We start from the raw sequence: 288,358 nt of genomic DNA on the forward strand, positions 1-288,358 counted from the left end.
TTGCAAGCAAAGCATAAGAAGAAGAATTCGACATTTGCTTTGGCTAAGGGTGCTTTCACACTTTACAAGTGAAATTATTTTTCCCACTCGTTGGTAACTTTTCTAACAATTTTCACAGTTAAAAACTGCAACAAGTATATTTCTTGTATAGTGAATGTTTATAACAGTGATTAGCAAAATTTTGTATGTGACTGGGCAAAGCGATATAAACTTCAATTGCAAAGTCTGAAGTTTCTTCATATTTACAAACGCAACGTCTTGCGAGATTGTGGCGATGTTGCTGACATGCATAAGATTGCGTGGAATGCATCTATATGGAAAACTTCACTGTGATCTAGATACGGTTAAAAATTGAACATGCAAATACAACAACAAATTAATCCATATGGATCACATTGTTATTGCATTTGCATGTTAAATTTCTATCAGGATTCAGATTACTGTCCATTGCTTTCCAAGTTTGCAATAAATATATGATATAGCTAGGAATACAAAGTTATACGTTCTTTAACTTACGGAACCAAATATAACAACGCTATAAACTTTTAAGAAGCAGTGAATGAATGTCGATCGAATGTTGCAGGTAGTACAAATTTTGTGTGTGGATTTTATTTGAATATAACAGCCTATAAGAGCAAAGTGCACCACTGTTCTAAATGATGAATTTTGATAAGAAAATTTGTTTTTGGAAACGTACTGGGTTAATTAAGTCCAAACAACGAAAGATACATATACACGTCTAGCACTTTCAACGATCATATATGTTGTTTTAAATTTACTGTAGTCCATTGAATAGCCTCTAATTAGCTGGACCACTTCTTAGTTATATCAATCGCTACTTCATAACTTTAGATAGGATGAAAATCCATTTTTTCCTAATATTATTATGGTATTTATATAAAACTATAAAATCATATTTAAGAATTTATCACGATAATTCTACCCCATAGGAAATTCGTTTACTGTGTATCTTTTTTTAGTTTTGAAAACAGAAGTGAATCGCAGAAGTGTGAATTACGGCACCGTGGAAAAAATGTTAAATTTCCAAAACAATTTCTTTTTGGAGTATCGACTGCTGCATATCAGATCGAAGGTGCGTGGAATGAAGACGGAAAGAGTCCTTCCATTTGGGACACCTATACCCATTTACATCCAGAAAGGATTGCTGATCATTCCAATGGCGATAATGCTGCAGAATCGTACCATCGTTTCGAGCAAGATTTAAGAGCATTAAAAGAACTTAAGGTGTCTTGAAGAGCATTTAAATGAAATGTACATTTTTATATTGGTTTTTAAACGACTGAATTTAATTTCCTAGGTTGACTTCTATCGCTTTTCTATTTCGTGGTCCAGAGTACTGCCAAAAGCAGATACCACATCGCAAAGCAAAAAGGCTATTGACTACTATAATATGGTAATCAATACACTATTAGAAAATAATATTCAGCCTATGGTGACAATGTTCCACTACGATATGCCAGACGAGCTCTCTAGTTTCGGTGGATTTACCAATGATATAATTATTAAATATTTTCGCTTTTATGCAGATTTTCTGTTTAAAACTTTTGGTGATCGGGTAAAAAAATGGATAACATTTAATGAACCTTTTGATTATTGTGTACCTGGTTACGGGAATGCGGACTTTCCACCAATGGTTCATGCACCAGGTGTAGCAGATTACTTATGCTTGGATAACACATTACGAGCACATGCATCTGCTTTTCATTTATATAAAGCAAAGTATTTCGATTCGCAAAAAGGTAAAATAGGTATTACAATTAGCAGCCGGTTTTACTACAACAAAAACAAGGAGTCCGATGAAGTTGTGGATCGAGCAATGCAATACGCGGTGTGAATGTAAAATTATTTCTTTTGTTAATATTATAATAGCTTTGATTATTATATTTTAGTTGGGTTGGTTGGCTCACCCTATCTTTGGCAAATCAGGTAACTACCCTTTTATAATTATCGAAGATATTACAAGCAATAGTATGAGGGAAGGACTTCCCTGGCCACGATTAAAGCCCTTTAATTTTCACTGGACGAAATATATAAAAGGGTCAGCAGACTTTTTAGGACTCAATTACTATACTTCGCGCTATGTTGAGATAAGAGACCCTCCCGGTGGCGAAATTCCATCATGGGAATATGATTCTCGCATTAAATATTCATTAGACAAAAAATGGAAGCGTGCAAAATCAAACTGGCTTTACTGTGTACCAAACGGGTTGGAAGATATTTTAAGGTATATATGTACAATATTTATATATAAGTTAAGTAATTTATAGCAATCAATAAACCTTTTGGAATCGCATAATTACTATTCGTTATATAATCTAGATGGATTCGCGATAATTACAACAATGTCGAGGTATATATTACTGAAAATGGTTGGTCTGATGATGGTGAATTGGTCGACTTGGATCGAATTGGCTTTTTGAAGGTGGGTGCCACTGGAGTGAAGAGTTACTTATTATGAGAAAAGCTACTCTGATTATGCCCTTACTTTTATGTGTCGATACATATCAAAGGTGTCTAAGTCCATGGATGACATTTTTTCAGTTTTGTGTGCATTAAATAGTAGTAGACCGAATCAAATGTAATCCAATAATTGTCACAATTTTTTTTTTTTTAAGTTGATTAAATTCTATCTATAGATCCAAATTGTCTAAGTCCATTCAAGCGAATCGCTTGCGCTGTAATAATGCATATTGTGACATGTTTGTTGTAATTTCCAAAGTCGAAACGTCAACTGGTGCGACTTTTGACAGAAAACTTGTATCCAATTTATAAAAACTAAGTCCATATGGTTTCCCGACCTTTTTTTCAAGTGCCTAAAATGAGCATAAAATTGTTTTTATTGCAAACTAGAGTACTCGTCAAAGTTTGACCTGCTCGAAAATTGGTTTGCCTACATTCGAAAAGTAAGCATCGCTTCCCCTTGTCCCTCTCTATTCCATTCTAGCCTACTTTTTCCTAAATCTTTCTTCTTATTCTTGTCTTTCTCTTATTTCATTTATCTATCTTCCTCTCCAACTCCCAACCCCACTCCAGCTCTCATTCGCGCTCTCAGATATGTATCGACTCATTTGTACTTTTATATGTATGAACGCATTGAGTGTACGATGTACACTGCACATTAAGCTGGGTCGATTTATTAACCTATATCGCGCCATCGATTTTTCGATAGGTTTTGGGCTCAGGAAAAAAAGTTCCACTAAGCATACCCAAAAAAATAATTTTCGAGCCTGCAAAATTTGAGTTTTTTGACTTTTTTTAATTTGATTTTTAAGGTTTTTTTCATGACATACTTAAAAAATTTTCATTTGATTTTAAAATTTCATGTATACACTGTCCGACTCAAAATTGTCCGCTAAAAACTTTGGCGATAACAGTTTTTTGAAAAAAAAAATATTTTTTGGGTTTTGAGGAGAGTTTTGGTGAAAAAACTAATTTTTTCGCCATTTTTTAAGGGTTTCTTCAGAAACGTGCAACAGTGTTGCCTATGAAAACGAATTTGTCTCATAGTTCCTATTCCACTTAAAATTATGCGATAAAAACCTTGGCAATAACAGTTTAAAAAAAAAAAAAATTTTTTGGTTTTTGGGACTTGTTTTGGTCGAAATCGATTATTTTCATTTTCAAGGCTCCAAATCATTTTTTATTTATAAGTTTCCGTTAGACCCACCAATAAGTATACCAAAATGATCAGGGGACGAGCTGAGATGATTTAGCCATGTCCGTCTGTCCGTCCCTCTGTCCGTTTGTTTGAACGCAAATTAGTCCCTCAATTTCTGAGATATCTTGATGAAATTTTGCATATTTTGAGGGAGGATTTGACATTTGTCTGAATCGACCGGATCGGACCACTATAGCATATACCTCCCATACAACCGATTGTTCAATAAGAGGGTTTTCCCCATTTCTTCCCCATTTCTGCCTCATTTTAGCAGCTAGCAACATCAAATTTTACCACAAGCTTACGTATTGAAAAAATCGTCAAGATCGGACATATTTATAACATATATCCCATACAACCGACTGTTCAGGTAAGAGAAGTTTCATCATTTTTATGGAAACTGATTTTTTGTCCGATTTAGACGATTTTTCAGACAACCATCTATGCCCAATACGTAAGTTTGTGGTAAAATTTGATGTTGCTAGCTGTTAAAATGAGGCAGAAATGGGGCAGAAATGGCGAAAACCCTCTTATTGAAAAATCGGTTCTATGGGAGATATATGCTATAGTGGTCCGATCCGTTCCATTCCGACAAATGTTAAATCCCCCTCAAAATATGCATGCTTACCAAATTTCATCAAGATATCTTAAAAATTTAGGGACTAGTTTGCGTTCAAACAAACGGAAAGACGGACAGACGGACGGACGGACAGACGGACGGACAGACGGACATGGCTAAATCAACTCAGCTCGTCCCCTGATCATTTTGGTATACTTATTTGTGGGTCTAACGGAAGCATATACATAAAAAGTGATTTGGAGCCTTGAAAATTAAAAAAATCGATTTCGACCAAAACAAGTCCCAAAAACCAAAAAAAAAATTTCTTTTTTAACTGTTAATGCCAACGTTTTTATCGCATAATTTTAAGTGGGATAGGAACTATGAGATAAATTCGTTTTCATCGGCAACACTTTTGCACGTTTCTGAAGAAACCCTTAAAAAAAATGGCGAAAAAATAAATTTTTTCACCAAAAACACTCCTCAAAACCCAAAAAATATTTTTTTCAAAAAACTGTTATCGCCAAAGTTTTTAGCGGACAATTTTGAGTCGGACAGGGTATACATGAAATTTTAAAATCAAATGAACATTTTTTAAGTAGGTCATGAAAAAAACCTTAAAAATCAGAGAAAAAAAGTCAAAAAACTCAAATTTTGCAGGCTCGAAAATTATTTTTTTGGGTATGCTTAGTGGAACTTTTTTTCCTGAGCCCAAAACCTATCGAAAAATCGATGGCGCGATATAAGTTAATAAATCGACCCAGCTTAATATGTACATATGTATCTACATATGTAACCTACAGGCTCACTTGCAAGCCGTTCTCAATGCCTTGAATGATGGTTGTAACGTTACACACTACTCGCATTGGAGTTTAATCGATAATTTCGAATGGAATATGGGATTTACGTAAGTTAATACTCTTTTTGAGTTTTCTTTATACAGGGTGCTCTAAATACAAGCACACGATTTTTTCGTTACTTTTGCTCTTAAACGAAACGAATTAAGGTTTTTATTATGCGATAACGAAACAATAGATTTTTAGAGTTTGTTGAGCATCTCTACTAGAAGGAGGCCAAATTGGGATTATAGTACAGCGGAAATACTCCTTGGGGTCTCTCTGCACATACTGAGTAGCCATACGTATGTATATGTTTATTCATTAGGGTGGCTTGATGTTTTACCACAAAATCTTATACACGGAAAATGCTCTACAGAGTATTCTGAGCAACTCTGTTTAACTTGGCAGCACATTATTTAAAAAAATCAAGGGTTATATATAGACTTGAAATTTCCACTTTGTTGAATTAAAATTCTGACATTTATAAATCTGCATGTTTAACATTTAAACAAAAATTATAATTTTTTTTTTTTTGTAAAATTGTTTTCAGCCAGGGCCTGTATTACGTGTCACAGATCGTAACTCATTTTTTAAATCACAATAGCTCTGAAATGGTGGATCGGATTAAAGGCATATTTGAACTAGCGCCAAATAGTACTCGTTAGATCCATAACGTATTATAATTTTTAGAAAAAGGTTGAAAGTTGCATAGTTATCGCTTCAGTAAAAATGGTTTTCAGTCACAGATCGTAACACATAATATATGCCAGGTTTTGTTTCCTAATATTTATTAAAGAAGCAAGGGAACGAATTATATTCCAAATTTGTCACTTGCATTTTGCGATACACAAAAATATACAAACACGCAAAAGACCTTTAATTAAAAAAAAAAAATATTCAAATCAGACTAATAAATGAAGGCTGTAAGGGACGGTTCTCATTTCCTCCTTATATCATCCTAGTTCGAACCCAAATACAGACATCAAGCTCGCATTCAGAACATCTAAATATATAAGAAATCTACTTCATGAGTTAGAAAATTCAAATTATTGCCGGCGTAACTTTTGAGTACGCAGTTTAGTAGTTAATTAAGATCTTTAATAAAGCGGCCCACTTTGGAGTGGTAAGCATATATGTATCTTTCCACTTAGCTTCTTATGATTGGTTAAAATCATACATTTTTTAAATAATTTTAAATTAACACTGCGTTAAAAAGATATCTTGTCGTTCTGCAAGTGGACCTAAGAAGTTAATCTGAGCCACTTCCAACTCTTTCAATTTGCGTTGTGCTGCTTTTTTTTCCTACAAATTGGCGGGACGGGACCTACATGTTTTATGTCGACTCCGAACGATCTCTGCAAGGCAGATGAGTTTTCACTGAGAGCTTTTAATGGCAGAAATACACTGGAAGTGCTTGCCAAACACTGCCGATGGGCGACCCCGCTTAGACAAATTTCCTTCTAATTGAAAAATCTTGTTTCTGAAATGTTGATGTTGCTTTGCCCGGGGAGTGAGCCCAGGATCTTATGTGTGGTAGGCGGAGCACGCTACCATCACACCACGGCTGCCGCTCTGAACCACTTAACTTCGCAATTCCAATGAAACATTTAGTAAGTATCTTTTTATACTCTTGGGTACAATTATCCTTCAAATAAGTTTGAGAGTCAAAATAAGCAACCAATTTGGGTTATATTAATCCCTAGTAATGAGTGCCGCTCCAAATAAGTCGACCAACTCTTTATTAGTCAAATTAGAAAACTAAAAGTTTCCAGTATTTTGATATGGCCTACATTTGTAAGACTAATTGAGCATTTTTTGTTCAAGTAAAATGAATTATTGCATTTTAAGTGAAATATTGTGTGTATTTTGGAACACCTTGTATTATGATACCTTGCGATTGCATGCTAGCAACATTTTTAATCGCCATAAACGCTTTAATTCGTTGCAGTGAAAAGTTTGGTCTCTATTACTTGAACATGACGAGCCGTAATAAAGAGCGTGTTGCTAAACATTCGGCGCATTACTACAAGAGCATCATTGAAAGTCGGAAAATACCATCAAGTGACAATTTCGTCTGAAAAGCTATTGCGAATTTAAATACTCATGAGCATATATCAATACAAGGCTGATAACAAAGTGACACTTTGATTACATATTTGATTTGAAATTTATTTGTGCAAATAAGTAAATAAATGCAACTAAAATTTTCTGTGTGTGTTTGAAATAAATGTAAGTCATTAAATCCCGAACTACAAGAAAATTGCTATCCCGCATATTCTGACTGTGATGAAGTTTGGTAAGCGCATCTAATTTGGAACAACATAGGGCTACTGGATACTTGACTCGTCTTATGTTGACAATTTCTTCAATTCGTTATAACTCCAAGTTTATTATGTCTAGATTCAACATTTTTAGGATTAATACGATATACATATGAAAGAGTAAAGCGATTCTGAAATTGTTGGTTGTGCCACGCCTTTCTTTGTTGGTGTAGGTGTTGCCCTTGCGGCAACTGATGGTAAGTTGTGGCAGTTGAGGGGAAAGATGGAAGGTACGTAGGTACCTAAAAACGGACATTAGTCAAGTTCAACGGGACTCTACTCGGGAAGCGGAGCCATAGTAGAGTCCAAAGGCTGTTCACATCTCGTGAACAGGAGGGGTGGGAAGGCTCCACCTGACGCGGATAGGTTTTCTCCCGCTTTCCTATATTTATTTTCCTTTAGTTTGTTTAGATACTTTCCCTCAGGCATGAACTCAATTTTGCTATGTAACTGTTGGGGAAGGAGAAGTGGCAAGAACCGCGCCTCAAAGCCGACGAGCCTCAGCCGGGCTACTACCATGCCACTCCGCCACTCCTCCTCTCCCGCACCAGGCAGTTACGTAACAATGTTGCCCAACGTAAATAGCCCAATCTTTATTTAGTTTCCCACTCTATTTCTATTCTCTATGTACTATCTCTTCAGCTATTTTCTTTTCTTTCGGACAGTTTAGGAGTTTTTAGCTAACAGCTTTTTGTATTAATATGAGGAGTTTTGTGGCTAATTAACAACTGTGGGTGGGGTGCTGGTCAAGACTTCAGAGTTCCTCCTGAGAGGTTCAACGCTTCTAGAAGTGGTATCCGTAGTCCGGATCAGCACAGTACAAGGTATGGTAAATATTGCATTTTTGGTTTCAGGTGACAACAAGCTGTTCAAGCTGCCACATGTGCGGTCCGGCACTGCCCATGTGTGAGGCTTATAGCATGTTGCCGCAAAGGGGATAATTTTGCAGTCACTGAGAATGGTGGTAGCCACGTGCTAAGCCAAGGTGCAGGTCGTGATGTACCACAATCCTTAGTGAGTAAGAGACTAGATGACTTAGACCATGGACGGCGGACGAACAGACACTCGACAGCGTACCTACGATGACCTCGCTGAAGTGCAATACCACGAACACACCGATCGAAAAAAAAACAACCAAAAAAAAAAAACAACTAAAAAATAAAATAAAATAAAAACCATTACATCGTCTATTTGCCACCTTATAGTGTACTTATTAAGTAGAAAGAATTGTTTTAATAATCGACTGATACGCGTAGTTAGTTTTGAAACCAGGCCATAAATACAGCGAATCAGTTCCACTTTGTCAAAAAAAATAAAAAAATTTTTTACAGGAAAGAAGATTTCATTGTTGAGCGTAATCCTATTCCTATTAGTTTTACATATTGAATTCTAACACTTTAAATACTTGTTAAAGCTATTTTTTTTACTTACACCTTAGTAAGTAAGTACTCTATACAAATTTAAATATTTTTGAATTGTACATATATTCCTTCTAATCTTTTACATGTACCACGTATGTACATACATAGTTATATATAATACCGAATTCACTACAAACAAAGTTAAACATTTTCGTATTGTCAATTAAATTTTTTTTTTATTGTCGATTTCCGAGTTTGTACTTCCTTTTTTTTTGATTTTTACGGGTTAATGCTTTTGGGTTTATAATATCCCCTGGAAAGTCTTGTCAATTGTTGCAGGCTAGTCGTATATCCCACGTCGTTGGTAGCTTATCCGCGTTATTTGCGTGTGCGTATGGAAAATCGCGATAGCACGGAACGAGTTGTTGGTGGACTGGGAATTTTTGCTACGAATAGGCGGATTACGCGTGCAGCGGCACGTGCTTTGGAAAACCAAGTAGTAGGCTCTATTCTTACCCAGGTTGATACTGGGGTCCCGCATACCGTCGACTTTGTGCCAACCGACCTTTTTAATAGGTGTACGTCCCGAATATTCAGCTCGCTAAGGGAAGAGACAACACATCAACCGGGTGTGGTCGTTAGCGAGCAACTGTCCATTCACCAGTCAAACACAACTTTAAGCTTTTATAGGAAGGTGGACCAGCTAGAGATGTCAGAGCTTGATCAACAAGGTGCTGCAGCAAACGATGACCCCGTGCTGAATGAGCGACCCGTCGGCTCTGGTGCTGAGCAACCAAAGACCCAGGAAAGGGCGCGAACTTCCACTGCGAGTAGCGTTGACCGACTGACAGAGCTAATAGCTACTATAGCACAACAAAATGATATGATGGCGCAATGCATGATCGAGGTGCACGACATGGGAACCAACATCGCGAATCTCAGCAACAGGGTCGCGGAGATAGAAACATCTGCTCAAGCATTGAATCATCGTCCCGCTGTATCATCGACCCCAGATGCTGGGAATCAACGAGGAGACGCTGGCATTACCCATTCTAATGCCCATTCTAATACCCCTTCTAATAACACCCAAGCTAGGGATCGAACGCAACCAAATGAGCCACCAAAGCGCAAGAAAGTTGACTTAGAAAAGTGGCATATAAAATTCGACGGCACGAGCAAAGATATGACGGTGGAGAGTTTCATTTTTAGGATAGAGAAGATGAGAGAACAGTACGAGATCTCCCACTATCAGCTCTTTACAGACTTCCACTGTCTCGTATCGGGCTCCGCGTTGACATGGTACTGGCAAGTACTCGAAGACCACTCGGATGACCCAGACTTTGGATACTCCGGGTTGAGAGCCGAGCTGCTGTGCCATTTCAAAACTGCGGATTCCGATTATGGGATAATCCGGGAAATAATGGAACGAAAACAGCTACCACAGGAAGGGTTTGATGAATTTTACGGAGAGGTCCATAATCTCACGTTTCGTTTACAAAAGAAGATTCCAGAGAAAGAATTAGTGGGAATACTTAAAGGAAACTTGAAACCTTACCTGGCAAATTTGACATTCGAAGATCGAATACCTTGGCAGAATTGAAGACGGAATGTAAGCGTGCAGAACGGGTCATGAAAGAAAATCGTAACATAGCGAAAACCGTGAATGAATTGGGATTCCCAGAAATCCCACTAGTAGACGAAGCATTAAATCCAAAGCCAATAGAAGCAAGCGGTAACCCTGTTAGGAACAAACCCTCATATCAGCCACAGATGAGCATGCCTAGCTCAAAAGGCGCATCCCCAGTCAATGCCTCCACGTCACAGAACGGCCCAAAGTCCACCATCAACGCGTTTTGTCCATCACCATTCCATTTGATGCTATGTTTTTCTTGTGGGATGCCTGTGGATTATTTCGTCAAAAACCCCTCCGAAGCGAAGAAGGAACCGCGTTGCAAGTCATCTTTCCACAACATGGTGTGTTTCGCATGTGGGGGTGACATGCCCTTTTGCGTCTTCAAACCTGAAAAGGGAAACTGTGCTGTGGCGGAGATAGCAGGGAACTCCTGCCAGGGCAAGGAGCCCCCGGTCAACAACAACCATACCAATTGCTGAAAAGGGAAAGAAATAAAAATGATTTTTGTGGTAGGAATGATAAGAAATGCGATGTGACCAAACGGGAAATGAAAAGTTTACATCAGCGAAAACTTGAATATGAGGCAGCTAGGAAAAGAATATTTTGCGAGTCCTTAGAAGGGAGGAAGGGTAGAAATTTTAGGAAAATTCAGAAAATGAGAGAGAAGAGGAAAGCTTATAAGAGAATCCTTAATAAAATAATTTCAACTATAGTGACAGTAAAAGGCGATAATAGATTCTTTGCACAGACAAAAATAGGCGGAAAAGATACTCTAGCATTATTAGACTCGCGTGCAGGCGCTAGCTGCTTAGGCAAGAACGCAAATACATTTCTGGTAGGGAAAGAAAAGCAGGTGATGCAGATATCAGGTCAGAACATTAGAACGGCGAATGGGAACGAAACCCCAGTAATAGGAGTGATTACACTACCGGTCGAATGGGATGATATGAAAAAAGAGCTAGAGTTTTTAATAGTACCAGGACTGAAACAGGAAGTTTACTTTTGGAAGACTTTCAACCTTAACCTAGTCAATCGGGGATCGATAAAGCCCTCAATGGATAGTGCCGTCGCAGAGCGCGTACCCGCCGAGGGCGACCTATCGTTCGATGCAGTTCAACACGATCTCTCACCCACAGAAACCCAGGCCTTAGACAAAGTGAAAGCGCAGTTTCCGTTGTTCGCTGTTCTAGGTCTAGGCAAAACTGAGTTGGAAGAACACGTAATTGAAGTCGTAAACGAAAATCTCCCAGTGAAACAGCGTCATTACCCCATATCTCCTGCAATACAAAAGTTAGTTTACCAAGAGCTCGACAGAATGCTGAGTATGGGGGTAATCGAAGAAAGTAATAGTAGTTGGAACTCACCCGTTTCACTGGTAATTAAGGGAACCAAGAATCGGCTATGCTTGGACGCTAGGAAGGTGAACGAATGGACTGTGAAAGATGCATATCCTCTGCGGCATATCGATGGGATCTTGAGTCGTCTCCAGAATACGCGCTACATCTCAGCCATCGATTTGAAAGATGCCTTCTGGCAAATCCCTTTGGAGAGGAAATCCAGAGAAAAGACAGCCTTTACGGTGCCTGGTAGGCCGTTATACCATTTTACAGTAATGCCGTTTGGTCTGTGTAATGCGGCACAGAAGATGTGTAGGCTTATGGATAAAGTCATACCCGCTACGTTACGTGAGTCCGTCTTTGTGTATTTAGATGACCTCTTAGTGTGTTCAGAAAGTTTTTCGTCTCATTTGAGTTTACTTGAAAAGGTCGCTCGTTGCTTAAGGGAAGCGAAGCTAACAATCAATGTGGAAAAAAGTAAATTTTGTTACAAAGAGGTCCGCTACCTTGGTTATGTAATGGGCGACGGTTGCATAAGAACGGATGCAAATAAGGCGGCAGCTATTAGGGATTTCCCGGAACCAAAAACCCCCCAAGCAACTCCGATGGTTCCTGGGTATGTCAGGCTGGTACCGACGATTTATCCAGGACTACGCGACGATAGCAGCTCCGCTGGACGACTGCCTCACCAAGGACAAGATCAAGAAATTTAACATGACAGACGAAGCGAGAAAGTCCTTCGACAGACTAAAACAGAGCCTCATATCGGCACCCGTACTGACGCACCCGGACTTTGACCGACGATTCTACATTCAATGTGATGCATCTACGCATGGCATCGGTGGAGTCTTGTTCCAGCTGGATGACGAAGGAAATGAACGTCCCATAGCATACATGTCCGCGAAACTAAATAAAGCCCATAGGAATTATAGCATCACGGAGCTTGAATGTTATGCTGCCGTAGTAAGTGTGAAGAGGTTTAGGCCTTACGTAGTGGGTCTGCCATTTACTGTCATTACTGATCACGCAAGCCTTAAATGGATAATGAATCAAAAGGATCTGACTGGCAGACTCGCGAGGTGGAGCCTAAAGTTGCAAGCATTCGACTTTGAAATACAGCATCGCAAAGGAGCACAAAATATTGTTCCAGATACCCTTTCGAGAATACACATGGATGAACTTGACTGGAACGGCAGATGTTTAGACGTATCATTAGATGCACCAGGCTTCACGTCAGAAGAATATACAGAACTCATAAAGACGGTTACAAAAAACAAGGACAGATTACCTGACATGTGTGTGTCGGACGGTTACGTCTATAAACGAACGCAATTTGACATGGAGGGGGGGCTTCAGCAGGACCAGCTCTGGAAACTCTGGGTACCATCGGAAATGCGACAGGGGTTGGTGGCAGCATCGCATAGCTCGCCTTCTGCAGGTCACGGTGGCATCCACAAAACGCTAACGCGTATACGAAAAAAATATTACTGGCCAGGGATGGTTGCCGACGTGCAATCCTATTTGAAAGAGTGTGAAATATGCAAGGGAAATAAGACGCAGAATGTTTTCCACCGACCAACGATTGGAAAAGAGCACGTAACCGAGCGACCGTTTCAACGTCTGTTTATTGATTTCATGAGACCCTACTAGTGATGGAAATGTCTTTGTGTTTGTGTGTCTTGACCATTTTTCGAAATTTGTGTTCCTACAGCCCATGAGAAATGCGACATCAGCCGCAGTTGTAAAGTTCCTAGAAAAACAGGTATTCCATATTTTTGGCGTACCAGAGTTCATCCATTCAGATAATGGCAAGCAGTTCATCTCTGAGGTTTTCAACACTTTCCTTCATAGATACGGAGTAAAGCATGTCAAAACTGCGTTCTACTCCCCACAAGGAAATGCCACTGAACGTGTTAACCGTTCAGTGCTCCAAATTGTCCGCTCTTATATAAACGACAACCACAAAAATTGGGACAAACATATAAGTGATGCCGCGTTCGCACTACGTAGCGGAGTGCATTCTGCAATAGATTGTTCACCTTACTTTGCCACATTTGGCATACCAATGGTGCAACACGGGACATCGTACGAGATATATAGGAAGCTTGGAACAATAAAGTATGCCGATTACTCGATTGATTCAAACGAGCACAGAATGCAATTGTTGAGGAATAAAATTATGCAAGAACTAAAACTTGCCCATGAGAAGAGTGCAAAAGCTTACAACACAAGGAGTCGAGATGTCAAGTTCCAAGTAGTACAGCTAGTATACAGAAGACACTTCAAGCAAAGCTCCCAACCGGACAACTACAACGCAAAACTAGCTCAAAAACAAATTAGGTGCATCATCCTCAAAGTCATAGGCAACTCGATGTATGAACTGGGCGACACAAACGGGAAAAAGATTGGGATTTATCACGCCAAAGATATCTTTGCGGCGTAAATGGTCAGACGCTGTGCTTGTCACATGTTACTGTGCCTCGTCCTGTTAAGTGTCATTATTAATGTCGTGTAATGTTCGTGCATGGTCCTCCTGTGTCGTAGTAATATATCCTACCTTGACTACCATGATTACGTTAGGTAAATACTAAATTTTTTTTTTTTGACTTGACCATAGTTAATGATTATTTACGGATTTATTTATTTTCTTTTTTTTTCACTTGACTATAGCTGTAGGCACCCTTCTGTGATAGTTTTTTTTTATCCATATCCAACTACTAACCATAACGTGATATAGCTTTTTAAGACATCCATCTGTGATATTTACGCTCAAGTTTATTGACTGGAGACAGTATTCGGGACTGTAAAGAACGCGTGAAGACAGTAAACTGTGATATAGATGTATAGATGTAGCAGAATAATGTAATACCATACGTGTTGTACATCGTAAGGTCCTTGTGAAAAGTTTAGTGTAGACATGTCCCTATGTAAATGGAATGAAATCCAAAAGATGTAAGCCCGGCATCTGATCGTGGGTCGAGGCCACACGTTGAGCGAAACACAGGGAAGAGAACAGGCCGCGTTATTGAATTTCTTTACGTACACGCTCCATATTGCAAGCAACATCGGCGGATACGAGCCTGTAACGGCAGCCCTTGTACAAACTACGCCCCTGTGCTTCCATGATCACTCAAAGTTATTCTCGCAAGTAAACATAACTACAAATAGCAAACAGCCTCTACATTACGTGCATATGTGTGTGGGTATCGTACTTAACATTGTGGTCGACAGGTTGGAAGCCTTCGATGGTCTTCGAGTGATTTTTTTTTACGAAAATAATTCCACCACAAAGCCAAAACGGTAGTGGCAACAGGACAAAGAAAAAAAAGAAAAGTCCATCACCCATGTCCACTCCAAAGTCACTCAACCCACATCCGTAGATTTAATTCCAAGTTCCTATAATATTTCTAAATTCTATCTAAAGTTTGTATTTTTTTTTTTGTTTCTTTCAACACACCACAGGTGCGAGGCACCAAAAACCGCTGACCGTTACCACACCCATCCACAAATACACAGCGAGACAATACACTACACCGAACACAAGAGCAACTCATATTCCATCTCATAAAACACCACAACCAGACGCCGAATAAAGGGATCCACCAAGTCACGAACAACACCACAACACCATACACACATTCACCTTCACACGCAGTTACGGCCAGCCACCTAAGCCCAGATTATCAGCAACACCAGAAAACAATCGCCCGTAAGTCCATAACCAACCACACCGATATATGCGAAGAAAGTTATCAACAGCACACACATCATACACGTAACGTCGGTAACGACACACATAAGAACACACACCATCGACATCCCTCACACCACCAGGGTTACACCCAAACTTAGCCTTACTTCCTTGTTCCTGTAGGTTTTCCTTCCCATGCATTCTTATGTAGGATTTGATTTTGTGTCATATTAGCCGTGTTTTTTTTTACACGAGTATACGTTTCGTTTGTGCGTGAAAAAAAACGTCTATCCTCGCATAGATAATGCTTAGGATACCCATCTAGCGGCAGTGGTTAAACAACTGGCTACAGGGTGTACCGAAAAGCGGAGACACAACCCTCTGTTGTATTTCTGTGTATAACAGTGGACGCGCATAGAATATACGGAATTAGTGCAGAGGGTGAAACAAGAACACATATTTCAGTTACATCTGAGTATAATGCGTATTGAAATTTAGTAGTACTAATTTTATGCGTAGCAATTGCAGAGGTGTATTTAAAGTTTGTCGCTTAGCACTCCATATAAAGTTTAAGCGTAATCACTAACAAAAACATTTCACCATGTCCATCATCTTGCCATTCACCACATCCGTACATCCATCTATCGCCTAAAAAATGCATTACATCTGGCATTATGGAAAAGAAAACTCAAAGCTGGCAGTGCTCTGTTGCGAGGCTGACAAACAGTTTTTGCAATTTTTTGTGATCATCGTTCCATATTTGTATATTGGTAGAGTTTTCTATTCCTTTCCTAAAAATCACATTTGTATTCAAAAATGTCTGCACGTTACGATCGCGCTGTTACTATTTTCTCCCCAGACGGTCACCTTTTGCAAGTTGAATACGCACAGGAGGCAGTTCGTCGAGGATCTTCGGCGGTAAGTGAACCTAACCTGTTATTTTCCATTTGGGCAAATTCTACTATTTCGAATATAATTCCAGGTTGGAGTGCGTGGAAAAGATGTAGTGGTATTGGGTGTTGAAAAGAAGTCCATGCCCACTTTGCAATTGGATCGAACAGTACAAAAGATATGTACATTGGACGACCATGTAATTATAGCATTTGCCGGTTTGACTGCTGATGCACGCATTCTCATTAATCGCGCGAGAGTGGAATGTCAAAGTCATAAGTTGAATGTAGAAGATCCAGTCACATTGGAATACATAACACGGTAAGTTCTTTCACTTATAAAACCAAACTTTCCGTGGGAGCTTGAACTATAAGGACTGCCCATATACGCAACACCACCAATGGTTTAGTATGACTACATGAAACCTTCTAGCCCGTCCCGCCCTGGGTAATAGTCTAGAACAGTGGTCGAATGCTAATATGTTACTAAAAATATCGAGAGGGGTGTCAAACGACGCGTCTTGACATCAGTATAATAATCCGAAGGCGGAAAATAAAATTTTAACTAGTTCAAAAAATATTAACGAAAAACCGAAGAATGGCCGGGTCCCTACGTAACCGGCGGTGTGATCCATAGTATTTTGGCACAAAATACCTTTCTGGGATCAAAATTAAATCCGTGCAAAATCCCTTTGTACACAACATTTTTTTCAGTGCCTAACATTACAACAACCACATGAAAATTGCACGGATTGCGCAACACTACCCGTTGAAACAATTTAGTATTTTAGTCGACTCTTTCGCTTACGACAAGTATACTTGCCCCTAACCCGCACCAAACTGAAGTGCTTTGCAACAACCTCTGTACGGAAAACATTTACCCAGTTCTTTTTCAATCTCTTCCTCAGGTACATCGCTCAACTAAAACAAAAATACACACAGAGCAATGGCCGAAGACCATTTGGTATATCCTGTTTAATAGCTGGATTCGACAATAATGGCGATCCACATCTTTACCAGACAGAACCATCTGGTAACTATTACGAATGGAAAGCAAATGCTGTTGGTCGTGCAGCTAAAACTGTGCGAGAGTACTTGGAAAAGCATTATAAAGAAGAAAGTGTTGCAGAAGAGGATGCCGCTGTCAGACTAACAATAAAAGCTCTACGTGAAGTAGCACAGTCAAGTGGGAATTTAGAAATTGTTGTAATGAAAAAAGCCCAAAAACCTGGAGATACACCAAAACTAGTTACACTGTCCCAAGACGAAATCAAGAAGCATGTTGAAGCTATTAAACAAGAAAAAGAAGAAAATGAAAAGAAAAGCCAGAAAAAGTAAACTATTCTTGGTTCTTTGAAAGTACATATAAGATTTGTTTATTTTGTCCAACGCTTAATTTGTAAAGCTTCTGCGTAACCAGAAATAAAACACCATTAAATAAAGATCAGCAAAATCTTGTCAGTATATTTTGTGGATCAAAATAAATATCACATTGGAGCTCTTTCAAGCAATAAGTAATTTGTACTTACAAATATACCCATCTGTATTAAATTATTTACAAACTTATAAAAGATCACTTGGCGAAAGCTGAGACTCGCCTTCAACCAAATATATTTGCATTGCTTTGTGCAACAATGCGATTCCTAAATACTTTTTTTCTTTCATAGTCCAACTTTGTGCTGGACCATAATAGTCTCCACGTTTTACATTTGTCAAGTGTTGCAATCCAAATGCATCAATTATAGCTGCTTCACGAGTATATGCTTCTGAGGGCAATATATTCTGAAATACATGCAGACAAACCACACTTTTACCGCTACGCCAAATGTCCAGGACACGCTCTAACTTTTTATTATCCATAGACTTTTTATTTGTTTTTGAAATATCTGGATAACGTTCCTTTTTTCGGTTTACTAAAATAACAAATTATTAAATACTATATTATGTTATCGCAAATTACAAATAAATCATATTTTACAAAAAACTTCTTCGCTTTGAGAATCAACCATTTTGCCTGCGCTGGTTGTATTATTCTGGCGGTTATGCAGGCGCGAATGTAACTTCATTGCTTCATACAGGTGCGAATACGGTTTTGAAGTTTTTCCTTTGCCAACATAAGATACAGAGTGAAGGAAACGAGCCCATATGTAGATGTTTTCCAAGTACTTTTCATATAAATAATTGCTTATTTAGTAGAAGTACAAAACATTAAAATAATCGTGCACTTACCACACTTTCTCCTGGTAAATTACAAGATATTCGTGGATCAATTAGCATATAAATAAAACTTTGCTTTAAATGACCCCCCCTCGTTTTATGCTTATTTTGATCATTGGCAAAGTATTGTGCAGATTTTAATTCGAACTTCATGTACCCTGGTATTTGAGTATAATGTTCTGAGGAACGTATCGTGCGTAGTAGCTCTGCCGTAAATCCTTTTAAAATTAAATAAGTAAGCCTTACAATTTTGTTTTTTAAGTACTATTGTCAGGATAGGATCATACTTGCATTTTCAGCAGTGTAATTTTTTCTCTTATCGTAATTAACGAGAGGATCTGGCGCATCTCTTCTGTATTTTATCAGCCTCTTAATGTAGTCTTTTCGTACTTTTAGTTATTGGCCCTGAAAAAGAAAAATGATATATACATATATATAATATGTCTAGCATCTTAACACAAGATAACAGAGTCGAACATATGTAAGGTTCCTGCTTAAGCGCGGTATGCACACCGTAAGAAAATGCTCAAGACATTTTATTATTTTTCCCTTTTAATCCAAAGTTGAAGTTGTTTTTTTTTTGAAAATATGTTTTTTCCATTAGCAATATTTACGTTCTTTACACAGTTCGTTCAAGATGCGGGCTGCATGCATCAAGTGAAACGTACGAGGATTTCTTGAGCATTTCCTCAAGAGTCCAAGAAGTGCTCAAGAAATACTTTTAAGCTTAAACTTATGGTTGTAGCCATTGACTATAGTAAACAGCCTGATTCAGCTGTTAAATTGCTGTTCGATTACTTAAACCATTTGCTCAATGTAAACAACAGGTATATTTAATTATTTATATATACATACATATATTTAAAAATGTTTGCACGATTGGCTGCTCTTATTTTCTTTATTAACTAGATTTTATAAAATAATATTACTTTACAGCCTGATTTTCTATAGACTCATTTAATTTTTCATTTGGTTTGAAACACAAATGGTCAATTCATGGCTATTCAATTTTTTACAGCGAGCAAAAAACAAACCTTTCGTATATTCTCTGGCCATTCATAACAGACATTCTCCCTGCCAGCCTTATATGAAAGGTAGGTATGGCAATGGTGTATTCCTCCATAAGGATTAATCACTTGTAGGAACTCACAATGGTTGTAGCACTCATCTCGGAAGCAATTGTATAAAGAAAATGAATAATAAAATAGGAAAATACATATTTTTCATTTCATTTCATTTATTTATTACGGCAAAAAAGCCTAATTCATAAATTAAATTATTACAATTTACTATCTTATTGCTAAGGTTTTACAATATTCATAAAGTTTTGCTTTAAAAGCTCCGATTTCATTACAACTTTTTATATCTATAGGCAGTTCATTGAAACTTTTTAGACCTTTATAAAAAATATTTTGCTGATCTATTTCAGTTCTGAATAAAGGCAGTTTGAAATTGTGTTTATTCCTTGTATTAATGTTATGTGTTTGCTTAACTAATACTACGTTTTTACTTAGATATTCAGGTACATTTCCACTTTTAATATTAAATATAAACTTCATAGCGTGAAAAAAAATCTTTTGCTTTACACTTAACCAGTTCAAACTTCTCAGCATATCAGCCGTACGAGTATCTCTAGGTTTTTTAAGAATAAATCTCATACATCTGTTTTGCATCTTTTGAAGTTTATCTATTTCTTTGTCTGACACAATGAATAGAATAGATGGGCAGTTTACAAAGTGCGGTTCTATAATGGACTTATATATAATTATTTTGTACTTTTTTTGAATATATTTGGATGTTCTCTGCATAACCCCAATTTTTTTCGCAACTTTCTGGACTGTGTAGTTTATATGTTCTTCAAACTTGAGTTTGTTATCAATTATAATTCCCAAATATTTTATAATGTCAACTTTTTGTATGCTTTCATCATTTATTTTTAAACCAATTATATCCTCATTAACGTTCCTCCTTGTTATTATCATAAATTTCGTTTTATTTATATTAAGTTTCAGTCTATTTCCGCACAACCATTTATACAGGTTATTCAGTTCATGTTGTATTTTAGAAAGTGCAGAATTAATATTATTCTCACTAATCATTATTAATGCATCATCAGCGAATAGTTTAATTTCACAACCTTCAATAGCGTTAACTATATCATTAATATAAATTAAGAACAGTATCGGTGCCAAAACATATACAAAACATTTTCAACTTTGGCTTACAAGAGGAAGATTAAAAAAAATTATTGAGCCTTTTCTTTTCATCTCGATACCGCGCTTTAGGTTTAAGTCCGACCAACTTCGAACTTTGCGAGTTTGTCAAACCGTATAGAACGGTCGCACGGAATAGGTTCGAGTATCAGCGTTACCCGAATCCCTATTCCCGCTGCACACAAATACTAAAAACATTTGTGAATATTAACTATGGAAAGATATTCCATTTGGTATAATTTGCTTAAAAAGGTGCAAGATATTAACTTTTGAAATTGTTTCAAGTCCCTAAAATAGTTGCTGCTCTGCGTAAATGATTGTTGCCTTACTGGGCGGATGTCCATAATTAGTCAACTCGGCGCGTAGCTCATCCGTTTCATAAAATAAAATAAATGTAAGGCGCGATAACCTCCGAAGAGATCTAAGGCCAAGCTTCTCTTCCAATTTGCGTCGTGCTCCTCTTGATTTTTCCCTACAAATTGGCCGGACGGGACCTACATGTTTTATGCCGACTCCGAACGGCATCTGCAAGGCAGATGAGTTTTCACTGAGAGCTTTTCATGGCAGAAATACAATCGGAGCGCTTGCCAGACACTGCCGAGGGGCGACCCCGCTTAGAAAAATTTTCTTCTAATTGAAAAATCTTATTTCTAAAATTTTGATGTTGCTTTGCCCGGGAGTTGAACCCAGGGCATACGGTGTGATAGGCGGAGCACGCTACCATCACACCACGGTGGCCGCCATCCGTTTCATAGTCCAGAGGAATTGTAACATTAGTTGACACGGTACTGTCCAATTTTTGAAGAACGCTTAAGAACAAGTATGAAATTTCGTTTGGAAAATGAAACAATTATAATTTGATTAATATTTGTTATATTACTATGTACGAACCTTTTAGCTGCTGGCCTTTGATTGCTTAATAACTTAATTTCGTAAAAAACCAATCCGTTCTCATCATTTGTGTGAACGTACGCTTCAGTCATTTGTAAAAAGAATTTACTCCTTCCGTTTATCTTAGATTTAAGTTCTTTGGTTAGTGGCTCTTGCGGGCATTCCTTAGATACATTTTCGCTATCATTTTCATTTAAATTGTCTTTAGTTTTCTCTGGTACAGTATGGTAACTACTCTCCAGCTCTTTACTAGGCAACACATGCGCTTGAGCAGCTTGTTGTATTAAAGTACCCAAAGAAAGGTTGGGTTTAGACAATAACTTTGCCACAGATTCAGCAGAGTATTCTTTAAGTTGTGAATCTTCTGACGTTGCCTTATCATTTTCTTGCAAGACTGTGTTTGTAAAATTAAGATGGTCATTCTTCATTACATCTTCCAACAAATCTTCTACATTTGAATATTGCTTTAAAATTGATTTTCTTGCTCGAGAACGCTGTACTTTGTCGCGCCATGCCTCAATCATTGAAATGCATGAACGGTCCAAATTAGACGTAGCAAGTGAGAGATCTCTTAAATTCTTTTCTGTTAGCGCAAATATATTAACAGGTTTTTGTGTAATAGATAACGATTCTGAATCAGCAGTCTGTCAGCAGCAAAATAAAATGAATCTGTTCCACAATTAAGAAACAAAAAACAGACTTTATTTAACTTACCGAAATCATTTTTTCGTTCGCGGAATATTTATTTGGGGTATTATACGGGGATCCAACAGCAGGAAAAATTGGCTGCGGTCTGTGTCGACGATGAGTTATGTTAATGTAATAAGGAGAAGTAACATCGTAATTATAATGTACTCGATTAGGCGTAGCTTTGTTGTTGGATGTTTCAAGATTCCCATTATCTCTGGCAGTAACATTACAGAGTACTTTGTTGATTGGTGTTTTATGCATTTTGCCATCATCTTCAGGGCTTTTAATTTTCGGCAACGGTGAAAATAAATCAGTATTTTTCATTTTAAATGAAACTTTTTTCATTTTAAATGAAACTTGTCGTTTCAAATGAAACATTTTTCAAACCAAATGAAACCATACTACTAAAGTAATTGTCAATGTAATTATATCGTACTTTATAACGCTAAGTCAAATTTTTTTAGTAGGTCTTGAAAAAAGCCTTAAAAATAAAAGTAAAAAAAATTAAAAAAAAAAATAAAATTTCGCAGGCTCCAAAATTATTTGTTTGGGTATGCTTAGTGAAACTTTTTTTCCTGACCCCAAATCCTATCGAAAAATCGATGGCGCGATATCGGTTAATAAATCGACCCATTCTAATATATATTCTAAGTATTACATTTAAATACAATATACAATGAAAAATAATGCAATAAAAACAAATATATATATTTTCAAAGGCCCAAACGAGTGAAGTGCAATGTAACTACGCCATAGAGTAGAAATGATCACTTTTTACCGTTATGTTTTTCAGCATAGTTAAAATAGATCTCTCCACAGTCCACATGCTCTACTATATAGTTGGTAAAAGCAATGTTTCTCTCAATACCTTGCTATCGTTCTATGTTGTTTGGCAAGACGTTGGTCAAAGAGAAAAGCATAATACAGAGGATTCAACCGATGTGTTAGTTGGTGTCAGACAGTGAATAGGAAATACGCTCACATCATGCTCTTTGGTTCCTTTTCTTTGTTCTCCGTTGCTTTATTCCTACGTTATTTTCGAAGTATATGTAGAAGAAGAATGTGCTTTATATATAAGAGGAGTAGATACAAGTAAAAAATATAGGTGCTTACTTAAATGGGTGGTTAAACTGTAGTATATAAGTTGCCTAGCGTATAACCCTGCTACTTTATTTATTAAAAATTTAAACGATCAAAAGGCAAGGCTAAACTAAACCGACCTTAACTGCAGCTTAAATTCACAAAGAAAATTTAAGCAAAATTTTAGCTTCAATGTAGCTAATTAGAAATAGTTGTCTTAAAGAAAAATTTGATAAATACTTAGCGTTATAAAGTACGATATAAATATATTGACAATTAACTTAGTAGTGTGGTTTCATTTGACTTGAAAAGTTTCATTTGAAATGAAAAAGTTTCATTTGACCTGAAAATGTTATATTATCCTTATCATAGCATTTTAGACGAATTCGATCGTACTTATGTTGGAAGATGTGATTTCGTATGGTTTCCAATACTTCAAAGTAGCATTCTTCAATAGCGTAGTGCATTGGAGTTTTTCCTTCATTATCCATCAAATCATGTCGAGCTCCATGTTCCTACGAGCATACATACAACTTTTGAGTGTTAAGTAAGCCATATACATATGTATAAATAAATGTATGCCTACCAAAAGTAAATTAACAATATTCACTCGTCCAAATATCGCTGCTACGTGTAATGGTGTCATATTTTCATTCGACAGTACATTCGCATCGGCTTAAAAACGGAAATGTAAGTTTGTTTGCACATATTTAACTACGGACTTTAAAATACCACCTTCGTCGAGAAATCTTCTGGTGATCTCAAAAGCTAATTTCGCATCTTCCATTCCACTTGAATAATGCAATGGAGATATGCCGGGTTCGCTGGGCACGTAGCTCGCATCCACATTATTCCTCGCAAGTATAGAGTTTATATCACTAGGCAAAAATTTTCATGTAAATATGTACATACAGCTCAGGCTTTTTACACTTTGTACAAATTACATATTTGAATTTGGGTAATAGTCTAGTTGAGGGGCCGACTGCTAATACGCTACCAAAAATATCGAGAGAGGTGTCATACGACGCGTCTTGACATCAGTATTAATAATCCGAAAAACCGAAAAAAGACCCGCGGGTACCTCCGAAACCGGGGGTCGGATCCATAGTATTTTTGCGCAGAACACCTTTCTGCATTGGCGGCCTTCGGCCGCGCTTATAAAAAATAACCCTGGGCTACGCCATGCCAAGTCCGGGTGTGTGGTATAACCATGGCCATATTATTGGTATATTGGTAGTTTTCTATTCCTTCCCTGAAAATCACATTTGTATTCAAAAATGTCTGCACGTTACGGTCGCGCTGTTACTATTTTCTCCCCAGACGGTCACCTTTTGCAAGTTTAATACGCACAGGAGGCAGTTCGTCGAGGATCTTCGGCGGTAAGTGAACCTAACCTGTTATTTTCCATTTGGGCAAATTCTACTATTTCGAATATAGTTCCAGGTTAGAGTGCGTGGAAAAGATGTAGTGGTATTGGGTGTTGAAAAGAAGTCCATTCCCACTTTGCAATTGGATCGAACAGTACAAAAGATATGTACATTGGACGACCATGTAATTATAGCGTTTGCCGGTTTGACTGCTGATGCACGCATTCTCATTAATCGCGCGAGAGTGGAATGTCAAAGTCATAAGTTGAATGTAGAAGATCCAGTCACATTGGAATACATAACACGGTAAGTTCTTTCACTTATAAAGCCAAACTTTCCGTGGGAGTTTGAACTATAAGGACTGCCCATATACGCAACACCACCAATGGGAATGGTTTAGTATGACTACATGAAACCTTCTAGCCCGTCCCGCCCTGGGTAATAGTCTAGAACAGGGGCCGAATGCTAATATGTTACTAAATATATCGAGAGGGGTGTCAAACGACGCGTCTTGACATCAGTATAATAATCCGAAGGCGGAAAATAAAATTTTAACTAGTTCAAAAGATATTAACGAAAGACCGAAAAACGACCGGGTCCCTACGTAACCGGCGGTGGGATCCATAGTATTTTTGCACAAAATACCTTTCTGGGATCAAAATTAAATCCGTGCAAAATCCCTTTGTGCACAACATTTTTTTATCAGTACACAACAACATTACAACCACATGAAAATTGCACGGATTGCGCAACACTACCCGTTGAATCAATTTGGTATTTTAGTCGACTCTTTCGCTTACGACAGGTATACTTGCCCCTAACCCGCACCAAACTCAAGTGCTTTGCAACAACCTCTGTACGGAAAACTTTTACCCAGTTCTTTTTCAATCTCTTCCTCAGGTACATCGCTCAACTAAAACAAAAATACACACACAGCAATGGCCGAAGACCATTTGGTATATCCTGTTTAATAGCTGGATTCGACAATAATGGCGATCCACATCTTTACCAGACAGAACCATCTGGCAACTATTACGAATGGAAAGCAAATGCTGTTGGTCGTGCAGCTAAAACTGTGCGAGAGTACTTGGAAAAGCATTCTAAGAAGAAAAGGTTATAGAAGAGGATGTCGCTGTCGGACTAACAATAAAAGCTCTACGTGAAGTAGCACAGTCAAGTGGGAATTTAGAAATTATTGTAATGAAAAAAGCCCAAAAACCTGGAGATACACCAAAACTAGTTACACTGTCCCAAGACGAAGTCAAGAAGCATGTTGAAGCTATTAAAACAGAAAAAGAAGAAAATTAAAAGAAAAGCCAGAAAAAGTAAATTATTCTTGTTTCTTTGAAAGTACATATTTGTTTATTTTGTCCAACGCTTAATTTGTAAAGCTTCTGCGTAACCAGAAATAAAACACCTTTAAATAAAGATCAGCAAAATCTTGTCAGTATATTTTGCGGATCAAAATAAATATCACATTGGAACTCTTTCAAGCAATAAGTAATTTGTACTTACAAATATATCCATCTGTATTGAATTATTTACAAACTTATAAAAGATCACTTGGCGAAAGCTGAGACTCGCCTTCAACCAAATATATTTGCATTGCTTTGTGCAACAATGCGATTCCTAAATACTTTTTTTCTTTCATAGTCCAACTTTGTGCTGGACCATAATAGTCTCCACGTTTTACATTTGTCAAGTGTTGCAATCCAAATGCATCAATTATAGCTGCTTCACGAGTATATGCTTCTGAGGGCAATATGTTATGAAATACATGCAGGCTAACCACACCTTTACCGCTACGCCAAATGTCCAGGATACGCTCTAACTTTTTATTATCCATAGACTTTTTATTTGTTTTTGAAATATCTGGATAACGTTCCTTTTTTCGGTTTACTAAAATAACAAATTATTAAATACTATATTGTTATCGCAAATTACAAATAAATCATATATTACATAAAACTTCTTCGCGTTGAGAATCAACCATTTTGCCTGCGCTGGTTGTATTATTCAGGCGGTTATGCAGGCGCGAATACTTCATTGCTTCATACAAGTGCGAATACGGTCTTGAAGTTTTTCCTTTGCCAACATAAAATACAGAGTGAAGGAAACGAGCCCATATGTTGATGTTTTCCAAGTACTTTTCACATAAATAATTGCTTATTTAGTAGAAGTACAAAACATTAAAATAATCGTGCACTTACCACACTTTCTACTGGTAAATTACAAGATATTCGCGGATCAATTAGCATATAAATAAAACTTTGCTTTAAATGACCCTCTCTCATTTTATGCTTATTCTGATGATTGGCAAAGTATTGTGTAGATTTAAATTCGAACTTCAGGTACCCTGGTATTTGAGTATAATGTTCTGAGGAACGTATCGTGCGTAGTAGCTCCACCGAAAATCCTTTAAAAATTAAATAAGTAAGCCTCACAATTTTATTTTTTATGTAATATTGTCAGGATAGGATCATACTTGCATTTTCAGCAGCGTCATTTTTTCTCTTAGCGTAATTAACGAGAGGATCTGGCGCATCTCTTCTGTATTTTATCAGCCTCTTCATGTAAAGTCTTTTCGTACTTTTAGTTATTGGCCCTGAAAAAAATGATATATACATATATAAAATATGTCTAGCATCTTAACCCAAGATAACAGAGTCGAACATATGTAAGGTTCCTGCTTAAACGCGGTATGCATACCGTAAGAAATTGCTCAAGACAGTTTGTTATTTTTCCCTTTTAAGCCAAAGATGAAGTTGTTTTATTTGAAAATATGTATTTTCCATTAGCAATATTTACATTCTTTACACAGTTCGTTCAAGATGCGGGTTGCATGCATCAAGTGAAACGTACAAGGATTTCTTGAGCATTTCCTCAAGAGTCCAAGAAGTGCTCAAGAAATACTTTTAAGCTTAAACTTATGGTTGTAGCCATTGACAATAGTAAACAGCCTGATTCAGCTGTTAAATTGCTGTTCGATTACTTAAACCATTTGCTCAATGTAAACAACAGGTATATTATATACATACATATATTTAAAAATGTTTGCACGATTGGTTGCTCTTATTTTTTTTATTAACTAGATTTTATAAAATAATATTACTATACAGCCTGATTTTCTATATACTCATTTAATTTTTCATTTGGTTTGAAACAAAAATGGTCAATTCATGGCTATTCAATTTTTTACAGCGAGCAAAAAACAAACCTTTCGTTATATTCTCTGGCCATTCATAACAGACATTCTCCCTGCCAGCCTTATATGAAAGGTAGGTATGGCAACGGTGTATTCGTCCATAAGGATTATTCACTTGTAGGAATTCACAATGGTTGTAGCACTCATCTCGGAAGCAATTTTATACAGAAAATGAATAATAAAATAGGAAATTCATACAAAACATTTTCAACTTTGGCTTACAAGAGGAAGATTAAAAAAAATTATTGACCCTTTTCTTGCTATCTCGATACCGCGCTTTAGGTTTAAGTCCGACCAACTTCGAAGGTTAGAAGGCTTGCGAGTTTGTCAAACCGTATAGAACGGTCGCACGGAATAGGTTCGAGTATCAGCGTTACCCGAATCCTTATTCCCGCTGCACACAAATACTAAAAATATTCTTTGTGAATGTTAACTATGGAAAGATATTCCATTTGGTATAATTTGCTTAAAAAGGTGCAAGATGTTAACTTTTGAAATTGTTTCAACACGCTAAAATAGTTGCTGCTCTGCGTAAATGATTGTTGCCTTACCGGGCGGATGTCCATAATTAGTCAACTCGGTGCGTAGCTCATCCGTTTCATAGTCCAGAGGAATTGTAACATTAGTTGACACGGTACTGTCCAATTTTTGAAGAACGCTTAAGAACAAGTATGAAATTAAACAATTAAAATTTGATTAATATTTGTTTTATTACTATGTACGAACCTTTTAGCTGCTGGCCTTTGATTGCTTAATAACTTAGTTTCGTAAAAAACCAATCCGTTCTCATCATCTGTGTGAACGTACGCTTCAGTCATTTGTAAAAAGAATTTACTCCTTCCGTTTATCTTAGATTTAAGTTCTTTGGTTAGTGGCTCCTGCGGACATTCCTTAGATACATTTTCGCTATCATTTTCATTTAAATTGTCTTTAGTTTTCTCTGGTACAGTATGGTAACTACTCTCCAGCTCTTTACTAGGCAACACATGCGCTTGAGCAGCTTGTTGTATTAAAGTACCCAAAGAAAGGTTGGGTTTAGACAACAACTTTGCCACAGATTCAGCAGAGTATTCTTTAAGTTGTGAATCTTCTGATGTTGCCTTATCATTTTCTTGCAAGACTGTGTTTGTAAAATTAAGATGGTCATTCTTCATTACATCTTCCAACAAATCTTCTACATTTGAATATTGCTTTAAAATTGATTTTCTTGCTCGAGAACGCTGTACTTTGTCGCGCCATGCCTCAATCATTGAAATGCATGAACGGTCCAAATTAGACGTAGCAAGTGAGAGATCTCTTAAATTCTTTTCGGTTAGCGCAAATATATTAACAGGCTTTTGTGTAATAGATAACGATTCTGAATCAGCAGTCTGTTAGCAGCAAAATAAAATAAATCTAAGAAAAAACAGACTTTAATTTAACTTACCGAAATCATTTTTTCGTTCGCGGAATATTTATTTGGGGTATTAAACGGGGATCCAACAGCAGGAAAAATTGGCTGCGGTCTGTGTCGACGATGAGTTATGTTAATGTAATAAGGAGAAGTAACATCGTAATTATAATGTACTCGATTAGGCGTAGCTTTGTTGTTGGATGTTTCAAGATTCCCATTATCTTTGGCAGTAACATTACAGAGTACTTTGTTGATTGGTGTTTTATGCATTTCGTCAACATCTTCAGGGCTTTTAATTTTCGGCAACAGTGAAAATACATCAGTATTATTAGCAGTATTTTGTATATTATCCTTATCATAGCATTTTAGACGAATTCGATCGTACTTATGTTGGAAGATGTGATTTCGTATGGTTTCCAATACCTCAAAGTAGCATTCTTCAATAGCGTAGTGCATTGGAGTTTTTCCTTCATTATCCATCAAATCATGTCGAGCTCCATGTTCCTACGAGCATACATACACCTTTTGAGTGTTAAGTAAGCCATATACATATGTATAAATAAATGTATGCCTACCAAAAGTAAATTAACAATATTCACTCGTCCAAATATCGCTGCTACGTGTAGTGGTGTCATATTTTCATTCGACAGTACATTCGCATCGGCTTAAAAAGGGAAATGTAAGTTTGTTTGCACATATTTAACTACGGACTTTAAAATACCACCTTCGCCGAGAAATCTTCTGGTGATCTCAAAAGCTAATTTCGCATCTTCCATTCCACACGAATAATGCAATGGTGATATGCCGCGTTCGCTGGGCACGTAGCTCGCATCCACATTATTCCTCGCAAGTATGGAGTTTATATCACTAGGCGAAAATTTTCATGTAAATATGTACATACAGCTCAGGTTTTTTACACTTTGTACAAATTACATATTTGAATTTGTTTAGCTGTACTTTTTACCTTTCATTTCCATCTTCGAGTGCATCCAACAAAATGAGCGCGAGAAAGTTTGCTCGTTGGTCTAATTGAAAATTAGACATCTTTGAATGATTTCCATCCATAATTTTGATTTAAGTAAACTTTTATTTTTCCCATGCGTTTAAATGTATGGTATCTTTAATTTGCTTCTATTTTCATAATTTTTATTTATTTTGTTTTGTTTTTAATTGACACCGCACACGCAAGCGTTGGTTGGCAAGGTGCTTAAAAGAGCCCTTATACTGTCAGGTTACCTTTCAACTCCGTTATTTGTATAAAAGTTAATTTTTTGGTTTTTTTCATTGCACCACGCCAGGCATAAGATTATATTTAGAGCCTCCTGCGATTTACAACCAGATTGACTGAATTTTGTGTGTTAGTGCAGTCGGGTGGCTTCGTGGCACACGTATTTGTTGTCGGCTACACGTTGATCATGGCGCAACGATACAAGGTGGCAGCATGGAACAGCTGATTATAAACTTTTTTTATTTGATTTGATACATCAACTTCCGGCGCAGTACGATTTTGACATTTGTCCATCAAATTTACAAAAACAAAGTACATGGAATTTTAATTTATGTTTGTAGGTATGTCACCATGCTCACACTTGTATCATTCCGCTATGACGTTGATGAAAATCAAAAAATTTTTATTTTTTTATTTGACGCTTGCTTATTTGATAGTCGCAGGCATAGTGTACCTATACAAGTGTGTCAACTAAGCGATAAACGTCAAAACTACAAACAGCCTCGCTCACCTGATGCAAATCTCAGGTCTAGAGTTGCATTTTTGTACGTAAGAGTACTTCAAGCTGAGTTGCATTTAATAGTTTAATAAAACTTTGTAGTATTTACAGATGAAATAGTTGCATATATTTCCGCGGAAATAAGAATACTAGAAGATTTGAAGCCTGGAAACATACGGAAAGTAAAATTTATTTAAAATAAACTCAAAATATAAAGCGCCACACGTGTAACATTTTCACTTCTAAGGCTGTTTACACAAATGCATATGGGGAAAATTATATAAAAGCTTTGGTCGCTTCAAAGCAATGACAACGTACGGCGTTTCATTGTTTTTCGTACGGCGTTGTCAAAGCGTAGGCACGCAACCAAAGCATTTATGTAAATTTTTCGATACTTCGCCTGACAGATGAATTAATTAATGCAACACAGCCAAAGCGTCTATGTAAATCCGCCTTAATTTTTGTAGCTGTGAAAGTCTCCTGCAAATAAAATGGTGCTGTAAGTGCAAACAAATCAAACTCCTATATGACTCTACTTTATCTCCAGCTCACCGGGAAGTTACTATAAAATCGATTGCAAGACTCCCCTCGTTTTGCAAGGATTTGTAGTTATCTCACTTAGCGCGCTACCTAGCGGAATTTTGTTTTCTGTAGATTGTATTGTCACCAAGCCTCGAACTGTGTGCCAAGTTTCAAGTCTCTAGGTTACCGGAAAGTTAGTTAAAAATGGATTGAAAGATTCCCAAATCAAAACTTATTTTCTTAATATCTCAATCCATGCGCCATCTAGCGAAATTTTTTTGATCAAATATTGCATTGCCACCGGGTTCTGACTCACGCCCAAGTTCCAAGTCTGTAGCTCACCGGGAAGTTACCTAAAAATCGATCGCAAAATTCCCTGCGTTTCTTCAGGGATTTTCGTTTATCTCGATTCGTCTGGCACCTGACGGCATTCTGTTTTCCACGAATTGTATTGCCATCGACTCGCAAACTATGTGCTAAGTTTCAAGTCTCTGGATCGCCGAGAAGTTAGTTAAAATTCGATCGTAAAATTTCCATTTTAAAATAAATTTTCTGTATATCTCGACCCGTGCGCCACCTATCGGATTTTTTTTTCACTTGCATTGTAATTTCTCCCAGATCTGAACTATGCTCTAAGTATCAAGTGTCTAGCTCAACGGGAGGTTACCGAAAAATAATTTTCCGAGGGTCAAAAATTCGTATGGAAATGAGGGGACAAACATGAAAGCGACTTAATATAAATGTATAATATAAAAACCCACGAAATACAAGAAAAATACAAAGTAGTTCATTAAAAACAAACTAGCCAGTTTGTATTTCGATAGGGTTTTTTGACATTAGGCCGTTTTTTCTTTATTTTTTCTGACAAATGAAAATTTTGTTTTTAGTTTGAAAATTTTGTGAATAAAAACACAACTAAATTCAAAGTGTAAATTGTGTGTGCAAATGAGTTTTCAATAAGTGTACATTTTTCAGTTTTTCATAGTTAAGGAATTGACCTCCAGATTCTTGTGTTACACAAATATAGTAAACTTGGGTACAGAAATTCAAATTAAAAAGTTTTTCACAATAATTAGAAAAACTCTACGTTTTCTCAGCTTTTTACACTTAAAGGTGTAACCCTCCGTAATAAATTAAACTTTTAATGAAAATGAATAACTCTGAACTGAACACTCTTCGACATGATCTAAAATTAAAATGCTGTGGAACAGGAGCAACACTTTTGTGACTACATAAACCCTGTTTCAATCTTTTACGTCTCTGCACAGAACCCTAATTGACCGTTTTCAACCGAAACAACAAAGGCAACCCAGATTTTCCCGTTATCCTCACTTAAGCGAGTGGCTGTCAGAAAGAAGTCAACACACTTGTACTTGTACACTATGTCTAAGATCCATGGTTCCTAGCGAGTAGGTACAGTTTAGAAATTTTTCAGTAAAGTAAATAGTTTACACCCAAAGCGCACTTAAATATATTGCTCGATATCACGCCGATTTTCACAGGTTTTTATACAAAAGTGCCATATGTTGTTGTATGGTGTGCAAATGATGTGAAATTTTGGATATATCTATTTTACTTTATTCTACCCAAGATAATAAGGTTATTGGTTTCATCTGTCACTGCATCGTAATGGCATAAAGTAATGGAGATAAATAAAGACTTTCATGTATCAAAATGATCACGGGGAAAAAAGAAATTTATTGAAACCGTTGATGCAAACTTTACAGGTGGGTAAAAAATTTCTGTAGACAACTTTTTCTTTTCCAATTTTTACTCTTGAGTGTCCAAAATAGATATTACGTCCTCTGCCTCTTTTACATGTTGGATATCCTGAGATGGATTTGGTGATTCAATAAAACACATCGCTTCGCCGGAAATTATCTCCGCCAAAAGTATATTTTTTGAATAATATTCCTCACACATTTTTGATTTGTAATTATATTGAAGACTGACAATTTTTGGGACTAAAAATGATTTATAAGTATACGATGGAATTTCGGTAGACTTGTTTTAAATATTTATTAGCTACAAGTTTTAATGTACAACAGTTTCCTTGATTCAATAAGCGGGAATCCTGGATTTGAAACTACCATAATTTCTAGAAACCTTTGACAAAATACTCAAACACTTATAATACCACGGCGGCAACCACCAAAGTCTCTGAAATTCCTGTATCTTTTAGCTCAGCGCGAAACATCTATATATTAATATAAGCAAATCAATATCATATATGAATACTTGGCTAGGAAAACGTTTTAGACTCAAATTTCTGCATGTCTGCCTCTAGCTAATTACAAAAAAAATTTATCTTCTTCATTGCTCAAATTAAAATAAAAAGTTTCCTCGTATTACATACTAACTTTACAAATACGCAAAATTTTATATACGATTAAATATCAAAAATGACATTTTGGGTAGCCTGCAATTTTTTATAATCCTTGTCTAAATCATAGTACAGGTTTACAAGTATGATATGTATGAGAAGGAAACAATTCCTTTCTCTTTCTAACAGACTGCAGTTTGACACTTCGGTCAGTGTCAAACTATTGTGGAACTCAGTGGAACCTGCGTGGAACTTGCGTTTGACACTGAACGAAGTGTCAAAATTACCGGGGTTGCTGTCGTGGAAAGCGACACAGGGAAACAAAAAATGGAGAGGAATATCAGATATGGGTTGCTGTGATGGTAAAATTTTGGAACCAATTTAGTATGAAAATGTAGTGCACCTACAGAAAATTATACAAAAGTCTTGAATTGGGGTATCTGAGAACGCGTAGTTCCAGCATTAAGAATACAAACACGGGTGCTAAGTTTTACCCGTTCAAAAGTTTTCCGCGAAAAACATTTTGAAACCGTGGTCGACTGCAATAACCCGTCCAAAAATGTGGGAAGAGAAATGAAAAGACGCGTTTTGTCCTGTTATCAATAGTCCAAAGAGAAAAAGTATTCGAATTATTGGAAGCGAGGCAAAAACGCGTCTAGTAATACCTCCCCCGACGGTTTTGGTCGTGTTTTAGCAATCGTCCCCGGTAATAAAATATCACAATTCGTTAACTAAAATTGTCTAAAATATATGGATATTAAAGAGAGATGTAATTAAGTGCTCTTTTGAAAGTAAATAAGTATATTTCTTTGTAGTATAACAATAAAAATTTTAAGCAGTTTTCGATAGCAGCTACTAAACTTTTTTTGGTCCTAATAAGTACAACAGTGCCAAATAACATCCACAAAAGAACACGAACAAGAACAAGCATTTTATCAGGTGAGCGTGGCAGTGTATGTGCGTGCTGCTACATATCCTACTTGTAGACCTGTACTATGGTCTAAATTTCTTTCGAAAGAGCCATCTTAAAAAGCGAAATAGTTTCAAAAATATTCATAATATGTATGTGCTTGAAGGGTTAATTTTAATACGCCGAATTTTCAAAATCACCACATCTACCACACCAATGAAGAAGTTGATATGAAATACAGGGCTGTTCAACGACCAGTTATCATACTTTTTTTTCATTATTCTGAAATTTTCTAATTTATTACACGTCAATAAGAGACTTGAACTTATTTCATCAAGCAGATTGTTATAAAAAATGTTCTAACAAATTTTTAAAATTTTACTTTCACAAAAAATACTCAAAATGTTTTCATACCATTTTTGGGAGTATTTTAGCATTTTTGTAGTGTGTGATTGGTACTGAATGCATGACTTCACACAACAAAAATGTGAAATCACCTGAGTGCACTCATTGACTTCAGTATTTTCATTTCTGCAGTCTAATTTAGCAATCTCTACAATTGCATGCGATGCTGAATGAAATTCTTCTTTCTCCGCATGACTGCAGAATTAAAAAAATGAAAGCATAATTCCCTTATGAAGAAAAAATTGTGAAATACTGATTGTAGAAAATCTCTAATTTCAAAAAGCAAATGATTTCATTCTTCACCAGCTCTGTTATATACCCCATATAAACTGTCATTTTTGCCCCTTTTTTACGGATAGAAGCTTCAAGATTCATCAAATTTCATCAAATAGTTACGTTTACGTCATATATTTTTGAAATACGTGATTCGTAGTCATAGTTTTTACATGCAGACCACAAAAAACGTGAAGCTTTGCATTCTCACATAGTTTTTATACTCAGTTGAGCAGAGCTCACAGAGTATATTAAGTTTGATTGGATAACGGTTGGTTGTACATATATAAAGGAATCGAGATAGATATAGACTTCCATATATCAAAATAATCAGGATCGAAAAAAAATTTGATTGAGCCATGTCCGTCCGTCCGTCCGTCCGTCCGTTAACACGATAACTTGAGTAAATTTTGAGGTATCTTGATGAAAATTTCGAAAAACCGAAAAAGTGCGATAATTCATTACAAAAGACCGATAAAGCGACGAAACTTGGTAGATAAGTTGAACTTACGACGCAAAATAGAAAATTTTGGACAACGGGCGTGGCACCGCCCACTTTTAAAAGAAGGTAATTTAAAATTTTTGCAAGCTGTAATTTGGCAGTCGCTGAAGATATCATGATGAAATTTGGCACGAACGTTACTCTTATTACTATATGTACGCTTAATAAAAATTAGCAAAATCGGAGAAGGACCACGCCCACTTTTAAAAAAAAAATTTTTTTAAAGTAAAATTTTAACAAAAAATTTAATATCTTTACAGTATATAAGTAAATTATGTCAAGATTCAACTCCAGTAATGATATGGTGCAACAAAATACAAAAATAAAAGAAAATTTAAAAACGGGCGTGGCTCCGCCCTTTTTCATTTAATTTGTTAGGATACTTTTAACGCCATAAGTCGAACAAAAATTAACCAATCCTTTTGAAATTTGGTAGGGGCATAGATTTTATGGCGATAACTGTTTTCTGTGAAAATGGGCGAAATCGGTTGATGTCACGCCCAGTTTTTATACACAGTCGTCCGTCTGTCCTTCCGCATGGCCGTTAACACGATAACTTGAGCAAAAATCGATATATCTTTACTAAACTCAGTTCACGTACTTATCTGAACTCACTTTATCTTGGTATGAAAAATGAACGAAATCCGACTATGACCACGCCCACTTTTTCGATATCGAAAATTACGAAAAATGAAAAAAATGCCATAATTCTATACCAAATACGAAAAAAGGGATGAAATATGGTAAGCTAATTGGATTGTTTTATAGACGCGAAATATAACTTTAGAAAAAACTTTATAAAATGGTTGTGACACCTACCATATTAAGTAGAAGAAAATGAAAAAGTTCTGCAGGGCGAAATAAAAAACCCTTAAAATCTTGGCAGGTATTACATATATAAATAAATTAGCGGTATCCAACAGATGATGTTCTGGGTCACCCTGGTCCACAAATTGGTCGATATCTGGAAAACGCCTTCACATATACAACCACCACCACTCCCTTTTAAAACTCTCATTAATACCTTTAATTTGATACCCATATCGTACAAACTCATTCTAGAGTCACCCCTGGTCCAACTTTATGGCGATATTTCGAAAAGGCGAACACCTATAGAACGAAGGCCCACTCCCTTTTAAAAATACTCATTAACACCTTTCATTTGATACCCATATCGTACAAACAAAGTCTAGAGTCACCCCTGGTCCAGAAAGGCCCACTCCCTCTTAAAATACTCATTAACTCCTTTCGTTTGATACCCATATTGCACAAACGAATTCTAAAGTCACCCCTGGTCCACCTTTATGGCGATATCTCGAAAAGGCGAACACCTATAAAACGAAGGCCCACTCCCTTTTAAAAATACTCATTAACACCTTTCATTTGATACCCATATCGTACAAACAAAGTCTAGAGTCACCCCTGGTCCACCTTTATTGCGATACCTCGAAAATGCATCCACCTATAGAACTAAGGCCCACTCCCTCTTAAAATACTCATTAACTCCTTTCGTTTGATACCCATATTGCACAAACGAATTCTAGAGTCACCCCTGGCCCACCTTTATGGCGATATCACGAAACGATGTCCACCTATAGAACTAAGGCCCACTCCCTTTTAAAATACTCATTAACTCCTTTCGTTTGATACCCATATTGCACAAACGAATTCTAGAGTCACCCCTGGCCCACCTTTATTGCGATACCTCGAAAATGCATCCACCTATAGAACTAAGGCCCACTCCCTCTTAAAATACTCATTAACTCCTTTCATTTGATACCCATATCGTACAAACAAAGTCTAGAGTCACCCCTGGTCCACCTTTATTGCGATACCTCGAAAATGCATCCACCTATAGAACTAAGGCCCACTCCCTCTTAAAATACTCATTAACTCCTTTCGTTTGATACCCATATTGCACAAACGAATTCTAGAGTCACCCCTGGCCCACCTTTATGGCGATATCACGAAACGGTGTCCACCTATAGAACTAAGGCCCACTCCCTTTTAAAATACTCATTAACTCCTTTCGTTTGATACCCATATCATACAAACAAATTCTAAAGTCACCCCTGGTCCACCTTTATGGCGATATCTCGAAAAGGCGAACACCTATAAAACTAAGCCCCACGCCCTTTTAAAATACTCATTAACTCCTTTCATTTGATACCCATATCGTACAAACAAAGTCTAGAGTCACCCCTGGTCCACCTTTATTGCGATACCTCGAAAATGCACCCACCTATAGAACTAAGGCCCACTCCCTCTTAAAATACTCATTAACTCCTTTCGTTTGATGCCCATATTGTGCAAACGAATTCTAGATTCAGCCCTGGTCCACCTTTATGGCGATATCTCGAGAAGGCGAACACCTATAAAACGAAGGCCCACTCCCTCTTAAAATACTCATTAACTCCTTTCGTTTGATACCCATATTGCACAAACGAATTCTAGAGTCACCCCTGGCCCACCTTTATTGCGATACCTCGAAAATGCATCCACCTATAGAACTAAGGCCCACTCCCTCTTAAAATACTCATTAACTCCTTTCATTTGATACCCATATCGTACAAACAAAGTCTAGAGTCACCCCTGGTCCACCTTTATTGCGATACCTCGAAAATGCATCCACCTATAGAACTAAGGCCCACTCCCTCTTAAAATACTCATTAACTCCTTTCGTTTGATACCCATATTGCACAAACTCATTCTAGAGTCACCCCTGGTCCAACTTTATGGCGATATTTCGAAAAGGCGAACACCTATAGAACTAAGCCCCACGCCCTTTTAAAATAATCATTAACACCTTTCATTTGATACCCATATCATACAAACAAATTCTAAAGTCACCCCTGGTCCACCTTTATGGCGATATCTCGAAAAGGCGAACACCTATAAAGGAAGGCCCACTCCCTTTTAAAAATACTCATTAACACCTTTCATTTGATACCCATATCGTACAAACAAAGTCTAGAGTCACCCCTGGTCCACCTTTATTGCGATACCTCGAAAATGCATCCACCTATAGAACTAAGGCCCACTCCCTCTTAAAATACTCATTAACTCCTTTCGTTTGATACCCATATTGCACAAACGAATTCTAGAGTCACCCCTGGCCCACCTTTATGGCGATATCACGAAACGGTGTCCACCTATAGAACTAAGGCCCACTCCCTTTTAAAATACTCATTAACTCCTTTCGTTTGATACCCATATTGCACAAACGAATTCTAGAGTCACCCCTGGCCCACCTTTATTGCGATACCTCGAAAATGCATCCACCTATAGAACTAAGGCCCACTCCCTCTTAAAATACTCATTAACTCCTTTCATTTGATACCCATATCGTACAAACAAAGTCTAGAGTCACCCCTGGTCCACCTTTATTGCGATACCTCGAAAATGCATCCACCTATAGAACTAAGGCCCACTCCCTCTTAAAATACTCATTAACTCCTTTCGTTTGATGCCCATATTGTGCAAACGAATTCTAGGGTCACCCCTGGTCCACCTTTATGGCGATATCTCGAAACGGCGTCCACCTATGGAACTAAGGATTACTCCCTTTTAAAATGCTCATTAACACCTTTCATTTGATACCCATATCGTACAAACGCATTCTAGAGTCACCCCTGGTCCATCTTTACGGCGATATCTCGAAAACGCGTCCATCTATAGAACTTAGGTCCACGCCCTTTTAAAATACTCATTAATACCTTTCATTTGATACCCATATCGTACAAACGCATTCTAGAGTCAACCCTGATCCACCTTTATGGCTATATCCCTAAATGGCGTCCACCTATAAAACTATGGCCCACTCCCTCATAAAATACTCTTTAATGCCTTTCATTTGATACACATGTCATACAAACACATTCCAGGGTTTCCCTCGGTTCATTTTCCTACATGGTTATTTTCCCTTATGTTGTCACCATAGCTCTCAACTGAGTATGTAATGTTCGGTTACACCCGAACTTAACCTTCCTTACTTGTTTTATTTTATATTTATCTTAAAAATCGTTTAGGTATGTAGATCTGTTCACTATATATTTCTTATCTTATACATCCGATTATTCGGAGATTACGAACGGGATAAGATTATTGTTCAGCCCCATTCATGAAAGGTATGAAGTCTTCGGCACAGCCGAAGACAGTCCCGTCCTTACTTGTTTTAATTTAATTTATTGATTATTACGGCTGTTTAGGCCTAAAACTTAAACTACTAAGTACAATTCATTGTTATAATCACTTATTTCTATTGAATATGCTGTTGGAATGCCATGCGATTCCGATCAGCATATTTACTAGCGTGACAAAGGGACGAGTCTGGGAGCCACTCATTTAAGGAAGGTTGGAAAGGACGCGTTTCCAATCCTCCAGTGCTCCCAGCTTAAGGCAACAAAATTTGGAACTTATATTTTTCAATTATATGTCTATTTTAAGCTGTCGGAATGTATTAGTCTCCGATCAACACAGCTAAACATGTCTTTGGATGTTGGAAATTGAAAATAACGTGTATCCTATCACCCCTCAACTTTGTTTAGTAAAGACGCTGTCGGATTGCATGAAGATTCCGATTAGCACAGCTCAACATATAATGGGAGGTTGAAAAGGACGTGTTTCCAATCCCCCCTGCTCCAACTTTTGTTTGGCCTTATTTTCGTTATTTTTGTTACACATATAATTTTATTGTTATATTAATGCTGTCGGAATGCGAGTGATTCCGATCAGCAACAGTAAATATCAGCTGGAAATACCGAATTCCAGCGAAATTAGTTGTTGGAACTGTCTGGAGTTACAGGTGGCGACCGATTTTCTTTTCCTTAGGGCCGGATGCATTGTATTTTGCTGCTTCCAATATTACCATTCCCTCTTCGCGCTCCAGTATCGGATATATCATGTAAAAAATAAGAGAAAAACTTTATCTTATTGGAAGGGTTTTACAATGCTCCAATAAACTTTTTTTAAAAGTATTGAAGTTATTACTACTTTTTATGTGATTAGGAAGTTCATTGAAATATTTCAGGCCCTTATATATATGACCGTCCTAAAAAGATTCTTTTCCCGTCAAACGCAACAAACTCATTTCTCAGGACCGGGGTCACGAGAAAGACCCGGATTGGGGTCGATACCTTCCCGGAAGAGGAGAGTATCTGCTGGGAGGGACGTAATAAATTAAACACTGAGTCAGCCTGCTCATTACCCTCTACTCCTCTGTGGCCTAGGACCCAAGGCAACAGTACTACGTTGTGTGCCTAATTGATTTAGCTTTTCTACGCACTGAAGGACCAGTGCTGACTTTATTTCGAACGCCGCAAATGCCTTTAGTGGGGCCTGACTGCCTGACTGAGTATGGCAATTGTTTCATTGGGGTATCAGCGCTGAAGGTTCAGCTTAGCGCACTAACTTATGGCGAATACTTCCGCTTGAAAATGCTCGGATGTGCTTTTAGAGATACTGATATTTTGGCTCTGGGTCCGAAAACTCTTCTTACTGGACACTGCCTTCTGGCGTCACATGCCTTTAAATTAGGCTTGGTCAGTGATAGCAGATATAGGAAGTGCGGGTTGAAGGAGGAAACGATCGATTACGTTCTGTGCTCGTGCCCTGCGCTTGCTAGGCTAAGATTCCAGCTGACAGCTTGCAAATCTAGAAGCAGCAAGTGTCTTAAGTTCTAGGAAGCTTCTGGTATTTGTCAAGAGGACGGACTTATTTTATAACATGTCCTGGTTGTTGATAGGGTTTTTAGCTTGGTCGTTAAAACAAACTTCTGGTAACACTACGGACTCATTCAGTCTATGTTAGGTCGTCATGAACCCGCCAGTTCAACCTTACCTATATTTTGTTTTGGTTTTTACTTTAGAATCAACCGTTTAAGTAAGCGATGTCAGTTAACTATGCGCCTTCAAATGTAGATCCATAAGGAACATAGGGTAGCCAGAGCCTCAGCTGTTAAAGAAACACGATTCGCCACGGGTAGGTGAGGTTCACAATTGGGTTGGAGAAGCTATATATTGTGCTGGCAACCCATTGAACGGGTTCGCTACACAACCCCCTGAACCAATTTGGTATTTTAATCGCCTCTTACGCAGGCATGCCTACCGCGGGTATACTCTAAGCCCCCTAACCCGCTGGAGCCATGAGAAGCGTTAGTGACCTTGGGTGTCCCAAGGAAAGTTCCGTCGTGTCTTGTGTTGTTGGGTGAGCGGCCAGGCAGCAGCGTGCAACAAATGCACCATTCAGGACGATACCCTTGCTGAGCCCAGAAAATCTGGGATAGTTGGATGTACTGGTCGGATGCAGCAAACGAGTATATTCTGTAATAGCATATGATCAACTTGGAGATAACCAAACGTTTATTTTCCTGTCCAACAGGGAACTGGTTCTAGACCCTGCTGCTAAAAAAGGATAGGCGTAGTCACATCAATTCGTTCCCGGGTTACTCGGGGAAATCAGTTTTAGCAGTACTTTGCACTTTTCATACTGCACGTTCATACAAGAACTTCGGATAATGAAATAAATAGTTGTTGTTGTTGTTGTTGTTGTTGTTGACTTAACCAGTCATCTGCATTTGTTTGTTTTTGTAACACCTCTAATTTCCTTCGTAACATCAATCAATTATCCCTTGTTATAATGTTGTGTTCTCTATGAATGCAACAGCGAAGTATCTTCGGGTACCTCTGATTCTAGTTATCTGAAATCTCCTTGAGTCCCTTGTGCCTTTGGCCTCTCAAAAAAGAGCTAATTGTGGAGCCCTATTTATAGAACACTTCTCGGGTTAAATATATTAAAAATTTTATTCTATCCTTACTGATATTAGTTTCTTTCTCATTCTAGGAAATTTGATTTTGACGATGTGCGCATAGCAATATTCCAAATATTCCAGCTGTAGCTGAAGGAAGAACATAAATTTGCGTAAATTATAAGAAAACTACGACAACTATCCCCCCGCCTTTTTAGTACCACAGATATCAGAAAGCGATTTGACAGAAGGTAACCAATACGGGTAACCGATAGGCAGAGCTGTAAAATGATTCAATCAATATAGTTATAAATCAAGATTGATTCATTTTACAAATATGATTGTTTGATTTCAAATATATAAGCCAAGTTTGAATGCGATTTAATTTTTTCCATTCAAAAATTCCCTTAGTGATTGCATGACTGTAAAAAAAGCATTCAGCTTGATTGTGAATGCATCGAGAGCACTCCCACTCACGAGTGATTGCAAAATTTGTTGACTGCAATCACTTTTTCATTCACTTCCATTCAAATATCCGCTTTCAGGGTTGATACTTTCGTACTTTTGATGGCTAACATACCTGTGATTGGTTTGAAAGTGTCAAAATAGTTATAAATAACCGGGCTGCCATATTTCATTTAAAACATTTTGTTTGATTCTTAAAAGTTTTATTCGGGGAATTTTGCCCCAAATCAATGAAATTAAATTTTAAATGCTTCAGTTCTGATTGAAATAAATAAGAAACACGAATAAATGAGTTAATACATTTATAAAACATAATTGGAATAAAATATTGTTGCGAAAAAATAATTTCCAATCATAAATCCAAAATGTGGTTCTCGCATTCAATAGCGACGGTAACTCTGACTCAATGTTTTGACATTTTATATTGTAAAACTGTATTTTGGTATTTTCTACAAAAAAAAGCATTATTTTTTTAAAAGTTAAGAAGAAATCAATTGCCACATAAATAAGGAATATAATGAAGTACTTTTTGTGGGTTATAGTGCAGTGAAGGTGGAGAAAAATGCGTTTAAAAACCTGAAACGGTAGACGTCAAATAGTTGTGCACAGTGTTCCTCTTTATATCAAAAACACATAAAATGTGATTGTATTATTCAAAGGCCCGGCATTTTTTGATCTTCTCCAAATATATATTCTCAGACCGCGAGACTATTTCACTTGCAGATATAAGCTTGCATTTGCAATATATTTATTTCAACATTTCTTGATATGGTTAACTTTAATAATCAGTGACTTTACATTTTATAATTTTAAACCTCTGTCTATTTCACCATGCATAAGTAACTTGAATATGTAAAAGATATGCACTCTGTAAATTCTGTAATCTGTATTATAAAGGTCTTAAATCCTATAATGAACTACCTAATGATATTAAATCATGTCATTCCAATAAATTTAAACAAAAATTGTACAATTATTGTAGAACCTACCAATTTAGTGCTGTACAGGCGGGCTTCCATAGCATCGATAGAAGTGCAGCGAAACTATTCTGCTATGTAGCGCCAAGGCTTCCAAGCATACAAAAAAGGTTGCCGAAGCACATACTGAAACTAATCACTCGATTAACTCAGTACAGCGCCGCGCAGATGTTGCCTTCGCGCTTTACTAACATGCGTAAAATACCTACATACTACACTAGCACAACACTTTGTTCGCATGATCTCCCATCCATAGTACTCTACGGTAGGACACAGATGTAACTATTCTAGATTGCATAGCCCAGAATACAATTATAAACATTGTAAAATAGATTTAAGTTAGGTTTAAGAAAGCCGTAATAAATAAATAATAATAAAAATAATAATAACAAGTAAGGAAGGTTAAGTTCGGGTGTAACCGAACATTACATACTCAGTTGAGAGCTATGGTGACAACATAAGGGAAAATAACCATGTAGGAAAATGAACCGAGGGAAACCGTGGAATGTGTTTGTATGACATGTGTATCAAATAAAAGACATTAAAGAGTATTTTATGAGGGAGTGGGCCATAGTTCTATAGGTGGACGCCATTTAGGGATATCGCCATAAAGGTGGACCAGGGGTGACTCTAGAATTTGTTTGTACGATATGGGTATCAAATGAAAGGTGTTAATAAGTATTTTTAAAAGGGAGTGGGCCTTCGTTCTATAGGTGTTCGCCTTTTCGAGATATCGCCATAAAGGTGGACCAGGGGTGACTCTAGAATGTGTTTGTACGACATGGGTATCAAATTAAAGGTATTAATGAGAGTTTTAAAAGGGAGTGTTGGTAGTTGTATATGTGAAGGCGTTTTCCAGATATCGACCAAAATGTGGACCAGGGTGATCCACAATATCATCTGTTGGATACCGCTAATTTATTTATATATGTAATACCTGCCACGATTTTAAGGGTTTTTTATTTCGTCCTGCAGAACTCTTCATTTTCTTCTACTTAATATGGTAGGTGTCACAACCATTTTATAAAGTTTTTTCTAAAGTTATATTTCGCGTCAATAAACCAATCCAATTACCTCACCATGTTTCATCCCTTTTTTCGTATTTGGTATAGAATTATGGCATTGTTTTAATTTTTCGTAATTTTCGATATCGAAAAAGTGGGCGTGGTCATTGTCGGATTTCGTTCATTTTTCATACCAAGATAAAGTGAGTTCAAGTAAGTACGTGAACTAAGTTCATTAAAGATATGTCGATTTTTGCTCAAGTTATCGTGTTAACGGCCATGCGGAAGGACAGACGAACGACTGTGTATAAAAACTGGGCGTGGCATCAACCGATTTCGCCCGTTTTCACAGAAAACAGTTAACATCATAAAATCTATGCCCCTACCAAATTTCAAAAGGATTGGTTAATTTTTGTTCGACTTATGGCGTTAAAAGTATCCTAGACAAATTAAATGAAAAAGGGCGGAGCCACGCCCATTTTGAAATTTTCTTTTATTTTTGTATTTTGTTGCACCATATCATTACTGGAGTTGAATGTTGACATAATTTACTTATATACTGTGAAGATATTAAATTTTTTGTTAAAATTTTACTTTAAACAAATTTTTTTTTAAAAGTGGGCGTGGTCCTTCTCCGATTTTGCTAATTTTTATTAGGCGTACATATAGTAATAGGAGTAACGTCCCTGCCAAATTTCATCATGATATCTTCAACGACTGACAAATTACAGCTTGCAAAACATCTAAATTACCTTCTTTTAAAAGTAGGCGTTGCCACGCCCATTGTCCAAAATTTTACTAGTTTTCTATTCTGCGTCATAAGTTCAACTCATCTACCAAGTTTCGTCGCTTTATCTGTCTTTCGTAATGAATTATCGCACTTTTTCGGTTTTTCGAAATTTTCGATATCGAAAAAGTGGGCGTGGTTATAGTCCGATATCGTTCATTTTAAATAGCGATCTGAGATGAGTGCTCGGGAACCTACATACCAAATTTCATCAAGATACCTCAAAATTTACTCAAGTTATCGTGTTGACGGACGGACGGACGGACGGACGGACGGACATGGCTCAATCAAATTTTTTTTCGATCCTGATTATTTTGATATATGGAAGTCTATATCTATCTCGATTCCTTTATATATGTACAACCAACCGTTATCCAATCAAACTTAATATACTCTGTGAGCTCTGCTCAACTGAGTATAATAATTCTTTGATTACAAAAAAGATACTCTGACACCTAAAAAAGCCATGTTTCCGATTTACAAAGTCTTTGGCATTCTGTGCGTAACATAAAATAAACCAAGATGTGATAGTTAATTTCCACTAGATCTGGGGGTGTGATATCTCTGTGCACTGACTAAGCTTCCCGTTGCGTTTGGTACAAATAAATGCATAAGCGGGATCAAAACTAAAGATAAACGGTAATTTTGTACAGACTATAATTTATAAAAACGATTTTTTTTGTTTTCTCGGAGCCCCTGCAATACTTTTGAAAGTTTAGAAAGTTTTGGCAGCTAATGGTATCAAAATTGGCCAGTTTTTTTAATGAAAAATATGACCTGTATCGTTTTGAAGGCTTTTTGAAAATTTGTTTATATAAAAAGATGAAATTCGCATGACAACAACATGATTTTTTATTAATAGCGTAACTATATTGTATTTTTAATCACGTTAGCTGGCTATGGGCTTTTTTATTTATATTTAATGTTTATTGAAAATGCTACACTGTATCTGGAAGGCGATGTTTTTTCTATTGTAATAAACAAAAAAATATATAAAAATAAAAAAATTGTATTAATGACATAAGCACAATATCGGACTACCTACCCAATTGGAAACTTTATTGCTCATATAATATATATCGCCGCGTCTTTTCCAAAAATATGGTAGTAAGAAAATTTTGGATTTCGCGCAAATAAATAAGTTAATAATAATAATTAGTTTTTCTCTTGCAAATGAAGATGTACAAATTTTTTTATCCTATGCGTCAAGCGAAGAAAGGTCTCTTTTACAATCAGATTTGGACACATTGCTCAATTGATGCACCATCAACTATATGCCACTTAAACCAAAGAGGATAAATACAATAAGAGCCGTCACTCGTTATTTTTTTGGCATTTACTCCATGTATACTGAGAGGTAGTCGCTACTTTTTTTTTGGGCGAGATGTTTATAAATGTCTTCTATACATTTTCGTGGGGTATTTGTGTTTATTTTTCGACTGTATTTAATTCATTAATTTAATTCTCTTTCCAAAAATCACAGTTGCACATGGGGCCTACACGGCATGGATAAATGCGAGACAATTAAAAATGTCCCTCTCAGAAAACATTCGGCATCAATTTTTTCAATTTCCAGCGAGATACTCGCCACAAAATAACGAGTGACGGCTCTCATTGTATTTATCCTCTTTGCTTAAACTTAAAAATGCAGATTTATGTAGATTACTTCAGCCAGCTTCCTACACTCTTTACCAGTTATAATCAACACAGGAGAGGTATACAGTTTTATAGACCTTTATACGTATAGTAAACTTAACTTCAACCTTCATATTACTGCAACTGTTAATAAGGCTAGACGTGTTCTGGCATTTGTAAAGCGATGGTATAAAGAATTCAGCGACCCGTACGTTACTAAAGCTCTTTTTACAACATTAGTCAGGCCGATATTAGAATACGGTGGAATAATTTGGAACCCGAGCTACCAGGTTCATATTGATCGACTAGAATCAGTCCAAAAACAATTCTTACTTTTCTCCTGAAGAGATTTCCTTGCTAGTCCTAGGGAAATGCTTGGAATTGTATTTATGATTAAACTACTAAATGGTTCGGTCTCTAACTTATTTCTGTTGAGCGAAGTCCGGCCTTTAAGACATCTTAAACCTCACTACTCAAAACATTGTAGATCAAATTTTGAATTAAATGAGCCCTTCCGCTGTTTGTGTCACAATTACAACTCCCAATCTAGCATATTTGATGTTTCGGACTCGCTTCTTTGTATTAAACAATCTGTTCTGTCCTCTCTTAACAGTAACTAACTGCATTCATTAACATATTTAATTCATTTTCCACTAATTCCATCCATTAAATGTATGTATATTAATACGGCATTTATTTTACTTAGCTAATGAGGTTTTCTCTGTAGCTGAGCAATTTTAGATTTCGACGGTTAACAAACCATTGCCTTCCAACGACTCGGCATGAACAGGATTAGCCTGGTTTCGTTGGACGATTTGAGGGCAGTGCGCTGTCACAACGTTCATAAAAAAAAATGTTAAAAAAAACTCCGTTTTGAACACTTTTTGTTCAAAAGAGAATTTTCTAAAAAGTTCAATTTGTTTGATGGGATCATTTAAAAAGAAAGTAATAAAAACTTAAATCCTTTAAGTACTTTAATTGGTGGTGCCAAAACGTACACTAACAATCATAATTTTCTACTTTGATTTATATCATTAAAACAACTTCTTAGTATTGAGAATAAGTACGAATATTTTTCTGAAAAAAAAAAAAACAATGTTGGGGAAACGGTTAAACAGAATTAATGTGTCAGTATGCAAAAAAAATTGTTAAAGTAATACTGCGGAAGTGCTTAAGGGCCCATTACTGATACTTAGCTTATACTTGACTTGATTTGGCCTAAAATTGGCAACTTAGCCACGATTATACTCCACTTATTGACTTAAATGTCAATTTGTATGAAAAAATGTCAAAAGGAAATGGAAACAAACAAATGGCATCTCAAAATGTAAACGTCACTTAGAACTTACATAGAAAATCAAAATTCAACAGACTTCTGAGTCAAGTTAAGTGTTGCTAAGTTTTGAGTAATCAGTAACATGCAATGTTCATTTAACAGGACAGTTCTCAAGTCAAGTTTATGCTAAGTATGAGTAATGGGCCCTTTAGACTTCAATTGTTCAATTTAAGGGTAATGTTAATAAAACCAAATTGTAAAACCCTTTCTCCTCTCTTGGACATGTTTGTGTTCTTTTCTGGAATAAATATTACATGATTTTCGCAGCTCTCCCGCAAGTTTGTGTCCTCATTTAATAAAATATTGTCCGAAAAATCAGCATTTTGTGTACAAATTTAGTGATCTTTACGTTATTAAGTAGTAACAATAAGAAATAAAGGAAATCCCCATTAAATAGGCTTTGAGAAACTTTGCCATACATGCGCTCATTTCCCACTGGTTCGCTTGGTGTGTAACATTTTTTGAATACATTTTTTATTTTTAATGACAATTGCCTAAAATGCATGCTAACGATGTAAATTCAGAGAGTTCACCTTTAAGACAAATTCTAGCATTTTCGGGACTCCAAATTTCTTAAGAAACATGAAGTGCCGTCAGAAAATCGCTTTTTAAAGCTTACCTAATTCAATATTAATTTAGTAGGCGCACATACATATACATACATACGAATACATACAAGCTTATAGTAGTAGTACTTTTTTGAATGAAGGAATACTTTTTGAAGTTTTTGAATGTTGCTTAGTATTAAAAGCAGAACATACACATAAGTAGGATGTTATGAAATTTCTTTGACTTATCTGATCACAATAGATTAAATGGCTTTCAAGAAATTATGGTCTTATTATACAATGTATATTACTTTTTTTTTCAAAATATGTGATTGTTAGTTTGAATTGAAAATATTATGCAACGATGTTTGAAACCTATTTATTTCTGAATTAATTTTAGTTAGGTTAACTTTGTGAAATCAAAAGAATATCTAAATCCCGGTATTAATTACAATACAAGATCCCGAAAATCCCGGGGTTCCTAAATTATAAAATATTGACATCCCTAATATACGGTGAAGTTTTAGAATTTGTTGGCATATTCATTAACCCATTTGGCGGCAGATGTTGCTATTATTTGGAAACTAGAAAAAATTATCTAAAACTATAGTTCGAGACTACAGAAACCTGTACGGTAAGTACCTATATATATATTTTTACTAATAACATAAAAAACATTAAAAGTGCAAGAAACTTTTTTTATGAAAAAAGAGCACGAAAAAACAACGTAAATAAAGAATACCAAGATCAGTAATACGCCAATTACACGGCACAAGTATCCTTGTGCCAATTACCAATTTGCACAAGGATTTGCTCGGTGTGTGCAGTATTTGCGCTATTTGCGCAGAGAACTGCGCCAAAATCAAAACGATTTTGATATTTACGCATGTCTGCAAATATTGCACATGCGTAAGGACCATCTCTAGCTTGTAACATGAATTCACACAAATTCAATAATACATAATAGTTTTTTATACAATTAGAAAACGTTTCATTTGTTGCGCTAGTTGAAAAATGAATATTGCGCAGTGCTGCAATGAGTTGAGCTGGTCTTGCAACTAAAATATAAAAATTATAAATACTATGGAAAATAAACGCTTCTGGTGCGAGTTTTTCCACTTATACTGTGAATTACCATTACTGTGGAAAATAAATAGTGTTTTTTATACAATTATTGCCTTTTTTATACAATTAAAACACATGTTTCATTTGTTGCGCTACATTAAAAATGAATATTGCGCAGTGTTTTTGAGCCGTGTATGTCAAAATTTTCATTTGCACAAATTCCGTCGTTTTATATGTGCGCATGGCTTTTGTGTCATGTATGGGCCGTCTAAGATCCATGGTTCCTAGCGAGTAGGTACAGTTTAGAAATTTTTCAGTAAAGTAAATAGTTTACACCCAAAACGCACTTAAATATATTGCTCGATATCACGCCGATTTTCACAGATTTTTATACAAAAGTGCCATATGTTGTTGTATGGTGTGCAAATGATGTGAAATTTTGGATATATCTATTTTACTTTATTCTACCCAAGATAATAAGGTTATTGGTTATCTCCGCCAAAAGTATATTTTTTGAATAATATTCCTCACACATTTTTGATTTGTAATTATATTGAAGACTGACAATTTTTGGACTAAAAATGATTTATAAGTATACGATGGAATTTCGGTAGACTTGTTTTAAATATTTATTAGCTACAAGTTTTAATGTACAGCAGTTTCCTTGATTCAATAAGCGGGAATCCTGGATTTGAAACTTCCATAATTTCTAGAAACCTTTGACAAAATACTCAAACACTTATAATACCACGGCGGCAACCACCAAAGTCTCTGAAATTCCTGTATCTTTTAGCTCAGCGCGAAACATCTATATATCAATATAAGCAAATCAATATCATATATGAATACTTGGCTAGGAAAACGTTTTAGACTCAAATTTCTGCATGTCTGCCTCTAGCTAATTACAAAAAAAATGTATCTTCTTCATTGCTCAAATTAAAATAAAAAGTTTCCTCGTATTACATACTAACTTTACAAATATGCAAAATTTTATATACGATTAAATATCAAAAATGACATTTTGGGTAGCTTGCAATTTTTTATAATCCTTGTCTAAATCATAGTACAGGTTTACAAGTATGATATGTATGAGAAGGAAACAATTCCTTTCTCTTTCTAACACACTGCAGTTTGACACTTCGGTCAGTGTCAAACTATTGTGGAACTCAGTGGAAGCTGCGTGGAACTTGCGTTTGACACTGAACGAAGTGTCAAAATTACCGGGGTTGCTGTCGTGGAAAGCGACACAGGGAAACAAAAAATGGAGAGGAATATCAGATATGGGTTGCTGTGATGGTAAATTTTATGGAACCAATTTAGTATGAAAATGTAGTGCACCTACAGAAAATTATACAAGAGTTTTGAATTGGGGTATCTGAGAACGCGTAGTTCCAGCATTAAGAATACAAACACGGGTGCTAAGTTTTTCTACCCGTTCAAAAGTTCTCCGCGAAAAACAGTTTGAAACCGTGGTCGACTGCAATAACCCGTCCAAAAATGTGGAAAGAGAAATGAAAAGACGCGTTTTGTCCTGTTATCAATAGTCCAAAGAGAAAAAGTATTCGAATTATTGAAAGCGAGGCAAAAACGCGTCTAGTAATACCTCCCCCGACGGTTTTGGTCGTGTTTTAGCAATCGTCCCCGGTAATAAAGTATCACAATTTGTTAACTAAAATTGTCCAAAATATATGGATATTAAAGAGAGATGTAATTAAGTGCTCTTTTGAAAGTAAATAAGTATATTTCTTTGTAGTATAACAATAAAAATTTTAAGCAGTTTTCGATAGCACCTACTAAACTTTTTTTGGTCTTAATAAGTACAACAGTGCCAAATAACATCCACAAAAAAAAACGAACAAGAACAAGCATTTTATCAGGTGAGCGTGGCTGTGTATGTGCGTGCTGCTACATATCCTACTTGTAGACCTGTACTATGGTCTAAATTTCTTTCGAAAGAGCCATCTTAAAAAGCGAAATAGTTTCAAAAATATTCATAATATATGCTTGAAGGGTTAATTTTAATACGCCGAATTTTCAAAATCACCACATCTGCCACACCAATGAAGAAGTTGATATGCAATACAGGGCTGTTCAACGATCAGTTATCATACTTTTTTTTCATTATTCTGAAATTTTCTAATTTATTACACGTCAATAAGAGACTTGAACTTATTTCATCAAGCAGATTGTTATAAAAAATGTTCTAACAAATTTTTAAAATTTTACTTTCACAAAAAATACTCAAAATGTTTTCATACCATTTTTGGGAGTATTTTAGCATTTTTGTGGTGTGTGATTGGTACTGAATGCATGACTTCAAACAACAAAAATGTGAAATCACCTGAGTGCACTCATTGATTTCAGTATTTTCATTTCTGCAATCTGATTTAGCATTCTCTACAAATGCATGCGATGCCAAAGAGGATAAATACAATTAAATTTATATGTTAATGAATGCAGTTAGTTACTGTTAAGAGAGGACAGAACAGATTGTTTAATACAAAGAAGCGAGTCCGAAACATCAAATATGCTAGATTGGGAGTTGTAATTGTGACACAAACAGCGGAAGGGCTCATTTAATTCAAAATTTGATCTACAATGTTTTGAGTAGTGAGGTTTAAGATGTCTTAAAGGCCGGACTTCGCTCAACAGAAATAAGTTAGAGACCGAACCATTTAGTAGTTTAATCATAAATACAATTCCAAGCATTTCCCTAGGACTAGCAAGGAAATCTCTTCAGGAGAAAAGTAAGAATTGTTTTTGGACTGATTCTAGTCGATCAATATGAACCTGGTAGCTCGGGTTCCAAATTATTCCACCGTATTCTAATATCGGCCTGACTAATGTTGTAAAAAGAGCTTTAGTAACGTACGGGTCGCTGAATTCTTTATACCATCGCTTTACAAATGCCAGAACACGTCTAGCCTTATTAACAGTTGCAGTAATATGAAGGTTGAAGTTAAGTTTACTATACGTATAAAGGTCTATAAAACTGTATACCTCTCCTGTGTTGATTATAACTGGTAAAGAGTGTAGGAAGCTGGCTGAAGTAATCTACATAAATCTGCATTTTTAAGTTTAAGCAAAAAGGATAAATACAATGAGAGCCGTCACTCGTTATTTTGTGGCGAGTATCTCGCTGGAAATTGAAAAAATTGATGCCGAATGTTTTCTGAGAGGGACATTTTTAATTGTCTCGCATTTATCCATGCCGTGTAGGCCCCATGTGCAACTGTGATTTTTGGAAAGAGAATTAAATAAATTAATTAAATACAGTCGAAAAATAAACACAAATACCCCACGAAAATGTATAGAAGACATTTATAAACATCTCGCCAAAAAAAAATTTGGCGACTACCTCTCAGTATACATCGAGTAAATGCCAAAAAAATAACGAGTGACGGCTCTTTTGTATTTATCCTCTTTGGCATGACTGCAGAATTAAAAAAATGAAAGCATAATGCTCTTATGAAGAAAAAATTGTGAAATACTGATTGTAGAAAATCTCTAATTTCAAAAAGCAAATGATTTCATTCTTCACCAGCTCTGCCGATAGGCCAGTTACCCGTGTTGTTGTTGTTGCATATGTTTTGGTTAGCGATAACGAAAACATAACTGATGAAGTAACTTAAAAATGTAAATAACATCGAGCGAGAAGGAATGTCGAAAACACAATAGGTAAGAGCGAGAAAGCGAGTCACACGTACACTATTTTGAGAGAGCGCATGCGTTACCTTTTTCACGACAGCAATGTAGAAATCATTAAGACGATAATTGGTGAATAAGTTATTGGTGACGATTAAGTAATCGAATAGGTAACGGGTACCTGTCTTGTAGGGTAAATATTCAAGCAGTAGATACAACCATAGCGGAATGCATGGTACAATTACCAGGTAGAAGCATCAGAGTTGCATTTTACATGTTTTTTCATTCGAAGGTGGTCATAAAATGTCAAACTTTGTTTATGTTTACATTTTTCGTTTATTTACTTTTGATGTAAGGCGAATTCATTACAGGTGGTGTTATCCCATCAGCTGTTTGCTTCTTCTTGATAATTTTCCATACAAAGCCTTGTACTACAACAAGTCAGTTAATCCAAATCAATGAAAATTTTCTTTTGACCTGACATTCTTCCGTACGGCAAATTGGTTGAATTCGCTTTGCCACCACCTAGTATAGATCAAGGCGAATCTATACTAGGTGGTGGCAAAGCGAATTCAACCAATTTGCCGTACGGAAGAATGTCAGGTCAAAAGAAAATTTTCATTGATTTCGATTAACTGACTTGTTGTAGTACAAGGCTTTGTATGGAAAATTATCAAGAAGAAGCAAACAGCTGATGGGATAACACCACCTGTAATGAATTCGCCTTGGTATAGATTCGCCTTGCTTTTGATGTGAAAATTTCTTAATACGCAGTGGGTTTTAAATGTTTTGCAATTTTTTGTAAAGAAAGAAAACAGAATTTACTTGTGTTTTGTGCATATTTAAATATGGGAAAGTGTTGTTTGTGCAATATTAGAAGGGAGAAAGCGGGTGTGAAGCTTTTCACAGTCCCGCAAGATCCAAGGAAGAGAAAAAATTGGGAAAAGGCTTGTGGCGTTAAGTTTCCGCAAAACGGCTTCATTTGCTCGCTCCATTTTCAAGCCTCTGACCTAGTTGTGGGAGCGCAAAGAGTAAATTTGATGCCCAACTCCACTCCGTCGCTATATTTACCGGCTTTTATGTAAGTATTCAGTTTCCCTATTGGTGCAAGATAAAAAATGAAATATAATTTTATTTATGACTTAGGAGTACTAATCAAGAGTTTGTTAAAAACGAAAGTTGTCTCGTCGTCCCCAACCGTAATTCCTACGGTGATCTACCAAAATTTCGGACAATACTTTCGCCGCTACAAAGTGAACCTTTCATCTCTAATATGAAAGAAAAGTAAGATAATATATGCAAGTTATTTGATAAAGTCCCTTCTACATGTTTGGTTTTTTTTGTTTAAGTGACACGTTTGGAGCGAAAAGCCAATACTTGGCACGGAAAAACTGCAGCACACAAACGGATATACATGATGTTCAACAAATAAGCTGTGAAACCCAGACGCAGTAAGTTCCCGTAGTTTATTCACTTTACATTTTAGTCTTTCTAATACCTCATATAAATTTAATTTATTTAGTGAAATATTACTCCAGTGTGCAATGGAATCAGAAATTACCCGCTTGAGGGTGGAAAATCTTAAGCTACGTGAGGAGAATGAAAAATTGAAAGGAAATATTGCCAACGCGGCCATCGTAATGTCTGCCGTGGAGTCTGTTTTTACAGAAGGACAGATGCAGAAGATGTTGCTACGTGGTAAGTGTTTTCCGTTACCTTGTATTGTATATATACTAATTGGCATGCGTAGAACTTAGGAGTAAAGTACCATAGCTTTTATTTGTGCATAGAACTTGGGATTGGGCTTAAAACCATTTATGTATTCAACATTACAAATTAAAAAAAAATAGTTCCCACCCAGTATTTATTGAAAGTTTTGATCAAAAAATATTTAAATATCATACCCCAAGATGATTAAAAACGTTCAAATTTAAAAGCATTTTCTGTTCGAAAATTAACGTATCGTCTAGAGAAAAATGTACCATAAATGTGATTATTCTTGAATAATCATTTATGATTCCTATTTCGAAACGCTTTTTATTCATATTTGATATCATTGTAAAATTGAGCTTTAATAGTTTTAGAGTAATATTTGACTGCTTTTCACAGTCATTTTCTGATCATATTCGTGAATATATTTCAATCGTTTTGGTTGAGATTTTTGAATCATTTTGGAATGCCATTATAATGCATTTATTCTTCATATCCCATTCAAAATAGGATACTACATAATAATCTTATTTCATCAGGGGAAGAAAGCATGCAAAAATGAGCTATTCGAACCACAGCTAACTCGCAAACAAACTTGACCGATATACACCTGCGACTGCGGGATGTTGAAGCCGTATCCAGGTATGTCAAGATAGTTTCACTTACCTGGGGTTCAAATAGCTCACAACCTATGTATTGTCCAATCATTATGTATTTTCTGGGAAGCTGAAGGAGAGAAATGGTTGGGGAAATCTTCGTTCACAAGCAGCATTACATTATTTTTGTCTTGAATAATGAATATCTTCTGCATAAATAATAAAATTTTTATATATTTTTTTAGCTTCATGAAAAAATATGTGTATGCGAAAAAAAAAGATTTTTAATGAAAAGTAAAATTTCAACAAGTAAAAAATTCATTATTCAGTCAACATACATATTCATACAAGATTCAGAAAGCAGAATGAAAAATTATTATAAATTTTTGATCACCTAGAGTAAACACATTTGATTCAAATATGATTCCAAAATGTGATTGAAAAACTATATATACGAAAAACGGCCCTTATCAGGGCTACCACTAACCACCAAAGAGAAAAAATTGCGAATCAATTATACCTACGCAAAACGGCCCTTATCAGGGCCACCAAGAGAAAAATTTGATAGACAATTATGTTTTACATATTACTAGCAGACCCGGCAGACGTTTTTCTGCCCTAAATTTGGCCTATCTGCATACATTTTAATAAGCTTTTTCCGTCTAACTCTGCCCTACCCCTCTACACTTTTTCCTAATCTTTTTATTCACTCCTCCCTCCGTCTTTTTCGCTTTATCTCCATCTTCGACTCATTCTATCTCTTTCTCAGTCTCCTCTCTTTTCTCTTTTCTCAAGTTTTTCTCCTTCTTCTTCATCTCTTATTGCCAGTCCCAGAGGGTGGTATGTATTTTGTTCCAGTTCCATTCCGAGTTTCAGTCCCAGTCCCACTCCGAGTCTCAGTCTCAGTCCCAGTCCTAGTCCTAATCCCAGTCCCAGTCCGTCTCTCGTATACTTCCCGGAAAAAAGCATCGTAAATACTAATATAGGCAAATTTATATACGAAATTTCAGGCAAATAGAATAGAACGTATGTAAATAGGTATGTGGGTATTATTAATTCTTGTCTTTATTTCGGCTTCGCATGCATATTTATCAGTTCTGCTAGGTTGATGCGACTCCGAATATAACAATGAACTTTAGAGCTTTAGCGGCCACCGTGGTGTGATGGTAGCGTGCTCCGCCTATCACACCGTATGCCCTGGGTTCAACTCCCGGGCAAAGCAACATCAAAATTTTAGAAATAAGATTTTTCAATTAGAAGAAAATTTTTCTAAGCGGGGTCGCCCCTCGGCAGTGTCTGGCAAGCGCTCCGATTGTATTTCTGCCATGAAAAGCTCTCAGTGAAAACTCATCTGCCTTGCAGATGCCGTTCGGAGTCGGCATAAAACATGTAGGTCCCGTCCGGCCAATTTGTAGGGAAAAATCAAGAGGAGCACGACGCAAATTGGAAGAGAAGCTCGGCCTTAGATCTCTTCGGAGGTTATCGCGCCTTACATTTATTTTTTTATATTTTAGAGCTCTCAGAAACAGCTTTCATTTGATATCCATAATACACACACATTTTAGGGGTACCCGGGTCCACGTTTTGGCCTATATCTCGAAAGCCTAGTCACCCAGGGGTATGGAAATTATCCTGTACTATAGCACTCATCAACAGCTTTCATTTGATATCCATATTGTATAAACACATTCTAGGGGTACCCGGGTCCACGTTTTGTTCTCAAGACCCTAGGCACGTAACGAAAAAAAGGTAGACGTTGGCCGATTCTCAGACCTACCCAATACGATCACAAAATTTCATGAGAATCGGTTCAGCCGTTTCGGAGGAGTTAAGCCTCTAAAACCGTGACAGAAGAATTTTATAAATTAGATAAATTTACTTTTGGATTATTTATATCCTTATTATTATATTATTAAAATTATGGTTATTTTCAGGGCAATACATAGAAAAAAGGGAATGACAAGAAACCAAAACCGGAGTATAACCGATACGGAAACACTCAAAACCGAACTTTTGCCATAGCAGGTAACGATACCAGATCCGGCCTAAAACCTAAATTGATACAAAAGCCTCCTGGTTGTTAGAGCAAAGACGAATTTAATTTGTTGTGAAAATTTCATATTTCGCAGTTTTTTCAAACATTTTACGAATTAATACATTAAAAATTCTTTCTGTGAAATGAAATTGTGATATTTTAAATTTATTGTGAAATCAAAAAGTATGTAAACATATTAATAACAAATATCAATCTAATGTTTACACGGAAATGAGTTTTACACTCAGAAAAACATTTTGTGAGGAAGCTTCGAATTAATTACACAAACAAAAAATAATTGAAAGAAAAACATGCCCTACTACATAGTAAGCTTGCATTTTCATTAATCTTCATACTAGGTACAATTTCATGTTTTCCATCGCATCAGCAATTTTATGGCTTTACACCAGCATTATAATTCCTTTCGTCATGAGCGGTAAGCGTTTCAGTAGTGTTGTCCTCAATTTGCTTTTCCAAATTTGTCATTTCACTGCTTGTATTAGTTGCATTTGGAACTTCTTCAGCCATCTTCACGTTAACCAAAGAACGTTTGGTAGTAGTGCAGTTTGGGGGCCCCACCCTAAAGTTGGGCCAAGATTTTTGAGTGAGGTATCAAAAGACGCGTATTAATCTCGAGAACAATAATCCGAAGGCGGAAAAGAAAAATTGTATCTCTGTCCGGAGATATTTGCAGTTGAAGTTGGCGATTTGCATATGGTTGTTGTTCTGTTGTACCCACAAAAAAAATTGTGCATCACCGTGGCGGTTTTTCGTTATTATCTTTTGAACGGGTAAAAAAAATTAACTTCCGCTTTCAGATTATTGATCTAGACGTGAATATGCGTCTTTTGATACCTCACTCAAAAAAAAGGACAAATTTTAGGGTGGGGCCCCTAAACTGCACAATTACCGAACGTTTTTTATTATCTTTTTTCCACTATCTTCCTCAACGCGATTTCGCAGCCTTTTTAGGGGTTTTCTTTTACGTTCATGAACTGATTTTGTCTTACTGACGTCCGTTATAGTGGAATGCTCCTGTAAAACCAAAATGAATATTATCTTTTTTTAATATTTATGCAATTTTGTGTTACAACTCACTTTAAAAGGTCTTTCTTCTTTTGTTTTGCCACCAATTTCACCAGCGCATTTAACAGCACCACATAAACAAACTTTTATCTCATTACCCAACAGATCATCCCAATGATAATTGAAGGTAATCTCTGTGTCCTACAAAATAAATTTTAAACAATAACTTTTAACACTCTTAATATATATTTGAAGCTAGAGATAAGCGCTCTTACCGCTGGTATATCTTTTATAGCAAAAAGTCCAATGCGATTTAATCCATTTACGGACTACTTTTGTGTCACAATTTCGCACAAGTAATTTCTCAATAGGACTTATAAACTTTTTACTTGCTACAGCTAATGTAGTCGGTGACGGCGATACTGCCTGGTTACGTGTACGTCTCGTAGTCGTTGCATCAGTCAAAAGCTCACTATCGCTACCGCCTATATCTGGACTTGTAGTATATATAAGCAATTCGCGGCGCCGTGTACTTCTTTTTTGAAGTTCCCCATCACTTTCGCTACCGTTATATGCAGCACCAGTTCCTGTTGGCGGTTTTGTAAATCCAATATATTTTGGGCTTAAATCCGAAACAAAACCAAAACAAATATCAGAAAGATAACTACAAATTGTTAAGGCAAATAGCCTACATGCAGCACCAAATCAGTACAGGTACATTACCACTACGTATACCACGCTCTTGTCCAGATCCACTCTGTATATAAAGTGCCCAAATAACCTTTGGACCATATAATTTATGGCCAAATATTGACATTAAATCAATGTTAATTGTATTAATTGCAATTTTGCCAACTGCGTGTGCTGCGTCGGTGTGAAAGAATATATTTCGTGAGCGGCAAAGATTCATCTATGGGCAGAAAACCAACATTTACCAGTTAATTTTCTGTTTTAGTTTTCGGTTTGTTGACAAAAATTACAAATGACATTTCTTCTTCCATCACTTTTGACAACAAAAATTGAAAGACCGATTGACAGTTTATGTTCCAGCGGCAACAACAAAATACACGGGAGGGTTGCATTTTTGCTAATGCTTCTACCTGGTAATTGTACCATGCTTTATTACCTATGTAAATACCAAAGCTTTGTTAAAGTACCTTTATTACCTATGTAGTATCACGGTTGCCACTTTCAGTACATTTGGACCAAATATGGTCCGATCCAACCCCGTTTGGTCCGCTGGTCCTTTTTTTTCAATTTTGGTCCTTTTTGGGCGAGCCGTCACGATTTTGGTACTTTGATTTGAATTTTTTTACTTTCATAACAATAGGCAACACTGCTAAAAAATTTGCTTGCTTGAACACCCTGTGAATGGCAATCGATTTTCAATCACCCCTATTTTGCATTTCGATTACGTTCCCGTTCTCCGCTCCGCTTTAATCGAAGTTTGGAATTCTGCATTACGACGGAATCGTAAAAAGAAGAGGAAGAGCTAATGATTTTTCGAAATCATCTGTTGGTACGGAATGTGTGAACATTGGAACAAAATAAATTAAAGCAAATTTGTAAAAAACACTGAAAAACGTTTTATTTTATTACCCACGCCATTTTGTACAAAAAAAAAGCAATAGAATATATTGCCGCAGTGTTATATTTTTTTGAGTGAAGTGCTTTCATAATTGTAAGTGTGTTTTTGTCGTTCTTTTGGCCAATTCCCTGCCGTGGCCACCAAGTTTTGTTAAAACGGATTCCTGCACGAATATAGTTGACATTTTCTGAATTTTAAGGATGCTAATTTCATTGCACTGGCCTAAAATACTTTATAAAGATTTATTTATTCCTTCCGCAAGGATTGTTTACGTTTTCGCTTCACCTTCCTCTACGCCGGCAGCTTGCTTTGGCATATAACTGGACCCAACGAACAGACACAAATTATAGCTGTCTATTATAATGGAATCAATAGCCGCGGTATATTTGTGTAATCCATTTGAGATGAGTGACGAATTGTAAGAAATTGAACTTAAAAGTGGTAAAGTTTAAAGACTTATTCTATTATTTAGGTTCAAAAAAAACTTTCGACATAACAAGGATGCTTTCAAGTATGTGTTAGATTCTTTTGCGGGGCAAATACGTCCAAGGGCTTCGACATCGACATGTTGTTTTTGACCTGGAAACATATAAAAAACAATCATCATCAAGCCTTCTACGTTTCTTTACAAGTTTTACTTACATTTTTGTTAAAATTCTGTTATAAATTAATAAAAAAATAAAAAGAAAATATTTTTCCGCCAACTAATTTGCAACTTAGAAAAACGGAACTACGATCGAAATGCAGAATACAAAAAATCGAACGATTCGAAGTTGCATTGAAAGAGATTGGAACACAGAATACCAAAATTGCCAAATCGAAAAAATTCCAATCCAAGTCGAAATGCAGAATAGGGATGAATAACTCTCACCAGCAGAGCCAATAGCTATTGGCCGGTTTTATATAGAACGCTTTGTCGTGTAACATTGTGCGTGTTTCGAAGTAAGTGGCGTTAGTGAAATACAATTAGCAAATTTAATGTCAGATCCCGAAATAAAAGCGTGTATACTGCTTCTCGCCTATATTCTTAAAATTATAAATACCTTAAATAAAGAGTTCCAATCAGAAAAGATTCGTCTGCCATTCCTATACAATGAAATTGAAACACACTTCAAGCTTATCTTGAGCAACTTCATGCATAATGAGTACGTAAAAATATTAAGGGAGTTCAGAATTTTGTGTATTTGGTGTTGGAAACGTTGCTACAGCAAATGAAAGCTACGGATCCTGAACAACTTGTTTTCGTTTAACATTTTTTTTTGCATATTTTGCTTTGTTTTGACAGTTGTTAATTTGCTATTCAAAGTTTAAAAAATAAACTACGAGTTTTTATGTGGTTATTTGCCATGCTGAAGTATTTCTTGAAAGCGATAACTTTACAGATGTACAACGACTCGGTGAAAAAAAAAATATTTTATATTTTTATATTGAACTCTTAAAGATATAAATGCAAAAACGCTTTGATTTTTCTAGACGTGATATACAAGTTTTATGTACAACATAATAATACCGACAAGGTATTAGCAGAAACCGAAACTTCTATAATACCGTTAATAAATAACTTTTCGTACTTAAAGTGCGATCAAGATACCATTGTTATACAATGGAAGATTTTAAGACTGTTAAATTGTGATTTTAAACCTGATATAGACGTTTTAGCCTTTTGGAAAAAAGTAAGCTTTTATAGAAATGGTATGAACGAAAAGTTTTTTGAAGAATTATTTGGTTTTGTATATGATTTACTGAGTCTTCCACATAGTTCGGCGGACGCAGAGCGGAACTTTTTTGAATTGTCTCTTATTAAAACCAAATTACGCAATAAATTGTAGTTTATTTCAATCAACCACATAATGTTAGCCAAAGAACTTTCTACGCAAAACCCAGGTCCTCATTACGTTTGGTCGGTGAAAGACATAGGCTGGTCCTAGAAAAGTTATACAACGAACGATATAAAACTGTTTTTATTATACGTTTTTTTCGATGTAGCCCAGAATATATTATAAACATATATGATTTAAGTTTTTAAATATATGTATACACATACATATATGTATAAGACTGAAAAATATGCCCATATGTGAAAAAATATATTTAATTATCATCCATTTTGATTGAAGCACTTTTTGATTGTTTTTAACGTCGTGTTGTTTTGTACTTTTTAAATAATTGATTGACAAACTGAGACCGATTTTTTTGATCATAAACCAGACCATACTTTCCTAAAGGTTTTCGATGCGCTGAGCAATTATCGTAAGACCTATCGTAAAAGGTATGTGTTCTACTGCATCATACCTACGTTAATTCAGTAGTTTTTCAGCTATAGGGAAATTAGCAAATTTATAAACTTTAAATTGCTCTATCTTAGCGAAAAAAAAAGATATTTGAGCAAACTCAACGCCATTTATAAGAGAAAGACTTCTTCTTTAAGATTCTATGTGCTGTTATATATTACCTCATAAATAGGCAAAAACGGTGTTTTCTGCACATTTAGGTTAGGATATCTCAAAATCCTGACGTGATAGAGCAATTCTGCGTCCAGATTTGAATTCAGCGCATCGAAAACCTTTAGGAAAGTATGGTCTGGTTTATGGTCAAATTTCTTGTCGGTCTGTGTTATTACATTCTTTGTATACCAATAAATGAGAACAAATTTTTTTTTTTTTTTTTTTTTTTTTGAAATTTGGTCCTCTTTTTCGACGAATTTTTGTCCCAAATGAAAACAGGCTGTGGCAACCGTAATATGTATATACAGAGCTCTATTAAAATATGTCATCCATTTTCTCAGATGTTTTTGACAGCAGCTCGAAGACGAGAAAAGGGTTTTGTTTTCTTTTTTATTTTATGTAAAAGCAGAAAATAAAAGTTTTGTGTGTTTATTTTTCCTAATTGCTAACGCATTCATGCACGTTTGTCGCGCGATTTTGCAACGAAAATAGAAAATTGCGTAAAATAACGGCTGTGACGGTGGCAGTGACGACGGGTATGCGAAAAATTCTTGAGCTAAAAGTTGAGACTTGTAGAAGAAGCAAACGCAATGATGGCGACATAGCGACATAGTCGAGAAATGGAAAATAGCTAGATAAAAAAAAAAAATTACAAAAAGAGCAGACTCTTTCTTTGGATACTCTGAAAATTTTCCTGGCATAAAGTTAATATATTGTGTATTTGAAGGAAAACGAGGTAACGACAAAATTGCGGAACGCTAAGAACTCATACAAAAGTTATGGCATTGGCTCGAAAATTAACAGCAAAAATATGTATGTACATACCTATATGTATAAATGTATTATAAAATAGCTCAGTTAACTATTGCAATATACCGATTTTCTTCTCATAGATGAGATAAAAGCTCATGCCGGAAATGTTACCAGTCTTGACCTTGGCGAAACTGGCAGCGTTTTAGTCACTGGCGGACAGGATCGCAATGTAAATTTATGGGCGATCGGAACGGAGGAGCTTTTCATGGTAACATTATTATCTCATTAGGGTTTTAAGTTCAATATAAAATGTAAATCGTATTTCAGTCACTTACCGGACATAATAGGCCGATCGATTGTGTACGCTTTGCATATAATGATGATTTCGTATATTCGGCAGATGATATTGGTATTATAAGGCGTTGGGACTTAAATGCGCAGACCATCTGTTCCACTTTAAATGGTCATATGAAAAGTGTGCGCACCCTGGACTTTAACCCCTCAGGCGAATATGTCGTATCGGGCAGTAATGATACTACCGTGAGGTAAGTTTAAAACATAACAGCGCATTTGAAGTATTCTATCTATAAATGCCGTTGATGCGATCATATTTTAGTTTTCCGTGATCACCACCTGGCGGCAAAGTCAGCTGTTTGAACACTCTAGACATAAGTATTTTTATTACTATTTACTTAAAAAAGATTATCTTAAACAAATCATTTAAACTTTTCTTTTAAATGATTTTCGAACAATATTTACTTATTTATTTGTGTTGATGAAAGCGCTGCATTTCAATTAACTTTCAAACTAAAGCCACTGACGACGTTGCGTGGGAGTTGACTTGATTGTTTTTTGTCTATGCGAGGGGTGGGTGGACGCCAATTATTTGCGAGTTGAGCTTTCAAAAATCAAGCATTTACCTCGAAATCAAAGATGCTCTAATAAAATATAAATTAAGCACTGTGATTGCGATAAAATTTTCAAACATGTTCTTTCGTACATATATTAGGCTGGTGCTTAAAAAAAAGATAACAATTTTTTCAGCCTCACCCTTCGAACGGTAATCTTTGGATATGCAAAATGATATTGTTTTGGTTGTTGTTGTTGGAGCGATAAGGACACTCCCCGAAGGTTTTGGGGAGTGTTATCGATGTTGATGGTCCTTTCCCGTGGTACGTTGGTCACGGGTAGATGAGGTTGGTAATTGGGTTGGAAAAGCTGTAAATTGCGCTGGAAACTCATTGAAAGGGTTGCGATTAACAACCCCTTGAATTAATTTGTATTTAAGTCCTTACGACAAGCATACCTGCCGCGGGCATATTCCAAGACCCCTAACCGCCTATCGCGTAGTGTTCAAAGTTGATATTACCCCACGGAGATTCAATATATAAAAGCCCGTAAACCAAAGTGCGACACCCCACACCTCCAACCGGTACCAAAATCGATGTGACATTGTGCGTTCCTCTTCTGCGAGTTCTGGGTATTTTTCTTTCTGTTTGTTGATATCACTGAGGACCTGTTTGTATTTTTTTGCTTCATACGGCTGTGTTCTCAGGTGCTGTATTTCCTCATATTGATTACGGATATGACTCCTTCAATCAGATGTCTGTTGGGATGCCCAGGTTTCTGGGTATTCAACAGAAACTGGTTGTCCAGCATTTCATTTCTCTCCCTAAAAGCATTCCGAGTGTATTTCTGTTTCTCAGTGCAAAATTCATTTGCCTTGCAGATGCTGTCCGGAGTCGGCCGTCGCGCCAATTTGTGCGAAAAATTAAAAGGAGCACGACACGAATTGGATGGGAAGATCTGCCTAAAATTACTTCGTTGTTATCGCGCCTTACATTTGTTGCAAAAAATGTAAAATATTTGACAAATGGTCCCTACTTTGATTATAGCGGTGGGGAAAAGCGTTGCTGAACGAGTTTGTACCATGAACCAAGTAACATATCTCACATTAAAGACAACAACAAAAAGTAAAACTTCTGCTGTGACGTCTCGCCTTTGAAATATGTTTCAAATGAAGTGAAATGTAATAAAAGGGAAAGACAAAAACAAAGTTCTTTGAATTGCACTTTTATTGATATTTTTTGAAATTTCTATAGGAATAACTAAATTCAAATTATTAATTTATGAGAAAACTTAAATGAAAACTACACAAAACATTATTTTAAGACATTAGCCATGTATTTTAGAAACCCCTCCGAAAAGTTGTCAGTGGTTAGTGTTCTTTCCTCCACATTTCTAAGGCGCAATAAAATCCTTAAGTTACTTGCTGCCAGTGCTTGGGGAATGATAAAGAAACATTGTTTTCAAGGCAACTGGTCAGCCGCCTGACCTAAATGAAACTCAACGGCGAAGGTTGCAGGCCTGTTAGGATACTGCGCCCATACCTGCGGAGGAATGTCTCCTTATGACTGCTGAACATCATTCACATAGTGACGCTAAAAGTGCTCACTGCCAAAGTGTGTATTAAATTGCGAAGAACCAAGACATCCCAACAAATAACTTACAATGATTTACGCAATTCTACATTCATGTGAAAGAAAAACCACGAGGAGCCTAATCTACACAGTGTCCTTTGTTATTCACCCACTGTGAGCTCCATAATTCAAACGACTTCAGAATATATTTTTGATATCGCGACAAAAGAGGGGCGGATGCGGAGATATCCCGATGTCTGATATCAAGATAGAACGTCTTAAATGTCGTGTATTTCCGTTTGGTTGTTGTTGTAGCAGTGATTTGTCCCATCCAACGGGTGCGATCACTCAGAAATTGCTACATCTAACAGAATACCACGGAAACTTGGTGTTTCAAAAATTTTGTACCAAAGAAAGCTAAAAGCGTTGGTTCCACCTTGGAACTGAAAAGGTGGTTGGTGTCGTACATATAGGACATACATTATGTGATAGTGGTCGGCCGCCATATTAACTACCTGAGAATTAAACAGATACATTTCGTGCAACCATCTCAACTAAACAAAAAAATATCATATTTTAATTAGTTTAAAAAATTTTTTGCATTTTTGTAGGCGCTTACAATTTCGGGAAACTTGCCGCAAAAAATAGATCATACGATTCAAATTAGGAGTTTATTTTTTCAAGGCATATATTTATATGCTCAGAGTATGGCCTCAGCATTTAATCGCTGCTCGAAGACGTTGAAAGTTTCACTTTAACTTCAAGGCAGTGCCTCAAAGTGGTTTTATGTTTTAAAACCGTATCATTCAACTCTGATGCCGTGGAATTCCTAAGCATCAACTTCTGGTAAATTTTAAATTCGATTAAATCAAGCAGGTATCTTTTTAAACTAGGCCCATTATTTCAAAAGCTATTTTTGACAACATAGGTGCTCTACCGCTATGTATGGGAAAAAATCTTAGCCGTTTTCTTGTGATCTGGATGCAGCGCTCTAACGAAGAAAACTTAAAAACTCGGGTTTATAACAAAAAACAAACAAGTGAAGGTGTCTAAGTTCGGTTGTAACCGAACATTATATACTCAGCGTGAGCTTCAATTGCACATTTCATTTCAGATAAATTACTTTTCTATATAACACGTGGCACCGCCCGTTTAAAAAAAATGTCTCGCCATTCCCTCTTACAATAAAACTTGATAAGTGAAATATCATTGATTTAAAACTATTTTTTGCTAAGTTATAGCTTATTATTCTAGTCTACGACCCTTTTAAACTTGTTTTATATCTAAGTTGCCATGGTCTTTAACCGATCCCGTCCATTTTTTCTAGAAATATTTCCTGCTATAGGAAAAATCTGTGTACCCAATTTTATTACGATCAATTAATTTTTCTACGAGTTATGGCTCCCGAAACATAGAAAATTGCTTAGTCCACCGTTTTAAAAATCTTTTATATAAAAGTGGGCGTGTTCCTTAACCGATTTCGTTAATTTTTCTTAAAAGTATTCCTTATAGTAAAGGCAGCCTCTCTGTCGAATTTTGTTACGATAGGTTTAACGATTTTTGATTTATGATTAATAATATTTGTAAAATTGATTTTATCAGAAGCGGGCGGTGCCACCCCATTTTAAAAAAAATTTTCAAATTTTTATCGTCTCAATATCAGTGCACACGTAAAATTTCAACATTCTAGGTGTATTATTTACTAAATAATCAGGTTTTTTGTGTTTTCCAACATGTTATATATATAAAAAGTGGGCGTCGTTATCATCCGATTTCGCTCATTTTCAATACCAATCTATTCTGGGTCCAGATAAGCTCGTGTACCAAATTTGGTGAAGATATCTCAATATTTACTCAAGTTATCGTGTTAACAGACAGACGGACGGACGGACGGACGGACATTGCTCAATCAAATTTTTTTTCGATACGGATGATTTTGATATATGGAAGTCTATATCTATCTCGATTCCTTTATACCTGCACAACCAACCGTTATCCAATCAAAGTTAATATACTCTGTGTGCAAAGCACGCTGAGTATAAAAAAAAATCGTTTTATAAGGACCACCCTGGTGCACTTACATACATATGTGTATTGCCTTTAACAGTTTTTCACTTAAGTGAAGATGTGAGACGTTAAAAATTAAATAAACAAGTTAATATATCAACATCATCAACGTATATTTTCATTGATGAAGCCACCAAATTGTATATACTATGCGCTGTTTATTTATGTATGTATAGTATAAGCCGAAATTAAAATATCTTTGTTGAAAACGATTGAGCGCTTTTGGATGGAATATTTGAAATTACTCCAAACCTACGCAAGTCTGGTGTCGGCAAAGATTAGCGAAAATAAAGATGTTGCAGGGACGAAAAATCGTGTGAAGCAAGCTTCACAAAACTTCTAGTAAGTTACATTCACCACTTACCACAGCAGAATTTGTTAACTACCACTGTCTGTATTTGTTATTTAATAATTATTTGTACACTTTTTATTCAGGTAATGTGTTCAGAATTTAACCTTTTACTCTCTAAAACTCCAATCAGTGTATTTCTGTGCTTAAATTATCTTAAAAATTGTGTTAAAGTTTTTGGTGTGGTGAAAGTGACCTACTAGAATTTTGTGAAGCTCCGCTGCTTTCCACCGAAGTTTGCGCCTGCAACATCTTTATTTTCGCTAATATTTGGTGTCGGCTCACATATGTATGTATATAAATATGTACATATACGAGCTACTAAGAAAACAGCAGTAAAAATTACTGGCACATTTTGTTATAAAAAGTTATTATGTAGTAGAAAAATTTAAATATTTAAAAAATTAATGCGAATTTCGGGGGACTCCAAACTCAATTAGAAAAAAATTTTAAGTTAGAAAACAGTTTTTCTAAGCATTTTCGCCCCTCGGCACTGATTTGGCAAGCATATGTGAGTGTATTTCTACCATGAAAAGCTTTTAGTGAAAACTCATCTGCCTTGCATATGCCGTTCGGAGTCGGCATAAAACATGTAGGTCCCGTCCCGCGAATTTGTAGGAAGTAGATGACCGGAGGACAACTTTCAGGAAGTGTTTACAAAAAAAAAAAAAAAAAAAAATATACCGAAATTGCACAGAAAAAAATAAAAGACAGCGAAATGTCATGCAAAATCTAGCAAGGTGAGCTATGTTTAAATTCGAAGTCTGACCACCTCCGATTTTTTTATTCCTGTTTAAAATAATCTGTTGCTAAAATAATCTTAGCAATAAATTGTTACGAAAATACCCGAGCGCTTTTTGAGAAAACTGCATTTTAGTGCATCATCATGTAACATCAATTGAATTGTTCGACAGTGAGATATACTGTTGTTGTTGTTGTAGCATCCAAATAGGTGCGGCCTATCACAAATTGTCATCAATATCCTCTAACGGGAGCCCAAGGAAACTTGTTGTTTCAACAGGGGCGGACCATAATGAGAGGGGTGTTAGAGGCGTTGGTTCCACATTACAATTAAAGAGATGGTTGGTGTCATGTGGGGACACATTGCAAGCGGGCATACATTTTGTATGCCGGGGTTGATTCTTGATGGGTAAGAGTTTAACCTGTTACAGTATCCAGATCGAAGTTGAGCTAGAGTGACTCGTGTTTCCCTGGGGAGTGTGCGTTCCTCTTCCGCAAGTTTTGGGTACTGTTCTTTGAGTACTGGATTCACCGGGAAATTCCCGGCATAAAGGTTCGACGCCTGTTTGTGGAGTTCACTGAGGACCTGCTTGTGTTTTTTGGCTTCATACGGCTGAGTTCTCAGGGGCCGTATTTCCTCAATGCTTACGGAGATGACTTCTTGAGCCCCTAGGCGGTGTTGGCTCATCAATCAGATACCTGTTGGGATGCCCAGGTTTCTGGGTATTCAACAGGAACTGTTTGGTTAGCACCTCATTTCTCTCCCTGATGGGGAGTATTCGCGCCTCATTATGTAGATGGTGCTCCAGGGACATAAGAAGACAGCCCGTGCCATTCTGAGAGCAATATTTGGCAGGCCTGTAGCTTATTCCAGTGAGTAGTTTTAAGGCTTGGCGACCATATAGTGAGATATACTCCAATGTGTAGGTTTAGTCAAGCACACAAACCCTACGTACATAGAATTTCCAATATACCCTCAGAGTCTGTAGTTAAGAACCAAAAACCCCCTTCTCAAAGGTTGATTCATATATTGGCTTGTAACTTTATTTCTGTTTGGTCTACAAAAAAACTTTTAGCAAATCAGAAAAAGGAAATTTTTGCGTTTCCAACAATGTACAATATGTAAATTTGTATGTAAAAATTTCACAGAAACCTTACAAAATATATTGAAAATTAAACGTAGTGCATGACTTGTTCATTTTACATAACAGTTTTGTTGACTATTTTGGTTACTTGTATATACACAGGATTATTGAAGACAATCCACAATCAATTCTGCTTCCAACAACATTCGTATTTCAAAGATTAATTAAGTTTTAGTTGTTGTATTCTACATTTCATATAGGCAAGCCCTTTCTAAATTAAAAAATCTGAGGTGGTCTGACTTCGAATTAAAACATAGTTCAGGCACCTCGTGCCAGGGTAAGTTTACATGGAATGGCTTGTGTACATGTAGGAATGCATAAAAACATCGTTGTTTGAGCATCAATCATCTTCAACAGCAAGATATCAATGACGCGGATATGACTACAGTACAGCAAATAAAAACCCAAATGATTCGCTGGCTAGGTAATGTTATCCGAATGGCCAAAGAGGCTCCGGCCAAGAAAGTATTTCAGTAGACACCACAGTTTTGAAGCAGAGGAAGGGGAAGACCTCCACTGAGTTGGAAGAGGCAGGTGGAGGAAGACTTGACCTCTCTTAGTGCTCCCAATTGGCGTCAGCTATCACGAATCGCCAATAGTGATTACTGTTACTATCACTAGAAAATCATGATTTTCTGCACCTTCACGCGCGGCTTGAAAACATTTAGAGGTCGACATAGATGTTGCACGCCGATGAGTCTCATGAGTCGTCACTGGAAACCATATTTACTCAAACGATAATATGCAACTTTCAAAGTATGTATTTCTAAAAATTATAATAAGTTATGGGTCTAACAAGTACTATTTGTTGCTAGTTCACATATGGACAAATTCAGCTTCACTTACGTTTTACTGAACAACACAAAATTGCAATTTTTTCTGCTTATTTTCAACAACTTTCAAAATCGTGTTAGAAGAGTATACTGAGGGTCTTCTTGAATTAAGTCAAACTTATTTGCAAATAGTTATAAATCTGCAGGAAATTGACATTTTAAGCCGTGTTAGTTACGTTTACGCACAATCTTGTTTTTTTGGGTCCTCCGACTATAAGCTCTCAACTTTGCGAATAGCTTCATTTAATTCAGGAAGAGCCGTTTATTGACAGTAAATTGGCAATCGACAAATGGTAATTCTATACGACAGCATGACACTCGTCATACATAGGTGTAAAAAGACGCGTTTGGGTCCCAGGATCTCGAATCCGAAAGCGGAAATTAAAAATTTTATTTCTGTCCAAAGATATTTGCAAAAAACCGAAAAATGTCCCCTGAGCGCTGCGAAACCGCGGGTGGGATCCATAGTATTTTTGCGCAGAACACCTTATAAATAATGGCCCTGGGTGGGTCCAACACCGTTTTGGAGACCAAAACTATGTTCGCGCAAAACACTTTTATCCACAGTTTTTTTTGTGCGTACACAAAATCATCAAAATTACAACAACCACATGAAAATGTTCAATTTTGTTTGCAGATATCTCTGGAAAAAAATGAAATTTTAAATTTCCGCTTCCGCGATCCTGGGTCCAAAGCGCGTCTTTTGACATCCCTCCCGATATTTTTGGACGTGTATTAAGAGTGTCATACTGTCGTATAGAATTACCCAAAAAATGTATTTTTTTAGCTTGCTATGGTTTCGTATTAACATATTCATGATGCTCTGTGTCACTTAAATTTTATAGAGAGCCTTTACGTTTCAAATTTCACAAATTTGTTCCAGAGAACTAGTTTTATTAGTGGCATAAAATTGTGACGAATATTACCATTTCTAAGCTGGTACTAAGTAAATGCACAACAACAAAAACATTAAAGGAAGCTACATAAAGACATTAGGGGGACTCATTTAACCTTATAAATGCCATATAAAGTGTGTAAACGTACAAACTTATCTAGTGCGTAACCGAGCTGTCAAATTTTGTATGAAAAATCATTTACACAATTTGTATAAACTTACGCGCACATTTCATTGTGCAAACGCGCTAAACTCAAAGGAATGCAACCTTGAAGACATTACAGCAAGTATTTTCATCAGAAATCTCGAACATCAGCAAGTAAAGGCGTTTTAGTTTTGATTTTTCACTTAATATTGGCATTTTTTAATTTGTATAACAGTCAAAAAAATTTTGTTTGGCAATAATACAGCTGATAAACAATCGTATGTAAATGGATATAATTTTACACCTTATAAATTTATATGCTTTCATGAGTCCCCCTATTAATCACATTTACCCACATACATACCAGGCAACGAAGAGATAACTCACACACAGATCACATACAGTCATCAGTTGAAGTAGTACTCACATAGAGCCTCCTGCGATTTACAACCAGATTGACTGAATTTTTGTATGTGTGCGTGTCGGGTATTTGACGCTTGCCCCGCGACTATCAAATAAAAAGCCATCAGTCAACATTTGCATTGAGAAACCGTAGCGTTTAGTCGTGAATATGTCGTCATCGGATGATAACTTTTTATAAGCTTTTATTTACCTTCACTTGGCTGTTGTATGTAATGGAATCTTGCAAGTTAAATTTGATACACTTCCCGGTGTCCGATTGAGCTGAAATTTTGTACACATGTATAACTCCGATGACAGTGCAATATTACTTTGTTAGAATTCGATAAATTAACCGCTAACACAGTTATCGGTAAAGATTTGTGTTTACTTTGGCATAACAGCCTAAGTCCCATACAAACCCGCCGGTACCTAACCGTGGATTGTGATATTTAGACGTGGTGAATCACGCGTATCACGCGTGGTGAATATCACGCTTGCGAAAAGCGGAGGTATTTCGATGTATAACCAACATAGCTGAATTTTTAAGGCTGTTTAACTCTGTAATCTTTTCTGTAATTTATTTTGCTTTTGAAAAAATTACCTATTTGAAAAAAGCTGGCTGAAAAATATTGGCATAACAGCTTAAGTTAAATCAAGAATGGAAAATCTTGGAAAATTTGAGCAGATGTGGCAATTTCGCGCGTCCGTTGAACGAAATATTGACAATCTGCTGATCATCGCTAGGAAATTAGCTACATTCCATCAACTAAGCAGCACTTTAGCAATACTACTGTTATTATTTGGCCGCTCAAACAGACACATATTAATTGTGCATTAAATCTTAAATATACAAATACATCATAATAATTTACACGGCCAAAGCCATAATAATTTACACGGGTCATCAATTCTTTCTCTGATTCAAAAGCTGAACTACCAGCGCTACCGTCATCAGCTCAGTGTCATCATTGCCAGTAGCGCCAATAACACCAAACTCGTGCCTGACACACAAAAGTCGTTTCACTCAATAGCGCAAGTGAAATGTACCACGCACTCACTACTAAGTAGCGTCAAAAATTCGCTTGGAGTCATTTCGTCAATGAGCTACGATTGAGCTGGCACCGCATTGGCGCTGGCGCCATGCAATTTACATCACTAAAATTGCGCGAATGCCCAGGCTCATGACTTTGTTAATCCATATCAGGTATGGTCCTATTTTGGGCTCGTAAATCAGTTTCAGTGCCTGCGAGTGCTAGGTGAGACGTTTATGTGTTTTGGGGTGTTACGGGAGTAAAAAAATATATTGGAAATATCCTACACTTCGCCTCAAACGATACTCATCGCAAGAAGCATAGATGAATGGATTTGCAACTCTTTTGTTTCGAGAGAGCGCTGTCAAAATGCACATTTTTTATAACATTTGTCAATGATGCCACTCCAAACAAAAATGAATAAGTCTAAATATGGGGATTTTTGACATACAATTCAGCGGTTATAGTTTCAATCAATTAATAAAATGATAGTCGTAAGATATTCATTCCTTTAAACCTGTTTTACAATAATACGACTAGTTAGAGTCAAATATAAACAAATCTAAGTAAAATTTGCATTTTGATCAAATTAATTAGTCAATTATTGTAACGCATTTAACTCGCAGTGAAAACCATATATTCTTTTGAAATTTCAGTAAATCGGTCCTATAATATAATAATTAACATCATTTAATGGATAGGGCTTATCCTACATGTCTCACGTTCCAGGTTCTGTGATCAAAATGGACTGGTTGCATCGGGACTTAATATTTACAAAACCTGCTTTTAGTGATAAGTTTTGAATGGGAAATAATATTTACCCTCCGCCTTCGAACTAATAATACTTACACTAAAACAAATATTTTTATCCTTTTTCCCATCATTTTTGAACGCATTTCTACAGTTGTAGGTCAAACTAAAGTTTACCGAAATTTTTGGCCCGTGTTTCATTTTAGCTGGCACATTTTCTGTTCTGACAGCCGCTTCAGCTGGCGCGAGGGATTTATCTGTGATTGTTGCCAGCTCAAATTTGAGATAAATCCCTCGTGAGAGCGCAAAAAATGAGAGAGTTGCGTATCAAGTCATCTTTGGCAAGAAGGTTGCGGAAACACTAAAAAACTGAAATGAAAATATTCTCTCTCAACCACGAAAACCAATTCCCAAACTGTGTTGCAATAGTACGAAAACAAAAACATAAATTTTTTGGCAAGAAATACGGAAAACGGAATAACCATAGATTGAAGTCGACTTTATGTTAAGCAGCGCATTATTGACATTCATTTCGCCTCCACATACATTTAATTATATACAAGCCGATTCATTTTGCAATTTATGCATAAAAGTATTTAAAAAAAGTATTTTTAAAGTAGTAGCATTAGAGAAAGTAGTAGTAGAAAAACGTACTAATGCACGTTTCGTATACAATCGAGGGAAAACGAAACCCTTTTCAGACTTGTTGGCAGTGTTGCGATGAGCCTAGAAAGAAATGTATCAGTTTACAAATAAAAAAAGGTACCAATCGCATAAACAACGACTAATTTTACCATTTTTATTATAAACATAACTGCTTTCATTTATAAATTTCAAATTATGGAGGAATTTTCAAATTTCTTCAGCTCACATACATATGTATATCGTTAAATCCACACTGCAAAAATTGTTGGAGCATCTGTTGCATGTGTGTTTAATTTACGGCGACCATTTTTATAATTTTAAAACTTGCTTTGTTTATGATTTGAATCATAAAGGAACTTTTAAAATTACAACTGAAAATTCAGTTCGAGTTGTGAATCACAAAAGCGACATTACATATTTGGGCCTTTGGTGCGAGCGAAGCCGCCGGTAAAAGCTGGTTTATCCTAAAACGTTTAATAATTTGAACATAATAAGAGCGGTGGCAGGTCTATTTTCCACATATGTATAAGGCCAAATACTCTCTCTTTATCAATCTTATGTGTGTTTGTATATTATTCTCTTCCTGTGTTCTTCGCCCCACATACCGGCACTTGATCGTCCCTCACCGAGCACTTAAATGTGCAAAGCGTGCCCGTATGAGCAAAAGGCTCATACGAGCCGCTTTGCCCATCGCTGATCCAGATGGTGAAAACGAACACTCAAAGGAATGCAACCTTGCAAGGAACAGCCGTCATTTTCAAAGTGTAAAAATTCTGTGATACAACGAACGCTAACGCGGTTAGGCTCTTATCGGTAAGTGTTGCATACATTTCTGCGCACTTGATTTTGTTTTACAGATTTTTGGCGATGGAATTTTAGCTAAGCGAAAGTTGGAATATTAGCCGTGTTTTTTTATACACGACACGCGTATAGGTTTAAGCTGGAGACATTGGTGCTTTATCGGTAACCGTATCGGTAGCCTTATAACAGCTGATTCGACCAACCTTATGAGAATCAATGCAATCGATTATTGGTGCCGCTAAGGTCGTAATCGTATCGTAGCCAACCAATTGGGTTTTGGTTTACCTTCGTAACGATAAACAGCTGAATACGTTAGGGATACGGATACAGCGATACGACATACGGCACCAATGACTCCGGCTTTACGTTTGCGCGTGAAAAAAAAAACGCCTATCCTCGCTTAGATAATGCTTAGGAGACCCATCTAGCGGCAGTGGTTAAACAACTAGCTACAGCTACAGCGTGTACCGAAAAGCGGAGACACGACCCCCTGTTGTATGCCTGTGTATAACATATAGCTAAATCAGTTGCGATGAATTGTGGACACACATAGAATACATAGAATTAGTGTAGGGGGTGAAACATAGACACATATTTCAGTTACATCTGAATTTAACGCGTATTAAAAATTTGTGTACTACTCATTTTATGCGCAGCAACTTCAGAGGTGTATTTAAAGTTTGGCGCTTAGCAGTCCATATAAATTATAAGCGTATATACGTTTACGTGTAAAAAAAACACGGCTATTATTTTAAAACAGATTTAACCCACAGAGCAGAGATCTGCAATGAGTAGTTGTAAACTGAACGCGACATAGGCAAAGTCACAATAAAATATGATTTTAAGTTAGTTGACACTGTTTGACACAATTTTATATGTGCTCTCTGTCAAATGTGCTTCAACTAACTTCCCTGCAAAAATTGTTGGATTACGTGTTCCATTTTCTTCATGTTGGAATACTCTAACAATACTCCTTTGCAATGCGTTTGCGGACCACCATCAGCCGATCATTGCTCGTTTTTTAACGACAGTGATCACGACACGATGACGATCGAACAGAGTTGCCAAAAGTAAAATATTGCATACAAATAACTAATAATAAAATTTTACTTTGGCAACTCTGATAAAATGCAACAGCGCACTGGTTTTATGTATACATACTATAGCATGTATAGAGAAATATTAAATTCTTTATTCACGCAAATGCTAAATAACATAAGAATATTCGTAGTATAAAATATAATAGTTGTATTGCCCCTCTTCATTTACTTTCATTTTAAATTAAATCCACTTCGATAAATCTTTCCGACACAATTCCTCTTTAGTACTTTGGCATATGATCCTCTGCGGGTGCTCCATGGAGTACTACAGTGAAAGTACTTTGGAAAGTACTCTCACGTATGTACTCTATGGAATACTCACAAACAAAGCGAGAGTGGGATCACCTACTGCTCTCCTAGGACATCGCAATGTTAATTGGAGCACATTTTTTGTATGAATACAGATTAGATTTGGAGCAGTCCTATACTCCCAAAGGAGTATTCCTTACATTATTTATAGAGTACTCGCGTTTTTTGGAAGGGTTAGTCACATTTTATTTCGATTATGAATATGCCCCAATATATTCGGATCATGATATAAAAAATCGTGTACTCATACTCAGTCAGGGTTATTCAAACGTAGCGATTCGTATCAGTAATTTGGTTGAGAGTCTTTTTCATCCTGACACCGCGTTAGCGTTGAACGCGAAAGATCTGACAACCGAAGATGCTGATATCCGAAGTGAAGCTACTTTTGACAAACGCATACGATATGTTTTCTCGAAAATCTGCATATTCATATGTATGTATGTATGTATTTAACGTTTTGTTGTTGCAAGAACACGTGAACATGTGTATGCACATATATACAAATTCATTTGAATGAGTTGAACAAAGCATAGGGCGCATTCCAAAAGCAACACTGCTGGCGAAGTTGATTAGTGATAACTTCTTGGAACGCACAGTTGCAACTTTACGGCAAATTAGTGAGCATACAAATTATCCGCTCCATTCACTCAACGTTTTTATCGATGGGTTGTTGACAGTTGGTTCAACATATCGTTTCAAAAGCACAATTTCTTTCACTCAGCTAATAACTGATTAGCTGAGCTAGCAGTTGCGCTTTGAAATTCACCCTTCGAAGCAAACTTTTGCTTCGTATTTCAATGAAAAATTTCATACGAAAACAAACCAAACACGAGAATAGTTCGTGAGAGACCGTTTTAGCTTGTATCCATATGCATCATAGCTTATACTTACACAATAATTTTTGTATGTAAACGAATAGATCAGGCTAGCTGCGCCTGGTTGTTTTATACATACTCATACTCAAATTGCTGCGGATATATTAGAGTATCAAAAAAGTTACCTGATACCGATCTCTGCCACAGAGAAAATTTGTTGGTTATGAATGTGTATTTTTTCTGATTTATTATTAGTATTTATGACCCAATGCCAAGGTGAGCACGTGCCGAGGGCTGAATGATATAAGGTGTATAAAAATTCCATACCGCTAACGTTGCGCTTCAGGGTACAGGGCGAACCCTGTTGGGATAAGGCCTTTACAATGGGCCTCTGGGCGGATGGACCGTTTTTGTCCTATACTCGTGGGAACAAAATGAACAATAAAATTAAAGAAAAAACTTTTTTAAAATTAAGCTTTTATTATTGGTTAATAAAATTAACTAAAAAGTAAAAAATAAAATTAAAGAAAAAAAAAAAAAACTTTTAAAAATAAGCTTCTATTATTGGTTAATAAAATTAACTAAAAAGTAAACAATAAATTGACTCTAAGAAGTATAACACTTTATAAGTTCATTGTAACCTTTAACGATAATTAGGCTTTTTCATCTGCGACAAAAAAAATTCTATATTGTACATAATTATATATTTTTAACATTAAAACTTTACACCTAAATTATTAAATGTTACAGTTTATATCACAGTCCTAATTGTTCTAATAAAAGCGTGTTACATTGCGATAGCAAGAAAAGGAGATCCTAAATGTTCTTATTTATACCATTAAAATTTAACACGTTTTTTATCAGAACAATTTGGACTGTGATATAAACTATAAGATTTAATAATTTAGGTGTAAAGCTTTAATGTTAAAAATATATAATTATGTACAATATAGAATTTTTTTGTCGCAGACGAAAAAGCCTAATTATCGTTAAAGGTTACAATGAACTTATAAAGTGTTATATTTCTTAGAGTCAATTTATTGTTTACTTTTTAGTTAATTTTATTAACCAATAATAAAGGCTTATTTTTAAAAAAGTTTTTTTTTCTTTAATTTTATTTTTACTTGCAACTACAGCAGTTTTATTAACTAATAAAAAAAATTAATAAACATTTTATTAAATAATAATAAAAGCTTCCCATTCCATAAAGCTGGTAAACATTAATAATTTTCAATAAATTATGAGTTGCTGTTCTTCCGCGCACTTGTTCATTTTGAATGTCGACACAAACTAAATACAACACTAATGTGTTGTCAATCACACCCCGCGACTATAAAATAAGCTAGCTTCAAATGAAAAAAACAAAAATTTTTGATTTTCATCAACGTGTAGCCGACAACGTATTTGTGTGTCACGAAGCCACCCGACTGCACTAACACACACAAAATTCAATCTGGTTGTTAATCGCAGGAGGCTCATATATCTACACGCGCATATGGCTATGTGAAAGGCTATAACATATGTATATATAATACTTCTATATCAATACCTTCCTATCTTCCTAATGTGCAAATTTTCTGTCAATCATTATTTGCTGAAACTGTGCAAATGTATGTTCTGCGCATGCGCGGGCTTTGTTAGTGTTTGTGAATTGTAGTAGCGTGTGTAAAAAAAGTATTAAAGGGGTTAAACGGGTCACTATCCCCTTTACCCAACTTCTGCATATTAATTGTTATAAAATCTCAGTTTAGTCGATTAAACAATGAAAAGGCCAACAAATACAATACAAGGCTTGATGTATTTATTATTTAAACATGGGCTGCAGCCATAAAAAGTACATAATTTACATAAATAGTAAAAAAAAAAAAACAAGGCGAAGAATTAATATTTTTGAAATGACAAAAATTCAAATATACATGTATAAAAATATACTTATTCATACATACATCCCTACAAGCATTTCTTTAAACGTTTTTAAAAAAATTTAAAGTGAATTAGCTTGAACAAACGATATACATATAAACGTTTTCAAAATTTTACTTATTTTGAGTTTTTTAATTTAATTTAATTTAATTTATTTATTTACTACGATCTTGAAGATCTATATAATTTAATAAGGTACAAAGTATTTTTAATGTTTACATATTTGTTTCAATTCATTTAATTTCTCTGACTTCAATTATATAATAATCTATAAAATTATTTACTAAAAAAATTTATCTACTTGACAGGTAGCGCTTTACAGTAGCTGTATAATAACTTTCTAAATTTTTTGGTATTATTACAGTTTTTAATATAAGTTGGCAGATCATTATATTCTCTAATTCCTTCGTAGTATATACTTTTTTTATCTAATTCGGATCTCACTACCGGCAAGTAAAAGTTGTTATTGTGTCTTGTTTGATAGCTATGGACCTCTCTGTTTAGTCTGACACGTTCACTTAGGTAATTCGGCAGGTTTCCCAACTTTATGTTGTGTATAAACTTCAATGTGTAGTAAGTGATGTTCTGTTTTACACTAAGCCAGTTTAAGCTGTCTAGTAAATCTTTAATTGGGGTATCATACCGTTTTCTTAATATGAAGCGCATAATTTTGTTTTGCTTAATTTGTAGCCTGGATTTTTGCGAATCAGCTAATGCGAATAGGATTGTAGGACAGTAAATGAAATGTGGCTCGATAATGGATCTATAGACCAGTATTTTGTATTGCATAGTAATATGCCTGCATGATTGAAACATGAACCCTATTTTTTTTGGAAATTTTCCCTTCGATGTATTTTAGATGTTCATCAAATTTTAATTTGTCATCTATAATTATTCCCAGGTATTTTATTCGGGTTACTCTTTCTATAGGGGTATTTGCTATTTTTAGCGACACATCATCTTGAGTCACTCTAGACCCCATTATCATCCATTTTGTCTTTTCTATGTTTATTTTAAGCATATTTTGGCACACAAACACTTATATATTGCCTGAAGGTCCGATTGTATTTTTGAGGCTGCCTCATCAATTGTGTTAATGCTTATAGTCAAAAGTGCATCATCAGCGAATAATCTTATTTTGCAGTATTTGATACAGTTTTTAATATCATTTATGTAAATTATAAAAAGAATTGCTGCAAGCACCGATCCCTGTGGCAATCCTATTTCAATGTCCACTTCGGGGGAAATCTTACTTCTTATTACAGTTTTCTGCTTTCTTCCACTAAGGTAACTTTTGAACCAGTTAAGCGCTATGTTTCTAATGCCAATTTTATACAGTTTTTTTATAAGAATATCTCTGTCTACTGTTTCAAATGCTCTTTTTAGGTCGAGGAATACTGAAATTGTAAATTGTTTCTTCGTTCTACTTTCTTTCCATTCTGCTATTACCAGGTTAAGTGCAGTTTCACACGAGTGTTTTGATCTAAACCCCGACTGCTCATTTACAATAATTTCGTATTTATTTAAGTAATCCAGCAATTGGTTCTTAACTACAGTTTCTATTATTTTCTCATCGCTAGGTAAGGTATTTATAGGTCGTATCTCCTCTGGTTTAATTGTTCCCTTTACTTTTTCCACAGGTACAATTACTGAGGTCTTCCAGCAGTCTGGAAATACACCAAATTTGGAAACTTTCATTAATTACACATGTGTAGGTATAGCCTAAGTACTCCATGCTGTCTTTTTATACACCTTCCGTTACTAATTTTTTTCCTCCGTACTTGTTTTTTAATTTCGTTGTAACTCTCATAATTTCTTCAACATCTATTTCCTTCAGTTTAAACAAGCTTCTGCTTATCTCCATTTGATTTCCACCCGCTTCGAAGATTTCAATGCTATCTCTGATTCTGATTATGCTCTCATTAAAGTAACGGTTTAATTCAGTTGCTATTTCATAATCATCTTCAATAAGAGCACCATTAACAGAAATTTTTTGAATTTGTGCTACCTCACTACTCAGATTTATGGCGTCTTTTAGACATTTCCACATTAACTTTCGGTTATTAGTATTTCTTGAGATTTTGTTTTCCATAAATGTTTTCTTTTTTATTATTATAAGCTTTTATTTAGTTTCACTTTTGTTGTCTGTAATGGAATCTTGCAAGTTAAATTTGATACACTTCCCGGTGTCCGATTGAGCTGAAATTTTGCACACATGTATAACTCCGATGACAATGCAATATTACTTTGTTAGAATTCGATAAATTAATCGATAACACAGTTATCGGTAAAGATTTGTATTTACTTTGGCATAACAGCCTAAGTCCCATACAAACCCGCCGGTACCTATCCGTGGATTGTGATATTTGGACGTGGTGAATCACGCGTGTCACGCGTGGTGAATCTTAACGCTTGCGAAAAGCGGTGACACAACCCTCTTGTTATATTTCTGTGTATAACCAACATAGCTGAATTTTTAAGGCTGTTTAACTCTGTAATCTTTTCTGTAATTTATTTTGCTTTTGGAAAAATTACCTATTTGAAAAAAGCTGGCTGAAAAATATTGGCATAACAGCTTAAGTTAAATCAAGAATGGAAAATGAATGGATTTTGAGCAGATGTGGCAATTTCGCGCGTCCGTTGAACGAAATATTGACAATCTGCTGATCATCGCTAGGAAATTAGCGACATTCCATCAACTAAGCAGCACTTTAGCAATACTACTGTTATTATTTGGCCGCTCAAACACACAAATATTAATTGTGCATTAAATCTAAAATATAAAAATACACCCTAATAATTTACACGGTCAAAGCCATAATAATTCACACGGGTCATCAATTCTTTCTCTGATTCAAAATCTGAACTACCAGCGCTACCGTCAACAGCTCAGTGTCATCATTGCCAGTAGCGCCAATAACACCAAACTCGTGCCTGACACACAAAAGTCGTTTCACTCAATAGCGCAAGTAAAATGTACTACGCACTCACTACTAAGTAGCGTCAAAAATTCGCTTGGAGTCATTTCGTCAATGAGCTACCATTGAGCTAGCACAGGCATGCTTAACCAACGAAACGATATCATTTCGTTACGATAATCAAATTAACGAAATGATTTCGTTTCGTTTTCTGCCATATCAAAACGAAATCAAATCGTTTATGTTGATTATTAATTTCAAACTATGCTGGCAAAGCTGATTGATGGCGGAGTCATTAAAGGTGAAAGCATTATCCAAGCTGATTGCAACTTTTCTCATGAATTTTGACAGTACGAACATTTCTCAGAGTATTTTTGACATTACCACCAACGAATTACACAAACAAATTACATAGAGTTTGTGTGTGTATGTGCGCTCGTTGTTGCCACCTTACGGCTTCACCATGGCTATAGCATTGCCAGCACAATTCAAACATAAAGTATCACGTTTTCGTTAACGTTTTTAACGTTAACGAAAGCTTTTCGTTTCGGTTAAAAACGAGATACAATTTATCTTGATAATTTCTTTATCGATAATATTTCGAAGTGTTTCAACGGAAACGGTGGAAATTTTTTGATAAACGATTAGCTTAACGTTAAGGTGCATCCCTGAGCTAGCAACGCATTGGCGCTGGCGCCATGCAATTTACATCACTAAAATTGCGCGAATGCCCAGGCTCATGACTTCAATACTTATATTTACAATGCTTTAAACTTTAAATACACCTCTGAAGTTGCTGCGCATAAAATGTGTACTAATAAATTCCAATACGAATTATACGCAGATGTAACTGAAATATGTGTTTTTGTTTCACCCCCTATACTTATATTTAAAGCTTTTCTAAGAACAAGCTTCTATTACTTGTTAATAAAACTAACTAAAAAGTAAAAAATAAAATTAAAGAAAAAAAAACTTTTTTAAAAATAAGCTTTTATTATTTTGGTTAATAAAATTAACTAAAAAGTAAACAATAAATTGACTCTAAAGAAATATAACACTTTATAAGTTCATTGTAAGCTTAAACGATAATTAGGCTTTTTCGTCTGCGACAAAAAAATTCTATATTGTACATAATTATATATTTTTAACATTAAAACTTTACACCTAAATTATTAAATCTTACATTTAATATCACGGTCCTAATTGTTCGAATAAAAATGGGCTGACTGCTATTGGTGTTGAAATAATATCAATTTTGTAAATTTTTTTCTAACATACTTTTTCGTCGGCGCTTTTTTCGTTTCAAAAAACAAACGAGGCTTAGGGCTCATTTAGATACGTATATCTGCGCACTCAGCACAAATCGGTAATGCTATTCTGCGGAGTTCTGAAAACAATAAAAATTATATAATACTAATGGAAAGCAAAAGCTTACTTTTTATATTTTATTATGTATTTCCGACCAGTTCTTATTGAATCTGAAGGTATATTATTAGGCTTTTCCGGTCTAAGTTTTTGTTTTTAAGTGCGAAATAAAATTAATTTATTCCACTTTTCTAACCCAACGTTTCGCTAATAACTTTTTAGCATCATCAGGGGTATGTGTTTATTTGTTAAATCTGTTACAAACAACAAAATACAAAAATGTTAAATTACATACAATTCTATTGAGTTTGATAAATCCGTATGAAAAATCAACTAAAAACAGATAATAATACATGAAAAACCAACTTAGAATATTGCACCTTGCCGAGGGGTTTTCCTCTTTTGAAATTATTTAAAAACTATTGTCTTTGAACATACAACACTTTTGAAAAACATAAAAACATTGAACATTTATGGACAGTAAATCAATACCAACTTAACGCTATGGTAATCTCGTCAATACTAAAAACTATTTTCCTAAACACGTAATGTAAGCAGATGCTATATTGTCTGTGTCTTCTTTCTTGTTAATCGTCTTTTCTCTTCTTTCCATGATTCTCAGGCTTTCTAAAGTGTATCTTGCTGTTTCTTTCCGTTCCCTGTCAATAATCTTCCCATTAGTAAAGTCAGCTGAGTGTCCACTTGATATTATGTGTTGTGATAACGCTGTACTGTTCTTTTGTTTTCTTATATCCGCTTCATGTTCGCCCAGTCTAAAGCCGGAGTCATTGGTGCCGTATGTCGTATCGCTGTATCCGTATCCCTAACGTAATCAGCTGTTTATCGTTACGACGGTAAACCAAAACCCAATTGGTTGGCTACGATACGGTTACGACCTTAGCGGCACCAATAATCGATTGCATTGATTCTCATAAGGTTGGTCGAATCAGCTGTTAAAAGGTTACCGATAAAGCACCAATGTCTCCAGCATAACACCTAAGGGACGCTTTGTTGTGCCAATATATATTTTGCCGCATTCTTCGTTTGGGTTTCCTTTACAAGTAATTTCGTAAATGACGTTGTTTTGTTGATGGAGATCTACAGCATAGTGTACCTATACCAAGTGTGTTCACTAAGCGATAAACGTCAAAAATACAAACAGCCTCGCTCACCTGATGGAAATCTCAGGTCTAGAGTCGCATTTTTGGTCTCAACGACAACATTTTTGACTACCAATCGTATCGACTTTTTCAATTTTTCAATCATTCGGCGCACTCGGTAATGGTATCCATTTTGAATTCGCTGTCATTCCGAATCCAGCGAGTGCCTGTCAGAATGCTTGACAGATAAGTCAACACACTTGTACTTGTACACTATGATCTACAGGACACTTTGTTCTTGTAAATATCGTTGACAAAGTGCGGTTTGACTTATAGGCAAGTGTTGTGTTAGTTGTTTTTATTATGCTGTGATCAATATTTTCGGTAAGCTTGGGTATGTATGTGACGCTGTAAAACTTTTTCGCTGCTTTCGTTTCTAAATTTGTTCTTATGTTAGCTTGGTTGCTGGATTTCATGATTTCTTGGTTTATTAGCTCTCGTATTAAATTATTAGGATAATTGTTGCTGCGTAAAATATTATAAATTTTTTGTATATTGGCATTATGAAAAGTTTTGTGGCTTAAGGTCAAAATTTTATGTATGAAATTTTTTGCTGTATTAATCTTATATTTGGTCGGCTGCGAGGAAAGGTAGTTTATTAGGCGTCCTGAAGAGGTAGGTTTTGAATACCAGTCAAGAAAAAGGTTGTGTTTCTCCCTATGGATGCTGACATCAAGAAAAGGTATTTTGGAGTTGGCTTCTATTTCCATTGTAAATTGCAGTTTTTTGTGATATTTATTCAGAATATCTAGAATAATGTTCGCGTCGTTACGTTTAATTATCGCCAAGAGATCGTCTACATATTTACATATAAATTTTATGTCTATATCAAATCGTTTCTTAAGTTCCAAAATAGCATTGTCAAGTAAGTCATCCATAACAATGTCAGCGATTGTAGGTGAAATTGGATTGCCCATAGGCATTCCAAACGTTTGCGTATAAAGCTTATTATCAAACATAAAATAATTATTATCTTTAAGGCAGAAATCTAGTATCTCTTGGAATTTCGGCTTTGGAATATTGGTTTTTTCTTTTATTTGGTTCCATTTTCCTAGAATTATTTTCGAGGCTAACATTGTTGGTATGTTAGTGAACAATGAAACGACATCAAAGGACACTAGAACTTCATCATCACATAACCTTATATTGTCTAACCTATCTTTTAGGTTGAACGAATTCTTAACATTGTATTTTTCCGATATTGAAGCTTGTAGAATATCTCCAACGTAATTTGGCAATTTGTAGCAGGGGACCACAACTGAAGAAACAATAGGACGTAAAGGCATTTCAGGCTTATGTATTTTTGGCAATCCATATATTCTAGGTGCCAAAGCCGCAGAGCAAGTGAGTTTTTGTTTCTCTCTATAATTGATATGTTTGTTTTTGTAAAGCTCGTCCACTATTCTGTTGTTTTTCTTTTGTAAAGTATTTGTAGGGTCAGTTCTTGTTAATTTATAAGTGCTTTTGTCTTCGATTAGCTTACTCATTTTCTCTATATACTCAGTTTTATACATTGCATACAACACTTTTGAAAAACATAAAAACATTGAACATTTATGGACAGTAAATCAATACCAAATTAACGCTATGGTAATCTCGTCAATACTAAAAACTATTTTCCTAAACACGTAATGTAAGCAGATGCTTTTAACATTTTTGTATTTTGTTGTTTGTAACAGATTTAACAAATAAACACATACCCCTGATGATGCTAAAAAGTTATTAGCGAAACGTTGGGTTAGAAAAGTGGAATAATTTAATTTTATTTCGCACTTAAAAACAAAAACTTAGACCGGTAAAGCCTAATAATATACCTTCAGATTCAATAAGAACTGGTCGGAAATACATAATATTTAAACTCGGAAGGCCTGCCGAATAATCTGTTTATTATTTCTGCTACGAACAACATTTACAAAGCCAACCAAAATGAAGCATTTTTACAAGCATATAAGCTATAAGCATGGAAATTTAGCATGCATATCCCTCAAACACTACAGCAAACAAATACAGAAACTATATAAGCATAAAGAAGATCTAAAATTTCTCTTAGAATGCAAACGATACGGACTTATCCCTTATCACCTAACAAATTCAATCAGACACGTTGAAATTAACACCACTTCTGAAAAGATAAGACAACAGATTGATAAGTCAAAACAAAGTTTTCTGATGAAAATATTAAATTTAGAAATTACGCAAACCAACATTAACATCAAGCTTACAAAATATATATTAAATCAGGCTCAACAGCAATTAAAATATACTTTAAATGAGGTAGAATTTAACACATTTGTCAATAAGCAAGGTTTCCTCAGTCACAGGATCGCAGAAAGAAAGAGAACTATACTTACGTCGAAAATAAATAAACTTAAGAACAAAAAAATGAAGAAGCTTAAAATAGCAACAAACGATAACTGGTTCGTAAAGAAAACAACGATCAATCCCTAACGAAGTTAAATGGATATTGTCACTTGGTAAAAAATTCACAGTACCAACAACAAAATCAAATTTTTCACCTATACACATCATAGCTGAAATTGAACAAATTATACAATCATTAGAAAAAGAAAAAGATAAGGAAATCGCGCGTAACAAAGTGAGCAATAGAATTCTTCAATTTAAGCGTAACATTAAGCATAATGAAGCCCAAAAATTTATATTAGCGACATTTTATAAGACGAAAGCGTTCGTCGGCAAATACAAGAACGAAATTGTTTTAACAGAGGCTGACAAGGGAAAGAAAACAGTAGCAATGTATAAAACTGAGTATATAGAGAAAATGAGTAAGCTAATCGAAGACAAAAGCACTTATAAAGCAACAAGAACTGACCCTACAAATACTTTACAAAAGAAAAACAACAGAATAGTGGACGAGCTTTACAAAAACAAACATATAAATTATAGAGAGAAACAACAACTCACTTGCTCTGCGGCTTTGGCACCTAGAATATATGGATTGCCAAAAATACATAAGCCTGAAATGCCTTTACGTCCTATTGTTTCTTCAGTTATGGTCTCCTGCTACAAATTGTCAAATTACGTTGGAGATATTCTACAAGCTTTAATATCGGAAAAATACAATGTTAAGAATTCGTTCAACCTAAAAGATAGGTTAGCCAATATAAGGTTGTGTGATGATGAAGTTCTAGTGTCCTTTGATGTCGTTTCATTGTTCACTAACATACCAACAATGTTAGCCTCGAAAATAATTCTAGGAAAATGGAACCAAATAAAAGAAAAAACCAATATTCCAAAGCCGAAATTCCAAGAGATACTAGATTTCTGCCTTAAAGATAATAATTATTTTTTGTTTGATAATAAGCTTTATACGCAAACGTTTGGAATGCCTATGGGCAATCCAATTTCACCTACAATCGCTGACATTGTTATGGATGACTTACTTGACAATGCTATTTTGGAACTTAAGAAACGATTTGATATAGACATAAAATTTATATGTAAATATGTAGACGATCTCTTGGCGATAATTAAACGTAACGACGCGAACATTATTCTAGATATTCTGAATAAATATCACAAAAAACTGCAATTTACAATGGAAATAGAAGCCAACTCCAAAATACTGTAACGAATTTGCTGCAAATCCTCTTATTTGCAATCCTCCGCTAAGTTCGAATCACTAAACTGTTGAATAAATAACTCCAATATTGAACAATGGAAAAATGGCCTTTATTAAAGTACTTCACAATAACACTTATACTATGCTACTCGCTGGCTTAATAACCAAACTGATTGATAACTCAAATGAAACTCTACTATTGGCCGCCAGATCGCGTGCTTAATCTAACTGATTGATAGCTCAACTCAAACTGAATTACTTTTTACTCGCTTGTGCCGCTTTTATAGTTTACGCTGCATACATCTAGGCTCTTCTATTTCCAGAACTTGCCAACCATTTCGAGTGTTTATAGTTCTCATATAGTTTCTACTTGTTTACAATTTTCTACTTTTCAGCGTCTCTCAGATGTATGTGAGTTTGTAGTTTACAGTCTCTCGCACACACATAGGCGTATAAGTAAATGCATCTGTGTGTGACATCTCTCGGCTGCCTTATATATGTGTATACATGATTTGATTATTGACGTAAACACCGCTTAGCATCGCCTTAGTGATGGTATAGCTTAGTGATGCTAATATCCGTGACACTGCCCTCCACCTAAGTCTGATCGTCCCGATCAGACAAATCTCTCGATCTAAACGCCGCTAGCATCTCCAAATGAACCACCTTTCTATTTCGTGGTTTCCCAATGGTTTGTATGCGGTAGATGGAATTACTGATCTTCTTCACAACCTTGTACGGGCCTTCCCAAATACACCAAAATTTGGCTGGAACACCTTTCCGCCGGTGAGGGTTGTTTAACAGTACCAAATCTCCCTCCAAGAACCCTTCCGAATTATTGTTCTCATTGTACCTGCGTTTGATCTTACTACTCATTATCCTTAGTCGTTCCCTCGCACTCTGTTGTTTGACCAATGAACTACTTCGCAGAGCTTGCGCTTGACGGATTGGCTTGACAGTATCGTTCCGCCGTTTCCCAACAGAAGTGCGCGATGGCTTGAAACCACCCTTGCATGCTTCCTGCAAAATTCTTGCAGTCGTTTTAGTGCGTTCATTTGGGTTTGTCAATGCCGGTGTTTTTCTCGCAGGTACTTTTGATTTCGCTTTGTTTGGCCCATTCGTTTCATCAACCTTTACCTTTGACTTTCGTGGCCTTTGTCGACTTTTCTCCACCAGTACTCGATTACTGCTGAAACCTTTTTCCAAACTGAAGTTAATTGGCACATCCTGGTTCTTATAATGCATCACCCTCTTCTGCATATCGATCTTGATGCCATGGTCAACCAAGAAGTCCACTCCCAATATGACTTCATCAACGATCTCCGCCACAACGAATTTGTGTAAAACCATGACCTTCCCAATCAGTACTTCACATATCACTTCTCCCTGGACTTGGTTATACTCGCCTGTGACCGTACGCAACCTTGCTCCAGGTAACGGTTTTAATCTCCTGTTGACTAATTCAGATCGAATCAAGGAATGAGATGCGCCCGTATCTACAGTCAGTACACGCTCCTTGCCATCGACATTCCCTCTGACGGTAAGACTGCTGGATTTTCTACCAATTTGCAACACAGATATCACAGGGCATTCAATAGCTGGATCTAGCTCTCGATCTCTACCTCTTACTCGCTCTTGCTCATCTCCTCCAGCTTTGCGTTTACGGCCACCCACATTGTTGGAACTATTAGGACCAAGATCGCAATGACGTGCAATGTGACCGGACTTCTCGCATTTGAAGCATTTGATAACTTTTTCACTCCGCTTTTGCGATCCTTTCAGCGCCTCCAATATTGCGTCTACCCACTCTGGCCTTTCTACTTCCACACGGCGTGCTTTGAAAACTGGCTTACACAGAAGCGACGCTGTTTCCTGAATCAGAGCTTGTGACACCGTTTCTGCGAATGTTGGCTTTGGGTTTGCGTATGTAGCCCGCTTCGTTTCCACATCTCGTATGCCATTTATGAAGCTCTGGATTTTTACCCTTTCAGTGTATTCCACGGGTGCGTCCGCATTCGCTAAATGTGCTAGCCTTTCAATATCCGACGCAAACTCTTGCAATGTTTCACCAGGCCTCTGGAAGCGGTTCAGCAACTCCATTTGGTATATCTGTCTCCTATGCTCAGTTCCGTATCGTCTCTCTAGAGCGCCCATCAATGCTTCATAACAGTTCCGTTCGCCCTCTGGAATGGTTTGTAAAATCTCAGCTACAGGCCCTTTCAACGCCATGAACAGTGCAGCAACTTTATCTTCCGCATTCCAGTTGTTCACTGCTGCGGTCTTCTCGAACTGTAGCTTAAAGACCTGAAAAGGAACAGAGCCGTCAAAGGATGGTGTCTTTACCTTTGGATTACTCGTTGAAACTGCTGGGCGATTTAGTTGCAACTGCTCGATACGTCCTCTAAAAGCATCCACCTCGGCCTCGATTTTTTCTTCAAACTGTAAAATTTTTGTATCTTGCGCCTCCAACTTCGAGGAAATTCGTCCTTCTTGCTCTTCCAGTTGAGCAGAGATCTGCGATGATATCTGTGCTGAAATTTGCGCCGACATTTCGGATATCCGTGTTTCTTGTGCTTCTATCTTCGATGTTATTTCTGACGACATTTCTGCAATATGTGTCTCCTGTGATTCCATCTTGGATGCCATATATGTTTTCTGTTCTTCCAGTTGAGTATCCATCTTGGATGTTATACGTGTCTCCTGTGATTCCAGTTGAGATGCCATTGTCGATGTTTGAGCAGATATTGCAGCCAAAGTCATGTTCAAGTCTGTGCTCGTAACTGTCTGCGTAACTGTCTCTTCCATTTTTGTTGATTCCTCGCCATCAAGATGAAAGTCATACTCTTCCACGTCAATTCCTTCTACTTCCATTGCCTCTCGTAGCCGTGCCTGAAGTTCAAGTTTAATGCCGCTTGTATTCAATCCACGGCTCTCCAACTCCCTCTTCAGTTGCTGGATCTTCAATTCACTGAACTTTGCCATGTCCTTGTTGTCCTCTGGAATTTATTCAACAATTCCTCTTCTGACACCAATTGTAACGAATTTGCTGCAAATCCTCGTATTTGCAATCCTCCGCTAAGTTCGAATCACTAAACTGTTGAATAAATAACTCCAATATTGAACAATGGAAAAATGGCCTTTATTAAAGTACTTCACAATAACACTTATACTTTGCTACTCGCTGGCTTAATAACCAAACTGATTGATAACTCAAATGAAACTCTACTATTGGCCGCCAGATCGCGTGCTTAATCAAACTGATTGATAGCTCAACTCAAACTGAATTACTTTTTGTGCCGCTTTTATAGTTTACGCTGCATACATCTAGGCTCTTCTATTTCCAGAACTTGCCAACCATTTCGTGTGTTTATAGTTCTCATATAGTTTCTACTTGTTTACAATTTTCTACTTTTCAGCGTCTCTCAGATGTATGTGAGTTTGTAGTTTACAGTCTCTCGCGCACACATAGGCGTATAAGTAAATGCATCTGTGTGTGACATCTCTCGGCTGCCTTATATATGTGTATACATGATTTGATTATTGACGTAAACACCGCTTAGCATCGCCTTAGTGATGGTATAGCTTAGTGATGCTAATATCCGTGACAATACCTTTTCTTGATGTCTGCATCCATAGGGAGAAACACAACCTTTTTCTTGACTGGTATTCAAAACCTACCTCTTCAGGACGCCTAATAAACTACCTTTCCTCGCAGCCGACCAAATATAAGATTAATACAGCAAAAAATTTCATACATAAAATTTTGACCTTAAGCCACAAAACTTTTCATAATGCCAATATACAAAAAATTTATAATATTTTACGCAGCAACAATTATCCTAATAATTTAATACGAGAGCTAATAAACCAAGAAATCATGAAATCCAGCAACCAACCTAACATAAGAACAAATTTAGAAACGAAAGCAGCGAAAAAGTTTTACAGCGTCACATACATACCCAAGCTTACCGAAAATATTGATCACAGCATAATAAAAACAACTAACACAACACTTGCCTATAAGTCAAACCGCACTTTGTCAACGATATTTACAAGAACAAAGTGGCCTGTAGATCTCCATCAACAAAACAACGTCATTTACGAAATTACTTGTAAAGGAAAACCAAACGAAGAATGCGGCAAAATATATATTGGCACAACAAAGCGTCCCTTAGGTGTTAGACTGGGCGAACATGAAGCGGATATAAGAAAACAAAAGAACAGTACAGCGTTATCACAACACATAATATCAAGTGGACACTCAGCTGACTTTACTAATGCGAAGATTATTGACGGGAACGGAAAGAAACAACAAGATACACTTTAGAAAGCCTGAGAATCATGGAAAGGAGAGAAAAGACGATTAACAAGAAAGAAGATACAGACAATATAGCATCTGCTTACATTACGTGTTTAGGAAAATAGTTCTTAGTATTGACGAGATTACCATAGCGTTAAGTTCGTATTGATTTACTGTCCATAAATGTTCAATGTTTTTATGTTTTTCAAAAGTGTTGTATGTTCAAAGACAATAGTTTTTAAATAATTTCAAAAGAGGAAAACCCCTCGGCAAGGTGCAATATTGTAAGTTGGTTTTTCATGTATTATTATCTGTTTTTAGTTGATTTTTCATACGGATTTATCAAACTCAATAGAATTGTATGTAATTTAACATTTTTGTATTTTGTTGTTTGTAACAGATTTAACAAATAAACACATACCCCTGATGATGCTAAAAAGTTATTAGCGAAACGTTGGGTTAGAAAAGTGGAATAATTTAATTTTATTTCGCACTTAAAAACAAAAACTTAGACCGGAAAAGCTTACTTTTTCATTTGGAGAACGAAATACCTAATGTACAGTATTGATAGAAGCAAGACGGTTTGTTGAAATATACATATATTTAAGACCCTTTTTTACAAAAATCAAGCGACAGCCTTGAGATTTTGTCTCCTTCTCTCGTTGGATATCTGTACTGTAATGTTTGACAGGCTGCACAGTTCAGTAGTAGCGATATAGAAGTATTACATATATGTGCTATAAACTACAGATACACACGCGACGCGTATAGTTGGTAACCAAGTAGAAAATTCTAGCAGAAGAAACGTCTAGACATTTGGGCACAGACTAGAAAAGTAGCGAAAGCTGAGTACTCAGTATTAAGTGTGAGTATGTCAAGTGTGAGTATGTCAAGTGTGAGTATGTCAAGTGTGAGTATGTATACAGTTTGATAAGGGTGTTGTGTAAAAGTGCCAACCAAGAACAAAAAAAAAAAAAAATTAAGTTGCGCCTAAGATAATTTTATAGATCTCAGCTGCATATGTCGTTCTTTAAAAGACCAAATATTGACCCAATTTATTTGCTGATATAGAAGATATTAACGGTTAATCAAATATACTTAATTAGTTAAAAAAATATTTTCGGCTGAGCTTCAACATATCGCCTTTAATATTGCAATATAGCCATAACACAAGTAAGATAATCGATATTTTTATTTAGCGAATACTCCTCACGTTCCAATGAGTGCTGTCAAACTGACTATTAAAAACTTTTAACAATTGACGGGTTGAAGTCTGAGGTGTCTTTAAATATCATGATTTTTCACCAGCGATCGGACGCGAGATATATTTCAAGTTCAAAAAAAAGTCTTAGCAGTGGTTTTATGTGTCAAAATTTTTAAGGTAAGGGGCATCTTAGGATATGTTTATGGTCCCATTATTTGATTTTCTTAGTAGTTAAGATTGTAAGAATGTCAAAAGTTGGACCGTCCTATTCGTACATGTCCTACAGGTGGTGGTCATGTAAATCGTTCCCGAGATGGTCGGGCTAGTACCTTAAGGATTGCTTTGTTACCGGAGCGTACCGGATCTGTATCCAGCAAAGGACCATCAACATCGATAACACTCCTCAAGGCCTCGGGGAGTGTATTTATCGTTAATACAACAACAACAACAGGCGATCACTCAAATCTATACCTGTTGAAACGTACGTGTTACAGCAGTTTGAAAATGGCACTATTTTTAATGAACATACATTACTGTACCTGTTAAAAATGAATTGTCAGGGTTACCTACATTTTTAGTTTAAAAAGTATATACTCGTATTTCTGAAAAAGCCGGTTTACAGCTTTACCAATGGGACCAATTTCAAATCTCAAAATTCAAGTTGGTTTTCCTATATATGACATCAATTTTCTCGGATTTTCGCATACCATTGATCCGATCGCCCCTTTCAGAGCTACTGTGATTTAAAAAATTTATTTCGATCACGGATCTTAAAACGTAATACGAGCCCAGGGTCTGAAGCTGAACTACTGATAATGCTCAATCAGCTTAGTATGCTTGTTTCGCTTTCTCCCATTCGATATTTATACACAGAGTGGTACATCCAGGACAACTTCCATCATGACGACGCGAAATTCCGTACACGGATATGACGCCATTCGCCTTTATCAATCTCTCATACTTCTTGTGGTTCTCATAAGCAACAAGATTTGAACTGCAATGATTGACGTGGTTGAGTCAAATCTCTCATAGGGCACTTGGCCTAATGCAGAAACGTGATTGCAACCGTAAACGATTTCTAAAATCTTCGGACAACTCTCGAACTCCAAATTGCACTAGTTACCTACACGAAAATTTTTCAAACATTTGTATGGTTATGTACTTGTGCACTCACCTGACCAACTAGCAAATAATCGTATATAAAATCGAATTTCAAAGTTCAAAAGTATAATTTAATTGGAATAATGCTAAAATACACCTTTAATAACGATAAAATATTACATTGTTTAACATCATTTGCTTTTACAATTTAGCTGTACTGTCCTTTAGGTCAACATATCCTCCGCTCACTGCTTCTTTGCCAGTTTCCACTACTGTAGTCGTGAAGAAAACCCGCCTGCCTTCCTTCCACATGTCAATACGCAGTGTTTGACCCGGTATAACGGGAGCTGAAAACCTGGCTTTTATTGCTTTAAAAAGTAATGGGTTGTTGTTAGCATATCGAGCCAAAACTGCACGCGCCGAAAATCCGAATGAACATAGCCCATGTATAATAGGCACCTTGAAGCCAGCCAGTTTTGCAAAATCAGGATCAATATGTAAAGGATTTGAGTCGCCAGAAAGACGATACAAAGCAGCTTGATCTTCGGATGTTTTGTAATGAATGACTGCATCTGGCTTTCTTTTGGGTGCGTTCATTATGGGTATAACACCAGCAATAGGCGTTTTCTTTCCTCCGAATTTACCAGCACCGACAACGAAAACAGAACTTTGATTCTTTACTACAAGTCGGCCACTTTCATCGTATGAATCGGTATTTACTACAACAAGTGCACCAGATCCTTTATCCATAACATCAAAGACTTTACCGGAAGTCGTGAGTGTGCCACTTGTTGGAATATCATCACAAATTTCCAAATATTGTTCGCCATGCAGAATGTTAGTAAGTTCAGCTTTTCCTGCTGGCAAGGCATCAGCTACAAGACTAGTTTGCATACTAACAATTAAACCAGGCAATACAAAAAACGTTGGAATAGCTGCAAATTCAGCATGATTTTCATATAAAAATTTAAGATCGTTGGCGTTTTTAACACTAGCACCAATCCCCAAAGCATAAAGAATTAGGTCTTTGCTAGAGTATTGGAAAGTATCTTCGATTCCACCACTTTTGCCTGCTTTCAAATTTTCGAGTACTTCGATTAAGTACCCAGACGCTTGGCTGATTGAATCGACGTGCTTGGCATGTGTCATATCCGTGACCTTAGACCATACTTTCTTTACATATTCAGGCGATACGGTCTTTTGATCAATGGAAGTACGTAACACACTGCCCTTTCCACGAACAAAGTGGACTTTAGTTGCCCATCCAGCAGAACTCTCAATGTAAGAGCCTGAAAGAATCAATATTATAAAACATTAAAATATATACCTAAAATTTTAGAACCGTTTTGTAGGACCTACCATTATCTTCGCACGATTCATGGCACAAATAAACGACAACGGGCGCGATCAAATGAGGCTTCAATTCATTAAAGAGTATATCAGGTAAAATTCCTTCAGTCATACGGCTTGCTGCCGTTGGTATAATAACATTACAATGTATGTTATTTTTCTCACCCTCAATAGCTACGGAATTTGCTAAACCAACCAATCCTAATTTCGCAGCCGAGTAATTTGCTTGACCGAAATTGCCATAAATACCAGAATTTGATGCAGTCATAATAATACGTCCATAGTTATTTTTACGCATATACGGCCAAGCAGCCTGAGTGCATTTAAAACTTCCTTTCAAGTGTACGGCATGCACTAAATCCCAATCTTGATCTGTTGTTTTAGCAATGCTACGATCACGAAGTATGCCAGCATTATTTACCAAGATATCGACCCTCCCGAAATTTTTAACTGCAGTTTCAATAACCTTATCGCCGTCGACTACCGAATTGTAATCGGCCACGGCAGTACCGCCTTGTGCACGGATCTCATCTACCACGACATCTGCAGCACGCTTAGATGCGCCCTCGCCCTGGAAACTGCCTCCTAAATCATTGACTACTACTTTAGCACCTCGCGCTCCAAAGAGCAATGCATATTCACGCCCAAGCCCAGACCCGGCTCCTGTTATGACTGCTACACGGCCATCAAAACGCAATTCCTCCGACATGTTCCTGTTGCTTATATGTATACGTGTACTTGACGCTATTCTGGTTTCCAATGAACTGAAATTTAATTCAGCTTTATTCTGGAACACAATTCATACCTGATTTTTTTCGCAGCAAAGTTCAATTTCTTATATATATATGTGAATGTTTGCTAATATATACGAATGATATGAAACACCCGATAATATAAGTATATCTTTAAACAATGGCGATAACCAAGTAAGTCAATTTAGGAAAGGTGTGACTTACATACACTGGGTTAGCTTTATTTATTCTAGAATAAAGGCAATTGTGGGGGTAACTTAAAATTGCATAAAAGCTACAAGGAGCTGGTAGTTATGGGTGCTATTATCAGATTTAATTGTTATATTTTACCGTCTCACGCTGCACACATAACCAAAATCAAGGGCTGTTAATTGAAACTCTGCATTCGGGCTCGAATTTTATTTGTCAAAACCGGTAGCAAATGCATTAAACTCACACCTCTCCTAGGTTGACTTAGATCGTTATCTGTTGTGGCCACAGAAATGTATACGAGTTTGTTATGAAGTTGAGCAAAGTCCAATAAAATTTTGTTTTTTTTTTGCAGTCATATATGTATATTGAAACTGAACAAGTTGTTGGCTAATTTTGATTTGTTTCGTTTTTAATTGGTTACATGAATGTGAGACTATCGTCGAATGATATAAATTAAATCTTTTTATGTATATAACTTTAACGCACTTTCCTCAATTTATAAGCTACACTGCTCGTAAGTGAATTATCGCTATCCGAGCGTATGACAAATTTAATAAAAACTTGTATTTACAAGAGAAAATTTGTTCGCAAGTTTTGTGGTTCGATCTTTATTTTTTGACGTTTATTTTTTTGACATTTTTTTTCTCAATTTTACTGGTTTGAGTCTACGGTAGAATAACTTAAGGCTAATTTATACATATTTTTTGTTACGTTGCTTTGGCATTAGGCGCTTTCAGTGAACACTATTTTTGTTGATACGTTGCAAACATGTTTCCGTCAGTTGAAAAAAATTGTTCTCTGAACGGCGAGCTTCCTAAGGATAATCAACTTCTTAAATTATTTTGGTAATAGTCTAGTTGAGGGGTCGACTGCTAATACGCTACCAAAAATATCGAGAGAGGTGTCAAACGACGTAATCTCGAGAACAATAATCCGATGGCGGAAAAGAAAAATTTTATCTCTGTCCGGAGATATTTGCAGTTGAATTTGGCGATTTCCATGTGGTTGTTGTTGTTGTGCGTACCCACAAAAAAAATTTCAACTGAAACCGCTTAGCCAACTCAACTCGATTACTTTTTATTGTTGCTTTCCATGCAATTCGGTAAGCTAGCTAGTGTTTTAATTCGAATAGTTAGCAACGAAATACAGCTATTTATGCACATCTCGCCCAAAAAAAACCTTCGATTGTCCTAACCAAAAACATGCAAAGTAACGAGTGACGTCTCTTATTATATTGTAACGAATTTACTGAAATTCCGCTTATTCCAAATCTTCTGCTAACGTTCGTATCGCTAAACTGTTGAATAAATAACTCCACTATTCAATAATGCAAAATGGCCTTTATTAAAGTACTTCCGAATAACACTACTATTGCTCGCCAGATAGCGTCTTAAATCAAACTGATTGTCGCGCCTCTACTATTGCGGCCTTTTATACTCTGTGATTTCCTCGTTGCATCTTCTAGGCGCTTTCAGAATTTACTTAGTTACTGCTATAAAATTATAACTACAGATGCACGTGTATAGCTTCTCATATGCGCGTGTATTTGTGAGCGACACTTCCACAATTATAATTGCATACTTTTGGGAGCATCTCAGATAAGATATCTGCATGTGTTTGTGCGTCTCTTCTCCGCTGCGTGTACGTACATATATGTGGACATAATGATTGATCTATTGATGTTCATACAAGTCACTGCTTAGCATCGCTGAGAGATGACAGTACCCCTTAGTGTTGCTAATATTCGTAACAATATTTATCCTCTTTGACTCAACGTTTGATCAACACTTATGCTAGCTTAAAGCGCTCATTGACACCGCTTTGACGTAACTGTCCCAAAGAGGTCCAAAGTAGTCCTAAAATGATACACAGATACAAGATGGATATAGACAAATATGAAAGAATTTAATTAAATAGTTCCGAAACTGTTTAGGAGTAGTACCGAAATCATTACAAGAAAACATTCCTAAGTTAGAGGCCGCCAAGGTGTGGTGGTAGCGCGCTCCGCCCACCACAGCAAAGATCCTGGGTTTGATTCCCGGGCAAAGAAACATCAAAAATTTAGAAGCAAGTTTCTTCAATAAGAAAAAAGGTTTTCAAAGGGGGTCGCCTCTCGGCAGTGATTTGCAAACACTTCGAGTGAATTTCTGTCATGAAAAGCTTCTCAGCGAAAACTCCGTCACGTCAATCTGTAGGAAAAATTAAATGAAGCATGACGCAAATTGGAAGAGAAGCTCGGCTTAAATTCCCTTCGGAGGTATATCGCGCCTTGCATTTACTTATTTAGATTTATAAGTTGTCCCGAAATAACGAAATGGTTGTAAAATAATCTCGACACGGCCCCGAAGAAGTCCAAAGTAGTAATCCCGAAATGATTTCGATATAATTGATAAATATATATAAATATATATAAATACATATATTGGGCGCGATATATGTACCTATGTGGGGACTAGGGCGAGGTTCATTTTCAGACAAAAAAAACATACAAACGTTATAAAACGCCATCGATTTGTCTCCGAATTGATTTAAAAATTTGTATTACAAGTCGTCATTTCAATCTACAGACTGTGTTATGGAATCGCATCTTCGATGGAAGCAGTAAGGAAGGCGGTCGGCATGATGTGGTGGTGCACAGTGGCTAGTCATTGTCGGCTGGGGCGGGTCCTTGCCAACCTTACTGTTCCTGCGCCATAAACAGAAAAAAAGTCATATCATGCCTATCAAACTAGCAGCTGTCAACTTCAAAAAAACCGGCAAAAGCGCAGAGACCGACTCAAAACGCTTATAAATTCAAACTAAAACAACATCCGGCCGAACCGGATGTAACGGACAGACCGTTAAACATTCAAAATTTAAACTTCAAAAAAAAAAAAAAAATCAAACGCAAAAAAAAAATTACCGAACCGGACATGGCCTGTTACTAAAGCTGAAATATAACATATATATACAGCTTAATATATAACCAGACTCAAAATCCTACATTTATGTGCGTACGTGTGTACCTGCCACGCCTAATGTTGTGTGATTCAATTAACAAATAGTCAGTAAAGTTGTTAAAGACATACTAGATAATTCAAAAAAAAAACCTAACGATCACAACAGACATTTATTACTTGGTACTTATACCATTTACGTAACTTTTGCCCTTGTAATAACTAATGATAATAATATTATGTATATAATTTAGTCTTATTAAATTCAAATGTGTAAAAATTTTGTCTATAATTTACATTTATCAAAATTGAGTTAGTGATGCGCTTGCGTGTGTTAAAGCATTACATAATGTAATATACTATTTCAAAGATTTATCATAAATTCATTAAATTGAATAGAAAGAAAGTTGAATTGTTTACAGCCGTGGGTACGAAAATAACAATGAAAACTAATACCAAAGCTTCCGGTTATTATCTCCCCTTATTTATTTTCGTTGGAAGTTCGACAGTGTTCAAAGAAATACTTCATTTAATTTCAGAAAAGGAAAATCTTCAAACCATGTCGAAGCCATTACCGAAAATCTAATGCTTGGAAAAAAAATTTTACGAAAATCTCGCAGTCTTACTTGGAAAAGCCACAAGTTTCTGAGTTTGGCCAATTCAACTCTTCGAAGGATTTCAAAACGAACATTGATTCCCCTTCTTTTTTTTTCTTCTAACAAAACTTCAACCATCCGCAAAACTCGACGGTCCAAAAAAAAGGTGTATGGAAACCAACGTAAAACTTCGAAACTTTCTTAAAACAATCCTCGGAAGGGAGAAAAAAAATCGACCCATTTGAAATAGTTTAACCGGGCTTTATAAAACTCTCTGAGTATTACTTAGAGTTTCTTTAACTAAGTATATCTAAGTTTGTACATGGCTGGTACTTACATAGCCGCCAGAGTACGTACCGTGGGCCTCTGCCGGCGTGGTTACTGGTGATGTTGTTGTTGCTGGTGAAGTTGTCGCTGTTGTTGGTTATGACGCGCGGTCTTGGGCGCGCTGTGTTGGTACTGTTGGTGGTTGTTGCGCTCTGGTCTGAGGTGATCGAGTGAACCTGGTGGCAATATAACTTCGTGTTGACTTTTACGACCTGGATGACTTGGTACTAATTTTGGCGTTCGTTGTATTACGCTGCAGCGTACTGCTGGCCCTGGAGGCGGAGGTGTTGGTTTAAGAGTCTTCCGTTGAGGAAAGCCGTGGTCGACGGCAAAAACAGATATTCGACATAACAGCTGATCTAGTCAGTGGGCTTTCTAATTAACCACCTAGCAATTTCGCTTGTGCTTATACTATTACAAAAATGGTTATTTGAATTCGGACTTGTCGAGGCTGTCGTATCAGCAAGATTCGTTAAATGTTTCTTAAATGTCCTTTTTGGTCCGCAGGAAATTTCAAGAACGGAAGATTCTTGTGCTTCGCCACAATTAGAAGGTGTAAAAATATTCACAGAAATTATTTTGCCAATGTGCTGACCGGGTAGTTGGTCGATAAGTATGTGGGACTCAGTTAAACGGCAAGCAATGTGCAATTAATAGGAGCACTTTGACCCGTCAGTATTGGTGGTTTTCCTACTGTCGGCTTTATGTGTCGCTTCTTTTCTTTTTTCGGTGAATGCAGCTTTTCTCCTTATATATAATTTAACGTTTCTTTGTCTGCTTGTCGTTGAGCAAAAAAAAAATATGTATATGCTCTATCTTTTTGCTTCACAAAATTTTTTCCACCTTAGTTTTCAAGCCCGGAAACGCATGCCAAATTTTCGCTAGTGATCGCAGATCTTTTCTTTCCTGTTTTCGATACCTTTGCATCGCAACTTTTTGGTCCCATCGCTAGTCACTAGGTGTGTTCGCCCGAAAACGCTCCCAAGTGGACCGTAACCGTAGACCATAACAGTAGACCGTAACAACTGCAAGTACTTTATGCAGGAAAAGTGGGCGCGGCTATCGTCAGATTTTGATCATTTAAAAAAGCGCTTTACTTAAGTTATCGTGTTTACAGCCAGATGGACGAACGACATTGTTTAAATATTCCTTTTTTCATCCTTAGCATATTGCTAAGTATGTAGTATGTATTTATTGGCATTTATTTATGCCGTTACAATGTACCGTTAACCGAATAAAATTAATGTACTTTGTGCGTTATTCATAGCAAAGTAGAAAAACGACTGAATCCAAAAAATGTATATGCAAATTACAGGTTATGGGATGTCCGGAATCAAAATAGATGTATTAAGATTTACCGAGGCCATATTGCTCCAGTTAATTCGGTGAAATTTTCACCCGATGGATTATGGATTGCATCTGCTGGTACAGAAGGATCTGTTATAATCTGGGATATACGTAAAAGTAAACAAATTATGGAGTTTACTGAGCAGCCACCGGCAGCTGCTATTACATGTATACAATTCCATCCGTTCGAGTTTCTGCTAGCTGTGGGACGTGTTGATGGTACAGTCTGCATATACGATTTAGAGAGTCAAGTTCGTATATCTCAAACAGAGACCGAAAGCCAATTTTATGGTCATCCTATTAAATGCATTACATTCAGGTTAGTTAAATGTTAAAATAATTTAGTTCATTTAATTTTTGACAAGTATATTCCGTACAGTGAAAATGGCGAATGTCTTTTTGTGGGTACAGCAGCAGGTATTTCTGTGATTGGTTGGGAACCAGATCGAGAATTTGATCATATAATATCGACATGGACTGCTTTGGGTGATATGAAAGTTGTTAATAGAAAATTGGTACGTTGGTATCTTGATACGTAATATATTTTACGTCGCAGATAATATTGATACTTTTGGGGGAATTCCGTTACAGATCTGTGGTTCTTACGAGCAAAGTGTGGTCTCAATCAATGCTCTTAGCATTGATCGAGTTTTTCCATTTTACAATCCATCAAATTCAACACCCGCCGCTTTTAGTCATAACTCTACAACACGTAAGAGCTTCTCTCGTGGTAGCCAGAAGCTGAGGCTTTCAATAACAGGTCCCAAAGCATCTAGACTAGTAGAGGAGAATGAAGATAATAGGAGCCCTAGTCTAGACGGCCATTCATCGCCAAATTTGAGTTTGGAATTGGTTGACGAATCTTTATTGGAAACAGTATCTCCACCGCCAGTCTTAGTTTCAACCATATCCTCCTTGAATGGCGTGAATAGTAATACATTGAACTTTGACACACCGTACAGAGGCATTAATCACATGCATAAGTCAAACACATCACCACCATTCAATTTTACATCGATGACATCAAGCACTGGGTATAGTTCTTTTAGTGCTAACGGTATTTCTTCTTTAAATTTTGAGGGACCGAGCTCTTTAAAAATGCCAGGAGAACGAGATATCTATCTTCACATGCCGATGCCAAATTCATTTGCAAATGAGATGGAATATAATTTAAATGAAAGTAATCCGCCCATAATATCAAATTATGATCATACGGAAATGGCTGAGGATTTTCCTGTTAACCAAAATATTCATCAACAGCCAAATGGTCCCAATGCAGTTAGTTCAACATCAGCTACAACGGGACAACCTCAACAAATTCCCGCTTTTAAAAACACAAAATCGAAATCTTCAGCGAGTGTCCAAAAACGTACCACCCAAATAGCTGTACCAACGAGTGGTAGAACTAATGCTAACTCCACAAATCAAGCGCGTAATAAATTATCGCAGGTATCATCAATAAGCTCAACGGATCTACATAAATTGGACGATAATATGTCATTAAAAAAGTCGGCGTCGTCACATTTTGTCAACAAGACTAAACGTGGTAATGATACGCAATCGAATCCTAACAAAGAGAATGCACGTAATAAGAATATAAGCGTCCAAATTTATGCAAAACCCCCAACACGCTCGCGTACTACGCTAGAGTTGCGGTCGCCACAACGGCAAGTAGCCGCTGCAGCAGCAGCCCAGAGGCAAGCAAACGTGAGTGCAATACAATATAATACAATCGATTAGTCTTAATAGTTACTAAATTTTTATAGCGAATTTCAAGTTACAATACCGATGTTAGCACTATTACCAATGTAAGAATATTTCTCAGGCTTTGGTGTAAAACTTTATAACTAAATCTGCTTGTATGTATGTGCTATAATAATTGCAGATACCAGTTAACTATCGACCGGATACTGATTTACTAACACAGCCCAGTTTGAATCATAAAGGATTCACCAATCGCCCAATGTTTGACGATAGTTTGGAGATACAAATGCTGCTGGCCTCACATGAGCAAATCTTTCAGGAGCTGAACAATAGACATGCAACACTTCAAATTATTCGCAACTCCACAAGGTACAAAAAATATACATTTTCTTCTTCTTCTACTTGTAGCGATGGCGAATTTTATCGATGTTAATGGTGGGTGCCGGAGATTGATGCGGTGTGTTCCGGAAAATTGCACAGATTTGCAATGACCACGTTGAACCTTCTATGTTGTCCAACACCCTCCTTCCGTGAGGAACTTGGGCTCGCCTGGCGTCTCACTAAACAGTCTTCGCCACCGGTATGTGAGGTTGGCGATTGGGTTGGGGAAATTACGCTGACAACTTGAAAGGGTTGCGCTATACAACCCCTTGAATCTCCGAAACAAGAGAGTCTAAAATAACGTGTTTAAATAAAACAGAATGAAAATTGGGCAGTTATATAACAAATTTACATCGAACAACATTCTGCGCTGCATTCACTTCTATAATATTGACAGCAAAAATTGTTTATTTTATAGATCTCACGACATTATCGGCGCTTTAAAACAAGCTATAAAGACAGGTCGTACCGTGTTTGTTGACCTCCTTGGTGCGATAATGGAAAAAACTTCATCTTGGAATTTAGATTTGTGTCTTTTATTGCTACCAGAAATCTATGAACTCTTGCAGAGCCCACATAAATTGTAAGTTAAAAAGCATAAAACAATCTAAAAGTAATATATTTAATTAACATCAAACAACATTATATTCTCTACGCTTTAGTCATTACACACGAGGGTGTGATACGTTACGTGTGATTCTTTCCAATTTCTTGCCAATTATTCAAGATAACATAGACCCATGGTCGAATAGTTTAGGTGTGGATGTGTCGCGTGAGGAACGTCATCGTAAATGTATAGAATGTCAACATTGGCTACTGCAAATACGTAACTTACCAGAAAGTAATCATTTTGGGAGCACGTTATCTCAGCTTCAAAATCTTATTGTCAATATTTAATGAAATATTGTATAAAAATGTATAATTAGAATATCAGTCTTGTGCCCATGTTTATATTGCATTGTTTAGTTTATAACTTTATGAGATTGTTAATAATTTATTGTTAGGACGTTAAAGTGTAAAATAATTATGTTCTCCTATGTTTCAAATTGGCTAATAAACATATTTTAAGTTGCATGTGTGTATATGTGTAATCCATGACGTTTTTGTTGTTTATTTCTTCATTAGTTTTAATAGCACATTTTGTTTTGTAGATATGTGTTTACAGCAAAAATAAATACACTCATAACACAAAATAAAATTTTAAAATTCTGATTAAAAGGGGCACACGAATTAAGCTTAGGTATCAATTTATTATTTTCTTTTCTCGCTCTATATTAAACTTGTAACTTTATTTTATGAATACAGACATGATGTGAATGTAAAAACTGGAATTTAGGTTAAAATCAATAATAGGTAAGCCTATGTTTGAGGAAAACTTATCTATGTGTCTGAGCATACATATTAACAGAATTACAAAATTTTGTGAATGAATTCCTTCAAAAACTTGAATTGACAAATGAATGAGCTAGTTTTGCTTATAACATTCACAATAATTTTTTGAAAAAATAATTAAAATTTGTGTATTTCATGAAAAAGATCGTAAAGATCTCATACCTCTTTACGGAGTACCAGAACTTTTCTGGCTCTTACAATTTTTTGTTACATTTCGTAATTGAAGTTTTGAAATATGCATTTTTGGAATTCACAAGGTCTCCTATACGTTGTATATGCTATGTTTTAAACAAATTTTATATTGGAAACCATGGAAACAATATACAACTTAAGACTACAGCGCTGACTACACACTAGGGTCTTCCTTAAATTTGTTCATACATTTTTTTTTCGTAACACAAACTTTGTAACTACTAATTAAGCTGCAGCTCCAGTAGGTATTGGACCAATTTTGTTAAGCAAAGAATTTATCCGTTTTTCGAAGTTAGCCTCCAATACTTATAGCGTTTTCTTTTCTGGCAAAAGTGTTACGCTTTTTGTACGCCGCGCAAGGGTTGTAAATATATTTTGTTCTGTTCTAAAAAGCAGGTAACGCATTTACGGGATATTTCGTTCTTTTGTGAAAACCGGTGTGGCAGTGCAACTCCGCTAAACTAGCTGATAGTGACAATTTATTTTCGTAACTTCACATATTTTTAGGCGAAGAAAATTGAAATGAAGGAAATAATTGATGAATTTTTATTATCATTGACAGCGTGTTTGTGAAAATCAGCTAATACACGGGGTAGCCATTTTATGTTCTTTGCATGCACCAGAAATGTTGAAAATTTTCTGGGGTGGGAGTAACTCTATTAAGGCTTTACCATTCACTTAGCCAACAATTTATTTCAGAAAAGAAAACGTTATTAGATAGGCTTTCGAAGTTTGACATGTTGCCCTATATGGAAACTTTTTTCTTGTCAATTTTAAACACCAGTTAGGAAAAAACTAAGAAATCTGTATTTGGCTTATAATTTTTTCGAACTTTTGAGTAAAATAACAGCTTTTATCTAATCTTGCGAAGAAAAAACTTATACCAAACACCTAATGAGAAAAAAGGCAATTTTTTTACTTTTTAAGATTTCACGTTGATTAAGAAAAATTACGGAAGTTCATACTTCTCTTTTTAAGGCTAACTTCGAAAAATGAAGAATATTGTTTCGTGTTTAAAAAATTGATATTGACGATATGGATAAATAGCTACAGTGGGACTATTTTTGTACTTAACTAAATAAAAATCTATCATATTAAATACCTATTTTAATGATTAGTTTTTGAGCAAATTGTGTTACTAAATTTTGACGTGCAAAATGAGCGAATAAAATTTTTTGTAGACCGCAGTAGATATCCATAGATGTTACTGTTGTTCAAAATTCCGACGGCTTTTAATGGCATGGAAAGAAATTTTCATGGTTTATTGGAAATTTCCTTTTCAGGTATTTCGAAAATGCAATAAAACTGTGAAATTGTACTTATGTGGATATTACACTGGTGATATCCATTTGGAAGCTGGAAATCAATGAAGTTGTAATAAGCAGTAATTTGATATGCAATTGCAAAAATTTTTAGAACAGAATGTACGAAATATCTAGATTGAAAAAAAAAACTCACATAGCGAACACTTTTGTATGCCAATGATTGCATAAATTATTGTATATTAATTTTCGCTATACATACATATGTATATGTATAAATAAAAAGAAAAATATAGATTGAGAGCAATTTGAAATCCTTCCATGAATAACTCAGCTAATCGGATTGATATGAAAACGAAGACAATGAAACATTGTTTTTGTTTTTTTTACTTTGGCTTTAAAGTATAACTTACGTTTAGATATGTAAGATAATTATACATGTGTATATGCATATATACAGATAAAGTAGTAGTAAGTTAGGCATTGAAATTTGAAATTATTTTTATACAAGCAAGATTAATATAGGATTGTATGCTAACAACTACAAAATATGTATTTGCACACATATCATCATCTCATGAATTAGTAAACACATTTAATTCGAGCTTACGATTTCTCGAACTTGTTCGAGAAGAGACTTCTCGCGAGTCTCGCCTTCTCGCGAGATTCTCGAATCTCGAATTACTCGTAAGGCTCGCGAACTTCTCGACATTCAATTTAATCGATTCATTGGCTGTTTTATATAGAGCTTACGATTTCTTCTGGAGCACAAGCGAAAATTTCTACAAAACCACAACAAAAAAACACCGAAATGTAGCAACCCAGCGGGTCAGGGGGTTAGAATATACCCGCGGTAGGTATGCCTGTCGTAAGAGGCGACTAAAATACCGGATTGGCCTGAAGGTTTAATGTGGCCATATAAATCGTTCCCGAGATGGTCGGGCCAGCACCTTAATGATGCTGTGTTACCGGAGCGTACCGGATCTGTAAACGGCAAAGGACCATCACATCGATCACTCCCTAAACCTTCGGGGAGCAACCGTATCGCTACAACAACAACAACAACAACAACACCGAAATGTAGAAATGCAGCGACTGAATTGAAAGACGAGAAGCTTGCCAGTATTACGAGTATTTCGAGATTCGAGAATCTCGCGAGAAGCCGTGTTCTCCATGTCTCGTTAAAAAAATAAAATATTGTGAACAAAATGATATGTATAATAAATATGTTTTGGTTAAATGTCATTGAAAAGCAATATAATCGAAAAAAAATCACAAGTAAAAAAACCAAGTGTATAAACACTGTCCATACAGCAATTAAGTTTACGTCGAGAAGCTCGCGAGTTTTACGAGTACTTCGAGACACGAGAATCTCGCGAAAAGTCGAGTTCTCGATTTCTCGGGTCTCGAAAATCTCGCTTGTGTTCGAGAAGAAATCGTAAGCTCTACATTTATTACATTTCAAAACTGCTTTAGCACTGATACACTCTTATTAAAAGAAGAACAATATGGGACCGGGAATTATTAAATTTTGTGAGATTATTTAGCTAAATGCATGCAATAGTTTCAGTAGAGATTATTGGCGGGAAATTAATAACTTCGAAGTAAATCACATATCTGTAATATTTTTTTTGATCTTCCTCAATGAACACTATTTCCTTAACATAAGAAATAAAAATATAAAAACGACTCTGTTTTTGATCAAATAAAATCAAATATTTTTTCATTCAAATCAAATACTGCAGAAATTTTGGAAAATATCTTAAAGCAGTTGCTAAAATATGTGTTGAATTTAATAGCTAACAGCTGTTCAGATGCAATTAGGAGTGGTTATTAAAAATTAAATTCAAGATAGCTGAAGTATCTCCTATCGATAGGAAAGAATTTACCGCCATATTCAATTTTACATTATTTTTTTAATATTCTACCGCTAGCAAGGTCGAATTGACCGCACAGTGCCTAATCCTTCTCAGAAACGTATCGGGCCATAATAGTTTTTTAAAATCTGTATCTGTTTTGAATATAATATTTTTATTGAACAATTGAGCATTTCTTGCCCATCATTGGCGATTACTATTAACTAGAATAATTTTGAATAGCTTTTTAAAAGGGCCTACTTTTAAGGATTCCTGAAATAAATTATTTTACAAAAAATATTCCCCAAATAATAATTGGGTGGAACATCACTCTACTACGGAGGCCACTTCGATAACGGCCTAACTCACAATTGTTTGAAGAAAACCGATCTCTAAATTTATTTTCAAGGGATAGGGATCTTAGTTGCGGTAGGATGTTTTGGAACAAATACAGATAATGTATTAGGTTGAAAAGCAATATCCAACTATGCGGACTATTATATAGTCTTGGCTATTACATTATCACATGGTACAAATGAAGAGTTTATCATAAGAAGGGCACATGTTCACCTTTGGAAAAAATCACATCTTTGTTGTAATGTATACTTTTTTCAACTGCTACATTTTATTTCGATGAAACTGGGTATTTACTTGTAATTGGCTCATTTCATTGCCCTTTTTTGTGTATGCTGAACAATTTGAAAATGTGAATATGTGCCATTTAATAATAAACGATTCAATTAGCCGCTCAGATCAGGTGATATGGTAATATTGATATGCCACCATCACTTATCCTTTAAGTCAAATAAGAATTTCCTTCTCATTCATTTATTCATACATACTTAATATTTACACACACATATATGCAGATAATGACGAACAATTAAACATCTAAATTATCCTAGTCCATCTAAAAAAAAAAAATTACGTAAAAAATACCATTAAACGTTAACGGCATCTCTAATAAAAAACACGAAAAGATCAAACTTATCAACCCTTAATAAATATTATTATACAAATTATTGCATTTTTAATTTGTTAAGCTATGAATACACATATTTTCTGCTACCGGTTTTATTATAGTTATCTAATTTTGTTAAAAATTATTTTACAAAACCACTCATATATTCATACATACTTGCTATAAGTTTATAAGTATATCTGCAGTAAAAAGTGATTGTTTATGTATGTATGTATTCTGTGCATAATTATTAAACCGAAGTTTTATAACTAAGCCATCATTATTTCACACTCCGATGTGTCCAAATATTATTAATCCAATAGATATTAAAAGGAAATTTCTTAAATATTTTAACTTCAATTACAATTGTTTTAACTAATTTTAATGACTTCTAATATAATATTCTTATTAGGAATCGTTTGGCTGAACGTATGCAACCATTTAAGAATTTTAATAAATTATAACCCAAACTGTATTTGCAATAAAATAAAAAAAATATTTTCTACATCAAAGTCATGGTATATTTACTTTAATTTACGCCGTTTTTCTCGGGAAACCTGTGCAAGCGTACACCTCTAACAATTCAATCATGCTGCTTCTAAAGGCCTTGATTCCAGTTGAAAACCCAAAGAGAGTCCCAGTTTATTTAATTTTACTTTTCTCTAAACCGCGGCCCCTTCTTTTTTCTTTCCTGAAATTCTCTGGGCCTGAATATTTATTCCCTTTACATAACCTAGCCCGCGAAGTGGGCGAATTTCAAGGTATGAGCATTTTGACCCCGGAAAGAAAAACTAAAGAAGAAACAAACACATTTTTTTTTTATATTGGATTCCGATCGATTTGTAAATTTTTTGTGTATTTTTAAGCTAGTTCGATCTAAATGGGTTGAGTGCAAATAAAACTAGTTATTTCACCTTACGGCCCAACTTTCCTTGGCATCTTCAGGGGCGGATGTATATATTTTTAACAATAAAACATACCAAACAACAACAGTTAATGATTTAAAATAATCACGAGAAAAACATAATTTCATACACCAATAAATTGAAAACCATTCACTTACATTGATACTTAAACATTGATGATTGTTTAAATATCAATGTAAGTGAAGGGTGTACCGTTTAGGGATGGTTAAGCGCCAATTAAGTAAGTAAGTGAAGGGTTTTCAATTTATTGGTGTATGAAATTATGTTTTTCTCGTGATTATTTTAAATCATTAACTGTTGTTGTCTGGTATGTTTTATTGTTAAAAAATATAGATCCGCCCCTGAAGATGCCAAGGAAAGTTGGCGAAATAACTCGTTTTATTTGCACTCAACCCATTTAGATCGAACTAGCTTAAACATTTTCTTCAATCATAAAAGTTTTTATTTTTTCTTATCTTAACTATTGATAAATATGGATTATATTCACAGAGGAATGGTTTATACATATATGAAGATACTCATCGATGAACATACATATTTATGAATAAATGTCTGTAATGATCTACTTAAACTAATTATCCCTAAATAGTTTGTTCTATATCCAATAAGAGGTACTAAAATTGTTACTTCACAACTGGTGGCAGATAACCGTTTGATGGAGGCAGATATTCGTTAGCTGGAGGGAGATAATCGTTGGCTGGCGGCAGATAGCCGGCACCACCAGCAGCCCCTTGGTGACCATCCGCGTAGCCTGACCCACCACCCAACTCACCGATCACTTTTAGAGATTTGACTGTTTCGATTGCGTCGTCTCCTGCTGATCCGCTATGGCCACCACCATAACTAGTGCTGACACCGTGCCCACCGCCATTATTTGAGTGACTTCCTTGCTCATGAATGACTCTTATAGTTTTAACATCATTTCCACCATGAAAACCACCACTCTGGGCATTTCCTACATAACCACCTACATGATCGCTGTCGTGACCACCTCCATGGCCGCCGTTGACACGGCTTTTTTCGTGTATGATTTTAATCGTTTTAACTTCGTCACCGCTAGTTGCGCTGCCAGAACCAACACCATAATTATATCCACCGCCAACTGATCCGCTATCATATCCTCCCGCTGTATTGCCTCCGTAAGAGCCACCTTCTTTTGCGTGACCACCCCCATAGCTCTGAACTCCGTTAGCTTGCTCGTGAATTACTTTAATTGTTTTTACCACATCACCTCCAGAAACACCTCCATGCAATCCACCATATGATCCACCGCCGCCATGACTATAATCGGCATTATCAGAATGGCTTGAAGAAAATCCATTGCTTACAGAATGTTCGTGGATAACTCTGATAATCTTCACATCCCCGCCGGCAATGGCTCCATTGGCGCCACCACTGCCATAACCACCATGCCCACCATTTCCGCTATGGTGACCACCAACTGCACCTGCATTTTCGTGTATCACTTTGATTATTTTAACATCTCCTCCGCCGTGCCCACTAAAATCTGCGTGCGCCGTTGAGCCACCATGGCCGCCGTGGCTACCATGGCTTCTACTGTGACTATGTCCACTTTCGTGAACGATTTGGTATGTTTTCACATCGCCACCGCCGCCGGATCCACCATAATCACTATGACCACCATGTCCTCCATGCACACCATGCCCTCTACTGTATCCACTTCCACCGCCAACACCTAGAAGACCTGCTGAGCTTAAAGCCACCAATGTAGCAAGTATACAAGCAAATACCTGCTGACAAAGTAATTATTATCACGGAGCTTGGTTCACATTTAAGTAAATTTTACCTTCATTTTCTATTTTCTTCGTATACGAGGTAAATGGAAATACCGAGCTGATTGGGTTAATGAACATCGAAACTCGAACTGAAGCTGCTTGAGTTAAAGTCAATCATTTATACTTAAAACAAAAGACTGAGGGCACGTACTTTGTAATCATAATATAGTCGAGCCATTTACCAATGCAGAAATAGTGTTGGTGTTTCTAATTTTTTGTTGTATTAATCATCATCATTAAAGCCAAACGCAGTGAATGAGTGACCCCAGACATGACTACCCAAACACCAACCCAACTTACAGCATTTCGATGAACTATTGCATCAAAACGAAACATAGAGAGAAAAGTAAATAGTAAATAGTCGTTATCGCGTTTACTCAATATCAATACCCGAAAAACCAATGTGTCCGGTACGTTTTTATGTTTTTAATTTGTTGTTGTTGCTGTTGGCATATCAATTCTATTTCAAATTGATGCGCTGTATTTCTCATATAAGCCTAAAGGTATAACACCAATGTTGCAAGTTCACGCATTAATTAACGATTTCGATGTGATCTTTTCCAGTTTTCAGTAGCCATTAAATATGTATTTTGAAAATATTGTCTCTCTCTGTTTTTATACCTAGTTGTCACAAGCAAAGAGCGTGTTATAACTTTGCCCACATACCAGCGGCTTTTAACGGAATAAACGGGTTGCAATTGCTATAGACTTCCTTATATCGCGAAAAGTGATGCACAATATAATTGATTCTTCTCCACTTCTGGGCATTGGTACTGAGCAGCATTACCTTAGGGCCTCATTTTCTATTACGAAACGAAAGTTCGTTTGGCCCCAGAGAGGAGTATCTTGTGTATTTGCACTATGTTAAACGATGGCAACGTATCATTTGACAACTGCTTTCGCCTTTCTGTTTGATATTAAGAAAGAAACCAAAAGGCCGAACGAAAACGATAGAGACTACCATTGCTTGACGAAATCGTTTGGAGGCGAATCGTTCATCTGATCTCTCATTCGCAACACAGAATGAAGCCCTTAGTCTTGTAGTGTGAACCTTTGGTCGGATTAGATACTGCAGCCCTTTATATAATTATTTACTACCTTATGAATCTAAAATATTTAGATTAAAGAGGATTTAAAAAGGTATGAATTTCTGCAATATTAAAAAAACGAAAAAATAAGCTTTAAATTGTGTTATGTAGTTACACATATATTAGGGCGGGTCGATTTAAAAATCGCTCATTGCTCTGTGAAAATCGTATTCTAGGGATCAAAATAAGAAACTTTGCCGAAGGAACCATACCTCTAAAACGAATTCTGATGTCCCCCCCTTTGGGTCGAACTTTTGTGTAGGGGCAATTTCAATTCTACCTGCTGTGTCTTGTGGTGGCTTAAAAAAACCAACACAAGCAATTTTCCGATCTGCAACTGTGTCACAGTGATACCTTCATTTTTTAATTTTTGAAAACTTCAAAAAGGTTGTAATGTAGGACTTTCAGTTTGACTAGTTTTTGTGCTCTAAAGTTATGTCTCAACTTTTGAAAGTGAAATATAACTACGACGGACTGGACTACCTTCATAACTGATCCTGTAAGAACGGTTCACGACTTCTCACCATCGACCGAAGAAAGATGGAAAAGGCATAAACAAGGAAACTTTGTAAAGAATGAGCTAGATAGAGTATATCGGCATAACCAAAGGAGTGTTCGTAAGCAGGCTTATTTGTACCGAGAAAATATATGTAAGTATTTCAAAGCGGCTAAATTGAACGGTAACCACGCCCACTCTTTCAAACATATACCATAGGCAATATTGAAGTGTAAACTGAATATATGGACGAAAAAAATTCCTGATGGAGGGAATCATGTTTATTTTCTCTGAAAAATCAAATCAGGTAAAACAAAAATTATATAAAAACGAAACACCTAATGTAGATATGCACGTAAGTATGTAAGTATTTCCAAACAAACTATAATTTCAAAACGAAACACTTCCACATATGAAGAAGTCAACAAGTTGTAGCTGTGGACCATAACACAACAAACATCTGTAATCAAAGATCAGCCGGAAATGAGCTCATTTAGTGAGTTTGTGAGTGATTAGTATACATCCACATACAACCACCTTCATGGAAGCCTAGCAAGCTGTAGTTTTTTGCAAACACAAAATATATGTAAGTATTTGAGAAAAGTTTATTTAACTCATCAGAGTTTACAATACAATTAACATAAAATGGGGACTTAACTATTAACACGACTTTATCCCAGGGGTCGAAACTGTTATTCCTTTTATAATATAATTCATTGCAAAACTATTAATTTTGGTCTTTTAATATACTTGGATCAAGATAAAAATTATTTTCGGATTGTTATTTTTTGAGTCCGATAGAAATAGTTAAATTCGGACTTTTAAATTAAAAAAATTGTTTGTTTCGGATAAGCCATTTCTTTGTTATCAAGCGGGACTTTTATTTTGACCTTAAAAAATAAAAGTCCGGATTTAACTTTTATTCCGGACTTTTATTTTTAAAAGTCTGAGTTTAACTATTTTAGATTAGATTAGATTAGATTAGATTAGATTTATTAATTTTCTTTCAAATCAAAATAATTTTTTACATGTTTACATATATAAAATTGCCACTTAAATTAATACATTGAAATTGAAAGAAAAGTAAGGCATTCTGTAAAGTTATCTAAAACTTTAGTTTTGAATGCCATCTCAAAAAAATTAATAAATATATACAAATGTGTGTGGGGTGAAAATAGTTAATAAGTTGAAGTTAAAGTTACAAAATGTAAAATAAAATGTATAACAATAGAAAATAACAATGTTGAAATTAAATTACTAAGTGTCAGGGTTCAGCAAAGTTTTGATGTCGTCGTGTGACTGCTCTAATAAAAATGATTTGATATGTTTTAAAAATTCACGCATATTTCTAATGACACGTATAGACGCAGGTAGCGTATTGAAAGCTTTACAAGATACGATAGTAAAAAAGTTATTATAATGAGTAGTACGAGATGTGGGAACAACAAAAAGTCCGAGTGAGTTTTGCCTCAAATTATAATTATCCGTGACTAGGCTGTGTAAATACCCACATCGAATAAAGAATATTTTTAAAAAACTCTATGCTGTGGTGGAAACGGTTCACATTACATATTTTCCTTATGACACATTTTTGAATAGTAAGAAGTTGCTGGATTTTACTGTAAGACGCACCACCCCAGCAGCATATGCCATATTGAAGCTAAGAGTGAACCAAAGCGTAATAAAGCGTCTTCAGCGTTGCGTTTGAACATATATTCCTTAGACTATAAAAATAGCGCACAGTAGATCGCATGTATGCCTTCAGGCGAGAAATATGTGTTGACCAACTTAAGGATTGGTCCACAGAAACACCCAGATATTGGTAGGTATCAACTCTTTCAATTGGGAAACACTTATCGCTACAATTTGTTTCATGATTAAACGATGTACCAGAGCACGACATATTGCTAAGGGAGAAACGTCTGCAGTCAGTGGCGTGAAATATAATGGCAATATCAGGTGAGGTTCTTGGATGTAAATTGAAATACATCAGTTTAGTTTTATTGCTGACGATCAGTTTATGTTTAGCAAACCACACTCTCAACAAATGAGCATCGAAGTTGACACCTGCCACCAAATCTAGATAGTTCGATGAACTATAGGCTATAGCAAGGTCGTCTGCAAAAGCGGTAACCTTGCCATAGAACGGCAAAGAAAATAAAGAATTCGAATATACAAGGAACAGTATTGGACCTAGAACAGACCCTTGAAGTACTCCTAAGGTAGTTGTCACAGAATTGCTTAAACAATTGCCAACCTTTACTTTCTGCACTCTTCCTGATAAATATGATTTGAGCCAATTGTACATAAAGCCACGAAAGCCTATGCAATACAATTTATCTAACAGTATTTGGTGATCAACCATATCAAATGCTTTCGTGATATCAATAAACAGGCCAGCACAGTTCTGCTTTTTGTCTAACTCGCCATAAATAACAGAATAAAAGCTCAGCAGGGCATCTTCTGTTGAGAGTCCAGATCTAAATCCGTATTGCATTGAACTGAAAAAATGTTTGTTGTTAAGAAAAGAAAGAATTCTACTTTTAACAAGCTTTTCAAAAGTTTTGGAAATAGAAGAAAGTAAAGAGATTGGTCGGTAATTGTTTATATCTTTTTTGTTCCCCTTTTTATATAAAGGAATGACAACAGCACATTTTAAATCAGTAGGAAAAGTTCCAGAGTACACGCTTTTGTTAAACAAATTAATTAAAATTTGATTTGAAACACCATCAGAGCCACAAGATCTGGAGTTGTCCAACGATTTTACTACCTTCAGTAATTCAGTGCCAGTAAAAGGTTCAAAGAAAAAACTACTACCTAAATTTGAAATAACTGAGTTATTCATTGAAAGTTCGTATGTATAAGTAGTTGTAAGTTTGCCCGATTGCTGAAAAGTGACTATTAAAAAGGTTTGCTACAGTTGTGGGATCAGAAATATTTAGGCCACTATTACATAAAACAATTGATGAGTCAATTGATTTAGGACTACGATTTAAAAGGCTGTTTATAACATTCCATTCCTTTTTTATAACCTTTTATAGAAACTGTCGCGTTCCAATCGTACTTCTTTTCTTAACCTTCTACAAAGATCTCTATGTCGACTACGAATCCTTGTATTCGAAGGATTTTTAGTGCTCTTTCTTCCAAGCTTGTTTTTAAGGCGAATCTTTTTCATCAACTGCTTACTTATCCAAGGCTTTAACCTTATATCAGATCTAGGTGAAGTGACGGAGAAGGTTGCATCCTGAATGTGGCTTATAAAAGTATTTAAAAAAATGTGGTATGCATTGGATACGTCTTTCTCAGCAAAAACTTTGCCCCAGGACTCAAACCGTAAGCTTTGATTAAGCAAACCGAAATTAATCTTGGTTAATTTTTAACTCGTGTTACTTCTATTTATGCTTTTTTCCATGCAATATTTATTACTATACCAGTCATAGTATGATCTGTAATTTTAAAGTAAAGGTTTATGCCGGAAATATTTTTAAAAGTACTACAGCTGCTGCGACCAAAAACATGGTCGATGCAGCTTCCAGAAACACTACGAGTAGATACATTTAAGAACGATGTTAAACCATAATTAGCCATAAGCGTTAGGTAGTTATCAGTTGTATCACTCGGTCTGAGGATATCCAAATTAAAGTCACCTAAAATAATGAAATTGCCTGAATTCTCGCTACAAAGAAGAGTTGAAAACTCTTCCAAAAATGTCTGTGCAGAAACCGAATGTAATCTATAGACACACATGAAATTAAAAACTTTGTCAGATATGATTAAGGAGATCTTTAATATATCTGCGCTTGTAATGTTATACTCGACATATTCACACTCGCAAATATTTCGAACAAAAACTCCAACACCACCTGCAGAATATTGGTCAGTAGTGTTAGCAAAAAAAGTATAGCCAGGTATCGTAAAGTCTCGTATTTCATGAGAGTATAGCTATATTTCAGAAACAAAAATTAAATCGGGTTTGTTTTTAAACAACTCAAAATGACAGACCAAAAGATCAAAATTTTGCCGTTTTTGCGTATATTTTGGTGAACAACAACAAAAGAGTCACTAGTACTACCCAATAAATTTAAATCATTAATAGGCGTGTTTATGGCATCGCTGTCATTATATAGGAAATTTAAAAATACCATTAATTTTGATGATAAATAATTATAGGAATCTAAGTTATTTTTGACAAATCGTCAAAAGTTCTTAAAGGAACAGCCTCGCCATTATCAGCCTTTTTTATCATGATTTTTCCATTTTTCAACCACAGATACTTATAACTTTTTGCTTTTTTTGTTTTTTTTTGCCGCTGTAAACAAAGCTCTATTGAAATTAGTGTGACTGTCATTTATGTAAATATTGTGTTTGTTTACATCACCAAAAAACTCAGTGGTTAATTTTCCCTTTGCCTTTTGTTTACTAGACATCACTTTTCTCTTCATCTCAATAGAAGCAAAGTGAACACGTAGCATTATTTCTATCGGACTCAAAAAATAAAAATCCGAAAATAATTTTTATCTTGATCCAAATATATTTCCGGACTTTTATTTTTAAAAGTCCGAGTTTAATTAGTTCTATCGGACTAAAAAAATAAAAATACAGATTTTTCTTTTATATGTGGACTTTTATGGAAAAAGTTCGAAAAATAAAAAGGATGCATGATTCGACATGATTTTGCTATAGGGATACCTCGGAACTCAAACATTTTCACCTAGGACAATTTTTTGGCCAGGACTTTTTCGATTCCGATAAAAAAATAATTATCATTTTCCGTCCCAGCTTTATCTCCATCGCAAGAAAGCGTTTCAAGCATCTCCTATGTATCCGATAACTATGGCCAATGAATGCTGACAGAGGTGGCATTCATGTTTATGATTTTTAATTGACTTCACAAAAAGCGTAATTGGTCCGTTAAACACTTTTCTGCCCCTTTTGTCATTCTGAAAGTTTGCTGGGTATGGTCTATTGGGTACACTGTAATATGCAAATTCAATTAAATCACATTTTTAAATATGTTATATTATATGAAGTATTAAGAGGCGGCCACCGTGGTGTGATGGTAGCGTGCTCCGCCTATCACACCGTATGCCCTGGGTTCAACTCCCGGGCAGAGCAACATCAAAATTTTAGAAATAAGATTTTTCAATTAGAAGAAAATTTTTCTAAGCGGGGTCGCCCCTCGGCAGTGTTTGGCAAGCACTCCGGGTGTATTTCTGCCATGAAAAGCTCTCAGTGAAAACTCATCTGCTTTGCAGATGCCGTTCGGAGTCGGCATAAAACATGTAGGTCCCGTCCGGCCAATTTGTAGGGAAAATCAAGAGGAGCACGACGCAAATTGGAAGAGAAGCTCGGCCTTAGATCTCTTCGGAGGTTATCGCGCCTTACATTTATTTTTTTTTATTTATTAAGAGATGATTTAATTTGTAGCCCATCAATATTTATGATAATCGTTTTTAAAATCAATTCATTAACTCAACTGAAAAAAGATGGGTATTGTGCAAATAATATTTGATTGTGCAGTGGAAACATAATTAATACGAATAAAAAAATATGGTAAGCGAAGCTGGTTTCATGCAGCATATAGAAAGGTGGTTCATATCGTTTGGAGACTTTAGGTATGGCAAAAATTGGATATGTAAGTATTTAAACTAGATAGGTAAGAGTTTTACTTATTACAGTACCTAGATCGAAGTTTTGCCAGTATAACGCTGGTTTGTGGGTGTGGTCCTAACTTATCCATTGAGTTCTTATTATTCCGCTCGCCGCCGAGTCTATGACAATAGAAGTCGCCAACTTACTGTGAATTTGTTTGATGACATCTCGGAACCCGCCGATCCAAATGCCTGTTTTATGGTTTATTGGGCTAATTGATTTTCGTGTTGAGTTGGCAGATCTTGCGGTTTTTAAAGAACAACGCGATCAGTGGTCGTGTCTCTTCAGTACCGACGATTTTTATTCGCCGTGAAAAAGTTATTGACGAGCAATATGATCTGAATCGCAGTCGAGGATCCAATTACAGTAGAACAATTAGCTGATACAATATTAAGCAATAAATTCGATACTGTTAGATGTCGCAATAAATTGCTATTAAGTGACCATGTATACGAGTCAACTACTAGGACGACTTTTAGTAAGGCAGATATTGGTAATATAGGATGTGTTCGAGCCACCAAACGAAAACAGTAGTAGTAGCTAAAGTGCTGCTTAATTTATGAAATGTTGCTGATATTCAAACTGATAATGTGCTGCAATAGCACAGTGAAAATTGTTATGTTGTGTTTGATTTGCTAGTGCTGATCAACAGATTGTCAACATTTCATTCAACGAACGCGCGATTTTTTTATAACCTAATAATACGTTCACCCTAATGCAATGTTTTTAATTTTAATTATTTTTTCGAGCTTTGTAATGAGTTCGATACGAAAAGGTATCGAGTACTTTCCCTCGATCCTTTTTTGGTATCGATTACTTTCCCCAATCCTTTCAAATTAGTACAGTTATCGAGTACAAGGTGGAATCGGAACAATACTAGGTACTGTGGTTTGTACTTGTACTGAAACTAACTTTTAACTTGTATGCTATTTCAAAATACTAAGTCGGTGAAAAATTCTGAGATATAGATAATGAAATGGAATTAAAGTTTGTTTTGTTTATTTTTTTGAATTATTTTGTATAAGTTTATTGGATATGTACATAACATTGTAAAAACATACGTCGTACACATATTCAACACTTTGGCATAAATAATATATCATCTGTGCTTTTTTTTTTGCAGTCACACAATCAACATTATTTCATAAATATGTTTCTTAACATATGTAAAATAATTTTACGAAAAGTATGTGTGAGATTCTTGGGTTAATTAGTTCAAATAACGGTAATATCTCTCTACGGAAAGCCATGTGCTGCCTTTAAATTGAAAATCTTAAAAATATTCTAGGATTTTTTTCTTGTTTTAAAATAACTTGGTTTTATATGAAGACGTGCATGGGAGTAGGTCTTACGTCAGACTTTTGGATTTTAATTTTTGTGTTTTAATCAAATAGCCCTCATCATGAAAACTTATACTACACACTAGGAAGCAAATGTCATAATATTTGTCGAATTTATTCGTTTAAAACCTTCATATATGTACGTCTTCATATACATAATAAATGTTGATATGTTTGTGAAGCTCATAATATATTTTACAAAGTGCCACTAAAATATAATTTGGGATTAATATGCGTTTTTTTAAATAACTGTGTATATGTATGTATGTATGTCTAGGGATATCTTAACGCTAGCGTTGCTAATTAATTAGCGTAATTGCAACATTATTATTCTATTTATTAGTTCTTAAGTTAACCTTTTTTCACTTACTACTTAATTAATTACTTGCACTAAATTGATTATAACTAAATACTGCTTTAAAACAAACTTTTAAATTTTCCTTAATAAAAAATCATTTAAGCAATCACTCTCTTCACACTTTTACTTCGCGTTTTACCGATTTTAGTCACCTTCTTCTTTGATTAATCATCTAATGTAATATGTGGATTTGTGTAAGTGAAACCTAAGAATGGTTTCTGGTCCATTGATTGTAGAATGTCCCTTTCAATAGGGGTTAGGCGCACACGCTCTTTGGTGAAAACGCGATCAAAATATTGCGTATCCAAAGGATGCTTCTATAGAAAATCAAAAACGTTGCATTATAATAGCTTTGTAATTATGTATTTAATTAGTGATACCAACCACAAGTGGCTTGAATGGCGGCGGTAGCTCCCTCTTCTCCAGCAAATTCCAATCAATGGGTCTGAAGAATATATGGTCACTGATATCACCCGCAGGACTGTATTGTGAGCCTATACGTTTTGTGTAATCTTTTTCAAGTAGCTAAAAATATAAATATCATAACATGTTACAATATTCTTACATATCGTAGAAGATCTTGACTGAGTGTTTGAAATATGCTCTTTTTTGAGAAGTTTTTAAAACACCTTATCGCAGCGCTAATTAGATATATTTTAAATTCTTAGGTACGGAATTGTAAACCGAATTTTGAGATAGGCTGTTTTAAAAAAATTGCGGAAGGGTGTTTCAAAGAGCAAGCGTGATTGGGCCCTTTCTACTTACTCTGCCGACGATATAAGTACACAAATGTCTATAACAAAAGATAATTAGGAAGCAAAACTTACTCCTCTTAAAATGCCCGTGGCTTCTGCTGAAATATAAACAGGGAACCAGGGAATCTCATTACAAATCGACCAAAATAATTCATCTTCATCGCAACCGCTGAAAGGTGACTGCCCAATTAACATTTCGTAGAGTAAAACGCCAAATGACCACCAATCCACATTTTGATTGTATTTTTCGCCCTGAATGTAACAAAAGAAAGTGAAAAATTTTTGCAAGAAAATGTTAGACGTTTAAGAGTTTACCTTTATTATTTCAGGCGCCATATAATCTGGCGTTCCACAAAAACTATCTGCGGTCTTGTCGAGATAAATTTGTAATTTGCACATACCGAAATCAGCAATGCGAACATGACCCTCGTAGTCGAGCAGTACGTTGTCCAATTTTAGATCTCTAGAGAAATAAAGCGATTTGTTAGAATCAATATTTATTTCATAGTTGGTTGAACGTATTTATACCTGTAAATTATTCCCTTTTTGTGCAGGAACTTCAGTCCGGATATTATTTCGGCACCGTAGAATCTGGCCCGCTCCTCCGGAAATCGTCCACTTTCCTGAATATGGAACATTAAATCACCACCATTGAGATATTCCATGACGAAGAATAAATGGCTCTATAGGAATAAAGCAAAATAAATGATATAAAATAATTTTTACCGAGAGGTAAGAGGTCAGCTAGGCTGTTAAGGGGCTGCTTGACTGATTTGAATTAGGTTCGAAATAAAAGCATCTGCAATACCAGGTTCCAACATAAAAATGATCACGTCGTGACAAGCAAAGGAAATCTGCCCTGGATATGCACACGCTACTAGGTACAAACATTGACTCAGATCGTTACTCTGCGAAGAAAATGCACGTAAAGAACTATTTAAAGTTTGCCATGGCGAAGCTGTGATGAGATAGCTGCTAACCACCTTATTTGGTCTCACATCTACTTACTAAGAGCAATGTTTGACTCTAGGAATGGTTGAGTGGAAAGATCCCCAAATGCTACCAGAAAAGAAGAAGGTCTCAATACGTTAATGTAGGACTGTTAGGCGACTTGGTAACAAACGAAGAGAGTGTGCATAAATTATGGAACTAACACTTCTGAACAATGCTAGATAGCTAGGAAGACGACGAACCCGATATCGAAATTCCGTACGATGGAAGACCTTCTGTCAACCCACTATGATGAAGTGAGAATGGCAGTATGCCTGCAAAAAATAGTTTGACAGCGGGAAGCGATGGACCACACTCCGAGCTCTTCAAACAGAGATGCGAAGAGTTGGTAAACGACATATACCAACTCCACATAAAAATATGGTCGAACGAGCGTACGACTATCTAGCATGATGCAGCCGAAGATTATTCTAGTAGCAGATTTATACCTCAATGGCAGCATCTATTCCAAGAGCATGTAATTTCTCGCAGCATCTGGCTTGGACAAAAAGGCTAAACAAAAGGATCTTGCGGTGGAAGGACGCAAAGGCATGTGCATGCTGGTATCAAAGATAAAAATCGGTTGCGTCAGCAACCACATCACTATTGACGGATATAAAAGGGATACAGTGAAGGACTTCCTCTATCTAGGAACCAGCATTTACGGCGATTAATATCAGCTGTAGAATCACTTTATGCAACAAGTGCTACTATTGACTGATTAGGCAATTAAAAAGCAAAGTAAAGTAAGTAAAACTCAGTATTTATAAGTCCCCAATTATACCGGTTCAGATGTATGGCCCGTAATCAATAACGGTGTGGAGAGATGATCTTTTAGTACTCGAGATAACAAAGTGAAAATAGGGCGTTGATTAAAGGCGCAGTTATGTTAAGTGAAGACAGGATTCTAATTGACACCCGTATTTGGAAGCAGAGGAAAGTGAAGACCTTCACTGAGTTGGGATAACTGACACAATTGGCGATGCAAGCGTCAATTAATGATGACGATGATGAGAAGGGAGTTTTCTCTTGTGGTGTCTTGCTAGCTGTACATTCTTCAATTCCATCTGAAGATGTTAATTTACCCGAAGTAGATTCCATCGAGTTTAAATGCATGCGAATCTTACCAGGCCGGAGTCATATTTACTTAGCCGGTTGCTATATTCCACCTTCTTCTGATCTATCAGTGTATATGCACCATATTTCACTGTTACACACAGTCAATTCGATGATAAAGCCCACGGACTCCATGATTGTATTAGGCGACTTTAACGTACCACATATATCTTGGAATATCGTTGATCACAATATTGTCCCCGTATCATCCAAGATGCATAACAATGACTTTTTGGATGGAATTTCTGATCTTTGCCTTGATCAGTCCAACTTCTTTCCGAATAAGTATGGAAAATTCTTAGACTTTACGACATATCTAAATTCTCTATAAATCGGTGTGAACCTCTTGTTTTGCCAGAAGACGTTTACCATCCTTCTCTTGAGATAACTTACGAAATCAAAAGCAACGAAGTCGGCTGCACGTGTCTCTACCAGGTGCTTTGCTTTTTCCAAAACTAATTTTAACAATTTAAATAAACAGCTTTCTGAGATAACGTGGCCTCGATATAAAGAGGATGTAGAGCAAAACGTTTTACAATTTAATAAAACCAATCTTACTTTGAAAAACATGTGCCCAAACGCACATGCTCTTACACTGAACCAGTGCAAGCCTGGTTTACTAAAGAGCTAAAAGCTTTAAAAAATAAGAAATCACGTTCATTCAAATTATATAAGAGAACCGGTTTACATTCTGATTATGCACAGTACGCTATTTTCCGTCATAAGAATTTTGAACTTAATAAAAAGTGTTATAAAGCTTACATATGTAAAATTAAAAGAAACATTATTTGCAACCCGAAGTCTTTTTATGATTTCGTAAATTCTAAACGCAGAACTAACGGATTTCCTTCTGCCATGAAGTTTAGAAATAGCATTTCCAGCGACGATCAAGAGATTGCAAACTTCTTCGCTCAATTCTTTCACTCTAATTACTCTGCTGTGGTTGATTCATCACCTACAAATTATCCGTATGAGCTCCATTCTAGTAACTCAATATATGCCCCACATTTGCTGCCTGAAGATGTTCTTCTATATCTAAAGACCCTAAAAGAATCCTTCAAATACGGTCCCGATTTGATCCCAACATGTTTTCTTAAAAAATGTACGGAATACATTTACCAGCCTCTTACTGATCTGTTTAACCTCTCTTTAAAAAATGGACTTTTTCCCGTCGGCTTGGAAGGAATCTTTTCTTATCCCACTCCATAAAAAAGGACGCAAGTCGTCTATTGAAAACTATCGTTGAATAGCAAAGCTCTCCGCTATCCCTAACCTTTCGAAGCAATCGTTACTAATCACCTTACATTTTCGATTTCCACATTGAATGATAGTTCTCAGCATGGCTTTTGTACAGCCAAATCAACTACAACCAATTTGCTTGAATTTACAACTCACGTCTTTAATGGGTTTAGAAAAAATCATCATACCGATGTTATATACACTGATTTCAGCAAAGCATTCGACAAAGTACGCCACTTATTACTTGTTTAAAAACTCGAATTGCTTGATTTTCAACCTGGCCTAACTCGTTGGATCTCCTCCTATTTTTGCGGTAGAACTCATAGAGTCATTTTTAAAAACATTTGTTCGAATGTCATCGATGTTCCCTCCGGTGTGCCTCAAGGCAGCCATCTCGGTCCTATTCTGTTTTTGCTCCTTATAAACGATATTTCCACAACTATAAAATATTCTAAAATTTTAATGTATGCCGACGACGTAAAACCTTTTAAGTCATACGCGTCGGTTGAAGAACGTTCTGTAATCCAGGCGGATTTAAATCGTTTATTTACACGTTGTCATGCGAATTTTATGCCGCTCAACATAGAAAAACGTAAATTCATGTGTTTTTCACGTGGGAACCTACAGCCAGCTTCTTACACAATTAATGGCCAAACTCTGGAAAGCGTTGATGTCTTTGTCGACTTGGGAGTTACAATGAATTGTAAACTTAATTTCAACCCTCATATTAATGCCACAGTCAATAAAGCGATAGGAGTTTTAGCATTTGTGAAAAGATGGGCAAACGAGTTTAGTGATCCTTACGTTACAAAAACCCTTTTTACATCATTGGTGAGGCCGATATTAGAATATGAAACGATAATTTGGAATCCGCGTTATCAAGTTCATGTGGATAGACTAGAATCAATTCAAAAACAGTTTTTACTTCTCGCCTTGGGAAATCTTCAATGGGACTCTCCGTATAATCTTCCTCCTTACACTAATCGTTTAAAACTAATAAATCTTCCTACCATTGCAAGTCGTAGAGAAATGCTAGGTGTACTATTTATGGCTAGACTTTTAAATGGATCGATTTCAAGCCCATTTCTTTTGAACGAAGTAAACTTGAATGTTCCATGCCGATTTTCAAGGCATTATAAACCTATAATTCTTAAACAATGCAGAAGCAATTTCCAACTAAACGAACCTTTTTTATGTTAGTGTGAAGATTATAACTCTCACTCGAGAATAATTGATGTTTCGGACTCGCTCTTTGCCATAAAAAAACGGTTATATCTTCTCTTAATAACTAAAAATTATATTTATACTTTTAATCTATTGTATTTGTGAATCTATATTTCTCAGCTGATGAGTTTCTCTGTAGCTGAGCGGTTTTAGATCTCGGCGCTTAAGAAAAAAAAATAAATAAAAAAAAAAAATTATGTATGAACTAAAAAAAAAAAATAAAAATAACAGGATTAGCCTGGTTTCATCGGGCACTTGAGGGCAGTGCGCTGCCACAACGTCCGAGAAAAGAAAAATAATTTTGTTTTTAAGTTGATGTAGTTCAGCCCGAAGTTTGAGGTCAAACGACGACTGAGAAAGTAAATTACGAATGAAAGATCCGTGTAGATATCTATTATGTCTTGTCTTGATAAAACTTTTAAATTGAATATGAGGCAAGACATTTTACTGGGGAGAACATCTGTCGACACTGCTTGTTGGATCTTTTTAAATATGCCTTTTTGTGATATGTCTCACTTGAGATAATCTGGTCAACAAAGTTTGAATTAATTTATCATATCTACTCATTTGTTGTTATAAATTGTTGTGCCACAAATAAATAGCGGCGAATAGTGCAGCGACAAAAGTCACTACGCCATCATTAAAACGAGTATGAATGTGAATGAGCGAGAGGCGAATTGATTTATGCCTACCTACGCAATCGATTCCGACATTCACTTAAATCAAATGCCCTGATACACATTTGAAAAAAAAAAATTGTCAGTCTGTCTATGACAAAATGTTCATTTGAATTCGCTTCACTGAGTCGATGGTCAAACAATGGGCTAAATTTAACGTTTCACCTTTCCTCAAACATTCAATTAAGTTATTTGGGGTTTGCTTATTTTAGCATATGGCCGGCAGAAGGCGTGAGTTGTGTGAGGCGTTTTACATGACGGCAGGTGTACAATGAATATTTTTTGTGATTATTTTACAAGTTCGGCGATGTAAAACAACGAAATTACGACTACGATCAGGGTTAATGGCTATTCGTACAATGAAAAATACTTACTATGCGGATTCATATCTAATTGTGCACAATTTTTAAATGTTTGTGAATTTGTATTATTTTAATGACTAAAGAAAATTATACTTTCAAATGTAACAAAACCTTATATTAAATATATGGTAAAAGTCTAGTTGAGGGGTCGACTGCTAATACGCTACCAAAAATATCGAGAGAGGTGTCAACGCGCCTTGACATCAGTATTAATAATCCGAAGGCGGAAAATAAAAATTTTAACTCGTTCAAAAGATATTAACGAAAAACCGGAAAATGACCCGCGGCTCCCTCCGAAACCGGGGGTGCTATCCATATTATTTTTGCGCAGAACACCTTTCTGTGTTGGCGGCCTTCGGCCGCGCTTATAAAAAATTACCCTGGGTGGGTCCAACACCTGTTTGGAGACCAACACTATATCTGCGCAAAACACTTATGTTCAAAATTTTTTTTCTGGGTACAACAACATTACAAGAACCACATGAAAATCGCCCACTTCAACTGCAAATATCTCCGGACAAAGAGACAATTTTTTTTTTCCGCGTTCGGTTTTTTGTTCTCGCCTCAATACGCGTCTTTTGACACTTCTCTCGATATTTTTGGTAGCGTATTAGCAGTCGACCCCTAAACTAGACTTTTACCAAATATATTTCCATCCGCACTTGGGTTTAACTCACTTCCATTTATGTAAAAAGGGCAATATAAAACGGTTAAAATTAAGTATTGAGAATACAAAAACATTTAATTTGTTTTAATTCGCTTGTTGTTCCTGCCTGAAATCTGTTCTAAATGATAAGGAAATAACAATAAAAGATGTTTATGCAAGTGCTATGAAAAAGTCGAAAAATTCCCCAACTTATTAGCGCACGAGTATGTAAATAAATAAATAAATAAATAAAAATAAATTACTTAAATCGATTTCCTTCTTCGATCGACTTACTATGTATGTACATCCGAAATAAATGTTTATAAATATTCACAATTTGATTATTTCCTATTTACCTCTGTTTGAAATGTGCAAAACAGATGACACAGATACGGATGTTTGGTGCCCAATGCCAATACTTTTCGCTCAATTAAGGTTGAATCGACATCGTCATCCTCGAGAACGACATCTTTCTTCAAGCATTTGACGGCGTAGTAATAAGTGGTGTCGCGTAGCTCAGCAAGCAGCACCTGAAAGTAAAGATGTGGAAGACAAATTCGTATGGATTTGGGGACTTCATCATGAGTGCTTATCGAGGCATTATATAATGTAGGATCGCGAACGGAGACCTGGTGAATCGCCTAGGCAATTTGTAAAAAAATGTTCGGCTGATAGGTTGGTGTCCAAAAATTTTCGTTTAGCAACTAATCTATATACAATTAGTATATCCACTTTTTTGGCATTCCTTGTGGTTACGTGCATTTTGTTTTTAGTCATACTGAGCCATGTCTTTAATATTACAATACGAATTCAAGTTAAGCTCTCACGATTTATACCGTTTTCACACAGAAACTTAATCGAATCACAATTCCATTTAATGAAATAATTAAGTTTCCATTTTCATACAGTGCCTCTTGCTTCATTAAGCGAACATCGGTCAACAGCCACAAAAAATATTTCGTTTTTACAAAAAATAGTTAAAATGGAAAGCAGCCGTTTCTTTCTTAACTCTAAATACAATCAAAATAAAATGCAGGCGCAACTGCCCATAGATGTTGTACCTAACCAAATATGTGCCTATTTTCGAAAAAGCCATATTATTTTTTGCAGCAAATGCAGCGAAAATTAAATTTTGAATTTTCTCGTGTTTTTTATTATTCGTAAATTATTGAAAATAATTTTTTTTGATTGTCATTTGTTACATTGACAATAAAATTCGAAGCACCAAGCAAAACCGACTGGATTTTTCACTCGATTAGGCATTCAATAAAGCAATAATGAGATAATTAAGAATTTGTATGGAAGATTGAGTTCAATTATGGTTTTAATGTAGAAAACGCGACTTTTTATTTCATTAAGCTGTGTGAAATTGGCATTAGATTTTCATCAATAATTGTAAAAAATCATGCAATTTTTTCTGTTTGTTTTTTTTTTTGTTTAATCAGTTATTAAATTCTTTTTTCGGCAAATAAATAATTTGTAATTAAAAGAAGTATCTAATCAATCGATTACTAATCTTAAATCAAATTTAATAGGCCTGATGGGAATACATTGTTGAGGTATTTGTCACATACACATACATATGTGGATCCGCCCCTTTGCGTAATCAAGGTGGAATCGCCCCAGCTAGCTCATTATATGGAGTCGCGGTTCTGAAACCTTTTTCCACCTTGATGCAGAGCGGATGTCACAATCATGTTAATCATTTCCTCCCTCATCTCACCTCACAAGAAGCCCACCCTTCCGTAGACCGCTCCAATCGCTATGCAGGTCCCCTTATCTTAACTTTTGCTCCAATCTGTTCCAAACCACCTACCCTTCCGTCATCTTCCCTCCCCACTTAATAGATTACAACACGCCATCATTTCAATTTTAAAATTTTACATTAATAAATACTTAATAAAGGTAATATGTATATACGTAATACGTGTGTGTTTACTGATTACAAAATATTACAAAAAAACATGTCTAAGAATTATTACTTTTGCCTACTTTTATTCTCTCTCCCTAGGTAACTTTGCCAACGACTTGGGGGTTTGGCCGTACAACTCGACCGGGCCAAGGTACGTCCAGCGCGGGGAACACCCACCCTGACATATTCCATTATATTTCGATAAATTCGATCTCCACGCATACCAACTATATATTGTAAACTATTAATTCTTATCGACGGCATCGAAATAGTTGGGATGAAAAAGGATTTGATTATCTTATTGCAGTTTGATATGCGGGCTCCTTGAGACACATCTCCCATATTTATTTACTTATGAGTTTTTTGCACAAAAAGTTCATTATTTAGTATATAAAATACTTATAATGCCCATATTTGATGTGGTAATTAAAATCGCGGTTACGCAAAGGTGTTAAGCTCATTAATTCTTAAAAATCTTAAGTAAAATAAATTTCATAGAATTACTATTCATAAATCAAACACAGTTTAAATTGTAGGCACTTTGACAACCTGCGAGTTAAGTGGCTTAGAATATATTAGGGCATGCCTGGCGACAAAAATCCAAATCCCGTGCTTGGGTTGTGCGCAGGTTTTGAAACTTGCTACGTAAAAACCTTACTAATGAAAAAACGCAACAACAAGCTTTAAAAAAAATTCCACATAGAAACTTAATCCAATCGCCATTTTGTTTAATGAAATAATTAAGTTTTCCTTTTCACACAGGCATGATAAACGTACAGAAACCGGCCAGTTTTTTCATTCTTTTGAGGTCAGGAATGAGGAATGGGACCAACAGGTTTATGATATCGCTAAATATAGTTTTATGGATTTTGGGTATTAAAAATCTAAAAATTTTGGTTAGTAAAATATAAATTTTTTTAGCCTCCATAGAGCAATCTTAACTTGTACCCCTGTCCGACAAATTTTAACCTTTTCTAATCGGGACCAAAATTTGTATGTGATATTTTTTATTAGCCATTACCGTCTCAAGGGGTGAGACTGGGATAAATCGTTTTATTTATTTATAAGGATCACTTTAGTACAAAAAATCAATCGGTTAAAAATGGTTATTGGATATTTTGCTCGAAAATTTCTAGTTTTGTATTTTGAAATAAAAAACGTTTTCTATTATCGAAATAGTATGGGATACCTTGTATTAATTATAAATTTTTTAGAAATTACGTTTTTAAAACTTTTAAAGAGTTCAGACGTATTCAAAATAATTTCTTTTATTGAATTATTGTATTTTTATTGTGATGGTAAAACTATTTCGACCCTGCCAAAGATCTCTTCAAATATCTTTGTATTTTTAAATTCGAAATTATATTTTTCCCCATTTGAAATTGAAGTTGTAAAGGCTCAATTAAGCGTACTTCATAGAAGAGTCTGTGATTAGATACCTGTCTCTAATTATTGAGTCTGCAAAGTCACTGTTAATCACGTAACACTTTTATAGTATGACAGTTCTCAAGTTACGGCATGGATCCTAACATGTAAAGAAAAACGCTTGAAAAATTTGTAAATTTCATACAACTAACTATAGGCGGTTTGCGACGTCTATATACAAGTTTTAATAACCTCTTTATTTGACAGAAATATTTTTGTGATTTGACAAATAAATATCCGATTAGCGTAAATCAGAGTATGGCTCTTAGTGAATAAGTTTAAAGTAAAATTGTTACCTTGCCAAAGCTGCCTTTACCCAAAACAGCCAAGAAATGAAAGTCGTCCACTGAGTAGTTTTTGAAACGTGGAATAACAGTTGCTGGCGCAGTAAAGCGGCCCGACTTTTGGAATTGGGAATAGGTGTATGATGTTTCTGAAAATAAAATGTGACACTCGCAGCATTTACTGAGTAAAATAATTATTGAAAACATATAAAATAAATGAGATGAAAAATTAAAATTGCAAACATATTCCCTAATATCTCTATAATACTCGTAAATACATATATCTTGGCACCTGTTTAAGGCACTGCAAAATCTCCGTCTGCCTTCCTACGACAGATTCTGATATATTTGTCTAGTATAAAGTATAGTGAATATTGCCCAGTTTGGTATGATATCTGTCAAACATTTTGACAGGCAGCTCAACGGGCGGGCCAAAAAATGTCACACTGTCATTTAGAGTTGCGCCTCTTTTGAATAAGATGTGACATATTTATTAGTAAATTCGTTATAACGTTAGAGTTTTACCTTAGGTCAACATTCTCATAAACCAGTCAATATCTTATCTACCAACAATAAAATAAGGATATAAAGCCTTGAGTTCCGTAAATAATTTCGATTGTGTGGTAAACAGGATATATATGGAACAATTCAAGTGAAGCAGACAGGCAAAAATGGCGATGCCTCACGATTGCCTGAACTCAGTGTAATAAAAGGGGGACTCATGATAGCATATAAACTTATAAGGTGTAAAATTATATCCATTTACACACTCGGTTATATGAACGCACCTAGTAATACTCTTGATAAACTTCATTGTTTTTCAGCTGTATTATTTCCAAAAAAATTTTTTTGATTGTTATACAAATTAAAAAATACCAAGATTAAGTGAAAAAACAAAACTAAAACGCCTTTACTTGCTGATGTTGGAGATTTTTGATGAAAATGCCGTCTGTAATGTCTGCAAGGTTGCATTCCTTTGAGTTTACCGCGTTTACACAATGAAATGTGCGCGTAAATTTATACAAATTGTGTAAATGATTTTTCATACAAAATTTGACAGCTCGTGCGTAAACTAGATAAATTTATACGTTTACACACTTTATAAGGCATTTATACGGTTACATGAGTCCCCCTAAAGTTTCTCTCACTGTAAGTTTTTAAGCGGCTGTTACTGAATAAAACTATTATTGTGTTAAAGTATCGTTGTTTTTTTTTTGATTTTGAAGTGTGTCAGTTTTAGTGCGTAGATATCTATCTTAACATATACATCTTGAGTATCTAAAATTATCTCTGCAAATCAGCAATACTAGTCCAGATCTTTGATCGAGCTGTTTTTAATAAAATCCCTTGTTTAGCTCAAAAACATATTTTTTCATGGTCGTGACAATTTCTAATACCTGAATAGTAAAAAAATACGACCTTTTTGATTGATATTTTAATAATATTACTGTTTTATGTCATAGCAACCTATAAAAATTTTCGAAAACGGCTCCATTAAAGATCTAAATTATTTTTTGCTCAGAAAATAGCACACATTCAGGATATTTATTATTTCTGTATTCTATATTTCCTGTAAAATGTATAGACCTGTTTGTTCCTTCAGCTCTGCCGTGGGCTTGGTGTTCCTCTCAAAGTAGCACCATAAAACACTTTAATGCAACTTTAACTGCCACCACAAGCGACGACAACGCCGTGTTTTCATAAAATCGAAGTTTCCGCTCTATCTTACAATAAAACTCGGCGGTCAGATGAGTAAGAGCACTCTCGACTGAAAGTAAAGTTTTCCATAGTGGACTTTAAGTGGAGGATAGTTGTAGTGAATACGATTATTTGTCAGTAAACAGTCATCGTATTAACGGTTCGAACGTGATAGCATGTCATCGGGGAACTGTCAAAATGTCGATAAGACAACATTGAATGCATTGAAGACAAATGAAATGATTGACAAGCATCGTGCGGCTATGGAATTATAACATCACAGCGTTGTGAGGCTATGAAATCACAACAGATTAGAACGAATATATTTCCATGCTAAAATGAAGGAGTTTGAAGTGAAGATCGACAAACAATTGGAACTCTCGAAGAATGTTGCAGATAATCTAAAATACAAAAGTTGAAAAGTTGTATGTCACAATTGGTGCTGTTTTTGTGGTACAACGCTAAAAAAGGGTGAATATCGCAGTAAGTAACCGTGAATCAATAAAATCAACCATGGCGGAACGATACAAGGGGGCAGCATGGTGACATACCTACAAACATAAATAAAAACCCCATGTACTTTGTTTTTGTAAATTCGTACTGCGCCGGAAGTTGATGTATCAAATCAAATAAAAAAAGTTTATAATCAGCTGTTCTATGCTGCCACCTTGTATCGTTTCGCCATGAAATCAACGCTATTGTTTTAAGCATTTGCAATTTTTTCCACGTATCCTACGATCATAGTCAGTGTAGCATTGAAAAAAGTTTCTGGAAATAATTATTTTATTGAAGATATTTCAACAGAGTATTGTAAATAAACATATCAAATAATTAAATAAATAAATAAAGAGAAAACAAAATATAACGTCATAAATAAAGACATAAATAAATAAAAGAAATACTAAAATATGTAGGTATGTCATTAAGCGTACCATCATAATCGTCATTTGCTTCGATTCTATATGCAGGATTTGAACTGGGTGGTGTGCTGGGCGATTCTCGAGCTTCACGTGCGCCTACATTTTAAAAGCATATCATAATCTGATCTACTGTTAACAAAACGACATACAACAAATGCCAAACGTTTTTAGTTCTGAATTTTAACAAATTGTAGTGTGTGCATACAATTACATTCATACATACAGAGTTGGGTATTACTATAATACAAAGTGATTTTTATTGATTAATAACTAAATTCATGAAGACCGCCACCCTGCTTAAGAAAAATTGATGCTTCGTTTATTTGTACGAAGTAAATTTTATATAAATTTTGTTTATCACTTTATTCTGTATATAAACCAAAACGCCCCATAAATCAAAAAGAAGCTGCGATTCTTTTCGATGGATTTAGGTTTTCTAACGACTAATATCGGAAGGATTTTTTTTTTTAGAAATCTGTAGCGGATTTTGTATTCCCTCACTTCACATTTTTAACAGTTTATGAGCTACATTTCGCACAGAAAGTAGGTGAACCAAATATAAAGTTATTATTAAAAAAATAAAATTAAAAAAGTGTCTTTCATATAATTTTTTCCAATTAAAAACAAGGAATGCAACCTAATATGAAGTTATTAATTAAAAATAAAATTGTTGGAGTTGATGCTGGATGCAAAATATTATATTTTAGTTGAATACTCTAGCCTTCTCCGAACACAAAAAATTTAATGTTGTAATTTTTTTATGGCACAATGGTAAGGTTATTTTCGTTCTAATTGCCAATACGCAAATCAATGGTTTGTATTTCGGCATACCCCATTAGCGGCATGTTTTAAGCCCGATCTTGAGGTTTGCTGAGATTGTAAGCCTAAAAGTTTGGAGTAAGTTGCGAAACGTTTTAAAAATCAAAAATTCATTACAGGTATTTAGCAATTTACTTGAAATTGTAGTAGTGTTCCAACAAATTGGAATATATACATACATATATGTGAGTGCAGGTACATGGGGCTGGTTAAAGGTTATTTTGTATGCATATTATATTGAAATCGAAAATAAGATAACAACGACTAGAAATCGCTTATATATCATTAAATGTTTGTCCAATTCTGCAAGTTTATGGAAATATAATAAGTTAACGTTGTTTTATTAAGAAGGAAAAAAAAAACCCCGGCCGAAAAGCTCCAATAAAAATATTATAATAAGTTAGCATTTGGTACTATTTTAATAATTTTTTTAATTTGGCCAAAAACATTGTACAAAGCGTATCAATTTGACATTTTTGTCACTGTCATTGTCAAGCTGTCAACTGGTTAGATGTGGTTTTGATTATTATTTATATGATACAAAAAATGGAGGTAGTTCCATTTAGTGTGACGTTAGGCACTTGACTTTTGCGGGGACAATGACAATTTCATCAAAAACAAGCTACCAGATTGAAAAATGTTACCAATTTTTCTAATTTTGATGAATTTCATATTAACGAATACGACTAAATTATTTTCATAGTTATTTTAAATAAAAAAGAAAAAATAACGAGCCACATGCCTTGGACATATTTTAATACGAAATATCAGCCTAGAAAAGAAGGTTTTTAATAAGTTTTTCGAGCTCCCGAATATTGTTTTGGTGGAAGAAACATGGATCAAAGTATGAAAAGCAAGGGAATATAACCGGTACGTTTGCTCAGTACCTTTTGACAAACCATATACGTTTGTCAATTGCTTGCTCAAAGGAGGTCCTTATAAACTGACACCGCAATTTCTTGATAAATTGGCTACATATAATTCAAGCGCTGCGTTTTAGGAGGGAATTGTTAAACCATTTTTAGGGATAATATTACCCTTTACCTCTGCAGGTTAGCCACTAGTTATGAGAGTGTTTTTGCCTGTTGGACCAGGGGTCACCGTTGGGGCAGCGCCGCCTATACACATTCTGTGCCCTTTTAGCATTGACATAGATGTGCAGACTTTGGAGGGGTCAAACTACCATAAAGATATGGGTCATTAACCAATGTATGAGTCATTATCCACTATTTTTCAAAAAAAGTACATGTTTTACTGTATTCTCAATCGATATGTATGCACATAAATAGTGCTAAAGCATATTATTATTGTCTTGAATGACCATTGCGTTTTCATCCTAAAGGAAATTTCCTTCCCGAAAAACCACAATTGCGCCTTAAACAGTAATGGTCTGGCAACGCTTCTGGCAAAACAACAAACATTATGAAACTTCAAAAATCCCCAAATACGTCAAAAAATTTTGAGTGGAACTATCTCCTTTTTTGTATCATGATTATTTAAATATGTTAAGTTTCAAAAACGAAATATATAATTGGAAAAAGATATTTTAATTGTGAAAAATTTCGTGATCATATGCTTTTGACATTTGCACAAAGGGCTGATAAATTGATAGACATTGATTATAGGCGAAGAAACGAGAAATGCTAATTTCTGTTCACATTGGCACTTTAAACAAACTTTAAATGGCATGGGAAAAAAGTTGAATTTTCCAAGTCTCAAATCATAAACAATCTAATATGATTCTTTATAATAGCTTTATAGTTTTTTAGCGCCGCATTATTTAATTGTGGAATGCAAATTATTTATATTTATTTCAGAGTATGGAAACATGAGTTCATTGCATGTAAGATGTTAGTACTCATACATACATAAAGGTATAGATAATGAGAAATTTGTGCCAAGAATCTCAGCGCAATCGGGAAAAGTTTGGCTAAATATAACACTCTGGGTTGCTGCCATAAAACACCTATAAATAAGTACAATATTTTTAAGTATATGGTATTTGGGACATTGCTATAAACCTGCAAATTAAACTAAGTGCTAAAAATACTTATTCATATATATATATATATATATACGTATATGCATATACTTATGTATGTAAATTTATTGCCTTCTGCTGGACTGCAGAATTACTAGACGTCCATGGCTTTAAGCCAACTGATTGAACACAATAGATCATCATTTAGCTAAAATTAGGTATTTTCAATTGCTTGGGATAATAAGTACAAATGTTAAATGCTATGTGAATAATTTGAAGACAAAGCAGTTACAATAATGAGATGAATACATTTGGAAAAAAGTGAATTCAGTGAAAGTACAAACACATATTTGTTTTGTAGTATGGGAGCAATATCTGGGATGAAACATGGTGCAAAATTTATAAAAATGTACAATTTGGAAAAATTTATTAAAAATATCGACCACATGATTTTTTTTTTACAATAAAATACAATTTTTTTCACTTATTTTAATAAATTAGTTTCATGAGCTTTAAATGGCTCTACTATTCATATTATTTTATTTACAGAAAACTGTAAATGTATAACTTATATACACCATTAAAAATTTTAGCCTAATTCTGAAACTTCTGTACTACAGAGATATGGCCTTTAACCATATGACACGCTTTGTGTATGGACTTTCGAAGTTCGACCACATATCCCATGGAAATCTAGCCTTCTGGGATGTCAAATATTCGACTATTTCAAAGCCAGGAGCTGCCTTTTCCTTTTCCGACTCATGCTCACTAAGACGCCCTTATATCTTTATAACAAGCTTTCTTTCACAAGATCCGCTCGTTCAAACGACCTTATAGTACCCACGTTTAAATCTGTTGCGTCGACTAGACTTATCTTCGTGAAAACTATACGTACCTGGAATTCTATTCCCAATGCTATAAGAAATAGTATAAGCAGGAGCAACTATAAGATTGTTATCTATAATTACTTTTCTCATTATAGTATGTAGACTGGCAGTCTATTTGATCACCACGATACTAGAATAAATTACAATTTAGCTTTTATGGATAGGCTTCCAATATATATACATAAATATATCTGACCTCAAATCTTATTGTACTAACAATTTTGATCATTAAATAAATGAAATGAAACTGAAATGAAATATACGAAAACCCAAATTCGGCTAAAAATTTTGATTTCATCTGTTCTCGGGGTAATGAGTGTCCATAGCTTCGTTTCAGTTTAAAAGCGGAAATGTCTACTCCTGTTTTTAAAAAAAGAAAAACTAGATATGCAGTCCGTCGGTAGGTTTCGAATCGAATCGAGTCGTGCATGCGCTCTACTTAGAACAAAACGTGTCATAACACTTCAAATGTATGTCTTATGAAAGATAGTGAAAAATTAGGCTGTGAAAGATTTTCAGCAGTTAGCTTAAACTTTCTGGTTTTGCTTTAAAACCAGAAGTTTTTAAAAATTTATATTTTTAAATTATTTAGACTTTTTTTTTTAAAATTAAGGCAACAATTCTTAAAGCGTGTCTGTCTTCAGAGGCGACTATAATCAAAGACTAGAATGACTTCACACCGGAGCGTACCGGCTTCATAATCCGAAAGTGATTGTCCATATAGGAGTGTTTTAGCTGTTACAAGAATAACAACAACTATTTCGGCCATGCCAAAGATAGTTTCGACAAATCTATCAGTTACCAGGAATTTGTCCTCTTTAAGCTGGAAATTTAAAACGAGGACTAATGATTTCTAGGCGCAGTACCTAAAAGCAGTCCAAAATTGCTAGTGTTTATATATGAGTTTATTTCAAGTTTTCTTAACTTATGAAACTTTAAAAAATGTAAAAGACTCTATTTTAATTTTACTATCTCTGAAAAATACTGAATATTAATACCAATTTCACACATAGGGTTGATGAAATAATTAGTCAGGTTTTATACATTAAAGGCCTCAATCTTCCATACAAAATAAAAATTCCTAATTCACTCATTATTGCCTTATTGGATACCTAATGGAGTTAACTGACTAATTATTTCATTAACCCTCATTGAATTCTAGTACGTTTTGCTTGATTGGTGGAATTTTTTGTCAATAATAAATAACAGTGAAAAATAAATTATTTTCAATAATTTAAAAAAATGAAAAAAAAAATTTGATTTTCGCTGCATTTGCAGCTTTTTCAAAAATAGGCACGTATTATTTTGATTACTGTATTACTTATGGAGGAAACGGCTGCTATCCATTTCAGTTTTTTTTTTTGTAAAAGCGAAATATTTTTTGGGGCGAATAACAGATGTCCGCTTAATAAAGCAAGTGGCCCTGTGTAAAAAGGAGCACTTAACTATTTCATTGAAGAGAATTGTGATTGTTTTTGTTAAATTACTTGAGATATATAATAGATGATGAAAACGGCCCTTATTATTTTGGGATTTTTTACTTAAGCAAAATTTTTTCAGCCTACTCTTAAAATATCTCATAATTATATTGCTTATCGAAAAACTGACGTATACCTTTGGGTTAAGATCGACCTAACTGCCCGCTAGCCCACCTGTTCTTAAACAGTACGTTTGCTGAATATAAACATAAAATAAATTTTTGTAAGAAAATTTTATTTAATGTATTGTTTATAGCGGTTTTTTGACGCCTCAAACCTTTGGGTCTGTTGATTTTAGTTCGCTCTTTTACTCATGCTTTACCGTCTTTTATCACCGCGACATGCGACGAGTATGAGTTTGTCAATTTAAATGGTCGTTGGGAAAAATCTCACAGAAAACAACGAGAAATAATGCAAGATCCTAATAGAATTACCAGGTGAAGCAAATGGAAAAAGACAGAAGATGTTTGCTATCTGAAACGGTACGGGTGTATTTTCAACGACCAGAAGAGGGTAAAAATTTTCCCCGATCTTATAAAACTGCGTAGTAAAATAAATACGTCCCTACTTAATACAGCAAGCATAACAGTGCTACCTAACTCAAATGCAAAAGGGGATACTAAGGACCATTGCAAGTTTACATTACAATTCTGTTAGCATTGAATAAAAGTAGAAAATTAAATTCGGCCACTTAAACTGTGATCTGTGATGGGCAGTAAAATGCAATGGCGGCGGTAAAAGTGAACTAACCTCAACCTAAACTGCAGTTGAAACTTTCACTGAAAACCCGCACATAATAATGAGATGTGGTCTGCAGACATATATAGTACAAATGTACGTCAGTTATTAAGTTGAACTTTACTGCCCTTTGCGGCACTTAAATGGGTTTTGGGTTCGACTAGTGGTGCCGTAATGATGAAAAGCTTTACAGACCCAACTGGAAGTGATTGTAATTCTCTGACATGTGTTTCCACCCCTAAAAAACGTACAAAGTTCCAGCTGCTTTGTTGATTTGTCGTGGGTAGTAAACTTATGCCCTTCTAACATGTTATACAAACTTGATCTGAAGATACCCCAAAAACTCTTGACAATTGAATTTATGATGTATTACTAAACTTGCCAAGTTATTAAATACCAAAGTACGTCAGATGCTAGACGGTCCCCGCGGCAGTCGACCTAGTACCAGAAGATACTGACTCAAAGCGAGCTGGATCCAAATATTGCAAATGACGGTCCGTAACTGTAAGATTTCACTGAATCTTATGGGGCTGATTTTTAGGGCGAAACAGCTACTGTAAGTTACAATTCTTTGTATATTTATAATACCATTGTTTTAGTTAAGTTTTTTTTTTTACATACATAAATAAGGTATGATACCAATATTTCGTGTTCTTATTGTAGGAATGATAAAATATTCCTCGAATGTCTTCTGTAGCGCTGCACAGGCAAAATTCCTTGATTGGATATGTTGTGAGTACAAATGCTTTGTTTTTACAAAGACCTGTTTAAATTTTATTTTGCGAACGAAATTACCATATGTTTATAATGGAAACGTCAACAATATGAACGTAATAGTTTGGCACAGCCTTACTTATGGAATCCAACATTAAATTATGAATGTAATTAAATTTAGTCAGGTCCATCGTATTGAAAGAAGTGCTAAAAGTAGCATATTTCAATCCTGAAAAATGCAAACAGCAACACTTTTTCGGGGACAACATCGATGAAAAATTTTCAGATAGCCGAATGCCAGAACAAAGAAGAATTTTGAGCAGAGACGTAAAGGTAGGAGAACCGCCAACCATCAAATCGCGGGTGGGTAATTCACCATTGGAGAAAAGTGGAATGAAATTCGTCAATTCCAATCCTAGAAAAATTTTATTTTGATACAATAACCACAATTTAACTATTTTTTTACGTTTTAAATAACTTCATTGTGAAATTTTAACGAAAACACCGCGTTTTTTGCTAACCATCAAGTAAGTAATGTCGTGAATTACCTACCGCCAGTTTAAAAATCTATTGCTGTCCGTCCTTGGCGATTCTTAATAGCTTTACGTCTCTAATTTAGTGCAAGACAATGGACGGCTTACTTCACCTGGTTATTCCACCATGATACAAGAATGTGTATCAGTAAAAGTCAAATGGTTAATATGGCAACCAAAATAATTGAGTGAAACAACAGTATTATGTGATATTAAGCTATATAGTAAATTTTCAATGGCTGGCATTGAATAAAATATTGAAAATAAAAAATAGTTTTCTGTATGTTTGTTAGATTTTTTATTGAAGCACTCCCCTTAGTATTTTTAAAGCTGTCCGTATTCCTTCGGAAAATTTGGTGAACAAATTTCCAGAATTTGCTTGGTGGTTTCTTTTTATTTATTTATTTTTGCTGTTTTCTTCATTTTGGACAATGCAAACTTTTTTCCCAGACGAATAGCCACTTCCGTTTTTAAAATAATTTGAGAAAACTTATAAGATAAAGTGAGAGACGAGGGGAAAATAAGTTGTGTAGATTAGATTTTTTTAAGTTTAGATAAAGTGGGGAGTTATAGTAAACTAAAAAATTTCACAATTCATAAATAAATATTATGCGGTCCCTTCATTGATAGCACTTTCTGACATAACATTAAGAATTGATTAAGACGAGCTCCTAAAGAACCGCTTTATAAAAAATCGTTAATTTGAGTTGACTGCAACAAATGTAAATGTGATACTTTGATATAATGCCATAAATGTGGAATGAAGCTGCTTGTCAATTCGTAAAAATTGACTAGTTAATAAAAAATTGCAAGCAAAAATATTAAAAAAAATTATATTCAAATAATTCTTTAGAAATGGTATAACTCATTTTAGTTCTTGCTTAAAAACTTAACGTTGAATGAACCTACATTAAGGAAAAGATTCCGCCGCAAACCAGCTCAGTGTATAGAGGAGGTGAATGTAGAATTTATAGAACTTAGTAGCTTCATACATATTTACATATTGGGGTCCTTTTTTGCCAGAAAAATGAATGTGTAACAAAGTCAAAACGTTGTGAAATTTACATCATTTATATTATTTTTTTTCATTTAGCTTATAATATGATAAAGAACCCTTTTCGTTTAAACTAGCAAACCTTTTAATACATGGACATGGCTCAATTATATGGTTGACTCATCTCATCAGCTGATTTTATTTTTCTCATATCACTGGTATAGGGATTGTCAAAGGGAGATGGAAAACGCAAAATGTAACCAACACATTGACTTCACAATTATTGACTGCCGTGGTGGTTAATTTATTATACAAAAATAGTTTCACATCAAGTTATTTTTTTAGTAAATGTATCTAATTTAGCGCATTATTTTCCCAAAACACTCTAGAATTGCAAACTTTTATGTTTTCTCTCCATTCCATTCGCCTGACACCAAAACTCAGACTTTGACAATCTGAACAAAGGTATTTTATCGCTGTAGAGATGAGCGAGCCAACCATATAGATGAACCATGCCTTTAACATAAAATCAAAAAAAATTACGGACATACATATGTACTTCAAGCAATGATATGAAAAAAAGTTATAAAGCAATCAGTTGTAAGTATGTATGTAATTGATTTTCGGAACGTTTTGCATTTGTTGTATGTATGTAAATCCATGTTAACAGTTTATAATGTCGTTGAAAGCGATTACCTCGCTTAACGCAAGCCAAAGCTTCAACAATCAGCTTTTGATTGACACCGCACAAATTCGCCATCAAATGCTCGCATTTCTTATGACAATTCACATCACATTCTGCAGCCATGGATGAGTTGTTTTAGATTAGAGCGACGTTTTGAGTAATTAAAAAAGGCATTGAAAAGATATTTTTTAAAACGTGTACTCTTAAGATTAATAAAGTATTTAAAGTAAATATGTTTAACTCAAATTTAATAGTTACGAAAATTTTGGTTCACACAAACGAGTTTTAAAAGCATTGGCGCATTGGAGTTTAACATTGACCAAGGGCGCAAAACATTTTTAAATTTTCCTTAAAATCGATTTTTTAATACTGGAAAATACACGCAAGGCTTCGCCGACCACTATCAGGGCGATAGACCTTAAAAAATGCTTAACGCATTTTAAATTTTACCTAAGTTTATATTTTAATCTACGTAGTTGATCCATATGTAGAGCTTGGTCCAAACATCTTTGTTAACAAAGTTCTACTGGTTTAGTGTATATCAACCCTCTTCGGATATATAGTTAGCTTAAAATGTGAACACAGATAAATCCAAAGTATGTTTCTATAACACTGTGAAACGCCAAAAAATACCTGAGAAGTCATACCATTTTCCTAGTAGATCTCGAAGATCTAAGATTGACTGCATACAAGATTTTCCCCAGACACCGCTGAAATCATGAGTTACAAGAAAAACCCGGGGTTTCGTTAAAATTACATACACAGCTTTTAGGATATGTTATGAAATTTGAGTATATTTACCCGACAAACCAATTAAACAAAAAAGAAAAATGGGTTTTTTTGGGTAAATACATACAATTGTTCACATATATCCCAAAAATGAAGTTTTGTCCATCCAACTGGTAAAAAAATTTAAAATTGGTTGAGAACTACAAAAGTTGCAGTAATATTGGTCTGCAAAGGGTGATTCCAAACTTAAACAACAATGGGTCAAGTAATCATTTCTTAGTCGTTTCGATACAATTACACATTTTTTTAAACTTTTGTTCTCATTAAAATTTTAATAACTCAGTCAGTTTTTAGCATAGATTAAGAAAATTGATACTCATTGGATTCATAATTAATTTCCAGTTTAGACGCAATGCATTGTTGGCATAGTCTTCTTATAAATTATTGCAAACAAATCGCACCAAAGTTGACGAAACCCGAAAAAAAGTAAAAAAAAAATGTTCACTGCGAAAATTTTCATTGTGCTTTGTTTTCCTTGTTGATATACGAGGTGTGTTCAGAAAATAACGGGAATTTTCGTTTTTGGAAAAAGATATTTATTTATTCATCTACACTAATGTTGTCGCCTTCAAAATAGTCCCCATTAGATATTATGCACTTGTGCCAGCGCTTCTTCCAATCCTCGAAACACTTCTCAAACTCGATCTTTGGTATAGCCTTCAGTTCTTTCAGCGATGCGCTTTTAATTTCATCTATGCTTGTAAAACGACGGCCCTTCAAGGTTCTCTTTATTTTTGGAAATAGAAAAAAGTCACACGGAGCCATGTCTGGCGAATATGAAGGCTGGGGCATCGTTATAGTATTGTTTTTGGTCAAAAGTTCACGAACAAGCAATGAAGTGTGGGCAGATGCATTATCGTGGTGCAAAAGTCATGAAATGTTTTGCCACAAATTCGGGCGTTTCTTTCAAATTGCTTCACGTAAACGGCGTCGAATTTGTCCTTATTGACCGTTTGACCTCGATGCACTATGCAATTAAAATCGTAGAATACTGTGAGCATAACCTTCACGTTCGAGCGCACTTGTCTAGCCTCTTTCGGTCTTGGCGATACAGTATGCCTCTACTGTTTTACTCACTGCAGACTCACCGTAAGCCTTTGTTAGCATTTCGCACAATTTGTTACAAATCCTTTGATCCACTTTTTTTAACAAACGAAATCGCCGACCTCATAAAAACACGTCTAATCTTAGCAGCTGTCACTGACAAAATAAACAATGAATTCAGCTGAAAATTTTATTATACTTCAGGGATATGAGTATCAACATTATAAATGTTTTTTTTTTTTTTGATAATTGGACACTCCAAACCCGTGAAATTAAAAAATTCCCGTTATTTTCTGAACACACCTCGTATATATCGTTGGAAAGGTCAAAATCTATAACAAAGTAATAGGCTCGCAAGAGTCCAAAGGTACGAAAAACCGATTTTGCTCGTAACTAACGATTTTGGGGGTGCACGGGAAAAATCGTATAGGCAGTCATTCTTAGGTCTTCGAGATCTACTAGAAAAGTAGTAGCAGGTATTTTTACTTTTGTCTTTTTTGTAACACTAGTCCAAATACCTTTTCGGAGGCTGCGATGAAAATGACTACCCAGGTATTTCCAAATTCTGAATCCATATTATGAAGCTCATTCGTATATAATGATGATAATGAAAGTAACAGTTAAGGGCAGCTGTGGTTTCGATGAGGATAAAAAATAGTATGAAAAAAAGTAAAAGTACTTTTACCACATGGGTAGGTCCTGGGTTACGAACGCCACAAACGCAAGCATTTACACTGGAGATAAAAGGAAACACAGGCAGCGAACTTCATGCATATTATAATATTTGCAAGTCAATACCACAATGCTTCACTCTTTAAAAATTTTGGGACCTTTGACATTCTTGTTATTACTTGTATACGACAATATATAATGCAGGATCGATATAAAAGCAAGATAACATTTTTTCTTAATGATTTGCTACAACCTCAGGCCTTGGACAGAAATTTGACTACGACTTCTTAACAAATACCACTTTTTACTTAGTGGTAAATAAGAAAAGTCAAGAAAATCGCTGGTAAAATTTAAAAAAATTAGTTAAAAGTTTAAATATTCAATGTATTTTGTAAAATTCTTCTTTCTAAAGATGATTTAACAATGTGTTCACCGTTTAAAGTGAAAAATATTCTCTTTTCGATGACATATAGATGGCTGAGTATAAATCACCTTATCTCAACTACCAGCTTGAAAACGTCCTATATGAGAATGTTTTTCAAAAGACCCTATTTCGGAATTTGTTTCAAAAAAGCACAATCTCAAAACTCGATCGAAGAACGCCTTATCAAATTTTTGTTTTCATAAATACCCCAGCTAATGTCAAATTGTATCGAATTCAAACTGCTTGCAATGTGTTTTGAATTCGAAATCAAAACAAGACAGCCTATAAAATGTTTGTGATTGTAGCAGCATAAGTGTGACAAAAAAAAAAATTTTTAATTTAGGTACATTCGATTATTGAATACAAAAACAAAAACGTTTAAACAGCAATATATCGGCACTCTGATGTTTGAGAATGTACCTAGCCTTTTGTAGCAATATAGGAGTATTACATATATGGTTATCAACATTAGGGTGGCTCGATTTGCATGGACGAAAGTTAACCGATATCGCGCCATCGATTTTTCTATAGGATTAGGGCTCAGGAAAAAAAAGTTCCACTACGCATTCCCAAAAAAGTAATTTCCGAGCCTGCGAAATTAAATTTTTTTGACTTTTTTCGACTTTGATTTTCAAGTTTTTTTTCATGAACTACTAAAAAAAATTTCATTTGATTGTAAAATTTTTATGTATACCCTGTCCGACCCAAAAATGTCCGCTAAAACGTTGGCGATAACAGTTTTTTGAAAAAAAAAAACAGTATTTATACAGGGTATACATATGAAAATTTTTTTAGTAGGTCATGAGAAAACCGTAAAAATCAAAGTCGAAAAAAAGTCAAAAAAATGAAATTTCGCAGGCTCGAAAATTACTTTTTTGGGAATGCGTAGTGGAACTTTTTTTCCTGAGCCCAAATCCTATCGAAAAAACGATGGCGCGATATAGGTTAACTTTCGTCCATACAAATCGAGCCACCCTAATGTATATACAAAACTATAGGTTTGGCCCACAATAGCGTTCTTTTAAACATAAAATTTCTCCTTACTTTAGATTAAAACTTACCAAGCATTTTTTTGGGACTAGAAGGTGCAGTGCCACCCTCGAAACCCGAATCATTGCTGCAGGTACTTAAACGTATTATTGCGGAATTCTCTTTGGAGACATTGCTACCTGTGGCCACTGCATTGGCGTTGGCATTCAAGTCGTCATCGTACTCCTCTGACGTAGTGCATTCTTCACTATCTTCCGTCTCTTCACTACCCGAACCGCTTCCTTCACTATCACCGCTCTCATCGTCCGATTCTTCGACAGGATACACGATCTTTTCGCGTTTCCATAATGGACGCGGTGTTGCGACAAGCGGAAAACGCGGCGCTTCTTCTTTCACATAACACTTGTTAGACGGATCGATTTTTATTTTCTTTTGTGGATCGAAACGCGCCTTTTCGGCTTGTTTCTCTTTTTTACGTTGTTGTTTCACTTTTTTCTTCATACTTGCACTTAAGTCTTTATAATCACAATCGTCCGTACTGGAGTAATCGTATGAACTATCTTCGTCATCGCTATTTTCTGCAGATGACGGTATGAATTCTTCTAGATCGGCGTCAACGTCTTGTAAACACTGTGCCAAATTCTGTACTGTTGCGAATTTTGATAAATTATTTGGCGCGTGTGCCTCTTCGTTTTGATTTTTCTCGCCGTCTTCGCCGTTAGCATCTTCGTGATTTTTGTAGTGCTGCTCTAGCGATTCTTTGGCGACAGCTTCCTTTAAGTTCGCGGCTATTGGGGATGCCGGGACTGTTGTGGATGTGGCAACTGGTATTTTTGTAGTCGTTGTAGTTGCAGTTGTAATAGCATCGGCACATGTCACTGTGGTTGTTGTTGGCGTACTCGGTGCCGGTACCGATACCTTTAGTTCGACTTTGGCAGCTGTTGCCGCTTTTGACGTTACTTTTGTTTTCACAATTTTCCCATTTGCATTGTTATTTACCGTTGTGCCGCCAGCTGTTGTTGATTGCTTTAGTTTTGTTTTTGTGCCTTGTGGTGACGTAATTTTTGTTTTAGTTGGTGACGTCGCCGATTTTGGAGGTGCTACTGAAATGAATTCATCGGCATTGGGGGCAGTCAGCGTCGTGTTCCTAGGCGATGTTTTTGATTTGCCAACTGTTGTTGGGGCGGAGGCGTTTGATAAAACTTTCGTCGGTGTCGTCTTTGTTGATTTAGGCATAGTTTTTGGTTTGGCACCAGTAATAATGGTACCGACATCACTCTGTGTGAATGTTGTTGGCGTTTTGTGCGAAGTGGGCGGTGTTTTGGCATCAGTGTTTTTTATGTCACTTGTATCTGATTTTATGTTTGTGTCTGTTTGTTTCAGTGCCTTTATTTCCGGTTTTGTTTTTGCGTCTGCATTTGAATTAATTGCATCGGTTAATTGCGTTTCAGTCGTTTTATTATTTGCTGTTTCATTAATCGGTTTCGGGGTATTTGGCGTCTTTGGTGTGGTTGTTGTTGGAGTGAATGCTATTGTGCTTGTAGTCGTTGTTTGGCTAATAAATAATTTCGGTTTTTCTGTGTTGATTTTGTTTTCGTTGTTGCTGTCCGCTGGCATCGAAAATGTATTCAGTTGTTTTTCAGGTGACTTGGCCTTTTGCCCAAAATTTATTTTGGCTGTGGCGCTTGTTACATTCGTGTTGTCTGCCGGAATGCACACTTTTGGTGTTGTTGTTGTTGCTGCATTTTCAATTGTTCCGATAAACGATTTAGGTGTTTCTCCAAGTGATTTTTTAACGGTTGCTTCTTGTCCTATTTTCGGCGCATGTTCCAATTGATTTTCAATTGTCTTATCTTTTTTAAGTTTAGTGGACTCGGTAGATTGTGACTTTGTGGATGCACTCTTTTCGACGCCTTTTGCTAAATCTAGATCAGCTTTTTTTAACACTTCTTTCTTTTGTGCTTTAACTGAAGATTTAATTTCTTTAATGTTGCTCACATTTTCTACGGCTGGAGAATCCAAGAGGACTTCGCGTTTATGCCATTGATTTTCAAGCTGTCCCTTCTTTCGATTTGTCATATAAACTGATTCGCGGTTTCCGATTTGTGCCCAAAAATCCTCGCCACTATCAGATTTTTCGATGTAATTTTGTTTGATTTCCTGCAACTTTGATCGTGCAGTTGGTTTATTCTCATTGCTGAGAGACTTTACAGCTTGGAAACTTACTTCGCTGGGAACAAATTGCTGCTTTGGTTCTTGTGAAATAAATGAAACAGCTTTGGAATCAACCGCAATATTTGACTTAGCTAACGTAGGATTTTTATGAGGAGGCTTGGATTTAATGTTACTTTTGGGACTTTCACTTTTTACCTTCGGACTGAGAAGACTTTTGAAGGAATCATCTTTCGGAGGAGTTAATGATTTCGACTTCTCCGAGGTCTTTTTAGGAACTGTTGTCTCTAACGCCTTTTCTTCTTCCATATTATATGCAGTCACTGGTTTCGACATTTGGCTTTCCGCTCCAAATATCAAATCGATTTCTGGAACAGAACTTCCCATCTTTTTACTTGAAGTTTCCACTTCGAGTTCATCGGTATTTTCTACTTCCGTCATAAGTTTTATATTCGACGGTTCAAACGTAAAAATTTCTGCTGTGTTGACAAAAGTTTTGGGAACTTTCGGTTTTGAAACCATTTTCGATTTGGGACTTGCTTCCATAAATCCCTCCGGCAAAGCTTTTTCCGCCGATTTCATAATTTTTTTTACACTCTTTCTCTTGGGTAGCTGCAGTACCTTATGAACTTCGTGGTGTTCCTCAACAGAATCAACATTAAAAGAAAATTTTGGTTTCGGATACGATTCTTTACCTGCAGGAGTTAAAGCTAGTTCTTCCTTTTCTTGCAACACTGGCAGAATAGGCGAATTTTCGACCTCGACGACCGCAGTTATTTTATGTCTCACCTTTTTGCCCTTTTTCGATTTACGTTTATTAGTTGACTGTTGGTGAGCATCGTTGGCTGTACTTTGCTCACTATCATGTCTTTCTAGATGAATGAGCTGAAATGTGCCTGATGCGGACTTTTGCAATTGGTTGAGTATTTCTTGCTCTTGTTCTTGTATGAGTGATGCTCGTCGTCTAAGTTCGCCAGCATTTAGGTCGTCATCAATTTTATCTGATGATATATCCTGGCAAATGTCATGAAACGAGGGACACTGAGGTATACTTAAATGACGTACGGCCTTGTTGGTTTGATCTAAATCTAACTCAATGACTACATCATCAATTAATTGTGCTTTAGGTGTATCGTCTGCTTTTATGATTGCGCCTAAATTTGGCGCTAATACGATGTTATCGCTCCTTGCATCATTTTGTATGAGATAGCGTTCACGCATCAAATCTCCTGGCGACTTCTTTACGGTATGTGTAGGTATAGTACCAAATTCCTGCGCCAACTTTTCACGCCAACTTAAGTGCGTTTCTGTGCCTTGTAATGCCTCTACAGTGGGCAGATCTTTGAAAACTTTTGCTACGAGCTCTGAAGATTCATCTGTGCCAGAAGCGGTGGACTTAGCAGCACGGTTACGGTCTTTACTACGCGATCGTATTGTGGACAAACGGACTACAGGGCGATTTCTCTTGATTGTGGAGCATCTACCTCTACTTTCATGAGCCTTAACTATGTCTTCGGATTTACCACAGTCGCTGTCTTTCTTATGGATGCTGCCACGTTTAGCTTCAGAGTATTGTTGGACTTCTTTTTCCATCTCTTTTTCTTCCTCATGTTTATGATGTTTATATTTTGACGAAGAAACATCAATGTCAGCGGTATTGATTGGAATGGGACGTGGTGGAATATATCTTGGTGCGGGCGTGGAAGGCGTTGCGTAAGATATCACCTTTGGCGATTGGATTCGTGTTAGTGGTATAATACCGCCATGTCTGGTACTAATGTGTGGCGAGGTTTCTGTGATTGTTGACAATTTTGGCTGATATCTAGACGAGATGCTGTGAGCTGAGGTATACGAAGGTGAACGTGGTGGTGCTAACGGTAATATGTAACTGCCACCAATCGAACGATTATACGTAGACGTATAAGGAGCATAGGAACCGCCGGCAGAGCTTGTTGGTGTTGCATAACCAGGAGTGTAGTAGGGTGCATAAAGTGGGCTACTACCACTGCCACTATAATAATAGCTCTGATCAGTATATAGTGGCATGCTGTATTTTTATTGTTGTATTTGTATTTTGTTGCTTATTAAATAAAAATAAAAATGTCGAATAAATTTTACACTACAAATTTATTAGCAATTTTTTTATGATCTACGATAATGTACAAACACGCGCACATCTAAGTGCATGTATATTATTCCACTGTTGTTTTTGTTATTTTCTTTGTCACTTAGAATTAACGACACTATGCACTTGTCATTTATTAAATTTGTCTAACACTAGTTTTTTTGTTCTGGTTACGATCGAGATATATTTAGCATCACCTCGAGAAACGCGCGTCGTAGATCTCACGTTCGACGGCGACGGCTGTTTTCATCATTTTCCGAATGTTTATATGATTATTTAAAAAGTTTATTTTAAATATCTGTCTCTATGCCCGCTGCCTTTTATGATTTGTTGCTTTATTCTGGCGAGAATGATGGTTGAATTTTAAAATATTTTACTAAGCGAAATTTACTTTATAGCATTGTCACAGATAATTAGAATCCAAATTTAAGTATATTACAACAACCATACGATAAACACTTTTATAAATTTATAAATACTTTTCTTTTCATATAAAGGCACATAGAAATCTATGTATTTACATAAAAATGTGATCAATATTATTGTTTTAGCGAATTTTGTATTTAATTTTTTTTAATTTATTTATTATAATTTTATTATGGCTGTAAATCACTCTTGTTGGAAGAAATGAAATTTTATTATTTTTCTTCTTTTTCTTAAAATGTTCTCACGTGAGCAAAATATGTACTTTTACTTTTACTCTGACGTTGTGAGTCACTTTCACTGTTCAATGAACGTTCATACATAAAGCCATTAATTTATTTCGCGAGCTAAAAGAAAATTTGGAAAAATTCTTCAATTTATACGAACCGTTACAAATCGATTCATTAAATAGCACACAGTCAATACATCAAATAAAACTCTTGCCTGTGACTTTGAAGGTGTCCTGAATATCAAGACTATGACTATGACAGAAACAAAAGTTATTTTGAAAGGAAAGTATAATACTGTGCACCAGGGACTGAACTATTGTAAAACCACTTATTTGTGGTGCGATTTGCTTAAAATCTGGTGCAGTGGGACCAGCATATCTAAATGATTCTGTCAAAATTCAGGGAAAGCGGGATGATGCTGTGTCCTTACACTATAGCCCGGTCAGAATATCACTTTGGCATACCGCATATATTTTCAGGGCCCAGACTCTTTCAGCCATAAGGCTGATTCACAGTGAAACAAATTTGAAGGTCTAGCGGTTACTAGTCGAACAAATTTTTTGAGAGTCCCTCGGCCACGACTCAAGTACTTAACTTATCATTGCGGTTGTAAAATAACTCTGTTCCCTTTACAAACAGTAGACTTTTCGAGGACCTTGATGCCTCAGGTAACTCCGCCGCCCCAGTAGCTGCAGCCTTGAAATTGTAAGCGCATGACACGAACACAGGACGTGTCCACCCGTTTCTTCCTTCAGCCTACACTTATTTACTCTTACAGGTTGCCTCAAATAATGTTTATATATATTTTAGGGCAATTGGCATGTTATAAAATAGCTTTGATATGTTATTACCTATATGAAGAGCCGAAAATAAGAACTGCGAACAAATTTTAGTAATGGCTTAGTCGGTTCGCCCGGTAGTTTGTTTATATCATCATGTTCCACCGAAGATGCTCGAAAAAGGAAAAACGTTTAAGGGACATAGCCTTTAGACACAAGCATACACACCATATTAAGATCACTTACATAAATGATCTACCTCATGTAGTCGATCTAAGATAATTTAAAGCAGTATAAAATATCTTCGGAGTTCGAAATCAAACCTTTGAAGTGTTCAAGTTGCATAATAACAAACTTTAAGTAATTCAGCTTCATCTTGTTAGATAGATGTAGCAAAAGAAAAAGACGACCTTTCCACAGTTAAAGGCCAAATTTTGAAAAATTAAGCATACATACATGTTTAAAAAAACTTTAAAACTGAAAATTTTTAAAGAAAAAAAGGAATTACCTAATTTTTTTATAAAGAATTTACATTTAAAATTTTTTAATTTCCAAGTTTTATTTTTTTAGCTCAATATTAACAAATTAAATCGAGCACAGTGAAGGCACTGTTGAATTGTCTATAATAAATCATTTTTTTCCGCTACCTTGCCGTATGACGTAAGAGATTTTCTATATTTTCTCGAAATTTTTCTGCAATTAATTTGACTAAATAAAATTTCGATTGCTTTTTCACTTCATTTTTTAAGTCCAGCTGAATTCAGGCTAATAGAGTTTTACATTAATTAGGTTTATAATATAATTAAGCAGCACAGATTAAGAATTATCAACACACACACACTTTCACACTATTCTAGATACTTTTCTATGTATGTATTGATGTTTGAAAATTTAAATTTATCATTGTGTGCATTTAGTACGTTTGTATTGAAAATTTTTCTTTTCCAATTTCAGAGCGAACCGCGAACTGCTTGGCAGGAAACCAGCGCTATAACTGCGGTGGCCGTCGAGGCTTTCCTGGTGATGAGCTGTTCGTGCTCGTGATCGCCTTCGACATTTTGTCTACATGGCCACCGGACGCACTCACCACCAAGCGAGCGGGCGCACGCGACACGTCGTTAAATGAATGTTCCAAACACAAATCTTTTTGTGTATGTATTAGTGTAGGCATTTATATCACAATGATATGCACAAATATATTTAAAATTAGGTGGTTGAGGAAAAATTAGACTAAATTTAAAAATGGCATACGCTCAAAGAGCCTGCGGTGATGCTCTCGCGCTCAGAATGCGCCACGCTATTAGTGATCATGGAACGTTACAAGGAAAGGGGGGGGGGGGTTACATCTTAAATGGCTAGAAATTGGCCCATTGTGATGTTGGCAAGTATGAGAAAATCCGAAAATATTGCTGCGTGCACATACATACATACTTCAGTAAATGCATTTAGTATAGGTCTTTGCTTTCTGAGTTTTAAAAACGAGAATTTTGATATTTTTGAAAATGCTATGCTCTCTCTGAAATACGATGAAAATGTATGCTAGTGAGTGGTGTTAGAATATTACTGCGTCCGTAGTGGATTTACTGTGTTTTTCTAAAAAATTATAAATTTTATGTAAAACAAAAAAATTTATTTTTGTCATGCTTGCCCCATCTGCGTAGTACCCTTCTCAACTCTCTTCGACAAACATCTGTCGCTCCCTCGTCGAAAATTTTTGGAACTAGCCACCTTGTACGACCAATGCCTATGCTAACTATGCTAAAAGACAAGTAAAGTGGCTTAATATTAAACATTGGCCAAATTCCGTCCTCTAAAATTTCCGGGGCGGCAATGTCTTTGGAAAGTTTCGTTAAAATACATACCCAACAGCAGACCATATTATAGACACTGTCTCTGCATATCATCTTTGATCATAAGGGCTAGCAGTACTGGTCAGCTTTAGTTTTATATTAAAAACTAGCAGACCCATCAGACGTTGTTCTGCCCTAAATTTGATCCACCTGCATATATTTTAATAAGTTTTTTCACTCTAACTCTGCCCTCCCCTCGTCACTTCTTCTTAATCATTTTATTCACTCCTCCTTCCGTCTTTTTCGCTTCATCTATCTCTATTTTCGTCTCACTATATCTCTTTCTCAGTCTCCTTATCCTTCCCTCTTTTCTCTTCTCTCAAGTTTTTCCCATTCTTCTTCATCCCTTATTGCCAGTCCCAGAGGGTGGTATGTATTTTGTTCCAGTCCCATTCCGAGTTCCAGTCCCACTCCGTGTCTCAGTCCCAATCCTAGTCCTAATCGCTTTCCCAGCCCGTCTCTGGTCTATTTCCACGAAAAAAGGATCGTAAATACTAATATAGGCAAATTTATATACCAAATTTCAGACAAATCGAATAGGACGTATGTAAATAGGTCTGTGGGTATTATCAATTCATGCATTTTTTCGGCTTCGCATGCATATTTATCAGTTTTACCAGGTTGATGCGACTAAATCGAATATCACAATGAAAATTACTTTAAAGCTCTGAGCAACAGCTTTCATTTGATATCCATATTACACACACATTCTAGGGGTATCCGGGTCCACGTTTTGGCCTATATCTCGAGACCCTAGTCACTAAGCGGTATAAATTACTCTGTACTAAAGCACACATCAACAGCTTCAATTTGATACCCATAATGTAAAAACACATCCTAGTGTTACCCTGGTCCACGTTTTGGCCTATATCTCGAGATCCTAGTCACCTATAGGTATGAAAACTACCCTGCACTAAAGCACTCATCAACAGCTTCAATTTGATACCCATAATGTAAAAACACATCCTAGTGTTATCCTGGTCCACGTTTTGGCCTATATCTCAAAACCCTAGTCACAAACAGATATGAAAATTACCCTGTACTAAAGCACTCATCAACAGCTTTCATTTGTTATCCATATTCTATAAACACATTCTAGGGGTACCCGGGTCCACATTTTGGCCTATATCTCGAGACCCTTGTCACCCACGGGTACGAAAAATACCCCATATCAGAGTACCCACATACAGCTTCCATTTGATGCCCACATTTTACAAACATATCCCAGGATTACCCAGGTCCACGTTGTGATCTCAAGACCCTATCCAGAACGGGATAAAAAGTGTCCTATGTCTGTCTCCTGGTTCTAAGCTACCCCTCCACCAATTTTCAGCCAAATCTGTTCTTCCGTTCTTGAGTTATAAATAGTGTAACTAACCCCACTTTCTCTTATATATTGTAACGATTTTACTTGCAAATTCCTCTTATTTGCCCTTTTGCTAGGTTCGTATCGCTAAACTGTTGAATAAATAACTCCAATATTGAATAATGGAAAAATGGCCTTTATTAAAATACTTCACAATAACACTTATACTTTGCAACTAGCTGGCTTAATAACCAAACTGATAGCTCAAATGAAACTCCACTATTCAAAATAATACTGCTATTGCTCGCTAGATATCGTCTTAGTCGTAACTGCTTGACAACTCAAATCAAACTCAAACTCCTCGCTTTTACTGTCGCGCCTTTTATACTTTTTGATTTCTAATTGCATACTTCTAGGCCTTTCCATTCCAGAACTTACTAGTTAGTTTCGGCTACAAAATCGCCAGCCACAACTACGTGCACAAATTATTGCCCTCTCTTGTGACAACTCAGATAAGATATATGCATGTGTTTGTGCATTGCCGCTCCACTGCTCGTATACGTACATATGTGTAGACGCAATTATTTATTCGTTTATGTAGATACATAATGATTGAATTATTGATGTGAATGTTTGTAGTTTACAGTCTCTCGAGTACACATAGGCGTATAAGTAAATGCATCTGTGTGTGACATCTCTCTGGGCTGCCTTATATATGTGTATACTTGATTTGATTATTGACGTAAATACTGCTTAGCATGGCCTTAGTGATGGTAAAGATTAGTGATGCTAATATCCGTGACAATATGTACATATATACATCACATTAGAAACTTCACAAATAACAGCATTTCTCCACTATTTAATGGATGTTATTATGCAATCTACAAACTTCAATCACTCTATCTATTAAAAAAAAGCGCATGAAAATCCGTTGCGTAGTTTTAAAGGTTTAAGCATTCAAAGGGACATGGGACAGAAAAGGCGACTTTGTTTTATAATATGTAGTAATACATGCAAAAATACCAAAAAATAAAACTTTTTTGAAGAATTTTAAGGAAATGTTTAATATTTTTAACGAAAGATTATTTTTCAATAGATTTATGCATTCTTAACCATTTATGTTACATAAATATGTATGTACATACCTATGTCAAGCTGATATGATATGAAAATACATACATATGTACATTCATACATGCCTATAAACCTACGCCCGAATTTAAATAACGCATCGAATGCTATGTACATATGTATGTACGTATGTGTCGCATCATACCTAACTCAAAAGCAATTAGCGCGAACAGTTGACACCGAACAATACACACACGAATTTTTTGGTAAAAATGTTACTTTTGTTTAAACAATTTGGCTGATATAAGAAAGGAATCAAGTATTTTTTTTTGATGCAGATCGAAGGTAAATATTTCAAAGTTTTACTGAAAAGTAGAATTTTTTAAATCCATCCATTCGTTTATAAGTTATAGCTGTGTAAACAAACATTTTATGATTTTTTACTACGTTTTGGCAATTTTCCACGCCCCTATAATATATATCTTCAAATTATATTAACTGTACAATCTCACGTAGCTAAGCTTTCAAATGCAAAAAACTGTTTTAAAATCGGAGCATTATGTGTGAAGTTATGTGCATACTTGGCATTTAGTGACTTTATTTTATAAGATTTATAGAATAGATACTTAATGGCATTTTCAAATAAAATTATGAAAAAAAATTTTAATTTAAACGGTTTTATTGAAAACAATACTTACGTTATGTAATAAAAAAAAATAAAAAAAAAAAATACTAATAACTACATAATACTAAACTAAATAATACTAAAAGCTAGACAATAATTAGGTAGGTCCTAGGTACTAGTGATCATACTCCTCCTTAATCTAGGGCGTTGATCAGACAATTAAATAAAAGCGTTGGACGTGTCAAATTTCTATTGATAGTCGTAAGACCAACTGAACCTTAATCAGGTTATGCTACGCCTCACATTTTTAGAAATTTCACGCGCTCAACGCTTTTATTTAATTGTCTGATCAACGCCATAGATTCAGGAGGACTGTGATGACTAGTACCTAGGACGTACCTAATTATTTTCTAGCTTTTAGTATCATTATTACTTATTGTAAGTATTGTTTTCAATAAAACCGTTTAGCCTAATTTTTGTTTTTAATTATTTTATTTTCAAGTTTTTAGTCTTAATTGCCTATTACTTCTCATTCTATTTAGTTCATTTAGTGACTCATTATTACAAGGCCGCTATACTGGCAATTTGTTACAATCCAAGTCCTCAATACATAATCCATCCAAAGACTTCACTCGACTCAGCGCCACGTATGCTTGTCCCTCCTCGAACTCCATAGTATTTTAATGTCACTTCTACTGGACTATATGTAATATTTGTTCCAAATATGAGCCTAACCGGAGCACAAATACGATTTTTTTTTAATATCTCGATACCTGCGCCACCTAGTGGCGATTTTTTTTTCATAGGTCGCTCTCTATTCATGTATGTATTATGTGTTCCAAATATGAGCTAAATCCGACCGCAACTCCATGCGCCACCTATCACAGTTTTTTTTTTCTTATTATTGCATTGTCATCGGGTTCTGAACTATATTCCATGTTTCAAGCTTGTAGCTTATCGGGAAGTTCTTAAATTTTAATCACAAAATTCGTTCACAACGGCCGGCCGCTACACAGAGCCAAGCTAAATAAACCCGTTTAAAAAGGAATGCGTTTGTAAAGTTTACTGAAGAATTATGATATGTACTACCATTTATCTCGTATTTAGTTCTAACCCTGTTTGTGAGTATGCCAAAGTATATTATTTTAAAGAATTGTTGGATTATTCGCCTAAACAATAAGGCATGTACATTAAGCTGGGTCGATTTATTAACCTATATCGCGTCATCGATTTTTGATAGGTTTTGGGCTCAGGAAAAAAAGTTCCATTAAGCATACCCAAAAAAATAATTTTCGAGCCTGCAAAATTTCAGTTTTTTTACTTTTTTTCTTTAATTTTTAAGGTTTTCTGTAGTTTTTTGAAAAAAAAAAAAAATTTTTGGGTTTTGAGGAGTTTGTTGGTGAAAAAATTAATTTTTTCGCCATTTTTTTTAAGGGTTTCTTCAGACGCGTGCAAAAGTGTTGCCGATGAAAACGAATTTTTCTCATAGCTCCTATCCCACTTAAAATTATGCGATAAAAACGTTGGAATTAACAGTTCAAAAAAAAATTTTTTTTTGGTTTTTGTGACTTGTTTTGGTCGAAATCGATTTTTTTCATTTTCAATGCTACAAATCATTTTTTATGTATAAGTTTCCGTTAGACCCACCAATAAGTATACCAAAATGATCAGGGGACGAGCTAAGTTGATTTAGCCATGTCCGTCTGTCCGTCCGTCTGTCCGTCTGTCTGTTTGTTTGAACGCAAACTAGTCCCCCAATTTTTGAGATATATTTTTATATTTTTATCGCATAATTTTAAGTGGGATAGGAACTATGAGACAAATTCGTTTTCATCGGCAACACTTTTGCACGTTTCTGAAGAAACCCTTAAAAAAATGGCGAAAAATTAATTTTTTCACCAAAACACTCCTCAAACCCCAAAAAATATTTTTTTTTCAAAAAACTGTTATCGCCAAAGTTTTTAGCGGACAATTTTGAGTCGGACAGGGTATACATGAAAATTTTAAAATCAAATGAAAATTTTTTAAGTAGGTTATGAAAAAAACCTTAAAACTCAAAGAAAAAAAAAAGTAAAAAAACTCAAATTTTGCAGGCTCGAAAATAATTTTTTTGGGTATGCTTATTGGAACTTTTTTGTCCTGAGCCCAAAACCTATCGAAAAATCGATGGCGCGATATGGGTTACCTTTCGCCCATGCAAACCAACTCAGCTTAATGTACATACATATGTACATATGTATGTAGTAGGGTGCGGCACAGTTTTTCGTATATAAAAACTAATTTCAAAACTTGATTGGCTTTTCAAATAAAATCTTTCAGTAATCATATTTTGTCCTTAGTGTGTCGGTATAATCATAATGCTAATCACTTAAGACATATTCTCTCACTTTTAAAAATTTTGGGAGTTTTTTCATAACTATAAAATATGGTAATTTGTCCTGCTAGGTAAAAAAAAAAAATACTTGGCGCGCGATTTACCGCCAAATGTTTCCTACAAATGGGCGGGAAGGGACCCACAGTGCTTCCAAGTCATCCCTGTTTGCAGACCTATTGAACACTTTATTGACTGGTTTAATCGCATACAGCTCAAACATCAGCACGATGCGTACAATTGTGACTACCAACTGTACTGCTCTGCATCCTATTAGTACCAGTTTGGAAGCAGTCAATCAACCTGTAGGGCGAAACTGTCGATTTGCGTGACTACCTCTCATTTTCTCTACAGGGAAGAAACTTATGAAGGTACTTCTTGTGTAGGTGGCATTACCCCTTCAGTATGATTTTTTGATATAAATTGTGACCAGTTACAGTTATTTGCATTCCCTGGTTCAATTATCGTATAGTCGTTGAGCAATAGAACACAGGTATGGCAAGAATAAAACTGTTTCTAGAGAATCGCTTGCGTGGATTCAATGGAAAAGTCACCACCATGTTTTATTGAGAAGGACACACTTTAATGTATGAGTCTCTACTTTGCCTGCACCTACATAATAATGTGAGCATGTATGTTTGCATGTACATAGTGATAATCGCGCCCCGTCCTCGCGAAATTCTTTGCTCTGCAAAAAATGCCAAGAATTTGTTCATAACTTGCAGTTGGCGAGAGCTTTTCACAAACTATTGCAGCCATGTAATGCGAACGTCAAACTCGTCGTGACGTCTAACGGTATTTAATCAAGCTATACGCAAATCAAACACCTCTTTCGATCCCCAGTCCACCTGATCATACGAATTGACATTTATCATGCTTAAGCAAACACACACCCATACATATATACATACAAATCACACGTATTAAGAACCAATTCATTCACCCATAATGACGTCTACCTTTCATCGATTTGAGTGTATGTGTGTATGTGTTTGCGTAGATACAGTCGGCTGGTGGCAGCGATGGCGATCACGACATCGTCTCATAAATAAACAAAATCTGAAGCAACATTAAATGTGCGCGTTTCGTTTAATTTCAATAATAATCCACGCCGTTTTTGTTCGGTGAAATGCCAGTGAAAATGCATTTTATTTTCATATATGTACATATGTATGTATGTATATCATATTATAAACATGTTGCGGATTAATATCTTGTTATCTTTTTGTATGCACAAATTGTTCTTGATTAATTGATGATTTTGGATATTAATTAAAAATAAATGCGATTGCTATTTTGAATGATTTATTTTGAATAATTAACGATTTAGGTGTATTTGTACGTTCATGAGACGAATTATTGTTGCTTGCAATCTAAAAGAGTTTCAAGTCGAAAATTTTATTTTATTGTATTAGAAAAAAGGTAAGGGGTTTTGTAAATAAATATGCACTAGGCAAGTGTAATCTTGAATCATTGAAAGCATAACCAAGTTTATAATAAATCTTATAAAAAATTAGCGTCAAAACAAACATCCGAGATACGAAACTTAACTTGAAATTTAGTACAGCTGGACTTGGTTAAAATCGTTGACAATCGCTATCTACTAATAGCTCCGTCACATAAGACGTTTTTCATATAGATGAGTTTAACACAAGCTTATGCATTATGAATAGATTGTACGTATTTTTATGGAGAACGGTAGATTGAGCGACACTGGCCTCATCTGCTATGGAAAAGTAGTCAACTCCCAAATTTTGTTGCAAGCAAATCATAAGAAGAAGAATTTGATATTTGCTTTGGCTAAAGGTGTCGGCACACTTTGCAAGTGAATTTATTTTTCCCTCGGGTTGGTAAAATTTCTAACAATTTTCGCAATTAATTACTGCAATATAACAATCGAATAAGACACAAAATATGTTAGCAAGTATTTTTGTTGTGTAGGGAGAATATTTATAACAGTGCTTCGCGAAATTTTGAATGTGAATGGGCAAGGCGAAATAAACTTCAATTGCCAAGTCTGAAGTTTCTTCATATTTACAAACCCAACATCTTGGTTGATTGTGGCGATGTTATTGGAATGCATAAGCTGGTGTTAAACGCATCTATATGAAAAATGTCATTGTGCCGCGGCCTTAAAGCATCCTACTAAGGAAATTATTTACATTAATGCAATCACTATAAGCCAGCTGCGGCGTATGAGTAACATTTTTTGGACACTTAATTTTGATGGCACAGAGTCGGCTTAATCAAAGCGGAAGCTTCGAAGCCAAGTTCCGAAGCGAACGATCATTTCGGCTGCCAGATGATTCGTTCATCTATTTTTGTTGTGTGACATTCGTCTGACCACACGAAAACAGGTCATCGCTACGTTGTTTTCGTTTAGGTAGACGAAAGTTTTTAGTGCTGGTCATGATGTTGGTGAAGGTTTTGAGGAAAAGCACAGCATGCAAAGCTTTAATTTTTTTTGGATTTTTGGCTTCTTTTTCTGAAATAATTAGTAAAGTTTTCTACATTAAAGCCCTAATTGAACTCAATCTTCCATACAAATTACAAATTTGCCTAATCGCGTGAAAAATCTAGTCGGCTTTGCTTGGTGCTTCGATTTTTATTGTCAATGTAACAAATGACAATCAAATATAAATTATTTTCAATAATTTACGAAAAATAGAAAAAACACGAAAAAATTCAAAATTTAATTTTCGCTGCATTTGCTGCAAAAGATAATATGGCTTTTTCGAAAATGGGCACATATTTGGTTTATGCATTTTATTTTGATTGTATTTATAGTTTAGAAGGAACGGCTGCTTTCCATTTTAACTATTTTTTGTAAAAACGAAATATTTTTTGGGGCTGCTGACAGATGTTTGCTTAATGAAGCAAAAGGCTTGTATGAAAAGGGAAAATTAATTATTTCATTAATTAAAATTGTGATTCGATTAAGTTTCTGTGTGAAAACGGTATTATATAAAAACTTATAATATTGAAAGCTATATATATAGGATTTCATATCAGATGACCTGTTAATAAGTTATAATTTTACAGAACACATACAAATACTCAAGAACAAAATAATCCTTAACTAGTTAAGTAGATAACTGGCAGTATAAAATTATTATTATTATTATATTAAAGTGAACATGCTTAGTGGGTCGTGTGAATAGAAAACGCAAAATCTTTTTCTTCAAGATTTCAAAAATTTTACGTAAATAAATCTGTATAAGAGATACTTAAAAAATTAAGTTAAAGCTGTAAATATCCATTGCTTATATTTTTATTCACTCGGCAAAGCAATATTTTTCTCTATATTCGCCTTTCTTTAGATTCCTCAGAGGTAGTGCAATAGCAGCATAAATTTTTTTTTGCAATACAATTGGGAATTCCCAAGAGTGTAGTATTCATGAAAAATTATAAGATTTGAGTTGTATCCATGGCACACACGGTGAATAGGAGGCCTTGTGTATTACCTAAATATCTTCAAGCAAATGTAAACAGCTCCCAAAGATGCCACTTCATAGTAAAAATCAGAAAATCAAAAAAAATATGAGAAAACCCCTTCAGATGAGTTTTCCCTGAGACCTTTTCATGGCAGAAATACACTCTGAGTGTTTGCCAAACACTGCCGAGGGGCGACCCAGCTTAGACAAAATTTCTTCTAAATAAAAAACTTGATTCTAAAATTTTTCTTGTTTTGCCCGGGGCGTGAGCACGCTATCATCACACCACGGCGGTCACCAAGCCCAAGACTTTAAATTGAAAATTTTTTTGATTGTGTTTGTTTATCTTTTATAAGGGACGTTCTTTATTAAAGAAACGTGAAATTAAATATAATACAAAATATCCGACTATAAATAAAAATCGGTTATTCGTCAGCCAAAAAAACTAGAAATTCAGAAATTTTTGCAATGAACTTTGCGGTGAAATGGGGACAACCATGTATAAAAACTTATCTGGCACAATCATACATATTTATCTCTAAAATAAATCTGTACATATTGGTTTTAGGTTATTGTTTACCTACTGCAAAATCTTTAAGATTTTTTTTTGTGATTTCCGGCAATTAATAAAATTACAAATTTCCTCTTAATTTCTGCATTTACTAATTCGCCGAAAATGTTGTTTAGATCATGATGGAATCACTTACAAAGTATAACCGCTTCTGATATTATTGAGGTTTTTCCACAATGAAAACACGCAAAGTGTATTTAACAAAGTGTGATTGAATTTGACAGTTTTCTCATTAAGGATCGGACTATAATGTCAAAAAGAAAAAATCTTAGACCTTTAAGAAAATATTTCAAAACTATTAAAATTTGTGAAATATAGCTTTGATTTCATTTGTGAAATATAGTTATTATTTTTAAATAAAACATCATCACTTGCGATAGGAACACGCCAAGATCAGTAGGGTACATGTCCACTTATAATATTTCGCAGCTTAGAAGCGCATGTTGTTGTAGCAATAAAAGCACCCCCAAAGGTTTATGCTCATTTCCCGGTTACGAGCACCATTAAGGTACACCCCCGACCATCCCGGAACGATTTAATATTACCACGTTGATCCGTATAGGCAACCCCGCCACCAACCTCTAGTTCCACGAGGAACTTGGGGTCGCGAGAGCCTCGCCATCTAAATATTTGTATGATACTTTCATATATGTATCAGGATTCCCTTTGGGTAGGTGAGGTTGGCAATTGGGTTGCGGAAGGTAAATGCTCTTTTAGCGCTTAACAACCCTTTCAATTCTCTTATAACTCCATTTATATTATAGAATGTAGACGTATGAAAAGAAGCACGAGGCATGAAGATTGCGATGAGAAGAAAGCTATGGCGTTGTTTTAACAAATTTATCCCGGTTTCCCAAAAAAAATTTTAAGGAAACTTATTTTATCAGCTGTCCATTAGGTAACGTGCTCTGTTGTATCCAGGAGCTGTTTCCATTCCAATTGAATCGAGTCCTTCAAGTTGGGCACAATTAAGGTAAATACCATACATACATGTTTCAAAAGGAAAGCCCTGTCCAAACCAGTTTTCGAAAGGAGAAAATATGAAACATGGAAGTAAGGCTCGAGTAGTTCTGAAAGTGGGAAGATAATTAATGCGGAAAAGCATAAATATTGGGCTATTAAATACAAAAATGGCTTAAATGGTTTGTAAACAGATGTGTTTTATTTTTTAGCAAAATATCCTTTTAATATAGAGTCAGGTAGACAGATGTAACTTGTGTGTCTGGTTTTATTGAAACAAGTATGGCCGGCTTTTGAAGTTCTCATATTATTTTCTTTGTAGTTATAAATAATGCTGGTACACCAGGAAAAATTAAAAAAAAAAAAAAACCGAAATGATAAAAGGCTACATGCACCACATAGGGTTAATTCATTTGTTTGACATAATAGTCCCTCCCAAGAGAATCATATTCAACTGTCAATAACACTTTTTTAAATTCACTTTGATTGTACGCATACATATTGTTACGAACATTAGCAACACTAAGGGGTACTGTTATCTCTAAGCCGATGCTAAACAGTGATATCATGCACATCCATAAATCAATCATTATGTATCTACATAAACGAATCAATAATTATATCTACACATATGTACGTACACGCAGTGGAGAATCAGCGCACAAACACATGCATATATCTTGGGTGGTCACAAGAGAGGGCAATAATTTGTGCAAGTATTACTCACGCGCATATGAGAAGCTATAAACGTAGTTGTGGCTGGTGATTTTGTAGATGATAACTAACTAGTAAGTTCTGGAATGGAAAAGCCTAGAAGTATGCAACGAGAAATCAAAAAGTATACACAAACACATGCATATATCTTGGGTGCTCACAAGAGAGGGCAATAATTTGTGCAAGTATTACTCACGCGCATATGAGAAGCTATAAACGTAGTTTTGGCTGGTGATTTTGTAGCTGATAACTAACTAGTAAGTTCTGGAATGGAAAAGCCTAGAAGTATGCAACGAGAAATCAAAAAGTATAAAAGGCCGCGACAGTAGAGGCGCGAGAGTTCGTTCATTTAAGCTATCAATCAGTTTGATTTAAAAAATCTATTAGCTGCGGAGTATAAGTGTTACTGTGAAGTACTTTAATTAAGGCCATTTTGCATTATTAAATAGTGGAGTTATTTTCTCAACTGTTTAGTGATTCGAACGTTAGCAGTGGGCTAAATAAGAGGATTTGCAGTAAATTCGTTACAATATTTATGTATTTTCACAAACAAACACGAATATGAATTGAACAAAGTGGCCTCTCTTCGCTACACTCTTCACTTCTGCACAAAGAAAAAGATGTTTCTGTTTTCTTAAACGTTATAATGTACTTTGGTTATTTATTAATAATTGTTAATTAAGTTCCAACTTTAACTTCCAAATAAACACATATGTGTAAAAGTATTGAAAAGAAATGTATTCGTATATAGCTACACCACAGGAGCGCGTCCGGGATTGCCGATTGTTAGTACTTGACTAGCTTGACTGCTTCGTTGAATAAAGATCGTTGGAGACGATGGCAGTGCATGTGAATTTGCGTCTTTCCACTCGCCGCGCACGGCTGCGCATAATAATTTCGCCGCCGTCTGAATATTGTAGGAGGCGGGTTAAACATGAATATTTTACTTTGTTTACTTTTTGATGTTATTTTGTTTGTAGATTGATTTTTAAATATTAACTTGCTCAAGAATATTGAAAACAAATTCGTGCTAATTGTGGATAAGACAAGTGTGCGTTGAATAGAGGATTTGTTGATTGGGTAATCATCTAGACCTAGAGCTTCCACTACAGCTTGAACTACATAAACAGAATCTCGAATATTGAGTTGACATCTGTCTAAAGTCGCAACCAATTTTGGCGTGACACAATTTTTTCTTCCTCTTTTTGCTACTGCAGTTAAAGAACGAATTGATTGAGAAGTGGAAGGAGGCGGTACGCTCAGACTTTCTTCAGAGCTTGCAGATTGGTCATATAATTCTGTGTAATATCCTTGTTAGCAGCAGCAGATGCCGGCAAGCCCTCTGTGGACATTTGTTTTAATCTATATTTCTCCTTTGTTAATTGTGTAAGCCTTGCCTTTTCTTCAATCACAGCCAACTTTTTGTCTACACCCATTAAGCAACCTGGGCGCCCTGGCTCTCTCTGTTTTTGTAAGAATATTTTATGTTCTTCTATTTTAATTATGTTGAGAGCATCAGCATGGGCGATATCGAATTATCTAAATCCTGTTGAAACTACTCCTCGCGACGTTTATAAAAATCCGATATCTTCTTTCAATTTTTTTGCAGCTCTCGCCAGAATTGATAAAGATCCACAATTTTCTTAACACAATTAGGAAAAGCTTTGGTGGGTATTCTAGCCTTTTCCCAGAATATAATGCACTCCCGAGTCACAAGATTTGCACTTTCGCTAATACTTAGCTTTATTTCGCGAATGTTGAAAAACAGTACCGCAAGAATTTGACGATTCGACGGTAATTTTGCTCCCGTTATTTGGTGAATCCTGAAGCAGGTTCCCGAAACCTTCTTCAAATTGGACCACACAACACCGTCCCCTTGCTGGGACAACAAATTCTCCACAAGAATCCCAGAGAGGAACGAGGGCGGCGGGGAGCCGGGATCTCACGAAATATCCGTTTCTACAGATGGCTCTAAACTAAACAACAGAGTCTGCAGCGGAATATTCTCAGAGAAGGTCAATCTAAGCGATAGTTTTCGGTTAACCGACCACTGCAGTGTTTTTCAGGCTGAGCTTATGGCTATCTGGGAAGCAGCCTTCTATATTGCAAACCTGCAGGTGACCAATTCTATTTCAATTTTCTCTGACAGCCAAGCTGCCATAAAATCCCTGCAATGCAGTAATATCTCGTCACTTGTGGCATTGAAGTGCAGAGAAACCCTCAACAAACTAGCTGAAAATGGCAACCTAAGCATAATATGGGTTCCTGGCCACTGTGACATCTCAGGAAACAGCGCCGCGTATGAGCTAGGTAGGGAAGGCACCAACCTGCAAACAATAACCTCCGCTGGTTGGGCCAGCCCTCCTCTAAACACTTGTAAACACTGCCTATGATCTCTTTTCACGGATCAAGCAAACGCCAGATAGGGCAAGGAACCTACATGTAGTATATCCAAGCAAATCTGGCCTAAGCTGGATGAAAAGAGATCGCAATCGGTGATATTGTTAAACCGTATCTCTATAAGCCCACTAGTGGGCCTTCTCACAGGTCACTGTCCCATGGGCACTCACGGTGCCTATATGGGCCTACAGACAAATGACTTCTGCCGCAGCTTTAGGGATGAGGAGGAGATAGAAAGCGTAGAGAACTATCTGTGCCACTGTCCCGCACTGTCAAAAACCAGGTACCGATGCCACCTCAGACACTCCTTTGGGTGCCTTGCGGAGCTGGAATCTACAAACACAAACGACATCTTGCGTTTCATCAGGCAAACGCGCTGGTTTAGCCTCACTGGGGTCTAAACTTTCTTCTTCTTCCAAAGTAGGGAAACAGGAAATAGCGGCCCCCGCGTGGTAGCAAAACGGGCCGCTCGGACAGCGGAGGCAGCCATTTTAACCTAATCTAACCTTGGTGATTAATCTCGCCCACCAGAAATATACTATATTTTTTGCTTCTTAGTTCCACTGACATTTTCGAAATGAAAAACTATACGCGTTATTTAGTCTACAACTCAAGACTAATACTGCGTGCACATCTTATTTGAACGAACAGTTGTGTAGACATTTTTTTCTATTATCGGGAAACGCCACCAAATATGTTGGTCCAGTATTTTCAAATCTTTTTATTTGCAAAAAGCTATCGTATTTACAAAGCTGCGCGGCGTTACGTTGTTGCGCCAATACAGAAGGTGGCGCCACTGCCGCCCAACACTTTCCCTGTGTTCCAATGGACAGTGATACAGAACCGGATAAAAATTTAACTCGATAATGCAATAACATGGAACAATTTGTTGTTGCCATTGAATGTTACATTTTTATCGAAATCTGGATCACTGTCCATTGGAACACGGGCCTTGGCATAATTGCACCAATAAGCTAAAATCCCTCCCATCTACACCACCGATGTTACTCCTAAAATTATATTCTAAATAGAGTGTACTAACAAACCTAAATCGTAAAAAATTCTTTATAGAACACGGCATTTCCAATAAAAATAATTTGATCGAAAGTTAACCTTTGAATCTGAACCAACTTGTTTCCAAAGTAATTCGGCACGGTTTAGAGTTTTCGAAATGAGCTTATATTTTTTTATTGATTACTAGAAGACCCGGCAGACGTTGTCCTGTCCTTAATTTGGACTATCTGCATACATTTTAATAAGCTTTTTCCGTCTGACTCTGCCCTTAGACACCAAAGCAATTACACGGAAGTATATCCGCACCACCTAAAAATATGAGCGCCACTGCGTATACGTAACATTTTATTATTACGTATAAACAAAAAAAAATTGCAATAAAATAATATTGCGACCATAAACTGAGATATAACCTATCCTATCTCTCAAGTTAGATCAAACTACACACGGGGTGCAAAACAAATTCAAAATCGGTTTAGTAGTTTAGGAGTCCATCGCGGCCAAAAATGTTGTGACACGTGTTTTTTATATATTAAGATATTGGATTAAGGAGAACCGATCTGAAGGTTATGCGTTACAAAAAAGACTTTTAAAAATAAGGGACACCCTAATGTACATACACATATATTTTCGGAAACACTAAAAGCTGCCTTTGTTTTAGTTGTTTTCCAGAATTCTTGATAAAAAGAAATATTCCTACTTTCAGGAAAATGCTGTGGTCATCCATGTTCATAGTAATAGCGTGTTTATTTTGATGAGAGTACGCAGTTATATATATTTTTTAAGGAAAACACATTTGTAAATAAATAAACGAACAGTTCTAAAAGACTCAAAGTATTTTTAAATCGAAATTATATAAGTGCAAAAAAAACTCAAAAATTATCAGGTAGCGAATCGACGGTAGAGAAAAAATTATACATACAATCGAAATCCAAAATCAGTTAGAAAAATCTTTCACACGGCTGCTCAGTTCGAAGATTGAACACGTTAAAAAAATAAGTTAAACATTAGGAACTACAAAGTTGTTGAGAACAAATATCGTTCTGTTGTTGTTGTTGTAGCAGTGCTTCGCCCCACCTAACAGACGCGACCGATCACAAACTGTCATCAATATCCTCTAACGGGAGTCCAAGGAAACTTGCTGTTTCAACAGGGGTGGACCATAGGGAAAGGGGTGTTAGAGGCGTTGGTTCCACATTACAATTAAAGAGATGGTTGGTGTCATGTGGGGACACATTGCAAGCGGGGCATACATTTTGTATGTCGGGGTTGATTCTGGATAGGTAAGAGTTTAACCTGTTACAGTATCCAGAACGAAGTTGAGCCAGAGTGACACGCGTTTCCCTGGGGGAACTCCCTGGGGAGTATGCGTTCCTCTTCCGCAAGTTTTGGATACTTTACTTTGAGTACTGGATTCGCCGGGAAATTCCCGGCATAAAGGTCCGACGCCTGTTTGTGGAGTTCACCAAGGACCTGCTTGTGTTTTTTCGCTTCATACGGCTGGGTTCTCAGGTGCCGTATTTCCTCAAAATGCTTACGGAGATGACTCCTTAAGCCCCTATGCGGTGCTGGCTCGTCAATCAGATGTCTGTTGGGATGCCCAGGTTTCTGGGTATTCAACAGGAACTGTTTGGTCAGCATCTCGTTTCTTTCCCTGATGGGGAGTATTCTCGCCTCATTATGCAGGTGGTGTTCTGGGGACATAAGAAGACAGCCCGTGGCAATTCTGAGAGCAGTATTTTGGCAGGCCTGTAGCTTCTTCCAGTGGGTAATTTTTAGGCTTGGCGACCATATGGGTGACGCGTAATCGGCTGGCTAATTGCTTTGTATGTAGTCATGAGCGTTTCTTTATCTTTTGCCCAGGTACTGCCAGCAAGGGATTTGAGGATTTTGTTACGGCTCTGAATTCTCGGAACAATTGCGGCTGCGTGCTCACCAAAATGTAGATCCTGATCAAACGTCACACCCAAGATTTTGGGGTGTAGGACAGTCGGTAGCGTAGAGCTATCGACGTGGATGTTCAAAATGGTCGACATTTGGGTCGTCCATGTTGCAAATAAGGTCGCGGAAGATTTAGTCGGTGATAATGCCAGGTTTCGCGAGGCGAAAAAACTGGAGAGATCAGGGAGGTAGCCGTTTATTTTATTGCATAGCTCATCGATCTGTGGGCCATGGCCTGTGGCCATTACTGTGCAGTCATCGGCGTAGGAAACGATTCTGACTCCTTCCGGTGGTGAAGGTAGCTTAGATATGTAGAAATTAAACAAAAGTGGGGATAGGACACCACCCTGTGGCACCCCTTGTTTAATTCTCCTTGGCTTTGATGTTTCGTTTCTAAATTGCACCGATGCCTGCCGACCACCCAGATAATTTGCGGTCCACCTTTTAAGACATGGGTAGACCCTTCCAGGATCGTTCTCAAACCAAGCGTTAAATTAAAGAGTTTTTGAAAATCAATTCAGTGACTTTCTTCCAGAGAACATTACGCCACATAAAATTATAGACATTCTTAATTATTTGGGGGGAAAAAGAAATATTACAAAATTCCCCCTCCATTTTTGAAGTGTATTATAGTTTCGTTTATTGAGAGCTAGATTACTCAAGATTGAAATATTTCACATAATTGTATTAGAAGACAAATTTTCTTGCTCTGTGCCCGTATCGCGTTCTACGATCCGTGATCGAATTCGCTAAAGCCCTGAAGTGGGTAATCGGATTAGACAAACATCTGAAATGGTGGTTACCAGTACTCATTAGATACAACCACTAATCGGTTGGTTTGCAATTTTTTTCCTGAAAAGTGTTTCATGAGAACAAAGCATTAACGACCGCAACCAGGCTTATATACAAAAATAATTAATAATTTTGTAATTAATATTAAAATTTTCTCAATTTAGGAAATGCTTTCTTCATTTTATGTAAGAGTTTTTTCCTGAATGTATGAAATGTAGGAAAATATCGCGTGTACATTCGCCTAAAATTTCTTTAAATTCCTATATCTAAGTAGGCGTGGCCTTTTACAGATTTCGTTTAAGCCAAATCTATGACTATGATCAATATACGCTTACGAAGACTCTGCAAGGTTGAAATATTGATTGGGACCATCATCTTCGGCGTAAAGAGCTTAAAAACCATGTTTCCCAAATAGGAATGATTTTTTGCCTTCTCCATTCAGCTCAGCGCAGTAATCTACCTAATGCTGTAACTGTTCTATCAGGAATTTTTCCCCGTCTTCGAAAAAAGCTAGTGAGAGAGAGGAGCTTGACATGGAGGAGGCAAAATTAGATGTGTGGAGTGTGCTAAAGTAAAACAATATTCTCATAGGACGAAACGAACCATCAGATCATAAGAAGTATAAAAAAGCAAATTCTGGTTGAAAAAATGCACAAATAGGCGGGAAATTACGCACTTTACACCAATCTTTTCAAACATGGAGATGAAGCTGGTACTCAATTTGGAAATTTGATATAATAATTAAATTAGGTCTCTGAAACTGAAGCATAGTCATTTGTTGATTTAACAAGTTTACTTATTATTACTTTTTTGCTTTTTATGCATTTTATAAATTTTTTCATGTGTTTTGCCAGGTCGTCTGCTAACAAAAACTAGTTTATCGTAGCTATGTTGTATTTACGATATGTGTCGTTGTCGAATTCACAAATTCCGTTATAATGTTTTGCGTCTTGGCTATGTACAGACAACTACGCTAATCACCGCTAGGTGGTGCAAGCATGGGTTGTTGCAGTGTGTGAACCAAAAGTTTCGTTTTCAATTTGAATATTTTCTGATTAACAGAGTCAACCTAATAAAAAAGCGTTGCGGCAGTTTTCTGTCAAAAAAGGCTCATGTACATACAAATTATATAAGAACAACCGACAATGAATTTACTGCTTAAAAAGCTAACTCGATTTCCAATTTTTGGTCTGCGTGATATTTTGGTTTGACGTTTGCATACATGTTTTACATTCTGGCAACGCATATTTATTTCGATTGGGGCAAAACAAATCGCATATGTTCGTGCATTACGCAAACGCAATGCGTTTTTATTAGGTTGACCTGTAACCTGTAATAAACTTAAATACATACATACATACATACATAAGTATTTAGGTATGTACATATCTATTTTTATTATTGCAACGACTCACCCTCACATTTGAGGCCTTGAATGAAGAATCCTGCCATGAGGGAACCACAGTGATCACAAAATGTTGGTGACATAAAAGTGTGCGGCTTGAAACGATGAGGCATGTCGATTTTGAAACGTTCGCGTAGCAGCTGAAAATTGAAAAATGTTTGCATAAAATTTTAAAATTTGCTATCTGAATCACTTACGATTGTGCTGGCTGAGTTGAAAACGGAGCCAGAACATTTACTTAAAAGTTTTTCATGACATTTCTTGTGCACAGCAGTCTGGCAAGCTGAAAGCGTAAGAGAGTTTTTGTAGTAAAGATTTTTTTTTTTAAATCTCAAATACTAATTCCCTTACTTATACACTGATAGCCTTTCTTGCCAAATCCCCAAACGAATAGATTGCAAAACGCACAAAATGTCGGCTGCCTGAAGAATTTCCCCACAAACCGGTGACCGTTATAATCATGCGTTCTGGTAAAAGTAAAAACAAAAAAGTGAAAGAGCAAGGCGAAGTTTTTTTCGCTTTAGAGTTGGCAGATTCCGCGATTTTAATTCGTTACTGTGAAAGAGCAGTGCGAGAGGAGCAATGATCTAATTCGCAAATGTTAACTGTGATAATCCTCCTGTTCCAATGGTACATGAACCAGATACGGATAGAGATTTAACCATATGGATCACACTGTTGTTGCATTTGCATGTTAAATCTCTATCCGTATCTGGTTGATGTACAATTGGAACACGAGGAATATGAATCAGAGAATCCGTGCTTTAAGCCGGAGTAATTGGTGCCGTATGTCTTATCGCTGCATCCGTATCCCTAACGTAATCAGCTGTTTATCGTTACGATGGTAAACCAAAACCCAATTGGTTGGCTACGATACGGTTACGACCTTAGCGGCACCAATAATCGATTGCATTGATTCTCATAAGGTTGGTCGAATCAGCTGTTAAAAGGTTACCGATACGATTACCGTTAAAGCACCAATATCTCCAGCTTTATGCTGATATTAATTGCTAGATGTCGAATAAACTGAAACAAAGGCGGCTATGCAAACGCCATTGCTTACAGCTTACTGCGCCACACCTATCATGGCTTTATGGATTTATATCTATCGACGTCAATTTAGTATCGAGGGTGACACCTAGGGCTACTTAGTAGCATCACGAATCGCACACGCATTGGTTCATACTATCGCAGCTAATTTTTTCCTGGGACGAGAAATATGAGAGGGACTGTGCTCTTTAAATAACATTTACATCAAAATTTGCCAACTATAATGCATCGCCTTCATATTTACTTCAGTTGTTTGATAGCGCCGCGCCGATTCGTTATGCTGCGAGGCCGTGTTCGTTGGCCAATGTAATCACCACTTCCGCCACTACTACCCGCGCTGTGCCCCGTTTCGTGATCACAAACCAAGTGTTGGCCAGGTAATTCATAGGAATGAAGTTTATGACCACCGCAATAATTACTACGCTCGCGATCGCGATCACGATCTCTATCTCGGTCTCTGTCTCTATCTTGGTATCGATCTCTTTCTCTATCACGGTATATGCGTCCATTGGCCGATGGAGGTGAATGATTGTAATAATAAGGCTACGTGAGATATGACAAAATTTACGTATTTCAGTTTATATATTTATATTGTTGCAAATACTTTACATCCCACTCATATTGTTTTTGCTGTTTTGGTGCAGATCGCGTTTGTGGCCTTTGACCATTATGATGCCCATTGGATTTGGGCTTGCGCACTTGGGCGCGCGTAAACATCATCTCAATGCCGTTATGGTAGCCGTTGCCGCTTGTGGATAAATAATTGCTGACGTATGACGTATCGATTTTGAAAGTTATGCCGCTTGTGACTCCACTGGATTATAATCTTAAATAAAATTTTTTTATGTTATTGAAGATTGTAAATATTTACATTTGTAAAAGAACACGAAAATAAAAATGTATTTAGTGTGTGGACATATTGATATGGATTTTACGTTAAATCTATTTTGATTTTAATTGAGTTCACTAGAAAAACGCGAAAACAACTTTTAAAGGTCTTAATTTTTTATTGTTTGTTTATTGTGCTCGCTTTGTTTGGTGCTATAAACTTTTGATTTTTTGTGGCATGTCTTAGATTCAGCTGGAAGGTTAAATGCGCTAAAATGATATTTAAAAGAAGCTTCCGGAATGAGTTAAATTTATGTTTGTGTAGAGACTTTTATTGGAATTCCACGTCAGGGTGCTTTTCGATACTTTTCACACACATTAACACTAATTGAGCAATTGAGCCAGAAAAAATTATTTGTACATACATGATTTCCACCTTTGCCACCATCACAGTCAGTCTATAGTCGTCATTGAGAGGTGTTTTTGCATACAGTTTTTTAGGAACGAAAAATATAATCATGGGTAAGTAGTTTGTATTTTTTCCGTGAAAGACGTTACATAAGTATATTCTTCGTTTTTCTTAGAGCGGTTAAGGAAATATGCCTTAGAAGCAAAATTAAAAAAAGGGAGGATATTCGAAAGAAACGACAACAAAAAGCCCATAAAGATACTGCTCGTCAGCGCCAAAGCAAAAAGCATAACAAAAAGCGACTAAATACGTTATGACGTTGAAGAAAAACACAACGTAAGTAACTTTTTTATAACCAGCAGAATCTCAATAAGCTACGTGAATTAAACAAAAAATATTGTATGTTTGTATATTAATACTTAAAAAACAACAACAACAAAATTTTCAAGATGCCAATCAACTTCTACATCTTAGGGAAACCGCTATTCATTAAGACCAAGGAAAAAAAATGTTTGTCAGGTGAAAACCCGACCACTCTCTTCGAAAAGGGGAGTAAGGAAAACCCGTACTGATATTACTACTAGCAACAACGAAGAGAGAGACACAAATGAAGATGACGACTTCGAAAAGAGAACCATTTAAAGCTTTCTAAAGCCAGAAGGCAAATTGCGGAGAATTATCGAAGAGCTGAAAAAAACAATAGCAAATAAGGTTATTTTAGCATGCAAATGGAAGAACAGGTACTAGAGGCTAGTTCGAAAAAATTCAGAGAATGATGATATTGAAGGAAAAGTGGAAAAAATAGAAAAGTCAGGGCGTCACGCTATACATACGAGTTTAATTCAATTCGAAGTTTTGAAGAAACAACTTCACGATAGAAAACTTTCGCTTAAAAAAGAAAAAGAGCATTCGATGTTTTTTCAATGTTTGGCAGGCACGGTAGTGAAAAAATATAAAAAACTTGATAAAATTACACATATAGTACCAAAATATTTTTTAAACAAATTTCAAAATTCAAATTCAATTAAGTTTAAAAGATTACCTGGAAAAAGGGCTATAATTAAAAAAGAAAAAGTGGAAAGGGTTCGACTTTTTTTAGAAAAGGATGAAAATAGCTCTGTAGCACCAGGAAGTAGGGACACAATAACGAAAAACGGTGTCAAGAAAAGTAAAAGATATATATCGTTGATGCATATGCAATTCCACCTATCTACCTACTGCAAAACCTCCCAACTGACGAAAGTGGCAAAAATGAGATTTGGTAACCCTGCATTCCAGGCATCGAGTTTCATCTATAAAACTAAAAAATTTCGTATTCCAACAGAAAATTCCATAAAAAAACGGTAAATGCAAAACCGCATGTAAAGTGTGTAGTCAAATTTTATTTGCAAAACCAACCATCATTTAGTTCTGCTCAGCAAGTTGATAAACCAAGTGTCAATACTACGGACAGGGAGTAGGCTAATTTCTTTGTTCTTTGCTTTTCAATTTTCTTCAAATTTTAACTTTTTGTTAATATAATATATGTACATACATACATACCAGAAATGGCTTCAAATAAAGGATCTGATATAATTATGGAAAAGTTTTTGAAAGGTAACAAAAAAAGAAATAATGTGCTTTATATACATATATAATATCAAAGTGTTTGCATGTATGTACATTAAAATATAAATTTAGATGCTTGGGCGACTCCACCAAGTTCTCCTGGAACTTCCTATTCAGAGTTGGAATTGTCGCCGTACACGCATGGGATGCGCATCTCAATAGAGAATGATGAAGAATTTTTCAATTTTCCCAGCATGTTCAATTCTCCTGTTAAGAAAGGTATAACCTAAACCAAAACTATTTGCAAAGAGGCCAGAATATACATAAAGAGGAACCTAGAAATTCACCGCATGGTAAGAAAATTCCTCCACCTCCATAAGAAATACACTATGCGGCGAATTCCTTACTCGCGAGGTGCTGAATTGCACTGGATCCTCTTATATTCTAGCCTCTTTGCTTTTTGGTTACATGTAAAGAAATGTTGTATGTGTTTCTTCCAGCTACGGCAAGAGCGAAGAGCGACACAGATAACAATGCGGCGGAATCAAAAAAACACAGCAACGATTCTATCAAAGGTGACTGTGATATTCCCCCAGCAAGGAACACCTTCCAGAAATAAAAATTTTGGAAGAAAACAAAATAAAAGACGGAAACGGAACACAGACAATTGGAAAATAGAGATCAACAAAAAGAAAAGAATGCTTGGAGAAGAATACATAGGGTTTCGAAAAACACAAAACAAAATAGTCCAAGATGTGCCACGAATGAAGAGAGTGCTTAATAAGTCAACTTGTGCTAAAGCTTGCCAAAAGAGTAAAACATTTGATTGTAAAAGGTTTAGTGAGCAGCAAAGAGAACACATTTTTGCAAACTTTTGGAAAAACATTAATTGGCAACAAAAACAAAAATATGTTTGCTCGCTGGTTCACGTTTAAAATACAAAAGCAACTAAGCGCAGCAAATTAAAGAAATCAAATTCTTTCGCCTATTTTCTCAAAGATGGTACCGAAAGGCCAAGGGTTTGCAAAAATATGTTTTTATCGACCTTAGGACTAAAGGCATGGACTGTACGTTCGTAGCTCACTAATACACAGGGTTCGTGCAACACTAAAAAGAAACGCAATTCCACGAAAAATTCCAAAAAAAAAAACTTGTAAAAATTTTTTGGCATCTTTGCAGGTCAACATCAAGCAAACTCTATTTAGAGCCAGTCATTGAAACAAAATCACAGTTGTACTTCTATATAAGAATAAAGCTCTCGAACTTTCTCTACCCATAGTCTCAAGATGTTATTTTGATAATATCTTCTCGAAGAAAATATATCTCTTTTTATACTCAGTTGAGCAGAGCTCACAGAGTATATTAACTTTGATTGGATAACGGTTGGTTGTACAGGTATAAAGGAATCGAGATAGATATAGACTTCCATATACATATCATAATCATCAGCATCGAAAAATAATTTGATTGAGCCATGTCCGTCCGTCCGTCTGTCCGTTAACACGATAACTTGAGTAAATATTGAGGTATCTTGATGAAATTTGGTATGTAGGTTTTTGGGCACTCATCTCAGATCGCTATTTAAAATGAACGATATCGGACTATAACCACGCCCACTTTTTCGATATCGAAAATTTCGAAAAATCGAAAAAGTGCGATAATTCATTACCAAATACGGATAAAGCAATGAAACTTGGTAGGTGAGTTGAACTTATGACGCAGAATAGAAAACTAGTAAAATTAGGACAATGGGCGTGGCACCGCCCACTTTTAAAAGAAGGTAATTTAGAAATTTTGCAGGCTGTAATTTGGCAGTCGTTGAAGATATCATGATGAAATTTGGCAGGAACGTTACTCCTACTACTATATGTACGCTTAATAAAAATTTGCAAAATCGGTGAAGGGCCACGCCCACTTTTAAAAAAAATTGTTTTTTAAAGTAAAATTTTAACAAAAAATTTAATATCTTTACAGTATATAAGTAAATTATGTCACCATTCAACTCCAGTAATGATATGGTGCAACAAAGTACAAAAATAAAAGAAAATTTCAAAATGGGCGTGGCTCCGCCCTTTTTCATTTAATTTGTCTAGGATACTTTTAATGCCATATGTCGAAAAAAACATTACCAATCCTTGTGAAATTTGGTAGAAGCTTAGATTCTAGGACGATAACTGTTTTCTGTGAAAAAAGGCGAAATCGTTGAAGCCAAAAAACCTTGTAAAATGGGTGTGACACCTACCATATTAAATAGAAGAAATTGAAAAAGTTTTGCAGGTCGAAATCAAAAGCACTTGGAATCTTGGAAGGATAACTGTTCGTTGTATTACATATATAAATAAATTAGCGGTACCCGACAGATGATGTTCTGGGTCACCCTGGTCCACATTTTGGTCGATGTCTCGAAAACGCCTTCACATATACAACTACCGCCACTCCCTTTTAAAACTCCCATTAATACCTTTAATTTGATACCCATATCATACAAACAAATTCTAGAGTCAGCCCTGGTCGACCTTTATGGCGATATCTCGAAAAGGCGTCTACCCATAGAACTAAGGCCCACTCCCTTTTAAAATACTCTCTAATACCTTCCATTTGATACACATGTCATACAAACACATTCCAGGGTTACCCTAGGTTCATTTTACTACCAGGTGATTTTCCCTTATTTTGTCTCCATAGCTCTCAACTGAGTATGTAATCTTTGGTTACACCCGAACTTAGCCTTCCTTACTTGTTAAACCTAAAAAAGATGAGTGCGATACTTGCATTGCTTTTAAGACCGGAAATATATCCGAAGTGGAATATAAAGGTCACATCGACCTCAAAAATTCAGGACGATTAGAAAAAATGATACCATTCTTGCCAATTCTGGAGAAATTCATTTAATTACAGTTGACCTACAGGCTGTTAAACTATGCCCGAAATTAAACGCCAGCGCTGCTTATTATAAAACTAAGCTTGCTGTGCATAACTTCACAGCTTACAACTTAGTTACTAAAGAAGTTGTTTGCTATTGGTTTGATGAAATCGCAGCCGACTTAAAGTCTTCAACGTTTGCCAACTTTTATGTGGACTATATATCATCAATACTTCGTAAAGATGTAAAACCTTTGGTGATTTATTCCGATGGTTGCACATATCAGAATCGAAATTCTGTTGTCGCCAATGCACTCCTTAGGCTTGCCATTGAATACAATGTTGACATAACTCAAAAATTTTTAGTAAAGGGGCATACACAGATGGAGGTAGATTCGGTTCACTCTGTAATTGAGCGGAAATTAAAGAATCGGCAAATATATTTACCTAGCCAATATATTTCGGCAACACAGGAATCCAGACGCAATCCGTTTCCATATATCGCACGTGAGTTGGACTACACATTTTTTATAGACTATGATAATAAAGAATATCAATTATATGAATCCATACGCCCAGGTCGCAAAAAAGGGGATAAAGTCGTTTTCGATTTACGTGTCTTGAAATACTCTTCCGATGCATCAATCAATTTTAAGTTGTCTTTCGAAAGCACTTTTCTAGAGCTTCCACACCGACCTAAACGTAAATGGAATAAAAACACTCCTCACGTTCTTTATTTGTCTCGTATACCAATACAAAAATCTAAATACCAGCAATAACAAGAATTGGAACATGTAATTCCTTCTGACTGTCACTACTTTTATGAAAATTTACCTTACAAACAATAGATACTAAGATTTATGTCTGTAAAGTTAATTATAAAAAGATAAAAAGAAAGAATTTTGTTTTTATTCGATATGCGGTCTATAAAAAATAAAATTTACAGAAACACACAATTATGATAAACTTCAGTTCAATACTGGTTTACTGCGGTAAGTTGCACCACCTATTAAAAGTAGAAAAAAGATTTCAGTCCCAACTTTATAATTAAGATTAAAAGAAAACTCGTTTTTTCCATCTCCTGTAAAATTTGGTTGCCGTCAGATAGGTGGTATTGCATATGCATCAACGATATGTGATTCGATAGAAAACTTGTATTTAAAATTTGAAGAGGTAGAAAATATAAATATTTCACGTACCACCTTTTATGCTGCGAGACCTTTCTGGATCTTTCAAAAAAAAAAAAAATTAAGTGGAAGAGATACTTGCCTCTGCAAACCACACGCCAACATGGAATTCTTGCTTAAAAAATTTTTCATTTTAAATGTAATAGAAAACGTTTCAATTACCTCTTATATAAAACTACGAGTTTGTAATATGATGAGCAAAGATAGTTTTTTTTGGTGAATGTGAAAAACGTAGGAACAAATATATTGAATCGAATTTGAATGAAGATCCTACATGGTACTATAAATGGTCAATGCGTGTAGAAAATGGACTCGGCGCGAAAAGATTTACTTATAATGTTAAAGTTGCATCAAAACTAAAAATTGACTGTACAGTGAATGAACTTATATCGGAGTTTAATACAAAAATAGATGATTTTTTAAAGCACGTCTATATTACTACACACCAATATCAAGCTATTGATTTCTTAAGAGAAAATTTAATAGACAATGAAGTTTTTCTTGTTATTGATTTTTCTGAAAATTATATTGGCAAATGTCATTCGGAAATCAAAATGCACACTTTGGAGCCTCGAAGAAACAAATTTCAATACACACTTGAGCTTTTTTTTACAGAGATAAATAAAATGGTAGCAATATTTGCGTTTCGTTTTGTAAAATATCTGACTGTCTGCGACACGATGCTCCATCGGTGTGGGCACATCTTTTTCCAATTATGAATTTAATTAAAGAGACCGTAACAGGAGTCACGGCTTTGCATTATCAAAGTGATGGTCCATCAACTCAGTATAAAAATAAAATGAATTTTTATTTATTTCAAAAATATTGCTGCAGTGAAGGTCTGCATCAAGCGACTTGGAATTTTACATCTCCTGGGCACGGGTAAAGTGTAGCAGATGGTATAGGCGGAACAACGAAAGGATTATGCGATCGATTGGTAGCACAAGGATCTGATATTTCTTCTGCTGAAGCCATGGTCAATGCTATTAATTCGGGTAGATCGAAAATAAAAGCATTTCTAATATTTCACACAGCTATTGATAACATTGAGTCTAATATTCCCGCTTAATTAAAGCCAATTCCAAACACGCAAAAAATGTTCCATGCTCCTATTGCATATCAGGTAGTTTTTTCACCAGGCTAGTAAAAAGAAGAAATAATGTTTATGTATATTTTAGTAGTAGCAAAAGTATTGATATCATTAAAAAGTCTTTGCAGGATTAGTAGTTTCTTTTATTTATTTGTTTGTTTTTGTTTTTCGATATCGTAAATTTTATAAAATTTCGACGATAAGCATAATATTTTTAGCAAAGGATATACATTTTTTTGTTTATGCAAAATTGTAGTTTGATACAATATTGACTATATATATTCTAAAAGATATTTTGCTGTTCATTAAATAAATATATTTTACACACTTATGTAAATACATTAATTGTTGTATGAATATAATGTAGATTTTTGAATAAATAACTTATTTGTTTAAAATATAAAAAACTTCGTTAATTTTTTCATAGTAATTTTTCCATCATATACTCCACCTACATTATGTTTCTCGCATCTACCTCTCGTTTGATACCCATATATTTTAAACATGTTTTATGGGTCCCTGGGTTCATAAATCGGACGACACCTCTCAAGATGTGGGAATATCGATATGACAACTACAGTAAGTTAAATGTCTTTAAAATTCCTTTTGTTTGATATCCTTATTGCAGGTAAAAAAATATTTGACGGTTACCCGGTTTCATATTTTTGCCGATATCTCTAAAACCGGGTTTCGGGTATCAACAAAATTTTACCTAAATATACGCCACATAGATATGTACATTCTAATAAAATTTCAACACAATCGGTTAAGAAGTGTTTAAATAAGTAAAAAAAATAAGGTGTTCCGGGTTTATATTTTAATCAATATCTCAAAAACCGGATCTCGGGTATTAAAACTTGTTTACCTAAACATACTTCGTTCACATATCTATATGTTTTTAAAGTTTCAAAAGAATCGATAGAAAGGTGGTAAAATAAATGTGTTGCAAACTTTGCAGTAAAAATATTTGGCGGTTATTCGGTTTTATATTTTTACCGATATTTACAAAACCGGGTCTCGTGTATCAAAAAAAAAATTACATAACTAACAGCTGCATATATCTCCATATTTTGTTAAAATTTCGATATAATCGGAACAGAAGTATATCTTTTTGAGGCATTATGTAAGACGAGTAACGGCTATGCACTATATCTCCAATTTACCCCTCAATGTTCCTAACAAAAAGATATTTGCGTGCTACCATGTTTCAAAAAAAATGTTTTTCTCCAAAAAAACCAAAGTTTGGCGGATTTCCCCTTATAGCTTCGCAGTATAACATCGCTTCTTCATCTACCTTCGCGTCAGCCTATCAATTAAAAATCGGTAATGATTGCCTAGTAGGCTGTTTTAAAAATTTATTTTACATTGACCAAACCCTACTTAACTAACATATTTGTTAGTATGGTTACCCATACGCCATGGCAGACGTTGGACTGGTTTGATCCATATATGAAATAAAAAATGTCCGCGCCTACATTTAAAGCTTGTGTGTCTCGGAAAAAAAAATTGTTTTATCCTTGCAAATACAGCGAAAATTATATAGCATTTGATTTTTAAAATTGAAATGTCTTAATTTTTGCCTCCTCCTCCTAGCACTGATCGCTGTGCGACCACAACAGTTGCGGAAACCAACTTTAAGATGAACATTCCCAGCAGGGATGACTAGACGGAGTCGGATAGGTGTCTTGCTATTGACAGAAGCATTTCCATATATACGGACGGCTCCAAGCTAAACGGTAGAGTTGGAGGTGGAGTATACTCAAGCGACATTGACCTCCAGCTCTCCTTCAGACTACCCGAACTGCCTGTATTCCAGGCAGAAGTTGCGGCCATAATAGAAGCCGCAGCTAGCATAGGGACACACACCGTGGGCAGGGTACAACCAAGCAGATTCTTGCCGGCCAAGAACGCTTAGGTACGCCCCCATCCTCATGCAAGCTAATGCTAGAAGAGCACATCCAGCGTCAAAACTACGAAAGATGGCTACAAACACCAGGGTGTCGAACATAGAAAGAAACCTGGCCTAAATGGGATCCTAAAAGATTCTGTCACGTGTACAACCTAAGTAGGGATACACTTTCCACACTTGTGGGGGTACTAACTGGTCACTGCCTTATAGGTAGGCATGCAGAAAGGTTAGGGGCGCCTTATCGTTGATGTTGCAGGAGTTGTAAAGAGGATGAGGAGAAGGAAACGGTGGCTCACCTCATCTGCAACTGCCTGGCACAAAGCGGAGCACGGCAGAGCTTTCTGTGTGCTCCATATCTATATAATCTGAGCCAGGTTGTGGAGCATGACGTCAAGGACCTGGTAGCTTTCATAAGGTCCTCAAAATGGTTCGAAGAGGAAAGGTAACGGAGATCCAACATACGTAAGCTTAAATTTTAGGGGCGGACATTTGCAACTTCTGTTTTCGACCCAACCTGGTATATATGAAGTTATGAATGGAGACACCATATCCAGTTTATCAAGATCTATAAAAGAAATGTTTAATTTTGCATTTACCACTATTTCTTTTATTGTCAACAAACAAAACCTTAATAATATTGCGCCAAAAGTTATTGAACACGCGAATCCCATATTTTATGTTTCCTCTATTATGAAACGGAAATTGTAGCGATAAGAAATGTGAATAACGCATGGCCAATTACATTAACTCAATACTTTGATCGTGATATTCTCTTAAAATTTTCAAAGAAGAGAATACAAAAGAGGAATGAAGAGCAGGCTAATCGTATTTAAGTTCTAACTAATCAGCACAACTTTTTACTTAAAGTCACTTTTGCTTGTTTGTTGGACCTTTAAGCCTTCCAGCTTTATATTGGCATTTTAATTAAGTGAAGCTGGAAGAAAAACTTGAATTAATTGTTTTGCTCAATATGCCCATTTTCGTTTTATTTGAAATATTTTATTAGCCTTAATGTTAGATATAAAACTTGTTAATGTTTGAGTTTTTATGGTAAACACACATTTCTAATAACGAATCGATGCTGTGAAGGCCGTCATTTATTTCATTTATTCTGCAATGTGTACTCCATTTAGTTCGTACCAAATTATTTCAATTTCAATTTCACTGCTATAACCCACCACCCGCACCATGACCCCACTTTCTTCACGAATGTCTCTATTCTATTTACTCTTGTTAGTTGCAGCGTTGTTGTTGTTTTAAAATTACGTTTTGTTTGATATAAACAAAATTCCTCAAAATTTTATTTCCACATTAAAAATTTCACTCTTCCGTCGGTGTATTACAATGTGAGTGTGTGTGCGCCTATGAGTGAGTAATATCTGGCCTCTGTTCTGCGTGACGTCATTTTGACGATATTCATGCCACACATACACATTCACACACATCGATACATTTTTAATAAACGCACATCAGCCAAGTCGTTTTTGTATGTATACACATGGAACAAACATTCATTCGCACATAAATATTTGCAGGCAGGCAGGCAGGTGAAAATGTGGAAATAGCCAGCCGTTAACACGCCGTTATGCGCTTTTCAAAGCCTCATTTATTTTCCTCACTCACTCTGATCACTGATCATAATTAAATAATTTGTTATTTTGTTGCTTCCCGTTTTCAATGAAAAATCCTTTACTTGCAATGGAATGTTGGAATGTTTACGAAATTAACCTTCACTTGGTTCACAAAATATTTTCTGTATTTAATACAAAAAAAAAAATTACTTTCAAAAACTTTTCTTTATTCGCTGCACTGAACAAAAGGCTTCTGAATATGCTTCTTGAAGATGCAATATTCTCCTTCTTAAATCTTCAAACATATTTTTTTATATCATTTTTTAATTTCACGTTTTTCCATCATACTTTTATCCACTACAACAACAGAAACACTAAGCACAATACACATGATTCAACGCAAATATAATTTTGCTGAGTTTTTGTTTCACAATTTTCCGCTTTTTCTCCGGACGTATGAACGCGAGCACAAGAAAATTGTATCTGATTTGGTTCGCATGGTTTTCGCTGATGATCACTTTAAGATCTCTTTGGAAGTGCCAGAGCGGCGGCAGCACTTGTAAGAGTGGGTGAGTAAATTTTGGGGAGCAATATTTGTTTTTGTGTGACATCTATTTGGCCAAAAAGCCAAATTGCTTGAAAAGATATGATCGCGCTGGGTATACACCCCAAAACAATGGTTTCAATGAAAGGCTAATCTGCAATTAAATAAAATTTGCAAAAGCCTCGGGAGCAAAAGTAACCGCGGTAAGGAATGCGACTAACTCCAAAACCGTTTCCGGGTTATACAATTCCCTTGAGATCCGCCACTTAAAAAACCTAAACAATGAAACAACAAGCCTCGGATCTGATGAAGACCACTGATGTTCCAAAGGCTTGCAATTGAAATATTCGGATAATAATATCGATCCCACTTCCTGTCCTCGTGCTTTCACCACCGCCATACAGGAAAAGCGAAGGACGAGCAGAAGGGAATAGGAGTTTGCTACATCTACAAAAGTGGCAGTAAGGCGAAAATTTTAACCACGGTGGTGGTTCTGTGATGAAAAGAGGCTTCCTAGCCTACTGCTCTCATTCATGAATCGTTCAGATGGTTGAGCGCAATTTAAATTTGCAGTTCAGTGCACCTTTTGATGACCAAAAAGAATAACAAGAAAAAGTGGAAGGGTAATAAAAAATGTTAAAAAGGTCTAAAAGTTCTGCTTCTATTTGAAAGCTTAAATACGCAGGACATTCAGTTTGCGTATAAACCATCTCTCACACCAGCAACCGATTGCGGGTAAATGTTCTGCTTTCAAACTGATTGCTCATGGCGCTCAAGATCTTAAAGATATATACATAGGTATATACGCCAGAAAGCATATATAAGTATGTGCATACGTCCATAGATACATACATATATGATATATTGAAACAATTTGTTGTAACACATTAGCTGTAAGCATTTTCCCTATGATCTTTTATGTTTGTTTTTTGGGCCTACATCGACGCCAGAAAGACTAGTAAATCAGAGGGGCAGCAGATTCCAAATCTTTGATTGCTCTGTAAATTTATTTTTCTCATTTTCTCTCTAGCGCTAGAAGAAGCTCATCAATGTTTGGTTGTTAGTGTTTTTTTCGTATTGAGATTTTGTGCTGATATGGTGCTGACAGCAGCAACAACAACATTTCACGCAATTTCGTACTTATAATAACAAAAGGTACAACAACAAGTGATAAAATATTTAATGGGTGCGTATTTTTGGTCTTTCTCATTATTTCGGCAGCTTTATAAAAAATTAATTTCTTAATTTTGGTTACATTATAAGATTCACTGGCTCATTTTTGTTTATGCACATTTGTCATTGGTCTGATTTATTTGTTTTTGTTTGCCGCCATTAGCCTTACGTTCAAATGTTCCGAAAGTATTCATTCGCTGTAATTTTTGACCTTTTCCTTCCTCTGTGGGTAAGTGAGAATGTAAATACACAAAAATGTTTGAAGGAAGGCACAAAATAAGAAATTTCAAAGAAACAGGTGATGAAGGAAGATTTGTTCATTAGATTACGCTAGACCTTAACAACTCTACTAAGTATGCATGCGTACAAGTTGAGCTGTATGTGGTGGGGACGGAAAATATATATTAGTTATAACTTATTTGCATATAAACTTACGTAACTGACTCCAATATTTTCGAGGAAGACTATATATCCTTAATTGTGTACGAGCGTTTTGCCGTTTCACTTTGTTTATTTGCATGAAGTAGCAAATCTATAAATACAAATTCGTGGTATGTTGTTTTTTTAACTATGCTTTTATTTAAAATTTTTTTTTTATTTAAAAAAAACTCAATTCAGTGAAATAATCATTCGCTAAAACGTAAAGAAGATTTATTTAATATCTTTATTTTTTTATTTCAGTGAGTCACCGAGAATTTTTATTTCTTTGTTTTTTTACCTATAAAAACGAGGCGTCAACAGAATCGCAATATCGTAAGGTGGGTCGATTGTTTTTCAGGCACTGCTTCAAATTGTTTAAAAACCATTTACAGTTTTTAAAAAGCGGCGAATGTTATAAAATTTTAAAAATTAATTTTCAGTCCTTATAGCCCAAACGCTGCGATTTCCCCAGCACTTGCTTCCGGTCGAAGTGGGAATGGTGGTTTCCATGGCAAAAAATCTGCAGTAAATAAAACCTTACTTTCGTCAAAGCAAATTTTCAAACATTTTCTTCGAAGTCTATATATATAAAAATAAAATTCTGTGTGTGTGTTACCTACGGAAACATATTTCCCATACTTCAATCATCACCAAATTTTGGATATAGGCTCCTTCGATCAACACGAAGGTTTTAGGCTAAAATAATTTCGATATATAAAAGGGGCGTAGCACCTCCCATACAAATGGAATCTTTGGTACTGCATAACTCTGAAGGTATCATGCCAGAACATTGAAATTCGGTAAGGAGTTATATGAGGTCAATCTCTAACACCACCATGAAAATGTGGAATTAGGAAAAAGGGGGCGTGGCACCTCCCATACAAATGTAATATAATGTGGCGAATATTAGTGGCACTAAGTGATACTCACATCCCTAGTCTGATGCTAAGTAAATGAAGTCAGAACAAAGCAGACATTCACTTGTATCTACATAAACGAATCAATCATTATGTCTACACATATGTACGTACACGCAGCGGAGAAGCAACGCACAAACACACGCGCATGAGCTGTGAGAGAAGCTATAAAAATTGTGCATCTGTGGTTATAGCTGAGAAACTTATAGCAGATAACCAACTAGTAGATTCTAGAACAGAACCGCCTAGAAATGTCAACGAGGAAACCAAACACTATAAAAGGCAGAATAGTAGAGGCGCGAGAATCAGTTGGATTTAAGACGCCATCTAGCGAGCAATAGCAGTATTATTTTGAAAATCAGTTTCGATTAAGCACGCTATCTGTCGAGCAATAGAAGTGTTATTTGGAAAGTACTTGAACAAAGGCCATTTTGCATTATTAAATATTGGAGTTATTTATTCAACAGTTTAGTTATTCGAACTTAGCAGAAGGTTGCAAATAAGAGGATTTGCAATAAATTCGTTACAATATCATACTGCATATCTCTGGATGTAGAAATGGTAGGATAATGAAAATTGGTAAGGAGCTATACGACGTTAAATCCTAACGCCTCCAGTAAAATGTGGAATTGGGAAAAAAGGGGCGTGGCACCTTCCCCACAAATGGGATTTTTCAGAACTATGGCTGCCGTACCAACTTGGGTTATTTTAACACCTAAAGTTCGACTGCATTGTTGAGTTTGGCTGTTATTCCTTTTGGACGTATAGTAGAAAAAAATTTGTTAGTTTCAGTCTATCTACATCTTCTATAAAAATCAAATTCTGTGTGCTTGTTCCCTATGGAAACGTATTTGCCACACTTCAATCATCACAAAATTTTGGCTATAGGTTCCTTCGATCATGACGAAGGTTTTTCATATTCCAGAATAAAGAATTAAAAAAAAAAATTTTTTTTGGCTATGCGAATAAGATTGCTCGTCGTAGCTCCCAAAAATGATCATGTATACAAAATCAATGATGGCATTCAAAACCAAATTCCTGGTGAAGTGGCGAAATATAAATCGATCGACACAGTTACAGATGAAGATCAAATTGTGAATTATCCAATTGAATTTCTAAGCTCTTTAGAACCACCTAAAATGAATGCCGAATGTAATCAAAGCAACGCCATGATGTGATGGTAGCGTGATCCGTCTACCACACCGTATGCCCTGGGTTCACACCCCGGGTAAAGCAACATCAAAATTTTATAAATAAGGTTTTTCAATTAGAATAAAATTTTTCTAAGCGGGGTCGCCCCTCGGTTTGGCAAACGCTCCGGGTGTATTTCTGCTATGAAAAGCTCTCTGTGAAAACTCATCTGCCTTGCAGATGCCGTTCGGAGTCGACATAAAACATGTAGGTCCCGTCCGGCCAATTTTTAGGGAAAATCAAGAGGAGCACGACGCAAATTGGAAGAGGAGCTCGGCCTTAGATCTCTTCGGAGGTTATCGCGCCTTACATTTATTTATGTATTTTTTTTTAATCGAAGCAACAATCATCAGCGGTAAAAGCAAAGGTGAAGATGTGCTCATATCACGGATCAAAATGATTCCTACAGATTGGCCATTCAGTTTTAAGCTCGCTCAGTTTCCTGTACGCCTTGCTTTTGCAATTACAATGAACAAAGCACAAGGACAATCGCTTACTGTTGCAGGATTAAATTTAGAGGGTCCATGCTTTTCCCATAGCCAGCTATGTGTTGCTCGCTCTAGAGTTGGAACGCCAAAAATTTGTGTATCTTTGCACCGAACGAAAAGGCCAAATATATTGTGTATCCAATTGCATTACAATAAGATACAATAATAAAATGTTTTAAACGAGAATTTCACCAATATATGTACGAAATTCAATTCAATTTACAGAAAAATAAACTAAATTATCAACAAACAAATCAGAAAAAATAACGCAATATTCATTCGATCTCGGGCGTTACAACGTACGCCGAGTAAAGCTAGTACTATACAAAAAGCAGAGGCGGAACCACGGCTAGGTAAAATTGGTTTGCTGTTAATAAAAATATAATCGCGAGTTTCAGACATAAATTCTAATTTGAGGCCATATTCAGCACCATATTTAATTATAAACGATTCACTAAGTCTTGAATAAGTGCCTTAGATTTGCGTAATATTCGAGGTTCCAATATCAAGACGGATAATTATGTGGCCTCAGCCAAAATCCGCGCGCAATTGCTATTTAAGGGCACAATTCAGACAGACGGAATGCATGAGATATCGGAGATCACGAAAAAATACCTGGTGCAATGAAAAATATTTTTCAATTTGCTATCGAGAATTATAAACCACCCAAAGCAGTGCGCTCAGACGGGGTTTTAGCCGATGATAGAATACCTTAAAAATGAGGAGTTCAGTTATCTGGAGCATATTTTCATTGTCTTTATTCACCTTTGTAACTCCTGAAATAAAGTGTACCCGTAGTCCACACAAAGTAGTATTCGTTGCGCTAGACCTCACGAAAGCCTTCAAACAAGTTAACGACTACACGTTACTGAAAGATATAAAGGTATCTATTTCCTACATGAGTGGCGTGCAGGCATCGAGTGAACTTTGAGAATTATGTTAACTATCCCTACCAGAAGTAATCACCATTCTTTCCTACACTGAAGACTGCACGACTTTGGCAAAGGGTCATTTCAATTTCCCTTCAATATATGAGCTATGACTTAAAAAAAGGACAATTATTTCCCTGGTCTTCCCAATTAATATTGTTCGCGTAACTTGTCATTATCAGAAACTTTATTTGCGACGTTAGAGGAGCAAATGTTAGTACTATTGGACATCCACGTCGATGGGACTGTTAGATTGGGAAAAGACAAATATTCTTATAAAGGAGTTGGCTCATGTGTTACGTTTGACTGTTACGGTCGCAGAGCTTAAAGAAAAATACTAACTGATGAAAACTGCAGGCCAGCCATAACACCGTGTTCAGAACTGCTGCGGGATGTTTCCTTGTGACACTTGAACATCATATACACAATAAGGTGGGGACTATCCCCATAAAGGAAAGAAATGAAATGCTAATAAGCCGATTATGTTTAATTTCGAGTGTCTTTTAATTGCTTACGGCGATGCCCCCTTTTATTCCCAGGAAGCTGGTACGTATTAATTCGCCCAGGGTGTGCGGCCTTTGTTGTAAGTTCAAAAGAGAAATGATTTTTTTTCTTAAAGAAAACTAAGTAGACACGAAACTGAGTGGTTGCGAAAAGCTAGAGCTTTTAGCCAATATAAATATTGCCCGAAATTTTACCAAAAAACTCGACGAAAGACGGAAATTTCAACTCAGACGCATTTTAAGGTGAGAAGGAAAAACGCCATCTAATCAACCAAGTGTAGGAGTGCCGATGATATGTAGAACGTATATAAACTATAGTTTATAAATGATGCCCCACCCTAATACGCATGCACATACTTATGTATCCACATACTTAAATAAGTATTTATAAATTTAAAATTATAAATCTAAAAATCTTAATACCTATAATTCTGTGGTCACAAGTCATAGCCGCTTAAGTCGAGATTGGATGATTCACAAAATTGATTTTTGATAGCATTTTATATTAAATTAACAGGGAAGATTTTAGATTTTAAAATTGTATAAAGGTCCATTTTCGGTGATATTTCATTTTGAGTGATATTTTTGTATATTTGCTTATGTGTTCGAGATTTGAAGTGTTTCATACAACCTTTTCGAGGGTGTGATTTTATACTTAGGATGTTTTGCCTTGTGGCCACAGAATCATGTACATTAAGCTGGATCGATTTATTAACCTATATCGCGCCATCGATTTTTCGATAGGTTTTGGGATCAGGAAAAAAAGTTCCACTAAGCATATCCAAAAAAATAATTTTCGAGCCTGCAAAATTTGAGTTTTTTGACTTTTTTTGCTTTGATTTTTAAGGTTTTTTTCATGACCTGGTTTTTGGGACTTGTTTTGGTCGCAATCGATTTTTTTCATTTTCAAGGCTCCAAATCATTTTTTATGTATATGTTTCCGTTAGACCCACCAATAAGTATACCAAAATGATCAAAGGACGAGCTAAGTTGATTTAGACATGTCCGTCTGTCCGTCCGTCCGTCCGTCCGTCAGTCTGTCCGTTTGTTTGAACGCAAACTAGTCCCTCAATTTTTGAGATATCTTGATGAAATTTGGTAAGCCTGCATGTTTTGATGGGGAATTTGACATTTGTCGGAATCGACCGGATCGGACCACTATAGCATATACCTCCCATACAACCGATTGTTCAATAAGAGGGTTTTCGCCATTTCTGCCCCATTTTTGTCTCATTTTAACAACTAGCAACATCAAATTTTACCACAATGTGTTTGTTTTGTTAGGAGGCATAAGGAACACAATATGGACGAAGGATCACTATCATCATCAAGAAATGTAGAGCACAATGATGGCGAAGTAGAAAAAGCATCAACGTCAGTACCGCCGTTAGGCAACTTGCATTCTCACAATGTGGAACTATTCGGTCCAGCAAGGGATCTAGATGAACTTTAATTGACAACTTCATTCGATATGAGAAGTGTTTACAATACAACCATCACCGGCGATGTAACGTATCAGCAACTCCCTCAGATTTGCAAGATGATACTCCAATGGATGTAGCTCATACATCGACTGAATCGCATAATTTTCCAAGATACAGTATACCAAAGTTTGCAATGATGTGCGATAGATTGGGCGTGAAAAACAGAGTTGCATCTTGCCTAGCATCAGCTTTGTTTGAAGACATTGGATGGAAAGATGATCACGGCCAAACCATTGTTTGTGACAAAAACAAAGTAGACAGAGAAAGGAGAAAACTTAGATCGGATGTTCTCCACCAACGCACAACAGCATTTTCTTTTGATGGTCGAAAAGGCGACGCATTGACTCAAATAAAAGTTGGCGAAAATTGCTATTCGGAAATGAAGACAGAATCGCATTTAGTCGTCGTGCAAGAGCCGAATAACCAATTACTTGGTTATGTCAACTTGGCAGGCAAAAATGATTCTGCTGAAGCGAAACAATGAGCTTTGAAGGAATTTTTTGAAGAAAAGCAGATTCCTCTAAATAATTAAATTGGCATTTGCTCTGACGGCGAAGTTACAAACACCGGGGGGGGGGGGGGGGTGTGGGCAGAGGTGTATTGCGACGATTTGAAAAGCAACTGAACAGAGCATTACACTGCTGCATTTGTTTACTACATTTCAATGAAAAAGCGCGATCAACTGGGCCAAGAACCTCAACTGGATCACTTGAAAAGATCTTCACAATTGCCATAACCAACAGGAACTTATCACTCTTTTTTTGAAACCTTTTCCTATAAGCGACATAAATTAGTAATAAATTTCCAAAAAACAATATATTTTCCAGGTTGTTACGAATTTTGAAGCGATTCCACTTGAAAACATGCCACCACCCTTCGATGAAGATGAAGAGAACTATCAACGGATGCGAAGTGTCTATACAAAATTGCTAATGCTATTTCGAATGTTTACGTTCCACCTTCACTGGCTATGATTACACCGGGCCCTATAAATTATGCTAGATGGCTCACAAAAGCCTGTAGAATCCTTCGTCTTTGCGCTACAATCAACACTCCATCGGAGAATTTGAAAATCTTGGCAACATACATAATGTTCGTGTACGTTCCCATATATTTTAACGTCAAATATAATAAGTCGGTTGTATACGGTAGTGCTTTGCTTGGAAAATTCATACGATAGACGCAATATTTGCCAGACAACTTACGTAGAGTGATCAACAACACAATTGATAATAATTCCTATTTTGCACATTGTGAAAATGTTTTACTCAGCATGCTCTTCGACGAACGAAAACATATTCGGAAGTATGCTTTATATATTCGTGATAATTTATTTTATCCATTTATCCGTGTCTACGTAAAACCAAAAATTAATTTTGATTGCATTGATTACGTTCATATGATTAATTTGAACGACAATCATGAGCTGCAGAACCGCCATTCACAAGAGGTATACCGTATTAACATTTGAAAGCTTATTTTGAAGACGAAGACGAAGAAGATCCACCGCTTCCGGGTCCGAATATTCCAGGCCAGTATCCAACGTATCTAATTCATAAAAATCGCGAAGGGATCATGGCGACTACAGTAGAAAGCCGAAGTAAAGTGAGCCGAATGGAATCCAAGCAGGATTTGCAAAGAAATCTCTGAACTTTAAAATGAATTCCCACATTTTTCACACTTTTTTGTATTAGAAAATATTTGCAAACTGTCATTTTCATAATTTCAATAAATAGTTCAAACAACAAAACAAAAATTTCACTGTGTGTTAATTAATGACCGATTGTTCAGATAAGAGAATTTTCGTCGTTTCTGCCTCATTTTAACCAAAATCCTTCTAAAACTACATTAAAGAATTTTTTTTTTTAAAACTGCACTTACCACCGTTTTTAGTGCATGAATTCAATTGGGACTAAAAATCGATTTCGACAAAAATGATGAAAGTCCTCTTACCTGAACCGTCGGTTTGTATGGGATATATCTTATATATATGTATGTCCGATCTTGACGATTTTTTCAGAAAACCATCTATGCCAAATGGTGAAATTTGATGTTGCTATCTGTTAAAATGAGGCAGAAATGGGGCAGAAATGGAGAAAAACCTTTTATTGAACAATCGGTTGTATGGGAGGTATATGCTATAGTGGTCCGATCCGGTCGATGCCGACAAATGCCAAATCCCCAATCAAAATATGCCTGTTTACCAAATTTCATCAATATATCTCAAAAATTGAGGGACTAGTTTGCGTTCAAACAAACGGAGAGGCGGACGGACGGACAGACGGACATGGCTAAATCAACTTAGCTCGTCCCCTGATCATTTTGGTATACTTATTGGTTGGTCTAAACGAAACATATATGTAGATAAAAAATGATTTGGGGCCTTGAAAATGAAAAAAATCAATTTCGACCAAAACAAGTCCCAAAAACGAAAAAAAAATTTTTTTTTAAATAACTGTTAATGCCAACGTTTTTATCGCATAATTTTAAGTGGGATAGGAACTATGAGACAAATTCGTTTTCATCGGCAACACTTTTGCACGTTTCTGAAGAAATATTTATTTATTTAATATTTATTTATTTGTTTGAAACTTAGTTGTACAAGTAAGACACTGTCTTTTAGGTAGTACATCACATCAAAAAATTGAAGTTACATACATATTGTCACGGATATTAGCATCCCTAAGCTATACCATCACTAAGGCGATGCTAAGCGATGTTCACGTCAATAATCAAATCATGTATACACATATATAAGGCAGCCGAGAGATGTCACACACAGATGCATTTACTTATACGCCTATGTGTGTGCGAGAGACTGTAAACTACAAACTCACATACATCTGAGAGACGCTGAAAAGTAGAAAATTGTAAACAAGTAGAAACTATATGAGAACTATAAACACTCGAAATAGTTGGTAAGTTCTGGAAATAGAAGAGCCTAGATGTATGCAGCGTAAACTATAAAAGCGGCACAAGCGAGTAAAATGTAATTCAGTTTGAGTTGAGCAATCAATCAGTTATTGATTAAGCCAGCGAGTAGCAAAGTATAAGTGTATTGTGAAGTACTTTAATAAAGGCCATTTTTCCATTATTCAATATTGGAGTTATTTATTCAACAGTTTAGTGATTCGAACTTAGCAGAGGATTGCAAATAAGAGGATTTGCAAGTAAAATCGTTACAATTGGTGTCAGAAGAGGAATTGTTGAATAAATTCCGAAGATTGGGAATACAACTTGGACATGGCAAAGTTCATTGAATTGAAGATCCAGCAACTGAAAAAGGAGTTGGAGAACCGTGGATTAAATACAACCGGCAATAAGATCGACCTTCAAGCACGGCTACGAGAGGTAATGGAGTCGCAAGGAATTGATGTGGACGAGTTTGTCTTTTATCCTGATGGGGACGAAACAACAACAAAAATTGAAGAGAAAAACGAAACATCGCAGACAGTTACAAACACAGACTTGAACATGATATTGGCTGCAATATCGGCACAAATGTCCGAAATGTCATCACAAATATCCACTAACATGTCATCCCAACTGGAAGAACAAAAGACAAATATAACATCCCAACTGGAGTCACAGAAGACATATATGGCATCCCAACTGGAATCACAGGAGGCACGTATTTCAGAAATGACGTCGCAAGTGTCATCTCAACTGGAAGACCAAAAGACATATATGGCATCTCAATTGGAAGCGCAAGAGGCACGTATATCTGAAATGTCGGCAGAAATTTTTGAACAGGTATCATCAAAACTGGAAGTGCAGGATGCAAAAATGGCTCAATTTCAGGCAGAAGTAAATGATTTAAAAGGTCGTATGGAGCAGTTACAACTAATTCGCCCAGCTGTTTAAGCGAGTAATCCAAAGGTAAAGACACCATCCTTTGACGGTTCTGTTCCTTTTCAGGTCTTTAAGCTACAGTTTGAGAAGACCGCAGCAGTGAACCAATGGAATGCTGAAGATAAAGTTGCAGCTCTGTTCGTGGCACTGAAAGGGCCTGCCGCGGAAATCTTACAGACCATCCCAGAGTACGAGCGGAACCATTACGAAACATTGATGAGCGCTTTAGAGAGAAGTTACGGAAGCGAGCATAGAAAACAGATATTCCAAATTGAGTTGCAAAACCGCTACCAAAAAGCAAATGAGACATTGCAGGAGTTTGCTTCAGATATTGAAAGATTGGCTCATCTTGCAAATGCGGACGCACCCGTGGAATACACTGAAAGGGTAAAAATCCAGAGTTTCATAAATGGCATACGGGACGTGGAAACGAAGCGAGCTACATACGCGAACCCAAAGCCAACATTCGCAGAAACGGTGTCACAAGCTCTGATTCAGGAAACGGCGTCGCTTCTGTGTAAGCCAGTTTTCAAAGCACGCCGTGTGGAAGTAGAAAGGCCAGAGTGGGTAGACGCAATATTGTAGGCACTGAAAGGATCGCAAAATCGAAGTGAAAAAGTTATCAAATGCTTCAAATGCGGGAAGTCCGGTCACATAGCACGTCATTGCGATCTTGGTCTTAATAGTTCCAACAATGTGGGTGGCCGTAAACGCAAAGCTGGAGGAGATGAGCAAGAGCGAGTAAGAGGTAGAGAGCTAGATCCAGCTATTGAATGCCCTGTGATATCTGTGTCGCAAATTGGAAGGAAATCAAGCAGTCTTACCGTCAGAGGGAATGTGGATGGCAAAGAACGAGTACTGACTGTAGATACGGGCGCATCTCATTCCTTGATCCGATCTGACTTGGTCAACAGGAGAGTAAAACCGTTACCTGGAGCAAATTTGCGTACGGTCACTGGCGACTATAACCAAGTTCAGGGAGAAGTGATATGTGAGGTATTAATTGGAAAAGTCATGGTTCTACACAAATTCGTTGTGGCGGAGATCGTTGATGAAGTCATATTGGGAGTGGACTTCTTGGTTGACCATGACGTCAGGATCGATATGCGGAGAAAAATTATGCGCTATAAGAACCAGGACATACCACTTAACTTTAGTTTGGAAAAAGGGTTCAGCAGTAATCGGGTACTGGTGGAGAAGACTCGATGAAGGCCACGAAATTCAAAGGTAAAGGTTGATGGAACAAATGGGCCAAACAAATCAAAACCGAAGGTACCTGTGAGAGAAACACTGGCATTAAAAAGCCCTAACGGACGTACTGAAACGAAGAAAGAATGCAAGGGTGGTTTCAAGCCAAGGCACACTACTGTTGTGAAGCGTCGGAACGATACTGATTATGCAAAGGAAATCCGTCCAGCGCAAGCTCTGCGAAGTAGTTCTTCATTGGTCAAGCAACAGAGTGCGAGGAAACGATTCAGGATAATGAGTAGTAAGATGAAACACAGGTACGACAAGGAAAATAATTCGAAAGGTTTCTTGGCGGGAGATTTGGTACTGTTATACAACCCTCACCGGCGGAAAGGTGTTCCATCCAAATTTCGGTGCAGTGGGGAAGGCCCGTACAAGGTTGTGAAGAAGATCAGTGATACTATCTACCGCATACAAAGCATTGAGAAACCACGGAGTAGAAGAGTGGTACATTTGGCGATGCTAGCAGCGTTTAGATCGAGAGATTTGTCTGATCGGGACGATCAGACTTAGGTGGAGGGCAGTGTCACGGATATTAGCATCCCTAAGCTATACCATCACTAAGGCGATGCTAAGCGATGTTCACGTCAATAATCAAATCATGTATACACATATATAAGGCAGCCGAGAGATGTCACACACAGATGCATTTACTTATACGCCTATGTGTGTGCGAGAGACTGTAAACTACAAACTCACATACATCTGAGAGACGCTGAAAAGTAGAAAATTGTAAACAAGTAGAAACTATATGAGAACTATAAACACTCGAAATAGTTGGTAAGTTCTGGAAATAGAAGAGCCTAGATGTATGCAGCGTAAACTATAAAAGCGGCACAAGCGAGTAAAATGTAATTCAGTTTGAGTTGAGCAATCAATCAGTTATTGATTAAGCCAGCGAGTAGCAAAGTATAAGTGTTATTGTGAAGTACTTTAATAAAGGCCATTTTTCCATTATTCAATATTGGAGTTATTTATTCAACAGTTTAGTGATTCGAACTTAGCAGAGGATTGCAAATAAGAGGATTTGCAAGTAAAATCGTTACAATATAAATAAACTTAATAAAGAATGAGCACAAACTTTTGATTAAAAATAATAAAAAGCTTATACATACGTATTTAATTAATAATAGTGTGATATAAACAATTTCAGACCAATATTTGAAGAATGAAGGTTTGGGATATGTAAATTAGGGTAAGTTAAGAGTTTAGGAAATATAATACTGCTTGTTTGAAACATCCTGCCTTACGAATTGCTTTTGTCTTGGAAGGAAGTGAGTTCCATAGACGGATTGTACTGACAAAGAACATTCTAGAGGATGTGGAGTATTTAAAAGCCGGTATCAACAGATTCAATGTTCGAGTGGACTGACTCAAGGTTAGCTTATTAAATAGGTAAGGGGGATATTGAGAATGCAGAAGTTTGTGCAAGAAACATAGATTTCTCATTTTTAAGAAATTGCAGACGTCACTCCCGAGTATTTGCACGGCACACGAAGATATGTGATCGTACTTTCTTTTAGAAAAAACAAATCGGGCGGCATTATTTATGGCCAGCTGAAGTTTGTTAAGCGATACCGAATCAAGGTTACCATATATAAGTTCACTGTAAGAAACTTGAGGTACTATAAGAGTTTTTACCAGCTTCAGTTTAGTGTCTCGCGGTAGTAAGTAGGCAGTTCTGTAAAGATGGCGAAGGGTGTTATAGATTTTACCCACCACAAAGCTGATATGGTTAGCACTAGTAAGACTAGAATTAATTCTGAAGCCTAGATTGGTAACCACATCCTGGAAACCTATTTTATCACCATTTAGCAAAATTTCAGGAAGGCTGCTTAAATCGTATGCTGCGTTCGATATTGCAATCGCCTTAGATTTTGACGCATTAAGATGTAGCTTATTTGCGCGAGCCCAGTTACTTATGCGCTTTAAATCATTATTCAGCCTAACAAATAAGTCTTCGGAGAGCCGATCGGGCGCGACATGTAGAGTTGGGTATCGTCAGCGTAAAGGTGTATAGATGCGTGGCGGCAACAGGCGACTATGTCGTTGATAAAAAGTGTAAACAATACTGGTCCCAGGATGGATCCTTGTGGAACGCCCAACGTTATGGACTTTAAATCAGAGAGTTTATCACCGCACTGAACTCGCTGGAATCGGCCAGTGAGATAATTTTGCATTAACTTAATTGCAAAAGGGCTGAAATTATAGTAATTTTCGAGCTTGCGAAGTAGTATTTTAAAATCAACCATATCAAAAGCTCTTGAGAAGTCTAGAAGTACTAATACCGTAAGATCGTTGTTGTCGTAAGCTGGACGTATATCTTCCAGAATCTTCAACATGGATGTAGCACAACTATGGCCTTTTCTGAAACCTGATTGGACTTCAGACAGCAAGTGGTTGTCATGAATATTGTCAATTATCTGCTTTGATAGTAGCTTTTCGTATACTTTGGATAAAGCAGGCAGTAGGCTAATTGGTCTAAAGTCTTTGCAGGAATCAGGAGAATTTGATTTAGGAATGGGAATAACATTCGCCGTTTTCCATTCACTTGGAAATCCACTGGTTATTATAGAAAAATTAAATATATGTGTCAGAGAAGAGATGGCAAAGGGAAGTATAAGTTTGATAAAACGCAAGCTAATGCCGTCGATTCCCACGACATTAGACTTAATAGCCATAACAGCTCCTAGCACATCATTCTCAGTTACCACAGTGAAATCAAAAGTACCTGAGGTAGGCCGACTTTTAACGCCGGCTACAGCTATTTTACTATGATCGTTATCATCTTCATACATAATAGCATTATTTTCACTATCATTTGATTGGCCGCGTAAAAAGAACGAGTTCATAACATTGGGGTCAATGCTGCACTCAAGACGGTCTTTTTTGGATACTCCTAAGGAACGAAGATTTTTCCAAATCATTCTAGGAGGTAAATTAGTATCAAACTTAGCATTCAGATAAGCTACCTTAGCATCGCGGATGCAAAGATTAACCCGATTTCGCAAAACGCGGTAAGCTTCCCAATGGGTTGCATTTTGAGATCGCTTCCACTCCCTGTACGCTCTCCCACGCTTTTTTATTAAATTTAAAATTTCCGCTGTAAACCACGGCTTCTTATGGCTTTGAACTTTTATGGTTTTTAGGGGAACATGTGCATTAAAGAGGTAATTAACAATGTTATAAAAATATTGCAATTTTTCATCTAACGTAGAAAAATATACACATCCTCTCCAATCCAGACGAGAGGCCTCTTCATTTAGAACTTCTAAGTTAACACCGTTGTAGTTCCTATATGTTAATTCAAAGCCAGATTCTTTAGTATTAAATTCCAAGTCATACGCTAATATCTGCATTTCATGGTCAGAAATGCCTTCCATGGGAAGTTGGTCAAAATGATTTACGAAATTGACATTATTAACACATACCAGGTCTAGCAGACTAGGTTTACTGTTGGGAGCAAAACGGGTCGCGAATTGATTTATAATGTGTAAATCACACGATTCAAAGCTATCTATGATGGACTTACTACGGGAGTTACTACTAAGAATATCTATATTGAAATCACCGCAAATAATAACGTGCTCATAACTTAGAGAAAACTCAGTCAACTTCTGAAATAAGTAAGTTAGGTCATTGGACCTGTTAGGGTTGTAAACACAGGCAACGAAACACTTTGTCCGAGTGTCGCTTATCTCAATAAAAATGCTTTCCACTTCACTTCCAAGTTCTGACTGATACACTATTCTAGGATTTAAAACACCTTTGCAATATATAGCAACTCCTCCACCGCGAACATTGCCTTTTCTGTCGTTTCTCAATAGTACATAATTACCCATTTTATAGGAGTGATCATCAACGCTGGACCTGAACCAGGTCTCAGTAATACAAATTAAATCAATAACGTTATCATCAAATATATATGAAAGATAATCTAACTTCGCACAAACGGGCAAAATGTGCTCAACAAAGCAGTATGAAAAATTAGAGCGAAAAAGTAAGGTGAGAGTGATAAACAAAGAAAAAGAAACAATATAAATTGACAATAGACTAAAAACTAGGGAATGAAACATTGCATTAGCATGCTGTATTAAATATAAATATTGCATTACACATATGTACATATTTTCATAATTTCTCTGCTACATACACAGCTCCACGCATTGTGAAAACAGAAATAAGCCGCTTCTGTTTTTTTAGTTGAAGCGCATGTTGTAAAATCTCACGGTTGCTCCTCGTTAGACATTCATGCACAAAAATTTTGCCGATTTTGTTGTTCCCAAAGAAACCCTTAAAAAAATGGCGAAAAAATAAATTTTTTCACCAAAACACACCTCAAAACCTAAAAAAATATTTTTTTTTTTCAAAAAACTGTTATCGCCAAAGTTTTTAGCGGACAATTTTGAGTCGGACAGGGTATACATGAAAATTTTAAAATCAAATGAAAATGTTTTAAGTAGGTCATGAAGAAAACCTTAAAAATTAAAGAAAAAAAGTAAAAAAACTGAAATTTTGCAGGCTCGAAAATTATTTTTTTGGGTATGCTTAGTGGAACCTTTTTTTTTCCTGAGTCCAAAACCTATCGAAAAATCGATGGCGCGATATGGGTTACCTTTCGTCCATGCTAATCAACCCAGCTTAATGTAAATGGTTAAGCTATGAATATTAATTTGTATACGTGTCTGCAGGTTCAAAAGTGTCTGAATCAGGTAATCGGGGAAGTAGTAAGCCTTCAGTTGCATTCTTAAGAAATTAAAAATTAAACTTTATAAGCTCTAATTTAAATGAGCTATATAAGATAAAGTAGTTTTTGTGTATAGTAATACGAACTTTTTTATTGGACATAAATTGATGCCGTTAAAAATTTTTGTACAAAATTTGATTTTCAATAAGCGTATAAGTGTAATTTACATGTAGGAACAAAAAAAATAATAAAATTTTCCGAAATATTTAGGTGTCGCAACCTTCTACGTGCTTCGACAGCTCGACTTACGACTACGCTGCCCATTTTGTTTTGAAGAAATCACCTCACCGACCCAGTTTGTAGTACGAAATGTCTCTGAGATGTAGGCACTTCCAGAAAAAAACCCATAAAGTTTGAACCAATTGAGATATTGCCTTGAAATTTGATATACCGCTTTTTATTGAAACGAAGGATTCTGTTTGAAAAAATCATTTTTTTTGGATGAGCCTGTGCGCATAATTATAGGGCCGGGCTTTTATTTTGTCATTAAAAACAAAAATCTGGACTAAATAATTTCTTTCGGACTTAAAAGTTAAAAGTTCGGTAGCAGTTTTTTCTGATGGACTTTTTATACTAAAAGAATAACAGTTTGGGTGCCTGATATACTATGCGATTCAAGTCATGCCTCCATGTTAGAGTTGCCTTAAGAGAACTTTTCCAAAAGATAAAAGAGATCAAATTTACCGGAAAGTTGGTACCTGAATAAGGTGATCGTTATATGACGCTAATCAATCGGATCATATAAGAATGCTTCGTAATCCAAAAATCTCTTTGGTTTATATGTAACTACCAACAAGTAAATACTTTCTAAATTTCAACATATTTCTATCCTACTAAGGAAAAAACCAAATCATCCCATTCACTAAAACAGCAACTCTGCTCCAGGTCTTCATTGTTTTTTGCAAGCGAGAGAGGTGCTGCGTTTAAGTCTGCTACACTAATTTAGGATGTATCGGGAAGTGGGAAACGGTGTGGATGGCTTTTAAAAAGAGGGTAGTCTGTAAGCGTGTGGAAAATTCAAATTGCTTTATAATTATCTTGTTGCTGGTGTGTCTCATTCGTTAAAGCAACGTCTGTGGCTTGCAAAGCGGTTCATGGTTGGTTGACGTCAAAGCGCATTTCTGATTTGTGTTTCAGCTCTTCGCGCTATTAGGGTTTAGTGCTGTTGTTGTATAACGACATAAATGTGTATGTGTTTCGTTTTTCAAACTCCCAGAATGAAATTTTGTGGAAAGGACTGAATATACTGGCCCTACTTCCCATTTACGAAATATATATGTATATAATTTCATTTCGATATCAGCAGTTTTCTTATTAAAATTATAGTTCAAAGCAGTGTAATACCCATTTCACACAGAGGGTTAGTGAAGTAATTAGTCAAGTTTTCTACATTAAAAGCCTTATTCAACTAAATCTTTTATAAAAAATACAAATTCTTAATTATTTCATTCTTTCTTAATTTAAAGCCGAATGGAATTAAAAAAACTATTCGGTTTTTGGATTTAGTTATCAACGTAAGAAACGACGCTCTAAAACAACACCAACGAAAATCAAAATTTTTAATTATTTTCAAAATAGGCACATATTTGATTAGGTGCGACATCTATGAAGAGCTTCGTAAAGTTTCGAAACGTAAATTGACAGACGTTCGTTAATGAAATAACTGATTCGGTGTGAAAAGGAAAAATTCATTATTTCTTTAAATAAAATTTTGATTCCTTCAAACCAATTTTATAATTTCATAGAAATAGCCACGGTGGCAGGTTGAGCGACAGAGGTAGGATTTGATAGTTTGCTTATTTTATAAATGTCAGGATTGAGTAGCCTGAACATCAATATCTTAGGCATTTTTTCCAATGGAAAGGTACTGGAATGTGTGTATCGCCGTTCACTTGGTTAACTTTTGAATGTTCCATCTAATACTAAAACTCGAAATACCACACTTTTTTATGGTCTAACTTTGTGAATGTGAAAAAATGTATGGATTATTTGAAAACAGTAAACTTTAAAAATTTTTTCCCCATTTTGATTTATACACGTTCATGTTTCAGGCAGGTGGGCGATATGTACACTGGACATTTTTTTCAAAATCTTATGTTATCAAAATTTTCAAGTCCTTAAACATGTCCAAGTGAAAACAGTGTGCCCGAAAATGCCTCCAAGAATCACCTATTAAGATTAAACTAAAATTAGTGTCATGGTGGTGGCAGTTCTGATTTTCGGTGCCTTGGAGCCAATTAAAGACTCAATGACCGAAAATATCTATAATTAAAGTTTTAATGATAATTTGTCATTATGAGAGAGGTTAAGCTTTTGGCAATATCTTAATTTTGCAATCACAGCATCTCTTTTAAATATTTTCTTTGTGACTAACTGCCGTTGTTCGAAAGTACATTGTATATATGCACCTTTATATGTATTGGTAATTGTCGTAGTTATTATATTGGATTTGATTGTGTTGGCAAGGCGCTTTGTGTTTATGTAAGCGCAGTCAAAACCAACGGTATTTGGATGTTTTTGAATGTTGGCAGTTTGGAAATTTGCATAATTCGAAGCAGCCAACATTAACTGAATCCATCGTTGCCATTTGACATTAAAGTAGACATAATTACATATATATCTTATACACATATACATACATAGTGTGCAAATAAGTACCTACATATGCTCGTTACACAAACTATTATTGTAAATGTTCTTAGTTACGTATTTATGTTGATATGCATATTTATAATTACAATCTATTTACATTGAACTGTATCCTTGTGCCAAAATGTCTGTGTGTGTATGTGTAGCGAGCGACAATCCCACATATGGTCGATATGTAATTAATATGGTAATCAGAAGACGCCAAAGTAAGGCCTTCAAAACAGGATTACAGGGTGCGAGGATACAATGAATTAATCTCAGTGGGTTTAGGGGCTTAGAATATACCCGCGGTAGGCACGTCTGTCGTAAGAGAGCGACATAACTCCACATACTTAGAAGGTTTGACGTGGTCATATCAAATCGTTCCCGATGTCGTGGGCTAGGACTTTAATGGTGCTGATTTCTGGAACGACAAAGGACCATCATCATCGATAAAACTCCTCAAAATCTTTGGTAAGTGTCTTTACTGCTACAATAAGATTAGGAAGACGTTGAAGTTACTGACGACTCAAGGTTTGAAAGCTGTCTGGCTACCATTGATATTGAAAAATAACGACACTTAAACCAGATGATTTATTGCTGCCCATTCTACTAGCCTTTTTACTACTGTTATTGAAAAACAGATCTGGCTTGGTCTTATTTTTAGGACGAAGTCGAAAAATTTTGCTGTCGGGACTTGGAGCATAGCTGCAACATAACCTAAATCTTTGTAGTCCCAAACGCCCGTAAGAGCTCGTATGTAACGCCTATGGACTTTAGTGCAAACAGTCTATCCTCGCTTAACCTGAAAACGCTTAAAGGTCTGATTGATCTTTACATTCGAATATTGTGCAGGTCTAATGGAATGCTCTGGACAAAGCTAGCGCTACAAAAATGTTAGCCTCTGTAAAACGAACGGCGCTAGTGGAAATGTACGGGAACGGCGCTAAGAGTTAGAGTCCACCTAAAATTAATGCAGAACTTACACCTAGTGGGTACTGTGGGGAAGCGGATGGGATCTGGGCGTTGATCAGAGTTTTTGATATAAACTAAGGGCTCTCTTACTAAGGTGACTCTAAATTCTTGTTAAATTTGACTTTGCTCCAGACAAGAAAGCCTGTTGTGCCGACAACTGCTCACTGCTGAGCAGGATTCCACATTTACATTACCTAGAAAGAGCAAAGTGGTAGTGGAAATGAAAGTTTGGAGCACTGTGCCCAAATATGCGAAGGAGGAGTGGAGTGCAGAATACTACTGAAATGGTCGACCAGTTAATGGGTTTAAGGACGAGCTGAGTTGAGCTCGACGTAAGCCGCAAATTGAAGTTGGAGGATCATTGTAACTTGTTCCAAGCGGAAGCTACAAAGATGCAGTGAGCAAATCGGTAACACTACGATTAAGAAATGAAAAACCTACTCAAATAGCGAATCAGAAATCTAGGATCTGAGATCGGCTATGGCACAAACGAGATTTCTCGACCTCGCTTTTTATTGTAGCAAATAATTGTAAGATAAAGGCTTACTGTGTTTCAGGGCATTATAATATCCCAGGTAAGTATCACGGAAATCTCTTAGCCCGAATAAGTAGACTTTAACTAGACATGGATCGTTCTAAGGAATATCTTGTCAAGCTGGCTAGCTTGTCTAGTCAGGTCATCGAGTTAGCTGTACAAATGCTGGCCAGATTATAGCCGCTAGCTTAGGGATATTACGTATGCGGACAGTACTTTTGCGGATATGAATTCTTTATACTCTGTACTATCAGGTATAGCCCGACTGCCTTCCGAAACAAATTTTTGACCTCTAGAGCCTCAGAATCTGTGAATTTTAGTTGCCTTTGACGACAAGTTTGCCTTTCGGGCAAATTTTCTAAACCCATAGACTTGCCTTGGTCGGAGTATACTTCTTCTTGTGGCAAAAGCGAGATCCTTCGGATCAGAATTCAACAGCTCTGGATAGTCTTTGAAAGTCTTGAATTCGAGAATCGTTTAATGTGTCTTCGCACATGAAAAGGAAAAAATGTTCAGTGGTTTGTATTTGCAAAAAAAATGTTAAGAAATTCAGTTGGTATTTATATCACATCTCACTCACACACTCGCACCCTGTTAAGTTGGCAGCTGTTGATTCTCTGCAATTTGTTTTCTCCAGTTTGCTGCGAACTTTGACTTTTCACTCCACTAATATGGATGTTAACTCGTATGTAGTCATATTTGTAGTATTTGCCAAAGCAATGTTTATGTTTATACACACAAAAGGCAGCTGGCAAACGTTTGGTGGCGTCTGGCGTGCCACCAGAGGAAGTGGGTGATACTTTGTGCAAGTTGGCACAGAATTTACAATGAATAAATTTTATAGTAGTTAGTTATAGTGATAAGGAAAATCCTGTTGCCACTAATGAAGGCTTATTCATGGACTCGATTACAAATTCCGAAGCTCTAACCCATGCCAATGAATCTTTCAAGCTTTTTTAGGACGATTTGTGGGCATTAAAATGCACACTTTGTGGTCACGAAAGCTCAGTTTTTGAATAAATAAAAATAGTAAGTAATTTAAAATTCCCATTGTGTAGTGAAATGAAAAATAATTATTTTATATCAGTGTGCATACACACAGCATATACATAAAAATATGCAAATATCTAAGAAACAGATTAAAGTTCCACAAACACATACTAATATACATACACACACATACACATGTGCTTATAATGAAAAACATAAAATTACATCACACTGCATTTATTAGCACAACAATTAGTGAAAGCCTGCTCCTTTTTCATTCATCGCGCCAAGTAAGCAACCAACAACAAATGCATTAAAAGGAAAGCAAGAGATGGAGGCAGACCAAGTTTTGTGGCTGGCAAATTTTATTTAAATTAAATTTGTGATTGGATATTCCTTTGGCAATTGACGATGTTATTTTTGCCAAATCGCCTATGCACTTACATAAATCCGTCCATAAATATGAGTGTAAGAAATATTTGTAATACATTTCACCCAACAAAAAATAGTGCCAGTAATTAGCAGAAGTAAAAAATAGGCCGTCAGAGGTAGTTATGGTTCATGAACCTTCGAATACTGGGTGTAAAACATAATATCGAATTACGCAAACCCATAATACATAATCCAGACACCACCAAAACACGACAAGAAAAAATTCGAACACAATATTGTCGGGATGTTATTATGTCTCCTCGGGATATTGAAAGTTGAGACTATGATGTTCACCAAACACATGGAGCGACTTTTGTGAACAAATATTAGAGTGCATTTGACCTGGGCTAATAGCAATTCATATTAGCAACTGAAATGCAATGGGAATTGTAGATATACTGAAATAATATAAAAATCTGTTTGAAGTGGACTTTTCTTACAATATATATTCTGACGATGTGACTTAGCTTGTAACCAGTTCGTTTCATTGAATTATCAAATAAATAAACTGAAAACTGACTCGATATGGTGAATTTCTTGTTCCAAATGCTCATAACTACCCCAACAGGTGAACAGAGAGGCAGCGCATCTTTGCAGCTCTTCTGCTGAGGTGAATGGAACGCCGTTACTGAGCCTATTTACCAGGGATTCCCACAATGGCACCACCAAATACCATTATATTCGTTATGTTTGCCCCTCTTCACATGTTTAACCGATGAAAACCTATCAATCTACCAACCTTCCCCAACCTTTCACCCCATTTATACAAGACTCGGTCCAATCCCCTAAACACCATGCACTTTTGTACTCTTAACTCTGAAATGTACTGCTTCTTCGAAATATGATGACCACGCTATCATTTTTTTGATAGTGGCTGAAGCCTTTGCTTTGAAAACAATTACCAGTGCCTGATGACGTTCACCATCTTCATATCCCGACATGATCGATTTTCCTGCTGATTATATATAAACTCTTTCATAAGCCGTTTCCCTGTGGAAACTAATGACACAAGGCTTCTTCAACCTAGTGAGGGTTACACAGTTTCATCTCCAAGAATACTATTATGCTGCTATAGCCCATATTTTGTTCAATGTATATTCACACTTTTAGGGTATTGAACGCCATCACCCTGATTCTCATATTGCTCCTAATGTTCTGCTCAACCAAAAAATCTCTTTCTTATGACTTCGTTCAAAATATCTGCTACGAAAACGCTCTAAATACGTAAGTGATATGTGCAAACACGACGAGCTTCACAATCTTGGAAATCTTGCTTCCAAAGGGCTTTCTTGCCGTTATCCTTCGATTGCCCATTTTGGATTTGCGTAAATTGCTCTCTTCGTTTCGAATCTATGAATGCATACGCGTTTACCAAATGTGCTTATAATACGCCGCCTGACGCGAATTCCTGCAACGTTTCATAAGCTTTCTGGAAGAATTTCTACAATTCTGCTTGGTATATCTGCTTCCTATGCTGGAGAACAAATTATCTCTCTGCAGCGTCCATTGTTCATTTCTTTTGGGCAGAATCCATCTGCCGATCTGTTCAAAAATCTGGAACAGTACCTTCATAGAATGTAGACTTTACGTTTGGATCGTTCGCCAAGTAAGTTGGGAGATTTAATTGTCTTAACGCTTGTACCTCGGCTTGGATTTTGCTATTGTGTTATACTTTTTTATTATACCTGTCCGCTTTGACATCAATACATCTCAATAATACTGCTTACGGATTTCAAAACCTTTTAGGATGAGTTAACTGAAATATGCAGCAACATTTTTTGGTGGTTAAGTGTTGTGCATGCAAGTGTGGGCACTCATAATTTAGTATATTCAAATATTCAGTGAATCGAATATGTTGTTGTTGTTGTGTTCATTAAATTTGCATATCTGCTTACATTACACAGCCAAGGATTACACAAAATTGCTTGAAAAAGCAAAGCAGAACGTTTCAAGAAAACGATGAAAATGGAGTGAGGACATCAGCATATCGTTTTCCCGAATATTTCTACTTTCTACGTAGTTTCATATCCTTTGGGAACGATTCTAAAATACTCAAGGTGTGAATTTTGCCTTTTTATCTGCACGCTTCAATGCACGTGTATCTGCGCTTATGTGTCGTGCGTTCAGTGCCTTTGTATGTATGTATGTGTGTGTGTTTGTGTGTGTGTTTGCTCTTTCATATTCATGTTTCTTGTCTGCTCGGATTGCGCATAATGATTGCAGAAAATATGTTTTCCGTTTTTGTTGTTGCACACTTCCGCCATTCGAGTATTTGCATTTAGAAGTTTATTAGTTGTGTGCGGGGGAAATAGGCGCAGAGGGCAACTGACAGCTGCTTGTATTGCAAGCTATTTGAAACTACGGCAAGTGGGTTGTCTTTTTCTTAAGCACTTGCCATTCACACAAGCACACTTCGACAAAAAGCTTGCATTCATAAACAAATACAACACCTTTGATATGTGTGTGAGTGTAGTTGCCTTGCATTAAACATGTATGTATGTGTGTATTGGTAGTTTCTTTGAAGTGCAGGCATATCTAAATTGCGCCTTAATTTGTTTATATTTATTTGAGCATATTTTATCTTTTTTCTATATAAGCAATAACGTCATATTGTTTATTGTTGTTATTATTATTGTTGTATGCATTTGAAATGAAATTGAGACTATCAGACTATCAAAGCGTTACTCTAGATGATGCTTGCTTTGACTGGCTATGTTATTTTATACTTTTTGTAGTTTGCATGAACGAGTTTAAGATCTTTGAAAATCTGTTGGTGAATTATTGTGGAAAATTGGAATTGAAAATGTGTTAAATGAGTGGGCGTGGATTTGTGGCAAAAAGGCTATTATATTCGTTGTAGTTGAAGTTTAATGGTAATTTAAATTGTCAAGTGAACCTTTGAGCTCAGACTAAAATTTTTAAGTGTGAGCGGAGGAGTTAATTAAGTTAATTTGGTATTTAAATAAAATCAGTTTTTGAAACAAAGTATAAGAGTTATATAAAAAGGATTATCAATGTAGTTCCTTGAAATTTTCTAAACGATAATAAACTTGCTTGTGGTTGCGAAGGGGTTGGTAGGCGCATTTCACACTTTACGCAACCCAATTGTCGACCTCGCCTACACGAGGCGAATCCTGTTACGAATATGAATGTATCATACACATATTTAGCAGGTGAGGCTATGTTCATCATGGTTCTAAGGGGTGGGGGGGGGGGGGGTGGGGGTGGCGAGATGGCCTAAAAGGTTCAATGTGGTTATATTAATCATTCCCGAGATGGTCGAAATAGTACCCTAACGATGCTTGTCACTGGAACGTACCGGATCTATATTCGGAAAAGGAACATCAACATCGATAACACTCCCCAAAACCTTCGGACAGCGTCCTTATCGCAACAACAACAGTGTGGCTGAACTTTGTATTATTCAGCCATGGTAAAGACATTTTAGCCAGTAACTTAACAGTTTCTAAGGCGGTAACACGGAAGTTTTTTTGTCAAGAAGACAAACTTGTGTGGCCATTTATATTGTAATAATTTACAACAGAGGTCGCCTGCTAACACGAGTTCAAAAATATAGGGATAGGTGTCAAATTTATCTGATCATTATCACGGACCTAGTAAATTTAATATGAAGTAGGAACTACATGGTCCAACTACAAAAAGCGCGAAAGTTGCTATCGGTACCTCTTTGTATAGCCATCAGTAAATATATGAAACCCAACGCCCAGATCAGGCGGTTCCTTTAACCAACAATGCCTATACTGGATGAAAATATTGTACTCAAGATACTTACGAGTTTTCAAGGTTGTTGTCAGTTTGACCCAATGCAAAATTTCGCCACATTTCCTCAAGATCAAAAAAGAGAAAACTTGTTAATACAAGAAAATACTGCCTGTTTGAAAAAAAATTAGGGAATACGAACAAAAGTTCTGACTGTGTAGTAAACCTAGCCCATTTCGACTGGCAGCAACCGTAGCAAAGATGTATAAATAGGAATCTATGTACAATATCGATTATATCAAACTTGGTGCTAACAAAATGTAGGCCAACACATTGAGTTGTTACGAACCCCTAAATTACATACTTCGAATTTCCGGTCACAATGCGAATGCTCTCTGGGGGGTCCTCATCTTCTGCTCCCCCGAAGTTAGTACAATAAAACCATTAGGGAAGTATTAGCGTCGAAGTTAATTTCAATTCACTGAATGTGCAGTTTCAGATCAACAAACTAACAAAAGAAACAAAAACAATGTTAACTATATTTAACTGTGAAGTGGCCCACATTTGTAATTTAATTTTATATATAAACCAAACATTGTCATGCATGTGTCGGTATGTGTATGTTGACACAAATCCATTAAATGACACCCGCGAAGCTATAATAAATTTAGTTTTTATCAATACTTCTAAAAGAATGTTTGTGAAGACCGCATTTTTATCTATAAGTCGAGTATGTATAATAGCTCCATAATGGCTACTAAGCGTGTATGTTGTTGTATATCTCGGTATGTACGTGTTCACCTCATTCGTTCTTCTGTTGCTTCCTTTGTGAATGGCTCCCGATATCTAATAACAAAAGTAAAACCAAATACAATAAAGATACAAAGCAGAAGTGTGAGAAAACTTATTAATGAAGAAAGCATACAAAAGATTACAAAGAGACAGTCTGAAAGAATATGAGAAAAAAATGAAATAATATAAAAAAAATACACATAAAATGAATGGAATTATCACTCCAGGCTTCACAAGGCTATAAATACAATAACTTAATTAATATCGCAACACCACAAAATTCTGGTTTTGTTTTTTGCAATAAAATAGTTTTTGTAGCATGGTGTGATGGTAGCGTGCTCCCCATCCACGCCAATCCTGCCTTCAAGACCCGGGAAAAGGAACACAAAAATACTTGAAAAAAAGTTTTCTAAGCGGAATTACCTCGCGACAGTATTCTCTACCATGAAAAGCTTTCCAGCGAAAATTCATCTGTATTAAAGATACCATTCGTAGTCGGCAGGAAAAATGTGGGTTGAGTCCGGCCAATTTGTAGGAAATTAAGCAGGGAGCTAATTGGAAGGGAAGATTGGCCCAAATTTCCCCGGAGGTATATCGTGCTTTGTATTTATTTCTAGTTTTTCAGTAAGACTTCGAACTGATCATTTTTGCTAATAATTTTTATAGTCTGAATCCTTTTTTATTTGCATTTAGAAAGTACGAAACAATTTGGGCAATTTGGTAACCTTAAACAAAATCTTCAAAAGTTACATCTTGCTCTCATGCACCTACAAAAGGTAATCATAACCCCCCCAATTTAAACGTGGAAAGAGTTTTTACCGCTCAAAAGATGGAAGAGGTTTTTTAATGCAACCTTCTCAAGCGCAATTCATAGCTTTTATAACCCAATCGCTAATTTTACTTACGCGTGTAGAATGCTGTTCGTTTAGCAAGCAAATTTGAATGATCCAGGAGGCTTTTTCTATCACTCACTTTATTCGTCCTCTCTTTTGTGGGGTATAATATTTTGGGTGACATAACATAATAGATAAGAGGTTGGCAATTAGCGCCCACCGGCCTTCGCAGCAGAGAGAACGTGCATGCTCCTTGCGGGAGAGCTATTAAGGCCGAACAGCATAGCTTCGGCGAGGCGGTAAAGGCTGCTTACTAGAAGCTTAACACACACTTTTCCCTTAACACCATGTGAAATGGTCTTCCCTTCCATCAGTTTAAAAAAGTCGTTTTGAGTGAAAACTGGAGTCACCTTTTACCGCTTCGTGACAATAGGCTAAAGCAGAAAATTTTTTTCTGATCAGCTTTTCGTGGTAAAATGGACTCGAAGGACTTGTCAACCACTTTTGAGAGATAACCTCGTAGGTATGGCGTGTTTCGGTTCGGTAGAAAAGTATACTTCCTTAACGAAAATGACTTAAAAAGACATGAACAAGTGTATAGCACTAAATCTTTTAACGTGATGAAGTAAAACCATTACAAAGTGCATAACTTGTGATCGGTGATTGCAATGAAATCTTTTTATTACTCAATATATTCTAATTAAGACAATTTCGCTTATTTGAGTTTGTCAATGGATTGAAATTTTTTCATGGTTTTCATACATATGAGTATGTAGATATGTATGAAAGGTATTTGCACGTATCGACCAACAACCACCAGCTACATGAACTGTTATTATCTTTCTCCTCCGTTGCCGAAATGAAGTTCACACTTAACCTTTCTGCCTTTTAAGAAAGTTCCTTTGTATGTAACAGAATGTGGTAGCACTGTCGGAACACATAAGAAGGAACAAAAAGAAGAAAAAATATGGACTTAATTCGCTAATCAAAAGTAATTGTAATTAATGTGGCTATTCAGCGTGAAACGTATGGCAATGAATTTCCAATGACTGCAAGTACATTTTATAATTACTAATATTATGGTAAAGGATGAGGAGTGGGTAGTGCGGTCCTACGTAGTAGAAGGTAAAGGACGAAGTATGAATTTACTTACCGATTTAAGTTCGATTATGGCTGCAAAAGTTGTCTCCAGCTTTATTCAAAATAGGCCACAACAGACAAAGTAAAAGCAATAAGTCAAGTTTTGTTGCAATACTAAGGCTAACAAAATTTATATTTTAATGCCCTTGGCTTACATATATCTCCACTGCCACACCCGCGCTTGAGCCTTCACGTTAACTTTAACCCCCGAAGCAAAGTTTGTTCAGATTGTATGCTCGAGTGCATTTTCAACTCTACGCTTCGGATAGTTTGATGCATTCAAGAGTTCCCAAAGGCAAAACTGACGCTGTAGCAAATACGAAACAACAACAACAAAAGGAAACAAGTGCACTATTACTAGAAGTGAATTGTAAGAGTAGTTTTTGAGCATTTCGCACATTTGAAACCATTCAGTTGCCATAAAGCAAAACATCCTCGATTGACGAAACATTTCTCCTGAACAAACATTTTCGCATACATTGCTTTGTTTGTGTGGGGACACACTGCAATATCCCTGCAGAAAAAGTGGGAGACAGTCAAACAAAGCGACAGTTTCGCTCGCTTGTGCTAATCGGATGGGGTGCGGACATATGTAAATATCAACAGTGCTAAAGACTGATTTATATGCATTTAAATTGATTAAATAAACGCTGCGGCTATTTTAAAATCTCTTTCATCTGAACGCTTTGAAAATATCTGCAAAGGGAGCAATTGCCATTTCTTAGGACATCAAAGTATTGATAGTAGAAAGCACTGCGAGGGGAGAGTATTAGAACTAGTACTGTTAATTAAGGCAATAGTTCTGCGCTGGTTCGGAAATAGGGTCGTTGGCTATAGGGATGAACCTAGACCAAAAATAAATGACTATTTGCTCATAGACTTTGATATTCCAACATCAATAAAGGAGTGGCCTACACCTATATTGGTTATACTCGTAAATGATTTTTCGGAAAAGCTTTTATCGGTATCCATCTTATAAATTAGCGCCAAAATCTTTTTGAATTAAGTTAAGAAAGTTGCAATTGGTCCACAGAAAATTAAAATGCCAACTTAGATTTTTTAAATAAAATCCATAAAATTTCACTGTAAGCTTACAAATATATGAGAGCTATTTCATATTTGTTTTTTCTTTTTTGTAGCTTATAGATTTCGCTTTGCATCATCCTCAGCTTAAACTAAGCGTAATTATCAGATTCCCTGTCCCATATAACAATATCCGTGAATGCTTCACGCTCAACGATTTATTTTCAACATTCGTAATTACGTTGGAACAAATATTGAAGGTATAGCCTTTTTAAAGATAATAGTAAAAAAAATATATAAAAGAAACAAACAAAATTTGACGAATTTTTAGGAAATATTTGAAAATCACCTAATTTTTTTTAAAGTTTTTTTTAAGTTTACAGTTTACAAAGCCTATACGGCCACGTCCCATACGAAAAACAGAAATAAATCACCACGTTAAAGTAATTTCCATAGTATAAGGTACATCTAGGATTGCTCATATATGATATACCTGCGTATCGGACACGGTACAAAATTGCTAACAGGAATCATATATGATACATGGGACAGGGAACCTGTTACAGAGAAATGTTTTTGTTAAAAAAATAAATTTCCATTTAACAAAAGCATAAGCTACCAGTCCACGTCGATGTAATCAAATTCTCTACTGGGTATCAACCGAGGGTAAGGAGTGAAAATATATTAAAATATAGAAGTTTACAAGTTCTAGTTTACTCGAATAATAGCGTAAAAAAAGTGACTCACATAATATTTTCACGTAAAGTAATCCAGCTTTCAAGTCCTGTCCCGCCAATTTTTAGGAAAAATTAAGAGGGGCACGACGAAAATTAGAAGAGCAGCTCGGCCTAAATCTCCTCGGAGGTTGATCGCGCCAAGTTTTAATTAATTTAAGCCAATGAATGAGCTTCCAATAGAAATGAGGTATACATTTTATCGGAGTTCAATATCTAATGCAAGCTGAATTTCTTTCTTTTGAAACTTATTTATATATTCGTCCTTAAAATTTGTATTATACAGAAAGATCATCTCTGAACTGGTAAAGGCGATCACATTACTCTTCAAACTGCGATTAGTCTGAGATCCATCAATACCGAATTACACTCCATCGAGCTACGTTTTTACAGACTTTCCAAAATAAACATGAAGTTGTTTTTCGTAGAAATGTATCGAAAGCTCGTGATATACTAAGGAAGCAGCTACAAAACCCAACCCCTTCACCCTAGTTTCTTCCGACCCAACGCTTATGAACTAAAGCTAAAATCTAAATTTTACAAAATTACAGCACAGAAAATTGTGTTTGGTATGTTGATTTCTTCACTGCACTAGATGAATTTACATACCATGTATGTATGTGTGTGTGAATATAAAGCGCTACATACAAAAAATGTTCTTCTTATGTGTGGCTTATTTTCTTGGTGAAAGGGCTTAGAACATGACTAATAGAATTTATCAAAAGCGTCTGTTGTAACCAATGTTCCTTGTTCCCCGTTGTTATCTGAAAATTTTAATTAATTAATTAATATCTGATTGGTTCAGTATACCTGCGAAAAGATTGAGGTGTGGCTTCTCTTTCATGGAAACCTTGAAAAAACGTCGGCGAGAGCGGTTTCGAAAATTACTATCAGGTACAGTAAGCAGCTCTCCTCAGAGGGGTTAAGTGCTCTACTTCAGTTGGTGCATTAGCATATGTCAGCATAGAGTTTGGTCAAAAATACCCCTCTTGGGCAGAGAGGCGGAGGTCAATGCAATAGGGAGTGCCGCAGAACTGATCAGCCTCAGATACCAAGGCTGTCTTGCCGAACTTATTGATGAGATGGTCAGGTTCCGAAATGAATTTTCTCCTGAAGAACATATCAATCGAAATAATTGTGGGCTCTCACAGTCCCTATGACTATTTTCGATAGCAAATGAATGAGCTTCCTTCTCGAATTTAACAAATTTGCATTAAGAACTGTGTCGTATATTACCAAGCACACCATGCAGAAGATATCAGGATAAGGAGGAGGCGGAGTCCACTAGTCGTTTTGGCTTCCAATGTCCGAAAATGCAGACAATACGATCCAGTTCCATTGGACACACGGCTTTTTGACAGTGTGACGGATTTTAGGAACATTTTTCAATTCTTTTGCATCCGCTCCCGGCATCTACCGAGGGTATTTAAACTGAACGTGCATGTCTTCATAATCTATTCTTATCTCGTTGTCCTGTCACTTGAATTTGGTATACCAGTATTACCGTTTATATTGAGCTAATAAATGAAGAATAACCAGAAGCTTACTATGTTAATCGGTGAGCCGAAGAGCAGCGCATCTACTGTCTCTTTCACCCATGCAAATATGTATGTATATGTCATTACCGCATACACCATTTTTTGGTGGGTGTTGTGTATGTGTATGTGTATGCATGTTCGGCGACATAATTGCATTAAAACCTCTTCCATTAGACTGTTCAGTTCAATTATAGTCCCTGACAACCACACTTCCAGTTGGCCATTATTGTTGCAATTTGTTTTTGTTGTTGCGTGTTTTTGTTGGTGCTTATTGCTGTTGGCTATTTTGTTGCCGTTGTTATTGTTGGCACTTGCTGTTGCTGCTGCTGTTTCCAATACAGCTGAATACGATTGTTGCTCCTGCGTTTTTGTTGTTGCTATCAGTGTATAGAGCCATCTTTTGGCCACTTTGTCCAACTCGGTTGGCTGTTTGATGCTACAATCATTGGAGAAAAAAAGTAAAGTGGGGGCGGGCGAGCGTGTTGCATAGCCGAACGAACAGCTGGAAAATGTGCAACCAGCGGAAAATGTGTAAAATTTAAATAAAAGTCGAAACTTACATCGCATTAAACATGGCAAAGTGTTAAGTTTTTTTGTTGTTGTTGTTGCTTTGCTTTATTTGCGCGTTTTGAAGCATAGCAAATGCGTACAAGTGTGGGTGACAGTGGGCGTGGCGGCAGCGGTTTGGGATTCCTCGATAAAAACGCTGCTTAATAGCTTTAATTCATTTTATTTAATGTGAGCCGAACAAAAAGGCATAGTGAAAGATATGGAGAATGGAAATAAATTACATTAAGCTCATTGTTAGTGAGAGCGAACTTCAGTTTTATACAAAATTTTTTGATCAAATTTATTAAGTGGCTGCAAATGAAATGGTTTCAAAGTGATATAGGACCTGCCATAAGGACATATCGGTTGCTATAAATACGAATATGCCACAAATATAAAATACATGAGCACACATATAAATGCTTTAATTTTTTTTATACGAATTCCTATATGTACGTACGTATGAATGTGTGTATGCTAGGTGTTGTAAAAGAAATGACTTTTTCATATGTATGTATGTATTATGCAAATGTATTTCAGTTGCGGCAAATGTACGCGAAATGTAATTACATAAAATATTTTGTACTCAAATATGTCGTAAATTATTAAATTTGTAAAATTTTAATTTGCTCACTTTTAGTTATACAAAGAAAATTTTAATTCAAACGTACTTTTTCCAATAAACAAAGTCAAACTTAATTATAATTGCTTTGATGACGGTAATATGGTTTAATGAAAGAACTCTCATAGTATTCTCTGGACGTTCTCTTAAAAGAATAAATATTCTTGATACGTTGTGACCACGTAAGAAACCCGTTATGACTTTAATCAAGTGAAACCTACATAAGTATGTAGTTTGAAGCAACTCAGGAGGTGACTCATGCATTTGTTCTTATTATTTATTTATTTGAATTATAACAAAACTAATTATTGGAAGAATCTTTTGGGAGAGATATTCTGTATAAGTTTATAAGTTATCTGCAAACTTGAGTTCATAAGAAACCAAATTTATAAATTTACCGGTTGCATTGAGCGTGGTTACAACTCACGGCCCAGCAACATCCACTGTACTTACTAGACGTGGAAGCAGGAGTCCCACAAAAAGGAAGGGAATTGAAGACGGCCACGGCTGGTCCAAAGTCCATGAAGCCTCAATGATAAGTTCTTAACTAAATGATGTCGAGAATAACGCTCGGAAAATAGTAGCGTGTGACCTTAAATAAAGAGGCCAGGCTGCAAAAAAGGCGTGAGTATCAAGTACTCGTGAAGTTCGATGTGTAAACACACAGATGTATTTCCAGAAAACTAATGCTTTAAAATAAACTGGAGCTCGCCAAGAGGCGGAAGTTAAGCCACAACAAAAGTAACTTTCTTAAATACAAATAATTTCAGGCTATTCGTCGGATTCTTCTCGGTATCAATCCATACCTTATCGCCTTGTCATTTGCAAATTCATAACTTTTCGACGACCGTTTCCACAATGTCCATTTTTTTTCTTTTCTCTTCTGTTCCTTTTCTTGCTATTTGTTGCCTTGCCTTGGCTTCGCAGTCGTGACGATAGCCATAATCTTCGCTTTTATCATCCACATACTACTCGTTTCTTTCCTCCTTTTATTCTGTTTTATTTTTTACATTTACTCCTTTCCTTTGGTGCCTCACTTATCACTGAGGATTGATGGACTTTGAACCAGCCGTGGGCGTCTTCAATTCTTTTCCTTTGGTGCCTCACTTTCTCATTTATATATCGCCGATTTGTTCTTATACCTTCGCCAATTCCCATTAACTGATGTTTCTGATTTCGCTCATATAAACTCTATCACGTACATTGTTCGCACATAAAGCTTCAGTGTAATGACTAGAATTACGGTTACATTATGTAACGATTGCATCTGAATGCATTTTGAAATGAAAAGCCATTTACAGTGCATCGGATATGCGGACGACATTGCCGCATGCGATAAAGCCAAAAACCCAAAAAAAACATGCAGGAAGCGCAATCCGGTCATGATTCCCATACAAAAGTGGCTAAACTACAGCGTTCTCCAACTGTCAGCAGAAAAGTCTGACCGAAAACTCTTAACAATAAAGTATACACCACTAAAAATTGGTTTGAAACCTTCTCTGAAAGCAAACAAATATCTGAGGTCCGACTAATATAATGGGTCCAAATTTAGCATGCAAGAAAGAAGGCATTCAAACAGGTATCGTTGCTGGCCGATATCAAACATCGAACAGCAAACAACAACTCTGTATCAGGACCAGACGTACAAGGGATCGCCGAGGCAATTAGATCATCCAAATGCTCTAAGGACATTGGTACTTCAAAATTATATATAAGGAATGGAAAAGTAGAACATCCGATGCAGGGCGATGCAAATATCGTGGTCGCGGAATGGGCGAGGGTTCAAAAAATGAAAATTTTTAAGTGCACGGGCATATCCTGTCTGGTTGTGTCACCCACCATTTTTGGCTGAGCCGTGGAACAAAAACTTGAACTTTTCAAAAACAATGGACTCAATTTTACAAAACCAAAAGAGTACTCCCTGAACTCTAATCAGACGGAGTCGAACCATGATTTGGAATTTCGCCGTTCTTTGTTTTCTTGCCAAAAAAACGCAGCACTGAAGCTTTAACGATCACGAACCCTTTTAAAATGAAAGCCCATTCACGTTGTAAATGATTGGTTCTGGACAGAATGTTCAAACTTTGTCTTCTAACAACAAAAATGTTTCATTTCCACCGCAAGTAGTTGTTGTTAGAGTTGCATCTACAGATCAAGTTCCGTATCACAGTTGAAAAGAAAAATTAAAATAAAAAAATAAATTCGAATGCATTGCTGAAAAACCAAAAAAACAGACTGAACATTGGATTTTAAAGGAATATAGAAAACTAGCTGTACCTTTAACTAGATAATCGCGTGATAGTTACGAATTTTTTCCACCAACTATTTAATGCACGTTCCTTTGAAATTTGTTGCATATTCCGTGCCTGATTTTGCACTTTTTGCTAATTCTCATGCACCAGAATCTACGTCATCATTTTTTACAACATTTTTTTATTTTATATTTTGTAGGTGGGTTTGTATTGTGATTGTATTCCTGTTGTGCCTGAAAGGAAATCTTGCTAAAGTGGTACAAATACGTTGAGCAAAAACAACTATCAGTTATCAATGGTAATAAGTACTAGGACGAAATAACAAAGGGAAGAAATGTGCTCGTGGTACAACGACCATTCGTCGCTGCAAGCCAGGAAAAAAATAACAGCGAGTGAACCAACCAAACAACCAACCAACCCACGATTTAAGTTAGGGAGCACTCCTGCGGTTTGTTACATTTTGTTGTTTTAGTGCTGCATTTGTTTAGGTTGGTACAGTTGTCGTTGGTGATGTTGGGCGCGTGTTGCTTCTGCTGCATGTCCTGGTAAAATATGTTGAAAACTACTTGCACATGCAACACATCTGCATGGCAATGTGGCGCGAGCTACTAAAGTCTCGATTGCCCCACATTTATCACAAGTCCAATGTGTGAATAGACCGATGAACGACGAGGAGGGATAGTTACATAGTATACGACGACAAATACAAAAACTACAACCAAAGGGGTTGATTGGGAAGAGAAAGACGATTAGGGACAATAAATAAAGACTAGGAAATTCTTTACATGTGACAATTCGACGCTTCCACGGGGCAAGATAGTTTCACAGTGTTCCAGAATAGTTTCAATGAAAATATTCTAAGAATTTGAGGGGTTTTCAAATATAGACAAATTTCAGAGTTTTTCCAAATTCCATTCTCTGATGCCGTTTTGACTACTGAATAAACCGTATGATACTCTCACCTAGAAGTATAGAAATGATATCGAATCATAGTCATTTATTTTTAGCGTCAGTCTATTTTTTTTGGGAGTGGTGTAAAAAACATCTGAAATTTCATAATAGCCACTGATGCAGCAACCGCGAGTCCGTGGACTAAAAAACACCCTCCTTTCAAACCCGCCTCTTACCAAGAACCGCTTTTGCGTCGTGTTCCATATATTTAGTCCTCCAAGGGCATTCTGCGCTCCCCCTGTTTGGTCTGAGTGTGGCCTCTTTCCAGTTTGTTTCACTCTTCTTGACCATTCAGGAATTTTCCGCTACGTTTTCGGTTCTGGCTCCCTCGCGGGCATCTGAAAAAAGCACGTTTGCCGTATACAAACTTCAGCTCTTCGACCTTTTTTTTCGATACAGATATGGTTTTGAGACTTCAAGTTCCGTGGATAGCGTGATGTTCATCGGCGGCTTGCTTTTGATGTTTGTTGCTCCTTTGGTGTTTGCCAAAATATGCTTAGTAGCAATGCCTGTTCGGATGCCTTCTCAATCGCATGTTATATTTACGCTCAAAATGCTCTTTGAGGCTATATTTCCATCATTGATTTCAAAGCGGTATATGATTTTTTGTATTGTATTGACTCTAGTTTTTCAGCTGTCACTTGGGGCCCGCGAAAATCTAACATCTATTTTATGCAAATACAGAGACCTGACGAGGACCTAACACCTAGCTTTACTTTGTTATCGCGATGCTTCCTCGCCTTCCTTTATTAAGAGTATTTATCCAGCTGAAATCGAGACCTACAAAAGGTTGTAGGGGTATTTCGAACTCATGATTGTCAAATTATCAGAACTTGACTTGGATTCAATACATGAACAAAGACAAGGCTGATCAAATAAAAAGCGAAAACTCTTCAAAGACAGTCTTAGAAATTGGGTTGCCGCTCAGTAGTGATTTGCTTAACCTTTGTTTAACCTCAGAAAAATTAATCTACCTTGGCAGATACAGTTCGAAGTCAGTACAGAAACTTGAGATCTCGCTAGCTTGTACTTTAAACTGAAAGTAATGCGCCTTTTATTAAAGAAAAACTCCTTGCAGTTACGTTTAATCAATATTTGAAGGATGTCATTTAAGTGCGACTTAAAGCTCTGCTGGACGACCAAGCTGGCTAGCTCAGCGATTATATAGTTTTTTTTTTTCAATTCAACAATTCCAGCTTATCTAATATATTTTATCATAATACTCCCCAGTTGAATTAATAAAGTTCGGCATTAGCAGAAATGACAAAAAAAAAAAATAATAATAAATTAAGCCCACTGTTCTTATCCAGCTGGTTTAGTAACACAAAATGCCGGAAATAGCATGCCACACGCCAATGGTAGCATATCACACCCTCCCTTTCTCTCTCGCATGTGGTTTGATTGTTAACAACTTGGTGCTTCCAAAATGGGAAGTTTACGGGAAATGCATTAAAGAATTGCCATTCGCTGCAATAATTCGCAAGCATCGCAACTTGACAATCGCTTTCTGTTGAATTTTCATTTGGGTTTCGTTTTTATTCAAAGTGCTTTGCTTATTTTATTTTGGTTATTTTTTGAATTTAAAGGGAATCGAAAGCAATGGTAGACAGTACTTGCATCGACCCCCAGCGGGTTAGGGGGTTAGAATATACCCGCGGTAGCTATTCCTGTAGTAAGAGGCGACTAAAATACCAAATGGATTCAAGGGGTTGTGTAGCGCAACCTTTTCAGGTTACCAGCGCAGTATATAGCTTCTCCAAACCCAATTGTCAACCTCACCTACCCGTGGCGAATCCTGTTTCATTAACAGCCGAGGCTCTGGCGACCCCGAACTCCTCATGGATCTAGAGGGTGGGAGGGCGGGATGGCAAAGGAGGTCGCATGTGGTCATAACAAATCGTTCCCTAGATGGTCAGGCTTGGTACCGGAACGTATCTGATCTGCATCCGGCAATCAACATCGATTATACTCTCCAAGGCCTTCGGGAAGTGTGCTTATCGCTACAACAACAACAACAGTACTTGCATCGATGTAAGGTTTTCGAAAAATAATTTTAGAATGAAGCAGAGGCCAAAATACTTTTTAAACGGTTTTATTTAGCTTGAGTTGACAGGCCGCATGGCCGCATGCACGGCTGCACGGCCGTTGTGAACGAATCTTGTAATTGAAATTTAAGTAACTTCCCGAAAAGCTAGAAGCATGAAACTTGGAATATAGTTCAGAACCCGATGACAATGCAATAATAAGAAAAATCGCCGCTAGGTGGCGCATGGATCGAGATATTCGCAAAAATCGTATTTCTGGACCGATTTGGCTCATATTTGGAACACTTAATACATACAAGAATAGAAATCGACCTGTGAAAAAAAATCGCCGCTAGGTGGCGCATGGATCGAGATATTCGCAAAAATCGTATTTGTGGCCCGATTTGGCTCATATTTGGAACACATAATACATAGAAAGATGAATAGAAAGCGACCTTTGATGCCCGATTTGGCTCATATTTGGAACAAATATTGCATACAGTCCTGTAGAAGTGACATCAAAATATTTTGGAGTTGGAGGAGGGACAAGCATACGTGGCGCAGAGTCGAGTAAAGTCTTTGGAAGGATTATGTATTGAGGACTTAGGTTGTAACAAATTGTCAGGAAAGAGTCCTTGTAATAATGAGTCACTAAATGAACTAAATAGAATGAGAAATAATAGGCAATTAAATAAAGACTAAAAACTTGAAAATAAAATAATTAAAAAAAATTTTTTAAGTTAAACGGTTTTATTGAAAACAATACTTACATGAAGTAATAATAATACGAAAAGCTAGAAAATAATTAGGTAGGTCCTAGGTACTAGTCATCACACTCCTTATCAATCTATGGCGTTGATCACACAATTAAATAAAATCGTTGGACTCGTCATATTTCTACTGATAGTCATAAGTAAAACTAACTGAACCTTAATCAGTCACATTTTTAGAAATTTCACGCGCCCATCGCTTTTATTTAATTGTCTGATCAACGCCATAGATTGATAAGGAGTGTGATGACTAGTACCTAGGACCTACCTAATTATTTTCTAGCTTTTCGTATTATTATTACTTCATGTAAGTATTGTTTTCAATAAAACCGTTTAACTTGAACAATTGTTTTTAATTATTTAACTTTTAATAACAAGAAATTATCACAATATCCCATTAGGAAGCAAGAGATGCCTCAAATCTTTTAAATTTCTCAAAACCACAACCACTGAAAGAATTATTTTGTTTCAAAATTCTAAAAAAATCTGCTCCATATACCAGACGCTACCTCGTATTTAAATGTAAAATGTAAACTTTCGCCGGAATATAACAGTTGAAAGTGAAAATAGTCGATAGCAACAACAACACTGCCAACATGGCCTATCGAAATCGTAGAATAAGTAAAAATATTAAAAAAACTTCCAAGCACAACAACGGCTTCAATAAAATATGAGATATGTAATAATAAACCAAAATATTAGCCTCCAGCAGCCCGACTTCCATGTAAATAAAATATGCATTGAGAAAAAGGATACGCAGGATTATTTGAGTGGAAACACCCTTTTTTTACCTCAATTGCACAGATTACCCATTAATATGCTGTCAGAAATGTTCACGTAAATCGACTTTGGAGGCGGCATATGGAAGAATCGGCGCATCGAAGCCAAATCCGAAATCACTACAATATTTATTAAAAATTGATAAGGGTAGACGAATAACGATAGAATAGTTGATTAAGAATGTATGAATTGATGTACATACATACATATGTTGTGGAGTACTTTTGGTTTTGTTTGCTGGAATGATTAAGGGAATGTATTTGCCACTGACGATATGTTATATGTATGTATGTACCATCACACATGTATATATATTAGGGTGGACCAAAAAAAGTGGTAGCCTTTACAAATTTAAGGCTTTCCTGCAGGCAAAGCCGCTGATTACGAATTAGCCAAAAGTTGGTTTAAAATAAGCTAAATAAACTAGTGACCATTATTAAACATTTGACTATTTTCTTTGAAATGATCTGACTAGTTTTCTATGGGGATGGATGAAAAATATAGAGTTGGTTAATCCTGCATTGCATAACAACCAAAAAGTAGTGAGAGGATTGCTTTTGTACAGGGCTGCCAGCCGGTTCGAACCCTACCGTTTCATATACCGACTCACCTGCTGTTTTGGGACTTTGAACCGAACCACGGCACGAACCGTTCGTTTAAAATACAAAAACCAAACTAAAAACTATCAAAAAAAAAAAAAAAATACTAGTTCGGTTCGGTTCAAATTAAATTTTACCAAATAGAAATAATAAATTAAATTATTATAATTATTATTATCCCCACTTACCCGTAAAACTCTTTAAAGTATACAGCTCTTATCGATTCAGGTTTAGTACTTCGTTAATCTTAATTTTTCGTTCGGATTTGCTCATATTCTTCCAAAGAAAAATATGAAGTTCCGTTTTTTTTGTACAAAGTAAAATATTCAAACTCAAAGCTTTCGTGATTTTTCTGAAATTTGTATATAATAAAAAGCTTCTGCCAGTATGGTGAGACATTTTTTCTAATACTATTTATTAAATATTTGCATCTTATGTAAGGTTGAACTGGCCGGTCTCTGAGGATCTCATAAGACAACATGCGTGCAAGGTGTTTCCGATCAAACTGAAAGACCCTAGAAACTAGAAGCATTCTAGGACCTATACTACTAGCTGCTTCTGGATATCATAGCTGAAGTTTTTGTATGACGAGCGCAAGATACGAGAATACCGCTGTAATTGATGGCGCCTGTTTCGAGTGATAATAGAAACTTTCTGAGACCTGTAAATGATCTTCGACACAGCTATGTGCAACTCCTTCTTATTATCCCGGCCACTGGGGCGTATACGTCACAAGCTTCGTGGGATGCACCTTCCTGTTGGTTAGCAGGCCTGCCTTTGTAGCAATGCTGCATTACTTTACATGTAATTTAAAGAAAATTTTATTGTGTGAAGTTTCTCTCACGTAAATGTACAGTCCCTAATGTGCTCGCTTAAAAGTTCCTACATATGGGGAATATTGTGCAGAGTAATATTTCTTACCGAATCAGATCTTTTTTTCGCATTAACATTAATCTTTTAATATTTTCGGTTTTGTCCAGCAAAGCACATAGTTTTATTAAATTTATAAATTGATTTAGGTTTTGGGGAAAGCTTCCACTTGATTGAAACAGAAAACTGTCTTTAAGTTTATGATTTTGCTTGTGATTTGAGAAAGGTTCTACTTTTATTTCGATTTTATTTGAATTTGTTTTAAAGGGTGGCGTTTTTTTTTTAATTTCCTGGAATTGTGGTGATAAAATCAGTTTTGTTTTGTAAGCTGAATTGTTTCCTACTTATTATATATTGAAGAGAAATTGTTCAATTTTACGATTGCTACATACATACATATTTATTCAAATATTCATAAGTATGTGTTTACTTAAATGAATTACTTCAAAAAACCCATATAAAGAAATATTATTTGTGGGAACAAATGGTTACAAATAGTTAGGATATAATTAAGTTATTAAATGTGTTGTGCTCTCCTTGTTCAAGTCTGTAATCATATAAGTTTAAACGACAATCTGTGGTGAACTTAGTGAGGAGATGAGCTCCTCTCTGTCTTTTATTTTAAGTTATATGTCGGTCAAACTATAATTCTAAGCAATTTTAATGCAGGTCATTACAAAAATTTTAAAAGAGTTAAATATAGCGCCAATATATTAATTTAAAAAAAGCACCACTACTAATGCCAAATTCGTATTTTAACTAAGGGAATGTTTACACCCACATTATGAACGCATCATTTGTTTGATGTTCTTGTGTTGAGAAAACCAGCAGATTTGATTTCATGAGCAAATGAACGAAGAGGAGAACACAGGAGCGGACTACGACCACTTAATTTTTTTTTGCGAACTTTGCGCCAACATACCTACTTTAATGGAGGGTAAATTTTTACCATAATCCCGACAAATTGAAAAATGATATCAACTGCAAAACTTTTAAATTTTATACTTCCAAATGTTTAGTTTAAAACTAAAACTTCATCGATCTGGGGTTCGTTCAATTTCGCCCATTTTCAATACCAATCCATTCTGGGTGCAGATAAGGCAATAACCAAATTTCGTAAAGATATCTCAATTGTTACTCAAGCTATCGTGTTAACGGATGGACGGAAATGACTCAATAAACATCTTTTTCGATGTTAGTATATTTGATATAAAGAAGTCCATATCTATCTCTATTTCTTTATGGCCTTAGGTACAACTGTTATCCGAACAAAGTTATAATACCCTTGAGTGTTAAAACGATTTTTTTTTCTTGGGAGGGTACCCTTTTGGTTACAAATCGATATAAATAATATAAATAATATTGAGAAGATTAAGCTTTGACCAAATAAATCTTAGAATAAGTAATATCCGAATTTTACATTTCAAAGGCAGTTAATTATTTGTTGTTGTTGTGATTATAAACGCCTACTTAAATAAATTTTATTATTCTTCACGTTCAATGAATAAATATTTGAAGTCGATAGTAGTCAAAGTTTAAGTTTGTTGCAAAAATTTTACAAATCAGCAAGTTTTTCGCATTTCTCAAATGGCAAAATGCGGCGCCGCCTGGCATTGATGAGGAAAATTACCATGAAAATGTGACAAAATCCCTCAGTTCAATGCCAATGCACGAGTAAAGTAAAAGTTTGTTGATTGTTCTCGCTGCCATTATTTTTCGATTTACATGAATTATTCAAAATTGTTGATGGTCGTCCAGGGGGGCGAATGAGTGACATTTATTGTCAAACTTTTCCATTCAATTGCTGTTTTCTATTAGCCGTTACATTTATTCCTGTACTTTGCTACTCATTGCTACAGTCTTTGTTGTTGTAACATAGTAAATTGATGGTGATTGTTGTGGGTTTTTGATGTGGCGATTACAAAGTGGTTAAAAATAAAATACAAAGCAGACAAAAAAATTAAAAATAAAAACACAATTAAAGCTTTAAATAGCCGTTTGGAATAGTTGGCCGTTCGTTTGGTCTTTATCGCGTTTTGCTAAATAAAGTTGAAATAGTTATTGTGTCGCATAAATTTAATAAAACAAAAAATTTTAGTCTGAGTACATAAAAGTTTAAGTGAAAAACTATTTCAGCAAAACAAAACAGATCAGCATAATTTACTTAACCCTCGAGTTCCGGAAAGTGCAATGCGAAAAGTCGATCCAATTGACTTAATTGCTGAAAACTTTTCTTTTATGAAATTTTCCTCGGCTTTCCACACGGAACAATTTTTATAAATCGTTATAACTTAGAGTATATTTAACCTTACCTTTTTACTTAATTGGCGGCCATAGACCAATGATATTTGGTATTTGGAGTTCAGAATCGAGCTCTCATCAGTTTGGAAAAAAATGCAGAAGCGTCGCCTCCCACTGGGAAGCGGCATCGGTGCTTTTTGGGAGAATTTCAGAATTACTTCGAAACTAATTTGCGATCATTTCGGTAGTGTTTTAAAAGATCATAAAACTTCTGGATATTTCGGATAATTTTCAGCTACATTTCGGGACTATTTCGAGAAAATTTTTGGACAATATTAGGATAGTTTTCGTGGTCACTTGAGGTATTTCGAGATAATTGCAGGATAATCTGTATGTCATTTCGAGATCTTTTTGAGATAACCTGCGGATCATGTCCAGATTGCTATCGATAATTTCGGGATTATTTGAGGACTAATTTTGTACCATTTCAGGTCATATCGGCACTATTTCGTGATTGTCTTCGGAACAATTTCGGCAGGACGGGCTCGGTTATGATCAGGATCATTTGGGTACTACTTCGGAAGTGTTTCGAGATTGTGTTCGCAGTCATTCCGGGGATATTTAGGGACTGTTTTCGTTATAATTTTGGGGACGTTTCGTGATAAGAGCGGGAATATTTTTGGGCATTGCTTGCAGGATCATATGGGAATTGTTATATGGTCAACTCTACCAAGGACTCGATTGGTATCCGAATAATTAGTTAATGTGCATTAGTTGCTTTTGAAATAACTTTTCCAAAAACTCCTTCATGATAATTGCAGGGTTGCTTTTCTTAGGATCAAGATATTCCCTTCTTTAAAATACATGCAATACAGCAGTACATTGAGGGTTAAATTGAATGAACAACAAAACTCGCTGTACAATACATGTTGTCCTATTAGAAATTTCAAACGGATTACCATGATACAGTTTACGTTTCGCATGGGTACGCGAGTTTGCAATTTAATTAAAAATGTTTTGTTAAAATTCATATGCACCTACAATAAAACCTAACGAAACGTGACAATTTTATGACCTTAAAAAAGAAACAAACAATAAGAGGAAAAGTTAAAGATAGCATTTTTAAACAATGCAAACGAAAAAAGTAAAAACAATAAAATAACAAGTAAGGAAGGTTAAGTTCGGGTGTAACCGAACATAACATACTCAGTTGAGAGCTATGGTGACAACATAAGGGAAAATAACCATGTAGGAAAATGAACCGAGGGAAACCCTGGAATGTGTTTGTATGACATGTGTATCAAATGAAAGGCATTAAAGAGTATTTTATGAGGGAGTGGGCCATAGTTCTATAGGTGGACGCCATTTAGGGATATCGCCATAAAGGTGGATCAGGTTTGACTCTAGAATTTGTTTGTACGATACGGGTATCAAATTAAAGGTATTAATGAGGGTTTTAAATGGGAGTGGTGGTTGTTGTATATGTGAAGGCGTTTTCCAGTTATCGACCAAAATGTGGACCAGGGTGACCCAGAACATCATCTGTTAGATACCGCTAATTTATTTATATATGTAGTACCTGCATAACTTTTTCATTTTCTTCTACTTAATATGGTATGTGTCACAACCATTTTATAAAGTTTTTTCTAAAGTTATATTTCGCTTCAATAAAACAATCCAATTACCTTACCATGTTTCATCCCTTTTTTCGTATTTGGTATAGAATTATGGCATTTTTTTCATTTTTCGTAATTTTCGATATCGTAAAAGTGGGCGTGGTCATAGTGGGATTTCATTCATTTTTCATACCAAGATAAAGTGAGTTCAAGTAAGCACGTGAACTAAGTTCATTAAAGATATGTCGATTTTTGCTCAAGTTATCGTGTTAACGGCCATGCGGAAGGACAGACGGACGACTGTGTATAAAAACTGGGCGTGGCATCAACCGATTTCGCCCATTTTCACAAAAAAGAGTTAGCGTAATAAAATCTATGCCCCTACCAAATTTCAAAAGGATTGGTTAATTTTTGTTCGACTTATGGCGTTAAAAGTACCCTAGACAAATTAAATGAAAAAGGGCGGAGCCACGCCCATTTTGAAATTTTCTTTTATTTTTGTATTTTGTGGCACTATATCATTACTGGAGTTAAATGTTGACATAATTTACTTATATACTGTAAAGATATTAAATTTTTTGTTAAAATTTTACTTTAAAAAATTTTTTTTTTTTAAAGTGTGCGTGGTCCTTCTCCGATTTTGCTAATTTTTATTAAGCGTACATACAGTAATAGGAGTAACGCTCCTGCCAAATTTCATCATGATATCTTCAACGACTGCCAAATTACAGCTTGCAAAAATTTTAAATTACCTTCTTTTAAAAGTGGGCGGCGCCACGCCCATTGTCCAAAATTTTACTAATTTTCTATTCTGCGTCATAAGTGCAACTCATCTACCAAGTTTCGTCGCTTTATCTGTCTTTTGTAATGAATTATCGCAATTTTTCTGTTTTTCGAAATTTTCGATATCGAAAAAGTGGGCGTGGTTATGTCCGAAATCGTTTGTTTTAAATAGCGATCTGAGATGAGTGCCCAGAAACCTACATACCAACTTTCATCAAGATACCTCAAAATTTACTCAAGTTATCGTGTTAACGGACGGACGGACGGACGGACGGATGGACGGACATGGCTCAATCAAATTTTTTTCGATCCTGATTATTTTGATATATGCAAGTCTATATCTATCTCGATTCCTTTATATATGTACAACCAACCGTTATCCAATCAAACTTAATATACTCTGTGAGCTCTGCTCAACTGAGTATAAAAACGTAATTTTTTCCAACAATGCCATTGATTTGATGCTTCGTTGAGAGGGAAAATAACAAACCAAAGTCCATTATATAAGATGCGTTTTTTTCTGTATTTTTTGGTAGGTTCTACTTATGAGGTCTGGATGTATATAAACATGTAAGTTAAAAGGTCTTTGAAGTTTCTTTTAATAAATCTATTTGAAAAATAAAATTCCTGATGCTGGTTTTGAACGTAGTTCAGCTAGAACTGAGTTAAAAAAAAATCATATTATCTTTTACCGTATTGTGAAACACTTCATATGTACTTAGTCTAATCTTAAAGTGTCTCTTAAGGGCAATGTGATGGGACAGGATTTCTAGTTAGAATTCTGTCGTTTGCAGCGATCATTCTTCTCAAGTTTGGAGCCAGTGCGATTCTCTGCAGAGCTTACAATAGCTAATAGAGGTAGATTAAAATTTAACATTTACTCTCACCTCTTCGCAGCTAGTTCTTCCCGTCCCCCAAACATCTCTGAATGATTCAAAAAGATTAATATACAAATAGTGAAATTGAGAACCTCTTAGCACCGTTCAAAAAAGCTAAACGATTATTTAACTTTTAAACTTCTATATTACTTCTAAGGAAATAAACCCAACTTGTTGCTTCCATTTGCTAAGTTTATCTTTCGTTTTAGTGCCAGTTTTTATTGTAGTCATGAACCACTGCGTAGTTATTATAGAACTAAGGTGAATTCTAGCTATTATTTTTAAGATTCGTGCGGCTACCAGTTTCTGTGCTTACCCCTTGCGTTCACACTTCCAGCCTTTATTTATTTATTGTGGCAGCTGGTGCTCCGCTCTCACTTCACTCCCTTTGTTTAGTGCAAAAAATCGCTGAAGCGGCGTGTCGTGCGTTTTCAATGCAATTATCCTGGATAAATATCTTCTTCCGTTTTAACTGTAATTACAAAAGTTTAATTGAGTTTTCACTGCTTTTTTAACTTTCCTTCTTTAGTGTCTTTTCCCTTTTTTCTGAGTACAGCGTTTTGTGTCAGTCGCTGTTGTCCTATTTTTTTGTTGTTGTAGTTATATTTGTATTGTCTATTTGTTATAGAAGTTTGCATGTTTGTTGTTTTCCCGCGTGGCTGTTTGAACTTGTCACCAAAGATTTTGTTGCCAAGGCAGCAATGGAAGGCAGCCGTTGTCAATAGCAGCAATACCGCCAGCAACACAACCACAATACAAACAACAACAATAATAATATTAAAGGAAAAATGAAAATTAAGAAAATATTGTATACAATATAAAATCCTATCACTCACCAGCCTTGAAGTATCGCAGGCTCAAACTTCTAGCAGTCTCCATTTTTCCGCATCCTCTCATCTTTTCTTGCGCTTGGTTGCGGGCGAGGTCTCACTTCTGTTTTTATTTTATTTTTTATTGACAGAAAATGAGATTTGTTAGCAGCGGTTTATGGTAATTAACGCCACAAACTTGAATTTATTTTTTAATTTACGCCATTCTACTTCCATAGATTTATAGAGTGCATATGTGTGTGTTACGAAAGATACGGCAGCACCATAGCCTACACTCACATATGTACACGTAGCTGTCAATGTTCATTTTCGACGTTTTTCTTTCTGCTTCGTTTGTTGTCATCTTCAACTAAAACCTCCTTTTTACATTGGCTGCCATCGAGACAACGTGTTCTGGAAATTTAATCCTAGGAAATCACCAACAATACCAAAGTAAGAACCATTGTTGCATTTATAATGAATTCTTTGTAACTATTATTGTTTGAATTAATAGATAATTTTGAATTCCGCATAAAAAAATGCATGTTGTAGAAAATTTGGGCATGGTGGTTGCTAGGAATCGCAACAGTGTGAGTACATATACCTATTTATATGTATTTGTGTTGAAGACCACTATTTAATCTTGTTTTATATTCTTCCGCACTTTCTTAGCCTTCAATTTTATTTGTTCGGAATAAATCATGGCGTATTGTTTAGTGCATTTTGTCGCTTAAATTCTTTACTTTTGATTGACTTTTAATTAAAATGTAAATAATTTTTTTAGTATAATTTGATTTAAATATCTTTGTTGGTAGCATATGTGTAAGTATGTACATATGTATGTATGTTATATGGCAGAAATATTACACTGCAGTGAAACCAACTAATTTTATACTAGAAAAATACTAGTTTGCCAAAAATCCCAACCCCAAAAAAAGGTTTTTTTTTTTTCAAAAAACTGTTGTAAAAACGTTGGCGATAACAGTTTTATATCGGTTAATAAATCGGCCCAGTCTAATACATATGTATATATGTGGCTTTAAAATTTATCACTTCAATACATTATACTTTGGAATAAATTTTATTAAAAATACGTACATATCTACAAAAACTAAAAAGTAACAGAATAACACATTTCGATTTTGTGATCCATCAGCGGAGATGGCGGACCATACCCGTCTGGAATGTGACGCTATATCAAAACGCAGGGCTAAGTTTATGGGTTCACCATGGCCAGAACATTCGAACATTTAATCCTTCACACCAAGAGAACTGCTAGGGTTCATCATGGAAGTCGGCTGGGACGAGGTGCTGATCAAAGTTCGCAGTGCAATCCTCAATAAATTATCTATCTATCTAACGGAGAAGGAACGAACCAGCCGTGGTTGACTGTGTCAAAACAGGCCAAGCTGCGCTAGCAACGTCCTATGCTGAGTGTTAATGGAGTTCAGAATGGTGCTAGTGATATGCACTTTGCGGAAGTCATGCTGATGGCTGGATAACCGAAGAATTTCATTTAATTGCGGGAATCATTACGGCTTTAAACGTTTTCGTTACTGACTAAAAGGATAATATCGGTTGATACTGGCTGGGTTTCCGGTCTTTCTAAGCTGCTGATCCCCTTATGGCCAAGGTGTTTGGCATCGTATAGGTTTTCCGCCTGGGAATATTAATATGGAAGGTTTGGCCTTTTCAATGGTTTCTTTAACCTCTGTTGACGTAACGATGAGGGTCGATTCGTCATGCTCGTGCTTATGTGTCCGTTGATTTGGACGGTATCTACTTAGCATTGTCAACTGAAGTATGCATTGGAATTTTGCTACAGAAAGCACTCGTACATTTCCTCGAGTCCGACAGAGGAAATTCTCGTCCAATAAATTATTCAAATACTAACTAGTATGAATAACGACACAAAATTCTAGTGAATGAAGTAGAATGTTTCCTGACTACCTTGGCTTTTGACTGCAGGGTAAATTAAGATCATTGCTAACAAAATAAGTTTTTAAGTGTAGAAAAAAATTATAAATGTAGTAATGGTGATATACATACTTACATTTTAGGAATCAGCGAATATTTCTCTCTTTCACAGTTTTCTACATAAATGCATTGAAAATTTGATTGAGCCTTCAACCACTGAGGTTCAAAGTTTGTTCGTTGTGTTAAGAGCGTGGCATAACACCATCAAATAACTGCTTCATAGGCGATGATCATACTTTGAAAGGGAACGACCAAGTCGAGTTATGCGACATTTTCATCCTAGCTGCATTTATATTGTTACATAGACCTGGTAATTGATATTCACACAAATTATAAAACAGATAAACACAGAATACGGTAGCGGGAGTGAATTATTTACGATTAAAAAATCTACCTAAAACATATAAAATGTGCAAAATTTATGACCCAAAAATGCCGTAAACATTAATTGTCAACAAAAGAATTTTCTTTATCATTATACTAATAATCATTACTTTATACTCTGTATTATTATTACAATATAAGCATTACGATTATTACTTTGGAAGTTGTTTTGGTTGAACATCCATAGATTCATAAACATTATAAAAGAGCATTTGACTATAATAAAAAGTTGTAGAAAAGAATAGAGAGCTAATGCTAACCTCATGTAATGCCTGTACGGTCAATAAACGTCAAATATTCTTAATATCACACACACATGCACTGTTGACTACACCCAAAGCAATGCCCCTGCAAAAAATATGATTTTTCTAGAAAGAATCAGAGACGAGGCTGCGACTTTAGTAAGTTTTGATGTCTTTACATGGGTTGGACTACTTTTACCATGCCCTAGGGGAAGACTAGTTGTACGGGAATACTACTCGCCATGGGGCTCCCCGTTTTGTTCAAATAATTTAAATTCCACTAAATTTTTAATTTCCTATTTCGTTGCAGTACTCAAAAGGAACTAAAGGGGATCAATTATCCTTAACTTTACACAGAAGAGGCCGATTTTTTGTCGACGTATTATAGACAGAAAAGTTATCGATATTTCTTACCAGCCGTAAGAAAAACCACTGACCCGGAAAATGTTTTATCATCCTATCTTACTTTTGCAAGCAAGTTTGATTATTTTTAACAATTCGGAGGTAATATAGCTATGTGTGTGTTGAGGTGTATCATTTCCTCCATCTTTTTCACCCTTACGCTCTTTACCAAGTTACTGAAATTGCCTGGAAGTAAGTTTATAATGAGCGAAAAGTTCTGATTGTAAAATCAGAAAAAATCGCAAGGTCTAAAAAACCCCGTGTAAAGCAGCTTTCACCCCTTTTTCCGTCTGAGTACAGTTCCAGCTTCGGGGCTTTCCTACAGGGTACGATAAATTCTCATAAATCCCGTAGAATGAGGGAAGCAGCTGCCAAAAGCATTAAAGCACAAGTGCCAAACAACATGAGCTTAAACAGAAGATACAGAGGCCAAAGTCAAATTGCAAATGGCAAATGCCAAACGGCAAACGGAAATTACACGCATTATCATATGTCGAAGATGTTGCGGCCACATAATATTATGAGTATTATACAATGCAACAACATATATTTGTAGCGTATTTCGGGGCATTTTAAACGTCAATGCACAGTAGAACGATGCTGATAAAATTTCGAACAAAAACAATTGTTTAATATGAAAAAAGGTTTCCGAAGATTATTCAACAAAGTAGATACTAGTTATGGAAAACTAGGTTAATCCTCCTTCTAGGAAAGCTTGAGATTAGTTGAGGATATCGTTGCTATAAGAGATGATAACTGAAAGTCATAGTTTATAGGATTTGTGGACCTTTTGAAAAATGTTCCATCTGTACCACCCATCTTGTAAAACTCTACGCTGGCTAGGCCATGTTATGCGAATGAAAGACGACGCTCCGGCTAAGAAAGTGTTTCTAGCGGAACCCGCCTGTGGAAGCAGAGGAAGAGGGCGGCCCCCACTCTGCTGGAAGGACCAGGTGGAAAACGATTTAAACTCCCTTGGCGACAGTTGGCAGAGAGACTGGGGCGCCTTGTGGTCGACCATAACCGTTTAAGCGGTTAAGCGCCAATTAAGTAAGTAAGTATTCTGCTGTTCGTTCCTTCATCAGGGAGTCCAATGACAACGTCAAACTAATGCTGTTCTGCTTGTGACTGATGCTGCATACTCATTCTCAACGGGAACTTTTTCTGCCGCCCTAAAAAAGAATGTACACTGAAAGAAAAAGACTGATAAAATCAACCGAAATTTCGGTCAATTTTTATTCATCGCAACAAGATGTTGAATCAACTGCGAACAAATCGTTGATGCGTAATTGACCGTTTTAGTAGTCCAATGAACAAAAAAAAGTTTTTGCGACAGCTTTGTACGAAAGTACCTATGTTGCCATATACATACATACGTAAATATGTGAATACATAAATACGCACGCTTGCTACATATACATACATATGTACGCACATACAAACTTCAATTGGGAGTACATCAAATATGCTGGCACACATTAAACATTATAAACTTTATTATTTTGTTTTATTAAACGCACTTTCACCCAATTTAATATTTTATAATTTATTTAAAATATAGTTTTGAACTTCGCTTTGCAAATAGAAATGAAAATAGTAGTCACAAAACCGATTCTCAATTCTTTCAGTTGCTGCTCAGCTCATTACCAATTTCTTCTCTCGCATGTAGTTGCCACACTTGATTGTTTCGAACAAAACTGGTATAAATGTTTGACATAAATAGAGCACTTGTAAGTTTTAGAAAAGTAAATAATCAAATCGCAGGAAGGTAATTCACCACTGGAGTAACTTTACATGTAATTCGGCAAGTTTAATTTTCGTAACACTTTAAGTTGAAACGATTCCAAAACAACCCAAACATTTATGTTGTCGCACATAATGTTTTTATTATTTTATTAGATACGTTCGCGTGCGTGAAAATTCGTAAAAACTTTAACAAAATGTTTCTAATTTTGGAAAAATCCTGCTCGTTCAAACAAAACTTTTGCAACAAGAGGGCGCAATTTTGCATTTCGCTTGGAGGAGTTGCAAAATTGTACCCCATAAAGATGAGTCCCGGTATCTCATAATTTTTTGCACAGTAAATTCAAAAAAGTGGTTTTCGTTTTGTATTGATAACAGAAAAATTGGTTTTTTGATGTTTTCCCATTTTGTGTGTTTTTTCGATTTGGTGGTTTTCTTATTTTGGTGTTTTTTTTTAACATGTGGTACCATCGTCATAAGTACAAAGTAGAGAGCGCAGTGAGCGTAAAATTCTCTTTGAAATTTGCTCATGGATTGACTGTTGATCGTTGTTGAAATGACCAGTGAGATCAGTTGTGTTAACAGAAAAAGCAGTTAGATTGATTAGGAATCTGTAAATTTTACAGAATTTTGTTAACTTAAGGGCGACAATTTCTCTTCTGTTGAAATGACTAAACTAATTTGTTCGCTTGACAAAGAACTCGGTCGAATTAACCATAATTCGATCAATTTCACCGAATCTACGTTAAGTCAAGAACAACAGAACCGATTTGTTGATTTTACTGGCACCATTTTTTTCAGTGTAGGTTTTTACATTCATACTGAAATTAATTTTTTTAAACTTTTTTGGTTATTGAGAATAAGCATTTTTGACTAATTTGGTATTGATCTTTCAATTTATGCAAAAACCAGTTGAAATTTGAATTCCTTATACGTGAACTTGACCCCTGTTTAAATGACTCATCTTAAAAAAAAATGCAGATACCCAGATCCTTCATTAAAACATTCATTAAGATTAACATAATTGATGCCATTTTATTAAATGCTTTCGAATTACTTGTCCCTTAAATTTTTTGGTTCAAAGTGCAAAAACCATAATTAGAACCTAGGTTAGGTTAAACTGGCCGCTCCATGAGGGCCTCACATATACTGTCACCAGAAGTTTATTTTACGAACAAACTGAAAAACCCTATCAAAAACCAGGACCTATATTATAAAATAACTCCGTCCTCTTGGCAAATTCTAGAAGCTTCCTAGGACGTATGCCACTTGCTGCTTCTAGATCTGACTGCTGTATTACTTCTAATAGCTGGAGTCTTAGCCTGGCAAGGGCACGGCACGAGCATAAAACGTTCTCGATCGTTTCCTCCCCGAACCCCACTTCCTACATCTGCTATCATGTACCAAGCCTAATTTAAAGGCATGCGATGCCAGAAGGCAGTGTCCAGTCCGTCAAGAGTCTACAGTCATCTCTTTTTAATGATAGAAGCAACTTTGTTAGTCTAAGGTTGTAAGACCTGCACATGATTTTCGACACTTTACAGCCCCGCGCTTGAACCCACGCCTTTCTCGCTTGGTCGATCAAGTCCACCTCTCGCATTCGCTTGATCTCGCCCAGCTTAATTGGGACGTCTATGGAGTAAGCTCCAAAGGATGCGCCCCTTATTTCTAGTTCATCTGCTTTTTCATTCCCATCTATTCCCATATGCCCTGGGACCCAATATAGATGTATGCTTCTCCCTATTCCGATTCTCTCCAGAGACTGTTTATACTCTAATATGCATTTAGATGCTGTGCTATGCGAGATTATTGCTTTAATTGCTGCTTGCCTGTCAATATCAAAGTTACCACGGTTGCAGCTTAAGCTATTCTCTTCCACTGTTTCTACTGCTTTGGTTACGGCTAATATTTCCGCTTGGAAGTGATCTGGTAGCTTGTAGGATCTGTTTATTTGCGGATCAGCACAGTATACCGCAGACCCTACTCCTTCCATTACTTTGGAACTATCTGTTTACACATGCATCACCTCGTCCGCCATTTGAGCACCCTTTCGCCAACCATCCACCTCTATTGTGACTTTATGAGCTCCCCCGAATCGTTGATAGGGAATCAAGTGGTCTGTTGTCCTGTAATTGATGAAGCTATACTACTATGATCGTATAGTCTGCGCTCTAGCTGCCCAGAGGCATTGTGAGGTAATCTTCCTGCAATTTAACCTTCCCATCGAATATTATTTTAAGCCGTTCCATGGCTCGCTCTACTTGAAACTTGCAGCATTGTCAGGAATATACCATAGGGGGCGGGCGATTTAAACTTAGGGAACGTCTTCACCGCCCATTCGATCTTGGTATCAGTCACCAAGCCCGGCACTACCCGCTCCCTGATCGAAGTGTGAGTGCTGTCTGCTGGCTCTTGTGAATCATCTCCCGATTGGAAAGTGCTCAATCACCACTTCTGTTGGGTCGACCACTGCTCCCAATCGTTGGACAATTCTTAGTGCTGCACGATACTGCGACAGAGCTCTAATACTTACTCTGCTTCTCACCCTTCTTCACTCTACTTCTCCGTTTTCATTTGCATGCTTTCCCAACACGGAGTTCATTGAATGAGCACGACTCTCGCTCCCCGAGCGCGACACATCGCTTATTGCTTTTTGTCGTCCTTGGCTTGCGACTCAGTCCTTCTCTTATCATCGTCCTTATTAAATTTAGATATCGAGTTGCTCATCTTGGTCTTAAACACGGTCCCTTTTTTCTTGTTAATAAATTTGAAATATTTCGAAGTAACAGAAAACAATTACAAAGAATTTTAGATCTTTAGAAATAAATCAACAAATGGTGGATTTTGGTTTGTTTGCTTATATAAAACCACGGTGCTCTGGTAGTGGAGTAAAGAATCTGCTTTACTCTTGCCTCCGGCATAATAATACTTCTTGGGTTATGTTATTGTTGTAGAGGGGGGTTGTGGTTATGGCACTTAATGTAAAATCTATTTTGTATATTTTTAATGGGCAACACATAAATATGTTCGCTTAATGTTTTTAGTGATTCTCGCAAATACATATAATTGTCATAAAAAAATTGTTGTTGGTTTTTGATGTTTCTGTTAGCCACATATTTTTTTGTTAACTTTGAATGTACACTTCGCTGACGATGACTAAATAAATGTTTATGAGTGTTAAAAATTTAGTTGCACAAAGCTTTATGAAGTGTATTTAATGTTGTTATAGGCGTGATACATAAAATATGCTGGAACGGAAGGCGTGACATACATACATACATATGTATGTACATATATATTTTTATAACAAATTCATGTATTGCTAGAGTTTTCTTTTCATGGTTATAATTTAAATTAATATTTAGTTTAAAAAACTGAACTGCAGCTTTTAGAAAAATTATGTTTGAATCTACATCGTCACGTTTGTACATATGCCAAAGAATATTTCAATTTAAGAAAATAGAAGGGCATACTTCGTTGATCCCATGAAAGACTAACACGTATAATTTTTCGTGAGGGAGACTAACATGATTGAAACATTCCTGCAGCGAATTTGGGAAACAGCTACGCAAAGTGAGAGATTTAACTTATAGGATGCAGAGCGGAAAAGTTGGCTGCCAAAAATTATTAAATCTGACAAATATGTATTTAGTGGCAGTGCTTAAAGGATCCTTACCCAAGAATTGATAACCTTGATCCCGAAACTAAAAATAATCGAATATGGCCAACAAGCCGACGCTGGAGAAATTAGAAGTATTAAGATCAGCAGCAAAGGATGTGGCGTCCGCGTTTAGGGAGAGATTATAACGGTAGACTAGGTAGGGTAGGGAACTACTAGAACAGGCTCCTACTATACAGAACAAAATAAATATTGCAAGAGACTATGAAGGAGAAAAAGCGCGAATATCTGACAGCTGGAGTGTTTTTCACCAACGCAAGGCGCTGGAGTACAAAACTTCAGCTGCCAAGATTGTCACTCACGAAGCGGGGCTTAAACATCCCCTAGTCAAGATCAGGTTTTTTTTTAGTTTTTTTTTTTCTGATAAGCTGTTTAAAATAAAATAAAATTGTAAAATCATAATTCATCATTATTTTGTCTGTGCTTGAAGACACACTTTTCACTGCGGTTTGACTTTATGCCATCATCCTTTTTCCTTCTTTTGTTAAATTGTCGCGGTATTCTGAACTCAATGTACTGCAGAAGCTCCTTCAAAATCGATGGCAAAATTACAGTTCATTTCAACTTAATTTAGGTCTATAGGTTATCGGGACCACAAAAACGTTTTAATTCGGATGAGCTTTTAAATATCATGATCCCTTCGTCACTTTGCGACAGTTTGTTTCCTCAGGCTGCATTGTTATCGAGTTCTGAAGTATGTTCCAAGTTTACTCAGAAATCGTTTAAGATTTGTACTGAAATTTGCGAGTAAAATTATTTTTAATTGAGAAGCTTTTCATGGCAGAAATGCGCTCCGAGTGTGTCGCGATAACCTCCGAAAAGGTTTTAGACCGAACTTCTCTTCCTATTTGCGTCGTGATCCTTTTAATTTGTCCTAAAAATTGGGGGATGCACTCTATTTGTTTTATGCCGGGTCCGAACGGAATCTGCTGGGCATATGAGTTTTCACTGAGAGCTTTTCATGACAGGAATACACTCGAAGTATTCGTCAAACACTGCCTAAGGGCGGCTCCGCCTAGAAAAGTTTTCTTCTAATTGAACAAATTTATTTATAAAATGTTGATGTTGCTTTGCCCGGTGCGTGAACCCAGGATCTTCGGTGTGGTAGTCGGAGCACGCTACCACCACACCATAACGGCCATAGATAATATAGAAATTATATTTATAAAAGAAAATATGTTTTCTATACGAAGCACAATGGCCTGTTGATTGATTATACTCAATACCAGGTTTAAAACCACAAACCAACTGCAAATGGCATTTATTTAAGATAAAGAGATTATCCACTGACCACTACAATCCCAATATTTCATCCCAGGAAGAGTTGAGCACATGAAAATTACCAGCTGTTGAAAATATAAATACGAGTAGTTGGCCTTAATGATTTTCAAAATGCGTTTAAGAGAGAACAATAGAACTTATAATTGCAGCAAGAGCAATGCCAATGAGTATGACACATCCTCCTTTGCTCTCTCTGCTATCGCAAATGGTGTGGATGGTAAAGAAGCCAATTTATTGAAAATATTCAATATTTCATATGCAAGTCACGCTCTTCAGGTGAAACAACAACAGCAATAATACAAAAGAAAATATAAAAAATTCTTTCAACAAAATAAGCTTGCATGAACGTGATTAACTCTACATACACATACATTGAAGATAAATATGTACATAGATATGAATGAGAAGTTCGAAATCGGCCGTCCGGCATATCACACCACCTACCGGCTGTGTGTTGCCTAAACGATGGGCCCCTCTTTGTGTTGTATAGACATTCATCTGAACGATTTATTGTTAAAGTTACTGAAGTTGCATTTGCCGTTATTGCCATTGTTAGTTCCAATGATGAAAACTGGAGGCATGCCATTGTTGAACGATATGGACGATAAACAGTTTTAAGGCGAGGTGTGATGAGGAGGAAAAATAACCCGCACTTGGATATACTGACGATTACAGGTGGGTTTTGTAGACGAGAGGTTGCTGCGCACTTCAAGGCGGAAGTTCATCACAACGAAGCACTTCATGGATTGCTTGAATGGGTGAATTTTTGAATGAAAGGAGGGAGGTGCAGCGGGAATTCCAGTAAAATATTAGTCAGCATAAACGTTAATTATTTTTATTGTGGCTAACTTCAGTGGAAATTGCTGGCATTCCTGTTGCCGCATTACGAGACTACGTTAAAGGGATGTGACTTTAAAAAGCTAATGATCGAAGTACTCATGGCCAATAAATTTTAAGTGCCTGGCATAAAAAAAATATTTGCGGTTAAGCAATTATAATGATTAGGCAAGTATCTGCAAATTGAGCTGAATAGGCATATAACCCTTAGTTAACGCGATTATTTTTTGCAGTGATAGTCTTGGCTCACAGCGATCTATTGATAAAGAGTAGCGTAGGCTATCGACGCCCCATCCTCTTAAAACTTTCCCGTAAGTTGTTGGAAGGATATTAATGAAAGCCACTTCGCCCGAGTGATCTTTCTATCAGTAAAACAACGACCTGCATAGCTGTTTCAGGGCACCGGCCTTTCTCAATGCGGTACCACTAACTACCCCGAGGAATCTTGAAGGGTAAGTGTAGATTGATCTGTTACTCCAACGTTTTAAACAGAAAAGAGAACATGGAATGGATGCCGATTGCAGTTAGGTTCATCCAGCTCGCCAAAAGCTTGCCCATCCACCTCTATTTCACTGTAAGACTTGAAATGAAACGGTTGTTGATATCGATGTGTTCATCTCGATACGAGTTCTTGACCGGTTCTTGCTATTAGTTCTTGGGTTTGAATTTAGATCCCTAGAGCCGTTCAGACACCTTTGTTTTTCGCATATTAGAAGAAGGTCCCATGTTTTCCTCCTTTTACTTCTTTTCTTTTCCAGGCTCCTTTTCCTTGTTCTTCGTCCATCGTCCATTAGAAAAAAAGGCTGAATATCAAGTCAAGAAATATAGAAATTTTGAATGAAATATGATCAGAAATGTTGTGCTAGTGTGAGTGCGGTGCTAGGTAATGTAATTAGTAATTAATGCTGGCATTGTTGCTATTATTTTGTTGTTGGTTTCACATGCAAAGTTAATCGGTAAAAGCGGATACAAAACAGTTCATCTGATGAATTAATAATTTCCGGCGAAAAAGCAACAAAAATATGTACGTTCCCTCACCTGAAGCACAATTTATGCATCAAATAAAAATGAATATAAAATACATATGTATGTATGTTTGTATGTACCCCAATCAGATATTCATGCACACTTTTCATTCCGTTGTAAACATCTCGTGCGTATTTCCGTAAGTAAGAAAATATGTTTGTATGTATTTAGGTGGCCATGAGGGGGCAATAATGCTTATATAATCTTCTACATTTACAACAATAATAATGAAAGGAGCAACTCAAATAATATTAGAAATTCACAATAGCCCCATAGCATATGTGAACAGTGGCATAACAAGGATAAAAACAAAAAAAAAAAAAACAACAATATCTAACAAATTTCTAAAATCAACAAAATCAAATCAAAGCAACCAAGTCAAGCTGATAGAGGAAAGAGACAATGGGAACTAAGCATGGTACGGCATAAAAGTCGGTGTTAAACTGTGATACCGGCGTCCCATCCGCATTTCAATTACTTGGATCATACACCGCCGGGACATCTGATGGAAATTGGTGTTGGAGGAGGAGTGAGAGTGCGGTAGTCGTCGGTAGCTGCACAGGCGAAAAATCATTATGAATTTCTTATGAACATTTCATGGTGTTCACGCTCGCCTACATTGTTGAACAGAAATTGTACATTTACTGCCTTTGTGGAAACAAATATGCACACATCCTTATGAACTCAACAACCAGAGTTACTCTCGTTTTATTGTAATCACGTGTGGGCAGATGGTGGCGCTGTGGTGAAAAGTACTTTTGGATTGCCTCGTGTTTCGAAATTTCAATGGCGGCTCTTATAGCATTAATATTTTTTTGTTTTGTGTTCCCTGTTACTATACAGACCAGCAGGTTAGTATAAAGCACTAGGGTGGGTTCATTTTGAATTTTATTTTCCTTCATACTAAGCGGCTGTCTTTATAACGATTTGGTGTTCTGGAAAAAAATAGTCGCCAAATAAGATGTAATTCTTTTTTCTAAATAGCTGTGAAAGAGCAACCCTGTTCTAACAGCAAAAAGAGTGAATAGGAGTTCGTGATCAAGAGATTCCTGTTATGTTTTGCGACTGAATCAAAGGTCATGGTTTTGTTAGAAGATATTTCAATTAATTAGGATGACATATTGGTATTACTAATCTTTTTTTTTAATCCTTGTTAGTACTTCCTTTTAAATGTTTTAAAACAGTGAATGCTTAAACATCATATCAATTCCCATCACTGCATTCACTTTTAAGCTACCAGACAGTCAGAAAATTTGTAGTTTAAAAAACAACAACAGAAAAGGAATTGTAAGAATCGATTCATATTTTTTATTCAATTAGAGCTCCTTTAACCGAGAAAGTTTTTTGGCAGGCCTTTTGAAGTTCCAGCAAAACCATAAGAAAAATGATTGTTTAACCCAACCAGAAAATTCAAACCTGTAAAAAAGCTTAAAAAGACGGGTGTACGGGGAGGGGAAGGGTGTAGTAAAATGATCAACATTTTATCAATGAAATCAAACTTTTATTTTTAAATTAAAATCCTACTCGCTTTTTCATAGTAAAAACGTATGCATTCTCCAATATTTAAAAGTACATATGTGCGGTTAAGTGAGTGCATAAAACCAAAAATGAAAATTGCTTCACACATACATACATATATATACAAAGTGCTTTTCAAACTGATACATGCGAAGGTTTTCAAGGTATGTGAAAAGTAAGGTGCGGAAGATTTTGGGGCGAGCAACCCTCCCAGAGACATTCTAAAATCGGCTTATACGCCAAGCAGACAAATGTTGCAAAATTTTGAAATGCATCACCACAGACAGACTGGCGTACACTCACAGATGTGCAGCTGTAATTCGAATCTGCCCATGTAATTTCGATGCATTTAAGGCGGCAGACATAGCGATACGAAGAATACCGTTACCATTTATACGACCATGTAAAAAATGCATTTGGAATGAAATGAGTCCGTTCTTGGTTGCCGTTTTGATGCTATTAATACTTTTGGTCTCCTTTTATGTTTATATTTTGAACAAGCATGTCCGCGTTATGAGAATGATTGATTGGTATATTTATCGTAATGCACATAATGACATTAATTGCCTTTTAGAAACTAGGCCTTTTAGCTTCCAGAAAACCTAGTGGGTATTTTCATGTTTTAAGCAACCAAAGCTCTCAACGGAACACAAGCTAACAAAATTTTAGGTTGATGTGATCACTCGGTATGTTTAAGGTTATAGAGGGGGCACGACTCTATACACCATTACTGGCATCGTGCCAAAAGCTCGCGTCAAATTTTCGAACAGCAAAACGTTGAATTGACATGAACTTGTATTGGAGTAACTAGTACCAAATTGGACTCGGTGAAATGATATCAGGACTAACCCCTTTTAGAGACTAATTGCATAACTTTTTGCAGTGCATTTCGCTTGTTTGTAGGAATTTCGTAACAACTGGCACATTGCCCGTCTCAAAATCGTAGCACAATTTTTTCCGACTACTTTGTTATATAATGCAACAACTGTTTAGCAAACATGAAAATATGTACTAGAATACCAACAAAAAAAATTTAGTAGATAGGTACAACATACTCGATCGAAATCATTTTAAAATCTGGCAGTGAGTGCAATGAACCAAAATTTTTATGAATGCCCTGAATGGAACTAGTAAATGTGTGTGTGTATGTGTAGCGAATGCTTGCGATGCTGTGAGTGGAACCGGGTATTCGAAATGGCCTTATGTGAGCATGTATAACTTTTGGATGTTGTTGGGGGTACATACAAATATTTGAGTCTATTCGAAAAAATCACCGCCTTCAATCTTATTGTATAGTTCGGATAATTTGATAAAGACCTAATTTTTTGAGAAAGATGGTATTAAAATAAGTTATTGGCTTTTAATATAAAAAATTTTCGAATATACAATTTTAATAGTACATCATTTCATTATATTTTTCTTGGCTGGTGAAAACATCAATAATATTTTAACAGACTTTTTTTACTAACATATGTATGTATGATTTTTATTTAAAATATAAGTAAATAGGTTCGATTAAAAAAAATTATTACTGCCTTTGATGAGTTTTCGCAATTGCAGATTACAAGCAACCGGAAATATTAAAAAGTTGGCAACAGCACTAAGTTAAATACAAAATCATAAAGCAAAACTAAAAACTAACAAAACAAAATATTGCAAACACATTTGCTTTGCAGCGCCACAAAAGCGGAAATGAACCCAATTGTTCTGCTACAACAACAACAACCCAATTGTTAGCACAATGAATAAAAAAAAAGCTGCAGGACAAACGAAAAACATGTTGGAGGAGTCCGATGTTTGTAATTTGTCAATAACATTGTATACATACAAACATACACCCTCAACTTTTTATGAATTTGTGCAGGTGTGCAAGCGGAAGGTAAAAAAACGTCACCAAAACAAATAACAAACAACAAACAACTCCAAAATGCATGCAGCTCAATAATGAAGGGAACCGGAGTTGGCTTCTAAAAAAGAAGTGAAAAATAAAGAGATTAAAGAAACGAGGAAATATATATTCGAAGTGGTACCTTACAAACAGTTTTTGAGTTCAGTCTGTCAGCTTTTGCTTGCATTCCAAATGTTACTCATACGACATGTCGGTCTTTTACAATACGTTGCTGGTTGCCGTTCGTTTGCTATGTGAAGATAAAATGTGTAAAAATAAAATAAATAACAATTTAAAAGTATGCATTTTTGAAAAGTAAGTACTAGTTATTGAACAATGCTTACAACAGTACCTCCAAATATGTATCATGCGCTTTGTTTTCTAAAATTATATAAAGTTAAAAGGTAAAATGTAGCCTGTAGGCTCATTCCGTCTATCTTTGCTACTCACGGACCGGTCAGTTCAACCTTCAAAGGTATAATCTATTAAGAGAAAATTTACCTATCTACTTTATTGGCGCTTAGGCGTTTAAACGGTTTGGCCGTCCAACAAGTCGCACCAGTAGCTACTTAGTCGAGCTAACTGGCGCAAATTGGTAGCACCAAGAAATTCAAATTGTTTTCCACCTGGTCTTTTCAGCGGAGTGGGGACCACCCTCTTCCTCTGCTTCCGTATGTTCCGATAAGATTACCTGATTGGTTGCTTCATTCGCATAACAGAGCCTGGTTAGTGTATACGCTGTATTTTAATTTGCTGATCTATGTTTATATCTGTATAGAGCCCCTAAATCTCATCTTTTTCGGTACTCGCCGTCACCAAAGCATGGAGATCTGATAAACTTTTGAAAAACTTTTCTCTGAAACACTCTCAGTGTCGCTTTCTCTGATGCCATCAGTGTCCATGCTTTCGTACCACAAAGCTGGACGGAATGACGGAGATTACATGTAGAGCATGAGTTTCGTTTTCAATCCAAAGTAGCATTTGTTTGCAAGAGTGATTCTTGGCTAGATATCTATGCTGACCTTATTGTTTGCTTTAATGTTGGTTCCCAAATAAATGAAACTACTATTACTATTTGAGAGCTCTGGCTGGTAATGTAGTGATATGTTTGACAAAACGCAATCGCGCTGAGTCTTTGATAGATAACAGCAGGCACTTCGTTTTGTCTGTAATCACCATAGGGCTTATCTTTACTGCTTCTTATTATACCAGAAAAAATGCCCTATTCAAGTAGCTGCCGGTTCTAATAAAATATTATTCCAGAGTGGCTGGGCTCTGCAGGCTGTATAACTTTTTGCAGGATTAAGTTAAAGATTCCGCTCCACAGATTGGCCACCAGCTAGGCAGCATGAGTTTACTACAGGGGAAAAAAATAGCGACAGTAAGACAGCGGAGCGCATACACGTCGGAAATCCAGAGGCGTAGAAGTGCTATGTATTGATTTGGATAATCCTGAACTACGTGACCCCATGTTAGTGCTGGCTCACTGCAAAACTGTTCCTCATATACCAGAATATGAGGCAATTGCTTCAAAATTTGTTTAAAAAATGCCTTATCTGAGAATGAGTTCAACATATTTTGAAATCAAATTCTTGAAGCCAAATTCTTAAATAAGGCGTTCTTCAAAAATTTTTTGAAATAGGGCGTTTTCGAAACGGCCGCCGAGATGGGGTGATATTCATATGGTCCTTAAAATGTTTTTTAATTTTATTTTGTTCCAATATGCAACAAAAATATTTTGTAATCCTATGTTTCTATGCAGATTTTTTATAAAAATCGGCAGAAAACATTTTGCAATTTTTGATATTTTTAAGTTTTTTAAGGTAACTCTCATGTGTAACCCCTCTTATGAATGTTTGATATATCACATGTGAAATCGTTTCCCTTCTGTTGCTTGCAAAAGTGCGAAAACCTATTTTTTGCTTCCACAGTCAAAACAAATAAAAAAATTTATGTTCGTATGTTTAAGGGTGTGTTCAATCTTACTTATGATTTTTTAGAATTAATGAGCTTAACACCGATTAATAATAACTGATATTTAATTATTATTTCTGTTTATTGGGAAAAAATTAAAAGAAGGAAACTTTTACTGGCATATTGCGATGGTTCCATTTCGAAAACCGCCGATCCCCGGTGAAACCTGTTGAAATAAATAAAAAACATCACGAAATATCTTGACGATGGTGATATTAAAAAAATTAATAATATTAATAAATCGTAACAATTGACCCAGAATTCCGAAAACTAACAGGATGGTGCATCCGTATGATTCGTGGACATAATTTTGACAAACCTTTGAAAGACAGTGGTATGCCAACAGTCGAGTTCTCAAAATATTCAGATACAGCGAAAGATTATCTGGTGAGAGAAAGTTTTAGGAATGTTTAATAGTGGTTTATAAACAACCAAAACCAAAATATAAATTATTCTCTGTATCATGTTATGCATTAGAGTTGCTGCCATGGTGTAGAGGGTTGGGGGTTCAAGTGATATTCTGGGGCTCTTGAGTTGCAGAGAATGTGAAATAAAGTTTCATTAGAACTTTTTTCGAACCTCAGTCTTCTTATTCGAACGGTTGACATTTCCTTCTTGTATCAATATCAGTATTTTTAGGATAGTTTGTTATCGAAATACTCATAATTGTACAAAATAATGTACAGAAGAAACAGTGAAGCCCAAATTTGTAAAATATCTAAAATTGGTGCCGTTCTCACATATTTTTCCAAAATGATTTATGCGATCTAAAAATATTTTAATTCGCGCTCAATTTAATTAATTAATTTGTATTTTTGTTTGTTAAAGAAAACAATCAACTTCACATCGAGCAAAGTATACAAAGCAAAACTTCAGTCGCAATATATGTCCATATGTATGTATGTACTACGAAATAATTTAAAAGCCTAAAATTTGAGAACAAATCCCCTCTGGTCTATTGCATAGGCAAACATTAACACAAACACCAGCACAAACACAAACACTAGCACAGTTCACATGCTCCAATATACCTAATCAAGGCATAGAAAAGTTTAATGTGAAGAGTTTATGAGTGCTTTTCAGATCAACCGAGCATTTTTAAAAATATTTATGTACAACAAAATTTTAAAATAAAAGCTAAAAAATTGTATTTATAACTCTTATATCTTGGCCATTGCATAGTTAACTATGTATGCATATGTACACACATACATACGTATGAATGTAGTGCTTTGTAAGATTAAATTACTACAGTAGCTGGGGATTTGTCGAAGTTGTGTACATTCATTGTTCTTTATTTAGCCGTTTTACCTTCTCAGCACATTTGTGTTGATTACTTGCATACTACTTGTTTATTTCTTGTTGTTGTTGTAGTAGTTGTTGTTGCTGCTGTACTTTATGAAATTAATGCTCACTTGATTGGCGCATACTATCCATATTTACACATTTACATGCATACATAAGGAAAAACTAGCAAACATATACCAGCTCACCATCTGCTTTGCAGTTAAAGTCTAATTTGGGTCTTACATTGATCTGTTAGTCGTAAGCTACAACAGGTCTATGTAAGCGTATATGTATATGTATGTGTATTTCAGTGGCGGATCCTTGATTAAACTAATCAGGGATTTGGAATTAATTATGAATTAAAAGTATACTATCTAAACCATATCCACCAACACCACGGACTCATTCAGTCTATGTAAGGCCCTCATGGACTAGCCAGTTTAACCTAAGCCACATGCGCAATTATTTTCCTCTGAGTCTTCAATGAAAAAAATTGCGGAATTTTCTTTAACCAAAATACCACATGGACGTGTTTGCGTCGTTGATGCCGAATTGAGGCGAAAATTATCATCTATAAAATTGTTTAGGCATTTAGGGGTTTCTAAGACTGTTTCGATATGAAAACTGAATGTTAATAAATATTTATCAAGACCTTTTCTTGGCCTATTAATAAAAAAAGAAATAAACTGCAATTTATAGAGCCCAACCTTAAGCCAGCCAAAAATAGTCCTCGGCCCTTCGAATCCCTCACTGGTGTAAATGTTTATAAAAGCATAAGAGTGTAGGTGTTGGCAAGTTTCATTGCTTGATTGGCGCAATATCCATTGCATTTGCTTTGCTCTGGCATAACGGAAAAAACGATTGTTCCCAAGCATACAAACACAACAAGTCGTTTATTCATCCATCTATCAATACGCTCGTTCTATCCACTGTCCTCATCGGCGAGTTACACCCACATTTTTGCTTCGGCCTGCGGTAGGATATCGATGTGTGTGCGTGTGTGTGTATGTGTGTGCGTTGCTACTTGTGCGCCTGAATTGTTAATTGAATTCCATACAAGTGAAAAGTAAGCAGTCTCACATTGAGTTTAAATACTCGTTGTATGTGTAAATTGGAGTCGAATGTACATAAACTCATACAAAACGATAGCTCATAGCATGTATTGTGCTCATGCAAACCAGCATATGAAGGTGTATGTGTCTGTGTTTAAACGAAGGTGTTCAAACAACAGCCAATTTATAGCTGAATGCAACTTCTATGTAGAGCCGGTTTGAAGTTTCGATTGCTACAGTGGTCAGATTTAGCTCAAATTGCTCTTAATCCTAATGAGGTAGATGATTCCTGCCCATTTTGTTTGCAATTCTGATACTGACACATTAAAGAATTTATATTAATTGCTCTTGAAGCAAAAACCATGTTGTTGAAGGATTCTATACGTCCTCTTAAAACAAAATGTAGGAGATAAGTATGAACGCTCGGCATAAAAGCGGAGTTCATATTAACAGTGAATTAAAGAAAAACTTATAAATATATCGCTGAAAGTGCGGAAAAGGTAAAAAGACAGCAAAAACGGGACCTATCCCTTTCTCAATTATAGTAAGGACACATCGAGACACACGAAAACAGAGGGACTCATCGTTTTTTCTTCATCCGTAAGAATAAGTCATGTCAAATCTTTCAATTAAAGATAAATACAGCATGACATTCAAAAGAGGGAATGCGGCCGCTTATAAACTAATATAGTGCTATGTGCCACCTTTTTCCACTCGTAATGGATTGGCGGACCTCGATCAAATTTTGAAGGCATTGGAGTTATATCGTATATTCTTAGACCACCTTAGAATATGCAATACAGTACCATCCCCTTCAAAATTTGATTGAAGTCCGTCAATCCGTCACGCATAGACAAAGGCGGCAATTAGCTCCTTTTTGATAAATTTATCTTGAGGCTTGGAAAAAAGCCCATGTTCACGCATCGTATAAAATATTTCGCCCAAGCTATTGATTATTTCAAGGGCAAAGAATTTTGGAATAATATTAGTCAAACCGGGTTGTACTAGCTTAAAAATATTTCCCTATATACATACACATATACATGAGCACGTGTTTTTTGAGGTTTCTTTAATTGGAATGACATCTTTCCCAACACCATGAAATATTACAGTTTGCTTCACTGTTCCGACCGCAATTGCCTAAAGATATTGTGGCTTTAGCTCATTCACTTGTCCAACACTTATGTTTAAATGATTTTGTGATATGTTATTTCCACAAAGTTTATTTTAACGCTTCAACTGTAATGCAAACATACATACGTGCAGCACACACATACATATATTTCCATTTGAATAGGAAAGTTTGTGTAGAGTGAGCTGAGGAACTTGACACCGTAAAATGAAAGAAATTAAAAATAGCAAAAGAAACAATTCACATTCAATCGCCGTAGGTCACCTCTACCGAAAGCATTCCAGACTTACTTCCTTTAGCTTACAAAGAAAGCTGTCGCTGGGCTTACGGAATAATGGTAGCTGAATAAAGTCAAGCTGAGTATGTGCACACATGCCCGTAAAATATTTATTTTTTAAGAATGGGAAAATAACGACAAACGGTCATTGCACCTGCCGTATGACTTCGCCGTCATTTGAGTGATTATCCAATGGTTGAGGCATTGAAGCCGGTGGCCGCCTACATGGCGAGCTTACATAAGCATCATACATTGCTTCACTTTAGCACAAAGCGTGAATGTTTGAGTGATTGAAAATCAGAAAAATGTGTGAAACCGCAGACGATAAGTAAAGGTCCTAAGACTGAAAGAAGGTTTACGAGTATTTGTGCAAAGACTGACTTCTTTGTATGACGATAAGGAGTAGCTTCGTACGGTCACGCTATGACTCTCGCCGGCAAGTGTTGCATAAGGACAAACAATGTCACTTTGGCAATAAAAGAAAGTAATGAATTAAAAACGAAAAATGTTTTGTCTGAATATAAACAATCTTAACAATATTCCTTACCTTTGGCATTTAAGAAAAGTACAATAATATGCGATTTCTATTCTTGAAATATTTAAAATCAATTAGTTCCAATTACTCATATCCACTAAAATGTATAACCTAGTCATTTTCTTCGTTTAGTCTTCCTTGAAAAGAATCTTTTTACAGATTTTAGTAGAAAAGTGCTCAATTTATTATATTCTGGATTTAAACACGTGGATTTTTTGTTCTTATTTAAGCAAAAAAACGTCTCCTTGAAGTTCAAAGGGAGAGTTGGTAATGTTATTTGATTCAGGTCCATTCGGAGTTTGGCGCCATCAGATATGAGTCCGACTGTTTGATTTGACTATGTTCTACCTTAAGGGTCATGTTACCTACTTATCTGCAGTTGTGTGCCAAGATTTTAAAAATTCCTGTGCTATCCTCGACTGTTTTTAGAAACACCTGTTTAAGCCAACAGCCTAAAACAAATAACTTGAAAGGCCATCCTCGTATTTTCGTTTAAATATTATTTAACAGAGCCAGTTGAGCCGTTTAAGTCATTTTAGCACTTATTCTAAAGGTTCTGGTTTAGTTCCTACATCGTACAGTATCTCAGGCGTTCCATTAAAGTTAGCTGAAGTTGAAGATTTCGGTGTATATTTTGATACAAAAGCTTACTTTCATCACTCACATAAGCACATAGTTTCTAGAGCGTATGCGATGTTGGCTTTCATCCGTCGTAATTGCTTATAATTTTCAGATCCTTCTACTATTAAGCTCAAGCTATTGTACACATCTTTAGGAAGATTGAAGTTGGAGTTTGGAAACCTTTTCATGCTGTCTATGTCAAGAGATCTGTTCAGAGAGTTTTTGTGCGCTTTGCGTTGCTTCGTTGACCCTGTACTCTCTCTGTTTACTCTCGCTGTTTACTCTAAAATCTTACGTCAATGGACTCCAGCCGCACTCTTTGCCAACGTGCGTTGTCTTTGATATCGGTTGGGGCTCAATTGACTCTTCTTTATATTGAATTGAAAGCAATAACACCTTTTTCTTGTCTTCTCAATAAATTTTGACCGGCGCCCTTGTCTGAGCTGTAGCCCAGCCAAGACAACAGCTATGCTAAAATCGAGGCTCCAACATGAGCACCATACATCACCCTTAGCTCAAATCCCAGTTTGACACACAGCAAGCTACCACTTTTCGCTTATAATGAATGGACTAAGAATATATTTTGTGAGCTCCATAGCTTTGACCGCTACTGTTATTGTGTTTAAAGTAAGAAATGTCTGTGTCTACCACAGAAGCTTAAATGTCTTATTTAAATTCTATTATTTATGTTTCGAATAGCGCTCAGCATCAGAAGAGGGCCAGAATTCGGCAGGCCTACCTCGAGATATTTGATTAATGGGCTCGCAAGGGGGTTTAATCTGCAATGGTTACCTCTGCAAGGTGTAGACGAAAGCGAGCCTCTATCGTGCAGTAAGCGATTAAACATAAGTAGGTAAATTAGTATGACAAACCTTTTAAATAAGCTTTTTCTGAAAAGAAATTGGATGGATATTATTTTTTAATTCATGTAATCTTTCCACTATTACCTTATTACTTCGCCCGAGAGGTCACGGGTTTGGAAGAGCACTCCCACGCAATCTATAAAGAGGGTTGAAAAATATGTTTACACGTCGCAAAATTTTGCTTTTCGTCCGAAATTTGATCGAAAAATTAGAACTCGTATTTAAGCAGTTAATAAGTGGGATGAACTAACCGCGTGGGATATTCCTGTACACTTTCCATCAGCTCAGCTTAACGTTTGTGCGTATGTAACTCTCTTTTGAACTAAGAGATATTAGTGTTAGATATCCAACTAGCGGCCGCCGTGGTGTGGGTATATCGTGCTCTACCTACCACACGAAGGTCGTGGGTTCAAGTCCCGTGCAAAGGAACATCATCAAAATTTAGAAGCAAGTATTTTTAATAAGAAGGAAGAACAATATACCCGGTTCGAGAGAGACGTCGCTAGATATGTCTCACATTTACATCACAAGTATCACATAACCGAAAAGCACGATTTTTCAGATAGTAAAGAATAAATTTAGTTTATAAAAGAAAACCCAAAAATACGCTCTTTAAACACATCGAAATAAAAAGTAAACAAGTAAGGAAGGTTAATTTCGGGTGTAACCGAACATTACATACTCAGTTGAGAGCTATGGTGACAACATAAGGGAAAATAACCATGTAGGAAAATGAGCCGAGGGTAACCCTGGAATGTGTTTGTATGACATATCTATCAAATGAAAGGTATTAAAGAGTATTTTATGAGGGAGTGGGCCATAGTTCTATAGGTGGACGCCTTTTCGAGATATCGCCATAAAACTGGACCAGGGGTGACTCTAGAATATGTTTGTACGATATGGGTATCAAATGAAAGGGGTTGATGAGCATTTTAAAAGGGAGTGGCCTTGGTTCTATAGGTGGACGCCTTTTCGAGATATCGCCATAAAGGTGGACCAGGGGTGACCCTAGAATGCGTTTGTACAATATGGGTATCAAACGAAAGGTGTTAATGAGTATTTTAAAAGGGCGTGGGCCTTCAGAACATCATCTGTTGGATACCACTTATTTATTTATATATATAATACCACGAAGAGTATTCCTGCCAAGATTTCAAGGGTTTTTGATTTCGCCCTGCAGTTCTTTTTCATTTTATTCTACTTAATATGGTAGGTGTCACACCCATTTTACAAAGTTTTTTTCTAAAGTTATATTTTGCGTCAATAAACCAATCCAATTACCATTTCATCTCTTTTTTCATATTTGGTACAGAATTATGGCATTTTTTTAATTTTTCGTAATTTTCGATATCGGAAAAGTGGGCGTGGTCATAGTCGGATTTCGGCCATTTTGTATACCAATACAAAGTGAGTTCAGATAAGTACGTGAACTGAGTTTAGTAAAGATATATCGATTTTTGCTCAAGTTATCGTGTTAACGGCCGAGTGGAAGGACAGACGGTCGCCTGTGTATAAAAGCTCGACGTGGCTTCAACCGATTTCGCCCTTTTTCACAGAAATAAGTTATCGTCCCAGAATCTAAGCCCCTGCCAAATTTCACAAGGATTGGTAAATGGCATACGGTACTATGGCATTAAAAGTATCCTAGACAAATTAAATGAAAAAGGGCGGAGCCACGCCCATTTTATTTTATTTTTGCATTTTGTTGCACCATATCATTACTGGAGTTGAATGTTGACATAATTTACTTATATACTGTAAAGATATTAAATTTTTTGTTAAAATTTAACTTAAAAATTTTTTGTTTTTAAAGTAGGCGTGGTCGTTCTCCGATTTTGCTAATTTTTATTGAGCATACATATAGTAATAGGAGAAACGTTTCTGCCAAATTTCATCATGATATCTTCAACGACTGCCAAATTACAGCTTGCAAAACTTTTAAATTTCCTTCTTTTAAAGTGGGCGGTGCCACGCCGATTTTCCAAAAATTTTACTAATTTTCTATTCTGCGTCATAAGTTCAACTCATCTACCAAGTTTCATCGCTTTATCCGTCTATGGTAATGAATTATCGCACTTTTTCGGTTTTTCGAAATTTTCGATATCAAAAAAGTGGACGTGGTTATAGTCCGATATTGTTCATTTTAAATAGCGTTCTGAGATGAGTGCTCAGGAACCTACATACCAAATTTAATCAAGATACCTCAAAATTTACTCAAGTTATCGTGTTAAGGGACGGACGGACGGACGGACATGGCTCAATCAATTTTTTTTTCGATCCTGATGAAGGAAGTCTATATCTATCTCGATTCCTTTATACCTGTACAACCAACCGTTATCCAATCAAAGTTAATATACTCTGTGAGCTCTGTTCAACTGAATATAAAAATATTGGTTGAAATGAAATAAAAGCAACAATGAACGAAAAAACTAGTACTGTTGTATAAACATTGTGGGTGCTTTGTGCCATTTTTTCGGAAATGGGGCTACTGTGAATACCCTAATTATGATAAAATTTCATTTCAATAATTATCCAAATAAGAGTGTACTAAAAAGTGCTTAAGTCTGATCTTAGTTCTTAGCACAGAAATTAAATTAATTTCAATCAACAAAATTATCTTTTATTTCAATTTTTCTTTTATTCGTCATTCGCATAAACTTTGCCCAACTCTGACTACAATGCATAACAAGTTTTTCGGAAGCGTTCCATTACCAAAATTATTTTCAAGAAATCGACGGCTGTGTTGAAAATCAAGCTAGACACTTACTAGATGGTATAGTCCAATGTCAGTTAATGAGAAAGCAAGCTCAATACCCCGTTAGTTGAACTTTGAAATAAATTGAAAAGGTAAATGATGTTTTAATAAGATATTATATTACTGGCAATGTTATGAAATAATCTCAAACAACTTTGCTTAAAATAGTTCATAACTTTTCTAACAAACTTATGTAAATATATGCAGATACATGCATATATACATGCATACATATATACCTACGACGGCTGTTCACTTTAACTTCTCAAACTCTACAATTTTCGATTTGCTGATGCATATTTGTTAAGACAATATTACTTTAGCTGTGCGATTATTATTTTCAATAAGAAATTCCACATTTTGCTTGCCAAATACTAGGTTTCCCATCGTCGGTGAATCAACAAAGTTTTTGGCTGCGGCTTTGCAATCGCATTACATCGTGTCTTACTATCAACGATAGCAGCGCAAATTCATTGATGCGTCAGTGGATCTAACGCATAGTTTTGACGTCTTCGTTTAGATAAGGCGAGTTTAATTTCCATGCAATTTCATTTGCTTGCAAACCAGAAGTGTTACGAAGTCTCAATTTTGAAAAGTCGGAAATTCAGACGAAATGTTGACCTCTGGTTGCAATTTCGGATCGGATTGTTTTGAGTCGAAATGATGTCGAACGTCAAGTGCAGTGCTCCCCAACACAGAAACTTCAAAATACAAAATATTTTAACATCCATATTTGGGCTCGTAGGTATATTGTTTAATATTTCAAAAAAAAAAAAAAAAAAAATTATGAATAAACTAGATCTTGAGAAATTTTAGCAGTTCAATTTATTTTCTCAAAAAAGATCTGGCATTTGTGAAGTTTTTTTCTTTGGTCGGGTATATCTACAGTTTTTCCACTTTCTGAAAGGACTGCAACTGAATTTTATAAAATCAAATTTGAAAAATTCGCATATGCTTTCGGTTCACTCAGTTCCGTAACATCCCAACTGTGAAGCCACATTAAAAGCATAACGGTTTCGCTCCATTTCAATTCTGATGTCTACAGCTGCTCCTTCCTTCAAATATATAAGTTTCTTAAAAGTAGTTTTGTTCTTTGGCTGCAGCGTTTATATGCTACAATTTCTTGATTTTTTTCCACTATTGACTGCTAGAGTAAATTTTTGTAAAATTTACCGTGGTTTATGTTTTTGTTGCACTGACTATGGAGCACGCAAAGCAGCTCCTGCGCAATGAGTTCAAATTGAGCAAACCTATGTTGCCAAGCAACAGATGAAATCTATCATAAAATGAATATTACCCCAAAACGCTTATCAAACCACCAGAGCTGCTAGTTTTAACTATGTGCTGGCATTGACATCCATTTAAGCCAATTTATTAATGTTAGTTTAGCAGAAATTTTTTTTTGCAACTTCACGGTGCTTTTAATACAAATAAAAGTTCGACATTAAATTCATTGTATCAAGCATTTCATTTAATGCTCATATAAGAACATACAAACATCGACTTCTGAGCGAAATAACACCCTAACTCGGTTGCCGTTTCGAAAACGACCGATCTCAGAAAAGGTTTGAGTAAAGCCCTATTTCAGAATTCGGTTGAAGAACGCCCTATCACAGATTTTGTTTCAAACCAGCCCTATCCGAGCCCAAATTCAATTCACTTTGACATTGGTTGGGGTGTGTAGGGTTCTTATTATTTTTATTTAACTTTGTATATTAGTTACTTTGAACTTTGTAATTTTTAAATGTATTATCAATATTTTAAGTTTCAATATTGTTTTCAATTTTCAAAAATTTTGATTGTTGTGAAAAAATATTGACGTATACTTTTAGGCGTTTTAAAAAATATAATTTAAAGTTTTGCTATAAAATAAAAACGTGGTTTCAATAACCACAGGGTGTGTAATAACTCACCTGTTATTTATGCTATGCCAAACAAATGTACAACATCAAACCCATCACATCAAATCCATCCAACCCATCCCCATCCCATCCATCCCCATGGGGTTGGGTTTGATGGTGAATGAGGACAAAACGAAGTACTTGCCGTCATCGAGCAAAGAGTCAGCGCATACGCACCTTGGAAACCACGCTACTGTTGGCAGCCATAATTTCGAAATAGTAAAAGACTTCGCTATTTGGGAACCAGCATCAACACAAGCAACAACATCAGCACTGAAATCCAGCGAAGAATCAATCTTGCCAATAAATGCTACTTTGGACTAGGTAGGCAATTGAAAAATAAAGTCCCCCCTCGGCGAACCAAAATCATACTTTACAAGCACTTATCTTACCCGTCTGCTATATGGGGCAGAAGCATGGACCATGACAACAACAGATGAAGCGGCTTTGGGAGTGTTCGAGAGAAAAGTTCTTCGAAAGATTTATGGACCTCTACGCGTTGGCGATGGCGAGTACCAAAGAAGATTTAATGATGAGCTGAACGAGCTATACGCAAACATCAACATAGTCCAGCGAATTAAAACGCAGCGGCTGCGCTGGCTAGGCCATGTTATGCGAATGGAAGATGATACTCCGGCCAAGAAAGTGTTTCTATCGGAACCCGCCTATGGAAGCAGAGGTAGAAGACGGCCCCACTCCGTTGGAAGGACCAGGTGGAAAACGATTTAAACTCCCTTCGTGTGACCAATTGGCGCCAGTTTGCGGAGCGAAGGAGCGACTGGCTCGCCTTGTTGGACGGCCATTACCGTTTATACGGTTAAGCGCCAATTAAGTAAGTAAGTAAACAAATGTACAAATGTGCTATGATTTATAATATGTATTTAAACGCGTTCCAATTCACATGTACATATATTCATATGTTACTCTATTGTATGCATATAACCGCACTCGTCAACTTGATATACACAACTAACTATCCCTACTCTCGTTCATACATCAACTATCGCTCACCCACAACGACATATGTATATATAGCACTCTATATCTCTCCCTTATTTTTGAGTCTTCCTTCCAACTCCGCGATCAAATGTAGTGAGGATTGTTGATGGTCCTGTTTCGGCTGTATGCTGTAAACGACGTCGATGACGACCCATTTTGGGAAGACATGCCGTCTGCGATCTGTGGGGATGGTGTTGTTATGGTAGCGGTAGTGGTGGTTGGTCCCTCGGTATGCTCTCTTGAGATTGTAGGATTTTTGTTTCCGATAACCGGCAGTCTTTTAATGTGGCTTATGTTTCTCTCAAGGTCTTTCCGTTTGCAATTACTGTTACCTCGTTCCCATTTACTTCTTGTACTTCATACTCTGTTTGGTCAAACCTTGGTGTAAGCTCGTGTGGGAATACAACATTCCGCAAGAGAACTTTGTCACCCAATTCGTGTCGGGTTCTTTTGCTCCTCGCTTCATATGTGCCTTATCTTAACCTTTCGTGTTGTTATGCGCTATTATTAATTGTTTTACCAACATCGGGTTCATGTTATCGACTTCTCCGTTGGCTTGTGGCCAATATGGAGGTGTTGTGATTAATGCTATGTTGTTGGTTTGACAGAAACTCTTAAACTCGGAACTTACAAACTGCCTGCCGTTGTCTTCTCTCAATGAATTTGGTATACCCAGCCGGCTAAATATTTCTTGCAAAATAGAAATGATTACTTCTGATGTTATTCTTTTAGCGAACTTGACCTGCTATCGGAAGTAATAATCAATCAGTACTAACACATATTCTTCATTTGGAAGCGGACAGAGGAGATCGGTAGCAACACATTGCCACGGTCCATTCGGGAATAGGTGCCTGTGTATTGGGGCTGGTCTGTTCGGTTGAGAAACTATTAAACAACCCCCCAACGCTATATTCCCATGGCTGAAGGTACCGCGCTCTCGATTATATGAAAGATGTTATGATTGTGATTGTTGTGAAACGTATTTGCTTATTCGATTCTGCAAAGCCTGGACACGGAGTCCGCATTATTCTCCTTACCCTAGCGATTTATTACCTTGAATTTGAACGGCTGTAAACGGAGTAGCAACCTGTCTATTCTGGCGGGAGGTTTCGAGGTTGGTTTGAAGATTGTTTCAAGCGGTTTGTGGTCAGTGACTTGTTCGAATTCCAAACCCATCAAATAATAATAATATCTCTCCACTGCCCACACCAGTGCAAGACTTTCCTTCTCCGTTTGAGAGTATCGCTTCTTCCTGTTCGACAAACTCTTGCTAGCGAATGATATGATTTGCGTCTCGCCCACTTTGTCGATTTGCAGTAGAACAGCACCTAAAGCTACAGGACTGGCGTCTGCTATGACGGACGTTCTTTTCTGTGTGTTAAAATATGCAAGTTTCGGTAGCTCCGAAAGAGCTTTTTTTAGTTTATCGAATGCTTCCCGTTGAATAATATCCCAAACGAATGTACCATTTAGTTTCAGCAAATATCTCAACGGTTTGGTGGTGCTGGCTAGGTCGGGAATACTTCTAACTTCTTCTTTCGATTGTGGGGCTGGAAACTCTTTTATCGTTTCGTTTTTTTCGGTTTTTTTCGGATCTGGTGCGATGCTTTCATCAGAGAGTACATGGCCGAGGAATTTGAGTTGTCGTACCTTCCAAACACATTTCGCTTCACTCAGCAACAAATTGTTACCTCTGCATACGTCACGTACTTCGTTGACTGCCTCGTCGTTTTCCTGCTCTGTGTTTTCGAATATGATTATATCGTCTATATAGTTTAGCGCATTCTTGCAGGAGCATAGTAGTTTTTCTATTATTCGGTGAAAAATTTCCTGAGCTGAGTTTATTCCAAACATCAGTCTTTTGTATTGAAACAGGCCCTAGTGTGAAATGAATGTGGTGATGTGACGGATTGACTCGTCTAACTCCAGCTGGTGCTAAGCCCACTTGAGATCAATTCTTGAAAATAGTTTGGCTCCTCTCAACTTGCTCATGAACGTGTCAAAAGTGGGAAGTGGGTAATTCTCGCGTAATATGGCTTGATTTGATCTACGCATGTCTACGCATAGACGTATTTCGCCTCCTTCTTTAAATACGATCACTAGTGGTGATATCAACGATGTGGGTCCCTGAACTGGTTCTATAATGTCCTGAGCCAGCATCTGGGTTATTTTCTCTTCGACTTGTTTCTCTAAAGCTATAGGAATTCAACGCATCGCTTGTTGTACCGGCCTAACCGCTGGATTTATTGAAAGTTTGATTTTTACTCCAACCATTTTCGGGAAAGTTTTTATTTCGTCTACCCGATTAACATTCACGCCTTGCTTTAAGACTCTCAGTTGCAGGGCCGTGTCGCGCCCCAATAATGATTGGCATCCCCTTTCGATCACATAAAAAGTAGCAATTCTTTCCATTTTGTTTATTTCTATTGGTGCTTCGAACACCCGCAGAACATTCAAGGCTTGGTTTGATGCATAGGCTTTAAACTTAGTGGAAGAGTCCTTTCGTTTATTTCATACGAATGCGGCGTTATTTCTTAAAACTTTCCAATCGTTTTCACTCAACAAGTTCAGTCGTGTACCCGAGTCGATGACCATTGATATGGCACACTCCCCAATACCGCATTTCAAATTTTCATCATTTCCCATATCATCCACAACTTTAAAACAATTCAGTTCTCGAACCTCCTCATCCTGTTCGTCCTCTTCCTCAACATTCCTAACCTTAACTGATTCTGATCGCCGCTTTTTCGGAGAACTGGGTACACCTCCACTAAATTTTCGCTTTTTTGTCTTGCATTTTCTTGAAAAATTTCCCACTATGTCACATTTGTTGCACTTTAGAGTTCTTGCTGGACACTTTGAGTCCTTGGCCCTATTCCCTTTTTGTTCGCACCTACTGCACTCATCCTTTTCGTTTTTACCGAATGTTTTGGCTGTGATCCTGTTAATCTTTTCTTCGTTTGCTTTTAAGGACATGGACCCCGACTGCTTACCAATCTGTTCAAAGATTTGGCAGGATTCAGCTATTTCATCAAGATTTTGTTCTTTCTCTAGCAGCTTCCTTTTTAACTCAACAGGAGCCTAAGAGTCAATTATTTTATCCTTTAAGCAGATCTCAACAATTTCTGAGTTGTGCCAAACTCGCACTTAGATACTTGATGTCTTAGACGCAACAAGTATTTGCTAAAATTTTCAAACTGCGGAATAGGTGCCTCTCAAAAGTAGAGTTGCCCTTTGGTGAAAAATAGTTGTTCAGTTTGTCTAGTAGAACTTTAAATACATTTACTTTTACATTGGATTCAACCAACGTCCCCGGAATACCAAAAGCCACTTCTTGCAGCTGCGAACACCCCAGATGTAACAACTTATTCTTCTTCTTCACTTCGTCGTTTATATCTTCCGCTTGAAGGTATAAAGAGAAGGAGCTATACCATTTCTCCCATTCTGAGCGTATCAACTCTTTGTCAATACTGTCACACTGAAAGGGACGAATTTAGGTCATTTCGTTTATTTATGATATTCTGGGGAAGCCAAATCTGAAATCAAATAACACAGTGCTACAAAAAAAAAATATCTCAAGAACTTTTGTAGCGACCTAGTGTCCGTTGTAGGTCTTGATGAGTAGATCAAGATGCCGTGTTTCAAAATTTTCTAACACCCCGAAATTTTCAAGTTATTGTTGAAAAACTGTTTTTCTTGTACCTCGCGCATTCAAAAATTCCTTACTCCGTCATTTTTTTGATTGCATAACAGTTTTGGAAAGCTGAAAGATGGGGCTTTAAAAATTTATATATTTGTCTACACTTTTTGTAGAAAATTTTTGAGATTTTTTAAAAGTTATCTAAAATTTTCTCGTTTTTTTTTTAATTTTTCAAAGTTTGACGGCTTTTTAATGTATCATTTCTGTAATGAATTATTTTTTTTTCTTAAAGAGGTTGAGAGAACATTCTATTTCGAGTAAAAAAAGTACTGGCTGATCAAATTCGGTCGAGAATTGTTGAAATGACAACACTTTATGTGAACAAGAAAATTTTGCTCTCATGGTAGAATTGATATCGCGCCATGTCAGGATTGAATGTATGATTTCAGTATATCGCTGCCATCGTATTGAACATTCTTATTGTTTCTTTTTGAAACGGCATCCGAAAAGGGCTTTTTGACGCAGCTTGATAGAGCCGGAGCTAATGCATCATGTATAAGTAAATCGGCTTAATGATAAGTTCACTTCCTATGCGTTTTTACCTGCATGTAAAATTTATATCTTAAAATTTTATACCGATTACGCACCGTTATGCAGGTTTTAAAAGGGTTAAAAAAGAGACAAAAAACTGCAAATAAGGTATGGACTGTGATCATTCAAAGTGTAATACACAGACGAAGCCTTCCATTCGTGGTTCACCGTCCCCAAACAAAATTTCGGAGTGAACCTTCTCATTCTATATTTATTCATTTTGAACCCAGTAGCGAACTAAGCTATAGCAAGATTCATTTGGGAAATTCACCGATTTCTACCTGATTTTGAGATAAAATTGCGACCATTTCTTTTCACGAAATATAATTTATCAAAAACTCTTTATAATAAACGTTTTTTTTTCCTTCATTCATATACAAGGCGATCCAAAAATTGCGCGTATATATGTTATATATATATATACCATTCCGAACACTTTTCTTAAACAGTCTGGAAATAATCCTTAAGTAATCCTGAAAAAATCCCGATATGATTCCGAACATAGTCTCGAGTTAATCCCAAAAATTATTCCGAAGTAGTCACGATGAGAGAATTTCAAAAACAATTCAAACGTTATATCGAAATGGTTTAAAAATGTTCTCAATTAGTCTCGTAGCCCCCATTATTCCGATATATCCAAAATGGTCCCGAAAAAGTACTAAAAACAGTTTGGAAACTATCCGGAAAACCATACCGAAGTGATTATTTTGTTTTTTTAGCATAATGTAACTTAATACCTCTTACATAAAAGTTATTTGTTACTATACCCAGCTGTACTTGTACACAGGGTATTATAACTTTGATTGGATAACGGTTGGTTGTAGAGGTATAAAGGAATCGAGATAGATATAGACATCAATATATCAAAATCATCAGTATCGAAAAAAAATTCGATTGAGCCATATTCTTCCGTCCGTCCGTCCGTCCGTTAACACGATAACTTGAGTAAATTTTGAGGTATCTTGATGAAATTTGGTATGTAGGTTCCTAGGCACTCATCTCAGATCGCTACTTAAAATGAACGATATCGGACTATAACCACGCCCACTTTTTCGATATCGAAAATTTCCAAAAACAAATAAAGTGCGATAATTCATTACCAAATACGGATTAAGCGATGAAACTTGGTAGGTGAGTTGCGCTTATGACGCAGAATAGAAAACGCCCGTTTTTAAAACAAAAATTTTTAAAGTCAAATTTTAAAAGAAAAAGTAATATCTTTACAGCATATAAATAAATTATGTCAACATTCAACTCCAGTAATGATATGGTGCAACAAAATACAAAAACAAAAGAAAATTTCAAAATGAGCGTGGCTCCGCCCTTTTTCATTTGATTTGTTTAGGATACATTTAATGCCATAAGTCGAACAAATATTTACCAATCCTTGTAAAATTTGGTAGGCGCTTAGATTCTAGGACGATAAATGTTTTCTCTACAAAAGGGCGAAATCGGTTGAAGCCACGCCCGGTTTTTATACACAGTAGGTCGTCTGTCCTTCCGCTCGGCCGTTAACACGATAACTTGAGCAAAAATCGATATATCTTTACTAAACTCAGTTCACGTACTTATCTGAACTCACTTTGTATTGGCGTAAAAAATGGCCGAAATCCGACTATGAACACGCCCACTTTTTCGATATCGAAAATTACGAAAAGTGAAAAAAATGCCATAATTATATACCAAATATGAAAAAAGTGATGAAACATGGTAATTGTATTGGTCTATTGACGCAAAATATAACTTTAGAAAAAAACTTGGTAAAATGGGTTGACACCTACCATATTAAGTAGAAGAAAATGAAAAAGTTTTGCAGGGCGAAATAAAAAACCCTTAAAATCTTGGCAGGTACTACATATATAAATAAATTAGCGGTATCTAACAGATGATGTTCTGGGTCACCCTGGTCCACATTTTGGTCGATATCTGGAAAACGCCTTCACATATACAACAACCACCACTCCCTTTTAAAACCCTCATTAATACCTCTAATTTAATACCCATATCGTACAAACACATTCTAGAGTCACCCCTGGTCCACGTTTATGGCGATATCTCGAAAAGGCGTCCACATATAGAACTAAGGCCCACTTCCTTTTAAAATACTCATTAACACCTTTCATTTGATACCCATATCGTACAAACAAATTCTAGAGTCACCCCTGGCCCACCTTTATGGCGATATCTCGAAAAGGCGTCTACCTATAGAACTAAGGTCCACTCCCTTTTAAAATACTCATTAACACCTTTCATTTGATACCCATATCGTACAAAAAAATTCTAGAGTCACCCCTGGCCCACCTTTATGGCGATATCTCGAAAAGGCGTCCACCTATAGAACTAAGGCCCATTCCCTTTTAAAATACTCATTAACACCTTTAATTTGATACCCATATCGTACAAACAAATTCTAGAGTCACCCCTGGCCCACCTTTATGGCGATATCTCGAAAAGGCGGCCACCTATAGAACTAAGGCCCACTCCCTTTTAAAATACTCATTAACACCTTTCATTTGATACCCATATCGTACAAACAAATTCTAGAGTCACCCCTGGCCCACCTTTATGGCGATATCTCGAAAAGGCGTCCACCTATAGAACTAAGGCCCACTCCCTTTTAAAATACTCATTAACACCTTTCATTTGATACCCATATCGTACAAACAAATTCTAGACTCCCCTTGGTCCACCTTTATGGCTATATATCGAAAAGGCGTCCACCTATAGAACTAAGGCCCACTCGCTTTTAAAATACTCATTAACACCTTTCATTTGATACCCATATCGTACAAACAAATTCTAGAGTCACCCCTGGCCCACCTTTATGGCGATATCTCGAAAAGGCGGCCACCTATAGAACTAAGGCCCACTCCCTTTTAAAATACTCATTAACACCTTTCATTTGATACCCATATCGTACAAACAAATTCTAGAGTCACCCCTGGCCCACCTTTATGGCGATATCTCGAAAAGGCGTCCACCTATAGAACTAAGGCCCACTCCCTTTTAAAATACTCATTAACACCTTTCATTTGATACCCATATCGTACAAACAAATTCTAGACTCCCCCTGGTCCACCTTTATGGCTATATATCGAAAAGGCGTCCACCTATAGAACTAAGGCCCACTCGCTTTTAAAATACTCATTAACACCTTTAATTTGATACCCATATCGTACAAACAAATTCTAGAGTCACCCCTGGCCCACCTTTATGGCGATATCTCGAAAAGGCGGCCACCTATAGAACTAAGGCCCACTCCCTTTTAAAATACTCATTAACACCTTTCATTTGATACCCATATCGTACAAACAAATTCTAGAGTCACCCCTGGCCCACCTTTATGGCGATATCTCGAAAAGGCGTCCACCTATAGAACTAAGGCCCACACCCTTTTAAAATACTCATTAACACCTTTCATTTTATACCCATATTGTACAAACGCATTCTAGAGTACCCCTGGTCCACGTTTATGGCTATATATCGAAAAGGCGTCCACCTATAGAACTAAGGCCCACTCGCTTTTAAAATACTCATTAACACCTTTCATTTGATACCCATATCGTACAAAAAAATTCTAGAGTCACCCCTGGCCCACCTCTATGGCGATATCTCGAAAAGGCGTCCACCTATAGAACTAAGGCACACGCCCTTTTAAAATACTCATTAACACCTTTCATTTGATACCCATATCGTACAAACAAATTCTAGAGTCACCCCTGGCCCACCTTTATGGCGATATCTCGAAAAGGCGTCCACCTATAGAACTAAGGCCCACTCCCTTTTAAAATACTCTTTAACACCTTTCATTTGATACCCATATCGTACAAAAAAATTCTAGAGTCACCCCTGACCCACCTTTATGGCGATATCTCGAAAAGGCGTCCACCTATAGAACTAAGGCCCACTCCCTTTTAAAATACTCATTAACACCTTTCATTTGATACCCATATCGTACAAACAAATTCTAGACTCCCCCTGGTCCACCTTTATGGCTATATATCGAAAAGGCGTCCACCTATAGAACTAAGGCCCACTCGCTTTTAAAATACTCATTAACACCTTTCATTTTATACCCATATTGTACAAACGCATTCTAGAGTACCCCTGGTCCACGTTTATGGCGATATCCCGAAAAGGCGTCCACGCATAGAACTAAGGCCCACTCCCTTTTAAAATACTTATTAACACCTTTCATTTGATACCCATATTGTACAAACGCATTCTAGAGTACCCCTGGTCCACGTTTATGGCGATATCCCGAAAAGGCGTCCACGCATAGAACTAAGGCCCACACCCTTTTAAAATACTCATTAACACCTTTCATTTTATACCCATATTGTACAAACGCATTCTAGAGTACCCCTGGTCCACGTTTATGGCGATATCCCGAAAAGGCGTCCACGCATAGAACTAAGGCCCACTCCCTTTTAAAATACTTATTAACACCTTTCATTTGATACCCATATTGTACAAACGCATTCTAGAGTACCCCTGGTCCACGTTTATGGCGATATCCCGAAAAGGCGTCCACGCATAGAACTAAGGCCCACTCCCTTTTAAAATACTTATTAACACCTTTCATTTGATACCCATATTGTACAAACGCATTCTAGAGTCACCCCTGGCCCACCTTTATGGCGATATCTCAAAAAGGCGTCCACCTATAGAACTAAGGCCCACACCCTTTTAAAATACTCATTAACACCTTTCATTTTATACCCATATTGTACAAACGCATTCTAGAGTACCCCTGGTCCACGTTTATGGCGATATCCCGAAAAGGCGTCCACGCATAGAACTAAGGCCCACTCCCTTTTAAAATACTTATTAACACCTTTCATTTGATACCCATATTGTACAAACGCATTCTAGAGTACCCCTGGTCCACGTTTATGGCGATATCCCGAAAAGGCGTCCACGCATAGAACTAAGGCCCACACCCTTTTAAAATACTCATTAACACCTTTCATTTTATACCCATATTGTACAAACGCATTCTAGAGTACCCCTGGTCCACGTTTATGGCTATATATCGAAAAGGCGTCCACCTATAGAACTAAGGCCCACTCGCTTTTAAAATACTCATTAACACCTTTCATTTGATACCCATATCGTACAAACAAATTCTAGAGTCACCCCTGGCCCACCTTTATGGCGATATCTCAAAAAGGCGTCCACCTATAGAACTAAGGCCCACACCCTTTTAAAATACTCATTAACACCTTTCATTTTATACCCATATTGTACAAACGCATTCTAGAGTACCCCTGGTCCACGTTTATGGCTATATATCGAAAAGGCGTCCACCTATAGAACTAAGGCCCACTCGCTTTTAAAATACTCATTAACACCTTTCATTTGATACCCATATCGTACAAACAAATTCTAGAGTCACCCCTGGTCCACGTTTATGGCGATATCCCGAAAAGGCGTCCACGCATAGAACTAAGGCCCACTCCCTTTTAAAATACTTATTAACACCTTTCATTTGATACCCATATTGTACAAACGCATTCTAGAGTACCCCTGGTCCACGTTTATGGCGATATCCCGAAAAGGCGTCCACGCATAGAACTAAGGCCCACACCCTTTTAAAATACTCATTAACACCTTTCATTTTATACCCATATTGTACAAACGCATTCTAGAGTACCCCTGGTCCACGTTTATGGCTATATATCGAAAAGGCGTCCACCTATAGAACTAAGGCCCACTCGCTTTTAAAATACTCATTAACACCTTTCATTTGATACCCATATCGTACAAACAAATTCTAGAGTCACCCCTGGCCCACCTTTATGGCGATATCTCAAAAAGGCGTCCACCTATAGAACTAAGGCCCACACCCTTTTAAAATACTCATTAACACCTTTCATTTTATACCCATATTGTACAAACGCATTCTAGAGTACCCCTGGTCCACGTTTATGGCGATATCCCGAAAAGGCGTCCACGCATAGAACTAAGGCCCACTCCCTTTTAAAATACTTATTAACACCTTTCATTTGATACCCATATCGTACAAACAAATTCTAGAGTCACCCCTGGCCCACCTTTATGGCGATATCTCAAAAAGGCGTCCACCTATAGAACTAAGGCCCACACCCTTTTAAAATACTCATTAACACCTTTCATTTTATACCCATATTGTACAAACGCATTCTAGAGTACCCCTGGTCCACGTTTATGGCTATATATCGAAAAGGCGTCCACCTATAGAACTAAGGCCCACTCGCTTTTAAAATACTCATTAACACCTTTCATTTGATACCCATATCGTACAAACAAATTCTAGAGTCACCCCTGGCCCACCTTTATGGCGATATCTCAAAAAGGCGTCCACCTATAGAACTAAGGCCCACACCCTTTTAAAATACTCATTAACACCTTTCATTTTATACCCATATTGTACAAACGCATTCTAGAGTACCCCTGGTCCACGTTTATGGCTATATATCGAAAAGGCGTCCACCTATAGAACTAAGGCCCACTCGCTTTTAAAATACTCATTAACACCTTTCATTTGATACCCATATCGTACAAACAAATTCTAGAGTCACCCCTGGCCCACCTTTATGGCGATATCTCAAAAAGGCGTCCACCTATAGAACTAAGGCCCACACCCTTTTAAAATACTCATTAACACCTTTCATTTTATACCCATATTGTACAAACGCATTCTAGAGTACCCCTGGTCCACGTTTATGGCTATATATCGAAAAGGCGTCCACCTATAGAACTAAGGCCCACTCGCTTTTAAAATACTCATTAACACCTTTCATTTGATACCCATATCGTACAAACAAATTCTAGAGTCACCCCTGGCCCACCTTTATGGCGATATCTCAAAAAGGCGTCCACCTATAGAACTAAGGCCCACACCCTTTTAAAATACTCATTAACACCTTTCATTTTATACCCATATTGTACAAACGCATTCTAGAGTACCCCTGGTCCACGTTTATGGCTATATATCGAAAAGGCGTCCACCTATAGAACTAAGGCCCACTCGCTTTTAAAATACTCATTAACACCTTTCATTTGATACCCATATCGTACAAACAAATTCTAGAGTCACCCCTGGTCCACGTTTATGGCGATATCCCGAAAAGGCGTCCACGCATAGAACTAAGGCCCACTCCCTTTTAAAATACTTATTAACACCTTTCATTTGATACCCATATTGTACAAACGCATTCTAGAGTACCCCTGGTCCACGTTTATGGCGATATCCCGAAAAGGCGTCCACGCATAGAACTAAGGCCCACACCCTTTTAAAATACTCATTAACACCTTTCATTTTATACCCATATTGTACAAACGCATTCTAGAGTACCCCTGGTCCACGTTTATGGCTATATATCGAAAAGGCGTCCACCTATAGAACTAAGGCCCACTCGCTTTTAAAATACTCATTAACACCTTTCATTTGATACCCATATCGTACAAACAAATTCTAGAGTCACCCCTGGCCCACCTTTATGGCGATATCTCAAAAAGGCGTCCACCTATAGAACTAAGGCCCACACCCTTTTAAAATACTCATTAACACCTTTCATTTTATACCCATATTGTACAAACGCATTCTAGAGTACCCCTGGTCCACGTTTATGGCGATATCCCGAAAAGGCGTCCACGCATAGAACTAAGGCCCACTCCCTTTTAAAATACTTATTAACACCTTTCATTTGATACCCATATCGTACAAACAAATTCTAGAGTCACCCCTGGCCCACCTTTATGGCGATATCTCAAAAAGGCGTCCACCTATAGAACTAAGGCCCACACCCTTTTAAAATACTCATTAACACCTTTCATTTTATACCCATATTGTACAAACGCATTCTAGAGTACCCCTGGTCCACGTTTATGGCGATATCCCGAAAAGGCTTCCACGCATAGAACTAAGGCCCACTCCCTTTTAAAATACTTATTAACACCTTTCATTTGATACCCATATCGTACAAACAAATTCTAGAGTCACCCCTGGCCCACCTTTATGGCGATATCTCAAAAAGGCGTCCACCTATAGAACTAAGGCCCACACCCTTTTAAAATACTCATTAACACCTTTCATTTGATACCCATATTGTACAAACGCATTCTAGAGTACCCCTGGTCCACGTTTATGGCGATATCCCGAAAAGGCGTCCACGCATAGAACTAAGGCCCACACCCTTTTAAAATACTCATTAACACCTTTCATTTTATACCCATATTGTACAAACGCATTCTAGAGTACCCCTGGTCCACGTTTATGGCGATATCCCGAAAAGGCGTCCACGCATAGAACTAAGGCCCACTCCCTTTTAAAATACTTATTAACACCTTTCATTTGATACCCATATCGTACAAACAAATTCTAGAGTCACCCCTGGCCCACCTTTATGGCGATATCTCAAAAAGGCGTCCACCTATAGAACTAAGGCCCACACCCTTTTAAAATACTCATTAACACCTTTCATTTTATACCCATATTGTACAAACGCATTCTAGAGTACCCCTGGTCCACGTTTATGGCTATATATCGAAAAGGCGTCCACCTATAGAACTAAGGCCCACTCGCTTTTAAAATACTCATTAACACCTTTCATTTGATACCCATATCGTACAAACAAATTCTAGAGTCACCCCTGGCCCACCTTTATGGCGATATCTCAAAAAGGCGTCCACCTATAGAACTAAGGCCCACACCCTTTTAAAATACTCATTAACACCTTTCATTTTATACCCATATTGTACAAACGCATTCTAGAGTACCCCTGGTCCACGTTTATGGCTATATATCGAAAAGGCGTCCACCTATAGAACTAAGGCCCACTCGCTTTTAAAATACTCATTAACACCTTTCATTTGATACCCATATCGTACAAACAAATTCTAGAGTCACCCCTGGTCCACGTTTATGGCGATATCCCGAAAAGGCGTCCACGCATAGAACTAAGGCCCACTCCCTTTTAAAATACTTATTAACACCTTTCATTTGATACCCATATTGTACAAACGCATTCTAGAGTACCCCTGGTCCACGTTTATGGCTATATATCGAAAAGGCGTCCACCTATAGAACTAAGGCCCACTCGCTTTTAAAATACTCATTAACACCTTTCATTTGATACCCATATCGTACAAACAAATTCTAGAGTCACCCCTGGCCCACCTTTATGGCGATATCTCAAAAAGGCGTCCACCTATAGAACTAAGGCCCACACCCTTTTAAAATACTCATTAACACCTTTCATTTTATACCCATATTGTACAAACGCATTCTAGAGTACCCCTGGTCCACGTTTATGGCTATATATCGAAAAGGCGTCCACCTATAGAACTAAGGCCCACTCGCTTTTAAAATACTCATTAACACCTTTCATTTGATACCCATATCGTACAAACAAATTCTAGAGTCACCCCTGGTCCACGTTTATGGCGATATCCCGAAAAGGCGTCCACGCATAGAACTAAGGCCCACTCCCTTTTAAAATACTTATTAACACCTTTCATTTGATACCCATATTGTACAAACGCATTCTAGAGTACCCCTGGTCCACGTTTATGGCGATATCCCGAAAAGGCGTCCACGCATAGAACTAAGGCCCACACCCTTTTAAAATACTCATTAACACCTTTCATTTTATACCCATATTATACAAACGCATTCTAGAGTCAACCGTAGTCCACCTTTAAAACGATATTCCGAAAAGGCGTCCACCTCTAGAACTAAGGCCCACTCCCTTTTAAAATACTCATTAACACCTTTCATTTGATACCCATATCGTACAAACAAATTCTAGAGTCACCCCTGGTCCACGTTTATGGCGATATCCCGAAAAGGCGTCCACGCATAGAACTAAGGCCCACTCCCTTTTAAAATACTTATTAACACCTTTCATTTGATACCCATATTGTACAAACGCATTCTAGAGTACCCCTGGTCCACGTTTATGGCTATATCCCGAAAAGGCGTCCACGCATAGAACTAAGGCCCACACCCTTTTAAAATACTCATTAACACCTTTCATTTTATACCCATATTATACAAACGCATTCTAGAGTCAACCGTAGTCCACCTTTAAAACGATATTCCGAAAAGGCGTCCACCTATAGAACTAAGGCCCACTCGCTTTTAAAATACTCATTAACACCTTTCATTTGATACCCATATCGTACAAACAAATTCTAGAGTCACCCCTGGTCCACGTTTATGGCGATATCCCGAAAAGGCGTCCACGCATAGAACTAAGGCCCACTCCCTTTTAAAATACTTATTAACACCTTTCATTTGATACCCATATTGTACAAACGCATTCTAGAGTACCCCTGGTCCACGTTTATGGCTATATATCGAAAAGGCGTCCACCTATAGAACTAAGGCCCACTCGCTTTTAAAATACTCATTAACACCTTTCATTTGATACCCATATCGTACAAACAAATTCTAGAGTCACCCCTGGCCCACCTTTATGGCGATATCTCGAAAAGGCGTCCACCTATAGAACTAAGGCCCACACCCTTTTAAAATACTCATTAACACCTTTCATTTTATACCCATATTGTACAAACGCATTCTAGAGTACCCCTGGTCCACGTTTATGGCGATATCCCGAAAAGGCGTCCACGCATAGAACTAAGGCCCACGCCCTTTTAAAATACTCATTAACACCTTTCATTTGATACCCATATAGTACAAACAAATTCTAGAGTCAGGCCTGTTCCACCTTTATGGCGATATCCCTAAATGGCGTCCACCTCTAGAACTAAGGCCCACTCCCTTTTAAAATACTCTTTAATACCTTCCATTTGATACACATGTCAAACAAACACATTCCAGGGTTACCCTAGGTCCATTTTCCTACATGGTGATTTCCCTTATTTTGTCTCCATAGCTCTCAACTGAGTATGAAATGTTCGGTTACACCCGAACTTACCCTTCCTTACTTGTTGTATATATAAGTTTTGGAAAACACAAAAAACCTGATTATTTAGTAAATAATACACCTATAATGTTGAAATTTGACGTGTGGACTGATATTGGGACTCTTGAAAAAAATTTGAAAATTTTTTAAAATGGGCGTGGCACCGCCCACTTGTGATAAAATCAATTTCACAAATATTATTAATCATAAGTAAAAAATCGTTAAACCTATCGTAACAAAATTTGAGAGGTTGTCTTTACTATAAGGAATACTTTGAAGAAAAATTAGCGAAATTGGTTAAGGACCACTCCCATTTTTATATAAAAGATTTGTATATGTATGTAATTAGCGATATTTGCTCAAATTGCTTTATACAATGGTTTTTGTTATTGTTATTTCAAGCGCGCCTAAAAATTCAACACCATTAGGTTTAAAACAGCATATAAAATTGTATCTACCTACATGGCGAATAAAATTAATTACAACAAAGGCAACAAACACTTAGAGACCAATTAAAAAGCGAACAGCGGGGCATTCATATAGCTGAGTGGTTAAAGGTATCTGCCTTTATACTGGTATGAATGTTGGAGATTCGAGTTCAATACTCAGCTCCCGAGAAGCTAGCTGATGAAGAAGTGAAATTCAGAAACATGTCCTAGTAACCATCGCCGTTTGTAAACTTCGCAATTTTCCTCTAATATCATTAAAAGATTTTTAAAAGGGTCGTGGACGAATAAGATAAGCTATACCTTTGCAAAAAAGAGCTTTATGTCAATGGTATTTCATTTCCCAAGTGGGCTTATAACAATAAATAGGAAAAAACTTCAAATTTTAAAAAATGACTGTGGCTCCGTCCCTTTTATGACTAAGCAATTTTTTATATTTTGGGAGCCATAACTCGAAGAAAAATTTGTTCAGAGTAGAACCATATGCATATGTATTATTTCGGAGCATTGTAACACTATTAAGCACACAAAACAAACAACAACAGCATTTCAAGTGTACTGGGTATGTAATGTTCGGTTTCATTCGAACTTAGACTTCCTTATATGTTTTTATTAACGGTAATAAATGTGGTGTTACCGGAATAGAACAAAAAGTGTTATTTTTTCAACAGATTTGATATCATTTGTGGGAAATTACAAACCCCGAAAGTACCGAAATTTTTGGCTTCTAATACTTCGATTTTCGGGGCCTAAAGATAAGACGGCATTCATTATTGTGATCCCGGGATTGAAATATCTAGTAAATGTGCAGCGCAATACTGCTGATAAAGATCACGAATGGGTGCTTTAGGAGTTGGCATCAAGTTTGCGAATGTTATGTTTTTGTTGTTGTCGTCGCTGACGAGAAATGTTGCCGCAGAAAAAACTCTTGGGAAATTATTTTATTAAATGTAGCCGCTGTAGCAACATTATGATTGCAGGTGAATTGCAAGTGAGTTCTTACTTATGGATTGACATGGCAACTATTTATTTAGCTGTTGCCTTCGTCTTTACCTCTGCAGCTGCAACATAAAACACCAAAAACAACAAAACCACACCATAGAACAACATTGGCAGAGTAAGATACGTCAAGAAAATGAACAAGAAAAAAAATTTATCTTCCGTTTACCTAAACAGAACCGCAACGGAATTGCGCCAAAAACGATTACATCCAGAGAAAAATTGAAGTGAAGGGACAAGAGGCGGAGAGCAATTTAATTTAGACTGTAAGTGCGGGAATATTGGATTTAAGCTTGTTGTATTACACGCTTACCAATCATAGTAGAGCCGACAAAATGTTTGTTCACAAAGTAATTTCATAGATATTATTGTATTACGACTGGGGTGAGACGGCAGCGGGACGAGCTCCATGTTTAGCTGGGAGCAGTGAAGCGCGTTGGAGACTGAGTGGGCGCGTAGAAATAAAATTAAGTAAAATGAATTGTAGAGAAATAAAATGAAATTGGCAGTTCTGGTATTTGAATCTTAGCATTAAATCAACATTCTTCACAAATATAATACGAACAAAATTAATTTTGAATTTTCTCTAAGGAGGAGATATGAAAGCGCATAGCTATCCTTTCAATTTGTTTTATAATATTTTATAAGCGTTTACGAAAAAAAAAAATATGTGGATCAAATAGGGACAATCCCAAATATAATAAAGTTATATTATTTCCATAATTCGATTTGAAGCTCTCACTCAATCAGTAGGCGACGTGGCACAAAACGCTTGACTAGTTATAATATGCTCGGGAGGAGGGTGGACGAAAATGGTTGAGTGTGCAAACACATGAATGGACTTCGATGTGAATATATGCATAGTAATTGAAATTAGACGAGTGGCTTGTGCTGTCGGTAAATACACATAACTGTACATTTTGATTAGTCGAACTGCCCAACGTCCTAGTCAAAGCCATACGTAGTCTGCCAAACAACAGCAAAAACATATATAACATTATTCTGATGAGAAAATCCGTGAGAGTTGTTGCAGGCAAAGAAAGCAATCCCATCAGCCATCAAAACCAACTTACGGACTAACGAACCAACCAACCATAACAGAAATAACCACACATACATACCAATAATGACGTAGACGTCTAGGGGTAGTGAGGAGCCAAAGGGGCAATGTTCATAGAAAAAGTGAAATTTGTAGCCAAAGTACACGAAAATATTACATGAATTCGTAATGAAAACTGCTGTCAGTTGAGATCAGATATCCTTATCATCATCATCATTTTTATTCCAGCATTTCAAACGCACCAAACCAAAGACGCTCATACATAAATAAATAAATAAGTAATTCTAATACACATATACGCATAAATATACTTAAGTTACATATGTGAGTATTACACTCGTGAATGCTCAGTTTTGTTGTAACAATGTATGATACAAGGGCGTAGCGGCTAGGCGGAGAAGTACAATTTTAAAAAGACGAAATTTAATTAATATCAAAACTGTTAGCATCGAAAAAGATTTTGAGTGAGCCATGTTCAGCCGTCCGTCCATTTGTTGACACGATATCTTAAGCAGAAACTGAGATATCTTTACCAAATTTGATATAATGGCTTATCTGTACCCAAAATAGATTGGTATTAAAATAGAGAGAAGTCGAACTGCAACCACGTCCATTTTTTCGATAACGAAAACTTCGAAAAATAGAAAAACTTGATAACTCATTACCAAACACCGACATATTGATGAAACTTGAACGTCGGCTGGCCATATGACAAGAGATAGAAATTTGGCTACTTTTCCGAAAACGGGCATGGTACCGCCCACACTTATAAATGGACAGTTTGAAGGTTTTAGAAAGTCGTTAAATTTGGCATGAAATTGACATTATATATGAATTTTGTGAGAATTGGCGAAATTGGTTGTCGACCACGCCCATTTAAAAAAATGTTTAAAGTGTAGTGGTAACGAAAAACTCAATAACATTGCTAACTAACTAAATTAGGTATATTGATATTTTACCTTATTTTTTACGAAAATTAAAAGAATTTGAAAAGAGAGCGTAACCCCATGATATCTTCATCAAACTTTGAACTTTGGCTTATATGAACTCAAAATATATTTGCTTTTAAAATGATAGAACTGAAATAATAACCACGCCGACTAATTCCATATTGAAAATTTGGACAAAATGTGACAAGACATTAACAAATACCGGTGAAGTAATGGAGATGGAAATTATGTAAAATGGGCATGGCTCCGCCTACATTTAGTAAAAGAAAATCTAAAAGTTTTATAAGCCGTAATTCAGAAACCGTAGGTATTACCTGAAATTTTGTAGTATTATGTACCTTGATATTATGTATAGATCTGAGGAAAATCCGTTAATAAAATTGGGAAGATATTTATGGCGCGTAACTTACCACTATGGATATCTTAGTCCAGAATACGAAAATTAAGGTCCGGTCTTTTTAGTTGAGGTATTCACAAAGCGTTTTAATATCAAAGATCAAAAAGAGACAAATTTATACGAGATTTGGAAAGAATATTGTTTCTATGCCAGAAACTGTTTTTTAACTTCTTCCGGAAGTTGATACTTTTATAACTATAGTTAGTATATATCAGCTTTCACCAAATTGCATGTTCGTGAAATGCCTCTTTAAATGTATCCTTGATATTAGAGCACACGCATTATGTACCCATAATGTTCAGTTTTGCCCGAACTAAGGCTTCCTTGCTGGTTTTGATTCAATATGTTTTGTTGATTTTCCGAAAGGATGGATTCTTGATGAATATTAGTTTGCTCAATCCCATGTTAAATTTGGTTTAGATACAAATTGGTTTTGTTGTTGTAACACCATACATAAATTCATAACCCTAAACGATATAATTAAGCTCTGATAAGTAACCGATATTGTTCAAGTCGGATTACGAATTTGAGTTTCTTTTTTCAGCATGGTCAACTGTATGTTGGTACTTATGAGAAAATCAATCAATCATTTTCATTTATGTAGATTATCTACTATTAAGGAACATTATAGCTCATCTCTATCCACAAGTTTGAAATTGCGTTCTTCTCCCATTTTTGTGACAATGTTCAGGGCCATTTTATAAATCTCTAAAATAGATTGAAAATATCGCCCAACCAGTGTGTTATTTAATATTCAATAAAACTTGGCATGGTCCCTCTTGTCATTCTGAATCCCAACTTGTATACGCCCATGGATAGATACACTTTCGCTTGCTTTTACATTTAGTTTTTTCTTTAGTTATTTTGCCATGGATAGTTTAATTCATTTTCAGAAAATTGTTATGTTTCCAAGCCATTTCGGGTTTATTTTCGTATAATCCAAGTGTGGATTTCATTTGACAGCTGTGCTCTAAGTTTGGTTTAACGGTCTTCTTATTTCTTCTAGTATATAAATATAAATAGTGAGTCTTGTGTGGCTTGGACAAGTTGATATTGTTGTGACTTTACACACATTTATATGTATGTACATAAAAATATTATAAAAAAGTTCATCACAATTTATCTAATTGAGGATATTGAAGAATCCACTGATTAATCAAAAAAGTTGGAAAACTGTCTACGTTTTTATACTTCAAGACTTACAACTACGAAGTAGCCATTGTATTAATCTGAAAGGTTGCATTGCATAGGTTGAAGTATTTAGACCTGTTGGAATGTTTAACCTGCCTTTGGTTCAGAATTGATTATTGAAATTAATAAATTAAATTTTTGAAATGAAATATTAAATTATCAGCATCTTGATTGCTAGAGGGATGTAGGCACCATATTGAGCGTGTTGAAGTTATGTCTCAATTTCATTAGGAGCTAACAAGTTATTTTGCCTCGTACTTGTTGTACCTTTTGTTGTGAGTATCAAAATTCAAGGTCATTCATTTTCAACCTTGAATTGAAAGTCATCTATCACTAGTTTGCTGTCATAACTTACAAAGTGCGGTTGAATTCTTCCTGGCTTTTCACGGACGATGTATTTTGGTTAATCTATCAAGGGTACAGGTAAAAATGAGCAATATGTTGAAGAATAAGGTTCAGATCGTAACGAGACGCACAACTTCAACATCACAGCTGTACTACTTTTTCTCCACTTGACCTCTACTGTAGACGTCCAATGCCCTACCAACTTCAATTGTTTACTATTTGTATAACGCTTATGTCAATTTTTTGACCCACGTGAACATCATCCATACCTTTCATCTAGCCTCCCAATCCAAGCTCACAAAATGTATCTTGTAGAATCACGTTGAGTTATATATAATTACATTTTTACCGCAAAGTTATTGTTTTATTATTGTTATCGATAGCGAGCTATTATCGCCGAGCTATTGGTTTGTGACCGGCCTCCCATTTCATTCCTACCGAACGATTTAATATTGATGTTTTATGGCTCTCTCTTTAATAACAAACTGATGAAACGCCGATAACAAATTGGCACACGATAAGGAATCGACAGTTTTGCGATAAAACCCGCTCGTTTTTGACAATATATCGATAAAATGTTTATAAAATACGGGTAAAACTTCGATGAGAAATTGACAGTACGATAAAAAAATCGATAACTTTTTGATCATATATCGGTAACATGCTTATATAAAACTAGAAGCACTTCGGTAAGAAATTGGCAGCGTGAAAAAAAAATCGATAACTTTTTGACAAAAAAATCGATAACTTGCTTATACAAAACTCGTAACACTCCGATATGAAATCGATAGCGCGATAAAAATCGATAAATTTTTGACAATATATCGATAACATGCTTATACAAAACTGGTAACACTTCGATAAGAAATCGACGGTGCGATAAAAAAATCGATAACTTTTTGAAAATATATAGGCAACGTAATTATACAAAATAGGTAACAATCCGACAACAAGTTTTTGATAATATAAAAATAATCTTTTCATAAATAAGCTATAGCTTTTCAATAAAAAAATTTTATAACAAATTAATAGCTTATTGATAACAAATCGATAATTTTTCAATAATATATCGGTAACATTTCGATAACAAAACGATATCACACCGATAAAAAGCTAGCGCTGAATCCGATAGCCAATCGATATTTTTTCGTTATTAAATCGACAACTTTTTCTGTAGTTGATTACACGCCACCTACAAACCGATAACTCGTTGATGAAAAATCGATAACTCATAAACAGTCGCTTTTCTACATTGTTCTCACATTATGCTATGGTTTAGTGACTACACTTACGCTTAGAATCTGGATTCCCCGTACCGTGAGGAAATATGCTTACACATAAAAAATCCCATTCTATTCGCAATTCAAACTTTATTGTTTGTGGACAGATCGAGTCTATCGTTTGTACTTGCATATGACAACATACTTAAAGAATAAAAGAAAAAACAAATTTCAGCACACTGGGTAATAAACAATATAAAAACTTTATAATGAAAGTTTTTTTGGATTTAACTTTGCTTATTTCTTCGTAAGAGCATTTCATTACACACACAAGTGCATACTTACATACATACGCACATACATATATAGTGTGTAATGAAACCAATTCTATTTGAATATTTCAAATCTCTTTGCTCGTGCGCTGCATCTGTCAAGTGCAAGGCAGGGGGACATCTGCAACAAGTTCAAAATGTTTATGATATAATCTTATCTTATGAAAATATTTTTAACATACCACTTACGTACCTTGGCCGCATCCCAACTGACCGATCTGAAGTGAACGAAGTTGGCCACAATCCGAAGCAAACCGCATTAGCTCAGTAAGAGAAGAAACCAAGTGCAACGAACAAATTTCTTGACTGAGCAGGCAAATGTAATTACAACAAAAAAAAGACAAAGTAAAACAATTTATTAAAAAAATCGTTTGAGCTAATAACGATAAATATACAAATACATAAATGTTTTAGGTATATATACATATATACACTTGTCAACAACACATTTTACATATACATACACTTATACCAGAATAAATATTTATATATAAATATGTGTTGGTGTGCATAAAAAGTTTGTAAATAAAATGAGGGCAAAAGTTAATAAAACAAAACTCAAAAGACGATTTGCAATTACAAAGTTTTCTTAAGGCGTAGACAAAAGTGTCCATGCCAATCGAAGCAGCTCAACGGCTGAAGAGAGGCGGAAAACTCTCGGAATTTATGATGTAATCGTAAATTGAATTTGATTGTCCAGCAGTCTTAATTTAATTTGTACGCTTTTGTTGTGCATAAAATAAATTCCACATTTGCAACGACCATCGGCCCTTGGGTGCACTCACACAACCTCTCGCCCGTACTCCTACTTCGAAAATCTCTGCGTTGTGCTTTGGCTAGCGTCTTGAGCGTCGGAGTTCTGCCTGAACGCCATTGCGGTTGCACTGTTGAAAATTTGCTGTCACAACTGACAGCACAGCTGACAGCTTAACATATTTCAATTTCTTTCTACAATTCGACTATAGCCAAACCCCTTTTCCATACTCTCTCTATTGTTGGCACCAAGTACCTGGCCGTCGGCTGCGAAATTTCATTTTACTTGCACAAAAAACTTTAATCGTGTCGTCTGCGTTGTCCGGTGTATTCATCGCAGTGCCTTTTGATATGCAAAGAGGCATTGAAATATGAAGTTGGCAATGCCGTGTGGCACACTTGACGAACGTAGCAAGACGGCAGCGTTCAATTGGCATAACGGTGGGCGTATTGTAAATGTAAAACATTTTCAATAACAATATCAACAACATCAAAAGCAACAAACAACAGCGACAAGGACAACAACCATGAATGGCAGTGGCAAAACCGACACAAAATACATTAAGAATGCGGTGACCATTCGAGGTAGTCGGGTTAGTTAAATTTGCACCCATAAAAATAAAGTCCAATAAATATATG

At 36.1% G+C, this 288,358-nt stretch overlaps 10 protein-coding genes, 1 long non-coding RNA gene and 2 pseudogenes across 25 annotated transcripts; 5 read left to right on the forward strand and 8 right to left on the reverse strand.

The window, feature by feature from the left end:
* The first annotated feature begins 722 nt into the window (after positions 1–722).
* On the forward strand, positions 723–7,286 carry LOC137247478 (myrosinase 1-like). Of its 3 annotated transcripts, none has more exons than XM_067778412.1 (7): positions 723–889; positions 981–1,245; positions 1,319–1,849; positions 1,911–2,245; positions 2,341–2,443; positions 5,042–5,145; positions 7,026–7,286. In XM_067778412.1, the coding sequence occupies exons 1-7, from the start codon at positions 858–860 to the stop codon at positions 7,153–7,155; spliced, it is 1,500 nt and encodes a 499-aa protein (XP_067634513.1). In that variant the 5' UTR covers positions 723–857; the 3' UTR covers positions 7,156–7,286. The 3 variants fall into 3 exon arrangements, with proteins under 3 accessions (XP_067634513.1, XP_067634514.1, XP_067634512.1); XM_067778411.1 differs by having other exon boundaries at positions 725–889; positions 951–1,245; XM_067778413.1 differs by lacking the exons at positions 2,341–2,443; positions 5,042–5,145 and having other exon boundaries at positions 951–1,245.
* An 8,822-nt stretch (positions 7,287–16,108) lies between these two features.
* Positions 16,109–17,763, forward strand: Prosalpha4 (proteasome alpha4 subunit). Its single transcript, XM_067778416.1, has 3 exons — positions 16,109–16,338; positions 16,403–16,632; positions 17,219–17,763. The coding sequence occupies exons 1-3, from the start codon at positions 16,237–16,239 to the stop codon at positions 17,646–17,648; spliced, it is 762 nt and encodes a 253-aa protein (XP_067634517.1). The 5' UTR covers positions 16,109–16,236; the 3' UTR covers positions 17,649–17,763.
* LOC137248841 (uncharacterized) lies at positions 17,755–24,077 on the reverse strand (annotated as a pseudogene).
* Positions 23,152–26,724, forward strand: LOC137247481 (proteasome subunit alpha type-7-like; annotated as a pseudogene).
* On the reverse strand, positions 26,193–30,703 carry LOC137247479 (ankyrin repeat and LEM domain-containing protein 1 homolog). 2 transcript variants are annotated; one of them, XM_067778415.1, is made up of 10 exons: positions 30,331–30,703; positions 30,091–30,233; positions 29,942–30,030; positions 29,400–29,870; positions 28,700–29,343; positions 28,525–28,631; positions 27,254–27,373; positions 26,979–27,184; positions 26,731–26,914; positions 26,193–26,667 (listed from the first exon to the last, which is right to left on the reverse strand). In XM_067778415.1, the coding sequence occupies exons 1-10, from the start codon at positions 30,429–30,431 to the stop codon at positions 26,318–26,320; spliced, it is 2,415 nt and encodes an 804-aa protein (XP_067634516.1). In that variant the 5' UTR covers positions 30,432–30,703; the 3' UTR covers positions 26,193–26,317. The 2 variants fall into 2 exon arrangements, with proteins under 2 accessions (XP_067634516.1, XP_067634515.1); XM_067778414.1 differs by having other exon boundaries at positions 30,088–30,233.
* A 24,324-nt stretch (positions 30,704–55,027) lies between these two features.
* LOC137249569 (uncharacterized) lies at positions 55,028–58,886 on the forward strand. The gene is made up of 5 exons (XM_067781199.1): positions 55,028–55,316; positions 55,382–55,519; positions 55,585–55,686; positions 55,758–55,933; positions 58,476–58,886. Exons 1-5 carry the CDS (start codon positions 55,084–55,086, stop codon positions 58,499–58,501), a joined length of 675 nt encoding a protein of 224 aa, XP_067637300.1. The 5' UTR covers positions 55,028–55,083; the 3' UTR covers positions 58,502–58,886.
* Positions 58,721–60,641, reverse strand: LOC137249570 (cysteine desulfurase IscS-like). Of its 2 annotated transcripts, none has more exons than XR_010952425.1 (4): positions 60,326–60,632; positions 59,878–60,224; positions 59,675–59,803; positions 58,721–59,611 (listed from the first exon to the last, which is right to left on the reverse strand). XR_010952425.1 is itself a non-coding variant. In XM_067781200.1 (4 exons), exons 1-3 carry the CDS (start codon positions 60,510–60,512, stop codon positions 59,769–59,771), a joined length of 600 nt encoding a protein of 199 aa, XP_067637301.1. In that variant the 5' UTR covers positions 60,513–60,641; the 3' UTR covers positions 58,721–59,611; positions 59,675–59,768. The 2 variants fall into 2 exon arrangements, 1 of the variants encoding a protein (XP_067637301.1); XM_067781200.1 differs by having other exon boundaries at positions 60,295–60,641.
* A 3,342-nt stretch (positions 60,642–63,983) lies between these two features.
* Positions 63,984–110,012, forward strand: kat80 (katanin 80). 4 transcript variants are annotated; one of them, XM_067778419.1, is made up of 11 exons: positions 63,984–64,170; positions 64,362–64,447; positions 64,528–64,655; positions 64,715–64,932; positions 103,855–104,205; positions 104,266–104,401; positions 104,478–105,593; positions 105,653–105,694; positions 105,772–105,959; positions 106,390–106,554; positions 106,634–110,012. In XM_067778419.1, the coding sequence occupies exons 2-11, from the start codon at positions 64,414–64,416 to the stop codon at positions 106,866–106,868; spliced, it is 2,613 nt and encodes an 870-aa protein (XP_067634520.1). In that variant the 5' UTR covers positions 63,984–64,170; positions 64,362–64,413; the 3' UTR covers positions 106,869–110,012. The 4 variants fall into 4 exon arrangements, with proteins under 4 accessions (XP_067634520.1, XP_067634519.1, XP_067634521.1 ...); XM_067778418.1 differs by having other exon boundaries at positions 63,984–64,447; XM_067778420.1 differs by lacking the exon at positions 105,653–105,694 and having other exon boundaries at positions 63,984–64,447.
* On the reverse strand, positions 85,008–92,447 carry LOC137247812 (uncharacterized). Its single transcript, XM_067778758.1, has 2 exons — positions 90,507–92,447; positions 85,008–85,063 (listed from the first exon to the last, which is right to left on the reverse strand). Exons 1-2 carry the CDS (start codon positions 92,425–92,427, stop codon positions 85,008–85,010), a joined length of 1,977 nt encoding a protein of 658 aa, XP_067634859.1. The 5' UTR covers positions 92,428–92,447.
* Mfe2 (peroxisomal Multifunctional enzyme type 2) lies at positions 96,496–99,317 on the reverse strand. Of its 5 annotated transcripts, none has more exons than XM_067778425.1 (3): positions 99,167–99,317; positions 97,746–98,500; positions 96,496–97,675 (listed from the first exon to the last, which is right to left on the reverse strand). In XM_067778425.1, the coding sequence occupies exons 2-3, from the start codon at positions 98,443–98,445 to the stop codon at positions 96,588–96,590; spliced, it is 1,788 nt and encodes a 595-aa protein (XP_067634526.1). In that variant the 5' UTR covers positions 98,446–98,500; positions 99,167–99,317; the 3' UTR covers positions 96,496–96,587. The 5 variants fall into 5 exon arrangements, with proteins under 5 accessions (XP_067634526.1, XP_067634523.1, XP_067634527.1 ...); XM_067778422.1 differs by having other exon boundaries at positions 97,746–98,594; positions 99,167–99,295; XM_067778426.1 differs by having other exon boundaries at positions 97,746–98,523; positions 99,167–99,291.
* A 2,871-nt stretch (positions 110,013–112,883) lies between the features above and the next one.
* On the reverse strand, positions 112,884–114,515 carry LOC137247485 (uncharacterized). Of its 2 annotated transcripts, none has more exons than XM_067778428.1 (2): positions 114,368–114,515; positions 112,884–114,311 (listed from the first exon to the last, which is right to left on the reverse strand). In XM_067778428.1, exons 1-2 carry the CDS (start codon positions 114,371–114,373, stop codon positions 113,184–113,186), a joined length of 1,134 nt encoding a protein of 377 aa, XP_067634529.1. In that variant the 5' UTR covers positions 114,374–114,515; the 3' UTR covers positions 112,884–113,183. The 2 variants fall into 2 exon arrangements, with proteins under 2 accessions (XP_067634529.1, XP_067634528.1); XM_067778427.1 differs by having other exon boundaries at positions 112,884–114,314; positions 114,368–114,458.
* An 8,054-nt stretch (positions 114,516–122,569) lies between these two features.
* On the reverse strand, positions 122,570–188,378 carry Pkcdelta (Protein kinase C delta). 3 transcript variants are annotated; one of them, XM_067778432.1, is made up of 15 exons: positions 188,260–188,378; positions 177,132–177,348; positions 176,767–177,065; positions 175,824–175,939; positions 175,670–175,755; positions 175,483–175,612; positions 145,379–145,480; positions 136,551–136,634; positions 133,933–134,069; positions 130,656–130,829; positions 124,574–124,728; positions 124,361–124,508; positions 124,118–124,297; positions 123,675–123,815; positions 122,570–123,607 (listed from the first exon to the last, which is right to left on the reverse strand). In XM_067778432.1, exons 2-15 carry the CDS (start codon positions 177,240–177,242, stop codon positions 123,455–123,457), a joined length of 2,016 nt encoding a protein of 671 aa, XP_067634533.1. In that variant the 5' UTR covers positions 177,243–177,348; positions 188,260–188,378; the 3' UTR covers positions 122,570–123,454. The 3 variants fall into 3 exon arrangements, with proteins under 3 accessions (XP_067634533.1, XP_067634531.1, XP_067634530.1); XM_067778430.1 differs by lacking the exon at positions 188,260–188,378 and adding an exon at positions 187,416–187,755; XM_067778429.1 differs by lacking the exons at positions 136,551–136,634; positions 145,379–145,480; positions 175,483–175,612; ... (3 more) ...; positions 177,132–177,348; positions 188,260–188,378 and adding an exon at positions 149,358–154,142.
* LOC137247487 (uncharacterized) lies at positions 154,241–155,998 on the reverse strand. Its single transcript, XR_010951845.1, has 3 exons — positions 155,663–155,998; positions 155,088–155,288; positions 154,241–154,353 (listed from the first exon to the last, which is right to left on the reverse strand). It is a non-coding gene; the product is annotated as an uncharacterized lncRNA (long non-coding RNA).
* Positions 188,379–288,358: the final 99,980 nt, after the last annotated feature.

The sequence above is a fragment of the Eurosta solidaginis genome, chromosome 4 (assembly GCF_040869045.1).
Source record: "Eurosta solidaginis isolate ZX-2024a chromosome 4, ASM4086904v1, whole genome shotgun sequence".
NCBI classification, from domain to species: Eukaryota; Metazoa; Arthropoda; class Insecta; order Diptera; family Tephritidae; genus Eurosta; species Eurosta solidaginis.

Excerpts from the sequence above, each read along its gene's own strand:
- Pkcdelta (XM_067778429.1), bottom strand. The coding sequence starts at position 153,504 with ATGCCACTATATACTGATCAGAGCTATTATTATAGTGGCAGTGGTAGT. Across the intron at positions 134,070-149,357 it reads TAGTCCCAAAAAAATGCTTG|AAACATCATACACCTATTCC; the intron begins GTAAGTTTTAAT and ends TTTTATTTTCAG. Across the intron at positions 124,298-124,360 it reads TGGCGCCTGAAATAATAAAG|GGCGAAAAATACAATCAAAA; the intron begins GTAAACTCTTAA and ends TGTTACATTCAG.
- LOC137247812 (XM_067778758.1), bottom strand. The coding sequence starts at position 92,427 with ATGGCATCCAAGATGGAATCACAGGAGACACATATTGCAGAAATGTCG. Across the intron at positions 85,064-90,506 it reads AGGCCCGTACAAGGTTGTGA|AACTCCGCAGAATAGCATTA; the intron begins AGAAGATCAGTA and ends TATTGTTTTCAG.
- LOC137247479 (XM_067778414.1), bottom strand. The coding sequence starts at position 30,431 with ATGGATGGAAATCATTCAAAGATGTCTAATTTTCAATTAGACCAACGA. Across the intron at positions 30,234-30,330 it reads CTCGAAGATGGAAATGAAAG|TGATATAAACTCCATACTTG; the intron begins GTAAAAAGTACA and ends ATTTTCGCCTAG. Across the intron at positions 27,374-28,524 it reads TAATTATGGACATCCGCCCG|GGCCAATAACTAAAAGTACG; the intron begins GTAAGGCAACAA and ends CATTTTTTTCAG.
- LOC137249570 (XM_067781200.1), bottom strand. The coding sequence starts at position 60,512 with ATGAATCTTTGCCGCTCACGAAATATATTCTTTCACACCGACGCAGCA. Across the intron at positions 60,225-60,294 it reads GTACTGATTTGGTGCTGCAT|CCCAAAATATATTGGATTTA; the intron begins GTAGGCTATTTG and ends TTCGGATTTAAG. Across the intron at positions 59,804-59,877 it reads CTATAAAAGATATACCAGCG|GACACAGAGATTACCTTCAA; the intron begins GTAAGAGCGCTT and ends TTTATTTTGTAG.
- LOC137247478 (XM_067778411.1), top strand. The coding sequence starts at position 858 with ATGAAAATCCATTTTTTCCTAATATTATTATG. Across the intron at positions 1,850-1,910 it reads ATCGAGCAATGCAATACGCG|TTGGGTTGGTTGGCTCACCC; the intron begins GTGTGAATGTAA and ends ATTATATTTTAG. Across the intron at positions 2,444-5,041 it reads ATCGAATTGGCTTTTTGAAG|GCTCACTTGCAAGCCGTTCT; the intron begins GTGGGTGCCACT and ends TGTAACCTACAG.
- Mfe2 (XM_067778425.1), bottom strand. The coding sequence starts at position 98,445 with ATGTCGGAGGAATTGCGTTTTGATGGCCGTGTAGCAGTCATAACAGGA. Across the intron at positions 97,676-97,745 it reads TGAATCGTGCGAAGATAATG|GCTCTTACATTGAGAGTTCT; the intron begins GTAGGTCCTACA and ends TGATTCTTTCAG.
- kat80 (XM_067778418.1), top strand. The coding sequence starts at position 64,414 with ATGGCATTGGCTCGAAAATTAACAGCAAAAATAT. Across the intron at positions 64,656-64,714 it reads GAACGGAGGAGCTTTTCATG|TCACTTACCGGACATAATAG; the intron begins GTAACATTATTA and ends ATCGTATTTCAG. Across the intron at positions 104,402-104,477 it reads AAGTTGTTAATAGAAAATTG|ATCTGTGGTTCTTACGAGCA; the intron begins GTACGTTGGTAT and ends ATTCCGTTACAG.
- Prosalpha4 (XM_067778416.1), top strand. The coding sequence starts at position 16,237 with ATGTCTGCACGTTACGATCGCGCTGTTACTATTTTCTCCCCAGACGGT. Across the intron at positions 16,339-16,402 it reads TTCGTCGAGGATCTTCGGCG|GTTGGAGTGCGTGGAAAAGA; the intron begins GTAAGTGAACCT and ends ATATAATTCCAG. Across the intron at positions 16,633-17,218 it reads ACATTGGAATACATAACACG|GTACATCGCTCAACTAAAAC; the intron begins GTAAGTTCTTTC and ends TCTCTTCCTCAG.
- LOC137249569 (XM_067781199.1), top strand. The coding sequence starts at position 55,084 with ATGGGAAAGTGTTGTTTGTGCAATATTAGAAGGGAGAAAGCGGGTGTG. Across the intron at positions 55,317-55,381 it reads CTATATTTACCGGCTTTTAT|GAGTACTAATCAAGAGTTTG; the intron begins GTAAGTATTCAG and ends TTTATGACTTAG. Across the intron at positions 55,520-55,584 it reads ATCTCTAATATGAAAGAAAA|TGACACGTTTGGAGCGAAAA; the intron begins GTAAGATAATAT and ends TTTTTGTTTAAG.